Consider the following 278,442-nt stretch of genomic DNA (forward strand, 5'->3'; position numbering starts at 1 on the left):
ATTCCTCTCCCTGATTACCCCGGGGCCACGTACCAGACAGCTAGGGATGACCTCCTGCCCCGAAGCCCACTGGAATTATTTAAACTAGCCAATCCTAAATGCTTTGCCAGGTCCTGACTATCCATTCCCTCGGAAACCCCAACAAAGGCTCCTGGCCTTGGCTTTCCTCTCGCTCCTTCTGCCTCCTAGCCCAAACCTGGGGCTCCCCATGTGGCTCTGTGTAACGTGGCACGCCCCCTCCTCCTGGGAAATACAAGTAATAAAAACCTTTCAATGGCAGTGACCTTTCTCTCGTCACTCAGTCCCCTCTTTAATTAAAATCCCATCGGGGGAGGGGGGGCGCCTGGCTGGTTCATTTGGAAGAGCACAGGACTCTTGATCTCGGGGTTGTGAGTTTGAGCCCCACATCCGGTGCAGAGATTACGTAAGTAAATAATACTTAAATAAAATAAAAAATAAAATTCCACAGGGAACAAATGACACGGTAACTTTTAACCACACGGTGGCCACTCCATCCTTTGAAAAACCTTGGAGTCACCCTGGACTGGAGTCACCCTGGACTGGAGTCACCCTGGACTGGAGTCGCCCTGGACTGGAGTCGCCCTGGACTGGAGTCACCCTGGACTGGAGTCACCCTGGACTGGAGTCACCCTGGACTGCTGTCCTGCTGTTACATTTTACATCCAGTCTGTCGGCAAATCTTTTTGGCTTTACCATCAAAACCTACGCGGACAAGGACCCGGCCTCACTTCTCTGCTGTGGCACCACGGCCTCTCCCAGGGTTTGCGACGGCCTTCCCACCGCTGTCTCTGCTTGCACACCTGCCCTTCCAGTCTGCCCGCCAGCCAGCAAAATCCTTGAAAACCTAAACCAGGTCATGTCCCTCCTCTGCTCCCATCCTCCAGCGACTCCTGTCTGAGAAAAAAGCCAAAATCCTTATCATGACAATGATCCACGAGGTCGCACAGGGGCTGACTCTCCTACACCCCCCCCCCATGGCCATGCCCTTGTCCCCTCTGTCCTTGCCTCCTCCCCTCCGGCTCAGCTCCCTGTTGTTTCTCTAGCACAGCGGGCTCACTCCCTGGGGCCTCTGCCTCGAGGAAAGCTCATCTCCACACATCTGCTTGTCTCATACCCGCCCCCTCCCAGGTCTTTGCTCAAATGTCACCTGCTCAATGGGGCCCAACCTGCCTGTCTTTTTAACAGCTGCAACTCACCCCCTTCCCCCAGCTGGCACTCCCAGTCCCCCTGGCTCAGCTTTTTCTTTTTCTGTAAGGCTTATCATTTAATACCACATCTGACATTACATGAGCTCTTTCTTATGCTGTTGTTACGCATCCCTCCCCTCAAGAACATAGGCCGTTCTTGGGATTTGTTGTGCGAGGATGTGTCCCACGAGCACAGAACGGTGGTTAGCACACAGGGAGTGCTCGGAAGTGTTTGCCCCTGAATGAAAGCCCCGATGAAGATAAACACTGACCTCATGAGAAATGATACCTGTCGCCCCTTCTCTTTATTTTCCTAGGGCCTGCGCTTCCAGATGGAGTGACATTTTCACTGGCTGTCTGCACATGACAGGCTGGCATTTGCCATTCTTTTAAAAAAAATTTTTTAATAATCCTTTTTTTTATTAAAGATTTTATTCATTAATTTGAGAGAGAGCGAGCACAAGAGGGGGAGGGTCAGAAGGAGAAGCAGACTCCCTGCTGGAGCCCGATGCGGGACTCGATCCTGGGGCCCCGGGATCATGACCTGAGCCGAAGGCAGACGCTTCACTGACTGAGCCACCCAGGTGCCCATGGCATTTGGTATTCTGACGTCGTGATACTAAACACCTTGTGTCACCTCCACCCAGTAGGGACCATGCTCAGTAAACCAACATCACGAGCCTGAAAGCCCTTCTCTCATTTCCGTGGGAAACTCAATCCTCCCTGCACACCGGAGTCACCTGGGGACTTCAAGGCACTCAGGAAGGGGTGCGAGAACAGGTCTGGGGTGCTGCCGGTCAAAAGGATTATAAGTGAATTGGGTGATTCTAATGGCAACGAGGTTTGAGAAGCAGTGCTCCGAGTCAGTGCCAGTTCGAGAAAGCGTGGAGGGAGGGGGCTATTCATTGAGCAAATAGGGAGAGGAGGGAGGACCAGTGCTGCAGATGATGGAGCCAGGTGAAAATCAGAAGGACAAAAAATAAAAAATAAAAAAAGCAAAATGAACTTGAATTTCAGCCTATGCTTCTCTACAAACGAAAAGCCTTACATGTTTTGCTTGCTATGTGCAAGTAGGGAGTTTCAATCTTTAGATGTTTGGAAGAAAAATCTAGAAGAAAAACTTGCTCAATTGCAATCCAATTTTCAGGCACTTTTCTGTGTCACAGCCAGCTGCCTATTTCAGTCCTGGGCAATTTTAATGCTTTCCTCCTCGGGTGCAGTTGAGATCGATGCAGGCTGCGTTGGTATTTATAATTCCCCCTTTGTCCTGTCCTGCCGCGGGTTTCACGCTGAACACGACCCAAGCACTTTTCCACCGTTCCTATGGATAGCTTAAAAGCAAAGCCAATTACGGTGTAAAAGCGGGGCTCTAACACTGGGATTTGAAAGAGGGTTTTCCAGCTGTGGGGATCAGACTGCCAATGTCCACTCCATTGCAGACTATTAGCTCCTCGAGGCCCGGGACAGTGGCTTGTTTCTGCATTGCCCCAGGACTTAGAACGGCACAGCGCACACGGCAAGCCTCGGCAAATATTTTGTAGTATTATCATCCGGCAAGAATGACATGTGACGTGTGTGGGGGCGTTTCTACAGTTTCAAAAGTGCTTCCAGGAACACCTCCTAGAACCCTCCACTCTCTGACCTACGCAAAGATGGTTCCTTCTGCTCTTCGGGCTCGGAGGTTTGGCTGGTGCGTGGGAGGTCCCGTTAGGACTTAAAGGGAGATCTGGGAGCGAGAACCTAGGCATCCCTCAGCTTTCTCCCCCTACAAAACCACCAGTAAACGGTGCCTTCTGCTGTACCAGTCGTCTTGTGAAGAGCTTCTTCCTTTCTTGACACGTCTCGGGAGAAAGGAGTTTTATTATCACTGCTCATCAAACAACAGGAGATCAGATGATACTTTATACTATACACGCGGGAAGTTTGCTCCGACACAGGTGTAAGTTCCCTGAGCATTTCAACTTGCTTAACGTTAAACCTTGTCAACACTGTCAACATTTTCTCAAAAATTCACATGGTGTTTCCAGCTGTGTTCCTCGGCCCTGCCAAGGGAGGTGGTACCAGAAACTTGCGCTGTGAACGAGAGCGCCAAGGTGTCCTGGCGTGCCAGTCAGGCGTTAACGGGCTCGGCTAGGGCCCTTGGCCACACGGTGCAGAGAAATCAGGGGCCTGAACTTGGCTTCAGGCCGCCGCCGGTGCAGCCGCTCTGGAGCCCGAGAGCTTTGGGGCTCAGGCATTTCCTCTGCAGACGGGTCCCCATCCACACTGGCTGTGCAGGCGACAGACTGAGAAGCAGGCAGTGAACAGAGAGCTCTGTTTATGAATTTTCTCTGTGTGAAATAAAAGTATGAATCCTGGGGGGGCCTGGGTGGCTCAGTCTGTTAGGTGTCTGCCTTCGGCTCAGGTCATGATCTCGGTGTCCTTGGATTGAGCCCCGCATCGGGCTCCCTGCTCAGTGGGAAGTCTGCTTCTCCCTCTCCCTCTGCTGCTCCCCCTGCTTGTGCTCGCTCTCTCTAATAAAATTTTTAAAAAAGTATGAATCCTGAATACATGCAAAAAAAAAAAAAAAAGGCTTCCGTATGTTTAAAGAAATGTAGAAATTACCCAAAAGGAGCTCAAAGGTCAGTGTGGGGCAGCGGACAGCACCAGAATGAGGAGGGACAAGGATGGGGCTGGGGGGCGGGGGCTCGGGCCAGGAACCTCCACAGACACAGGGCCCGAAAGGGAGCTGTTCTCTTCCAACAGCACAGTTGTGATTTAGAAACAGGACAAAGTCACTGCTTAAATACCTTTATTATTTTTTAAAAATTATTTGGACATTGATAGCTCTGCAAAATACTTCTCCCATCCCAAACCCTCAAACCCTTTCCACATGTCCTCCCTAAAGAAACAAAATATTCATACTTTGTGCCCATTCACATCTAATTTTTAAAAACATGTAAGATTCAAAATCAAATATTTTTTCTTTCCCAGAACTTGTTAGTAATTTTAAACCACAATGCAACATACTTAATGGCATTTCTTTTTAAAAATTAGCTTATCAGACTATTTTATGAGGAAAAAAAAAACTCAATTCAAGGCCTTAGAATATAAATTCCCTGTTTCTGAAAGCAAAAGACATTGAAAAAGCCCCTTTGCTCCCCTGGAGCTTTGTGATTTCCACGTTACCAACAGAACCAGCACACAGATGGGACCTCCTACCTCATACCAGGCATTGCTTACCTTTGGACTGCAGCTGAAATGCTGTATAGTTTAAAAGGATGGGCGGGTGGGAAGGGATAATTCCAGCACAGAAGAGAGACAAGGCTGGGAGCGCAGAATGGAAGCTCTCTGAGCAGTGGAAAGAACGGCCGAACCCCTAAGGTCCCACCTCACGGCAGGTTGGTTTGCGGTGGAGGAAGACGGTAGAAAATCTGCAACCGGCACTGATTTCTTACTGATGAATACAAGCGTCAACGAAAACTTATTGCACATAGTACCAGAGGCATGTAAACCACTGAGAAGGTTCAGGAAAGGATAACCACAGACGGGGACTCAGAGAAAGAAAGGGGCTGATGCTGATTGTTTGGGAATTACTGAGAGGAGGTGGACAAACAATGCCTTCCCTGTGCTCAACCGGGGAGATTTTTATGCAAACACATCTTCATCACAGATGCGCCCGAAAGATCTAGCAAAGGTATCACTTCTTCATTTTCCCCAATACAACTGGTACACTTCATTACCTCGCTAAAAAAAAGGAAGGAAGGAAGGAATCCTACAACAGAACCTGGCCCATCTGGCTAGCTGAACAGCAGCAATGTTTGCAAATGTCTTTCCCTGCCCGCTCCACTGACCGACCGACCTCCAGAGCCACACAGATAGGGTCCTGATGAGGTCCAGGGGGTGAGCTCGCCCCTCCGGTTCCTAGTGGGCCTCTAGCCTTCAAGGAGCTTGCAAAATGCATACGAGATTGACAAGCATGGTGAGAAGGGAACTGGGGGGAGTGGGAAACGGACGGCTCGTGCAGCCTGGGAAAGCCAGCACGGCCCCACTGTCTCCTCGACTCACGTGACACCTGCCAGCCACACGGAGGCCGGAGGCCGTGCCCGCGTGGTCTCCTTGGTACTGTGCCATCGGCTGGTGTGACCAGACCCAGCCATCCTGAGGCCTTGAGGTTTCAGAATCAAGAAAACATTGGACTCAGCTCCGCCAATGGACGTGAATCCTTTTTCCACTGCAGTCACTAGGGCAACGTTTTGGGGGCTCCAAGACCCTGGCCTCCCTAGATGGGGCGGTCTCACCTCTGTCCAAAGCCTTAGGACTACACCGCCTCGGTGTCCCGGCGCCCACTGACTAGTTTCCCAAGTACTTCTCCTTTAAGGCCTCCCCAACATTCAGTCTCAGTCACGTACAGTACATAGTCGCCAAAAAGAAAGTCACTTTTTAAGAACACACCATTTCCCTGACACTCATCTAGCCCGAAGGGCCACGTGTTTTCTTACACCGACCCGGGAAATGCAGCTTTCGGCCTGTCTTGCTCCTGTGGGTTACAGCTCTCCCTCTTGTACTCTGAGCAAGTCTTGCAAACCACCAACAGATTCGATGCCCCAGCTGATGCCAACCTATTAAGCTTTTTAAAACGTTAAAAAAAAACAACCCCCCCCCCGAAAACCACACCCTCCCACACACCCACACACACACTTTGGCACGTGAGCCTTGAGTTATTCGAGCGTGTTCGTGTTCCCACCCCTCCCCCATCCCAACATTTCAGAGTCGCTGTTTCAGGAGAAGGACGGCGGCCCCTTCTGCAGGATGGAGAAGGTCGCCTCGGAGCACTGCTGCTGTGAGTAGCAAAAGGAGGAGGTACAAATGCTAAACTGGCCCCAAAACAGCTCTCAGGTTTAGCACTAGAATGGATGCAATGCTGCAAAACTTTTGTACCAGGATGACTAGTTTGAAACTGCTGGTTGATTAAATATACATTTACATATAGATATAGGTATAAAAATTACTAAGTCAACATTTGCTGTTTTCAATGTGAAAACGATAAAATGTAATTCTGAATAATTGTGCATTTGCCATAGGGTCCTTGTTAAAGGGACCATAAAAATAATTTTGTAATAAAAAAACTCTTTTTTTTTCTTTTTTTTTTTTTTTTTAAGTTTAGTATTGCCCTCAAGTTCAAAAGTTTGGAGCAAACGTGCTGAGTGAAGCAGGACTGGAACCCGTTCCTGCCAGGGATCTGGAAGCCTTAAATGTAGTGATCCCCGACGGCAGGACCAGGGAACCTGCCTCTGACTAGCTTGGCGTGAACACGGCGGGGTGGGGCAGCGCCAGGTGACCCCGTGAAGCAGCCTCTGCCTCCTGTTTCATTGGCGGATGCTGCCGCAGCTCCCCGATTCCCTGCACAGAGCTCTGGGGGGGCACACGTGTGCTGGGGCTCTGCCTTCTCTCGAGATACCAGACTAGGCAACTGGGGGTGCGGGAGGGGGGCGGCGCGCAGGGCTGGGGCCTGGGCGGAGACCACTGAGCACCAAGGCGGAGGGTGACTGGGGGGGCTGACCTTCTACTGGGCTGGAGGTGGGGTGGGGGGGGATGGGCCTTTCGGTGATACAGAAGTTAGCTGTGCAGGAAGGAAAAGTGCATTTAAGGTAGCTTAAAAACAGATTAAGACCAAACTGCCACAGAGAGGGAGAAAGAACAGACAACGCTCCCTCCGCCTGCCCTGCTGGCTGGCCATGCTCCTTGGACTCTGTGGGTTAACATTCATGCTTTCTGATGCGAGTCTGCTCGTGAAGAAACAGGAACACACGTCCTCCGGGTTCTGGCAGGTACACAATTTTCTTGGCAAAGTTCTTTTTTTCCTTTTTCTTTTTTTTTGCCAAGCTCAGTTTTATTTGGTTCCTGCTCTGAACCACTGTCACCGGAATTCGTAGATGGGTGCGCTGTGTTCAGGAACATGAGTTAGATTGAGCGACTGATACCTGCAGTGCGGGAAGAGAGAGAAATGGGAGGCGGTCTAAGCAGCCTGAAAACCAAACGGGTGCGGAGCACCCTCCCCGCACCCGGAGCGCCCGGCAAGCCCCCGGCTGGAACCGGAACGCGGTGCACCGCAGACCTCTTTGGCTGCACCACGTTTGGTTCTCTTGCTGTTTCTTTGGTTAATCCTCCTGAGCTCTGCACGAGAGGAGCTGCTTTCAGGCCTCGTGCTCGACCACGAAGCGGTCATGGTACGACTTATGAAAGGAGAGGCAGCGGACACTCGGGGAGAAGACGCGGACCGAAGCCCCGGGCCCCGGGCCTCCTCCTCACCCTCCACTCTGCCTCGCTCAGTTCTCCTCCGGGAACAGTAGCCTGGAACACCCTCAGGACTTCACGGGGAGCACAGGCACACCCCACTTCTCAGGGAAGACAGAGACTTCCCAGCTATCCCCGAAGCTTATGTTATTACCATTCACGTTCATGTTCTGGCCTCCCTAGACACGGCTACGAGGCTTTGAGACCATCAGAGTTCTGATGTGCTTGTTTTTGCCCCGTTGGTAGGTCCTCCGAGGAGGTAAGCAGATGAAGGAGAAACAGAGGCCAGGACAATCCACACAAGGCGATGATAACCCCTGGGGACAATCAAAGTTGATGGGGTAGATGCTAGCTCTCCCCCTACTTGTTTCATGTGGGAGTGAGGCGCAGCATGGGAAAAAGCAGTTTATTTCTCACCCAAAATCAATCAATCAATCAATCAATCAATCAATCAAAAAAAGATCCTGCATTAGCCATGAGAATATGCAAATCAAAACCACGAAACCCCACTTCATACCCACTCGGGTAGCTCTAACTGTAAAGACATCATAACAAGTGTTGGGGAGGATGTGGAGAAACTGGAACCCTGGTGCGGCACACACTTTGGCGGCTCCTTAAAAAGTCAGAGAATGACCATACGACCCAACAATCCCACTCCCAGGTATATGCCCGAAGGAACTGAAAGCAGAGACTCAAACACATACTTCTCCACTCAGCAGCATTAGTCACAGTAGGCAGAAGGTGGCAATAACCCATCAAATGATGACCGGATAAAATGTAGTACAGGAGGCCCCCTTATCTGTGGGGGGTACGTTCAAGTACCCCCAGTGCATGCCGAAAACCGTGCATAGTACCGAACCCTTTATACACTGCTCTTGCCTGTATGTAAACCTATGACAAAGTACAATTTATAAGTTAGGCACAGTAAGAGATGAACAAGAACTAACCATAAAATAGGACAGTTATGACAATATTCGGCAATAAAAGTTACGTGAATGTGGTCTCTCCCTCAAAATACTTCTTGTGCTGTAGTCACCCTTCCTGTTGTGAGGCTGTGAGGTGGGAACGTGCCTGCGTGAGACGAGGGGAGGTGAGTGACGTAGGCCTGTGACCGAGTGTTGGGCTACCGCTGACTACCATCTGCTTCTGGACTACGGCTGACCGCGGATAACTGAAGCCGCGGAAAGCAAAACCGCAGATAAGGAGGGGCTGCTGCATATCCACGCCACGGAAAATTACTCAGCGATAAAAACGAAGGGCTGCCCCAGGCCGCCCCAAGGCTGAACCTTCCGAGCGTTAGGCTGAGTGCAAAAAGCCTGACACAAAGGCCACTTCGCGGTGTGTGGTTCCCTTTCCAGAAAATATCCGCAATGGGCACATCTGTATAGAAAGTCGGCTAGTGGCTGCCTCGGGCAAGGAGGGGATGGGGACCTGGGGCTGAGGGCTAAGGGGTACGGGGTTTCTCATGGTGGTGATGGGAGCATTTTAAAATTGATTGGGGTGATGGCCGCACAGCTGTGAATATTCAGGACGACCGAATTGTACGCTTTCAATGAGCCAACTGTATGGCATGTGAATTCTCTCGATAAAGCTACTATTTAAAAAAGGATATAACCGGTTTTAAAAACTCCTTTGAAAACAGAGCAATTACTGACACCCTGGTAATTGCGGCTCTCAGGGGAGCAGAGACTGCGCTGAGCCCAAGGGCATTTATTTGCAGATATCATTTTGCTGCCACTGAACAAGGAACTTGAGGCCACCCAGGAAAGCATCACTCGCAAATCACAGAAGCGTGCAAAACGTGGAAGGGAATGCGGTGCTCCTACATTCGGAAAGGAGATAAGGTGCTTTGGGATAGGGTTCCGTCTTCGGGCACAGCAAGGTACTTGAAGCAGCAGCGACGGGGCAGGAGGGTCCCCAGAAAGGGGACAAAAGCTAGCGCTTGAGGCGGCACTCCGTCCTTCACCTCCAGTGAAACACAGGGCAGGACCGCCAGCTCCCACGGGGGCCCCTCGGTCACCAGACTGCGAGCAAGCGCGCGTGGGGCCGGCATCTGAGGAATGTGACCACAAAACTGGAAAGGCTGCTAACAGCAAAACTCACCCTGCTCAGTGCTGGAGCTTACATGTTACTTACTGATTAAATTTGGCAGGAAATACAAGAGCAGCCGAGGTTGGGAGAAACACCACTGATAATACAGAACTGCTGGAAAGCTTTGAGCAGTGAGTTCCTTTCCCGCGCACTTTGGTTTCATCTTACTTATTCTGCTCTGTGGTTAGGGAGAGGAGCCCTCTACGGGCAACCGAGATCATTCAAAGAGGCCCTCCCCGTGCAGACAGAGCACAAAAGCTACGCAGACAGGTGGGGAGGGCTTCTTTTGGATTTGGCAAGCGGAGGGAGAGCCCGGGGGGTGGGGGGACAGCAGCAAGCCGCCCCCTTCGCCTGTGGGGTGCCTTACCATTCTGAACTCCTGTGGTAATAGTAGCCCTCTATGGAGGCTGCCGACTTCTGGAAGCAGATGTAATAGAACCCAGCGAAGGACGCACCGCTGATGTCTTTGATCGTGTGGTCCGGGACCAGGAACTGTTCCTGCACACAGACGGAGGAGGTCAGTAACAGACGGCGTGCTCCAGCCACGTCTGGGGCTCCCCGTTAGCCTTCAGGTGGTTCTAGGGTTCCCGTGTCACGTGGTCTTGCCCAGACTTGCTGGACGAAGCAGACATCTGCGTTTCAACCCGATCTGTCCATAGCATTCTAGATACTAACACAGCAGCCTGTGTCTCGAGCTCACCAAGATCAGCAATGAAGAGAAGGTTCTATGGTGCACGTATCTCGAAAATGAATCGATGCCTACCTACCTTTCGGAGCCCACAGACAGAATGACCTGGGAAGAGGAAGTTTCTGCTGCACCCCAGGACCTGGTGGTAGGTTCCTAATCACCTCTGCATTCTGAGGGCAGGCCAGTGACCACTTGCCCCCGTAACAGCCCCTCAAAAAGCCCGACACCCCATCCACAGCCATCAGAATGGTACTGTTCTTGCTCGGGCACCTTGGGAAGAGGCGAGCTTGTGATCTCTGGCTACAGCCAAGCTGAAAGCCACATCCGGGCACCTACTCTCCCAGCGAGATGAGGTCAGTGGTCTCAGGGACCCAAGAGATCTACTGAAAGCCTACAGTGAGTCACGCTGAGAAGGTCTTTGAAGACCAAACAACTCCACTGCTTTTTGGGTTTTTTTTTAAGACACTCTCCATCCTTTTCCTCAACCTCTGAAATGGTAGATTTTAAAAATTAATTTTAAAATTAGAACCTTGCAAGATACTTCCTTTAGGGTTTTATTAGCTGGCACGTTTCCCACTGGACAGCAAGCTCGCCAGGGCGGACTCAGCTTTTACTCTTTGTACCTGGCCAGTGTCTATGCAAAAAGAGACGACCCGCACCCCCCTCCCCAAATTATTAGCTTACAAACTGAATAGATACTCTAAATGATTTGCCTGTATGAAAGCTGGCAAGATTTCAAAATAAAACAGCTTTTTCCTGCAGATTGGGGACCAGGGGTTGGAAGTGGGTGTCCGCTCACGAAGTGATTTCACAAACCCCCTTCACGATTTTGCTAGCCTGCGGCTGGAACACAGTAAATACCAGGCTATCGAAAGACGGAACACAAAGACTTGTCAGCCCCAAGCCAATCTCTCCAGTCCAGCCAGATGGAGTTCTCTGAGGGCTGGTGAGTGGAAAACCCAAATTCCATTCCTGGTCCCTCATTTCCTGCCGGAGGGAACCAGACCAGCTGAGACCGCACTGCAGCTTGGCTAGGACGTGGTGAGGGAACAGTCTCTTGCACGGGTTCTCGGCTCAGAGTAGGAAATGATGGGGACTGACTTTGGAGCTCCCCTGAGTCCACAGAACACCAGGGGTGACTCAACCTGGACAGTCGAACGTGCTGAGGGCGACCACCATCCCTCCCAGCCACGAATTCATCTGTGAACCACCAAACAGTGTCACCAAAGACAAACCGGCTGGCATGGCAGCAGCTGGCCAGTGGGGCCTGGAGCCTTGCCTGCTTTTTAAGAGCGTGTAAAGGCACTACATGGAGACAAGCCGTAATGAGCACCGGACCCGGGGGGCAGAGGGGGCACTGCATACAACACAGGCTCTGGCTGGGCTGGGACCTTACCTTCCACCTCATGAAGACATAATCCCCATTCTTCAGCTCTTCATAATCAAAGTCATCTGAATTAAATGATTTTGCATACTGATAAAAAGCCAGAAACTTGCCCTGAAAACAAAAAAAGGAGCATGAGGACTGATCGACGGAGGGGGAAGCTGGTGTCAGAACTGCCCTCTGCGCCCAGTGGCGAGCACCTCTGCAGAGGTATGACAGCTGCTGGGTGCGGCCCACAGGGGTAGCAAAGGCTGAGGACCGGGGAAGGGAGCCTGAGGTCCCCAGCAGTGAACCTGGGCCTGACCTCCAGCCGAGGTACCATGGGGCTACGCCTGCCTAGCTAATGGGGTCCAAGGAAAGGCCCCGAGTTGGGAATGGATGCGATTCCGACGGCTTTTTCTCAGGGCACCTTGCCACAAGCAAAGCCAGGAATGATTAGCGAGAAGATCTCTGTAAGTGAGTCACCACGAGCCACGCAGAACAACTTAAAACCAGTACGTCACCCCGAAGAGACAGAGGGCTTTACTAAAGCGGGGCCCTCTGACCCAGGAGCGTGGCTTGGGGCCAGCTAGTGAAGCAGAAAGAGGAAGTGGGTCATATATGATTAAGTCCTTTTTAAAAAGGAGACCAGAAATAGGTTATAAAACTGTGTCTCATGATCCTATTTTTGTAGAAAGAAAGAAAGAAAGAAAGAAAGAAAGAAAGAAAGAAAGAAAGAAAGAAAGAAAGAAAGAAAGGTTAATACCTGTTTTAACTTTGGGTATTATTAGAGATGATTTCTTCCTTTTGCTTTTCTGTTTACTCAAATATTTACAAATAAATATGCATTCATTTTATAAAAATAACTTAAATAAAATTTAAGACAAAGAAGTAGTAACTCACAGAATTTGTCACACATATATTTCTATTTTAAGTGGATTAAGTATATGGAACCTTGACTTCAGGGCACCACCGTGATACCAACTTTAGATATCACTCGGGGAAGCTAGAGGGTGAAAAGCAATGTCTCTCGTTCCAAGCTACAGGCGGTCCTGGTTTTACTGCACTTCACTTTATTGCTCTTTGCAGATATTGCGTTTTTAAAAAAGATTTATTTATTTATTTGGGTGGGGGCAGAGGGAGAGGGAGAGAGAAACTCAAGCAGACTCCACGCTGAGCATGGAACCCAATGTGGGGCTCGATCTCATGGCCCTGAAATCACGACCTGAGCTGAAACTAAGCGTTGGATGCTTAACCAACTAAGCCACCCAGGCGCCCCCAGATAGCGCATTTTTTAATAAATTGAAGGTTGATGGCAACCTTGTGTTGAGTAAGTCAATTAGCACAAGTTTTCCAACAGCATTTGCTCACTTCATGTCTCCGTGTCACGTTTTGGTAAACCTTGCAACATTTCAAACCTTTTCATTATTCATATCTGTTATATTGATCGGTGATCGGTGATCTTTGATGTTACTAACGCAACTGTTTAGGGGCGCCACAAACTGCCCTCATAGAAGATAGCAAATTTCATTGATAAATGTTGTTGCGTTCTGACGGCTCCACTGACTGGCCATTCCCCCATCTGTCCACCTCTCCTCAGGCCTCCCTCTTCCCTGAGACACAACAATACTGAAATGAGGCCAATTAATAACCCCACCATGGCCTCGCCGTGTTCAAGAGAAAGGAAGAGTCACATATCTGTCAGTTTATATCAAAGGCTAGAAAGGACTGAACTTGGTGAGGACGGCGTCTCAGAAGGCTGAGTGCTGGGCCTCTGGCACCAAAGAGTGAGCCCAGCTGGGAACGCAGAGGAAGAGCTCTTGAAGGACATGAGAGGTGCCACTCCAGTGAACACACGAATGGTAACAAAGCAGGCTCTGACGTGGAGAAAGGGTTAGCGGCCTGGACAGAAGGTCAAACCAGCCCCAACATTCCCTTGAGCCAAAGCCTCACCCAGAGCAAGGCCTCGATGCTCTTCAATTCTGTGACGGCTGAGAGGTGAGGAAGCTGCGGGAGAAAAGTCTGAAGTCAGCAGAGGTTGGTTCACGAGGGTTAAGGAAAGAAGCCGTCTCTGTAACACAAATGTGCAGGGCGAAGCGGCAAGGGCCGACGTAGAAGCTGCAGCAAGTTCTCCGGAAGATTCCAGATCTTCATGAAGATAATACGCTACACTGAACCACTACACTAAATAACAGATTCTCCACACAGATGAAACAGCTTCCTGTTGGACGAAGACGCCATCCAGAACTTCCACAGCTAGAGAGGAGCAGTCAACGCCTGGCTTCAAAGCTTCAGAGGACAGGCTGACGCTCTTGCTAGGGGCTCGTGCAGCTGATGGCTTTACGCTGAAGTCAGTGCTCACTGGCCACTCCCCAAATCCTAGGGCCCTTAAGAATTACGTTAGATCTACTCTGCCTGTGCTCTGTCAACGGAACAAAGCCTGGATGATGGCACATCGGTTTACAGCATAATTTACTGGATATTTAAAGCCCAACATTGAGACTTAATTCTCAGAAAAAAAGATTGCTTTCAAAATATTATTGTTCATTAACAATGCACCTGGTCATCCAAGAGCTCCGATGGAGATGGACAGGGAGGTTTAAGTTGTTTATATTGTTATATTCCGTTCTGCAGGCTGTGGATCAAGGAGTCATTTTAACTTTCAAGCCTTCTTATTTAAGAAATACATTTCATAAGACTAGAGCTGCCACAGATAGCGATTCCTCTGATGGATCTGGACAAAGTAAACTGAAAAGACCTTCTGGAAAGGATTCACCATTCTAGATGCCATTAAGAACCTTTGTGACTCATGGGAAGAGGTCAAAATATCTACATGAACAGGAGTCTGGAAGAAGTTGATTCCCACCCTATGGATGACTTCGGGGGGTTCGAGACTTCAGTGGAGGAAGTCGCTGAAGATGTGGTGGAAACAGCAAGAGAACTGGAAGCGGACCCTGAACATGGGACTGAACGGCTGCAATCTCATGCTAAAACTTGAATGGACGAGGAGTTGCTTCTCACGGATGAGCCAAGAACGTGGTTTCCTGAGACAAAATCTACTCCTGGTGAAGATGCTGGGAAGATTGTTGAAATGACAACAAAGGATTTAGAATATCACATGAACTTAGTTGGTAAAGCGGAGGCAGGGTTTGAGAGGACCGACTCCAATTTGGAAAGAAGTTCCACTGGGGCCAAAATGCTATCACAGCATCCCGTGCTACAGAGAAATCGTTTGTGAAAGAAAGAGTCAGTCAGTGTGGTCAACTTCATGGTTGTCTTATTTTGAGAAACTGCCACCGTCACCCGAACCCTCGGCAGCCACTCCTGTGATCCGTCAGCAGCCATCGACTTGAGGCAAGACCCTCCACCAGCAAAAAGATTAGGATTTGCTGAAAGCTTAGAGGATGCTGAGCATTTTTTAGTAATAAAGTTTTTAAAAATTAAGGTGTGTACATTGTTGGTCTAGGCCCAATGCTATCGCACTTTTCACAGACTACAGTATTGCATAAACGTTAAGTTTTATACGCACTGGGAAACCAAAACAATTCACGTGACTTACTTTATTGCAATATTCACTTTATTGTGATGGTCTGGAACGGAACCCGCAATATCCCCGGGGCTTGCCTGTGTCAGGCAGTGCGAGTCCCTGACAAGCAGGGATCCCACATGGGATTCTGGGACTCCGGAGTGGGCTGGGAAAGTTACGGGAAACTGAGTACTGCAAAGGTGACCGAACTGCTGGGTGGGGAAGGGCCCAGAGGCCGAGCTCCACATGCTACCATATCAAGGGTGGCCTTGTTTGTTCCCCGTCACTCAAAATATTTCAATTCGGCCTAACGAAGGAGAACCAGACATTCTCCCGTGTTCTAATGGAAGTCTGGATCACTAACACTTGGCTTCCAGGTATTTAATTTGCAGCGGACCTAGCTTAGAATTGACTTTTCATTGAGTCTCAAAGACCTTGCTTTTTTGCAGAACCAATTTGAGATGGAAAACAAAGTTGGATGGGAGACAGGCTGTGGTTCAGTACAAGGATGCGCTTTCCCACTGGGGCCGTCCAAGAGAGAAAGGAGCCATCCTGGGGGCGTCGGGCAGCACGGAAGAGCCGGCATCGGGCAGGGTGGGACCAGATGGCAGCAGGGAGCCCTCCAGCTCCGCTCCATCGCACCGGCACCACCGGGCACCACTCGGGCTCCCCAGCTGAGCAGCCTAAGAGACTCGGATCTTGTTCATTCCCTCGTGTTGTACACATACGAATGACCGACTTTCGGTGTCTATCTGCGACAACAGGTAAAACATGCAGCTTACAAAAACTGGTTTTAAAGGCTCAAGTTTAAATTTGATTGAAACTCAGCACCTGAAAGATGACCCTTTCCTATCTCAAGTAGGAAACATTAACAAGCAAAGCGGCTAATCTACAGTGAGGTTAACTAGGACGAGGGTCTGTGGTCAGGAGCCCTCTTCAAGGACTATTGTGCCAGAATCAAGAGAGAGCTTGAACAGCCAGGTGAGAGGGGCAGTGGAAGCCTGAGGAGTTCTAGAGTCTTCATTACTGACGCAATCACTTCTGGTGGGTTTAGAGAGTGAACGCATTGGACTTCCTCAGTGTTAAACCAAAATTCACCAGGGCACCTGGCTGGCTCAGTCAGTGAAGCGTGCGGCTCTTGATCTCCAGGCTGTAGGTTCGAGCCCCGCATTGGGTGCAGAGATTACTTAAAGATAAAATCTTTAAAAAACTAAAAAATAGAAAAAAAAAAAAAAACCCGAAAACCAAAATTCATCATCAGCAAGGTCAACTAAGCCGGAAGGCTATTATGACAGGTGGAGAAACGGATTTTTGAAGACATAAACTTGCGTGAAAGCCAATGAAAAGACTTGAGGACGGTGACTCAAAGTTGTCTCACAGTGCTCACTACTGGTGACTGAGAACACACCCCACACTCGACAGTTAAAAGTTGGGGGACTGGAGTTTTCAGTGGTATCCTGATGACGCTGAAGCTGAGACTGTGCGTGTCAGTCTGGAGCTGGGTGAGAACCCACCCCCCAAACCTGCTGTGGCTCTCCCCACACGGAGAGCTTTCTAGAAACTGCATCTCCACCTCCCACCAACCCTGAAGACAGAGGCCAAGGCTGTATGTTTCACAGGGCTCCCCCACGTAGAGGAGATGAGAAGGAACAGTGGACAGGTGGACAGGACAGGGGACAGTGATAAGACCCCGAGAGCGAAGTTCCTTGGTTTTCTAGCAGCGCCTGGGTGGGCCTGGAGCAGACCAAACATCTACTCACCCAGTGTTTCCGATCAACGTCTTCGTCTGCGTCCCACTTCCGCGTTAAGAAAGGGTGTTTTTTGCTGATTATTTCTCCTTCAAAGAAGGTCGTAAGGGTTGGATACTCCTATGGTAAAAACGCAAATATCAAAATAAGATGTCGAACAGGAGTTTTTACCTTTCCCAAAGGAAAATCGACCTGGCTTTAACTTCTTCCCAGGACTTGGAAAAAAATGATCGCACTGCGAAGCAATGACCCAAACTGAGTTAGGTCCAGAGATCTGCCGATGGCTGGCTGCAGAGTCAACGTGGATTGAAGGTTGTCAGAGTCTCCCGGACGTTATGGAGGTTGCCGGAAATAGAGAACCCTTCTTCGACTTCACTTGTGTGGTTTTTGTTTTTTTTTTAAGATTTTATTTATTTATTTGACAGAGAGAGAGAAAGCCAGCGAGAGAGGGAACACAGGCAGGGGGAGTGGGAGAGGAAGAAGTAGGCTCATAGCGGAGGAGCCTGATGTGGGGCTCGATCCCATAACGCCGGGATCACGCCCTGAGCCGAAGGCAGACGCTTAACCGTTGTGCCACCCAGGCGCCCCTTCGACTTCACTCGTTACGTACTGAACGCTCAGAAAAGAATTTGGACAAGTAAATTCTGAGTACTCTAGGATACGAAGCAGACAGTAACTAAGTAGATTTTCCTTTCCAAGGAAAACACCCAAACAGGCTCCCACATCACAGCGACAGCTGAGTCTCCCTCACGCCACAGCCTGGCCCCCGGTTCTCAAACTACCTCAGTCATTTGTCTCTTTTGTGCCCATGCTTCAGGTTTCGGGGGGGGGGGGGGGTTTGTGGTTGTTGTTCGTTTTTTGTTTTTTGCAGAATACCTTGGTATATTAGGGTACACTGAATTTTATCATATGAACTAAGGCCATCTACACTAGGGAAGATATATGTAAATCACGTCTGTGATGGAAAGTCAGGACAACAGAAACAAATATGGAAAAATAAGCTGTCATCCTAACTGGGTGCTTAGAATACTCTTGTCAACTTTATTTGCTATTTGTTCACCTGCTAATAAGGAGGCGCCAAAGATTTTGAAAAAAAAACTAATGGAAAAGTGGCGCCTGGGTCGCTCAGTTGTTAATTATCTGCCTTCAGCTCAGGTCATGATCCCAGTGCCCTGGGATCGAGCCCTGCATCGGGCTCCCTGCTCAGTGGGAAGCCTGCTTCTCCCTCTCCCACTCCCTCTGCTTCTGTTCCCTCTCTTGTTCTCTCTCTGTCAAATAAATAAATAAAATCTTAAAAAAAAAAAAGAAAGAAACTAGTGGAAGAAAAAGTTAACACTGTAAGAAGCCTACCATTTCTCTGCATTTGTAAAAAAGCAACCAATTGACCGACCAACCAGACAACCCCTCAGCCTAGCCTGCCAGCCCCTGGTGTTTTTTGGAAGCACGGTCATGATGGTCACTGGCCTGACAAACCGTGGATTACGGTCCTAACAATCCTGGGACCCCAGAGGTCCCCCTTTCTTCTTCAGACCCTAGGTAGGCCCCTTAGGCTGCATCAAACATCTACACGTGTTTAAAATACACCTGTTCTGATGGCTTTGCTACGTCTCTCAGCTTGACCTGCCACATAGCTGGGGATGCCCTAGCAGATGCTGCCATGCTGGGTCAGCGGCTCCCAGGAAACAGCACAGCCACGGACACCAGAGTGGACTGGAGGGGCCTGCGAGGCCATCTATGGTCTCGACAGTGAACTCTGAAATATACAGCACCCTCCCCACCAAAACACACCCCTCCCCCCAAGTCAGGGCCTGGGTTCCTCATACAGACATTTATATATTCAGAGTGAAGAAATTAAAGGGGAGATTTCCTAAAGGTAAACCTGATTTTAAAGGTATAAATTAGGGGTGCCTGGGTGGCACAGTGGTTAAGCACCTGCCTTCGGCTCAGGGCGTGATCCCGGCATTATGGGATCAAGCCCCACATCAGGCTCCTCTGCTTCTTCCTCTCCCACTACCCCTGCTTGTGTTCCCTCTCTTGCTGGCTGTCTCTATCTCTGTCAAATAAATAAATAAAATCTTTTAAAAAAATAAAAAAAATAAAGGTATAAATTAGTGGCGTCTGCCTGGCTCAGTCGGTAGAACATGTGACTCTCGATCTCAGGGTCATGAGATCGAGCCCCACGTTGGGTGTAGAGATTACTTAAAATAAAATCTTAAAAAAATAATAAACTAGGGGCACCTGGGTGGCCCAGTCAGTTAAGCATCTACCTTCAGCTCAGGTCAGGTTGAACCCCCGCGTCGGGCTCCCTGGTCGGCGTGGAGTCGGCTTCTTCCTCTTTCTCTATCCCTCCCCCTGTTCAGGCTCTTTCTCTCAAATAAATAGATAAAATCTTTTAAAAAATAAATAAAATAAAATAAAGGTATAAACTAAATTATGCTCATCTGTTTTAGGAAGAACTACTAAGGGAGAAAGTTCTGTTATCAGTGAGTATCTGACTTTAGATTTTTTTTTTTAAGATTTTATTTATTTATTTGAAAGAGAGATGGAGAGCAAGAGCAGGGGGAGGGGCAGAGGGAGAGGGAGAAGCAGACTCCCGCTCAGCCGAGAGCGTGGCACGGGGCTCGATCCCAGGACCCTGGGATCATGACCTGAGCCGAAGGCAGACGCCCAAGGCACCCCTGACTTGAGATTTTAAATGGAAAGCTATACGTATCGATTTTCTGAGGTTTGAGCTTTAACACTTTTTTTTAAACTTCTACAAAAAAGGGAGAAAAGAAGAAAACGGTAAAGTGGTCCTCTTCTAATACAAAGAAAATACTTATGGTTCAAATCGCTAGTTTTCCGAACGAATGGATTCTGCACTAAAAATGTTTCAGGCAATACATCAGGGTGACTGCAACGTACCCCCAAGCTCTGAGAATTAAAATGAAATAAATACTGCCTGATGAATGCGAGTCAAGAGGTACAGAAGTTACCAAAAAGATGAACTATCTCTCAGGGCAGGACCAGGAAATTCAAGCACTTGACAACAGCCAGACTGGCGGTAATTTTTAGAGCCAAAGGAAAAACTCTGTAGGCGGGACATCAAGAAAACAAGTGAGAGAGGAAAAGCTGAAGCCAGCAAGCCCCCACCCCCAAAGTAGGCAAGGGCTTCCTACAGTGGGTCTAGCTGTTGTTGGGCACTTAAGCTGTCCAAACCACTCCCCACATGGACTCCAGGCCCACCAAAAACTCCCTGGTGATGGGTCTGCCTTTCCATGTAGCCCCACCTTCTGGGGGATTAACGCCCAATCGGCTACTATGTCGGAGGGAACTTCTGGAACATGCATGTACCTCATTTTAGAAATGAGTAAACGAGCCCTCTTATGTATACATCAGCCTCAGTGAGTTCGGTTAGTGGGACCTATCTCCTTGGTTCAGACAAGTCTAGCCCAACCTGAGCAGAAGCTTCCAAATCTGTCTAGTGAGTGAGTGGAGGGCCTGGCCATGACTCCCCGAAGGCTGGGCTCCTAGGCCCTGTGCCAGCCTCGGGGCCTCCCTAGAAATGTCCCTTCTCGCCACTGGTGACTGGCTCAGAATTGCAAAGAAAATGCTACCTGACACACATTCTTCACAATTCTGGGATTTCATTTCCAGAAGGCACATAACCTTTTTAAAAACGGTGCTCGTTTGTGAATGTGGCGTAGCTAACAGACAAATGACCTGCGATTTAACGTTCATTTTCTATATCGTACGCACGAGGAAGACTGGGCTAAAACCCAATCATTTAAGTGATTTCATTAAAATGAACCACCTATGTGATCTTTTCGCAACTATTAACGAACAGCTGTATTTTAGAATACAGGTAATAAAGTCATCCGGAGCATCCTCACCTTTTCTGGCATTTCAGGGATTATGGACAGTGACCACATATCGGATTTAGAATTTGAAGACTTTATTTATTTGACGGAGAGCGAGCAAGCGAGAGGGAGAGAGAGAGAGCACAAGCAGGGGGAGCGGCAGGCAGAGGGACAGGGAGAAGCAGGCTCCCCGCTGAGGATCCCAGGGCCCTGAGATCATGACCTGAGCTGAAAGAAGACACTTAACCGACTGAGCCACCCAGACGCCCCTGTTTAGAATTTAAACAGTGTCTAAGACAGTTGTTCAGTGCCGCGACTGCACTAAAAGTCAACGAACTGTACATCTGAAATGGGTGGATGGTACGGTAGGTCAGCTGTCTCAGGACAGCTACTAAAAAGGTGGTTAAGAACGATTAAATTCAAAGACTCCCGAGGCGTGCGCAGGCCCCAGGCAGCTCGGAACCACGGCGGCCTTCCTGTGACTGAACGCGCCGTCAGGGCCATAGCCAGGGCCATACCCGTGCCCGGGGCTCCTGGAGGAGCAGGCCAGTCTGCGGCGGCCACGCATGTGTGAGGCCGCTCCGTGTGCACGCAGGAAGGACTGGCCGGGAGGGTGGTCTCTTCCCTCCGGTCACGAGCCTGAGTGCCCCCCCACCCCAGGCCAGCCCCAGGGAAGGGCCAGGCCAGCACCCCCTGCTCAGGGAACCTGGCCGCCTGTGACGCAGGGGCGCTTCCCTCTGTTGGGGTGACTTGCTCCTGACGGAAACCTCGCAGAAGTTCTAGACGTTTCGCGATTCTTCATGCTACTTGCCGATCCATGCAGCTCCCTATGACCCGAGTGGCTGGTTTTGGGGTCAGTGGTAGCATTCCACATGACACGGTCTGCCGGTCTCCTCATGAAGCTGCATGTTTATGTTCTGTACTCAGCAGACGTGTCTGGCTGCCTATGGCCGGAGCACATTCTGTGTGTCCCCCACCGTATTTGGGGAGGTCCTAGGTATCACAGGTACCTCATTTACAGGGACTGTATCTAGGTTTCCCACCGTAAGTTCAAAGGCTGGAAGCCTTCGGTCTGCTCCCATTTTCTACCCCTGCTCTGTGGTAAGCTTCTAGAGGCGAGGAACAGGTTACCTTTTTCATCTCAACAACAAACTTCACAGAAAATTCTCTCTAACTTCTCGCAGAGAACTGGGAGAACCAGCGCGAACCAAAGAAACGGAAACAATTGTTTCAAGCTGGAGGATGTTCAGGGCCTTAGTTAGTATCTCTCAATTTGTATCACGTTAGAGTCGGCCTCTTGCTCTTACATTGTTTCCTCCCTGCTAGGACGAGCCCCTGGAGTAGAAGGAGCAGATCTATTTTATTTTATTTTATTTTATTTTATTTTATTTTATTTTATTTTATTTGTCTAGTCTAGTCTAGTCTACTTGTTTTTTTTTTTTTAAGATTTTATTTATTTTTTCGACACAGATAGAGACAGCCAGCGAGAGAGGGAACACAAGCAGGGGGAGTGGGAGAGGAAGAAGCAGGCTCATAGCAGAGGAGCCTGATGTGGGGCTCGATCCCATAACGCTGGGATCACGCCCCGAGCCGAAGGCAGACACTTAACCGCTGTGCCACCCAGGCGTCCTTCTATTCTACTTATCATCCAAGTCCAGCTGACGCACACCATTGAGTGGGTTTCGGGTCAGCGTAGTGATTCCACAATGCTCCATTCTGTGCTGTGCTCACCACAATGGTAGCAGAGCGGGTATTTTTCATTCTCATTTTACAGATGAGGAAAGAGAAATGAAAGCTCCTGGCACCAGTAAGGGGCAGAGCAGGGACGTCCCTCCGGCCCTTCCCATGGCTCCGTGGAGCCGGGCCATCGAGACAGGGAGGGCTGATCAGGCCAACAGGGCACGGGAGCCAGGTCAGGCCCAGGTCCTCATGGAAGAGTTAGGCGGCCAGCTCCGTCCCCTCCTTCCTCCTCCTGTTTACTCACTAGCAGGGAAAGAAAGGGTGCTCTTTCTTGCTTTCCATATTCCCAGGAGTTCTGAGATTTAAAAAGTTGGTTCCGAGAGAGGAAAACACGCTGCATTTCCGTAGCAGCTGCTCGTGGTTGGGGACGAAATGATCACCTGTCATTGTTCCAGTGAGCTGAGGGCTTAAGGGTTCCAAAGACCTCGGTTCTGGAAGGATTAATGCTTATCCCAGAAACCGTTAAACTTATGATGATGAGTAGCCATATTCCTACTCTATTTTTTTTTTCCACCAAAGGATTAAAAAGAAAATCAATAGTGTTGGGAACATTGTGACTTATTTATCAAGTTTAAAGATCTGTGCATCTGTCCACTTTCCAACAGGACCCATCAAAACCACACGCTTTGTGTGTTCAGTACGACAACAACACTTCTCAGGGCGTGTTAATCAGGCCTCAGGGTCGAGGCTCCTGGCCCTTCACCCTGAGAATGCCGCATGTGCGGCCCACCGTCTAGTTCTAATCATTTGAAGGCGTGCTTACCTCCGTAAGGCCTTTTATCTTCAGGTATCCACAAAGGTAAGAGTTCCCCGTGTCCACATGCTGGAAAGAAAGGACACATAGTCTTGTTACAAACTAGGAACCCCCAGGAGACCACACGTCCTGCGGTCCCAGGCCAGGGGGGCTAAGGGAGGCCTCGAGGTTGGTGCCCGCCGAGCACGGCCAGGGCTCACTGGCCTTTGAGACCTTCGTGAGTCCTCCCTGCCCACAGGCCGGTTCAGACGAAGCAAGCTGATCCCAGGACCCTCTCAACCTCCTTCAGCGGAGTATCTTGAGACCGAAGTGCCTTTCGGGAACAGCAAACCCGCTCAACACAGGCCTCCCGCTGGACTCAGAAGTGCACTCCTCCCCTATATTTACACTAAGCACAACCCTGCGTTAGTCCTTCACGGAATGGGCAGCGTCTTCAAGAAAGGCATCGTATGAAGACCGCTCTGGCAAACAATTTCAGTGATGAACCAAAATGCTGACCCCAGATCGGAATATACTGTACGTGTTCACTCTGTCCATTTCACAGACGAACGTTTGTGTTTTTTGATGAAGACTTCGGAGGCTTAAATAAACAGGGGTAACAGGCATGGGAGATTTTGAGGTTGAGTATCCACCAATTATGGGTTGCCGAGACACTGCAGGATGCCCACCCAACAACCAATTTCCTACTTTCCCATGCTGCCAGGGCCCAGAGCCTGTTCTGGCACCCACCCTGGCCCCACTAGACTTGGTCGGCCCTGACGGATCCAAGGGAGACACGTGCCCCTGTCGCCTGGTGAGTCGTTGGTTTAGGGGTGAGTGACCCAGTTCTGACCAATCAGATATTGTGTCAGTCTCCTGGGCGCTTCTGGGAAAGATGCTGGCTTTGAGGAGGCTCTCTTTCTTCCCCTGCCGGATGCAGTACCTGCACACGGCGCCTGGGCCCCTGGCAGCCATCTAGAGACCATGAGGACAAACAGGACGGGAAAGGCCAAGGAGGCAGCGGAGAAACATGGAGGGAGATGGGGCCCCTGAATGAGCCAATCTGGAACCAAGCCACCCCCAAGCTTCTTGTAATCGGAGATGCTGGGTTCACTCATTCTTTAAACTATTTTGAAGTGGGTATGGTTGCTTGCAGCTGAGTGCACCCGCACGGACACCTTTCACCCAAATCTACACAGTTGGATCCTGTGCAGGCAGATTTTCAGATTTCATGATAAATTGGGCTCCCTTACAAAGTAGACCCCCGGAAAGAAAGCAAACCCAAGTACAATGCTACTGCGGCACGTTGAGATTTTAATGTTACGTGAGGGCTCATTTTAAGCAACTAAGAAAGTTTTGTGGTATTTATCACATTTGGGGACTTAACTACTTTCATTTACACCATAAATCAGATAGTCAGGGAATCCTTAAAAACTGTAATGAGCACAGTCAGCCAGATGAGGTCAGCACCAAAGCCAACGGACTTCAATGAAGCCCGTTCCCACAGTTTGGTGCTGGTGACAAAGGCAGTACACATAAAAACTGCCAAAGCATTGAAAATATCCTCATCTGCCGGCCTTGGCGTTGGACGGGATCTAAAGGGGCTGGTCTGCAATAACATGGTTCAGCAAAGAACTTTTTTTACAGGACACAGAGCTCTAACCCGAGGCCTTAAATTTCACGTATGCAATTCTCACTGAATTCAATATAGTTTGGGGTTTCACAGCTGCTGGAAAGGGTATCAGGTGGCCAGGATACCTGCTAATAAGATTAAGAACTGAACTGGAAGTTGGCTGACACTTTGCACGGATTATCACATGCTCAAGAATCAGAATTTCAGTTTGGCCTCCGTTCAACCTTGTCTCTCTCCCGTTCTGCCCCAACTCATCTCAATGACGGCTGGTGAACTCAAATACACTACAAGGCAGAGAACCTGAACCCAATGCCAGGCCAGCATCTCGACGAGAAAGATAACAAGGCAAATGTTTAGCAAGAAAGTCTCACAGCACAGTTGTGTCCAACAGCTGCTCTTTCTAGTACCCCTTCACTGTGACCCTGGCCTTCACTTCGGTCTTGGCTCCTTGGACAGCAGAGGAGAAACAGAGTAGTTACAGTAACAACAGCAACAAGGAAAACCCAGCTGGAATCTCACGAAGGCTTGGGGAACTCTCTAAAACTGGAATGAATGAATGAATGAATGCACGAATGAAAGAAGAGAGAGAGAGAGAGAAAGAAAGAAAGAAGAAAGAAGGGGCGCCTGGGTGGCACAGCGGTTAAGCGTCTGCCTTCGGCTCAGGGCGTGATCCCGGCGATCTGGGATCGAGCCCCACATCAGGCTCTTCTGTTATGAGCCTGCTTCTTCCTCTCCCACTCCCCCTGCTTGTGTTCCCTCTCTCGCTGACTGTCTCTATCTCTGTCGAATAAATAAATAAAAAATCTTTAAAAAAAAAAAGAAAGAAGAAAGAAAGAAAGAAAGAAAGAAAGAAAGAAAGAAAGAAAGAAAAAGAAAGAGAAAGAAAGAAGAAGGAAAGAAAGAAGAAAGGAAGAAAGGAAGAAAAGAAAGAAAGAAAGAAAGAAAGAAAGAAAGAAAGAAAGAAAGAAAGAAAGAAAGAGAAAGAAAGAATTTCGGAAAGCCCACGAAAAGACGTGCAACACCATCAGTCATCAAGGAGATTCCAATCAAAACCACAATGAGATACCACTTCACACCCACTAGCACGGCTGCAATCAAAAAGATAGGCAATAAGTTGCAAGTGTCAACAAGGTTGTGGAGAAACTGGACCCTCATATGCTGCTGGTGGGAATGAAAAATGGGGTAGGCGCTTTGGAAATCAGTCTGGCAGTTCCTCAAAATGGTAAGCGTAAGAGTTGCCTGAGGACCCAGCATTCCACTCCCAGGTATCTACCCAGAAGGAATGAAGACGTGTCCACAGCAAAGCTCAGACGGGAATGTTCACGGCATTGGGACTCACAACAGCCCCAATGGGGAAACCACCCAAATAGTCACCGACTGCTCAAGGGACCAAGGAACTGCTGCGTATCCATACAACGGATCACTGTGCAACGGTAAAAAATAACGAAGCATGGCCACATGTTATGACGTGGGCAAACCTTGGAAACGTGACGCTCGGCGACGGAAGCTAGACACGAAAGGTCACAGGTCGTATGACTGCATGTATATGAAGTGGCCAGAATAAGCAAATCTTAGGGAAAATAAAATGAGTGGTTGCCTGGAGTTGGAGAGGGGTGATGGCGAAGGGGTGGGGTTTCTCCCTGGGGTGATGAAAGGGTGCTAAAATCAGATTGCGGCGATGCTTACCCAACTCTGTGACTATACTGACTTGTACACATTCAGGGGGTGAACTGCACGGTATATTCTAAGAAGGCTGAGTCCAAGAAACTGGTCCTGGCTGAAAAACCAGGGCGACGATGGGGCAATTCACATGCCACTGACTGTCTCAATGATGGGCAAGCAGGTCACCAATCCAGATGTAGGGCAGCATTCCTGGGCATGACCACGGCTCCCACCACCAGACATCCTACTGAAGTTTCTGCCGGGTTTCTGCTCTGGGCTGCCCTGAGACCACTCAGTCCTGCACCAAGTCAACCACCACTTCTACTGGTTCACAAGGAAATGGGCACCTGACAGGACATCAGAAACAACACACCAATGACAGAAGGGGGGAGTTGCTGAAGAAACCAAAGACAACTTCTCTTTGACACTGAGCGACCCTGCCAGCAGTCCCCTACCGCATCAGAAACCACCAAATTAAACAATGGGCATAAACTGGAGATCATTCCAAACATGACCCACACCAAGGATCTCACTGCCAGAATTTTGTGAAGTTGCCCCCAAAAAAGAAAGAAAAAAGAAAGTCTTTACCTTCATACTAAATTCTCACATTTTAAGCAAAAAAGAGGGATCACCACATTAGGCATATAATTATGAAGCCTGAACGAATCAGTCACAACAATTTTCCAGTTATAATAAATACCATGGCTCATGAGAGAAAGTTAAGTTTATAGACCAAAGATAGAATTAACAGGAAGATGCAGTTTTTCCAATCGAAAAAAGATGAAACTATTGATTCCCCCAAAACAGTAAGAAAAAAGCAGCCAATGATGTTCTACTGTTAGCAGAAAGAAAATGCACCCCCATTGTCTTTTGGGTGGGAGACCTACTTGCTCAGAAGAGAGGCTGTTCAAGATTGAGTATTTCTAAAGAGCCAAGGGCACATAAGGCAAAGACACGTCTTAGTTTCTGTCTTCACACATGGGAGTGGTAAGGTGGCCCACTAGGTCCTCAGAGTTTCTGTAAGGCCTTTCCAGGGGGTAGATGGGGGGGACTTTAGGGAACAGCCTAGGAGGTGGGGCATCAGGCTAAGCAGAAAAGGGGCAAAGGGAGGAGGACAGTGGGTCCTGAGGCAGGCAAGGGTAGCTACACTAGAACGGTCTTCAGGGAAGGGAGAGAAAAAGGAGTATGAACTACTGTTGATCTCTGGCTGGGCAAAAAATGTCAAGTGTGTTACTATTTGCATGAGAGGGGTGAGGTGCAGAAAAGAGCCAGAGTAGGTAAAGCGGCAGCTCCAAAGCTATCAGGGGCTGGCAGCAGGTACTTAGAAATCCAGGTCAAATAGGGGGTGGGGGGCGGGGAGGTACACAGACAGCAAGGAAATACCATGTGAGAGATAATACTGGGTGAGTTCGATTTCCCAGCACATGGGTATCAGAAACTGGGAGGAAGCCCTGGCTGTGTAGATAAAAGTTAAAAACACAGGAGGAGGGTCCCCTGGAGCCAAGGAGGAGGACGATGAAGGTATAGGTTGGGGAGGTATGGGTAGAGAGGCAGGGGAGACTGGGAGAGGGCTGGAGGTGGCCAGAGAATGGAGGTAGGGAGCGTAAAAAGCCTAGAGCAGGAGGCCTGGGGCTGGGGGCAACTGGGTGCTGCTGCAGGAAGAGCCTCGGGCAGTGGGAGGGGGGAGAGGGGCCAGGAGGCAAGATCCCAACAGACTGGGAGGAGCTCCACCCAGCAGCACCCGGCATGTGAGTGCCTGGTCTTGAAGGAGTAAGTACCACAGGCTAGGAATCAGTTGTGGGTTGGGGGGCTCTCAGGGCTCAGGGGCTAATGGAGGGAGTGTGCTCCCAGGTCAGAGAGGACGAACTAGGCTCTCCCAAGGAAGAAATCCCGGGAGGAGGGCCCCAGGGTTTGAGGATCCCTGGGAGTAAGGAAAGGGGAGGGGAGGAGGGCTGTCTCAGATCTGGGTAATTTGACGTGGGCCCAGCCACGGGTAGGGTCCCGAGTCAGGAGAAACCAATGGAGAGTTCTTCAGGGTCTGAGAGGGACTGGAGGGAGGGCTGATCTCAGGGCGACAGGTCCTGGGGAGGAAGGACTCAGGTCTGAGGGTAGCCAGTCACGGGGGGGCTTCCGGATCCCAGGCAGGCCGGTCACGGGCTTCGAGTCTGGGAGAGTGTTCAGGGTCTGCCAGGAGCTGCTCACGACAGGCTCCGGTGTGAGGGGCAGGTCAGGGTTGGGGCTTGGAGAGTGTGAGACACCAGCTGGGCAGGTCCCGGGGGGTGAAGCGCCTGGTGCAGGAGGCCCGGCGGCGAGGGCCTGGTCCGCGGCTGCGGGCTCGAGGAGCCGGGGGCGGGCACGGCCCGTGAGCGCCGCGAGGAGGCCCTCGGGCCCCGGCCCGGCCCGGCCCGGCGCTCACCTGCAGCACCACCTCTACGTCGTACGAGTTCCCCTTGCTCTTCTGGTGGCCGCGGAACTTGGAGCCGCTGTAGAGCAGGCTGGTGGCCACGCCGGGCTGCTGGGTGTTGATGGGCGGCGGCGGGATGAGCGAGGCCGCGGAGGCGGCCGAGGCACCGGCCGGCGGGGGACACTCGGTGCGGACCGGCATCGCGGGGTCCCCCGGAGCCAGGGCTGGGGGGAGGGGGAGAGGAACCGCCGCCGCCGCGCGGGAGCCGAGGGGGGTGGCAGGGAGGGAGGGGCCGGGGCGCGCACGCGCGGGGTGGGGGCGGAGGGGGGACCACCCGCCCGCTGCCTGCGGACCAAGCGCTCCGGCTGCCACCGGGACCCCGGGACCTGCGAGCAGGGCCTCCCTGTCCTGAGCTGAGTCCCCCTCCCCACTTGCCCTCGCACACACACCACCCTTTCGATTGGCTCAGGCGCGCCGGGGGGGCGGGCACAGGCTCACGCGGCGCTTCCACCCATTGGCGGGCGGAGAAAACACGTGGCGGGGTGCGCGAGGGGCCCTCTGGGACTTGTAGTCTTCTTCCCGAGGCGCGGCGTGGAGGGGGCGGGGCGAGGTGCGTTTGTGATGCTGATTGACTGGGGGTGTGCGCAGGAGGCGCGCAGGAGCGACGGCGCGCCGCTGGTGTCATGCGGAAGATGGCGGCGTCCAGGGGAGGATAAGGGCTCTGGGGAGGTGGTGAGAGGTTTCCGTACAGCCCGAGCGTGCGGCTTTGGGGATCCCTTCGCTGTTTCCTGCTCTCAGGTTTCGCGCCGGTCGTCCTCCCAGGCTTTCGGGCGCGATGTGGAGGAGCTTCCTCCGGCTGCGGCATGCCGGGCGCCGCTTCCTGAACCCACCCCGCGGTGCCCTCACCGCCTCCGTGGGGCCGGGGCCAAACCCCCTGACCCCTGCCCGGGCCTACGCGCCCCCGACAGGTGAGGGAACCCGGGGCACATTCTCTTTTGGCCAGGGCCCGAGTCGGGCTAAGGTGGGCTGAGGGGTTCGGCTGTGCAGGGCGGGGTAACCGAGGCAGGGCTCAGGCTCGTAAGGTTACGCAGTTCAATCGGGTCCTGCTACCGATCGGGGAAAATAGAAGCCCAGGCAAGGGCAGACCACCCGGCGCGTCGCTGCCTGAGACAGTAGTTGCCATTTGGCTCGTGCAGCTTTTCTTAAAGCTTATGGTTTTCTTTTCTGATAAGGAAGGCAGATGGCATTCTTGTTCTCAGACAGGGAAATTCGGGTTCTCGATCAGGACTACACCAAGGTCACAGAGCGGACTCAGAGGTCTGTGGAGGGCGACGGTCGGCCTGACCTTTTTATGTGTCCCCTTAGCTAGGCACAGAAGGGTCCTGGAACCGGGGCATTCAGTGGGCATTCAGTCTTCCATCCTGGCTAATTTCTCTGCAGGTTTCCTGGCCCTCCCTCCCATTGTCCGACCACAATCCTTGCCGTTTCTGCTAAGGAGTTGACCCTGGTGCCTCCTTTCTCTCCTTATCAGTCAGGAGAGAAAGGTAGTGACTCTTTCCCCGATTCTGGGGGGACGTTTTAGAGTAAGAGTGGGAGTGACTCCCTTAAATGAGTGAAGAGTAGTAACACTCTTCATTCAGTTAGCTTTTCTGTGCTGAGCACTGGAGGCATGGTGGTCTTCAAGGCAGGCGTGGTCCTACCTAATGATCACTGTCATTATCGATCGCTGCAGGTTGTAATAGTCTCATTAAACAACAGTGTATAATATCCTGTGATAAGGGAAATACAAAGCTGTGAGAACATAAAGAAGCACCTATTCCCTTCTTGGGGGTTTTGAGGGTCTGGAAAGGGTCTTGGAAGAAAGGACATTTCAGCTGAGCTTAACAGATGAGTTGGAGTTCAGTGGAGAGGAGGAGGAAGAGTGTTGGGTGGTCAGAACAACAGGTGGACAGCAGGCTGGGAGGGACCTTGCTGTAACACTTCTTACTTTGGAAAATCTAGAACTCTACAGGTGGTTTGACATTGTGGCAGAAATACAGATCTGGGTCTAATGCCGGCTGAAGCTCTGAGGTGCTGTGTGATCATGGGCGCCGGACTGCTTCCTTTGGGCCTCATTTTCCTCCGTGAGTTGAAGGACTAGGTTGCCTCTGAGGGTCCTTCTGTTAAGTTTCGTAATTTTATACAAACGGGGGAGAGAGCTGGATGCAGCAAGGAGCTGACGTTTCGCCAGTCAGGGTCCAAGCTGAAGGGCCTGAAAGTGGCCATAAAGAACCAGTAAAGAGAAAGAAGGAAGGGCATTTGTGATACTGTGAATTAGAAGAAGAAATATACAGTTGACTCTTCAAACAACGCAAAGGTTAGGGGCGCCACTGCCACTCTCCACCATCGAAAATTCACATATAACTTTTGACTCCCCCAAAACTTAATTACTAATAACCTACTGTTGACCAGAAGCATTACCGATACCAGTCAAGTAACACATTTTGTATGTCATGTTTTATAGTCAGTATTCTTAAAGTAAGCTAGATACAAGAAAATGTTATTTAGAAAATTAGAATCATAAGGAAGAGATCAGGAGGAAGAGAAAATAACATTTACTATACTGTAAAAAAAATGCAGGTGTAAGTGGACCTGCGCAGTTCCAATCCACGTTGCTCAAGGGTCAACTTGTGTATATTTGGTCTCCCTTCAGTTCCTGACACACATCTCGTAAAACCCTTGTAATTTACTAAGCAATAAGAGCTATGGAAGAGGCTTGTGTTATAATATTTGGTCTTTTGTCCTAAGATAGCTCCAGAGATATAAAGTTGAAAGGACTTTCTTATTCATAAGCTCCTTTCAACCACACCTGAGGTTATGTTAATGAGGTGGCTTTTGGAAAGCACCTAAGGATGGGGGCTGGTTGCCAGGGGAAACAACCGCAAGATTAGAGGTTTGGTACTTTCAGTCCCACCCCCTGACCTCTGGGGAGGGGAGAAGGGCTGGAGAGATCGATTGCTTGCTAATGGCCTGTGATTTAATCAGTCGTGCCCGTATAATGAAGCCTCCATAAAATCCCTGAACTGTGGGGTTCAGAGGGCTTCAGGGGTGGTGAACACTTGGAGATGCTGGAAGAGTAGCATGCCCAGAGAAGGCACGGAAGCTCCACACCATTTCCCCTAGACGTTGCCCTGCACATCTCTTCATGTGGCTGATCTGAGTTACATCCTTTGACAATGAGCTGGTAATCTCGTAAATTAAATCTTTATCCGAGTTCTGTGAGCTGCTCTGGCAAATTCATCAAACCTGAGGAGGGGCCCTGGGAACCTCTGATTTATAGCCAGCGGTCGGAAGCATAGGAGACAACCTGGGCTTGCGGTTGGCATCTGAAGGGAGCAGGGAATGCAGTCTTGTGGGTCTGAGCCCTTACCTTGTGGGATCCAATGCTATCTCCAGGCAGATTGTGTCAGAATTTCACTGAATTGTAGGACACCCAGCTGATGTTACAGAGTTGATTGGTGACAAAATCCCCACACATGGGGAACAGAGAGTGTGTGAATGTGTAAAGGAAAAGGAGAGTTTCCTTTACAGCATCCTGGGAAAGGACAACACGAGCGAAGGGGACACGTACAGGAGTTCACTGAAATGGGCACAGGCAGATCGTTCACTTGGTTTAGTGGGTGCCACTTCGCATTATGGTGGCACGCCATCTACCATCTCTTCCCTTCTGCTGCAAACTTTACTAGTTCAGGCTCTTGGGAGCAGCTGGCACATGGTACGTAGTCAGACATGAAAGAGAATAGGAATGAAAGCATGAAGCCCCGTGCGAGAGAGGGACATGAAACCAGGCCTGTGAGTGCACTGCAAAGACGTTACCGCTTCGAGATTCTGTGAGCCTTAGGAATGGTGGACTGTTCAACCCAAGTGGGGGCCTTCTCCGTGAAGACTCATGCGAGCAGATTGAGCGTGGCTCCTTGGGAATGGCCATGCCACCGAAGGTTGTCAGGAGAGGAGGGGTTTGGGAAAGGGTCACCGGGGTGTTAGAGGAGATTTTGCAGCAAGGAGGCCTGTGTGAGGGTATGCGGTGGTCCCGCTGTGTACCAGCTGTCAGAGATCCATCAGCTGTTTAGAGGGGAAGGTGTTCTGGGGAGGCTGCATGTCTGGCTGAGTGCAACACCCAGTGAAGTCAAGGCTGGAAGTCTTGTCTCCTCTGTTTTCGGATTGTCACCTGGACAAGTCACTTAGCTTCCCAGAGTCTCTACCACCTCAGAGGCATTACTTGGCCTGTCTTCATAGAGTGGTTGCGTTGGGTTGAGGGAGATTCTGTAGATAAAGCCCAGCCTGCCACCCGTTTTTGTAAATAAAGTTTTATTGGAACACAGCCATGCTCCTTCATTTTCATATAATCTAAGGCTACTTTAAGTACTGAGTTGACTAGTTGCAACAGAGACCATATGGCCTGCCCAGCCTAAAATATTTACTCTGGTTCTTTATAGAAAAAGTTGGCCAACCCCTCCTCAGGATGCTAGAGCAATTCGGGAAAAAGTGTGTTTAGTTATTTAGCTCATTTACATTAATTGCTATGGCAGATGCATTTGCTCTGAAGAATTTTTTAACAGCTTTATTGAGATTCAATTCAGTTATAATTCACTCGTTTAAAATGTATAATTCAGTGGTTTTTAGTATACTCACTGAGTTGTACAACCATCACCACAGTTCTAGAACACTTTTGTCACCCCAAAAGAAGCCTTCTACCCTTTGGCTATCACCTTCTTCCCTCCCTACCCCTCTGGCCCTAGACAACCACCATTTTATGTTCTGGCTCTATAGATTTCCCTAGTTTGGACGTTTCATAAATGGAATGTGGTCTTGTCTGGCTGGCTTTTTTTTTTTTTTTTAAAGATTTTATTAATTTATTTGACAGAGAGAGTGAGCGAGCACAAGCAGGGGGAGCAGCAGAGGGAGAGGGAGAAGCAGACTCCCCGCCCAGCAGGGAGCCTGACGTGGGGTTTGATCCCAGGACCCCGGGATCACGACCTGAGCTGAAGGCAGACGCTCAACCGACTGAGCCACCCAGGTGCCCCTGTCTGGCTGGCTTTTTTACATTGAGTCTGTTTTCAAGGTTTATCCATGTATCAGTACTCCACTGTTTTTCATAGCTCAGTAATATTCTGTTGTGTGGCTGTATCACATCTTATTTATTCATTCATCCATTGATGAACCCATTTGGGTTGTTTCCCTCTTTCGGCTATTCTGAATGCTGCTATAAACACTTGTGTACAAGTTTTTATGTGGGCATATGTTTTTTTTTTTTTTTTGTTTATGGTTTTCGCTTGGGCATATGTTTTTATTTCTCATAGATAGATATCTAAGAGTAGAATTGCTAGTCCCATGGCAACTGTTTGACTTTTTGAGGAACTGCCACACTTTTCCAAGGTTTAACTGCTACACTTTTCCAGTTTACATTTTCCCCAGCAGTGTATGAAGGTTCCACTTTGTCCACATCCTTGCCAACTCTAGTTATTATCTTTTTTTTTTTTTTTTAATTATAGCCGTCCTAGTGGGTGTGAAGTAGTTTCTCCTGGTTTTGTTTTGCGTTTCCCTGACGATGATGACATCCAGCATCTTTTCATGTGCTTATTTTGTATATTTTCTTTGGAGAAATCTGTATTCAGATTCTTTGACCAGTTTTTAATTGGGCTGTCTTTTTATCATTGTAAGAGTTCTTAAACAGTTGGTTTGGAGAATTCTGACACCTGAAAACGGTTGGAGCCGCCCTAGGATTATGGATAGAGGGATGCCCTAAGTCAAATGTAGCTTAAAGGCTTAAGGCCCACCAGATGGCACTGTTTAAAAAGATAAATGTGTTGAGTCCGCTGGGAGAGGGCACTTCCTCTGTTCTTGGTGCACTGTGGGAGTCGTAGTTCTGAGGCTTTGAGTCTTTCCAAAGCAAAGGCCAAGCGAAAATTGAGGCTGATAGAAAGATCACTCACTGGTCTGTGAAGCCTGGGGCAGGAGGAGGAATGGAAGGGAAGTGACACAGAAAACACCCTGTTTCTTTATATGGATTGAAATGACCTCATAGGAAAAAGGGACCTGATGGACATTAATTTCCAAGTCAGCACTCATCACGTGAGTGGGTTTTTAAAATTGTTCTCTGCTTCAGTAGCCTGTTTTCTTGCAGCCAGCTTTTAACATCCAGCACTTTCTCACGTACCTTTTCTTCGTGTCCGCATAGTCCACACCTAAAAGTAACCGACTGTGTTTTTGCCACTGAAACAGCTGTTCTGTAAAGGGAGCGATTCATACTCGGAATAGACCCGAGTTCTGTGTGAGCCCACAAGGCTAGGCTGTTAATTTCATCTTTAAAGATGAGGTTCCTGTTGCTGTCAGCTAGCCCCGTGCTCACTGAGAACATGGGTGCTTCAAGGTTCCTGGTCTGATGATTTATCTTATGTGACTCAAGGCCTCTGAGGGTCCAGGTGGAGACCATTGTTGGGGGCCATGGATGCCACCAAATGAGTTTTCCAGATCTTGGCCTTGTTTGCCTATGTGGACCCCTAACTTGGCTGCCTCTGCCTTCATACTGTGATCTACCCAGCCCTCTCCCCCGGATCTGGCCCCCACCACCCTCTCTGGGCCTCTCTAACCATGCTCTGCAAGATAGCTACAGTCTCGTCTTTCGACCATGGTTTTAGTTCTCCAAACTCTCATGCTCTCGTGAGGCTGAGGACCTTCAGCGTAAGCTGTTTCTTCTGCTAGAAACGCCTTCCACACAGCCCCCCCCCCACCAAGAAACGAAGCCATCTGTGCAGATTGGCTAACTCCTGCCTCTCCCTCAGGTCTCGGATGAAATCTGACCGCTTGGAGGTCTTCCTTTAACCCAGGATGAGATTAGGCTCTCCTTTTTTTTTTGAAGATTTTATTTATTTATTTGACAGAGAGAGCGAGAGAGCACAAGTGGGGAGAACAGCAGAGGGAGAGGGAGAAACAGGCTCCCCGCTGAGCAGGGCACCTGACGCAGGGCTTGATCCCAGGACCCTGGGATCATGACCTGAGCCGCAGGCAGTGCTTAACCATCTGAGCCACCCAGGCGCCCTGAGATTAGGCTCTCCTGGCATGTGTCTCCAGTGAGCCTCGGACTTCGGCTGGTTTAGCGTTCAGCTTCGCAGTAGACATCAAGTGTCCCGAGGGCAGGGGTGAGCTTTGATTCGGATCCGCAGGACTCAGCGAAGTTTGTTCCAAGGCTAGAGTCTGCCCCTCTGTGTATCGGCTGCATTCAGGAGAGCACCTGTCTGAAACGCCGCACAGGGGTGCCTGCCCTCTGCAGAGGCCCGGCAGCCTTTGTGCCCCTTTGCCTTTTGAGCAGTTTTGGTTGACCCATCCTTGCCCTTCTATCCTTCCCACTCCCTTCTGATTTTTTCCTCTTAATCAGGCACAGAGGGGAACCTGGCCAGGACGGAGAAGGCAAGGCCTGACCAGCAAAGCAGAGGGGAAAAAAAAGACTTCCCTCGTGGGAAACCTCACTGTCCTGCTACCTATAGGTTCAGCCCGAGCTGTCAGTTTCTGCCCCGAGTCCAGGTCTCTCGGGCCCATCTCCCAGGGCTGTGTCGAGCCACGTGCTAGAATGCTCTCCCCTGGCACTTCCTGCTGATGGGGGCAGATCCTTCCCCCAGCGATGGTGAGTCAGCTTTCACAGCTCTTCCCACTTCCTGCCTGGTCTGGCTGTGGACACGTTGCCCAGCTCAGGCACCCGAGAACATGCTGGATGTGGTCCAGGTACCTCAGTCCAGGCCTCCAGACCTACGCCAGGAGGCCTCCAGATTCGCGTCTCATCCACCATCTGAACGCGACCGGATGGCATGTGAACCCAGAGCATTCGGAAGCACCAGGCCGGCGTAAGCTTTCCACTTTGGTGTCAAATGCGTGAGAGAATCTCTATTACGATTTCAAACAAAGGTGGTAACTCCTGCCATAAAAATACAGCATCATCTCGGTGCCCAGATCCTATCACTTTCTTTTTCTTTTAAGTATCGACGCTCCGTAAAGACAGCGATTTTTGTCACTTTTATTCATTGCTTGATCCCACGTACCTAGAATGGTACCTGGCACGGGGTAGACACTCAATTTTTTTTTTTTTTGTCAGAAAGCAGTTCGGGCCTTCTCTGAGTAGAGCACAGCTGTGGAAATGCAATTTGGGGCCCTTTTCGGGAAAGCATCGGTGAAAGAGCATGAGACTGATGAAAAAAACTGGCGTGATCTGGAAGACCTAAAAACACCACGTTTGGAGGCCAGACACCCTCCCTCCACCATCCCAACCCCCCAGCACAAATGAAGTTCTCCTGATTTTCATCATCTGTTTGAATTAATTTTAACTTAAATGTGATTTTTGTTCTTTGGGGCTTTTTTTCTAAAGCATTAAAAACGAATGAATCTCCTCCCCCTCCCCATTTTCCATCAGTATTTCCGACACATAACTTCAGTCAGGGACGCTGAAGGCTCTTAGGACCCAGTGATTTTGTGACGGAACGAACAAGCGAAGGAGGCAAGGTTTTGTGTTTATCACAAATGTTACGGCTGGGTTACGATTTTTAGCTTCCAAAATCTGACCTCTTTGTTCTTTATTAGTAAAAGGAATCTGCATAATTCTTTGGGAGACACTTAGTTTCAAGCCCTCCAAGTAGAACAGGGGGGATTTGCTTACATTTTCATAGAAGGTTTTATTCAAGTTATTTTCAGATATCACAAGCCGCATATTTTTCCCTTTCTTAAAGGAAATGTTTGGAGTGCCTGTTGAATACGCAGGCATGCTGGTTAATCAGGTTAATTAATTGGATAGAGAGGACGAGGATGGTCCTGGGATCTCTCTTCACTTCCTGTGTGGAACACACGTGCACACGCATGTCCCCACCGGCTTTCCTCTCTTGCTGTCTTAGAGGCAGCAGACTCTTGCCCAAAATAGGTCTCTGGCTTTATCACATTCAGACACCATCTTCGGACTGGGACACATTTTTCTGCATGGGGGCAGCGCTGGTGGGGGTGTGTGGGGGCGGGGAGCCTGCCTAGAAGTTAAAGCAGAAGGTGCTAGAAAAATCTTTCGCGTCAGGTAGTCTGCGGCTTCGAGACGCTTTGCGATCAGACTGTCCCTGGGCTCGGGGGCCGGCAGGGGCATGACCAGTGTGTCGTGTCCCTCCCTCATCCCTGGAGAGTGAGTGCCCTCCTCCCCCGAGCTTTAATCGGGAGCCGTTGATGATGCCGCGTGGAGTAGGGCAGACCCAGAATAGTGATGTGAAAACCGAGCCAATCAATCAGCATTAGCGGTAACGACACAAGCTGGTCTTGTCACTTCCTGAGCCGTCTCAGTGTTATTTTAAACCGCCTTTTTGAAAAATCTCTTTTACAGAAAGGAAGAGATTTTATCAGAATGTCAGCATCACACAGGGTGAAGGTGAGTGTCTGAAATTTTGACTGTCTCTTTTTCTTTTTTTTTTTTTTTTTTCTGTGAATGGGTAGAAACATTTTTCATCTCTAGCCGGTTTCAGCGGTGAGATTACCCTTCGTGCTTTTGTTGGCTGGGTTTCTGTAAGCCCTCCACGAAGGGACTCACGGTTGGCTTTGTCTGCACTGATTCAAGAAGCTAAATATAGGAATGGTCACTCGATTCCACTTAACAATCCCTGAGAGGTTTTCATTTGATCTTTCAAGGTGGCTTTGAGATAAACCTGGACCACAGGAAGCTGAAAACTCCCCAAGCCAAGCTCTTCACTGTCCCCAGCGAGGCCCTGGCCATCGCGGTGGCCACTGAATGGGACTCCCAGCAGGACACCATCAAGTTCTACACCATGCATCTGGTAACAAGTTCCCGAACCTCTGCCCCCGATGCCCACGGCTGGCTTCCTAGGGTACCTGGCAAAAGTCTAGACTCCTTTCCAAATTCGGATAAGGCCCTCGGGGGCGGACTCCTGCCGTACTAGCCTCCTTGAACGTGCTGCCATTCCCCACCCGGCCCCCTGTGGCTCCCCTGCTCAGAACGCCGTACTGGATGGCTGGTTCCTCTCCTGGTCTCAGGACAGGTGTCACCTTCCCTGGCTGCCCAGCGCTCTTATTTTCTGTCACGCCACCTGTTCGTTTCTTCTGCCAGCACGTAAGCAGTTGATAATTGTCCATTTGAGGTTTGCATGCTCAGAGTCAGTGTCTTCTCCCACCTCGTGAGCACAGAAGGGCAGGGCCATGTGTGTCTCACGAGTGCGTAGCCAGCCCCTAGCTGGAGGCCCAGTCGGCGCTCAGCATTGGTGGAGAGCAGGAACGCACGGGGCCAGGTGGGTGAGGCGAGGCAGCTCCCCCTGCAGTTAGCCCTCCCTCCACACAGGGGTGGCTCGCTGCGGCGCGAGAGCAGACCGGGGCAGGGGCTGGCTAAACTCTGAGGCTTCCAGACCGTCACCTTGGGCAAGCTACTGCCCCGTCTCAGCCCCGTGGTCCCCCTCAGCGAAAGGTGAGCACGGCTGTCAGGATGGGATGATGTGATGCTGGAACGTCTTTGGCGTGGTTCCTGGCCCAGAGTGAGCGCTCAGTCAACACTGGGAACAGTGCTTTCGTCCTGGTCATTCCCATGCTTGGCCTTGACATGCAGACCCAGGCGGGCGTCCTCGGCATCTTCACAGCCTGCGGCGGGGCTGGCCGTCTCCTTTGGCCGTCAGGAAATAAGGGATAAGGGTGACGCGGCTACAGACTAATTGTCCCAGTACCTAAGCACCCTCGCTGGAGAAGTCACCCTGCTTCTGGTTGGGCTCATTTGTCGCCCTGCTTCCTAAGGTGATCAGGGAGCCAGCTGGGTGCTTCTCGGTCAGATCTGAGTTCTAGCGACTGAGCCCCTAGGCCTCAGTTTCTGCATCTCTGAAATGCTTGTAATAATGGTACCTACTTCAAAGGGTGTCATGAGGCTTCAGTGAAATACAGCAGAGCCTGGTCGTGGAGAGCATGAGACCGGGGGGAGGTTCGTTACTCGGGTGACTGTGAGATTCCCCTGGGCCCACAGACTGTCACACACCAGGTTTGGCACGGAGCCTGGCTGTCGCAGGGGCTCAGTAGACGGGCTACAGCTGAGGCTGTGGAGATACCGGGGGTCGAGGGCTTCCGTTTGGCTCCGGCACTCCCTGGGTGGTGCTGTCTGGGTTCTCCGTGTTGCTGTGGGTCGGAGGCATTCTCTCTCTGGAGCGCAGTGCGTTTGCCTGGGCCCAGCGGCGGTGACGGGGCCTCTTGCCTCTCACTTCAGACCACATTGTGCAACACGTCTTTAGACAACCCTACCCAGCGGAACAAGGACCAGCTGATCCGGGCGGCTGTGAAGTTTCTGGACACCGACACCATCTGGTAATTGACATTTAGATGGCATTCCCCTGCGACTGAGTGGGTCCCCTGGGCTGTTTGCCTCATTTGCCCAGACCGTTATCAGCGGAAGAAGAGGCAGACCCTTTTCGTTTATCTCCCAAGGCAGGGAGGCGGTCTGCTTGACGTTACCACTCAGCTGCCCTGCGGGTCCCTGGGAGGGAAGGCTGCTCCGGCTGCCACCGTGTCAGAGTGCGGGGCACTCCTCTCCTGCAGCCTGGCAGCTGTCTCTGGGTCTGCGCCGGGGGTGGGGTGGGGTGGGGTGGGAGGTAGCATATGCAGCATTTGCAGGCTCCAGGACCAAGGGTGTCACTTTTCAACCCCCAGCGGGGCCTCTGATCCTGGACCTCCGCCCATTCTCACGTCGGCATCGTTGTCGTCAGTTGTCCGCTTGGACGCGGGGATGGTTGGTTGTTGATGTCAGGAGCTGGCTGCCTCCACTTAGGATTTCTCCTCTCGTGTCTGGGTTCATTAGCTAACTGGTCAGTGGTGTCGAAGGAAATTTCAAGAAACAGCAGAAGTGGTCGAGCAGCACGTGTCTGTGGGCCCAGATGCTCTAGAATCTCGATTTGCCGCCCATTCTCCTGCACACTCACGATCGCTCTTGTGCCTTCTGCTCACGCCGCACTGTGGCTTTCCACGGTGCCCACTCGTCTTCCCGTCCCCTGGGGCCTGGCCCCTCAGCCCCCCACAGCTGGCTCCCGTTTCTGTGTCTCTTGGTTGAAACAAGTGGGAGAGCCTGGCATCAGGTGGCGTGGGGCCCCTGAGCCGGCAGCCGCTTCGGAGCCGTGCGGGCTCAGGCCACGCGCATGGGCAGTTTGTGGCCAGGGGCACAGTCTCTCGGAAGGGTTGGGGAGGTGGGGGTGCAGTGACTGAGCTCTGGCGCAGCATCGTACGGTCAGGTGGGTGTGGATCTGGGGGTGCAGAATTAGTGTTTAGAATGGCATTGACCTAGTGCCGCAAGCCTTGGCCTCTGAAACAGGGACGTTTAGGACAATGGTCTCAAACTCTAGCCTGCGGTAGAATCCCCTGGAGGCCTTGTTAAAACACGGATTGCTGGTCTCCACCCCCAGAGGTTCTGCTTTCCATAGGTGTGGGGTGGGACCAGGGAACTGGCCTTTCTAGCAAGTTCCCGGGAGAGCCCTGCCGCTGGCCCCGAGACTACCCTCTGAGAACTGCTGCTTTAGGGCAGGACTTGTAGGGCTGGGGGAGGGGAGTTGAGAAGTTTTGTTTTGTTTTTTTTTGCTCTTCTGTTTTACGTTTTTCCATTGTCAGTCACTGAATGAAGGAATTATACCTTTTTTTATTAACGAAGGTGATTTTTGCAATGAATTAGCTACAGGGTGGAAGAGCCAGCGACATTAGTGGAACTGCAAAAGAACGAGTGGGACCCGATCATAGAATGGGCCGAGAAGAGGTAAGATGCGCAGCCCCGCAAGGTTGGGCAGGCTGGTGGGGTCAGGGGTCACGCTGGACCGCTGAAGCCCTCAGCTAGTTGACTTTCTGAGTTCAGAGCACCCCTGGGATTCCACAGCTCCCGGATGTTGAGGGATAGGGCCGGCCCCCTTGGGAAAAAATGCTCTGCCAATTAGCATCAGCCGCCATGCACCAAGTGCATGCTGGGTAGGGGTGGAGCCCCCGCTCTGCCGCGATTGGCTGTGTGATCTGGGGCTAGCGCCTTGAGCTCTCTGAGCGTCCTCGTCTGTGAGTGGGCTTCATCTTCCCCACCCCTTCGCCTGTCGTGAGCAGTGAACTAGGTGAAGCCTCACATCGAGCTTGACACACGGTGAAGTTGCAGGTCTGGGCTCTGATCATCTGTCACCGTCACGATTGCTGTACTTTTAAGCTAAATCCCCCAACAGCGTGTATGACCCGTCCACACAGGACGACAAGTCCGGGAACACCAGTCCTATGGACGGAAGGCTTCTAGGAGTTGATGATGCCCAGTATTTTTCCTTCGCGGAAGGAGTCTTCTGTGCAAAATTGCACGAACTATTGATGTGGTGGAGAAATAAATTCAATTTCTTTTCATGCCAGGGAGGTCTGGGAGGGCTGCCACCTTGGCACTACCTTGACCTCCGTGTTTTGTAAGCTTACACGGAGTTGTTCTTGGTGTAGCATTTTTCACAAAAGTGCTCTCACCCTGCCTCGTTCGTGCACGTTTCCCGAGTGCCCACGATGTGCCAGATATCCTTGGGTTTTATAGGAAAAGGTCCAGCCAGTGCACTGAAGAATCAAATAAAATGTAACAACGACAATACCGTGTAAGGGCTATGAAGGTACGGTGTCATTCCAGAGGCTAATGAAACGGAACAATAGTGGCGGTACCTGGAGATCTCTGCCGTGGAACAAAATTGTCCACTTTCTGTGGCACTCGAGATTCTCATCCTTAAGACTTTACAAAGCAGCTCGGCCATTTGCTGTGTTCCATTTGTGCTATTAGAAATTTCAGCAAGAATATTTCTAAACCAACAGGAAAAATGTGTTACATAGGAAAGAAAATGATAGAAATTGCTCTTAGTCTATTACCTTTTTCCTGTCCTTTATAGTTATTGCTCTTGAAAATGTGTCATTCTTGAAGCCAATTCATGTCCCAGACCAAAAGCAAAGGATTGCATGCAGTAGAGGCTTAATAAATATTTGAAAAAATGATTGGATGGTATAGGACACATTCAAAGATTATTGTGAGGAAAACATGGGGCGCCCGGCTGGCTCAGTCAGTGAAGCGTGCGACTCTTGATCTCGGGATTGTGGGTTTGAGCCCCATGTTGGGTGTAAAAATTACTTAAAAATAAAATTTTAAGAATATATATATTATTGTAAGGAAAATCATTTTTAAGAGGGGGAAGGGCAGAGGGAGAATCTTTTTTTTTTTAATTTAAATTCAATTAATTAACATATAGTGTATTATTAGTTTCAGAGGTAGAGGTCAGTGATTCATCAGTCTCATATAACACCCAGTACTCATTACATCACGTGCCCTCCTTAACGTCCGTCACCCAGTCACCCCATCTCCCCAGTCCCTCCCCTCCAGCAACCCTCCGTTTGTTCTCTATGATTAAGAGTCTCTTATGGTTTGTCTCCCTCTCTGATTTCATCTTGTTTTATTTTTTTCCTCTCTTCCCCTGTGATCCTGTTTTCTTTCTTAAATTCCGCATATCAGTGAGATCGTATGATAATTGTCTTTCTCCGATTGATTTATTTCACTTAGCATAACACCCTCTAGTTCCATCCACGTCGTTATAAATGGCAAGGTTTCATTCTTTTTGATGCCTGACTAGTATTCCATTGTGTATACACCACATCTTCTTTATCCATTCATCTCTCAGTGGACATCTGGGCTCTTTCCATAGTTTGGCTCTTGTGGACGTTGCTGCTGTAAACATTGGGGTGCAGGTGCCCCTTCGGATCGCTACATTTGTATCTTTGGGGTAAATACCCGGCACTGCAATTGCTGAGTCGTAGGGTAGCTCTAGTTTCAACTTTTTGAGGACCCTCCACACTGTTTTCCAGAGTGGCTGCACCAGCCTGCATTCCCACCAACAGCGTAAGAGGGTTCACCCCTCTCTGCATCCTCGCCAGGAGGACAGAGAGAATCTTAAGCAGGCTCCATGCCCAGTGCAGAGCCCGATGCAGGGCTCAATCTCACAACCCTGAGATCATGACCCGAGCCGAAATCAAGTCAGATGCTTAACTGACTGAGCCACCCAGGCACCCCAGGAAAATAACTGTCTAAAGACGATCTTTTGTGGTCTCAAATATGAAAATTTTTCTTCAGAGGTTTAAAAAGCCGGCAGCCCGTGCTTCTGATGGAGATTCTAGGCAAACGAGTTAGAATTTCAGGCCGCTATGTGGTCTCTGGTTCTGCTCTGGGGTGACAGGAGACGATTAGGTCAGGAGGCCGCTGCTCCCAGAATCCTGGGCATGGGCACACTCAGCAGTGGAGGACTTTGCTTCCGGGTGGAAGCTGGGCCACACAGCACCACGGGGACATGCCGAAGCCTTTTCCTTGCAGATACGACGTGGAGATCGGCTCCTCCACCAGCATCATGGGGCCCAGCATCCCAGCCCGGACGCGGGAAGTGCTCGTCAGCCACCTGGCATCTTACAACATGTGGGCCCTGCAAGGTATGCGTGGTGTTTCCCGTGGGCCTGGGAGGGCGGCGTGATGGGGACCGGCATCACAGGAGCACTCGAGGGGGGGCTCAGATGCCAACTAACCCTTCTACTCAGTCCCAGGAGGACAGTGGGTTCCCACCCTTCCAGGAGGTAGTTGGCTCTCCCTTTTTCAGGTGTCTTGACTTCAGGTCTCATTGGCCTGGCTCAAGTCACATGCCCGTCTACCAACCAGTCCCTGGACCAGGGGGTGGAGTCCTCTGACCGGCCAGGTTCAGTCATGTGCTGTGCCCCCCCACCCCCGGGCAGGAGCGGAAGAGGGATGACACCCCCAGTGAAAAATCAGAGTGCTCTTCGAGAGGAATGGGGAATGGATACAGAGCCGGCCAGAAAGCGCACGTCCCCTGGGACCGTTGTCCCCCACCTAGCACTTCTGTACCCCTCCAGGCCTGCAGGGGCTCTCAAAGAGTAGGTCTGGCAACTGCCCTGTCTCGGGGCGGGGGTGCCCTGGATCCTGATCTGGCTCATGTCCCTGCAGGGATTGAGTTTGTAGTGACCCAGCTCAAGTCCCTGGTGCTGACCTTGGGCCTGATGGACCTGCGCCTGACCGTGGAGCAGGCCGTGCTGCTGTCCCGCCTGGAGGAGGAGTACCAGGTGAGGAGCCGCCTCTGCCCTCCCTGGTTCGGACTGGGCGGGGTGGGGAGGGTGGGCTAGGTAGCCCACGTACAGTGCGTTTATATAGATTCGGCCTTTCACGACTTTCACGTACATCCAGAAACCAAAACTCAGGGCCCATGAAAGTATTGTCAAAAAGCAGTAATTCGGGAGAACAGTAGTACGTGCCGCCGTGTTCCAGCATGCTTCACTCTCCCCTCATCGCCTCACCGCTTCTGAACAGCCTGCGCAGCTGGGGGCTGTTGGTAGCCGCATCCTACACAGGGGGGAAACAGAGGCACGGGGTCGCACCCCTGGAAGATGCTGGAACCAGGGTTTGGAGCCGAGTCTGGGCGACTCCAGACCCAGGTAGTCACTGCACCCCGCAGAGAGAGATGGTCTCCTTGCACACCTGCACGGTGGCCCTGCCGGCACGACGAGGAGCCGCGTGCATGTGCGTGCTCTCACGGGGATGAGCTAAGCCCGGGCGCCCCGACTCTCACTGCGGGTCATCTGGCCGGCAGAGCACGCACGGGTGGCTGCTGTTTGTACCGAAGTTTTCATTTAGTGGGTTTGAAATTAATACGGTTTTGCTACACTGTCATTTGCATTTTTTAACTCTGAGAATTATGGCGTCTCTGCAGTCTTTGTACTGTTTCTTCCTCCAACCTCAGAAGGTTAATTGCTCTTAGAAATCAGTTCCTAGCACGATGAAAACCGTTTTGTAATGACATTATTTCCCAAGTCCGTCTAGTCATCTGCTCAGAAAAATGCCAGGGGGAAAACTGTTTCTCTACCACCAAAGAGGCTAGCTAGAAACAATGAGGTGGGCAGGGGGTGATTTGTTGGGGGGGGGGAGGGCTGTGGGAGGCAGGGAGCCAGGAAACCCCCTGTCCAGTCGGGGCTCTGCGTTGGCCCGTGGGCCCCGAGCCAGGCATTCGTTCTCTGACCCGTGGGTTCGATCCGCCACAGAGTAGGGTCTTACCTGTTCTCTCAAAGTATAGAATGGTCCTCAGACGACATATCACAGTCGTCCGCGTGGAGACGGTAGCTTGCGTGGCGTGTCAGATCCCGGGTGCCGGGACGGGCTGGGGCAGCTGGGCCTCTGGCCAGGGAGGGGCCAGCAGGGTCTGGCTGGAGTCCCACTGACATCTGGACAGCCACGCTGTGAGTCTGGGGCTCTTTCCTCCGGTCGTTAGAGCCCCGGGGAGAGAATCTGCGAGCCTGCCCCAGTGCGCAGAGCACAGTTTTCTCGAACACTTCACCCCCGGGGATCAGAACCGAAGCGGCCATGTGGCTTTGGTTGATTTATTTATCCCACCCACGCGAGGCTGGGGGGAGAGTCGGGGGGGGGGGCGGCACTTGCAGGCCAGCCTAGTGAGGCAGCTCGGAGAGGATGACACTTTGCAGGCGGCCTCACACCAGCCCCCTTGGGGGAGGAGGAAGGCATGCGGGTCGGACCCCTCGGGGAAGAGGTGCGGGCCCAGCCGGCAGTTGGGGTGCTCCCGGGCCCTGGGCCTGGACTGCACCCCTCCCGAGCTGCCCGCGCCCCATCAGCATGGGCGCCGGCTCTGCCCACCCGAGGGTTCGCCCCTGCCGCCTCCCCTGCGTGAGTTCTCATGTTTGGCAAGATCGGAGCCCAGTCCGCCCCCGAGCCGGGCTCTGGGGATGGAATGTGGCTCTGGCCGGTAGGCAGCTGGGCGCCTGCCGGCCACCCAGCGACATGTCCTGTCCCCCGCGCAGATCCAGAAGTGGGGCAACATCGAGTGGGCCCACGACTATGAGCTGCAGGAGCTGCGCGCGCGCACGGCCGCCGGCACCCTCTTCGTGCACCTGTGTTCCGAGAGCGCCACGGTGAAGCACAAGCTCCTGCAGCAGTGAGGCCTGCCTGCGGGGCTCCCCGGCTCTGCGTTGCTCTCACGCACTCCCAGGACCCGCAGTGCTGTGGCGGTCAGCTTGCGTCCAAGCCGCGCGCCCCTGCTGGCAGCCAGCGAGCGGGACAAGCGAACGAGTGACTTTCTCTCAAGCTGGTTTTATGAAATATTTCTCTGCCCTGGGAGCGCGTGGAGGCCTGTTTTCATTTGCGCCGCTCCGGTCCTCCATTCCTCTTGCTATGTCTGGAGGCTTCATCAAGGTCAGACGGCTTACCTCCCGCGGCACGTCCTGCTATCCGCGGCCCGTGGCCGGGAGCCTCACAAAGCTGGGGAAACCACATCGGCACACCGCTCCGGGCGGCCCTCAGCCTGAAGACTTTTCTCCCCCTGGCTTTTCAATCAAACAGTCTTTCTTTGGAAAGTGAGTCCTTTTTGTTCCAAGCTGGTTATTTCTATTTGTCCCTAGTATTTTAGAAGAAATAATTTACTCTTAAAAATGGAAAGTATATATTGTTCATGGATTCAAAGCCCAGGCAAGCAGGGCAAGGCCATCTGACTTGTAGGTGTCCTGCTGTGGGAGCCCCGGTGTCCTCCAGACATGGGCACTCCTCCCGCCCTGGGTGGCAGGTGCGATGTCCTGTGCTGGGGCCCAGTGCAAGGGAAGCAGGAAGAGTCTGAGGGTTCAGACAGCAAAGGCTTTCTGAGCCGCCTGTCCTGGCACCCCTGAGTAATCAAATGGCATCACCCCCTTCGTGGAGCACGGGCCGCATGCCGGGTGCTTCTCCACACTTCCATGTGCTCTCCCTGAAGGCCTGACTGCACTCAGGAGAGGTACTGTCACCTCCCCACTTCACAGATGGAGCTCAGGCTACAGAGGTGACATGGGAGGCCCAGTCTGTGCTCTTAACCTCCAGAGGGTCCTCTGGCCCCTGCGGCCAACCTTAGAGACACAGGGAGCCATGGCCTCCGCTGGCCCGGGTCCCACGGCTATGCTGGGGGCTCTGGCCTCTCCCGCGTCCCTCCTCAGCACGCGGAAGAGAGAAGGGCTCGGTCCATGTCAGCCTTCTCCGCCTACTGCTGGGGGCCTGCCCTGGGCCGTCAGCAGAAATGGGGGGCACACAGCTGACATTGGGCCGTGGCCAAGAGTATAGCCCACTGACAGCCGCCTTGGAAGCTGCTCTTAGTAGCCCGGCCAACTGCAAGGCCGGCTGATGATCTTGGACTTTTGTTCCTGCACATCCATGAATAGGAATTCTGATGATTTTTTTTTTTTTTAAGAATGGAGAAAAGATGGGATGCCTGGGTGGCTCAGTCGGTTAAGGCACCAATTCTTGGTTGTGGCTCAGGTCATGATCTTGGGGTCGTGAGATCGAGCCCCACATCGGGCTCTGTGCTCAGCAGGGAGTCTCCTTCTCTCCCTCTCCCCCTCCCCCCACTCATGCTCTTGCTCTCTCTGAAATAAATGAGTACATCTTTAAGAAAAGAATAATGGAGAAAAGATGACATGGTCCTTTATTTTTCTTTACATTTGGAAGTTTTCCCAGGGGTGGGGGAAGAATGGTGCTGGGGCGGGGGGGGGGGGGTTGTGGGTTGAGACGCTCCCGGTAACACTTGCAGCCGGGACGTGTGTGGGGTGCGCGCACGCTGCGAGGGCCGACGGCCGTGTTCCGATCGGCCGTCTGGGCTGGCGAGCCCTAATCTATGACGTCACTGCACTCCAGGCTGTCCAGTTCGTTCTGCATGTGGTCGATGTACTGACTGATCTCCTTCACTCGCCCGCGGTTCCTCATCATCTCATTCTTGTGGATCTGAAGGGTGAAGGCGAAGCCCGAGGTCGTGAAGTCAGAATTCGCTGATACTCTTTTACCAAGTACGGTTTGGGGAAAAGGAGGTCGTTCTTGGACATTTGCCTCGTTCCCTCCGCCGTTTAGAGTCTGCGCGTGCCGCTCGTCTCCTTGAGGCAGGGGTGAGGGTGGGGTAGCGTGCGTGTATGTCTTCGGTGTGGACTTCTGCCGTCCTTAATTTTACTGTACTTCTCATCGCCAAGAGCATACGCTCCCGGGGGAAGATGCCCGCTTTCTCCCTGGCCGGTGGCTGGAGAAATGCGCGCGGCTGCTAGACCCTGTAGACCAGGGTACCGCCCACTCACCGTGTCCACGAGGTGTGCACACCAGGAGTTGGTCTTGGTCACCAGCTCGTCTTCTCGATTGTCAATCTTCAGAAGGTGGATGTCGTGGGACGCCCCGACGGCATTAACGATGGTGTCTTTGTCGACAAAAAGCTGGTGAGCGAGAAAGATCAAATGAGTGAGTGGGTCACGTTCCCTGCCCCCGAGCACCAAGTCAGAGGGCTGAAGAGAAGGGGGACAGCCGAGTGTCCCCTGGCTGGTGGAGGCGGCTGCCCGGCGCCCACTGGAGCGCCCAGCTTTGTATCAGAGCGTTCTCACAGCTCATCTTCCAGGGACAAGGCCTCCCAGCCCCGAGCCGGGACAAGCGCTGTGGGAAGGGCCCCCCGCGGCGCTGACTTTGCCCTACTAGTTGGGGGTGTGTTTTCTTCAGGGAGGAGGCAGGTGGCTGTTCCAGAGGTGACCTCACTCAGGACATCTGCTCCCACAGTGGTTCTCTCTTGCTGGCCCCCAAGTCTCGTTTGCCTGACACCTGCCGGCCAGGTGGGAAGTGCGAGGCTGGCTGAGGGTGTCGGGGCTGCTTTGAGCACAGAAGGCCCTGTGACTCGATGGCTGCTCGCCCCACTTTGTCTCTCCATTGTCCCTCACGTGAACCAAATCGAACTTTGGATTATACTTGGGGTCTCCTGCCTTCTTGTTCCTGACCTTGTTTTCTGCCTTGTAAAAAGTTGTTGGGAAGCCCCCCCGCCACCAGGCCTGGCTGGTTCTAGTGTCCACACTATGGCTGCTGTGTAGCCCAAGTGGAATCATTTCCCAGAGCAGCGTGAGGCCGCGGGAGCACTTAGGAAGTGTTGCTTACGCTTCGAAGGAAAGGCAAAGGACCTGAATGTTCTGTTACAGAGAGGACTGCAAACAGGTAATACTTGGGGTGGTTTTTTTTTTCTTTAGTATAGTAGGGGTTAACTTAATAGTTTACAAAATATGTTCTATGGAATCTTGAGATATTAATATTTCATTTTTTTTAAGATTTTATTTATTTGACAGAGATAGAGAGAGCCAGCGAGAGAGGAAGAAGCAGGCTCCCAGCAGAGGAGCCCGATGTGGGGCTCGATCCCATAACGCCGGGATCACGCCCTGAGCCGAAGGCAGACGCTTAACCGCTGTGCCACCCAGGCGCCCTGAGATATTTATATTTCTGAAAAAAAAAGTTTTCTTTGCTCAAATACATTTGGGGAAAGCCTTGCATACCCTAGGCCCCTTCTGGGTATTTTACAGGGCTAAAACAGAGAAGGCTCTGGAAAGTATAAACTCTCTTAACTTTGTTTCCTTGGTTTGCGAGTTCATTTGCAGTTTTTTTGGCCACAGACTTCTTTTCAGAGAAATGCCCGTGAGTACCTTGTGGGATGGTGGTTTTCCACAGAATCCCGTGTAGAGAAGCCAGGCTAGCTGATGCTAGCACGGCCGCCTGGGAGAAGTGACCAGAAGTCATGAAGATCTTCCTCTGTGCGAGAAGGCCCTGGGCCAGACTCTGGGAAGGGCTCAAAGATGTGTACCACCTGCCTGCCCGTGGGCTTCAGGCAGCCTGCTCGGGAGCGCGTCCTGGTGATCGAGAAGTAGCCACGGCCACACCCACTCCTCACCAGAAGGTCCTGGTTCTTCATTTTTAAAAAGGGTCATAGTAGGGGCGCCTGGGTGGCACAGCGGTTAAGCGTCTGCCTTCGGCTCAGGGCGTGATCCCGGCGTTATGGGATCGAGCCCCACATCAGGCTCCTCCGCTATGAGCCTGCTTCTTCCTCTCCCACTCCCCCTGCTTGTGTTCCCTCTCTCGCTGGCTGTCTCTATCTCTGTCGAATAAATAAATAAAATCTTAAAAAAAAAAAAAGAAATGACCTTTTGGAAACCAACCTGTTGGTAAGTTTAAATCACTAAATTATCATGCGTTCCTCTTTAGATCGCCCCACTGAGTGCCCACCAGGTGTTTTATTTCTTGCCCTAGTTTGTCTGGCAACCGTCCTGCAAAGGGGGTTAGCGTCCCTTTTGCAGATGAGGAAACTGAGGCTCTGGGAGGCTTTCAGGCTTACTAGAGCCACAGAGGGTGGGGGACGGGCACTGAGTCGCCGGCTGGCTCCTGAGCCTGCCCACTGCCCTCGGCCAACCCGAGGCCTACGAGCCCCGCCCACAGTACTCACAGCGCGCAGGTCGTCGGGCAGGTCCTCGTCCAGCTCGCCCTTCAGTATCTTCTCCAGAGTATTGATGGAGATCTCCAGGAGCTTCTCGTGGTGGTGGTTCTCCAGGTCCCGGCACTGAGCCATCGTGCAGCCAAGTTAAGCAAAGGCCAGGGGCGGAGCTGGCCAGGCGCCTCCGCAGACTCTCAGAGGGCCGGGCCGTTTCCTCCAGACAAGAACAGACTTCGAAGGGTGGCTGCATCGCCACCTTCACAGCCGGTCGTACACACGCACGAAACCCCAGGGCCAGCCAACCAACACACACACATCTGATCATCACTGCCCCTTGGCGCTGGGTCCCCTCAGAACCCCTCTATCCTCCACATCTCTCCCTCCCACTGCCTCCTCTGACTGGACAGAAAACCAGGCCTGGTCTCCCCATTCTAGCTCTTTCTCCCCACAGCAGCCAGGGAGTTCTTAATCATGTAGCTAGACTGGACCTCATCCTTCCCATGCTCATGGCTCTCCAGGGGCTTCCCATTCTCTGTTGTGGTGTAAAAGCCTCTCTTGGAACTGAATCTCTCTCAGGGCCTCAGGGCCTTTGCACAGGCTACCTCTTCTGCCTGGAATGCCCTCCCCACTTTTCTGCCTTGTCCGTCTGGCCCACACTCAGGTTCCCAGAGGACCGTCCCTCAGGGAGTCTGCAGGCCCTGGCCTCTGCTTACTTACTGCCTCCATAACTTCTCTCTCCTTGCAGGACTATGGGCCCAGGAAGGCAGGACCAGGAGGTTACTTATGGGGTAGAGCACAGCAGTTTGTGCCCCCCCCATCCCGCATGGCAGGGCCCTGAATTCGGGTAGCAGAAGGGTCGGTCATGCCCCAAATGTTGGCTCCTAACCCTGACGTTTAACCTGACAATCTCATGATAAAGGATTTGTCAGTGTCTGCAACGTGGACGTGGCCCCACTCCCAGGGCCTGTGCACCTGCAACACGGGAGGCAGGCAGGGGTTCTGGGGTGTGGTCGCCCTGTGAACATCACTCATTTGAGAACAAATAAGCCAGGGCTTCTGGGCCGCACACAGCAACCCGGCTAGGCATCCAAACCTTGACTCTAACAAGGCACTATTGTTCTGAGGGCTGGGAAACTCCCTCAGACCCTGCGGAACATTCTTGGAACATTCCAAGCAGTGGCCAAATCTCCATCTTTTGAAGGTGAGCTTTTTCTTTGGTGAAAAACGGGAGGTTTTACATTCCTCTAATCCCAAAGGTGGAGTCTCCCACTAAACGGGATCCAGTGACGGGGTCGACAGCACCTTGGTGCAAGTAGGGAACTTTCTTTCTATTATATATATATATATATATATATATATATATATATATATATATATATATATATATATTTTTTTTTTTAAGATTTTATTTATTTATGTGACAGAGAGACAGCCAGGGAGAGAGGGAACACAGCAGGGGGAGTGGGAGAGGAAGAAGCAGGTTCCCAGCAGAGGAGCCCGATGTGGGGCTCGATCCCAGAACGCCAGGATTGTGCCCTGAGCCAAAGGCAGACGCTTTAACGACTGCGCTACCCAGGCGCCCCAGTAGGGAACTTTCTGTACATCAAACTGGGGCTCGGGTACTTTTGGTAAAAGGTGAAGTATGATTATAAAGCGCTGACTTTTTACTATCTCTGCCCATGGGTTTAGGGCACTGGTGGCAGTGGGAGGGGGAGGTGTGATCCCGAAGGTGGCCACCTGGAAGGGGACCACACTGATTTGCATCCTGCTGAATTTGTGAAAGAGCTGTACCCTTCTCTGACTTTGGTTAAAAGTGCAAGTAGCGGGGCACCTGGGTGGCTCAGGTCATGCTCCCAGGGTCCCGGGATCCAGCATCGGGCTCCCCGCTCAATGGGGGGTCTGCTTCTCCCTCTCCCTCTGCCTGCTGCTCCCTCTGCTTGTGTTCTACAGCGCCCCCCATCAAATAAATAAATAAAATCTTTAAAAAAAACACTTTTTAAATGCAAGCGCTTCTCCCCTGGAGGCATGGGAGTACTGGTGTGCGCCAGTAACACCTCCACATGGAGGGTCCTCAAGGAAAGGATATAGGCTCTGGACATTTTCAATAAAGAGTGCCACCAAGTCGATGATGTTCCTTTCAAACATGTTTATCGTCTCCTGGAAATGACAAAGAACACAGCTAACATGAATATTTAGACATGAACTCGACTGACCTAGCATCAGAGCAAAAGGTGATCTGTAAAACTTAGCAGATGCCTCCTGTCATCCCAGACCCTGTAAAACCAAACACCTTGACCTTCCCAGGTAGAGGTCTATGAACTGGCCCTCTCTGCTGACCTCTTTCTCACAGCTGTGTTACTCACTCTCCAGCCGCTTCAGCTTACTCACCACCCCCTGAAAGTTTAATGTAAAGTTTCCTCCAGGCCTTTGCACATGCTGGTCCCTCTGCCAGGAATGCTTGTCCTGGTTTTGCCCTCCCATACCCCCCACATATACACACAGAGCTAACCCCCTTCCTTTGGGCTTCTCAGTGGCATTTGTTCATCACCTCCAGAGAATCAGGGGACAAAGTCACAAAGAGCCGGACTGCCTGGACCATTATCCCAGCTCCACCACTGTTGTCTAACTTCCATGGGCCTCAACATACTCATCTGTGGAATGGGTTTCCTTTGTAGTATGTGTCTCGTGGAATTGGGCTTAAGTTTAAATGAGTGACTTCACACAAAATGCCTTGCAGGGTGCCTCAGTAATGCCGGCCGTGACCCCTGACCTCTCACCACGAGCGCAGCTACGTGCATGGCTTCCACCCCCCTGCCACCGATGCCCCCCTGCATTGCTGCATCCCAGCGCTTAGCCGGGCACCCAGCGCGTAAATGGGACTTGAGTGAGGGAACCACGGGAAATGAGACTGTGAGGCCTGCTTCCCTGTGACCGCCCCCCCACCAGGATGGGTCATGCCTCTGATCAACCACAGGGCCGCAGGGTGTGCCGAGGGCACCCGGAATCTACCTGAGTCTGAGCACTGACTGCAGGCCTAGCTGCACATTTTTCCAATGTGTGTAAACACTGTCGTAATGAATAAACATGGGGTCGTTGAAAAGCACGAGTGCACCTGACAGCTTCTTGGCTGCCGGTGATACCAGTACGCCCAGGTTCTGGGGAACTTCTGGATGTCGGGAAGGGGCTCTCCCTGCAGGAAGAGGTCGGCAGCCGCTGCCGGAGCCTCCCCTGATGCTCCGTGAGCGGCTTTCCGCAGTGCTCGAGACCTCCCCGGCGGGCAGCGAGCATCTGCCCTGTGCTGTGATGAGGACATCTCTCCGCGTCTGAAGTGTCACTTGACACGTGAGGAACTGATCAGGCGCTATCTGTTGGCCCAGCCGCGGCAGCATGCAATGAGGTTCAATTCATCATGGCCCTTCAGACTCCTGGCCTCGGCTGCCTTGTGAATACACGAGTCACTCGGGTCACTCGGCCGTAAGGAATTCTAGATAGCAGCGCACTGTGCTTCCGAGACTTAGTGCTGAATTGCAAGCTCCTCGCCCGGCCCTGAGACGCGGCAAACGCGGGCTGCAATGCGGAGGACCCTTTGTTCCTTTCTAGAGCGGGGGCCCACTCTGTGTTTCAAGCACCAGACAGCTCCTTGGGTCTAATAGAAAAGAACCACCACTCCCGGCTGAGGCTCTGGGTTCTTCCAGGATAGAGGGTGCATTCCAGAGGAATGAGCTCACCTCTCAGGCTGCCCAAGAATCACTCACAGTCTGAGTGATTGAAATGTATTAAGAGCAAACACGGGAGTGATGAGCAAAGAAAGCTTTAGTCGGCCGTGCTGAGTCGCAGTGGACGATTCCAGCAGAGGAATGCCTGGGAAGGCGCCAGCTGGAGTACAGTTTTGCAGCTGAATTACTGTGTTCTTGCATATGGGTGGGCAGGGCACGAGCGTGCCCCCTTTGTGCCCCGGGGGCCCAGCCTCACCTCCAGCTGCTCTACCAACTGCATCTCCAGGGTCATGAGCACGTTGAACAGCTCCGTGATGTCCTCGCTGTATTCCAGTATCTTCACCTCGATGTTGATCAGGTCGGACTCATCTCGAATGGCGTTTAGACTCTGCAAACAAAAGCCTGTGCTTTAGGAATCCATGACTAAGTGTCATTAGTTAATGACAGGTGACAGTTGGTTTTGTGGCTAAGAACTTAGACTCTGGGGTTGGACTGTCCAAGTGCAAGTGTCAGCTCGCCCCCTTGTCTCCGTCGTGGGCTTGTGGAAGCTACTTAAGCTCCCTGTGCCCGGAGGCAGCTAGAGCGGATGCTAGCACTGGGTAGTGAGTGCTCCATTCACGTTTTAGCTCTGGTTTTCATTAAAGGTCGCTGGGCTGGGTGGAAGGAGCAATGGCTTCAGAGTCAAGTGACCCTGAATTTGAATCCTGTCTGGGTCACTTATCAGCAGTGTGACCTTGAGGGTGCCACCTTCATTCTCGAAGCTTTGGTTTCCTCGTGTAAAGGGGGAGAGAAGTGTGTCACAAAGTCCTGGGGATTAGGCAGTGTATAGGAGCTCTTGACTCACAGCAGGGGCTCAGCAAACAGTCTCCAATAAAAGGCCCATAGGAGGCACAGGTAGGGAGAGAGACTGGAAAAAGGTCCAGTCGTCAGGAAACCATTTGGGCCCACAGAGCACCCCAGAGCTGGACCGTTTGGAACGACAGGATCCTCACAGGCTGGCAAGCACCCTGGGGTCCAAGGCTGGCACTGAATTCTAGCCAATCACTAACAAACATCCTGGGGAGTTGGCCACCAGATGCATCAACTCGTTTCTGTTGCTATATGGTATTAGCTGGGAAGGAGGATAGAGTAACTTGGCACAATTCGGTGTGATGAATCATATTTATAATAATGGCTAGCCCATATGGAGAAAAATCAGGTTCAATCCCTACCTCGAACCTTACATGAAAACAAATTTCCCCACAGAGTGAAGATTTAAATGTACAAAGTAAAGCCATAAAAGTTCTGGAAGGAAAAATGGGTGGGTTTTAATAAATAATCTCAGAGTGAAGAAGTCCTTTCTAAGTATAACCAGAAAAAAAGACTTGATGAATTATACTACATAAAAGTTTTAGAAATTCTGAACGGCAAAAGCACCCTAGACAGAAAAATGACAAGGTGAACAATGGAGTGGGAAACATATTTGCAACTCATTTCACTGACCCAGAGCTAACTTCTCAATCTATAAAGAGCTCCTACAAAGTAATGATTTAAAAAAAAAGAGAGAGAGGGGCGCCTGGGTGGCACAGCGGTTAAGCGTCTGCCTTCGGCTCAGGGCGTGATCCCGGCGTTATGGGGTCGAGCCCCACGTCAGGCTCCTCCGCTATGAACCTGCTTCTTCCTCTCCCACTCCCCCTGCTTGTGTTCCCTCTCTCGCTGGCTGTCTCTATCTCTGTTGAATAAATAAATAAAATCTTTAAAAAAAATAAAAATAAAAATAAAAAAAAGAGAGAGAGAGAGACCAGAAACTAAGTAGAAAAAATGGGTTAGAGCACACTGTAAGAACAAACAGTTCACGGAGTAAGAAGTACGCGTGTTTATAAAACATGCAATGTTTACCCTCACTTGAGGGAAAACAAGCGCACCCCAAGTGTGCCAGATTGGCAAAGACGAGGAAGCCCGGGCACACCGGTCCGACAAGGAGCAGGCAGGGCTGCGGAAGGTACGGCCTCCGTGGAGCTACGACTACAGCAAGAGTAGCAACACACAGTTCTACTTCCAGGACTTCGTCCTGCAGATGAAACTGGCACCAACTTACCCACTGCGACACTGTCGGGAAAAGCAAAAGATCGGGGAAAAAACCGAATTGTCCATCAACAGGGGCTGGCTTAATGAATCACGGCTCGGCCATGCAAGGAGAGATTTTACAACTATTAAAAAAGGAAGCGACTCAAGTTTTGGAAGGATCGCTAAGCTGCATATATAAAGAAGCAGAGGGGCGCCTGGGTGGCTCAGTCCTTAAGCGTCTGCCTTCAGCTGGGGTCGTGATCCCAGGGTCCTGGGATCGAGCCCCCCATCGGGCTCCCTGCTCAGGGGGAAGCCTGCTTCTCCCTCTCCCACGCCCCCTGCTTGTGTTCCCCCGCTGGCTGTGTCTCTCTCTGACAAATAAATAAAATCTTAAAAAAAAAAAAAAAAAAAAAGCCCCGGAGAAAAGCGCAGAACAGTGCGCGCTGCGCTTTCCGCGCACAGGCAGGCGCGCACACGCCGGCGCGCACACGGGCTGGAGGCCGACTGACCGTACTCCCCAGTCCGCAGTGGCCACTGTGTGCCCGCGCTTACTGCGCATGTACTGTGTGTCCAGTGACTCCGACTACACAGGCTGCTGGTCACAATTCTGCCCTGGCTCTGCTCCCCACTGGTCTCCCCAGCACAGTTCTAGGAGGCAGTTACCCCCATTTCTCTAATGAGGAAATAGAGGCTTGCGGAGTCTCCAGCGAGGGGTCCTCATGAACATTCTGCCCACCCACCCACTGACCCCAAGCCGTGTCCCACTGGACACCAAGAGGGGGCGCCTGAGGAATCCCTGGGCTAGTGGGAGTTGAGGGGGGGCGAGCACAGGATAAGCTCCGAGAGGTCCTGTGAGCAACCTCACAGGTGGGGGCCCTAGGACCTCAGGCTCGTGGAGTCCTGGGAACTTCTAAGCTAGCAAGCGGGCTCAACTTGGGCTGAGCATTGGACGCCCCTTGGGGAGCTCTGGAAAATCCCAGTGCCAGGCTGCACCCCCTGGGCTTGGGGCATGAGCCCCCTGTCGGGTCCCTGCAGACTCTGGTGTGGGGGCTGCAGGAGACCACTGCTCTCAGCTCTAGGAGAGGAGCACTGAGGTTAGTTTGCTCATCCTGGGTGGCCTTGGAGGGTGTCACCATGACAGGGGCCGTGGGGACCGGTGCCTCAGAAGCAGGGGGAGCTGGCAGGCTCTGAAGACCTCCACCCTGGACATCAGGGAGTCAGGCTTGGCGCCAGCAGGAGCACTGGCAGTAGCCTGGCCAGTGTCCTGCTTCCGGGGGGGGGGGGGGAGGATCTCTTGCTAAGGGGGCTGGGCCCCAGCCTGGAGCTTTGGGAGGAGCCAGCTGGCTGGCGTCCAGACATCCCAAATCCAGTGGCTTCAGGGACCAGATAAATGTCAGGGAGGATGTGCCAGACAGGGACCAGGGGCCTGGAAATGTGGCTTGTCCAGAGGGGACAACCGCCCCGGAGGCCCTGTTGACAACTGCCTCCAGAGAAGCCGGCAACCATAATTTTTCTGTGAAATCGTCCCGTTTTTAATGTCAGCAGGATGTTCAAAACGTTTAAAACCCCTCTGCAGGCCAAACAAAACACATATGTGAGCCAAATGTGTTCTTCTGCTGACAGGCTTGAACTTCTGGTTGAATGCCGTTAACACGCCTTCCCATAACCCGAGGAGGAGGCTCTCCAGGGTTAAATCACATGGAATGTGAGGTCAGCTGGTGAGGCCAAGCAGACAAGAACAGGGGCTGCGGAGTGAGGAGGGCGGGAAGCACACGGGAGCCCATGCCAGCCCCCTTATATCTGAATGTGCCTTACCAGGGGACTTGGCTTGACTTTAAACTAAGAGTTTCCAACCAGGAGTGGCTTCATGGGTTCCTTGAAGCCCCGGCACTGCAGGCAAGTGCTCACAGACAGTGACACTGTGGACAGTTGTGGTTTTTAACATATATATATATATATATATATATATATATATATATATATATATATTTAATTTATTTTAAGAGGGATGCCTGGGTGGCTCAGTCGGTTAAGCGTCTGCCTTCGGCTCAGGTCATGATCCCAGGGTCCTGGGATGGAGTCCCACATCGGGCTCCTTGCTCAGCGGGGACTCTGCTTCTCCCTCTGCCTGCTGCTCCCCCTGCTTGGTCGCTCACTCACTCTCTCTCTCTCCCTCTCTGATAATAAATAAAATCTTTTTTAAAAAATTTATTTTGAGAGAGTGAGTGAGAGAGAGCATGAGAACCAGAGGGAGAAGGAGAAGCAGGCTCTCCATTGAGCAGGGAGCCCGACGCGGGGCTCGATCCTAGGACCCTGGGCTCATGACCTGAGCTGAATGCAGACGCTTAACCGACTGAGCCACCCAGACGCCCCTGTGTGGACAGTTTTTGAGGAGAAAGAAGGTCCACAGCTTTCCTTAGAGTCTCACGAAGATTTGTGATTTAGAACAAGAATCGGTCTTTAGGGGCGCCTGGGTGGCTCAGGCGTTAAGTGTCTGCCTTCAGCTCAGGGCGTGATCCCAGTGTTATGGGATCGAGCCCCACATCAGGCTCCTCCGCTATGAGCCTGCTTCTTCCTCTCCCACTCCCCCTGCTTGTGTTCCCTCTCTCGCTGGCTGTCTCTCCATCAAATAAATAAATAAAATCTTAAAAAAAAAAATCGGTCTTTAAAAATAACACTAACTAGGGACGTCTGGGCAGTTCAGTTGGTTAAGTGTCTGACTCAGGTCGTGATCTCAGGGTGGTGAGATCGAGCCCTGTGTGGGGCTCTGCACTGGTGAGTGTGAAGCCTACTTAAGATTCTCTCTCTCCCTCTCCTTTTGCGCCGCCACCCCACGCACACCCGAGCATGCTCTCTCTCTCTCTAAGATAATACTACTAATGTTGGGGCGCCTGGGTGGCTCAGTCGTTAAGCATCTGCCTTCAGCTCAGGGCGTGATCCCGGAGTCCTTGGATCGAGTCCCACATCGGGCTCCTCAGCTGGGAGCCTGCTTCTTCCTCTCCCACTCCCCCTGCCTGTGTTCCCTCTCTCGCTGGCTGTCTCTATCTCTGTCGAATAAATAAATAAAAATCTTAAAAAAAAAAAAACAAAACAAACCTGTACTAAAGTTTAAAAAAAAAATACTACTAATGTTAACTAAAAGAAACAAGTCCCACCAAGCACACACGGGCACTGCTTGCACTGAGCGGACTGGCCGGGGGTCAGCAGGTCCTAATCAGCTGGGCCTGCTTCCTCCGCTGGAAAACCCTTCGTGCACCATTCCCGGCCCGTATCTCTTTGTCCTGTGAGCCTCAGCCCTAGTTAAGGTCCCTCCAGGAACCCCCGAGGCTCCCTGGGCTCCCCACTGCAGTGGGGAGGGCCTGGGTCTGTACCCTGTGCCGGGGGGAGCTCGCTGAGGGCAGGAGCCATGTCCAGCAGGGTCTAGCTTACCAGGACCAGGCACTGAGCAGGGCATTAAAAAATGCCTGCTAAATGAACAAACGAACAGAAGAGAAGTAGTAGTTATTGTCATTGTCATTGTCACAGGAGTGGCAACGATAATACCATTGTTAAGTAATGATGACACTACCTTGAGCCCCAGACCTGTTTTAGGTGAAGGAGGCCTGCAGCCTCACCCTGGGCTCAGCCCTGGCGTGGTGTTGGAGTGGTGGCTGGTGGTGCCAGGAGGAGGCTAAACTTGCGTCTGCCACTGAGCAGCGTGACTGCTGGCAAATGGGGACAATGACCATGGGTCTCAGGGGTCGTCAGAGGGAGGTGGTGCGTATCCCCAGCAGCGAGGCCAGGCTTCTGGGGTGGGGTCAGCCTCTGGAGCAGGAGGCAGGGAGAGGACAGGGAGGGCAGAGCCTACCAGCAAGTGCTTCTCCTCGAACTTGGCAATTCTGCGTTTGCCCTGCTCCTGGTTTTCCTGGATGGCCTCCTGGACACACTCATTGAAGGTGTCAAGCTCCAATTTCCGCTTCTCCTGCTGTTTCAGGCCATATTCGAAAATGTTCAGGCAGATGGTGACGAATTTGTCCTTGTAGGTGAGTGGCCGTTAAGGAGGCTGCTGGCTGTCTTGGGGGCAGACTGTTGGCGGGGTGCAAGACGGAGGTGGCGGCAGCTCCTGGTGCGGGGCTGGGAGTTGAGACTTGGAGTCTAATGGGGTGCTGGGGTCTCTCCATCCCCAGCCTGAAGGATTCAGGAATGGGACTGGCCTTGGGGAAGGAAGCAGGGGCCATGGGGTTGGGGGTGGGAGGAGTACAGAGCAGAGGAGAGGCATCCTGGGGGACCTAAAGGGGGTCGGGGAGGGGCTGGGAGCCCACGGGGAGCCAGCCCCTGCCAGGGAGCCGAGTGGTGTGTAGTTCAGTCTCTGGTGTGTTTTCTAGGGGGCACCTTTGTTGGGGGCCTCTCTTCGTGCTCATCTGCTGCAGGGGCACTGGGGGAGCCTGTGGCGGTCAGGGGACCATAGGCTGGACGCAGAGAGATCCAGGTTCAAGTCCCCGCTCTGCTGCTGCTTCTCCCCGGCGAGCCACTTCTCCTGCCTGGGGCCTCGGCTTCCTCACCTGCAGCACGAGGTCTTTGAGGTCAGGCAGGCGCGACAGCCCAGATGCGAGCCTAGTTCGCCCAGCTCGCCCAGCTGGTGGGTGGCAGTGCCAGCCCGGGAGGCCACCTGGCTGGCCCAGAGCCCTGGCTTGTCACCTTCTGCTTAGCCTCACGCCCTCCCCGCCCCCTCCCCCACCCTTTCTAAAATGCTGGGTTTTTAAGAGAGAGTTTCTTTCCACCTAGTGATGGTGCCATTATCGTGCCCGTAGCCATGAAACAAGTGCCAATCACGTCCTCTGGGCTCCAGCCGACGGGGGTGGGGAAAGGATGCAGGCTCTCAGCCCCACAGACAAGGGCTCAAATCCCAGCTTCTAACTGCATGACCCTGGACAGATCATCCCCCCCCCAAGTCTAGCTCCCCCGACTATAAAATGGGATTAATCACAGGACCCATTTAGTGGGCAGCTGGGGTTACAAACACGGTTTGCAAAGCACACAGTGGAAACAAGTAAGCATGGGTGCTGAGGCTCCGTGCCACCGAGACACACATCAATTCTCCCTCTTTGACAACCTGGCTTGTGGAGCACGGCAGCCATGCTGATCAGACTCAGTGTGGCCCCTGAAATCTAGACGGCCTCTCCCCGGGCTGCTCAGCCGACCTGGTGCTCACTGCCCCTTACGTACACTGCTGCGAGGAGGGGTTTTAGGGTCTAGGGTTTGGGGAAAACGGGGAAACAGAGGCCCGAGCAGAAGGGGACCTGCCCCTTGCCGGCTGGTGGCGTGGGGCCCAGGCTCTGCCAGAGGAGGTGGCCGTGAACTTGGAAGGATATGCCTGAAGGAGCTCGCTGACGCCAGGCAGAGAGGCCAGCTTGTTGCCCTCCACGTCCTCGGCGTACATGCTGTCAAACAGGAAGGGGCTGTTCAGGTGCTCGACGAACGCGGCCTACGGTCAGAAACACAGCGGGGCTCGCGGGACTTCGGATTCAGCTCACAGACCCTGGCGAGGCCTCCGTGGGCCGGGCCCTGCGCTGGGCACTGGGGTCGCTGGGCACTGTGCGGACAGCAGAGGAGAGGATGCTGCCCCGGGGCTTTAGCGCTCGAAGAAGGCAGGGCAGGGAAGGGCACGCTGGGCTGAAGGCTGGCACGTGCGCAGGCACAGAGGCACCAAAGGAAGGTCGCACGTGGCTCGGTCTGGCTGGAGGAAGGGGTCCGGGGCCGTGCTGGGGAAGGACTTGAACCTTCCTGGCTGCCAGGGAACTGCCCAGGAGGGTTAAGAAAAGGAGCTGCTCTATCAGATCGGTTCCCCAGGCCCTCGTGCTGGAACCCGGCACGCCGGTGGGGAGGCGGGGCAGGTGGAGTCCAGGGGCCGGTGGCGCGCAGAGCAAGGCGGGGACGGGGCGCGGGCCTATGGATGATGGACTGGCTCCATCAGAGCCGGGAGGGGCTGCATGGCGGACGTTCTCAATCGAGACAGGTTTCCGGGGCCCGGGCCCCGCAGACTTTGATCACATTGGGCCATAAGCTGTGGCCGGTGTCCTGGAGCCAGGGCAGGGCGAGGCGGGCGGCAGGTCCTCCCAGCAGAGTACCTTGTGCTTCTCCAGCTCCTCCTGCTGGGCCCGCTCATCGTCCAGCTGGGCCTGGATCAGGTTCTCTCGGTGCTTCAGCTCATCCATGCTGTACTGGTGCTTGCTCTCCGCCAGCTCTTTCTGAGGGCAGGACGGGGGGGGGGAGTGGCATTGTTCCCGGGGCATGTTCTGTCCCTCCCCGTCACGCCGGCCCGACATCCTGTGGCCCCTGTAGCGTGGCTGGGGTGTGGACAGCCCCCTAGCGAAGGCTGCGTGACCTTTTCTAAGCATTCTGAGTCTAAGGTAAATTAGGGAAGGACTAAGAGGATGGGGGTAAGGCGGCGCAGGCAGACGGAGGATCTGTGGGACGTGTCCTGGGGCAGGGGCCACAGTGATGCCTGCCCCCAGCCCTTCAAAGCAGGGGTGCTGGATCTGGGATGCACCATGGGAGAGAGGGGTCAGATGAGTTACCTGGGTCACAGGTCTGGTGACAAGGGCCTCCGATCTTGGCTCTGTGCCCTGCCACCTCTTGGCTCTCCTCCTACCCCTCCCGCTCATCCCCCTATAGCCACCAGGGAGTGCTGGAGCCCCCAGGGCTCAGTCCTCACCCTTCCTGGCTCACTTTACACACCCCAGGTGATCTCACCAGCACTAAGGCATCAAGTACAAGCATGTCTGGTTGCCCCATCCACAGAGGACACTCTGGTCTTTACCTTCAGCCCAGACCCTACCTCTGAGAGCCAGGCATGAGCTTCTGAAGCCTTCTCTCCCCTGGCTGCCTCAAGAGCACTGCCAACTCACCATATCCAAGATGGACCTCTGTTCTCCCATGGTCCCGCTGAGGTGGGCAGCCCCTTCCCCCAGCCATCCAGCACCCCACCCGGAGACCCAGGAGACATCCCAGACCCTCCCCTGCCCATCAGACCCAGGCTGTGCCCAGGCCTGTCCATGCTAGCTCCTGACCATGTCTCACCATCCTCTCTGGCCAGGACCCCTGTCTCAGCCTCCTAGCCGGCCTCCCCCATGCACCCTGCCCCCCATCTAGTCTGCCCACTGCTCCCAGCGAACAGCCAGAACAATTCTGTGAAATGCAAACCGGACCTTGTCAGTCAGTCCCTTGCTGACCTTGTAGGACTTCTGCTTCGGCGTAGCGTGATGACAAGGTCCTGCCGTGGCCCGCGAGGCCCTGCCTGCCACCCTCTCTCTCCCGCTCTCTGAGCTCCAGCCACTGGCCGCCTCCCCGTGCTGCCACAGGCCTCTGCCTGTGCTTGCCTCCTGCCCGGGGCTGTTCTTTCACCAGCCAACGCCTGCTCTTCCTGCAGATCCCAGCTCAGGACCACGGCCTTGGGGAAGCCACCCCCAAACCAGCGACCCCACCTTGCACATCTCCGCCTGTGTCCCTCCCTCTTGGCATTGTCACGTATCTGCATGATCTAATTGTCTCTTTTCCCTGTGTGTCGGCGCCACAGAGAAAGGCAGGGGCTCTTCCGGGGATCTGTTCGATTCCAGGTCCTGAGCTTGCTTTCCACTGTCCTGCGCCGCCTGACGCCCATCCCAGCCTCACTCCCGAACACGAGGTCAGGATAGGGATCATTGTAGTTTTGTGCCTGACTTGGGCCTTGGCTGCAAAGGGCTTATATTACAGAGTTGAAATCCTTCTAAAGATCTGCTATTCTGGGGCGCCTGGGTGGCCCAGTCAGTTAAGCGTCCGCCTTAAGGCTCAGGTCATGATCCCATGGTCCTGGGATTGAGCCCTGCAGCACATCACAGGGGGCTCCCCTCTCAGGAGGGAGTCTGCTTCTCCCTCTGCCCCTCCCCCTCCCGGCCCCGCCTCCACCCCTCCCCCTCCTTGTGGGTGCTTGCACTCTCTAGCTCGCTCTCTCTCTCTCTCTCTCTCTCGAATAAAATCTTTTTAAAAAGATGTTATTCATTGAGCTGTGTGCTTCTATTGTTTTCTTACGTATTGATACTTTAACAAGGAAATTTAAATTTTTAAAAGTCTCTAATTAATCTGAGCCCTCCTCTCCTCTCCATTCCCACAGCCCTGCCCTCTGCCTCTCTCCCTCCTTTCTCCTGTCCCACATCTCTCTCCCATTCTCCACACCAGTCACCAGATCTCTGAACTGCTGAGCACATCAGGAATTCCGCTGAAAACTGCTCAGGGCTCCCCACGGGCCTCCACCTTCACCGGGATAAGTCCTAAACCCCAGCATGGCCCCGCTGCCTGGCCCCCCTGCCCACACAAAGCCCCACGAGCTCACAGCCCCTGCCCATTCTTTTTTTTTTTTTTTTTTTAAGATTTTTATTTATTTATGTGACAGAGAGACAGCCAGTGAGAGAGGGAACACAAGCAGGGGGAGTGGGAGAGGAAGAAGCAGGCTCCCAGTGGAGGAGCCCGATGTGGGACTTGATCCTGGAACGCTGGGATCACGCCCTGAGCCGAAGGCAGACGCTTAACGACTGCGCTACCCAGGCACCCCAAGCCCCACCCATTCTGTGTGCTTTGTGGGGAGTGCTCTGTCCCCTGCTCTGAGGGGAGGGCCAGCCCTCCGGCACCGTCCAGGGCCTCAACTGAAAAGTGGCCCGATGAACACAGAGAGCTCACAGAGCTCACCTCAAGAGCCTGCCCTTGGACCTCTGTCCTCCCACAGTCCCGCTGAGGTAAGCGGCCCCCAGCCAAACAGCACTCCAGCCGGACACACAGGAGACAGCCTGGCCCCTCCCCCGGGTGGCCTACGCCGGGGCCCAGCTGTTCTACTACCCAAGCCCTTCAGCACAAGAAGCCAGGGGCTCGGGGCAGGTCGCGGCTGGCCTCAGGGCAGGCAGTGATGTGACAGGGCAGTTTCAGGTGTCCGGCTTTGCAGAATTTTGCTCTGATACCCTCTGACTTATTATTTATCTTGATGCTTCCAGGCAAGTCTCAGAATCGTGAAAGGAGCCTTTGTTCCCTTACTGCACAATGGGGATGCCCAGACTCGGCTGTCTGCCCTTTATGGAAAGTTCTGGGGACCAGGGAGAGAATGCCTTTGGAGCTGTGCAGTGTTAGGCTGTCTCCTGGTTCTATAATGAGCTTTGAAACACACCCCAACAGCTCTCTGGCCTATTTCGAGCATTAGAGCCCATGCTGACTTTCAAGTTATTGTCTAAATGAAAAACAAAACAAAACAAAAGTACTTGAGAGTATTAGAGTTCAAGTCGCAGGCTCTGGTAATGTCATGGGACAAGAGAAAGCCATGGTCTGAGGAGGGGCAGCTCTCTGACCCCACCCCATCTCTGTGGCCCTTCCAGAAGGCCCTGGCAAGCAGAGGGCCGCACACTCAGAAGCTGGCACAGTCCACCTAGGCCTGTGCTCTGCCCCAGGGGGTCAGCACTGAGACCTGCTTCTGCTGGGCTCTCCCGGGTGCTCCCCGTCACCTCAGTGCCCCCCGAGCACGGGCTCCTTTCTCTCAGGAAAGGCAGCAACTTCCTGGGAGAAGCAGCAGGCCCTCCATCTCCAGAGCGCCCGACATGCAGGGACATCTTTTCCTGCTGCCCAAGGCCTCACATACTGGGCCTCCCTGTGCCAGTCCTCGGGGGGCAAGCTGAGGGTGAGCAGGCCCGCCTCATGGGCTGTGGGGAAGCAACGTGAAACGGCAGCTCGTGTGTGATGGAGGAGGGCAGGACTAGGGCTAGACGTTACTTCTGCTCTGAGGTCCCGGTGGGAAGGGCCGAGTCCTGGCTCGGCCGTGAGCCGCTGATGGCCTTCACTTGGTCTCCCCAACTTCTTCATCCAAAAAACCAGACAGTGCAGGATGGCTGCGGGGGGTGGGCAGGGCTGAAGACTGACTCACTGAGCTGGGAGACCCCGAGGCAGACACTTGCCATGTGGTCGTCGATGCGGTGGAAGTCCAGGTACACGAGGTCAGGAAGGTGGGCACAGACGAACATCTTGTAATCCTCCAACTCCGCGATGGGGTTTCCGGAAAGGCTGAGCGTCCGCAGGTCCTTGAAGCGCCGCAGGTAGATGATCTGGCGAGAACGGGGGAGAGCGACCCATTTTTCTGGCTGCTGCAAAGCGGGGACAGGGGCCTCTCCCCTTGGCCCTCTGCCAGCGTGCGCGGCCTGGCCACGACAGCGGCGGTTGGAGCGACAAGCGAGGAGCAAGCCGGGGGCTCCAGGCTGGACGGCTGTCCTGATCAGCACACCTGGGTGGGACCTTGGGCAAGGTGCCTAACGTCTGTGAGCCTCCGTTTCCCCATCTGTGATATGGGTACAAGGATGCTATTATGTGTGTCATTGGTGTGGAGGGACCAAAGGAAATGAGCTCCGGAAAGCATTTAGAGGTGGGCGTCTCACCTGCCTGTAAAGGTGGTGGTGGTCATTGTTACTGTTGGTCCCTCAGAGTAGGTGGGCCTTCTCCCTTGTAAACCCCACGCCAGGGCCAGATCTGTTAAATTAAATGGAACCCCATTTCGAGTAACCTCGGATTAACTGGATGACAAGGGACATTTGCCACCTGCCATTTATTCTCCCTACGTTCTACGTTAGAAGAGTGGGGAAAAGTCAACAACACAGCTAATGTTTCCCTTGCCAGCATCTTCCAACGCCCAGACGCTGTACTATGCAAAAGAAGAAATCTAGCATGCTTCTCGGAAGGAATTTCTCTCAGTCCGGTGTTTATTTGTTCCACAAACACTATTAAGCAGCTAGCAGGCCTCAGGCATGTGCTAGGCCTTGGGGACACAGTGGGAACAAAGCTCACGCAGTCCCTACCCTTGCAGCAAGGGCTCCCGTTCGGGTGGCAGGGAAGAGGAATGGTTTAGAAAGTAAATAACATTGTTACCGTCTGGGGTAAGTGCTGTAAGAAATTACAGATGGGGTATGAGAGAACGTACCAGTCAGGGGACACAAAGGTCTCTGAGAGCGGAGGACAGCATGGCCCAGCCCCAGCTCACCTGTTCTGCGGGCGTGCAGGGGGGTCACCCTGCCTTCTCCCACATCGCCAATGCCCCGGGCTGACGCTGGGTTCTTGTCACCTCATGTCTTGATCATGTGGGTGTGTGCTGGGCACCCCCAAAGGGACCAGACCTTGTTTGTCTCTGTACCCTTGAGCTTAGGCCCAATGGCCCACATCTAAGAGGCTCTCACCTCAGCAAAGGTTGAAGTGAGTGTGGGGCTCGTGGGAAGAGGCCGAGGGACGGACTGGCCTCCACCGGTGGGCTAAGCATGGGTTAAGCATGGTGTTTAAACATGATCCAGTCGCTGGTGGAATAGTCTGCATTTCTGGCTTTTCTAGGAGAAGGGGTGATCTGGAAAGCCAAGCCTACATTTCTCTTGGCCACAGACCCTCCTCCCGAGCCCCAGCCACTCTGCTCACCCGGAGTGCCCAGCCCCGCCCTCTGCCCCGGGCCAGGAGGCCCTCCGGGGCGGCAGGAGAGGCCACGCCAGGCCCGGCCGAGAACTCACATTCATCATGTTGCCGATCTGGTTATTGCCAAGTGACAACACCTGCAGCTTGACCAGGGCATCCAGAGAGTCGATCTTGGAGATCCGGTTGTTGAACAAGCTCAGGTCCTCCAGGTTCACCAGCGTGTCCAGCCCCTCGATGGCCTCGATGTTGTTGAAGGACAGGTCTGGAAGGAAGAGGGCTGTGAGGGTCCAATGGGTGGACTGTCTTGAAACAAACCCATCGGGGGGGCCACTCACGCTCCGGAGACAACACCAAGCCGACCAGCCAGTAACGGACTCGTTGTTTGACAGCTTACGGTTTTCTAGAAGCCAAGCATGGGTTCTTTCCTGGGGTCTCCAACTATTACCGCCCTCTCCTGTTCTGCCACTCGTCTTCCTGGCTGGGTACTGAGGGCAAGTACTCCTGCCTGTGGTCTGTGGTCGTTCTGGGTAGGAAATGAGGACTGGCAGGTCCCAAATGGTGCGTCTTCCAGTGGGAGGAGACTGTTTGGAGGGCCTCCTTCCCTCGCACCTATGGGCATTTTAAGAATAATGCTGCCTGGGACTCCTGACTGGCTCAGTCGGTTAAGCAGTCCGTTAAGCACCTGACCCTTGAGTTTCGGCTTAGGTCATGATCTTGGGGTCGTGGGATCAAGCCCTGCATTGGGCTCTGGGCTCAGCAGTGAGTCTGTTGGAGATTCTCCCTCACTGCCCCTTCCCCTGTTCTCTCTAAAATAAAGAAAATCTTAAGAAAAAATAAAATCGCCTATCTGCTTAGCATTTACCAGTTTATCGAGTACTTATGAGCATATCCTGTGACAGGAGCCCTGAGCGGCGGTCTGGAGTTTCTCTCCCCACGTGATCATCGGGAAGCTGCAGCTCAGAGAGGTTCAGGGATCTGCTCCAAGCCACATAGCTAACCTCAGCGGTGCCAGACTTCACCTGCGGCTCCTCCCTGGACACGCGGCAGGCCAGGGCCTTCCAGCCCCGTCACCCCAACTCCGACCCCCAAGGGAGACGCTAGGCCCTCTCTAGCCCAAGGTTCACATTCCAGGGACTGAAACATGCTTTTTCCCCCACTGTGGGTTTTCGGGGCCGGTTGGGGTTGGAGCTGCAAGCCTGTGTTGGAACACCAATGGCCCATAGGCCCAAACTGGAAAATTTTCACGAGCTGCGAAATACGCTCGTGATAGCGGCATGCCGTCACATGTAAACGGTGGTGTGGGAAGTCAGTCTCTCCACATCTGGATTCAGCCACCCTGGCCTACCAGGGCACGCTCACCTGCTGACAGTGGAGACTGACGATAACTTATTGTCCCTTTTGTATTAAGTGCATCACCCTATTTAATTCCCACAGCAAAGGTCTCATCGTCCGCGTTTGATGCATGAGGAAACCAAGATTCTAGGGGCCTGGTGGCGTAAGTCCAAGCACAGAGAGCTCCAGAGGGCTCCAGGAACTGGTGTAAAGTCAGTGCACGGCCAGAGCTGGGATTGAACTGGGGTCTGCCAAATGCCAGGGCTGCCCACTCCCTTGCTAGCTGGCTCCAGCCCAGTCTCAGCCCCGGGACAGCCGACACAGTAGGCCACCAGCAGGGCCTCATGTGAGGTGGGGGCTGCTGACCCCCAGGGGCACCATCTCCCCCACCCATTGCACCTCAGGCACCCAGGTCTTCCTGGTGGTCGTGGGGTCCCTGGGTGACTGGCACTGTGGCCGGACAAGGGCCAGCTTCTGACTCTTGGAGGGGGATAACCTGATCTCTTACCAGAAATTTTCCCTCCGCTCTCTCATCACCCCTCGGAACCCTGGGTATCGCAGGAGCATCTCACGGGGACCTGGGGCACTCGTCTGATGTCAGAGACAGCTGGGCCTAGTAGCTCTCGACTAAATGCCTGATGTTCAGACAGCTGGAACCTGGCAGGCCTTCCAGAGGGGGCACGGCTCAGGGTCTGGGCTGACCCAGCACCTTCTCCCCTTCATCTCCTACAGAGACAAGGACTCCTGGCAATGCAGGGGGGTTGCCACACCCAGACTCAGCATTAATGGGTGCTGGGGTACCAGGAGGGGTTGCACGGGGCAAAAGAGCGGGCTGTGGGCCGCCTCTGCTGCCTCTAGCCTGTGACTCCATCAGGCTGTCAGCCTCCCTGTGTCTGCTGTTGTGTCTGTGACATGGCAACATCATCCCGTCTGGGGGGCCGCCGTGGGCTGGGGACTCTCAGAACTGCCATAGCGGACAGATCTTGGCAAATCCAGAGTTGCCCGTGAGGGGGAGCGGCTTGACACGATGGAGAGAGTGTGGGCTTTGGGGTCAGGCAGATGTGGGACGCCCCCTCTGCTGGAGCTTTGGGCAAGCGCCTTGGCCTCGCAAAGTCTCGTTTCCTCTTCTGCACATCAGGATTGTAACACTCACCTGTTCACATTGCTCTGAAGGCCAAATCAGACCACAGTGTGAAGCGCTCTCTAGCAGCCCCGTCCCCATTCATCAAAGCCCCGTGAGGCCTTAGCCAGCCCCCTCCCCATTCATCAAAGCCCCGTGAGGCCTTAGCCATGTGGCCCAGAGCTCCAGACTCAGACTGAGTGAGCTCCGCTGGGAGCCTGATGCCCGCGCTCGTCCCTGGGACCTCGGTTTGCTCATCTCTCCTCTGGGGGTGCTGTATGGTTTAACAGGCCTCACGTGGAAAACATACAGGCCCATGCTTAGCAGATGGTAAGCGCTCCAAGCATGCTAGCGTCTGTGATGATTGTTTCTAGTTTGCTCTGGGCCTCCCTGACTGCCAGGGCCCACAGCGGTCTGTCAACCTGAGTCTAGAGTAACTAGAAGGAATCCAAGGCTTGTCCTCTGACCTTCTCCCAGCTGGGGAGGTTTGGCAGGTGGGTCAGAGGATTCTGGCCTGGCGTGTCCAAGCACGTCTTTACCAGCTCTGCCCTGCAAAGGTCCCAGGCTTTTAAAAAGAGTGGCTTTCTTGTTCCCAGTAGACGGACGGGACTTCTACTGTACCCTGGCTGATGCTGGGCGGCCAGCTGAAAATCGCCTGCGAGGCAATGACCTTGGCCCCGTGTCCCCGTGGATTAGCTTGGACACCCACGCAGGAGGGGCCCTTACCCAGCCAGACCAGGTGAACGAGATGCTCCAGGCCCTCGATCTTCTCAATGATGTTGTTGTCCAGCTGTAGCTTCCTCAAGTTCTCAAACTGCCAGAGGCTGTCTATGCGGAGGATGTCTGAAACAATGGGAGGAGGTGCCTTGGCTCGTTCCAGCCTCGGCTTAGGGTAGAGTTCAGTGCCAGCGTGCTGGAGAATCCAGATGGCCAATTCTAACCAGACAAAAGGCCCCACAACTCCACTGCCTTGCCCTGGAGGACACGGGCATCCTGGGGATGTGGGCCAAGCGCCCAGAATCTCGATTAGTGCATAGCGGGCAGTGATGGGGGCTGCCGCTCAGGACGCAGCAGGACCTAAAAGGCCTAAGGGGTCGGGGAGGTGTAGTGGGGTCCTTGTGAAGGTGGGCTGGACCTGCCCAGGGCATGGGACTCAGTCGTGCTGCCTCTAGTGCCCAGCTGGGCGGCTGCCCAGGAGGCTGTAACACCTTGGGACACAGTGTCCTTCCTTCCACAGTGTGACAAATAGAATCAAGGCTGCAGGGTGCTCGCCTGTATCACCCACCCGTCGTGAACTGTTGGTGAGGGTGTCAATCAACTAGTTCAGCCATTTGGGAGGGCAGTTTGGCCAAGTTTCCTGAAATATTTAATGTCTGTGCCCTTTGGCCCCACAAAATTTCTCTATTTGGAATCTGTCTGTAAAGACACACTTGTATATATTGCCCAAAGAAACACCTACAGGCACATGAGAGGCAGAAAGATGGGGGGACCCCAAATGTCCCTACATGGGGAATGGGATAGATCACCCATAAGACAGACAGGCAGGGTCCTGTGGTCCCTAAAGACCACCTTCTGAGGCACACAGTCAACTCATTCCTTCTGCTCCTCATGCCAGGCCGAGTTCGGGGTCTGTTCCTGACAGCCAGAGGAGTTCTGAATTATGCTTAAGTATAAATACATATACACCGTGTAACATCAAATTCTAGAGGCCTAAATTTGTCCCCAGTTTTTTCTAGAAGCCATAACAGCCCTCTTGTGTATCTGCCCCCTATTCTCTATTTGCTTCTGTAATGATTTCTAAAACTTAAAAAATTAGAATATGCTTAGGAAAAGAACTGAAATAACAGAAGTGAAAGGGGTAAAAGAAAAAAAAAGCACACTTAATAACCACACATTGGGGACAGCGGTTTCAATATTCATTCAGAGGCACACGGTAATGGGGTTGTGAGGTCCTGGGGGAGGCCGGGCACAGCTCCTGGCCTCCCTCCCCAAGCCAGGTCTGGGTGGGGATGGGTGGACAGCATTACTCTGACCCAGGGGCCTGCCTCTGTGGGTTCCCGGGGCCAAGTGAGACTGGTGTCTGTTCCCAGCTCTCTGAGGCCAGATTTCCCAAATGTTACCGGCCATCAGTTCCACCTACGCTCTCAGCGGCCTCCCATCCTGGTCTGGATTCTCCAGGAGCCTTTCTGGCCCTGGTCTCAGACAGACAGCTCTTGGCTATGGCTGACTTGCCACGGCTCCCACACTCTGGGTGCCCTGCCTTGCACACCTATGTGCTGGCTTTCCCCGAGGCATCAGCAACTCACGTGGAAAAGCCAAAATGACACAACAAAACCCAGGATGTATTTGACAGCTCTCAATGAGTTACCAGCATGACGGGATGGCCCAAAGAGTCCATTTCATCTTCAACACAGACATGGGATCCACCTCTACTGTGCCCAGCTTGGTCTCAGCCCACTGTCATTATTCCCTGGATCACAACTGTCTCACTAGTCTCCCTGCTCCGGCCCTGGGGCCCTTCACTCTATCCTCCTGCAGTCAGTGGGCTCTTATGGAAACCTAAGTCCCGTCCTGTCCCTCCTCTGCTCAAGACCCTCCCAGGGCTCACATCTCACTCACCACAAAAGCCAAACACTGCCTCTTGGCCCCCTAAGGCTGATGCTAGCTGACCCCACCACCTCTCTGACCAGTCTCCATACAGGACTGCCTGCCTCAGGGCCTTTGCACTGGCTGCTTTCTATGCCTGGAATGCTTTCCCCGGATCTCCACGTGGCTCCTTCCCCTCACTTCCTTCTAGTCTTTGCTCAGTTGTCACCTTCTTGATGAGGCCTCTGACCACCCAATAAAACACGGCCCCCCACCCTCACCCCTTTTCTCCTCTCCTTGATCTTCCTCCATTGTATGTATTTTTAGCACACACTATTATTTTCCTTCCCTATTTTTCCCATCACCTGAACGTAAGTTCCATGAGGACAGGGTTTTTTGTCCTTTTCGTTCACCATTGAGTCCCTAGTGCCTAGAACAGCACCTGGCATATAACAGGCATTTGACAAATACTGGTGGCATGAACCTTAGACAAGGAGGGGGTAAGCCAAAGGAGGCTAACACCCCTCTGGTGACAGCCCTTCTGCAATCCCTTTAACCCTCCCCCACTGCTGAGGTGGCTGAGTTCCAGGGTCCCTCCCTGCTCTGGGTGGTCGGCCATGGAGGCCATGCTCTAGGGAGGCCTACAGGTTTCGTGAGGCTTGGACCAGGGCTGGGCCTGCCTTGCCCACTGCCGTGTCCCCATGGTCTGCCCCAGACTACACGTTCCTTGCTGTGTACCGGCTGACCCAGCAGGCCGGTGGAAAAACCCAGGAGAGAGCAGGTGTGCGAATCAGCCCGGGTGACTCCGCTGCGGCCCACCTGCCCAAGACGCACAGGCCCCTGGCCACCTCTCTCGCTTCTTCTCGCACCCCCTCCGTCCAGACTCACTGGCCCCCTTGAGTGAGCCAGGCGCTGTGCATGTGTTGCCCCATTTTCTCCTTCCAGCCAGCACTTGAGACACGCATGCTAACCTTCCTGTTTTATAGAGGGGGACACCAGGCACCCAGGACCTGCCTGGTCCCGAGCCACATCTTCCCAGCAGGCTGCCCCACTGCTACCGAGGAGCCTCTCCTGTCTCCTGCCCCAGTGCAGAAGCTCCTGCTTCCCACGGCTTCTACCCTCCCGGGTTCCACCTGCCAGGGACCCCGCTCCAAAAAAACCAGTGAAGTCTGATGGAAACAGTGCGGCCTTGGGTTCACTTAGCTTTGGAGTGGAGGAATTTTATCTCTTGTCCTATTATTCAGAATCAGGTGTGTTGCGGATATTCAAATGCTAATGACCCACCATGCCTACGCCTTCTAACCCAGGCAGGCCCAAATGCCCATGTGGGTCCCGTGATCACCGACTCTTCATGGAATTCTGGGGCAGAGAAGCCTGGGGCAGGACGCTGGGCTGCCTGGTGCCCCCACCCCGGCCAGGGATACGCACTTTGGAAGTCCAGCCGCAGCGACAGGACATCCTTGAAGAGGATGCCCTCCTGCCTGGCCAGCTGCCCAGCCTCCTCCTTCGGGCCTTGCTCTCCGACAGCCAGCTTGAGCATATCCTCGTCCATCACTCTCGGTTCCACGGAGTTGTACAGCCGGTGCATTCTCCCTAAAAGACACCACGTTCCTCTTCCACAGTCTGCCTGTCCCTTTGTCTGAGCACAGGGTGTGGCTGGGCTCTCTTTAACGCATGGTGGAGCACGGTGACAGTCACGGATACTCCAGGGCCTCCCCCGCCCCCCTCCTTGGCCCACTGCACCTCGGGGCTAGTACTTTTGCACCAAGGCTGCTCCAGACCTTTTCCAGCAACCATCTGCCCCTGTCCCGCCTGGAGCCCATCTGCAGGAGGGCACCCCTCGGTCCCGTAACCACGGCGTCCACACTGGTCTCTTTGGCCCCTGGAGCTCAGCTCCCCTTATGGCCGTGGCCGTCTTCGGCCTCCAGCTTTCCTCAGCTAGCCTTGTTCGTCTGCCAGTCTTGCCACCAACCGCTCACCAGGATCCTTGGCAGCCCCCGCCAGGTGTAACAGCCTGCAGCTCCCCTTCTCTGAGAGACTCCCCCCATCTCACCACGAGCTGCTCGGTGTGTGGAGACTGGCAGACACTGACCCAAGCTGGTCATTCCTGTTCTCCCCCTGAGAAATGTGAACTTGGGGCAGCAGGATGAAAGTCCCATCAGAGCTGGCTGTGTGAGCTAGGGGGAGGGAACTGGGGGGCTTCCGGCTAGCCAGACATGGGGTTAAGCAGAGAGAACAAGAGGAGGATGAGGCATACGGAGAGAGAGACAGAGATGGGAACTGAGGTGAACCAGAAAATAAGACAAAAGGGCCGGCAGACTGACACACTCTTTGCTGGCTTTCCCACCCCTAATGTCCCTAATTCCAGGCTCTGTGAGAGTTTCCTGACTTCTCACATTAAATCCAATTTTATTTAAACTGAATCCAGGAGGTTTCTGCTGCTAACGGGCCAAAGGGATCTGGCTGAGACTCTGTAGGGGAACGGCTGACCTTGGGCTGCTGTTCCTGGTTGGACAGAGTCACAGTCCAGGGAAGCCTGGGCACCCTGACCTCATTCTCATCATTACCGACCTAAGAGTAAGAACATCCAGAAGGGCTGGACCCTTCTGGGAAGGCACACTCTATGGGAAGCTCCCAGATTCTGCCCCCTGAACCCTCTGGACACCCAATCCTCCTTTCTACTTCCCACCCATTTCTCACCTTCCTGCTGGCCTCACCATCTACCTTTGCCCTCTTGGTCCCTGATACCCAGGCCTCTTCCCTGATGCTGGACAGTCCCTGTACTAGTCCACTGAGAGCTGCTGGAGACACTCCTGTTGTTGGGATGATGGTGTTCACTGCAAACCGGGGTGGGCCCGGCCATCCTGCCACCTGGTCTTAGAGCCCGCTACAGCCCTCCTCCGCCCTCCCCCGCCATGCACCTGGATGCAGCTTATATACATATGATGCATCTGCCATTTCTGGGCTGTCGTGATCAAATGTCCCTGTGTGTTTAACTGTCGTGTGTTCTTTCCTTCTGCCCCCAGGAGCCACAGCCTCCCCAATCCCCACTCCCACCCCCCAGGGCAACCCCCCGCCCCCACCACTGCCGCCATGCTGCTTCTCCACCTGCGCCTTCCGTCTTCCCACTCTCTCCAGTCTCTCAACACTGGCTCCAACTCCTTAGAGTGAATGAGTCAACTCCCAAAGACGTTTCCAGTCCTCCCCCTCTCTCCATCTCCCCGCTCTTTTGAAACATTTTTTTCTAAGATTTCCCACAACCTGACACCACCTTGTCTTTGGGGAAATTTTAATGTGTGGTGTTTGGCAGATGTTACCTGCAGAAGTGTTTGTGCTTTCTCAAAGAAAAGTGCTGTACTTTGGGAAATGCTTCTTAATTCCGATTTCAAAACTGTAACTGACTTCTCATCACTCCCACTTCATCTAGGCCTGGCACCTGGGACGGATCAGGCTTACTTTCCGTCAAGCCTACAATCACTACTCAATGTGAAACGGTGGTGAGGCTCGCTCTTTGCTAAGCACATGAGGGCTTGATTTGGAACCTGGGTGTGTGTCCTTTGGCAACTAACCTCACCTGTCTAAGCCTTTGATTTCCCGTCTGTAAAAATGGATAAGTCCTCCCTCCTACATTTGTTTAAGATCATTTATTCAGCCCACACATGTGTCACGAATAGCTACTACATGCCGTGAATAAAACAGATTTCCTTCCCTGTTTCCGACGTGAATCAGATCGTCATACAAATATTTAATTACAAACCATGACAAGTTTGTAGATGTAGGGAACGAGGACAGCATCCATTAGGGGCACCTGGCCTGGCCAGGGGAGACAGGGCTGGGATCTGAAGGATGAGCAGGAAAGAAGGAAGAGGAAACTGCACAGTGAGGGCCTGGAGGTGGGAGAGAACAAGCCATATTCCATTCGGGCTGAAATAAAGAAAGGTTGGAGGGACCTACGGGAGTTTATTATCCTAGGATCCCTGGGAAGCTCCTGGGCTTAATAGGGGCAGTGACAGGAATAGCTTTTACTTTTAAGAGGCTCACTCTGGCTGTCGCACTGAGATCGGCAAGAGTCGTGAGCAGGGTGGTGGTAAGATGTAGCTGTGAGAGATCTCCAGGAACTTATATGTAGGACTAATCATCTGCAGTTTCCAGATTAAAAAAACAGAAGCTAGTTAGAAAGGTTAAGTAAGATGCCTAAGTTAATACATCTATATGGCCTATGGCAGAGGCAGGGGACCGCGACTCCAGAGCCCATTTTCTTAATCATGACTCAACTGTACCCAGGACACTGTGGATTTTCACTGTCACAACGCACGACGTTTCTCATGGCTGTTCTGCGTCAGGACCGAGGCCCGACCACTCCTCCGCTGAAGGGGCTTTTATCAATAATTTACCACCCAATCTGGGTTCCTGTTGACTTGCCTGACAACAGTATTGGTGGCGAAGACCAGAGGTAGGAGATGGGGAAAGCAGCAGAGAGCTCTACACCACTGCCAATGGAGCAGTCTCCTCACAGAGAAACAAGATCAGAAGCAAAACTGTGAAGCAAAAACTTGGGATCAATTGAATCTGAAAAACATAGACCCTGCTGGCATGGATTACTAAGAGAAAATCAACTATTAACTGAGTGCTTACTGCGTACTACACGCACATTCATTACTTAATTGCATGGCGGCTCTGGAAGCCACTGGAGAAAGGAGTCCTAATTCCCTCACTTCCCAGATAGGGAAACTGAGGCCCAGGAGGGGAAGGAAATTGTCCAAAGTCGTACAATGAGCTACTGAGAAGAGAGAGGAATGGCACTCTATACAGCACCAGGTGAAGAATACAAATAAAGAAACACTTTTACGACAGTTAAGAGGTCGGGTATGAGGGTTAAATACTTGAAGGACTTATCAGCGGACCGGGTACCTTTGTTTTGATAAAAGGAATCAGGCCAGAAGATCGGGGGATGGAGCCCTTAAAAACCTCTTCGGGCCCTGCTCCCCGAGGAAATGCGTCCTTAGCATATCTTTCTCATCCTTGCAATGGCCTGAAAGCCCAATGTCTCAGCGCGGCCGTGAAGTGGCTGGCAGAGAACCTGTGTGCTCATTTTACAGGTGAGGAGGGCCGGGCCGACTCCCAGAGAAACAGGTCAGAGGAAAGCGTTAAGTCGAGGGTCTGTCTGTCCCTGCGAGTCCTCCCAGGTCTCACCGTCTCAAGCGCGGGCCACCCAACTGCTTCCACGCAGAGAACGCTTCGCCCGGTTACTAAGGGAACTAAGCGCGGCCAGTCGGTTGCTAAGGGGAAGTCGCGCGGTAGACATCCTGGGTGAAAGTTGACGGTCACGTGATAGCATTTCTCGGGTGGAGAAATACTCCTACCACCAACCAGCAGTAGAAAAAACAAACGTTTCTCCAATCAGCACTTTCTACGGGCAGGGATATTAGTAGCCCCGCCTCTTCCCCGCCCCCACCTGGGTGATTGACTTGTCTCTTGTCCAATAATAGTAAGGTCTCACTAGATTGACCAAGATATAGCTGAATCAAAACATACAGAGTCTCGTTCGGAGGCGGGCCAGGTAAGGCGCCGCAACGCCTGACGGAGATTCCTGTGACCTAGCTCGCCGCTCCGCCCAATCGGGCGCCGGGGGGTAGGCGGGGCTTCGCGAGGGAGGTGTAGGGACCAATCGGAGAAGGGCTGGGCAGACCCTGCCCAATAGGGACGCGACAAGGGGTGGGGTCAGGGGCTGGGCGTTCGGCGTTCGGGAGGGTGGGGCGGGGGCAAGTGTCAGTCAGGTCGGGAGCGCGACGGGGGACAGCGGGGACCCGGGTGGCTGACAGGGGGCCCGGGCCGCTGCCGTGTTGTCCGCTCAAGATGGAGTTCCTCCTGGGGAACCCGTTCAGCACCCCGGTGGGTCAGTGCCTCGGTAAGGCCGCGCGAAGGGTGGGCAATCTGGGTGGGCGACGGCGGCGGCTGACGGGGCCGGTGAGGACCGCGGGCCCCTGCCCGGCACCGGTGCCACCCCACGGGCCGCCCGGGCATCCTTGCCGTCGGGCCTCTGCCCACGGGCTGCCTGGGCCTGCTCACGGCACCGGTGCCACCCTGCCAGGCGGCTCCCCGAGGCCCAGCTTGGACTCGGAGATACTCCGCGCGTCCCTCCCGATCGGGGCCCAGCCCTTCCCGGCTCCTGGAGGTGGTGCCGGCTGCTGGGAACGGCTTTGCCTCCTCGCCTGCTGAGAGATGCCACCGAGTGCGCCCTCATCAAGGCTGACGGTCTCGCTGCCACTGCCGCCAGGACCCAGTTCTCCCACACCTTTCTTCCTCCATCCTTGTCCTTCTTTTCAGTACCAGCAGCCCTCAGACCGGGCACCTTCCCAGAGAATACTCCCTGCTCTGAGACTTGCTAATTAGAGGTGCAACTCAGCTAGGCTGTAGGAGGGACTGGGATGGGGGGAAGGGTTCCCAGAGGGTGATTATCTTGCCAGGGGGATGGCATGCCTGCACTGCCTCTGGGAAAGAAGGGAGGCTGTGTTATTTAATGATAAGAGCCCTGGACTGGGAATCAGGAAGCCTGGGCTCCTGGAGGAGCTTTGCCAGTGACTCTTCCTATATGACCTTGTGCAAGTCACTGCTCTTTCTGGTTTGACATTTCCCGTGTTTGTCAATTGAGGTGTTTGGAGGTGAGATGCAGTAGGTCCCTTCAAGTTCTAAAGTTTTGATATTCCTTAGAGTAGTTTCTGCACATTGACTATTGCTTCCCCGCTGTATTAAATTTCCCCAAAGCTGAAGTCTTTTGGTGACAGTGTAGAGAGAGGGGTACTCCATAGTACTTGTTAATCCTATATGGGGGCTCTGGGCACCTGGAAAAGGGCACCAGAGAGACCGGTCTCCTGGGTAAGGAAAACCCAAGGCTATGTGAATGAACACCAGAATGGCCCCACTGTATGGGGTTTCTTAACTAAAAGAGCAACTTGCCCTTTCACCCAAGGCAGGAACTTTTGCCAACTTATTAGCCAGGAATGTTGATTGGTTTCTTTTAAAACTGGGTTCCTCCGGGTTGGTAGAAGGACTGGTAAAACGTCTTTTATGAGTGGGGACCTTTGGTGTCCTTCTGGGCCTGGGTGGTTTAGCAGTTGTGATTTGTTTATTTCCTTTCCAGCTTATGACTTTCCAGCTTACTTTTCAGCCTTTAGTGGGGTCTGGGAAATTATTGAGGCCTCTCCTGTTGGCTAACTGGCATTTGGAAGCCTTTCTTTTCTTTGTAGTGGAAGGTCTTAGTAAGTAATGATGGGCACTGGGCCTGGGGTGAGTCTCCTCCCACCTTTACAGACTACTGTGTCTATCTAGATTTTCTTCCTCCTTTCCTTTCCTCAAGTGCTCTTTCTTTTCCAAAACCTCATTTCTCAGTATTGAATCCCAACCAGTTATTGGAAGGAGCTGGTAAACCTGGGAGATTTGTTTTCTTTTCTGTCTCCTTTACAGTAGGAAGCGCCACACCTTGGAAATGCCAGGGTAGCTGGTGAGGGGTAGAAGTTAAAGGACATTTAAAAATATGCAAATATTAGGGATAATAGGCATCCATAGCGAGTGGCTGCTTCTGTCAGGAAGGCCTGAGTTTTGCCTTATCCATGTTTTGGTTGTGTGACCCTAGAAAATTGTGTGACCCTTCTGAAGTTTGCTTAGTTTGCTGAGAGAGAGACAGAGAGAGAGAGAGAGATTCATACAGAGTAGTACAGTTTAAGTGAGATGACAGTTGCCTGGGACGTACTAGAGGCTCAATAAATTGTAGCTGTTGTTGTTAGCAACAGAATAGTTAAATTAGGGTTGAGTGTGCTATCTGGAGAGGCTATGGGGGGCAACTGGCCCATCTGCGACCTGAGAAGGAACAGGCCCCAGTATCTACCAGCCCTTAGACAAGACCCTTGACCATGAAGAGAATGAAGCCTCCTCATTGTTAGTTGGTCAACAGGCAAGGCCCTGCTGATTTCCTAGTTTAGATAAATTAGAGGATAGAAGGAGGGTCTCATGTAAATTCTGTACTGTTGTGACAAAAGTGTGAAAGTGATTTTCATGGCATTTAGTATTGTTATGATTCTTTTAAAAGTATTGCCAGGTGGTTGACGGGAGAGAAGGGAGACAGAAATAACACAACAAAGCTGATGGGTAAAAGCAATAGCTACAGCTTGCACAGAGCAGTTCTACAGTCATTACTTGCTTCTTACAGCTGCTCTGTGGAGGAAGTCTTATTGCCCTTCCCACTTTAGAGTTGGGGAAACTGAGGCTCAGAGGAGTGAAGCCACTGCTCAGCTGGGAGAAAGGAGAACTGGGATTTCGTAGCTGTCCTGGTCCTCAGGGGATTTCTGGTGTCGAGAGAGAGAACGCGGAGATGCTTGGAATAACGACCACTAACAGAAGGCCACTGCGTAGTTGAGCGCTGGGGATTGTCAGTGCTCTTAGGAGTCCAGAAGAATTCAGAAGAGCTGGGGAGATAGCACTGGCTTCCTGGAGTCCAAGAGCTGCTCACGAGGGTGGCTGGGAATTCCACAGGCAGAGAGGAGGACACCCTGTGCCTGGACACAGGTACATGAGGCAGGGAGGGGAGGTGTGGGCACATCTATGTTCACCAGTCTGAGTGGAACAGAGGTGACAGTGGGGGACAGTGGCAAGCTGGGTTTGGGCCCAGGATAAAGCCCTGTTCTTGGGGGCGGGGAGTGACGTCAAAGATGACATTCCTTAGCTGACTCCAACTTTTAGTTTCTCTGGCCCTCATTTTACCCACTCGTAAAGTAATACCTCTCAACGGCTGCATGGGGCTTGCACTGAAACAATCCCACCGGCCCAGTTCAGTAGGCCTTCTGAGTGCCTGTGGGTGCCAGGCTCTGGGATACAAATGTTTAAGAGCTGCTCTCAGGGAGCCTTCAGTAGAGGTAACATGTTCACCAAAGGTATGCTAGAGCTGCAAGGCGTTAGGCTGGTAGTCTCAGGGCTTGGTCATTATTATTATTATCATCATCATCATTTTGGTGTGGTTTTTTATCTTTATCTGATTGGTTCTCATCCACATTAACTGTCTGTAGATTTTTGAAAGGGGTGACAGGTACATAGGTAATGAATGTACAGAGTTTGTTTGCTGATTACGTTTTCTGGACAGCCGCACACCCTTAACGGTATGGGACTTTCCTTATTCCTTTGGCCCAGACAGCTTTCTTGACCTGGTGTCAGTGCACTCATCTGGAGTTCTCACCTCCTTCCTGGCAAATTTGTGGATCTCTGAGTGTCTGAGGTCACACTACTTGAAACCCACTGCACGGATGTGCTTGTGAAGGCTGATGGCTTTTTCTCCGGGCAATGCCTTGTTCGTGGCAGAACAGCCCTTCTCACCTGCTCTGTGGGAACCATTCTGCTGGGCCCAGGTTGGAAAGGGGTAGGATAATTATTACTCTGTCTCATGCTTGGGGCCTTGCATGGACATTCTAACCTGGTGCTATTTGGTTGAAGGCACAGCTAAGGCCACAGTCTGACACAGTTACCTGTGTGTTCTTGTAGCTATCCTCACTGTCCTTTTGGAAGGTGGTTCCGGAATAGAATGCATGATTTAGAGCAGAATGAGCAATAGTATGAGAGGCTAAGAAGTGAGGAAGAAGTACCTAATTTCTGGATTTTCTCTTCTGAAACAGATTTCAAATGGTTAGTGCCTTAATCTAAACCCTCCAGGACCACTGGGGGTTGGATATCACATACTAGGGCTTCCCCAAGTCCAGTTCATGGTGCTCTGCAAGTGGTGACAGTTCCTTGTATTGGCTGGGAAACGTTTTCAGATTATCCTTTTTCCAAGAGTAAAGTTTGGATTCATTTAAATGAGATCAGTGAGTAGTTTGTGAATTCTGATGGGAATACTGTGGAGGGGGGGGTAAGGTGGGTGCAGGGAGGACCATCTGTTATTCTCTTCTGCGTTCAGTTTTAATGAGCAGGTAAGAAGCAGATATACTGTTGCAGAATTTGTTCTTGTAGGTTACTGCTTCCTAGTGCCCTAGGAATGTAGGTGTTCCCCAGCCTGGCTGTTTGTTCCAAGAATAAGTAGTTGTCCCTCAGATTGCTGTTGCACTTGGCAATTCGCCAAGCCCTTTCACCTTGGTCATTTTATTTTGCGTTTGCAGCCCTGTGCAATGCACAGGAAGACAACTGAAAGGAGCTTAAAATTATTAAGTGCCTACTGTATGCAAATCTGTCTGCGGGATCTCATGTAGTCCTCACAATATTTAATTATCGGAATGTGACTGTTGTCCTGTATTGCTTCGAAGGAGGCTGAGGGTCTTGAGAAGTGAGGAGACTGGTGTCAGGTCTTGTGCCCGAGTTAAACCTGGAATCAGGTCCTGAGCCAGGGCTCACTCACCCTGTTCTGCCATGTTGCTTCTTGCTCCGCAGACCTCATGATTCAGGGTCTGCAGAATCACCTGGAGGGCTTATTAAAACAGATTGCTGGGCCCTACTTTCCTAGTTTCTGATTCAGGAGGTATAGGCTGGGGCCTAGCATTCTACATTTATATGTTCCCAAGTGATGCTGCTGCCGCTGGCCCAGGAACCACACTTTGAGAACTACTGCCATCTAGGTGAAAAGTTCTGCTCCTTCAATCTCTTATCTTCCCTCAAACTGTAAATATGGGTGTTCTAATGGACAGACTATAAGTGGGGTTATTTAGAAATCAGTCACTCGTTCAGTGGCTTTATATCACTTCTCTGTATATATCAAGTTAAGGGTTTACCAGGGTGCTCAGTTTAGTAAGGGAGCTAAGACAGGTACCTAAAACAGATACGATAAAAAGTGGGGGCATTACATTGGACAGATCAATGAAGTAAGAGAGTGGAGGACGGAAGGGGTTATTACCTTCAGTACTAACAGTAACAGCCAAAGGTTTACTGTGTGCTACAGACTGAAGGAGGCGCTTTCTAGATTTTGCAGTCCTTTAATCCCCACAAGAATACAGTGAGTAAGGTACTGTGTGATCTCCATTTTGCAGACGGGGACCCTGAGGCAGAGGGAGAAGGTCACTCAGCTAGCAGGAAGGGAGCTGGAGCAAAATCCAGCATTTTGGCTGCAGAACTGGTTTGCTGTTACGCTGTGCGTCCCTCAGCCAGGGAGGACTGCGGAGGAGCATCTTAGGAAGGAAGGAAGAACTCAGGAAAACTCAGGAGGCTGTGGCCACCGAGCAGGGCTTTGACAGATGGGTAGGGATGGAGAAGGAGACTTGGAGGGCTCTCTCTAGCGGAGACAGCAAGCAGCTTGAGCAAAGGCTGGTATTAAGGTGGGGGTGTGTGTGCATAACAGGATTTGTTCTGTTGGCCTAGCAAGGGAAAGTGGTGGAAGCAAAGACTGGAAAGGCAGGATTAGGCCTGATGGTGGGGGGCTTCATATGTTGGCCAAGTGGTTGGGACTCTTTCATTGGTGGCCCTGGGGAGTTAGGAAGGATGTCTGGGGAGCAGAGTAGTAGAGATATCGTTAACAGAGACAGGGAGGTTTCCCCTTGGCAGTCACCAAAGGTCATTCTTATCTTTTCCCAACCAAGCCCCCATCTGCACAGAGCGGGGGTCCTCCAGAGGAGTCAGAAGCGGGCACTGCCAGTTCCTCCGAGGTCCAGGGCAGGGCCCTTCCTCTGCGCCCCAGGTCGGGGAGGAGAGGTGCTGAGGCAGGTTGGTGGACCACGCGACGAGGCCTGGGGTTCTGAGAGCATTTGTCCTTAACTGCCTGGAAGCTTATGAAACAGCAGTCACGTGGTGAGGGTCAGCCTACTCCTTGTCCTGCCCTGCTTTCCACCTGCAGGAACAGGGGCGCACTCACAAGGGCCTTGCTGAAGGGCTGTCCTTGCTTAGTCTGGGCTATTTGGGGTATTAAAAATTCTCATAGAATTGTGTTTTTAAAAAAAGTGTGTATCCATGTAGAAGACTTGAAAAATGTACCAAAAAATGCAAAGGAGAAAAAAAAAATCATAAGATGCTTTCTCACAAACTCATTGAGATTCTTCTCATTTCTGTAATAAGTGGAAGGGGTGGAGTCCTTGTGTATTTAACCCTCCATTTTTCTCTTGGATGGCAACATTGTATAAGTTCTTTTGGCATATTTCTGTGTAATCTACCTGTTTTTTTCTTGGTGGGGGGGGAGAGAGAGGATATAGAGTGAAGAAGAGAACGTAAAGTACTCCAAGAAGCTTCGTTAAGGGTTGTTGTTCTTGACCTAGAGGATACATCAGTAGGAATTTTTAGGCTAACCCAGTAGTCTGAAAAGATATAAATAACATTCAGACTTCTTTTTTTTCTTTCCCCTGACCCAGCTTGTTGTGGCTAGGAGAGGGGCCTTTTTCAGGGGCGCCTGGGTGGCTCAGTCATTAAGTGTCTGCCTTTGACTCAGGTCATGATCCCAGGGTCCTGGAATGGAGCCTTGCATCTGGGCTCCCTCTCCCCCTCCCCCATGCTGTCCTCTGGTTCACACTCTCTCTCTCAAATGAATAAGTAAAAAAATCTTTAAAAAATAACAAAAAACCCCATTTTCAGACTTGGTGTCTATTTTAGTGCTCCCACCAATCCTGACCTGGCAGAATGTCGTTGATCTTCTCCATCCCGTCAGCATGCCTGCTGTCTGACAACACCTGCCTCCTCCTCTGGGAAGCTTTCCTAGACCACCCTGTTTATGGTGCTGAATCTCTTCTCTGAACTCCCAGTGTTTGTGATCTCGGTTGGCTCTTTCATCACATATAAAATAGCAAATTCCTTAACTTTCCAGGTTTTTGTGGAGATAAAGTGAGGGAATGTGTGTGAAGTCCCCAGCACAGTGTCCTGCATTCAACGGCTATACTCAAACCTGTTGATTGCTTCCATTCCGCCTGGTACGGTTTCCTGAGGTTATTTATTGTATGTCTTGTCACGTGTTTATTGCCTTATCTTCCGAATGAGACGGGAGGCTCCCCACGGCAGGATGCGTGCTTTCTTTTTCCTTGTGACCTTCACAGAACAAGCCAGAGGATACTCTGCACAGTGGTTCACTCCAAAGGTTCCTTTTCTATCGATCTGACTTTTTAGCATCTTTCAAAGCTCAGAATACTGGCCATCATTTACTGATCTTTCAGCATCCTCCAGACATCCTGTCATACACGTTATCTCATTAAAATCTTTTTTTTTCTCGGAAAACTGCCCTACATCAGTGGCATTATCTCTATTTTACAGACGAAGAAATGGCTCAGAGGAGCTAAGAAACTTGCCCAAGTTTCAGTGGTTCGTCGGCTGAGCCGTGTTCCACGTGCAGGGAGTCAAGCTCTCGGGCTTTTGTTCGCGTTGCCTTGCAGACAGCAAGCCTGGTCTGTTTCCATTTAGACAAGACGGGCCTTTAACTGATTCCACGTGGGAATTCCACGAAGCTAGTGGAAGTTCCATCAAGGAATTTCAGAGCGGGATGGATGCCCGCCGGCCTCTCTGTTCTCTTCCAACATGGGGCACTTCTTGTTTTGGATTGGAGTTGGTCCCGTCTCTTTCTCCGCTGTGACTGCCCTGTGTGAGTTCATTAACTGTTAGAATAACTCACTTCCCTGAGCTGTAAACAGGGAAGGGGTGTGTATGTGACAAGAGTACTTGCTCTGTCACATCTTACAGGGCGGTTAAGAGGATCAATGAGATACCGTGCGTAAGAGCAAACTATGGTATTAGGTTAGAGCTCTTCCCCTGCATCATCCAGACTAAATGTTCCATGAGGGCACCTGTTTTTATTTGTATTCATTTATTGACTTTTAAAAACTGTGGTAAAATATGCATAACACAAAATTTACCATTCTGTCCATTTTAAAGCTCAGTGACATTAAGCACGTTCACACTGGTGAGTAGCCATCACCACCACCCATCTCCAGAACTTTCTTCATTTTGCCCAACTAAAACTGTATGCATAATGATAGCTCCCATTTCTCCCCACCTGTAGCCCCTGGCAACAACCATTCTACTTTCCGTCTCTATGAATTGATGACTCGAGGGACCCTCACCTCACATGAGTGGGATCATACAACGTGTGTGTTTTTGTGACTGGCTTATTTACTTAACATAATATCTTTAAGATTCATTCACGCTGAAACATGTTTCAAAATCTCCTTCTTAAGGCTGAATAATATTTCATTATATGTATACGCCATATTTTATTTTTTTTAAGATTTTATTTTATTTTTTTGAGAGAGAGAAAGAGAGCACGCGTGAGTGGGGAGAGAGGGAGAGGGAGAAGCAGACTCCCCGCTGAGCAGGGAGCCCAACGTGGGACTCAATTCCAGGACCTGGGATCATGACCTGAGCTGAAGGCAGATGCTTAACCCACTGACCCAACCAGGCGCCCCTGTATATACCATGTTTTATTTACCATTCACCCATCTTTGGATACTTGGGCTGCTTTCACCTTTTGGCTACTGTGAATAATGCTGCTGTGAACATGGGTGTGCAGATATTCATTCGTGTCCCTGCTTTCAGTTGTTTTGGAGACATACCCAGAGGCGGAATTACTGGATCATACGCTAATTCTGCCTTTACTGTTTTGAAGAAGAGCTGCCGTACTATTTTCCACAGTGGTTGTACCGTTTTTTACATTCCCACCAGCAGTGTGTAGGCCCCCAATTTCTCCGCGTCATCACCAAACCTTGTTAGTTACTTGTTTCTGGTAGCCGTCTTCATGTGTGTGAAGTGATGTCTCATTGCGGTTTGGGTTTGCATTTCCGTAGTCATTAGTGACCACGAGCCTCTTTTCACGTGCTTATTGGCCATTTGTATATCTTTGGAGGAATGTCTGCGTCAAGTCCTTTTGCCTGCTTTTTAATCAGGTTGGTTTTTGTTGTGGTTACTGTTGTTGAGTGTTAGGAGCTCTCCCAATATGTCGGATGTTAATTAGGAGCTACGTGATTTGCAGATACTTTTCTCCCATTCTCTGGGTTGCCTTTTTACTCCGTGGATTGGGTCCTCGGATGCACAAGAATTTTTTCACTTTGATGAAGTCCAGTTTGTCTGTTTTTTCTTCTGTCGCCTGTGGCGTCATGCCCTGATTTTTCTGGAGAGTCTAACACGTGCCTTTAGAACAGAGATGCCAACAGTACCTAGTGAGCATGACTCTTCACCAGGAACGGGGCTAAGTACCTACATGCGTCATTTCCTTTCATTCCCGCAGCAGCTCTGTGAGGCAGGTGCCATCATTCACATTTTCTAGAGCAGGGAAACAGGACTTCGAAACTAAGTACCTTCCCCAAGGTCGGTGCATAAGAAGTGGCAGAGCAGGGACTTGAGCCCAGGTCTATGGACTCCAGAGCCAGTGCTTGTAACCACTAAGCTGGAGAGCTCGGTAATTATTTGTGGAATTGAATGAATGAACATCTGAATGAACTTGGAGGCTGAAACTCTGGCAGGAGTTATCCCCAGTTCGGGTGTGCTTTCATGTTAGAAATGATTCACCCAGTTCAGTCCTAGTGTGATTCGGTGCACAAGTGTCCCCATCATCCCAGCACATTTTCTGAGAGTTCGTTAAAGGATGTGCTTTCTTCCAACTCAGTGAGGCTCTTCTCTGTCATGGAAGACCTGTGTATACCTGTGTATTTACTTTCTCTTTGGATTTGCTTCGGAACCACGGTCTTGTGGCGGGGTGGGGGGCGGTGGGGGGAGGGATTTAAACAGATGTTAAGTTGTCTAACTGACCAACTTGGTTTTAAGACATTACCAGCTGCTGTTTTAATCATTCATGAAGCAGCAGCCTTGTAGTCTGGAAGGCACGTCAAAAATTCTGTTTCAGGTTTTGGCTTAAAATTGAGTGTAATGGTGGGAGACTGCTTCCTTCATCTCAGAGAATTGGGCTGCACATCTTTGAGAGCTGGGGACAAGGACGGGGCCCTGTAATAGGACACTGTTGAGTTTTTTGCTACTTCTCAAAGGAGAAATCACACAGAGTTCTGGCACGTCATTAGTCAAAATAGGAAATGAGGCCTGAGAAATGATGTCGCTTGGCGTTGGAAAGCAGAATTTGCTAGTGTCTTCCAGAGAGTGAGAATCCCTTGTGTTAACTCTGGAAATTCTTAAACCAGCAAATCAAAGACTCACTGAATTCCAGCTAGAGGGGTCTTAGCAGCTTTTGGTCCAACCCCCTCATTTTTTTTTTTTAAAGATTTTGTTTATTTATTTGACAGAGATAGAGACAGCCAGCTAGAGAGGGAACACAAGCAGGGGGAGTGGGAGAGGAAGAAGCAGGCCCATAGCGGAGGAGCCTGATGTGGGGCTCGATCCCATAACGCCGCGATCACGCCCTGAGCCGAAGGCAGACGCCCAACAACTGCGCCACCCAGGCGCCGCCAACCCCCTCATTTTTACAGGTGAGAGAGCTGAGGCCCAGGGAGGGTGGGCCTGTGCCATTTTTACCCCGACAGCACTTCTGACACCAAATGTGTGGGGGATTTTTTTGACAGCAGCCAATTCTGACACCAACTCCGTGTCCTACAATTCAATTCAGTTCTGACCTAACTACCTGGAGTTGTTGCAGACCCTGCTGGTTAAGGGCTCAGTCGCACAGACTTGTCCCCGATTCAGATACCAGTCCCCCGTAGTCCCTCTACTTCATACCAGCTGTCTATAAATTGGGGGTTCCTATGACCCCCTCCTCTGGTTCAAGAATTTGCTAGAAAGGCTCACAAAACACAGGAAAAACACTTCACTTACATTTACGAGTTTATTATAAAGGATACAGCTCAGGAACAACCAAATGGAAGAGATGCATGGGGTGAGGGATGAGGGGAGGGGGCGCAGGGTTTCCGCCCTAACTGGGTGCACCACCCTCCCAGCACCTCAGTGCCTTCGCTAACTCGGAATCTCCTTGAACCTCAGTATGTGGGCAAGATCGATTAAATCATTGGTCGTTGGTGATTAACTCATACTCCAGCCCCCCTTTCATCCTGGAGATTGGAAGTGGAGTAGGGGCTGAAAGTTACCAATCCTCTGGTGTCCACCCCCATTGTGAAGCTCTCTAGGGGCCCCAGTCTCTAGCCCTCTCATTAGCATACAAAAGACACTCTGAGGACTCTGGAGAGTCTGAGGATTGTAGGAGCTGTGTACCAGGAACTAAGGACAAAGATCAAATTAAATTTCTTATTTTGTCATGGTAGGTGACTTGCCAAGGTCCACAGGGAGTCAGTGGTAAAACTGGGGGCATCTCTTTACCCCAGGGCCCTTGCCCAGTTAAGGACATTTGTATATGGGCAAGGATGCTAAGAAAAGTAGTAGCAGCTTGCCATTTGATGACGGGGCAGTTCTGTTTTTTCCCTAAGATTTTATTTTTAATAATCTCTGCACCCAGAGTGAGGCTCGAACCCCCAACCCTGAGATCAAGAGTCGCACGCTCAACTTACTACTGAGCCAGCCTGGCATGCCCAGAAGGGGCAGTTCTTGACCTAGACTCATGAAGGCAAATGTTTTTTTATTGTCTGAAAGTTAATCACATTCACACATAATTTGGTGGTAGTGACTATTTAGCTCTAGGTTTGAAGGTTGAAATGAAATTAGTTCGTAAAATCACCTTTGGTATTCTGTTTCGGCTGCTGTTTTCTGGCACCTGTCCAGAACAGACAGATGAATCCCAGGCTAGCCCTTGGGCGGCCCGGATTGGTCAGCGCTCTGTGGCTGATTTGCTGTGTGATTGTGGGTAGGTCACATTCTACCTCTCTACTCGTTTGGAGAGGGTGGGTTGAACCACAGAGTCTCTGAGTTCATTTCCATGCCTAAGGCTTAAGGCCTGAGTCAAAGTGGCTTTTAGTTTTTCTTAAGTAAGAACTTTAGCCTTCATAGAAGATTCTTTTGAATCCAATTTGTATATAGGTGTGTGGATTTTTAATTGTATGTATTATGCATCTAATACATTTTTCCTTAAGATACAATTTATTTATGGTAAACTACATAAATCTTAATTGTTACAGTTTTCACAAACGCGTTCACGGTTGTAACCCACACCTCTGCTAAGATAAAGGCTTTCACCATCACCCCAGAAAGTTTTCTCCTGCCCCTATCCAGTCAGCCCTCCCCTACAACACAGCCCTTGCACAGGTAACCACTGATCTCAACTCTGTCACCAGAGATGAATTTTGCCTCTTCTAGAAGTTTCTATCCATGAAGTTGTATAGTGTGTGCTCTTTTGTTTGAACCCGAGTGGTATTTTGAAGAGGTTTTCTGCTTTCTCCCTTTAGTCCTAAGAAGTCATATGCATTCTTTTCTCCAGCTGCTGGCTTGAAAGGTCATGTGGTCTGGGGTCCCGCTGGTCCCCGTGAGCTGCTGTGGTTTGAGAAGTGAGGGCCCTCTGCCAGTGGGCCGCCATATTGTCTGCCGAGTGTGAGGGAAGGCATGGAGAGAACAGCTTGACTTCCAGATACTGGGTTGGGTTTGTTTCTATAATTATTGATGTCACAGTCTTCTCACTTGTCAACTGGGCAAATTGGATCTACCAGCAGATGAAAGAGACTAACTCTGACACCCGAAAATGTCACTTGTAATGGCACGTTTCTGACAAGGTGCCCGTGAGATACACTCATTTCAATTTCATAAATACTTTTGAACATAAAGGCAGATTGCTCCAGGGAGCAAGAGCAAAAGGAAGGGAGGTCCGGAAGGGCCGAGCAGATGGACCGGGGACCCAGACTGTGATGGTGGCTCTGGGGCCCTGTCTTGGCTGCGGAGCTTCATGTCAGCGGGAGGGGATTTGTTTGTTTGCTTTTCTTCATAACGTCTTTAGGCTTTGTTTCCTCTAATGGGTTTACACTGCCTCTAACTTAGTCCCGCCCTGCCCCTGCCTGGGCCATTGCGGATACCTTCCAGCCTGTCTCCTTCGTTCTGTTCTCCCGCCGTTTGTGCACGACGACCACTCAAAACTCGTGACAAATCTACCGGAACCCTCCTGGAACTCCCTGTCTTCTTGTGAATGAACTGTAAACGTAGCCTGGCATTCAAGGCCTCACTGATGGGGCTGCTTCCTGTCGGCTCTTTACCAGACCTTTGCACGCACCCTCCCTGCCTGTGCTCCTCGTGCCCCCCCCCCCCCGCCCCCTGGCGTGGCACTGCTTCTCTCTTGCTCAAGACCTAGCTTACATCCTCCCACTGCCGCAGAGCTGGCCCCGTACCCGTGAAGTGCAGCGGCACTTCTATTTTATTTTATATGTATTTAATAATTAAACTCTCGATCTCAGTGCACTGTGAGAGTGGGGTGGGATTTTGAATTCCGAGGTGAATAGCGTTCTGGGGCTGCCCTGAAAGGAGCTGAGCGTACTGGCCCAAAGGGAGGTGTCTTTGTGTGGGCTAGAAGGAAGGGAAAGGAACTGAGGTGCCTATATGAGCCGGGAACTGAGCTGGGGCCTTCTAATGTTCTATCTCATTGAGCGCTCTTGACCTTGTGAGCTGGGCATTTTCACCCCTCGTGGGGACTTTCTCGGAGTCACACAACCAACGGGACCGAAACCCCGCGAGGTCTACAATAGCCTCTGTGCTTCCTACCACCCCACCTGGGCTCCCATGTTGTTGGGTGAACGTGGGGGCAGGTCAGTGGGTCAGGAATTGGCTGTTTGTGCATATGTTAGTAGGTGGGACTTTCTTCCTGGGTTGAGGCCAGGGAATGCTAGGGCCCTGCCCCCATGTTAGTCCTTGTTTGGGACCTTTTCTTTTCCCCAAATAAATGGTGATCCCCTTTCGGGGGACTGTGGCTCTTCCTTCTCCCAGGGCCAGGGAACGTGGCCTGCCTGCTTGTCTCCAGCGGTTTTTAGGAAGATTTCTGAAACCAAATTGCTATTTCTGAGTAATTCACTTTCAGGGGCACAGAACAACTCTTTGTATACTTTTTAAAAAAATTGTGGCAAAATGCACATAACAAAATTTATCATCTTGACCATTTTTAAGTGTACAGTTCAGGTACGTGGGCATTATTGTGCAACCATCCTGAGCACCAAACTCCAGAACTTTTTTCGTCCTGCCAGATTGAAACACTGTACCCATTAAACAACTCCCATTTCTCCCTGCATCCCCCATTCCCTGACAATCCTGTCTGAGTTTGATGACCTTAAGTGCCTCATATGAATGGAATCATACAACATTTGTCCTTTCATGACTGGCTTATTTCACTTGACATAATCAAGAGTCATTTAACTTGGAGTGGGTGTCAGAATTTTTTTTTCTTTTTTTTTTTGTTTTTTTGTTTTTTTGTTTAAAGATTTAGTCATCTATTTTAGGGGCACCTGGGTGGCTAAGTAGGTTAAGTGTCTGCCTTCATCTTAGGTCATGATCCCAGGGTCCTGGTATTGAGCCCCACATCAGGCTCCCTGCTCTGCGGGGAGCCTGCTGCTCCCCCATGCTTATGCGCTCTCTCTCCCTCTCAAATAAACAATCAAATAAATGTAAATAAATCTTTAAAAAAAGATTCATATTTATTTTAGAAAGCGAGCATGCGAGCAGTGGCAGGGGTGAAGGGAGAGGGAGAGAATCTCCAGCAGATTCCCCACTGAGCAGAGAGTCCGATGTGGGGCTCGATCCTACAACCCTGAGATCATGACCCGAGCAGAAATCAAGAATTCAGATGCTTCACCGACTTAGCCACCCAGGGGCCCCATATTTTTTTTCCTTTTTTAAGGCTGAATAATATTCTGTTGTATGGCTAGACCACATTTGTTCCGTTCAGCCATCTTTGGACCCTTGGGTTGCTTCCACCTTTTGGCTATTGTAAGTAATGCCGCTACGAAAAGGGGTGTGCAAATACTTGCTGTGGCTCTGCTTTTAGTTACTGTGGGTATATAACGAGAAGTGCAATTGCTGGATGTGGTACCACTATTTTTAATTTTTCTGAGGACCTTCCCTACTGTTTCCTGCATGGGCTGCACTATTGCATCTTCCCAGCCACAGTGCCCAAGGGTTCCAGTTTCCCCACACCCTTGCTGACATTGTTTTATTGATAGCAGCCATCCTAATAGGTGTGAGGTGCTTTCATATTTTTAGGGGGCCTATCATTAAGCACCCATATAAATCCAGGATTATTCAGAGCCTAAGTGAAGGATGTGTGTCTGGAGTAAGGCAGAATGTCAGTATCATGGGGAGCGTGTTCATTTTGCAGCAGGTCCTATTTGCTCAGGGATACTGTATGGTCGTTGTTACACAAAATTGCTTTGTTGGGGCACCTGGGTGGCTCAGTCGGTTAAGCGTCTGCCTTCCACTCAGGTCATGATCCCGGGGTCCTGGGATTGAACCCCGCATCAGTCTCCTTGCTCGGTAGGGAGCCTGCTTCTCCCTCTGTTCCACTGCTCCCCCTGCTTATATTCTGTCTCTCTCTGTGTCAAATAAATGAATAAAATCTTTAAAAAAATTGTTTTGTTGGTGGCCATCTAGTCTTTTGAATCTTGGGGCAATGGTGGAATAGAGGGCCTTGACGGGTCACTTGGGGCTTCATTGACAGAGCAGAAATGAGAGCCCTCAGTCGGGCTGAATTGAGGTCCTCCAGGAGAAGATAGCGCCTGCCTTGGGGGGAAGCTCGCTGCCCTGGGTACACAGGTTGCAGTGTGTTGGGTTCGGGGGGAAGTGGGACAGCCCCCCAGGGTCTCCGAGTGCCTGCCCTGCTTGGTGCCAGTGTGACACAATCACCACCCTCAGCAAGTTCCCCTGAGAGGGAGATAAACACGTCATTTCAGTGCCCAGGGGAGCCTGCGATAGAAGTGGGGACAAGGCCCAGGGGAGGCTCAGAGGAGAGCAGAAGGCGGGTTCCTGAGAAGCGCTGGTTAAACCTGGTTTTGAAGGACAAGTAGGAGCTGGCCCGAAAGAGAGAGAAGGCAGTTGGAGGAGGGAACAAGCCATTGGGCTTGTCATTGAACTTCATTAAATATGCACTTTTGCTTGAGAGAATGTCCCAAGGGCTCTTTGTTCTCCAAACTTGATAGGCTTAGGAGAAGGGTGTGGGAGGGTACCTGCCTCTGAGCCCCACCAAGGACAGGACACAGGCAGGGAAAGGCAAGGGGAGCAGCCTTTTGAGTCGGTCTCCCAGAAGCCCTGTTGCAGTCCCATTGTGGTGGTGGGAAGGCTGCCGTGGAGAAAGGCGCACGCGCCCTCCCAACCTTCCCGTAGTTCAGGCCGGGGCGCATCGGCGCCTCTGGGTGGCCAAGGGCCTTCCCCGGGCTCCGTAGCTCCTCTACCCCAGAGGCTGCCGGCGCTGTTTTTTTGGTGCCCACTGTGTGTTTGTTTGCCTTTCAGCGAATGGGCATTGACCAGTGTGCTCATTCTTGTTGCAAAAATGAGACAATAGGAAGCGTATTCTGTGTGAAGTGTGAGTCCCCGCTTTCCCACCCCCACGCGGCTCCCTAGGGGTAACCCCTATCCGCTGCGTAGTGTGTGGTCCTTGTGCCACGAAGTTTCTTTTGTACGGTGGGATCCTGCGATAGGTTTCGTTCCACAGCTTGCTCTTGCCGTGCCATTGTGTATTCGGGAGCTCTTTCCCGGCTGCGCATTCAGATGTAGCTCGTTGCGCAGAGCGCCCCGTAGAACGGACATACACAATATTCGGCCCTGCTCCTACTAGGAGGCAGTGGGGTTTTGTCCTTAGAAACAATGCTGTAGCAACGTATCATTGTACACTTACACATTTTCTTGGTTGAGCTTCCCAGAAGTAAAAACCTGGGTCAGACTCTAGAAGCATTAGAAGCTTTGAGAGAGAGTGCCAGACTCCAAAACGATGTTCTGCATTAGACTGTCACCAGCAGAGCCCCAGTTCTGTTTTCCCTTCACCCTCATCAGTGCTGGGTATCGCCTACATTTCTGCACGTCTGCGGAGGGAAAAGGCATTTGGTTGGTGGTGGTCCATGCTTCGTAAAGGAAAACCAGCTCTGAGACGTGCACCGAAGCGTGCGGCCTTTGGCGAACTCCCTTCCTGAGCACCACGTCGTTGTATGGAAACGCGGAGAACGTGCCTGCTGGCCGAGCTGCGGAGACACTCTGTTCATCTTGCCTCCTTGGCCTCCCTCTGCCTTCTATCAGGCCAGCCAGGACCTTCGCTTTTCTTCTTGAAGGGCTTGCTCCCAAGAACCCTTTAGGTCAGCATTTTTTAGTTGGCTTTCCCCTGAAGTCCATCAAGTGCCTCCCTTCTTTGCGCTGCCTGCCTGGCTGCCAGCCTCTGCGGTCCGCAGCTCTCTGCCGCCGCGCCAGGGTCGCGACTCTGATGCCCACACTCGTGGTCCCTGCACATTACTGGCAACACGCTAGCCTTGAGAGTCCATGGGGTCTCCCTCCTCATCGCTAACCTGATACAGTACACTGAAGTCAGGCGTTTTGCACATCCTTTAATTAGGGGCAGAACAGAGGAGTAAAATTCTATTTCCTCCAAATCTGAGGAACACTGTCAAAGGCTGAATTGCAGGTTTGGGTCCCTGCCAGAGAGTTAGAAAGGGAGTGTGTGGGGGGGGGACTGCCATTTATTGAAGGTTGCTGGTCATTCTCCTTGCAGCAACCTCTAACGCAGTGGAGTGATTTTTCTCTGATTTATAGTGAGGCTGAGTCACATGCCAGCGACCTCCCAGGGAGTAAGTGACAGAGCCCAGAGGTGAACCTAGGTTTGCCATTAAGTGCTACCGCTGCTCATGGGTCGGCTCCAAGCAGATCCCGAGAGATGCCGTCCTAGAGATCCTCCCCCTAGAGGCGAAGATGGACTAGGACCTCCTTCCTAGTGGGCCTTCTGGGTCTGCTGGTCACCTGGAAAAAGAAACTACAGTTTCTCCTCCTGCCCTTTCCTGCACATCCAGGCTCTGGCCTGGGGTTTCCCAGATACCTTCGTGGGGAACACCTTCATGAATCTCTCGTATCCAGGAGTCACCTATGCTGCTGTTTATAGATTTATATATATATGTGTGTATATATATATACATATATTTTTTTTCTTTTTTTTTTTTTTTGTATCAAGTCACTTTTTTTACTTGGGCAAATTTGCTTTTAAAGGACCTTTATCACCATTGTAAATTGAAAACCAGTTTCACTTGGCAGTAATCCAAAATAACATAAAAATAATAAAAATAAATAAATACAGCGAGACCAAAACAAGGTTATTCTAGCTGGGTCTGTTGCCCTCCTAAGGCTCCCAGCTGAGGCCCACTCATTCTTAGAACAGGGAGCATTCATAGCGTGGGAACAGCCAAACTAGGGCAGAAGCCAGAGAATCTCAAGAGGACTGATTCAGTGTTTGAACACCACCTCCGTGGCCCACTTAAAGTCACCCACTGGTGGTCCAGCCCACTCTTGGGGAGTGTTCTGCTCGCTTCTGGCTGCGCTGGATCGTGCCCGTTTTCGAGGCACACTGCCTGTCTCTGAGCCTTCGCTTCTGCCCTTGCCTCCACCAGGATGGCTCCCCTCTCTGCCTCTCTTGCTCTCATGGTCAGGTGCCCTTCCTGCAAGGTATGGTTCAAATGCCACACTCACTAAGACATGGCCTCTGATCCCAGAGCGACTGTCGTCCTCACCCCAGATGTCCTGATTATTCTGATGACATTTTTCGTGGAAACATCCTGGCATAGGTCAGGTTATAGAGTAGGGTGTGTGTGTGTGTGTGTGTGTGTGTGTGTGTATGTATTTATCCTGTGCGATTCTAAGCCGTGGGAAGTATGCTTTGTAGCCCAGTGGGGAGCCCCTTTGGGCGGGGTAGGCTCGTATTATAAGAAATGAAGTATGAGGATGTGCTGTTCCCCGCACTGAGCTCTCTCTTCTGCCATGCTAGATGTTCAGGCAGTGCTGCTGGTGAGCTGGGTCTCCCTGGGCAGCGTTCCACAGCTGCCGCTCCCCACTCGAGAGCAGCACCTACCACCGGGAAGAGGTGGGCTTGGGGACCCTGAGCAGCAAGCGGCAACTGTGTGAGAAATGGGTGGCATGAAGCCCCCATGCCGAGGTCCCAGGGATGCCAAATAGTATCAAAGCCAGGTCCTCTGTAGATGCCCAAGGGCCCTGATGTTCTCCTGGCTTTGACCTGCTTTGGCTTCCTGGCTCCAGTCCCCATTCACCTGGTCTTTGGGGCAGTCTGCTCCCCATGTGGCCCCCTCTGGCATTTGGACCTCTGTTTGGCACTGTCACTTTCTGGCGTTGCCTACGACGTCCTGTCAGTGGGTCTGGTTCTGTACCCCAGCCCCGCCCCCAGAGTCAGCATGCCCACATCTCATGGCCTGGCTGGCTTTGGTCCAGAGGGGTATGGGAGGGAGGCTGTGTGGCCAGCAAGGAAGAGAGAACCAAATGCTCCATCACTCTCCGTCCTCTGCTGCTTTCACTCTTTGCGAGAGGAGGTGTGGACCGCAGAGAGGGGCACCCGGCTGCTGAGCGGGTTGTGCTCTGGGGCTGCAACCGCTTTGAGAATGGGGAGCCTTTTTCTCATTTGCTTGAAGCTCTGTATGGGCTGGCAGCAGCCGTGAAGAGCTGTGGCCTTCCCCTGCTGGGCTCCACACCCCTTCCTAGGTAGGGACCAGGCAGCATTCATCTTGGTATCCAGAGGGTGCAACGCTGCTAGTTTCAATGAAAGGTCAACGCGTAGAATTTATTTCAGAGTTTACTTGGTCTATGCCGACTTCAGTTGGTCTTTCAAAACGAACCTATTAGACTGGGGAACTTCATAAAAGATGAAGGCAGTGCCAGGATACAGGCATTCAATGTCTCTGTGCCTCAGTTTCCTTGGTCATGACGACTACATATCTCTTCGTTCTAGTTGGATAATGCGTATAAAGCCCTTGACTCACTAAATGGTCTTTTCTTCCATCAAAATGTTTCTGAGGGGGCTCCCGGCTGGCTCAGTCGGTGGAGCGTGCGATTCTTGATCTTGGGGCTGTGAGTTCGAGCCCCATGTCGGGTATAGAGATGACTTTAAAAAAATTGTTTCTGAAGTGAATGAATTTGGAATTTGGGAGGTGTGTGTTGGGAAGAGTACATACTGGTTTTTTAAAAATAGAAGAAAAGTTTTTCTTTATTTTAATAGTCTGATCCCTTGTGCTGCAGAAAAGTTAAAAATAGATTACAATATGTGTACTTTCTGGAAAGAACAAAAACTTTGAAATCAGACAGACTTCAGCCGGAGTCTCAGCTCTCCAACCTGTTTGAGCCTCAGCTTCCTTATCTGTAAAATGGGGATACTTGTCCTACTTTTTAGAGCAGGGGGCATTAGATGAGACATTTGCTAGAGCTCCCATAACAAAATACCGCAGACCTAGTGGCATAAACAACAGTTATTTTCTCTTAGTTCTGGAGGTGAGAAGTCAAAGGTCAAGGTGTCTGCAGGTTTGCTTTCTCTTGAGGCTTCTCTCCTTGGCTTACAGATGCTGCCTTCTTGCTGCGTCCTCACATGGCCTAACTCTGTTTGCACGCATCTCTGGTCTCTCTTGGTGCGTCCACATTTCCTCTTACAAGGATAGCAGTCAGTTTGGAGTAGGGCCCACTCTAGTGGCTTCATTTCACCTTTATCATTTCTTTAAAGACCTACCTCCGAATATAGTCCCATTCAACATATGAATTTCGGGGAGTGTTGGGTAGGGGGTTAGCGCACATAACAATTTAACCCATAACATTTGCAAAACAGCTTGACGCTTGGTGGCTGGCTCTTCCTATTTAACTCCGTGTTCTTGAATTCTTGACTCTTTCTTGCCACAGACAGTATCTAGTGTGTGTGGTCATCCTGAGGGCTGGTAGCGCTATTCAGTATCTTCCTAACCCCCAGGTACTTTCTGTTAAAAGTAGACCAATATGGTTGGCTCACATTTAGAGACCAAATAGGCTTCCTTCAGCTTCTGGACCAGCTAAGGGTCAGTAACTCATTGTTGAGCAAAACCCAGGCTTGACTTTATAACGTTAGCAAAGGATTATGCTTTAAGTGTATAAAAATTAAGATAGGAAAGAACAAAGTGCTAATAAAAATTGGATTAGGTGAAACACGGTGAGTAAAAAGCCAGACACAAAAGGCCACATGTTACATGATTCCACTTACACGAAATGTCCAGGGTGGGCCAACTTATACAGAGAGAAAGCAGGTTAGTGCTTGTGGGGGCCTGGGATGAGGGGGGAATGGGCAGCGAGTGCCCATGGGACAGCATTTGTTTTTGGGTTGAGGAAAGTATTCTGGAATTAGATGGTGGTGATGGTTGCACAACTCTGTGAATATACCAAAACGCACTGAATTGTACCACTTCTAAAGGGTGAATTTTATGGCATGTGAATTATATCTCAATAAAGCTGCTATAAAAAAATTGAATTAGGGTGGCGGCAGGCTTCTGTGAATGGCTTTCCTTCTTTTCTCTGTTCCTCAAGTTTTCTGTAATTACTTTCTTTAAGTGGAGAAACCCAGAGTCCTACATTTCACGAAGATTATCTGGGATCCAATTTTTTGTGGTGCTGAACCCTAGCGATGCAAAGAAAATCCGCATGAAATATTAAGGGGTCACTTTGGCTCCTAAACTATCAACCACGGACTAGAATTTACAGGCCTATAAATAGGGAGAGAGTGAGTATGTATGTGATGAAGCTTGATAGTGAATTTGGTGGGCTGTATGCGGGTCTCCTAAGAGAGGGTCTGTCTTTTCATCAATAGCAGATCTTCGGGCCGTAGCAGTGTTGGCTCTTTATTGTCTCAGATGGAGTCCAACTGACGTCAGGCGTTCACATCCAGGTTTGTTTCCTTGTGTGTGGACTCTCTTAGAGAACTGCTCGTTCCCAGTTTGACATTGTTTTCAACCCACGAGATTTCGGAGCCATATATATTTTTAATATATGTTAAATAATTCACTAAGGAACGTGTGTGTGCGCGCGTGCGTGTGTATGTTGAAACACTGGTGGCTGCCTCCCTTCCAGTGTGCCGGTTTCTACCCCATTTTTAACCTTGCCGGTCCTAGAGGCGGTCTGCTCCTTGGTTAATGACATAAAATCATCTGTGAAAGAAAAGCTAAAGACTTCTGCATTCTCTTCTGGCAGTTTCTGCTTTAAATCCATCCTTTGGTATTTGCAAAGGTCAGATGAGCTATTTTGGTGTCCACGGCCCTGATTAATGGGAAATCATACGTTTCCATTGGCCCCCGAGGATGAAGGATTAGTGTGGCGGCGGCGGCGGCGGCGGGCAGCATCTGCTATAATGTCAGAAGCCTGGTGTTGGGAATTGCAGGAGCAGCAGGCCCATGAAAAATGTAGGAGGAGGGGAGCTCCTCTAGCGCTGGCCCCTGATGCGTTTTTCTCCGTTTGCGATCATGCAAACATCTCCAGGAGCATTTGTTCTCCTCCGTTAAGCCATGTCGCTAAGAATTTAATATGGAGAGCACAAGTACCCCGTTCCTGAGAGGGCTGTGGGCCCTGTGTGGAGGTCTCTCGCTACCCTGCCAGAAGGTTCTCCGTTCCCTGAGAGTCGGCATGTTTGTGTTCAGTTTCTTACCCATCCTCGTAGGAGACGTCAGTTTTATTCCAAGTTAAATAAAAATCGTTGTGTTGGCTCCCGGATTTTCGCAAGAAAAGCAGGTGCCTGGTGCGCTGGGGGGGAGATAACCGAATATGGGGATCTCTGTCCCCACCCAGGAGCAGATGGTCTGCGTCGTTCATCTTGTGACCTTTCTTTCCTTCTAAGACACCAAATCTCTGAGCCCACGGATCATAAATATTCTTTAGGTTTGCAGCCGTGGAGGTAAGGGTAGTGTCAAGCTGTCGTTATCACTTTCTGTTCGTCTGGAACCTTTGGAAGGAAACCGTTACAGCGTTTTTAGGCACTGAATAAGCCTCTCGCAGCCGTGGGCTGTACAGACACGAGAAGGGCACTGCAGCAAGGCTGTCTCAGCCAAGGTCAGGAAGGGGCCCTCTGCTCAGTGTCCTGCTGTCTTCCCCTGTCCAGGCACTGGACAGCCTGTTCTAGAAGGTATCCCAGTGCCTGGCACAGCCTCTGCCTGTCTGCCCGGGGGCCCCAGTTTTTAAGACACGGCTAGTGATAATGGCCACCTTGTATTGATCACCTGCTGTATTGAGGGGGAAGAAGGAGAGGTGTCCTCTCCCTGCCCTGGGGCCCACATTCTCATCAAGAGGCAGGCCCACAAGCAAGTGCAGCAAGGGGGTGTCCTGAAAACGGGGCTGTGCTGGGGCAGCATGAAGAGGTGATATCTGAGCTGGTCTCCTGCCGGAGCTTATAAGGAGGGGTGGGGCACACTAGGAAGAGGGGACATTAGAGAAAACGTCCTGGGGGGGAGGGGGAAGAAGGCAGCTAGACCCCAGGCTCTGGTGTCTGTGTGGGGGACCTGGCGAGGGCGGAGGCCACAGTGAGGACGGGTGAATGACAGTCACCCTGAGAATCAGCTTGAGGAGAGCAGACATTACCTGGAGTTAATTACTTGTGCAGGGGGAGCATGCGATCAGAATTTCGTTTGGGGAAGACCATCTTGGGGTAGCATGGAGGGCAGGCTGTAGGAAGGGAGACTGTGGCTGTGGGAGCAACCCCCCCAAAGAGAGCCGAGCAGGCGGCCTGAGCCACTCACTGCTCTTTTCTCCTCTTTCTTAATCCTCCATTCTCCTTTAGATCATCCAGATCCTCTCCATGCCCTGGTCCTGCTTCTTTTCTTTCCTGGACTCGCCGGGAAGTAGGGCCCGTGCCCCTGCCCTGCTATAGCAGCGTGGGCTGCCACCATTTGACCCTCAGTGGAGACTAGCTGCCTCTGGGAACTCCCCGATTCAGATTAGCAGCACTGGGGCTCTCGAGTGATGCCCGTGCCCTCACGGGGCTGGACCGTACGCTACAGGAGGGAAGGAGGAGGGCTTTAAAGCCATCATTACAGTGGGTTGAAGAGGACTCTAGTTGGGGACGGACACCCACCTCTGCCTTTCACATTCTCTAGGAGAGATTATTTTTTTTCTTTGTACTTTTTATTGTGGACACTTCCAAACTTAAATGGAACAGGGAAGATAGGATAACGAACATCTAGGTACCCATGACTCCGCTCCAACAGTTCTCAACATCTGGCCCCTCCGAGCTTATTTAATTTAACTGCTTCTCCCAGCCCATTATTTTGAGATTCCAGGCCTCATATAATTTTATCCATAAATACTGAAGTGTATGTCTCTAAAGATAAGGACTTTCTGTTGCACTGTCTGAGCCCCAGCCTTGTTGCCTGTACGGTGGGAATGACGATGCCCTCATCCAGGGCTGTTGTGAGTAGGGCCTGTGAAGGCCTTCACCAGGATCTTAATGGCTATCTCCTGTTTACAACCTGCTGGGCGCCAGGCACCACGCGGGCACCAAGAGCACAGCCTCGGGGGCAGACAAACCCAGGCCCCTTCCTCAGCCCCAGCATTCACCTCCCGTGTCTTTGGGGCACGTTACTTAGTCTGAGCCTCAGCGTCCTCGCCTTTAAAAATGCGGCCAGTAGTAGCTACCTCATGGGGTAGTTTTAAGGTTGAAAGGAGCCAGTACATCAGCATATAATCTTTTATACGCCATCGTTGTTACCTTAAACATCCTCTAAATGCAGATGTTATTTCCGATTGTCACAGCCATCCTGCCAAGTTTTAGTTACTCTTCCCCATTTTCCAAATGAAAAGACAGAGGCTTAAAACCAGGATGAAGTAGGGGCGCCTGGGTGGCTCAGTCGGTTAAGCGTCTGACTCTTGGTTTTGGCTCAGGTTGTGATCTCATGGGTTGTGGGATCGAGCTGCGCATGGAAGCTGCTTAAGATTCTCTCTCTCCCTCTGCACACTCCACCTCCCCCCTGTGCTGGCTCACTCTCTCTGTAAAAAAAAACAGAAAGAAAAGAAAAGAAACGTGCTCTGCAGCGCTGTGATAAAGAACATCTTGAGCTTGGGTCGGGCTGACCAAGGTCATGTGGCCCTTACCTTAGTCTGTTTTAGACCAGTCCTGGTTTTCTAGAGGCTGCCGATCGGCGCTGCAAATTTTCCCTACACTCCTTTGTCCGCATCTTCTGCCTTTTTCCTGCTTCTCATTTTAGGAGCTTGTTAGCGCTCCTTAGCACCTGTACTGGAAAGAAAGAATGAGAGCAGGACGAGAAAGAAAATTCACATAAAAATGTTCACATCAGCCCCTCCGTGCTAAGTTTGAGTGAAAGGGGGCTGAAACTCTAAGGCGAAATGAGGCTCACAGGTTATCTATGGATTTTTGTTTTCCCATCAGCCAAGACAGTGAGGAGCGGACAGGGCTTCTTTATCCATTTCAACTGTAAAATTGCTCAGAATGGAAAATGAAGATAGGGTGGCCGAGGCGAAAATCAAACCCAGACCTGACTCACTCACTGCCTGGCTGGTCCTGTTGTTCCATATTGCCTCTGGGCCAGACAGGTTCCAGACCCACAGGCAAGGAGTGGACGCCTGCCCCCCGAGATGACCCACTGGCTCGGAATCCCTACTCCGAAAGATCTGGTCTGGCTCTGGCTTAGTGGGAGTCCGCGTCATCATCCCAGTAGTCAACGTTTTGTCTGGCTTCACATATGTGTTTCATTTTCATGGTGCTGTGAGGTTCTCCTTTATCCAGCTTCACAAACAAGGAAGCCGAGCAGATAAGTGAGTGGTCTGTGGCCATCGGGGCAGAGCGAGGACTTGAATGGCATGTTCAGACCACAGCCAGTCGCCTTCCTGCACTACTCCAGAGGCTTCTGGAACATGCTTGTGAGCAGTGCCCTGTCAAGCACGCGGACAGCAGCATTGCCCGGGTCGGAACAAGAACTCCAGGGGCCCGCGGATCCTCCCCCAGGTGCTCGGCGTGCTGTGCCGGGGGTTGTGGCAGTTAGCAAACATACAAGGCTTTGCTACTGAGATGACCTATGTCTGCCTGTTTACTGGAGAAATTGGTCTTCTCCTGGGGGGAGGGGGGAGGGTGGGGGAGTGTGTTCTGAGCTATCCTGTCTGGACAGCCATCTTCAATGGTGTAGTTACCCCCCCCCCCCCAAATAACCACCAGAACAGATTTCAGGGGCAGGTTGAGAGTCCCGTCCCAGTGGCATGGATCTTACAGGTATGATTTGCAGGCTCCGTGGAGAAGCCTCCCTCCCTTTTGGGTAGGAATGCAAAACCGATCACCTCATTCCTGGAATGACAGCCTGGCTTTCTTGGGATTCAGCCAAGAAAACAATTTATGAGACTGACCCACACACTTAACTAGCTAAAGCTTTGGGCTGTAATCCAGAATCCTTATTATGGAAAGCAGAGTTAAAATTGTTCCCTCTGAAACCCTGTGGCTATTTATTTGAATTAGTGAGGTCACTCCAATGACAGCTATGGAGACCAGTCTTTAATTAGAAGAAGAATTTGCCCTGAACCTCATCAGAATGGCATTTCTGAGGGTCTTGAGTGTTTTTCTTCCTTCCTTCTTTCAGCCTTACCTTATTCCTAGTTTTTGTTCAAAGAGCTCATTTTTTCCCTTGACATTTCCATTCCCCACGTTCTCCAGCGATCACAGGGCCCTTTCCCACCAATGGCATGCTCAGGGGAGCCCAGCCAGAAAAGCCCTGCTTCTGAAACCCAGGCTCTCCCTCTTCTTGGCAGCATGACCTTCCGGACAAGTTACCTCACTTCTCTGAGCCTCAATTTCCTCAGCTGTAAAATGGGTCTAAGAATATTGATTGCATAGCATTAGATGAAGCTACCACTTACTGAGTACCTTTGCTGTGGGCCAGGCACTATTCTCAGTGCTTGATGTGCATAAGCTCATCTCATCTTAGCAACAACCAGATGAAGCTGAATTCTTAACATCCCCATTTTACCGAGGAGGAAGTTGAGGTGCAGAGATCACACAGCTGGTGAAAATTGCATGCTGCAGTGCCTTCAATATAATAGGCACTAAGTAAATATTTATTGAGTCTAAATGTCTCCGTCACTTAAATGTCTAAGAAATTTATGAGCCAGGGGGCGCCTGGGTGGCTCAGTCGTTAAGCGTCTGCCTTCGGCTCAGGGCGTGATCCCGGGGTCCTGGGATCGAGCCCCACATCAGGCTCCTCCGCTGGGAGCCTGCTTCTTCCTCTCCCACTCCCCCTGCCTGTGTTCCCTCTCTCGCTGGCTGTCTCTCTCTCTCTGTCAAATAAATAAATAAAATCTTTAAAAAAAAAAAAAAAAGAAAAAGAAATTTATGAGCCATGCCGTGTAATTTTTACTTTAACTTTTCTCTGAGAACTTTGAATGTATCAATCTTACCTTCAAATTTGGGTTCACTTTTTTTTTTTTAACTTTTTAAAAAGATTTTAAGTAATCTCTGCACCCTGCACGGGGCCCGATCTCACGACGCTGAGATCAAGAGTTGGACGCTCCTCCGACTGAGCCAGTCAGGGCCCCTGGGTTTACTTTTTAGACTTTGCGTTATGGAGAATTTCAGACACATACAAAAATAGTATAGTATATTGAACCTCCACTTACCTTTTCTATAATTTCAATAATTTTCAACTCAAGCCTTTTTATATTTTGTCAGTATATCTCTCTGTTTCTTCTCCTGGTCCATATTTTTTTGAAGTAAATCCCTCATATGAGATTAGTTCAGCCGTGTATTTCAATGTGAATCTTGAAAAGGAAATGAACTCTTTATTTTATTTTTTTATTTTTAAAAATATTTTATTTATTTACTTGAGAGAGCATGAGCAGGGGGGAGGGGAAGAGGGAGAAGCAGACTCCTTGCTGAGCAGGGAGCCTGATGCGGGACTCGATCCCAGGACCCTAGGACCATGACCTGAGCTGAAAGCAGATGGACTAAGCCACTCAGGCACCCGGAAATTAACTCTTTTAAAAAACAACCATAATACCATTACTGTACTTCAAAAATCTCAACAATTATTTCTGAATATTGCATGTTCAGTATTCAGATTTCTAGTTGCCTCATAATGTCTTTTTTTAAAAAAAGATTTATTTATTTGAGAGAGAAAGTGAGCACACGAGCGGGGGAGGGGCAGAAGGAAAGGGAGAGGCTCCCCGCTGAGCACGGAAGCCCATGGAGTCAGGGCTCCATCTCATGACCCCAAGACCATGACCCAAGCTGAAACCAAGAGTTGGACTCTTTTTTTTTTTTTTAAAGTTAGTTTGAATAGGATCTAATATCCAACATTACGGTTAGTTGATATGTGTCCTATGTCTCTTTTAATCTAATTTGCTCCTCCTCCATATTTACTTCACATGCAATTTATTTGTGGGAGAAACCAGGTCATTTGTCCGATAAGAGTTTCCCATAGCTTGGATTTTGCTGATTGTATCTCCATGGTGTCATTGAATATGTTCACATAGTTCTCTGTTTTCCATATTTCGTGGAAACTGGAAGTTGGATCTCTCGTCTGATCGAATTCAGGTTTAAGTTTTCGAGACTGTGTTGACGTGCTGCATTTCTCTCTCCAGAGGCTCGGGGAAGTCAGCTTGTCTTTCTCTCTGTGACGTTCGCAGCCGTTGTTGATGAGTGCCCAGATCCATTGATTCTTTAGGGATTATGAAATGTTTCCAAACTGGATTTTAATTACCTAGAGGGCCTGTTCCTCATGATGCCTCTCCCAGGGCTGGGCATAAAATAGACTTCAATAAGAATTAGTACTAATTAAGCAATTCTTGCCCCTCTTCAACATTCTTGCTCACTGGTTGGTCATGAAGAAATATCCCTCCCTGGGGCACCTGGCTGGCTCAGTTGGAAGAGCCTGCGATTCTTAATCTCAGGGTTGTGAGTTTGAGCCCCACCTTGGGCATAAAGATTACTTAAATAAATAAATAAATAAATCTTAAAAAAAGAAAAAGAGAGAAATAGCCTTTCCTGCAAAAGGAATTATATTGTCTCACTGAATCAGAGGCCCCACCACAGACTCCGTGCTCTTTGTGATTTTCCTTCAACCTTCAGTCATTCAGAGGGTACTTGGTGTGTGGCATGACGGGAAGGGCACTGGGGGGGCATCAGGCAGCCGGGGGGGGCTCACCTGGGCTCTGCCCGAAGTGCAGAGTGGTGATCACAGGCCGTGAGCTATTACAGCCCTTCTCAGAGACCTCCGCCCAGGTGAGAGTTAAGGTTCCTTCTAGCTCTAAAAGCCAGCTACCAACTTTTTGCCTGGCATCAGTCTCAACACCAAAAAGGCAGGCAGTGTTAAGGATGGAGAAGTCACCCCAGAGAGGGCTGGCCTCACTTTGCCTGCCTAGGGAAGGGTTTAATTCAGATGGAAGATGCTTCTTTTTTTAAGTTTATTTATTTAAGTAGTCTCTGCACCCAACGTGGGGCCCTAACTCATGAGCCTGAGATCAAGTCGCATGCCCTTCCGACTGAGCTAGCCAGGCGTCCCCACACGGAAGGTACTTCTCTGTATTGGGTGAAAACAAACCATTCAGAGGCTGTCTGCGTATCAGGGTTCTTCATTTTATCCTTTTCATCCCATTCCTGAGTAACTACATTATAACGTGCTGGTACAGCACGTGGGTTTAGAAGACAGAGCTGGATTCTGGTCCAGATCCCGCAGCTCGCTCTGTGTGTGTGTCTGGGCAAGTCCTCTAGCTTCTCTGAGCCTCACCTCCCAGGTGAGAATAAAAAGAATGTCCACGTTAATGTTACGGCAAGGATGGACTAGAGTAACGAGGTAGGACACCTCGGATAGTGTAAGAAATCAGTAAGGTTAGTTGGTGGTGTTTCACAGTTCTGTATCCTGGAGTGAGTCCCCGTGCGTTCACATAGGTGTGGGTAGAAGTGGAGTCTGATTTGAGTGTGAGAGGCTCCTGCAGCCCAGTCTGCCCTCTGTTCCCTGGGGGAGGAGCGAGTGGCTCCTGGCCTCTTTCCCGGCGCCTCTCCTGGCAGCATTTACTGTGCGGGACATCTAGTCCGGTGCGGGGTTGTTGTCACCGTTACGTTGTGAATGAAGAAGGCAGCGTTGGGCCTTCAGTGACATCAGAGGCACCCAGGGTCTCAGAGGTGGAAGGAGCCCTGTGGGTTACCAAGGGCAACACGTCTGGCAAAGCAGCCATCCCTTCTAGAGCGTCCTGCCAGGTAGCTCCGGCCCAGACTTGAATACTTCCAGTGCCAGGCCGCCGATGGTCTCACCGCCAGCGCATCCCACTGGTGGCCTCCTCTCCAGTTAAACAGCAAGGCCTTTCTTCATTTTATCTGAAATCTGCCTCCCTTTCATTTCCACCTGCCGATCGTGGGTGCTCTTTCCACGGCATCGTGCTGCTGTGGAAGGGGGTGACGTGGGTGAGGGAGTAACCCAGAGATGGTCTGTGCTCTCGGTGGCACTGTGTTCTCGAGAGAGCCCCCACAGAGCAGTCGTGCCAAGCCTGTGGCACTGCCCTTGTGTGGATACGGGTGGAGACCTTCCTGTGAGTGTCGGGAAGGGAGTGTAATTCTCTGTTCGGCCGCGTCAGCTGCAGGTGGATTGGTGAGACCTGAAGGGGACTGAGGTGGGAACTGCCTGAAGCTTAAGGGCTATGATTTGGAGCCCGGTGTGGAGCGTTAACCTTTCCACACGCCCCCTCCACCCGGCGGCTCTCTCAAATGTCCTTTGTTACGCTCCTGCTCCTGCGCGAGTGGTGCTCCCCCCTGCATTATTTAGTGCCATTCATCCTTGCACTCGCCCATTCCTGCAGCCCGCAGGAAAGGACACTGCAGCGTGTGGGCTGCGTGTCAGTGCCGGCCAGTTTGTCAGCCTCCGAGAGCTGCCGGTGAGCCGAGAGCCCGCGGCACCAGCCGGTGGTGCGGAGCCTGCGTGCTTGGGGCCCCTCCATCACTGGGAAAGGCCCTCCCACGCTGGTGACCCAAAAAAGCAGGAAAGAATCTTGGTTTCATCCGGTTGGTGGGTACCGGCCCCCACTTGCTGAAGACCTTTGGGCCGCACCATCCACACCTATGGAATGCCCCTAATCACAAACCCGACGGGACCAGATGCCATGCGTGGAACGGGCCGGTTATTCATCAGGGGTGGATGTTGACATATGGGCTCCCGTTTCCTCGCTGGTTGACTCTTATCAAAGATCAAAGTAAAAAGTCTGGTATTCCTTGAAGGGGACTATAGTAGAATGCTTGTTCTGAAAGTAGAACAATAAATTAGACATTTCTGTGGGAGGAGAAAGCCTCCTTGAACAGCCTGCTTTGAGGTGACCAGATAACTCTGGGAATATGTCCCACGGTTGGGGGGGGGGGACGGACTCCTGGGTGGCTCAGTCAGTTGGGCGTCTGCCTTCGGCTCAGGTCATGATCCCAGGGTTCTGGAATTGAGTCCCCTGCTCAGCGGGGAGCCTGCTTCTCCCTCTCCCTCCGCCACTCCCCCTGCTTGTGCTCTCTCTCTCTGTCAAATAAATAAATAAATAAAAATTTTAAAAAATAACATGTCCCACTGGGGTAGGGACAATCTGCCAGGCATTGCTCTCCTTTATCTTTGGGGTGCAGGGACCAATGACCTCAGCCCACTTTCTGCTCCCCGGCATTTGTCAAAACAGCTGTGGGTCAGGAGACACCGAGTAAAGAGTCCTAGGAGGTCAGCACTGCAGTGGACAAGAGGTGCGTTCACTCGAGCTGACCGTGCATGGTACAAGGCCGCTTTAGACCAAGGTGGGAGAATTGGAGAGGTTGAATTTAGGCTCTTGTGCCTTTTTTTCCACCCCCAGAAAATTTAAAAGCATGAAGAAATGTAGAGAAGTAGAGAAAAAATATTCATTATCCTACTACCCGGAGGTTACTGCTATAAGCATTTTGGCATATTTCCTTCTTGTATTGTTAATGCACTTTTCTCTGCAGAGATTATACTGTAAATACAATTTTATAAAAAAAAATCTGCTTTTTCGTTCACTTAACATATAATAAGCATTTTTAATTAAAACACAACTTGTAAGTATCACTTTAAAATGACTACATAATGTTCCATCATATGGATATATTCTAATTTACCATTCCCTTAATGTTGAACATTTAGATTGCTTCTGTTTCTTTTGTCCTTGTTATAATTAACTCAGCAGTAAACACGGTAGGGCTTACATCTTTGTCTGCATTTTAGATTATTTGCTTATTTTCTTCATAATTTCATGGATGAGTTTTTTATTACTTTTATCTATTTTAAAATTTTTATTTATTTTTGTCTAAGTAAGCTCTGCACCCAGTATGGGGCTCGAACTCACAACCCTGAGATAAAGAGTCGCATGTTCAACTGACCAAGCAAGCCAGGGGCCCTAGATTATTTACTTGTAATAAATTTCTTTAAAGAGAATTACCATGTCAAAGGATATGCTCATTTTTAAGGTCCTTTTTTTTTTTTTTTTTTTTGAGATTTTATTTATTTGTCACAGAGAGAGAGAGAATGTGCGTACAAGCAGGGGAGCGGCAGGCAGAGGGAGAAGCAGGCTCCCCGCTGAGCAAGCAACCCGATGCAGGACTCCATGACTTGAGTCGAAGGCAGACACTTACCTGACTGAGCCACCCGGGCACCCCTCATTTTTAAGATTCTTACTCCCAGAAATTTGTACTGCTTTTTATTTGCTTGGTGTTTATTGGGACCCAACCTAACCTGGTCTGGGTTGGGATGGAAGAAAAGTAGGTGGAATGGGGTTGGGGAAGGCTTCCTCGAAGATGGGTTTTTAGGCCATATTCTCAAGGTATTGAACGTTAACTAAGGTGGAAGCAGATGGGGACGGTGTGGAGAGATTCTCCTAGAAATCCAGACAGAGGGAACAGAATGTGCAAATGCCCCAGAGCTGCTAATGAGTGCAGGCCTAGAGGAGCTGAGGCCAGAGGATAGGGAGGGTGCCTGCCATGAGATGGGCTGGTGACAGAGGCAGGGCAAGAGTCAGACCTGATGACAGACTGTAAACTTTACCCTAACAGCAGCGGGAAGCCATAAAGGGGCTTTAAGCAGGCCAGTGACATGATGGGGTTTGTACTCTAGAAAGGTCACTCTGGCTGCTGTGTAGAGGATGGACAGGGCAGAAAGGGATGCTGGGAGACCCGTTAGGACTGCTGCATGAGGGGGGCTTTTCAGAACTTGCTAAACTGGCAGGGGAAAGGACATTCCGTCTCAATTTCTATTTCTTGAATTCCACCTGAGGTTGGATGCTTTTATGTTGATTTGCCAGCTGGTCTTCATCATTTCTGACCTAACGGCTCCTGGAGTGTCGCGCGCTTGGAGATGCTGTGGTCACACACAGGATTCAGCTTTGCACGGGAGCCCTCGCAGATCCAGCAAGGGGAGGCCTGGGGCCCTGGGACCAGGAGTGTAGCTTCCAATGCACACCATCCCCTGCTCTCTCCATCCTCCCCAAAGCAGGCACCGTGACCGGGGCGCTAGAAAACACAGCACAGCAAGCTCAGGGCCTGTTGACGAGAAAGAGGTCACTTTCCTGCCATCAGAGTTGGAGGAAGAGGCCCAGAATGCAGCCGACTCGATTTAAATCAGGGCGTCCCCAGTGATTGGGGCAGCTCTGCTTTAGAAGAACCCAGCCACGGCTGTTTATTGCCAGCAGGTCGTAAGCATTTGCTCGAGTGGAAAGGATGAGTAGAGAATAGGGCCTAAGGTGTGAAGTTTACCTCCCCAGACCCGACTCACAGTTCAGCTGCCTCCCCAAAGTGAACAGCGTCCAACTTGCAGATCTTGCCTATTAATATATTTATTAGCTCGCTCGTTCGATAGCCACAGGCTTCCTGAGGAAATCGCAGGCAGGGGTTTGCAAAGAGCATAGCCTGATTGGAAAAACTTTTCTTACTAGCTGGACACTTGCCATGCTGTGGGGTCTTGTGCCTTTTGGTTCCTCCCAGAGGGAGGCCAGCTTTGTATGCTGTGTGCACGGCACCTCAAGTTGCACCCTAATTGCTATGTGCGGGGTGGCTGAGTGCGGCACGGCGGCTGAGTAATGACCCTGCGTTTCTCTTTGCAGCTTCTCAGTTAGGAAGTCACAGGGACCTTGAGCCTGTGTTTCATTCCAGAGTGTTTTCCCCTGTTAAATCAGAACGGTTGCGGATTGTTAAAATGCTTCCCCTGTAGCCAGCGGCCTTGTCATAGTACCCTACATACACACGGTCGTGCCCTTGGCTTTGGTTAAAGTCCTTCTTATCTGCCATTTAATTTTACACAAAGACCAGAGAGGACAGATATGGCATAGAGTTAGATGAAGACCCACCAGAGGCCTTCCAGAAGTTATTTTATCATTCCTGGTGACTGTGTGGGTTGACACATTTTTTTAAAAAATCATAAATCTGGTTATAAAAGAAATACCTGTTTTCTGTAGAAAACCCTACCATCCCTCCCTTCAAAGACTCAAATGGAATAAAACATAATTACTCTCACCAATAAGGTGTTCCCTGCTGTTACCAATTAGGATTAGCTTTCCAGGCTTTTTTCTTTTGCATAGCCGTATACTTTTTTTTTTGAGATTTATTTATTTATTTGAGAGAGAGAGAGAGTGTGAGCGCTGGCAGAGGCAGAGGGAGAGAGAGAATCTCAACAGGACTCCACGCTGAGCACACAGCCCAACGCAGGGCTCGATCCCACGACTCTGAGATCATGACCGGGGCTGAAATCAAGAATCAGACGCTTAACCGACTGAGCCACCCAGGCGTCCCTTTAGCTGTACACTTTTTAATATGAAGTTATATGTACTATTTTTATCTCAATTTTCCTCCCACTTACTATGAGCACTTGGCCACCATCACTTTTTCTCCTAACCCAGTGCTGAGAGTGTCAGCAAGCATTTCCAGGCAGTGAGTCACCTTGTGGGACAATGCTGTCATCTCAGTCAGGGTCTTGTACCTTCAGCCAGTTCCGAGCACCCAAGTCACGTTCTTTAAATATTGCCACAGGTGGTAGATCATCGTGCTTTGAAGGATGGATTTGATTTTTTTTTTAATTTATTTGAGAGAGAGAGAGAGAGTGCACAGCAGGGAGGGGTAGGAGGAGAGAGAAACTTCAGCAGACTCCGGGCTGAGCGCAGAGGCTTATGTGGCTGACTCTTGGATCCTGCAATCAGGACCTGAGCTGAAACTAAGAGTCAGACGCTTAACTGACTGCGCCACCCACGCGCCCCTGGATTTGACTTTTAAGACAAGCCAGTAACTTATCACACCCCAGTGTCGTATGCTGAGCAAAGCCAAACTTGAGATGCAGCTGTAGCAAATGAGGTTAGGTTTTTCTGGGTGACTTATAGGGGGAGGAAAGAGGATGGGTGGATATTCATTGGACACTGGGACAGCCCCACCAGGCTGAGCACTTGCAAGCCCGATCTGAACGTGTGCATGAGCACTGCATGTGTGCCGGTGGTCCTTAAGCCACGGGGGGGGGGGGGGGGCATCAGAATCTTCTCAGGAGCTTGGTGCGCATGCCCACCAGGCCAGGATTGGTAGGGGCACGGCAAAGAGAGGGTCGAAGGGGCACGGACCTCAGTCCTGTAGCTGTAGTAGGCACTGCTCGTTTCCTATCCAACACCCATACCTCACCTCTCCTTTATTGGCGGGAGCCTGATTTTGTTTGGGGTGCCTGTGTGCCTCGCTAAAACATTCTCTCAGCCAGTCTCCCTGGTGCCCAAGCGCGGCTCGAGGACACACTTCTGGCCTATGAGGTTTGGAAGCAGAAGTTCCTAGGGAGAGCGCGCCTTCATACATAACCTGGCAAAGCCCTTGGCCCTTGTACCTTCTGCCTCTGTCTTGCAGTTCCAAGTGCGGGAGCCCCAGGCCAGGGAGAGCAGAGCAAGAAAACACAAAGCTCCTGGGCCCTTCGGGTAATGCTCGGGTGGCTGCTCCAGCTCTGTGCTGCCTGCTTCTAGATTTCTTCTTGTTCCATGAGAAAAATAACCCCCCATCTGTTTAAGCGACTGTTAGTTTTTTTAATTGCTTGCAGCTGAATGCAATCATAACTGATAAGGTAATGTTTTAATATTTTACAAGGGGGAAATGTATTTACATATTGTGTAATTAAAAATGAAAAATAATTTAAATCCCCACAGATTTCTGGGCCCCACATCAGACGCACCGAAACAGAATCTTTGGGGATGGCACTCACGTATCTGTATTTTTAGCAAACTCCCCAAGTGATTCTAGTGCACGATAGAATCTGTGGATCATTTCCACGTTCATTAATACCGTTATCCCCATTTTATATATGAGAGCATTGAGGCCCAACGAGGTTAAACAACTTATCCCAGTATTTTTTTTTTTTTTAAGATTTATTTATTTGAGAGAGAGGAGGAGCTGGAGGAGCAGAGGGAGGGGGAGAGAGAATCTTGAGATTCTGAGCACAGAGCCCGACTCGGGGCTTGATCCCAGGACCCTGAGATCATGACCTAAGCCGATACCAAGAGTCAGACGCTTAACCGACCATGCCAACCAGGCGCCCCATCGCAGTATTAAGTGAGCTTTACATACAGGTCTGTCTGGTTCCAGAGTGCGCCCCCACCACAGAGCCACACTGCTTCTGAAAGGAACTTCCAAAATACAAAATTTGAAACGGTTTTTGACATAGTTTTACACCGTTTGCTGTCAAGGGCCAGCATCACTGCAATTTTTATCCCCAGGAAATGAAGGGATGGATGGTTTCGGCATGTTTGTTAAAAAGTGGACACATACGTTCTTGGTCTTATCTTCTGTTCGGGAAACAAAAATTCTCTGAATTCGCTTTTTCCATAGACTTTCTAGGGTTAAGTCACTTAGGAATTACTAGAACATCTCACCCATGAAAGGTAATTATGGTTGTTTTATGAGTGTGGAAGACATATAGCTTGTAAGTGCTCGAGTAGTCTCCTGTGAGTTATTAGAACCCACAGTATTCATGTTATACCAAATTAGCCATCAAGGGCTGATAGATTTTATCTGTAGTTCATCAAGGCATTGGTCAGCGCTATACATTCATAACAATTAAATACACACCAGCTCTCCTCAAATAGGATCTTTGGATAAGGTGGCCACTTCAGGTCGTAATAATGTGATTTGCATGGGTATTTGGAGACCTCTATGAGAAGAATGACTTTCTGATGGGGGAGAGGGTTTTCACTGTGGGCCATAGGAGGTCAGAGTGCTTGAGACCCACAAGGGGCTGGCAGCATAGCACGGATAAAGCATGGCCCAGGAGTTAGAGCTTTGTGTTTGGACCGCGGTCTGGCACCAGTCCACCGTGTATCAGCATCTCTGACATAATTCCAAATAGACTTCCAAAAAACACTTCATTATGGAGGTCCTCCTGTGTGGATCACATTTTGGGAGATGCCTCTCCGTGTCACCTTTAAGGAACTCCTCTTCTAGTGCGGGAGGGAAGACAGATCCCAAGTCTCTACAAAAGTAGCCATGGCCACCCCCCACCTCCTCCCGAGGCTGCTGAGCACCAGGCCCCTTGCAGGCCTTTATAGATGTTCAGTTAGTTCTTAAGAAGCTTGGCAAGACGTAGGTATTATTATTTCTGGTGTATAGACACGGAAACGGAGGCTCAGAGAGGGTTAGTTACTTGCTCACAGTCACACAGCCAATAAATATCAGTGTTGCATTTGAGTTCAGGTAAGCCTGACTCCAAAGACCGTGCCCACCCCACCACACCTGTGTGACTGCCTCCTTGGTGCTCCACCCTGCTGTGGTGGCAGGGTGAGGAAAGCGTGTTGGGAAGAGACCTCTTTGAAGAGAATAGGGGAAATCTTTGCACAAGAGGCAGGATTTAGTTTAGGGTGGGAGCGCCTGGCTGGCTCAGTCAGTAGAGCGTGTGACCCTCGATCTCAGGGTTCTGAGTTCGAGCCTCACATTGGGCATGGAGCCTGTTTTAAAAAACACAACAGTTTAGGGTGAGTAAAGCTAAGTAAGAACAATGTTGGGTGTGTTCTGGGGATGAGAGGTCTGGTTGTTCCTTGTGGGGATGGAGGGGCAGGAAGAAGGAAATGAAGCTGGGAAAGTAATTGGGACAGATTATGAAGGGTACTCAGCACCAGACTAAGTTATAGGAAGAACATTTTGTATTTTATGTAAAACCGTTGTGGAAGACGATTGGTATTATGCTACTGACTTTTCATTTAAAATAAGGATGAATTTCATCTCAGAACTCAGTGTCAGCAAAAACGATTACCATCTTCCCTAGTAGAATGTCTTCTATTCTGCCTTTAATCAGAAAGGAAAGACTCCTTGTCTTTCCCTTTTTGCCCAGACCACCGGGAAGCCCGGTCCTGATTTATTGTCTAATCGTAATTTCCTATTTCTCCAGTGCTTGGTAATAATTTCATCTTTTATTCCATGTGATTTCCAGTCTTTGGTTTCATTTTGTTTTTTGGGTTTTTTTTGCCTTGGGTATAAGTTATTTTTAAAAAGTACCTTAAATTCCTTTTGGAAGCAGGCAGGATATGTTCTTTGAATATATTTTAATGCTAGCTAAGAAGAGACTAGACTGACTCGTTGCACTGTCATAAGGCAACAAAGAGCTGGAACAGGACAGTGACTGATGCAAACTTTTGTGGCACATTGGTGAGCTGCTTGCAGGCAGCTGCTGGGAAGGGTTAGGGTTAGGGTCAGGGACAGCGGATGGAATCAGTCAGTTCCTGGGAAGCCCAGGAGCCCCGAGGGGTCTCAGATCGTCCGGAGGGGCCTGCTGGGTGTGCGTCGGCTGTGCGGGCTCTCTCCAGCCCACCTTGCCCCTGCCAAGTTTGAAGTCCTATGCCTGGACACGTCTTCTTCCGTGTTCACAGCAGCCTCTGATTTGGTCATTCCCCAGGATCACCCGGGCCAACGTTTTTGGCTCTAATTAGTAGAATGGATTAAAGTTTGTGTGTTGGCAATTCTCTGTACCCTACTTTCTGGAGCAGTTAAGGAACCCTCAATAAAAGGACACTGCTTAGTGAGTAGAGTGTCAGCAACCCAGTCCTACAAAAGGAGGCTCTCTCGTGGTCCACAGGCCTTGACGATGTCAGGCTGGTGGTCTCATTGCTGACGATCCAGAGTGGAGGGTCTTAGCAATACGTTGCCGCCGTCTGTGTGCCCAGGCTTGGGCTCTTTGTACCTCTCTGCTGGTGGTCTTCATGAAGCCACAGGACCCTCCCCAGAGAGGTGGCGCACATCGCTTTCTGAAGGCCCCTTACACATCACAGCCTCTTGCTGGTGTGGAAATTCATGTCCTGGTTGGTTTTCTAAAGTGTTCCTATTAACAGCAGCAGCTGAAACACCTGAGACACTCTAGGGCGGGAGTGGCGTCCAACCGGGGCCAGGGGTTCTCGAAGAACCTGTTGAAAGTTGTTCAGAATTGTGTATGTGTGTGCACTTTTCTGGAAAGATCTTACCAGATCCTCAGAGGGAATATATTCTTTCTTTAACATGTGATCCAAAAAGAGTTCAGAAACACTGGCATGAAAAATGACCTTCTATGGATTTCTTCCCCACATTTTTGAATATCCCTATCAAATCACTTCCCCCAGAGCCTGCTGCTCCAAGCAGAGGGATGGAGAAACACCCAGACTGGGTGGGAGCCGGCCCTGGCAGGTGGTGGGGCTGGCTGGGCAGCCACCCGCAGAGCCCCTGAAACCCCAGGGCCATCTCCAGCTTTGATGTTTCCCAGCTGTGCTCTTGCTCCTGCCCTTGACCACTGCACCAGCCACTGAGAGCAGCCACGCAGCGTCCCCCTTTCAAGTGGCTGAGGAAAGGCCTGTGTGCTCCATGCTGTACTTGGGCAGCCTCTCCGGACTTGGTATTAGGAACCATAGCCATGAGACTTCTGACAAGCTCGCCGAACAAAATGAGGCTTTTCTCTGTGGTCCAGGGAGGCTCCGGACCGGAAGTCACTGGATTTTGTTTTGCCTTGCTCTCTCCACGAGCCCACGAGCCCACAGTCGCAGCAGCACTGTGTGAATCAGAAATAGAAGCTTTGTTCTCTGATAATCACTGAGGAATGCCTTTCCTGAATGGTTCCTGTGAGTATGAATAGCTCTACAGAAAAAAAGCCAGTAAACAAAGCAAAACAGACGGCAAGCGATGGGTATTCTATGCCGATGGACAAGCATTTATTGAATACCTACTGTGTGCTGATAGGATTCCAGGTCTGTGGGGGAAGGCAGGTCCAGGAGGGGCCACTGCATGGTGATAGGAGCGGGAGGAGAATCTGCGAGCGCAGGCTGCGGGTCCCAGAAGAGTGCAATTAATTCAGCGGGTGTGTTCACGTGCGTGCGGGGTGTGCGTGCGGGGTGTCGGGGCCTCGACTGAGACGAGGCGGTGGAGCTGGAAGGTAAAGGAAGGAGGGAGCCTCCTGTGTTCTCTTTTGACCCTTTCCATTATGTGAGCACGCATTTTACCTTGTGGTGATTAGTATGCAGCTAATACGGTAGCTGCCTGTTTCTCACTTAGCATTCCTGTACCGATTTCCACTTAGCGACTAGGCCAAAGTATTTATCATTTTAAAAAGCCACGTAGCATTTCTGCCTTATTGATGTACCCCCGTTGCTCAGCCATCCTCTCGTTTGTTGGGAGTAACAGAGTTTTTTCACAATTAGGCCACTTTGCAGAATCAGCTCTCCCCTCCCCCCTTATTTCTTCAGGGGTGTATTGCTGGGTCAAAGTTAGGAATGGTTTTATGCCTTTCCTACTGAACTTTTTTTTCTTTTGATTATGGGAAAGTTCCAACATGTGCAAAAAGAGAAAGACCATTATAATGAACTCGCGTCGTATCTGTCAGCGAGTTTCAACAATTATCAACTCATGGCTGTTTCAGGTTATCCACACCCGCCTCCCCCACCCCATCTCCTTCCCTGGATTATCTTGCGGCGAACCCCGGACATCATATAATTCCGTTTATAAATACCTAAGTGTGTATTTATTCCTAAAGGATAAGGCATCTTTTAAAAGCTTCCTTATCACATCTAAAAAGTTAATTCTTAATATCCTAAAATATCTAGCCATCACCTGAAAGTTTGAGATTGCCTGCCATTTGCTGTGGCCACTCTTGGGAGGCCAAATGGTGGTTTGCACCCGCGTGTGCACCAGGGAAGCTTTCACTTGCCCTGCCGTTCCGAGGTGGGCATTTCTTTCTGGAAAGCGGTGCTCTGACTGCAGGTCCTGGCCTCAGAGGGAGGGAGAGAGGCCGCTTTCCAGGGCCTTCTGCTGCTTGTCTGCTGTGATTTGTGCGGCGCGGGGCGGTGGGTACTACCCACCCGTGGCTCAGGCTCCCTCCAGTCAATCTGACTGTACCGCCGTATGCACACACCGGCTTGCCTTGGTGTGATGCGTGGGAGACGTCACGCTCATTTCTCCCTTTGGACTCCACTCCGCTGAGGAACGAGATGCCGTCATGCTGTTTTCTCCAGTGCTGAGGAGGTTCCATAGATACTGTGATTCTTTTTTCTACCGTAAAAATTCCAAGATGCTAGGAAAATGCCCAGTCCCCACTGGATTCCCCACATGATCATCTTATTTGCATGTTTCCCTTGGCAGGCTTTGTTTGGTATTATTCAAGGTGACCCAGTTAGAACCACTGTTTAAAGTCACGTTGTCATTAATAAGTTATACAACCTGTGTGTGATAAGTCTGTTAGCTCTGAATATTGTACAAGTAGGAACACACGCTGTGTCTGGTCTCTTCTTCATATTTAAATATGGTTACATTTAAATGTAATCTCCCTGTTTGTTCTCACTGTTGATATTCCCGATTTTTCTATGTTGATGGATAGGAGCAATTTCCCAGATGATTCAGAACCCTGTTGTATTTGTCTTTGGAATGCTAATCACATGTGTATATTATGTCCGCCTCTCCCCTTTACCAGCTCAGATTGGCTCTCTGTTTGCTCCTTCCTGACTAGCTGGGGACGGACCCTACCAGGTGGTGAAAAAAACAAGTCATGAGTAACCCACTCTAGGGCTAGGGGGAGTGAATAGGGAGGCCTGGCCAGGATAAAAATGCCTTTTGGAAGATACTGGGGTAAGAGGGCTTTTATTTTTGGAGAAAGATAGTCTTTAGAGTCAATAAAAAGGCTTTCTTATGTTCAGGACAGTCTTATGCCTGGTGCCTGGCTCTTTTTGATGGCAGAATTTAAATAACTGGATTTTAGTTTTGGTTACGAGTTTGCCATTTTATTTCTTAGTCTGTTGCAATACAATAGCCCCATTCTTTGTTCGTAAAACAATAATAGCAGAACAAATTTTTAAAGATTTGCCTCTGTGCCAGATGCTTCAACACATTATTTTCACTTTTTTCTCTTTCTCTTCCAGGCATTATCCATGTGCATCTTTTTTTTTTTTAACAATTTTGTGTTTTTTCTTTATGCCATCACAAACTGTTTCTATATGACTTTAATAATGGCCGTATAATATTCAGTCGAGTTGATAAATATACCATAATTTACTTAGGCATCCTTTTGTTATTTCATATTTGAGAAGTTTTATGAATTTTAAATAATACAACATTGAACGTGTTCCTGTGCGTAGCTTTTCCCCCTTTCTCCAGCAGCTTTGGTGAGACATAATTCGCATACTATGCAAATCACCCACTTAAAGTGTACAAGTCAAGGGTTTTTAGTGTATTTTCAGGGTGTCCAACCATCACTACTACCAATGTTAGGGCATTGTCATCATCCCATACCCAGTAGCGATCACTTCCCGTCTCCCTCCACCCTAGGCAACCGCTAATCTACGTCTGTCTCTATAAGGATTTGCCTCTTCTGGATACGTCGTATAAATGGAATCATACAACCTGTGGTCTTTCCTTCCCATTTAAAAATAGTGTGATAAAATACGTTTAACATAAAATGTACGATTTTAACCGTTCTTGAGTGTATAGTTCAGTGACACGAAGTACATTCACATTATCGTACAACCGCTTCCACCATCCATCTCCAGAACTTTCTCCTCTTCCCCAACTGAAATCCTGTCCCCACTCAACGCTGAGTCCCCGTTTCCCTCCCTGCTGCCCCTGGCAACGACCCTTCTGCTTTCTGTCTGTATGAATTTGACTAGCCTAGATACCTCACAGAAGTGCGGTCATACAGTATTTGTGCTTCTGTGTTTGGCTTCTCTCACTTGGCATAATGTTTTCAAAGTTCATCCGCCCGTTGGAGCACATACCCGAATTTCATTCCTTTGTATTGCCAAATACAATTCCATTGTATGGATATACCGTGGTTTGGTTATCTAGGCATCACCTGATGACATTTGGGTGGTTCCAGCTTTTTGGCTACTAGAATAATGCTGCAGTGAACATTCATGTGCAAGTTTTTGTGTGGATACACGTTTTCACCTCTGTTGGGTGTGTATACCAGTGAGGGGAATTGCTGGGTTGTGTAGCTTTTTCCTTGGCAATGTTTCTTTAAGAGGGGTCCTAAAGAGATTATGAGGTCAAAGGAAAAGAACTAAAACCTTTTACAGCATACCCCCTGGTATCTGTTGCCCTAGTTGTTTTTCCAAAGAGTTCTTAAATGTATGCTACCTTCAGTAATGTCATGAGCTGGTTTCACATCAGCTTTCCCAGCAGTGGGTATTATTCTGTTAAAAGTGTGTTCATTTAAGAGTAAGAATTTCACTTTACTGTTTTACCATGGGCGTTTTTTTAGTCGCTGCGCTTCCTTCTAAGACGAGGCCTCCGGATGGGAAAACCAGCTGATAGTTGAGCCTTACTCTGATGGGTCGCTTTGACTGCTCCCCACAAATGCCTTTGAATACTGCAAATGCTATGATGGTGGCAAGGAGAGTGTTTCTCTTTACCTAGTTCTGAAGGACAGCTCTTTGCAGGAGTTAGTCAAAGCACTCTGGCTTTACTGAGCACAGCAGGTGTGAGCCTGGGGGAACTTTGGGGAGTCTTTCTCCCGGCTTGGAATTTTGTAATCGCTCTTTGAGGCAGAAAGGAGACATTGCTTTTTAGCTTGGCTCAGGGTGATGCCTGTGGTCTCTGGCTGGTCTCCTGGGCTGATTGGTGCCTCGCCAACAGAACGCGGCCGTTTCGTGGTGCCTCTGGGAGGAACTTAGGGTGGCCGCCGCAGCCTCTGCCTGGAGGCTGCTATAAAAGTCTGGGAGACAGTGGCCCCCCCCTTCTGCCCTCCCCACACGTAATCAGTCTTTCCCAAGGTCCAGTCCGCTTCAGGCACGTGTTAAAAAATCATCGTTTGTGTTTGTCACACACTCCCTGTGTGCGGGGTCCCCATTTCGTGTTCTATATCATTCGCTCCTTTAATCTTCACGACCGTCCTGTTGAGGAGGAACAGCTGTTTGGCCCATTTCATGGGTAACTAAACTGTAGTTCAGACAGTTCAAGAAATTGCCCAGGGTCAAATGAGCCGGGACTGACCCGTCAAACGTCCACTTCATGACCATGCCCTTGACCAGATGCTGTCCTGTCTCCCTTCTCCGCCGAGCAGGTCTGGTGCCCTGGCCCTGCTTCCTGCCTGCAGTCTCTTGGCTCCGGTACAGCCCCCGTGCTGTCACCAGAGTGATTTGTGTCAAGCACAAATATTCTTGTCACTCCTGTTGAAAAGCCCTGTCCATTGCCTCCTGCAGACAGCCCAGACTCCTTACAGAAAATGAAAGGGCTCTCCCAGCTGGCCTCCTCTCCCTGCTTCCCTTCCCCACATCCTGGCGTTTCCATCCCGGCCCTGGCACGCCTTCACATGTCTGCGCAGCCCCCTCATGATGCCTGCGAGGACCCCTCCTCCTCCTCCAAAGTTCTGTTCTTTCATTTCACCAGGTCCTTTCCTTAGCTTTCATAGGCCCTCCCTCCCCCCTCTCCAGCACGATTAACTATTCCTCCGTCATCTGTTGCCCATCAGTCCTTTTTCTCGTCCCCCCCTCCTCCTGTTATAACACTCGTCATATTCTGTACCGGCTGCTTATCTGCCAGTCTCCTGCCTGGTGACCCTCCTTAAGGGCAGGGGCTCCCTCTTGCATATGTTTTCTGGCCCGCTCTAGCACCATGCCCGGCACCGAGAGGCCTCTCGGTAGTTTGAATTAAACTGGAAAGCCTTTGGATGGCCTTTGCATGTTCCTGCTCCCCTAGGACTGGCATTTAGCCCCTTCTGAGCATGTCTGTTTCCGTAATCAGGAGTAGCTAGAGCAGGGGCTTGGACTGGGGCAGCGCGCAGTGACGCTTGCCGGCACCCCTCTCTGCTCGCAGAGTGCACGTGAGCAAGGAGAACAGTCCCCTCCGAGGCACTATGAGGAAGAAGAAATCGGCAACATACCCGCTCTACTTTAAGGCCTCTCTGACCTGAGCGCCAGTTCCCTGAGGATCTTTTATCTTCCTGGTGGACTGGCCCACCTGCCTGGCTATTAGAGAGGGCAGTCGGCTGGGCTGGCCAGGCTGGGCCGGGCCCACCACCACACCCTCCTCCTGGCCTGGGCCTGGCTCCTGCAGAGACTTGTTCTCGGGCCCTCGTTGCCCAGTGCCATCCCAGCCCTAAATCCATGTCTTCCCGCAGCTCCCCTCACACACTCATTTACTCCACACGTAAAATATTCCAGTAAGTACAAAGGAGAGAATACATCAGACCATCTAGTGCTTCTAGAGAACACACCCCAAATGCATTTTAAATCTGTGGATCCCTCTCAAGGGAATTCCAGTTAAAAAAGAACTTGGATCAGCAGCCCCGGGCCTGTGTGGCTAACAAGCTTCTATTTTCTCTGTTGTTTGGCTGGCCTGAAGGACTCCTTTGTTTGGGGAGTGGGAGGATGTGGTGTCCTAATTAGGCCGGGGTATGGAATTGTGGCTCATACAGGGCTGCCCTTTGGAATTGAGCTCTCCAGACAGGAGAGTAAGTGCATGATTTTGTGAGTTTGTCAGTCTGTAAAGAAAACAGAAGACTAAAAAGAGGGGAAACCAAAGGCTGTGTGGTATTCTGGATTGGATCATGGACAGAAAGGGGCGTGAGTGGAGAGACTGGAGAAATCCGAGTCAAGGCTGGAGTTTAGTCCTTAGTACTGTGCCAATGGTAATTTTTAGTTTTGACAAATGACCAGTGGTTATGTAAGATGTGAACATTAGCAGAAACCAAGAGAAGGGCGTATGGGGACCCTTTGTACGATCTTTGCGACTTTTCCATCCATCTACAATTATGCCGGTATTAAAAGTTTGTTTTTTTTTTTAAAGATTTTATTTATTTATTTGACAGAGATAGAGACAGCCAGCGAGAGAGGAAGAAGCAGGCTCATAGCGGAGGAGCCTGATGTGGGGCTCGATCCCATAACGCCGGGATCACGCCCTGAGCTGAAGGCAGACGCTTAACCGCTGTGCCACCCAGGCGCCCCTGGTATTAAAAGTTTATTAATAAGAAAAGAAGAACAAGGGAGAAGGCCGATCCAGCAGCTAATTTGACCTGACCTTTCATCAGCACTGTTTTACACTTCTGCCTGCGGAGTCGGGGGAGTCAGCGTCCAGGATCTCTGGACCCGTCTGCTCTTGAGGCCAGGGTCTTCTTTGCCCCTCCATCCTCTAAGGATGGATCCGAGTCCAAGATTAGGTCTACCAGAAAGGTGGGAATCATGTGGTTGGTAGTGCTGCTGCTTGCCAGCTGTGGACTGTGGGGCCAGTCACCAATCTGGGCTTTATATTCCTCATCTATTAGAATGGGGGTAACCTGCCAAGAAGGGGAAGGAAGGATTAAATAAGATAATGTAAGTGAAGAACCTGGCCCAAACAGAAAGTTGTGCTTGGTAGACTTTGGTTTTCATTCTCCCTTCTGCTTCTCCATTGTGTGTGCCTGTGTGTGTGTGTGTGTGTGTGTGTGTGTGTGAGAGAGAGAGAGAGAGAGAGAGAGAGAGAGAGAGAGAAGGAAAGGGGAGCTATTTTTGTGAAGACTTGCGATCAGTCGTTCCATGCTAGCTTTGAGGGCAAGAAGCTGTCGGTGGGAAGCTAGCAGCAGCATGGTGTCCTCTCTCTCCTCCCCCAGACCCTACTTAAAGTCCAGGAAATGTGACATCTGTTTTGAGCAACTCACGGGGAATCTTCTTACTAGATGCGCTCTAACTTACTCTTGAAGTTTTAACATTCGGACTCCTCAGGAAATTGTGCCGTGGCTGTTTCTTTACCTTGTAGATTGGCCGAGCTGTCTGGGGGCTTCCTTCTGGAACGGGAGCCCCTTGTGGCTTCTGGGCATGGGGCTCTCTTGGCTCAGAAACAACAATCAGAAAGGCTGGAGCTCCTTGCAGGGTCCTGGGGCACTGGATGGGTCAGGCACAGACTGTGGATAGCTACTTACCTGTAGGTGGCAGTGGTGATACAGGAATGCTGAAGGAAGGGGCGCGGGGGTGGGGGGGGGAGCTCTGGCAGGATCTCTTTCACAGGAGCTGTAGTCATAATAAAAGGAACAGTGATTATCATGGCCTGTGGAGGAATGTAACTCTGTATTAGAGGCTCTGTCACCCGCTTTGTTGTATGTTGTTCAGTTTAGCCTCACAACAACTATGTGAGAAAAGTGCTGTTATTATCATCACATTTTACAGATGACGGAAAGGCTTGGACAGGTCGGATGACTGCCCTGGGGTCACACGGTAATTGGCAGAAGTAGGATCCACCAAAGTCTGCGTTCAGACCCCCGGTTCGTGTTCTCCACTTTGGTGTCCTTTCCTCCTGTTTCTGAGTCCAAAGCGAGAACATGGAGACAGCTGGGAACCTACTTCAACTCTAGTCAGACTGCCCAGTGCCTATCACCCAGGGGCCTCGAAAGGGTTTACCATCATCATCTTACTTCTGAAAGACCCTCGTCAGCATAAGGTTGGATGGACCCTCCTGAGGAACCGAAGATGTCCTGCCTTCGTGCAGCTTCCGGTTTAGATATCGAGCCAAGACTATACTCATGGCTCATTAAGCCAGTAATATTGGAAGAAACTCTTTTTTTTTTTCCTTCAAGTTTCATCACCTTTGCACCCAGTGTGGGACTCTAACTCATAAGGCCAAGATCAAGAGTCACATGCACCTCTGACTGAGCCAGCCAGGCGCCCCTGGAAGAAACTCTTAGAACAGCATTAGAATGTTCTTGAAAGCTTGATCCTTGCATAGATTATGCCTTCAAGTGCTGGAAAGCTTATCACCGGGCATCAGCAGGAGATGGTATGGAAGGAGCCTCTGGAGAGGATATGGGATTGGAGCTAAGCATGGGCAAGTTGGCTGGTGTGAAGGCTTTCAAACCAGGGAAGTCTAAAGTGATTTCCTTGGGGCTGGATGCAGATATACAAAGCCCCTTGGCTTGCAAAGTCCTCTGGATCCTGATGTGCTTCCTGCTTTTATGCACCCTTCCCCCAGCAGATAACCTACTTTCCGTGCAGTGAGGACCCAGATGGGGGTCTTCTCTTCAGCTATGCTTGCTCTTAACATTGTATGATCAGGTTTTATAAAAGTGTATGTTAGCCCAAGGATGCCCGCTTTCACCACTTCTCTTTCACATAGTACTGGAAGTTCTAGCCAGAGCAATTAGGGAGGAAAAAGTAACAAAAAGCATCCAAATGGGGCACCTGGGTGGCTCAATTGGCTAAGCATCTGACTCTTGATCTCAGCTCAGGTCTTGATCTCTCAGTTGTGAGTTCAAGCCCCTCACTGGGCTCCATGCTGGGTGTGGAAGCCTACTTAAAAAAGAAAAAGCATCCAAATGGGAAAGGAAAAAATAATGTTATCTCTGTTTGCAGATGACATGACCTAATGTGTAGAAAACCCTGAAGATTTCATGGGGAAAAAAAACCATGAGAACGATGCAGATTTGGAAGTCGAAGGGTACAAAATCAATACTCGTGAGTCAGCTGTTCTATACAATGAACAATCTAAAAAGGGAATTAAGAAAAGAAATTCCATTTATAATAGCATCAAAAAGAATAAAATCCTTAGGAATTATCAAAGAGGCAGAAGTCTTGTACACTGAAAACTACACTGAGAGAAATTAAAGAAGACATAAATAAATGGAAAGACATCCCATATTCATGGATAGAACACTTAATATTTTTAAGATGACAATACTACCCAAAATGGTCTACAGATTCAATGCGGCCCTAATCAAAATCCACCAGTATTTTTTGCAGAAATAGAAAAATCCAATCTAAAATTCTTATAGAATCTCAAGGGACTCCAAATAATTAAAAAACCTTGAAGAGGCAAGGCAGTTGGAGGATTCATACTTTTGATTTCAAAACTCACAGTAATCAAAACAGTGAACAGTGTGGTACTGGTGTAAAGACAGATATAGACCAATGGAACAGAATAGAAAGCCCAGAAATGAATCCTCTCACATATGGTCAGTTGATTTTCAACAAGGGTGCCAAGACCTTTCAGTGGGGAAAGGACAGTCTTTTCAACAGATGGTGCTGGGAAAACTGGATATGCACGCACTCAAGAATGAAGTTGGATCTTTACCTTATTCCACAGGAAAATTCAAATAGATCAAAGACCTAAACACAGGGAGGGGCGCCTGGGTGGCTCAGTCAATTAAGCGTCTGAGTCTTGATTTCTGCTCAGGTCAAGATCTCAAGTGTTGTGGGATCGAGCCCCAAGTTGGGCCCTGTGCTCACTGGGGAGTCTGCTTGAAGATTCTCTCCCCCTACCCCTCCTTCCACTAGCGCCCCCTCTCTCTCAGATACATTAATTAATTAAATCTTTTTTAAAAAATGAAGAAAACTACAGGGAAAAAGTATAATAATGTTGGATTTAGCAGTGATTTCTTGGCTATCATACCAAAAGCATAGGCAACAAAAGAAAAAAATAGGTAAATTGGACTTCATCAAAATTAGGAACTTTTGTGCATCAAAAGACATTATCAAGAGAGTAAAAAGACAACCTACAGAATGGGAGAAAATATTTGCAAAATATACATCTGATAAAGGATTAGTATCCAGAATATGTAAAGAACTTTTGCAATTTGATAACAAAATGACATGACCTTATGTGTAGAAATAAACCTTGAAGATTTTGTGAAAAAGAACCCTGTCAGAACCAATAAACAAATTCAGCAAGGCTACCTCATTCAGAAATTGACTCGAATAGACATTCACCCAAAGAAGATAAATAGATGGTCAATGAACATGTGAAAAGATGCTCAACAGTGCTAAGTCATTAGGAAGTACGCATCAGAACCACAGTGAGATATAAAATAACAGGTGTTGGCGAGGACGTAGAGAAGTTGGAACCGTTGTCCGTTGCTGGTGGGAATGTAAGCTGCTTCTGTGGAACGCAGTTTGGTGGTTTTTAAACAGTTAAACATAGTATTATCATAAGATCCAGTAATTCCACTTCTGGGTATATACCCAAAAGAATAGAAAGAAGGGGCTCGGGGGCGCCTGGGTGGCTCAGATGGTTAAGCCTTCAGCTCAGGTCATGATCTCAGGGTCCTGGGAGTCGATCCCTGCATCGGGCTCCCTGCTCTGCTTCTCTCTCACCCTCTGCCCCTCCCCTCACATGCTCGATCGATCACTCACTCTCTCAAGCGAATAAATAAAATCTTAGAAAGAAAGAAAGAAAGAAAGAAAGAAAGAAAGAAAGAAAGAAAGAAAGAAAGAGAAAGAAAGAAAGGAAAAAAGAGAGGGGCTCAAACAGATGCTTGCACACCGTGTTCCTAGCAGCATTCATAGGAGCCAAAAGGTGGGAACAAGCCGTGCATCTACCCGCAGGCGAATAGATAAGCAAAATGTGGTATATACGTGGGACGGAATATCATTCAGCCTTCAAAAGGAATGAAATTCTGACACCTGCTACGAGGTAGATGAGGCTTGAGGACATTATACTAAGTGGGATAAGCCAGACACAAAAAAAGAAATACTGTGTGTTTCCACTTATATGAAGTTCTTAGAGTTGTCATGTACATGGAGACAGAAAGTACAATGGTGGTTGCCAGGGGCTTGGGGGAGGGGGGAGCAGGCAGTTAGTGTTGAAACGGGACAGTTTCAGTTTGTGAGAAGATGAAGAGTTCTGTGGATGGGGGGTGGGTTGCACAGCGATGTGAAATGTATTTCACGCCACTGAGCTGTACACTTAAAAATGGCTCAGATGGGGACGCCTGGGTGGCTCAGTCGGTGAAGCATCTGCCTTTGGCTCAGGTCATGATCCCACGGTCCTGGGGTCAAGTCCCGCATCAGTCTCCTTGCTCCGTGGGGAGCCTGCTTCTCTCTCTGCCTGCTGCTCCTCCCTCTGCTTGTGCTCTCGCTCACTCTCTCTCTCTCTGACAAATAAATAGATAAAATATATTTTTTTAAATGGCTCAAATGGTAAATTTTATGTTACATACATCTTACCACAATTTAAAAAAAAAATCACCATTGCCAAAGAAGAAGAAAAAGTACACATAGGCCAACATGCTGTCAGAGCGGGGTGGGGGATGAGGAGGGTCAGGATCAGAGATCATCTGGGCCTGTTAGCTCACTTGTCAGGAAATCTAATGCCCAGAGAAGAAACCGGCATAAGTCCCAAGAGCTCAGCATCAACAGAGGCCAAGCCAGGACTGGAGCCAGAGTCACTTGACTCCTTGTCCTCCTGTGGGCCAGGAGCTTCATGAGGGCGGGGACTAGACTGTCTTGCCTTCCACTGTGTCCCCACGGTCCAGCACTTCATAGCCGCGCGGTCCACTGTGTCGGCTGGATGACCCATGTTGGCGCTTCTTCCCCCGGGTTCTCAGCGCCAGCTGCACTTGGAGGCACCCAGCGAGCTGTTCGAGCATGTGTGTACCTGGCCGTGTGCCCTTGAGGTTCTGATCAGAAGGTGTGAGGTGGGACCAAGGCAGGAATACTTTGAAAAAGCTTCTTGTCCTGGTGAGGGGCTGCTGGGGGCGCAGTCGGTTAAGCATCCGACTCTTGGTTTCAGCTCAGGTCGTGATCTCAGGGGCGTGAGATCGAGCCCCGACACGGGGCTCTGTGCTTGGTGCTGAGTCTGCTTGGGTTTCTCTCTCCCGCTCCCTCTGTCTCCCCTCCCCCACTGCCTCTTGATAGCTAGCTAGCTCTCTAGCATCCTGGCGATTCTAACCTGCCGGCAAGTTTGGGAAGCACTGGTCTACCTCCTGCACTCCCCTGGTGATCTCTAGCTGGGGAGTGAGAGACAGAGGCTTAGTAGCTTCCTCTGGGACCACACAGCCACTGGCTGGTTCTCTCTGGCTTATCTTGTCAACCTTTATGTTCTGCTTAAAGAAGCATGCTGTTGTCTGTCACAATGTGTGTGCGGGGGGCCATTAATTTCCTCCCTGCTCCTTGGCACCAGGGCACAGGTATCAAAGCCACCCAGAGTGCTGTGCTTGTCCTCTGTCACAGCTCCGGCTCACCGTATCTTAACTCACCACCTTCCACTCTCCCATTAGACTGACCTCTTAAGGTACAGTCTTAATCATCGCCCTCTCTCCGTCTGCAGGGGCAGTGCATGGCACATGCCAGGCTCTGCCAATCTTGAGTAAAGGGCATGGGGACCGTGGGGCTTTCTTTTGCCTTAAAGTTAGAAAGCTGCCTCATAATAGTCTACAGGCTGGCCACACGTACTTTGTATCCCTTCTTCTTGTCCTGTTATCTTCCTTTGAGGAAGGGTGAGACAGGAGCAGGGACAGCTGTCAGAGAAAAGGACATCCTATAAAATAGGGATGAGTATTTGGAATTCATTCTCTTGTCTCTCCAGTGGAAGGGGAGCAGCTGCAATTAACATTCACAAAGCATGTTAGGAATTTGAAGCAATAGACAATAATGGCTCTGTGTAGAATGTCAGGATTGATTTTTCTTTCCACCTGACTGGTATATGCCAGCCTGCCTCACTGGCGTATAGTAATCCAGAAGGTTCATCTCCTGTTATTGGTGCATATTATCCGATGAGCTTCCTGCCCACCCAAACCCCCTTCTCCTCTTCCCCTACACCTGGCATGAAGCAACCCTGTGCTGTTCCTTTGTGCCACTGCCTCTGGGCTCCTCCCCACACCCTTGATTGTTGGGGGGTAGATAATTTGGCTGTTTTTTCCTCCATTCTCACCAAAAGGATGTTGCTGAATGCAAAATGTTAAAGCCAGCCCTCTTGCCTTCTGGTGCTGGCTGCTCTGAAGTCTCTATATTTAACATCAAAGTGTAGACAGCAGCAGCCAAGAAACCATGCCACTGGATTGTGAGGCTCCCGCCAGCAAGACTGCCTGGGATTTCGGGCTGTGGGGGTGGGGGCACCGAGAAACCAAGCCGGGGAGAGTGCTATCATTGCCAGCAGGGTCCAGGCTTCTGGGCATCCCCAGCCTCCACCAGGCTCGAGGCAGCCTTTTCTGAATGGGGAAAATGCCATGGCAACAGCATTGAGCTAGCCTACTGTCTTGCACTGAAGGTTTCATGGGAGCTGTGTCTGCCCTGCTCAGCCCAGTCGAGCCCAGCCCTGCCCAGTCTTGCCCTGCCCTGCCCAGTCCTGCATTGCCCTGCTTAGCCCAGTCCAGCCCTGCCCCACCCTGCCCAATCCTGCCCTGCCCAACCCTGCCCTGCTCAGCCCAGTCCAGCCCTGCCCAGCCCCTCCCTGCTCTGTCCAGTCCTGCCCTGCCTGGCCTTGCCCAGCCCAGCCCTGCCCAGCCCTGCCCTGCCCTGCCTTGCCCAGCCCTGCTCATCCCAGTCCAACTCTTCCCTGGCTTGCTCTGCTTAGCACAGCCCTGTCCTGCTCAGCCCTGCCCTGCCCAGCCCTGTCCTGCTCAGCCCCTCACCATTAGCATTTCACCAGAGAACCTGGAAAGGTCAGCTTTTGCAGCCAGGGTCACTGGCGTTTTGATCTGTATCTGTCCCGAGGGCTGGCTGGTGGGAATGACCTGCCCCATTGCTCCCTGGAGCTTTGTGTTTCTGCTGTTGCACCAGGATTTATCTTAGGTCTTGACGATTTACGTGACAAAAGAAATGAGATTGAATTTTGCTTCCTCTGGCCTGGGGACAGGGCGCGAACGAGGGAGCCGGAGCCCGCTTTGAGTGGCGGCAGTTCCAGGGGCAATCAGATACAACTTTGTTCCCATTGCTGGGAATTCTTTTATGAGGAGAGAGAAATCAGAACTGATTTGAGCTCCTTTGTCAGCGTTACTTCCCTCATCTGTTTCAGCCGAGCCAAATACCCACTGTTGTATTTATGTGGCATTTCCAGCAAAATGAAAAGAAAGCAGCATTCTTTTTGGGTTGATTCTTTATAATCAAAACGAGTATATATCTTTTAGCTTGGAAACTCAGAATCCCAGTAATTGAATAGAATGCGCTACCCGGAGGATCAGTTATCATGCCTTTGAACCCCTTCCCGGTATTATTAGAGGAAGGGAGCGGGTGAGTATAAGGGTAATGGATTCTGCTGCTAAACCGAACTTGGAAATGAGGTTTCATTGATTTAATATTTCCTCCATTAAGCCTCCCAAGACAGTGTCCCTGTGGCCCTACCAAAGTGCAGTCACAGACTTTCTTTCTCTGAGAGTCTGTGCCGCTGCCGGTGCTGTGACGGGGACAGATGACCAGCTCCGAAGGGCCCTTGGGCCCCTGGCCTCTCCCCAGGTGGGCTCAGAGGGTGGAAGACCCGCCGCCTGCAGGCCCAGAGGCTTTATCTTGAGGATATGCTCTGCGTTTGTGGCCACAGACACTCCCTGCTGTGGGGGACCTTTGGGGGAGTTGCCTCTTCTGGGAATGGACACCTCGAAGGGGAAGGCTGTTCAGAGACAGCCGAGTGTGGCGGGGAGAGGGGTGGGCTGGAGGCACGAACTGTTTCACCCACATGCTTACCTGCTCTGGACCCCGCTGAAGCCTGGTGCCAAGGGAGCACACTGCTGGGCCCATTCCAGATGCTTCCTCCCGCCTGTCCCCTCAGCCTTCCTGTAGCCTCTGCCCTTCATCTTTGCTTCTCCAGGCGAAGCTGACTGGTGCTTCGAGCCATCCTTCCTGTGGGCCTATCCCTCCTCCCCCTCCCACCATGGCTCTTGTCCGCACCCCCGAAGCGGCTCTCCTAATGTGGCTCCTCTTCGACACGCATGCGCATGCCGTGCAGGGGAGCAGCGTCTCTGGGGCCTGTGTGCCTCTGCGCGGTCTCCGACACGGGTTCTCATCCCTGCCTCTCCCTCTCTGCACACACTTTCCTCTTCTTGTACAAGGCACTCACCAAATACTGCCTCTGTCTCCTGCCAGCCTGGCACCCTCGTGGACTTTGGTGACGGGCTCCTCCAATCTCCCAGTGCCCTGCCTAGTCTGCTGCATTCGCCTGAAGCAGATCCTCCTCATTTGTGGGTGGGTTTGCTTGTTCCAGCGGGTCAAGGGGCTTTGGGTGCTATGGAGAGGACTAAAGAGGGCAGAAAAGTTGGGAATATGTCTTTTTTGGCAAAAATGAAAACGAGGCTTTTAAATGCAGACCGAAGCTGCCGCACAAATGTTTAGAGCAACAGCTATATTTTTAGAGTGTGTTGTCACTGCCTGTAGGTATAGGCTTTGTTTGGACGTTGTGAGTTCTAGTATGTTATGTAAAGAACAAGGACCCTTCCAGCATGTACGGAGGTCATCTGTGTTATTGTTTGAGTACCAGTGGAAGTATGGGTTGTAGGAACAAAATGGTGGCAGTGATCTCGCTGTCACGGAGTGTACAGTTGGGAAGGGGCAGGGTTAGAATTGGTATGAGCTACAACCTCAGATCCGAAGTCCCACTTGGCTAGCAGCCGGGCAGGTGTCGTGCAACTGTCTAGGCTTTAGAGACGGGCAGACCTGACCTTGCATGCATGTCAGCCCCAATCCAATGATGAGATCCTGCCAAATACCCAACCTTTCCGAGCCTGTTTCCTTCCTTTTAAATGCGGGAGGGAATAATACCTACCTGAAGGGGGCTGTGGGGTTTTTTAATTTAATTTTTGAAAGTTGTAATTGTGTTACGACACACATCACATAAAGATTGCCATCTTAACCATGTTTTAAGTGTTAAGTACCTCTGCGCCCTCACGCAGCCAACCTCCAGAACTTTTTATCTTGCAAGATTCAGGCCCAGATCCCTCTCTCTCTCTCCGGATGTTCCGTTGTGAAAGCAGCACCCCTAGAACTGCTCTGTTGGCTCAGCCCATCTGCTTGGGAGGAGAATGTGGTGGTTCTGGGCCCTTCCTGTTTCCTGCCAGGGCCCCCATATTCCGGGAGAAATGTAAATCCGTCTTCTCTCTGATTTTACAGAAAAGGCAACAGATGGCTCCCTGCAGAGCGAGGACTGGACGTTGAACATGGAGATCTGCGACATCATCAATGAGACAGAGGAAGGGTATGTGTGCTTCCTGCCCCCTACCCCGCCATCTTCCGTGAGGCTGGTCAGCTCCTGGGGGTCACTCAGACAGAGCCTGTCCGCGCTGAAGGGTGGGGGTGTTTTACTCTGTGTTTTGTTCCCAATCTGTTTGCTTTGGCATCTAATAAACGGACACTCTTCATTATCTTTCCTCTTGCTGCCCGCCCCCGAGCCCCACAGCAGTGACGCCCTCTTTTAATGACCGGCTTTGAATCACAGTGACAATGAAGTCTCCTGGTTACTTGGTCCCTGTCATTGTCGTCACCTCCTCCTGCCCTCCTCCCTGGTTCTATCTCCCCTTCACCAACGTGAGGCTGTCTCTGTCCTGCTTTGTTGGACTGGAGCCGCAGGAGGGAGTGGGCCCATGGCGTCCGTAGGGGGAGAGGGCCGCGTGAGGCACAGAGCAGCGAGTGTGTTTGGCAACCCCCCGCAATCCCTGCCCTGCCGGGTCGGTTTTTCAGGCTGTTCACTGTATATCCTCTTCGGCAGTCCAGCTACGTTCTGTTTACATTCATCCAGATTGGTCTGTGTTCTGCCCTCTGTCCACGCTATACAGAACGGTATCTACTATGGGCACGCCCTCTCCAGCCATCCCCGGAGTGCGGAGAGGGACAGGCCAGACTCTGGCAGCCCCGGGCTTGCATCTTGGTGCCAGCCCTTGCAGCCTTGCCGTGTATAAGCTGGGGCAGGTCCTGTTTTCAGTGGACAGATATTTACTGAGTGGCTGCCTCATGCTGGGCCCTAGTGTGAATGCCCAGGGCACGGCAGGGAGCAGGACAGACGCCCTGAAAGCCATTACATGTTACATTACGTGGCCACATTACATGGTCAGCTGGTGACAAGTCTGGAGTGAAATGAGGCGAGGGAGGGTGAAGGCTGGGAGTTAGCATTTTTTTTTTTATTTTATTTATTTATTTGGAGAGTACACATACTCGAATGGTGGCGGGGGAGGTGGGGAGGCAGAGGGAAAGGGAGAGAGAATCCCAAGCAGACCCAGCGCTGAGCACGGAGCCTGACACGGGACTCCATCTCCCATCCCGAGATCATGACCTAGGTTGAAATCAAGAGTTCGCCGCTTAACCGACTGAGTCACCCAGGCACCCCGGGGAGTCAGCAATTTTAAGTGGAGGAATCAAGGAAAGCCTCACTTGAGAAGGTGACATTGAAGAGCGACTTGAAGGAGATGAGGGGGTGAGGTGTGAGCGTGACAGCAGGAGAGAACCTTCCAGGCAGAGGGAACAGCAAGCACAGCAGTCAGTCCTAGGACAGAGGGCAGGGTGTATGTTTGAGGAAGGCAAGAGGCTCGCAGGGCCAGAGTGGAGAGAGTGAGGAGGGGTCAGACGTGTGCCCATCCAAACAGTGCAGGGCTCTGGCCTTGACTTGGAGGGGAGGGGATTTGAGCAGAGAAGGGCGTGGCCTAACTAACTCATTTATTTATTTAAAGATTTTATTTATCGAGAGAGAGTGCGTGTGCACAAGCTGGAGGGAGGTGCAGAGGAAGAGGGAGAAGCAGACTCCCCACTGAGCAGGGAGCCAGATGCAGGACTTGATCCCAGGACCCTGGGATCATGACCCAAGCCGAAGGCAGAAACCCAACCGACTGAGTCACCCAGGTGCCCAGGTCTAACACGTTTTAAAGAGATTGCTCTGGCTGCCATGATCCGAATGGCCTGGCTGGGGGTGGGAAGGGCAGAAAGGGGGGAGTGAGTTAGGGGGAGTGCGATGATGGCAGTTTTGACGTGGATGACAGTAGGGGAGGGAGAGAGGAATGGTCAGCTTCAGAATATATTCAGAAGGTGGAGCCAGGGGGGTTTGTGGAGGTTTATGTGGGCCTGAGAGAAGAGAAGAGTCAGGGAGCCTCCAGTGTTATGGGCTGAGCCACCTCACGAAGGGAACAGGCTGAGGGGCAGAGATGAGAAGGTCAGCTAAAATGCCTCAGGTCAGAGCTGCCTGCTAGGCCCCAGGTGCCATGCTGCCCGTCCCGGTGCAGAGAGGGATACGGAGCTGGGGCAGGGGCTGCGCTGGAAGTGTACGTGTGGGCATCTTGGGGCAAAGATGGCATATCGCTGCCTCTAATGTAGGTGGTCAGCTTGGCGCCTGGTACACGTCCAGGTCCCAGAGTTGTGGGGGGCTGTGCGTTTCCAATGCCAGAGTCACTGGCTCCCTTCTTTCTCCTGTCCCTTTTTCTCTGGTTGTCCAGACACAGTGGACCCCACAGATGGAGGTGCAGTGGGTTCCAGGATGCCGAGGCGAGTGTGGCCCAGAGACTCTTGAGGGGCTCACGCTGCAGGACTGCAGGAGCGGGCGGGCTGTGGCCGAGGCACGCGCCCTTTGCAGCAGACACGGGGCAGGCTTTGGGCTGTGCCTCAGTGGGGCAGGAAGAGAAGGCGGAGTGTAGATAAGAGCACGAAAGGGCAGTGTGTGGGGGCCGCAAGCAGTCTGGGTGAGCAGGGAGAGTGGGGAGGTGCGAGAGCCGAGCTTCCTCCTTCCGGGGTCTAGGAGGCGGATCACCTTCCTTTCCCAACACTCAGCTCGCCTTCCTTCTAAGGTGGCCCGCGCTCCCGGTCCTGCCGTTCTGGGTGAGAGCACCTCAGGGACGCCCGGCCAATTTCTGTCTTAGCCTCTACCGTGAGGTGATTGTCACCTCTCTTCCTAAGCAGGAGAAAAACTCTGAAGTTCGACTAACGGTCGGGCACCCCATCAGCTCCTTCCTGTTTCAGGGATTCGGTCTCAGTCTCAGCGTTCCTGCTGTTTCCCCCTCACCTCTCCCTTTCACCGATGAGTTCTGTCTTTCGCTGGAGCTCAGTTTGAAGCGCATTTCCCTGACACTCCTGTCTCCCTAATCTGGACAAGTCCCCCCGTCTATGATTTCACAGTACCCTGTATGATACCAGGCCCATCCGTGTACATTCACATGTGTGTGTGATATGTTTGTTAGGCCCCCCTCAGCTGTGCGTTCAATGAGGGCAGAATTCCGTTTCACGCACCATTTTATGCCAACACCTAGCCCAGCGTACACATAATTGACTGTTGACAAGCATTTGGTAAATAAGAATAAATGGATGGAATCCCTAAGGGACTCCCATCTGATGAGGAAGGCAGAGCATCACCGTAACACAGTGCGCCAAGAGGCGCTGCCTCTGATGGGGAGAGACCAGAGCCACGGCCCCTGGCTGGCCCTGGGGCTGTCCGTGGCGGAGGCTGCTTGGACGAGGGGACACCCAAGTGGGGTCTTGCAGCATAGGAGGGCGTCCGCCAGGGGAGGTGGGTGCTGGCAGGCGGGAAGGTGGACACCCAGGCTGATGGGCAGGAGTGGGACGGGGAGTGTCGTGGGGTTAGACGTGTGGAGCCTGGAGCCACCTGCCTGGGCTGGAATTCTAGGCCCTCCGCTCCCTCGCCGTGTGTCCCTGTGTCTCGGTGTCCTCATTTACAAAGTGTGGGGACGAATAGTGCCTATCACATAGGCTTGTTAGAAGGATCAAAGCAGTAAATATTCTGAAATGTCTGGCTATGTGTGGATCCATGTCCGTGCTCTGCATAGGGCTGTGTTCTTTATCCGTGAAAGACTTAACACGGCACGTGACGTCCTCCACACTCTGAGCTGTAGTGTTATCTGGCCAGTCCTGGGTCCTGATCCCTGTGGGTTGACTGCCCTGTCCCTGTCCGCTATGCCCTGAGCGCTTGCCATCTGTGTGCCTGGCCGCCACGCGAGCCCTGGATTGCACCAGATCACGTGGCACCACGCGACAACCCCAGAAGGCAGGCGCAGCCCATGTTGAAGAAACTGAGGTCCAGAGTGGTTTGGTCACTTGCCAGAGGTCTTCACGGCATGGCTGAAAAGGGCAGAGGCAAGATGCAGGGCCATGCTGACTTGGCTCTAGCCGCCAAAACTCTGCCTACACTTCCTTACTTAGAGCTTCACCTCTGGGAGGTTGTGGTCCCGGTGGGTGCAGATTGGGTGAACTGCCCCCCAGGCCCCTCTTGGCTTTCCCTAAAGTGCCCAAACTGAGATGCTCTCCATCCTAAGGCCTTGTGCCCCTCGTCCCCTGAATCATTGGACACTAACCAGGAGTGTCTGCTCGAGAGCCCGCCTGGGACTGTTTTAGGCCCTGTTTACCAGACCTTGCGCAGACCTACCTAGTTTGGGCCCAGGAGTGTGGATTGGGTATGTGCTCCCCAGGTGACTCTGATGTGTGTCTCCAAGAAAGGTCCTCTGACCTGGGTCATGTTCATGACCACGTCTGGACCTTCCCTTGCTCAGGGAACCTTTGGACCCCAGCCTCTCAGCCGGAACGTGCAGGATGGAGCAGGGTAACAGCAGAGAGAGGGGAAGGGAGGGAGGATGGAAGGGAGAGGAAGAGTCTGGAGCGCGGGAGGAGGGGCAGCCGTGTCCTCCTGGGAGCCTTGGTTCTGGAGCCAAAGGACAAGAGGAGTTCAAGTATGACTAGAAAGAAGGGTTCTTGGGAGCCTGGGGTGGAGGAGACCTCGGGGAGGCCGAAGATGATCCAGAGGCCAGGTCCTGAGGCCCTGGGTGCTGGCCTTCCTGCCGAACGCTTCCAGGGCGGCCGGGCATCTGCCGGGGGCCACTCTCCTCCTGCTCCCTTCTGCTCCCCTCCCCTGCTCCATCTTGGCTCTTGACTCTTCCTTCTCTCCTTTTTCCCTGATTCCAGCTCCTTGCTGTTTCATCTGCGGCTGCTGCTTGAAACTTTGCAATTCCTCTGACATGACTTTGATCTTCCTTTCTGAAGCTTCTCCCCCGGGGAGAGAGATAAATACTTGCTTTTGTGCTCACCCAGTCACTCCGAGGCAGTACTTCCCGCCGATGAATTTCCATTTTAACTCTTAACCCGGGAGCCTGCTGACTCTCTGATTTTTCCACCACCACCATCACCCCCACACTGGGAGAGCTCTGCGCGCTCTGCTCTGGCAGCACTAAGTGACCGCAGCCCTTGGAGGCTGTTCTCATTTTTCTGCTCCGTGGAAGTTCAAGAGGAGAGGGATGAAGCTGGATGGAGAGGGATGGCAGCCGTGGGTCAGGGCTGACTGTGGCTTGGCAGAGCCTTTGAGAGAGAGGATATCAATCCACGCTCCTGGCCAGCAGCCACTGACCCTCACCAGCTCAAGTCCACAAACAGTCCTCAAAGCCAGGAGCTTGTCATATTTGCAGAAATCAGCATCCCTGTTTGGAAACTGCAGCCATACTGCAAACACACTTGGCAGGGACCCATTCCCCAGAGAGCCTCGTCCCATCAGCCTTTGGGCTCCGGAGCCAAGAATTCCTGCAGGCAGCCACGTTTCAAGTTGGGAATGGGAAATAGGTGACTCAGGGCGCTTTAAAATTTCTTCTAGAAGCCTTGGCCGGCTCCTGTGTATTTATGTCTATACGGGGCTATGAGCAGAGCTTCTACCCTCCCTTCCCCCAGCTGCCTCACACATATTTGGAAGGACTTTTTCCTCTGGTAAAGAGATCATAAATATTTCAGAGCTGTAGGAATAGGAGGTCCCTGACTTACAAACCTTCAGCGTTCGAAAGACCGAGATATTCTGACACGTTGATCAGGGGAAGGCTGGAGCCCACTTGTGATAGCAAAAGGCCAGCCTGTAGCCAGACTGGGAACTCCCAGGAGCACAGGTGATGGGGTGGGGGTGGGGGGCTTCATGCCAGAGGTAGCAGTGGGCTCCGCAGCTTTGTTGGATCCTGGCTTCGAATAAACGAAATAACTTGTTAGACCCAAGGGCTGCACCGACTAGCAGCTTCTAGAGGGCTGGCTGGGTGACTGTGAAATAAGGAGGAATATGTTCCAGGTTCCAAACAATCAGCTTATGAACATGCCTCTGGGAATCCACACCAGCTCCATTACCTAAAAACACACAATGCTTTGGGTTTTGAGGAGACTTAATTTAAGTTTTCTTTTTCTTTCTTTCGTTCGTTCGTAAGAGTTTTATTTATTTGAGAGACAGAGAGCATGAGCGGGAGGAGGGGCCGAGGGAGAAGCAGACTCCCCGATGAGCTGGGAGCCCGATGCAGGACTTTGATCCCAGGACCCTGACATCCTAACCCGAGATGAAGGCAGACACTTTACTGACTGAGCCACCCAGGCGTCCCTTAAGTTTTCTTGGGCAGAAAGGAGTTCCGTGGAGCTGGGGAGGAGCTGAACATCTAAGCCTCATCAAGGAGCTGGCCATTCTTTCTTCCGTGTCTTGGTCCGCTGTCTCTTCGGCATACTCCCACACCACTGGGTTAGTTACTGTTCCGAATAAAGAATCCTTGCGTAGGATGCAAAATGCAAAAGGACTGCAAACAAGCCCGGTGAAAAACCTCCCGCCCCCTACTCTCTGCCACCCAGTTCCCCTCCTGAGGGGCAGCCAGAGTTACCAGCTTTTGGGGAGCTCCTTCCAGAGATTCTCTTCCCTCTGCTGGTGTGTGTACTATGTATGTATGTATGTATGTTGTTCTTTTATAAGCCAAAGAGAAGCATACCTTATACGCTGCTCTGCACACGACTGTTCACATTTCTTTGAGTTGGCTCCATATTGGTGCAATAAGGAGTGTCTATTCTTTCCCGCAGCTTTATAGTGTTCCATTGTGTGGATAAACGTGATCTAAATTAATGTTTCAGGGTGCCTGGCTGGCTCAGTCAGAAGAGCATGCGACTCTTGATCTCAGGGTCGTGAGTTCGACCCACATTGGGCGTAGAGATTACAAAAAATAAATAAAACTTAAAAAAATTTTTTTAAAAAGTTAACCTGTTTCACAATGATGGAAATTTCGTTTGCTTTTTATTTAGATAGACATGCCATCTAACACTTTGTGTGTAACAGACAGCCTTGTGGATATGCTGGTTCACACAAACAGGAGTGACTCTCTAGGGTAGCGCCCCGAGTGGAACTTGCAAGGATTTTAACATGTCCTTCTTTCCAGGCCAAAGGACGCCATTCGAGCCTTGAAGAAGCGCCTCAACGGGAACCGGAACTACAGAGAGGTCATGCTGGCATTGACAGTGAGTGCTGCCCTCGTGGGGGTGGGAAAGCTTCTGGGGAAATCCATGTTCACGGCCCTGCCCCGCTCCCAGGGCCTTCCCTCTGTCCACTCAGCACAGCCTCCGGCAGCCACGGCCTACAGATGGCTTGGTGCGAGTGCCACCGGGGTAGCAGAGCCTTCCCATAGTGCCCTTGGGTTTTCCTGCCTTGCCCCCCAAAGTGGGGGATGAGCTGCGAGCTGGTACATGTGAGCAGAGGATCAGGCATGCGCAGCACTGACTAGTACAGAACCCCAGCGCAGAGAAGCCGAGGGCCTGGCTGTGGACGTCCTTCCGGCCACCAGCCTGCTGTGACACAGCCACGCTAGCTGCCCTATCTAGGGGTCAGGTCCCTCCTTACAGACCTGCTGCCTTCCACCCAGAACCTTCCCGGGACCGTGCTGAGCTTTTCAGGTGTTAAAGAGCTCGCTTACAGTAACCTTCCCAAGCAGATATGCCGTTCCCTCAATGTGGAGAGAGGTCTGGGGGTTTGCCCAGACTTCGGGCTAGTGAGTGCCCAGCTGTGGATTATGGGGTAAAAACTGGTCATTGGTGCAGAGGTTCTGGAGAAAGTCAGCCTGGTGACTCCTTTCAGGGAGAAACGGACCAGATTTTTGCCCTTTATTGAAATGTCATGAAACTCAAAGGGACAACTTCGGCTGTTATTTCTGTCAAGAAAGCTAACAGTTACTCAGATGTGGCAAAATCTGGGCCGCGGGGAGTTTTTATAATGAAAGCTCTAACAGGTCAGCACGTGGGCTTCTCTGCAGGTTTGAATAGTTTGTTGTTTATCCAAAACAGCTATAACATCTTTCCTTTTAAAGCAAGAGAAACTGTTTGGATTTTTCACCCAAGTGAAAACCCAAGACTTATTAGGAGAGTGTTCTCTGCCAGGGAATTGGGGTTAGAAGAATAAAGGCAGAAAAGACCAGCTGAGAAATAGTGACTTTGAAAGCTTTTGGGTTTTTTTCTCAGAATTTGAGCCATGGCATTCACTAAACCCAGAGTGATGCCCAAAATGAATTGTTTTCAGAGTAGCTAAAATCACCAGGGAATGAGCTCGAAGATGTTGGGGCAGTTTCCTGGTATCTAAAACATACCCCTTTACACGCCCAACGTCATGGTCACTGTATTGGTTGGATGGAAGTCTGTCTTTTTTTTCTTTTTTTCAAGATTTTATTTATTTATTTATTTTAGAGAAAGAGAGCACATGAGTGCACACTGAATGGGGGAGGGGCAGAGGGAGAGGCAGAGAATCTCAAGGAGATTCTGCACTGAGCACGGAGCCCAACGCGGGGCTCGATCTCACGACCCTGAGATCACAACCTGAACCAAAACCCAAGAGTCAGACATTCAACGGACTGAGCCACCCAGGTCCCCAAGGATGGAAATCTTTCTAAAGTGGTCTCTACCTTTACTTCCTTGTGGAAGAACGTGGTGAACATTATTGAACCTTTCCTGATGGTTAGGTTTTTTATTATTATTATTATTATTATTATTATTATTATTACTCTCCCACCTTTATTGAGATATTGACATACAACATACGTAAGTTGAAAGTATACAATGTGATGATTTGATACACATGTATATTGTAAAATGATTACCACCATAAGGTTAGTAAACACCTCTATCCCCTCACATAATTACCTTTGTTGGGGAGGGAGGGGATAGCATTTAAGATCTAATTTCTTGGGGCGCCTGGGTGGCTCAGTTGGTTGAGTGTCCAGCTCTTGATTTCTGCTCAGGTCATGATCGCAGGGTCCAGGGATCAAGCCCGTATTGGGCTTCCTGCTCAGAGGGGATTCTGCTTGAGGATTCTTTCCCTCTCCCTCTGCCTCTCCTCCAGCTTGTAGATTCCCGCGCATACGCACTTGCTCTCTCTCTCAAATAAATAAGTCTTTCAAAACAAAATCTAATTTCTTACCTGTCAAGTATATACTACCGTATTGTTAATTACGGTCGTCATGCTATACGTTAGATCCCCAGAGCTTGCTCGTCTTACAGCTGGGAATTTGTACCCTTTGACCAACATCTCCCCATTTCCCCTGCCCCACAGCGACCATTCTCCTCTGTTGCTATGAGTTCAGCTTTTTTAGATTCCGCATGTAAGTGAGAAAATTGGGTATTTGTTTTCCTGTATTTGACTCATTTCACTTAGCATAATGACCTCAAGGTCCATCCGTGTTGTCGCAAAAGGCAGGATTTACTTCCTTTTTACGGATGAATAGTATTCCAGTGTGGGGTCTGTGTGTGTGTGTGTGTGTGTGTGTGTGTACATGGATAAAGAAATATCACACATATATCACAGTGTCTTTATACATTCATCCATCGGTAGATACTTCGACTGTTTCCATGTCTTGGCTATTGTGAATAATGCTGCAGTGAACATGGGGGTACAGATATCTCTTTGATACTGTTTTCATTTCTTTTAAATATATACTCAGAAGTGGGATTGCTGGATCATGAGGTAGCTCTGTTTTTATTTTTTTGGGGGGGGAACCTCCATACTGTTTTCCATAGTGGCTGCACCAATTTACATTCCCACCAACAGTGCACAAGGATTCCCTTTTCTCCGCGTCCTCGCCAACCCTTCTCTCTTGTCTTTTTGATACTAGCCATCCTGACAAGTGTGAGGTGGTCTCTTACTGTGGTTTTGATTTGCGTTTCCCTGATGATGAGTGATGTGGAGCATCTTCTCGCGTGCCTGTTGGCCATCTGTGCATCTTCCTTGAACTCATGTCTATTTAAAGTCCTCTGCCCGTTTTTTTTAAGTTTATTTATTTATTTTTAGTAATCTCTACACCCAGTATGGGGCTTGAACTCACGACTCCGAGATCAAGAGTCATATGCTCTGACTGAGCCAGCCAGGCGCCCCACCTTTGGCTACTTTTAATTGGATTGTTTTGGTTTTTTGTTTTTTGGGGGGCTTTTTGCTCTTGAGTTAAGTTCCTTATGTATTTTTGAGATTAACCCCTTATTGGATAGATGGTTTGCAAATATTTTTTCCCTTTCTGTAGAGTGTCTTTTTAGTTTGCTGATTGTTTCTTCTGCTGTGCAAAAGCTTTTTAGTTTGGCATAGTCCTGCTTATTTATTTTTGTTTTTGTTGCCTTTGCTTTTGGTGTCACATCCAAAAAATCTTTGCCAAGACCAATGTCAAGGAACTTTTCTCCTGTGTTATCTTTTGGTAGTTTTACAGTTTCGGGTCCTACATTTAAGTCATTAGTCCATTTCAAGTTAATTTTTGTGAATGGTATAAGATAGGGGTGCAGTTTCATTCTTCTGCATGTGGTTATCCAGTTGCCCCAACACTGTTTATCAGACTTCCTTTCTCCATTGAACCGTTGTCATACCTCTCTCATTAAATATTAGTTGACCGTGTATGTATGTATGGGTTTATTTCTGGGCCCTCAGTTCTGTTCCGTTGTCCTTTTTTTATGCCAGTACCATACTGTGTTGATTATTATAGCTCTGTACTATAGTTTGAAATCAGGAAGTATGAGGTCTCCACCTTTACTATTCTTTCTCAAGATTGCTCTGGCTATTCAGGGTTTTTTATGGTTTCATATGAATTTTAGGATTGTTTCTCCTATTTCTGTGAAATCTATAGATGGTTTTAGGTAGTATGGACATTTTAATAATATTAGTTCTTCCAATCCATGAACATGGGATATCTTTCCATTTGTTTGTGGCTTCTTTAATTTCTCTCATCAGGGTCTTAAAATCAGGGTACAATTCTTTCACCTCCTTGGTTAAATTTATTCCTAAGTTTTGTGTTTTTTGTTTGCTTATTTGTCGATGTAGTCAGGTCTTCGCTACAAATCTAGAGATGCCTTTGGGAGCCTTCTGACATGTGCAGATCCCTGTGCCTACACCGAAGGCTCCAGCCTGCTGCATGTCGTGTGATCTCATGTCTACTCTTACGGCTTCTCTGTCTTTGTCTTCCTTTACTGTATTAGTTGCTCTCAGTCCTCCTGCTCCTTATGGGCCTTTGACAAAGATACTAATACTTATTCCAAACAGGAGTTTGTTAGAGACCTGGAGAGTTCTCTGCTTGGGCCTCAGCATATGGACTTGAAATGCCATTTCTGATTGCTTAGGGGCACCTGTTGTCACTCCGTGGGCTTTGGCTGCTGGAAAATGGCTGCTGTGTGTTTCATGCTCTACAACCCACAAGGACCCTTTACCAAGGGCATTTTTTGGCAGAGTCCCTGAAGTGGCTGAGTGGCCTTTGCCAGCCAGGGAGAGCCTCCTGCATCTCCTGCTCTGCTAGGCTTCAGGGCTGCTCTGGAGCACACACCACCTCTGTCCACGGCATTTCCAAACCTGTATCTGAGCCCCGTGGGCCAGCCTAGGCCACACTGACTTTAAAGTCTGCTGTCCTGGAAGACGTAAGGATGTGCTCCTCAAAGGTGAGACGGGCGTCCTGGCCCACTGTTGCCCTGAGCGTGGTGGCAGAGCCTCGGCTGCCCTGCCATGTGGGCCTTCCTGCTCCCCTTTATCCATGTTCTTTCCCACCACAGCTGCTTTCTTCCCAGCCTCCTGCCCTTCCCTTCTCCACCTGCTCTTCATAAAATAAGCCATTCTTCCTGCCACCTGCCTTGGCCCCAGCAACCCGATGCCTGCATAGGCAAAGTGAGGAGAGGGTTTCAGAGGATTCTAGAAAGAAGGGGAACTGTGAGTTCCCAGAGGGCAGGAAGAACCCCTCTGGTTCCTCTCTGCAGCCCCCATGGTCACTGTGGGGGTGAATGCTGGTTCCCTTGTGGCCATCCGGAATCAGGCACATGCAGGGGCTAAGAACAAGGATGCCCCCTTGGCTGAGGAAAACTTTGGTGACGCGAGGATGCTGAGCTTTGGGGTCTCTGGGCAAACCGAGCAGAACCCGGAGCCTCCCACAGTGCAGGCAGGCAGTGGGGAAAGGCACCGTTTTGGGGTGCCTGGGTGGCTCAGTCATTAAGCGTCTGCCTTCGGCTCGGGGCGTGATCCCAGGATCCTGGGATCGAGCGCCACGTCAGGCTCCTCCACTGGGAACCTGCTTCTTCCTCTCCCACTCCCCTGCTAGTGTTCCCTCTCTCGCTGGCTGTCTCTTTCTCTGTCAAATGAATGAATAAAATCTTTAAAAAAAAAAAAGAAAAAGAAAAAGAAAGGCACCGTTTTGACTAGCTGTGTGGCTGCCAGGTTGGGGGCACATGCCAGCTCTGGCCTCCTTGGTGAAGTCACCAGCATCTCCAGGCCTCAGCTTCAGCATCTCAAAAATGGGATAATACCCACCTTACCAGGCGATTTCCAGGACCAGAAGAAGGAATAGGAAATCTGGCACCCCATTGCCTGTCATCTGAGGGACTCCCAGCTGATCTTGGAAGAGAGCTGTTAGGGGGGCAGGGGGTGGCCCTGTGGCCTCATTGTGGGTGAGGAGACAAGGGCTCTGGGGAAGGCTGATGTACTGAAAGAGAATTAATTCATTATGAGACTGGAACGAAATGGTATATAACGTGAAGGCTCCCACATAATGCCCAGCTGGTAGTCCGCTCTCCGTTAGTGTGAAGGGTGCGGGCCTTCCTAATGGCCGTGCTTGGTCAAGGTAATGCCTCATGGGATGAACCCAGCCCTGTGGCAGGGCTGCGTGAGGTAACCAGTGGTCAGCTCCGTTTAGGTGCCCAGGCAGCCAGAAATGTCCCCTGTTGCCGGGCACATTCCAAGGAGGCATTTCCCGCTAGTTGCCCGGGGCCCAGGGGTGCTGGTATGGGAAGGGCCGGGTGACTGTATGGGCTGGTTTACAGAGAAGTTCGGAAAGCTGTGTTCAGGGCTGAGACCCTCAGTGGGGACCCCTGAGTTCCAGGGGGCTTCTCCCCTGTCCTGTGGTGACTGGGAGTTGTCCCTTTCCTCACGCGTGTACAGCAGCCTCCTGAATGGTAATCATGACATCACAGTCCTCATTGACTGGCCCCCCATGCAGGGCACCGTGCTAGATGGTTCAAACATACTCTGTCATCCTTACTACGGTCCTGCAAACGGGTACTCATGTGCCCACCTTACAGATGAGGAAGCTGAGGCTCAGACAGCCTTGTCCCGGGCCGTTTCGGGAGGAGGTGGCAGAGCTGAGATTTAAGCCCACGCTGGCCATCCGGCCAGAACCCGCATGCGCTGTGCTTCTGCATGGCTAAGGCCTGTGTACCTCATTTTTCCAGACAGGGGAAGAGCGAGCAGGGTTTGGAGTGAACATGGACCTTGAAGCTGACTGGCAGCTGAGGCCCACAAACCATTTATTGGGAGTAGAAAGTCCTTAGTCATTGCCGATTTTAGTTGTGGAGGCAGGGTTCTGTGGGGCGTGTGTGTGTGTGTGTGTGTGTGTGTGTGAGGCTGAGTGAGTGTGTGTGTTTGCTTGCTTCCTCACATCCAAGGGCCAATAATTCACGTGGCAATTCAGGCTGTCACAGCAGCCCTCTCTGTGACAGAGCCTGAGTCCCGTTGGCTAATGTCTCACACCCACAAGCCCAGAGAGAGGAGTTAGAATGCTAATTTTCAGGGCCCGCTCAGTCATTTTGATCTCATTAAAACACCAGCATCCTTCTCATGCAAAACTGGAGCCTCAACTACCAACGAATTGCTCAATGATTGTGCAGGGACAGGCGACTTCAGTCAACCAGGGACGCCTGAATTAGAGTGGAGGGATGCAGTGCCATCCCCGTGTGGCTCTGGAGGAGATGGTGGGACTGTGTGGGAGAAGCAAAGGGCGGGGTTGGGGTGGAAACTCAGCTGCCATGGTTTTCTCTCCTCCCTTCTCAGGTGCTGGAGACGTGTGTGAAGAACTGTGGCCACCGCTTCCACATTCTCGTGGCCAACCGGGATTTCATCGACAGCGTCCTGGTCAAGATCATCTCTCCCAAGAACAACCCTCCCACCATTGTGCAGGACAAGGTGCTCGCTCTGATCCAGGTAGGCGAGCTCCCTTTGTCCAGTTTGTTGAGACCGAGTGAGGTGGGGCCCCTGAGCAGGGGGTCCTCATGCTTTCCCATCATTCGGAGGAAAGAATGGAGACCCTCCTGGGTTTAAATATGTGTTGCAAAATGTTTGTTTCTACACTCATCGCACTGGAATAAAACCCTGAGAGGTGGCTCTCAAGCCAGTTGACAGAGCCTTTACTGGTTTTCTGGGTGCCTGGCTCTCTGTCGCCCCCAGGGGCAGGTGGGGGGGCCCTGATGGGCCTCTGAGCCATTGGGAAGACATGGAGTAGGAAGGGCCACACTAGAGCCATGTACAGGGCCGGCGAGGCACTGGGTCGGGGCCAGCTCTGCGGCAGGCAGGGTGGGATCGGGGGAGACGGTGTTAAAGAGTGATTCACTGAGGAGGTGACATTTCTTTTGGACCCTGACGGACGTGGGGAGCTTGGCGGAAAGGTCAGAGTGTGCGAAGTGGCCCTGGGGGTAGCATGTGCATCAAAGAGCAGTTGACACATGTGTGATGTGTTCATTATTACGGGCTCTGTAACAAATTACCCCAAAACTTAGGGGTTTAACGCAGCAACTGTTTATTACCTCATTGTTTCTGTGGGTCAGGAATTCAGGAGCGGCTTAGATGAGTGATTCTGGCCTCAGGAGCTCTCGGGACGTTGTGGTCGAGAGTCAGCCAGAATTGCCTCATCTGTGGGCTCAATGAGCTGGAGGAGCCATGTCCAGGATGGCTCACCACAGGGCTGTTGGCAGGGGGCCCCAATTCCGCGCTGGCTGCTGGTAGGAGGCTTGAGTTTCTTGCTGTGCGGACTCCTGAGTGTCCTCGCAACATGGCAGCGGGTTGTCCCTAGAGCAAGGGATCCAAGAGAGCTCGGGAAAGAAGCTGCCGCGCCTCTGGGGACTGACTCTCAGAAGTCACGCACCATCTTTTCTGTCATATTCCATTTGTTAGAAGGGAGGCACCAGGTCCAGCCTCCAGAGCCGGGGACTGAAGCTGCTCATCTTAAAAGAGAAGAGGATGCTTTAAAGCCATCACAGGGAGCATAGCGTGTGATGAAGAACGTCTGGGGCCAGGAGATGAGGCCAGAAGGATGGATGGTCAGGGGCTTGTGGGCGGGCACGCTGACAGTTGATGCTCTGTCCTGTGGGCAGTGGGGAACCGCTGCACATTTCTGAGCTGGGTGTGCACAGATGGATCTGGATTTTAGACCAAGCCCCCTGGTGACAGGGCAGAAGGCATGCTCGTCAGCAAGCGCATTAGTGCTGTCGTCTTCAGGAGCCGAGGGGAGAGGGGGTGGGCTGGGCAGGAGGTACTGTGATCAGGGGTGGGCGTAGGGGGCATTCGAGGTGGTGGCGGCAGCGGACCCTGGAGAGGAAAGTGGGACCCCGGCTGAGGTTGTTTCCTGCGTCCTGTGCCTGCAAATCCTCTCCATCCTTCAGACAGCCCCCAGAGGCCTGCCCACCCCTAGGTTGACAGCACGCCCCCTCTCCTATCACCCTCTTTTGTGGTCTTCTCTACTTGTGGGCTCACCTTTGTCTCATCTGTCTCGCTCTGCGTTCTCCGGGAGTCCAGGGACATCATATCCCCAGCGTCTGGAGCAGTTGATTGTGTAGAGTGGGTGTTCAGTAAGTTGTTTTTCCTAACGAATGGGGGACCGTGGTTTGCTGAAGCTGTAAGGAAAGGGAGGAGTGGGGGTGACAGCAGAGCCGCCTCCTGTGTTTTCTTAGGTGGTCCCTGTCCCTGCAGTCTGCCCACCTGGTGTGTCTCCGTGTCTCTCCTTCCCTCCCTCCCTCTTTCTCTCACACATGCGCGCGTGCGCGCACACACACACACACAGGTGCAAACCACTTCACCCTCTACCCTCCCCACCCCCACTTCTGCCCTCGACTCCCCCAATCTGGGACTTTCCCAGTACACTCCCCTGCTTCGACACTCCCAGTATTGGATGTCAGGCCAGTAAATCGTGGCTTTTTGCTCACAACAGAGGGGGCACCGCAGCCTTGTGCAGTCCCACAGTGGTCACAGGCAAGGTCTCTCTGGAGTCAGACCTGGAAGGAGCACGTCCGGTGGCCAGGCCCGGTGGGTGGTTGGCCACCCCGAGCCGGGCTTGTTTTTTTTTTTTTAAAGATTTTATTTATTTATTTGACAGAGATAGAGACAGCCAGCGAGAGAGGGAACACAAGCAGGGGGAGTGGGAGAGGAAGAAGCAGGCTCATAGCGGAAGAGCCTGATATGGGGCTCGATCCCATAACGCCGGGATCACGCCCTGAGCCGAAGGCAGGCGCTTAACCGCTGTGCCACCCAGGCGCCCCCCGAGCCGGACTTGTGACCTGCGTAGCCCCTCTTGGCTGCGGGGCAGGGCACAGGGAGCCTCGTGCACTGGCTGTGGCTGTGGCTGTGGCTGTCCCCAGGGGCGCCGGCCCAGCTTTCCCATCAGGGTCACCGCCTGCTCTTAGCACTGCTTCTCCCAGCTTGTGTAACCTCAGCAGGTATTTGAACCTCTCTGGGCTTCTGCCTCCTTATCTGTAAAACGGGGGCCTGTGTCCCTGCCTCCTTACTCCCAATCTGGAGTCTGGGATCAGTCCTCCGGGGCACAGCGCCCGTGTCGTGAGGACGCCCCCTGGCGGCTTGGCGGCAGCATGCACACCCATCCACAGGGGCAGGAGCGGGATGGGCCCCTGAGGGCTTCGCGGGCTCCTTGTCTACCAGGATGCCCTGGATGGTCGAGCTGGGAAACCGCCGAGGGCTTTGTATAAGGATACTCCCCGGTGGGCTTGCTTACCTGCCTGGGAAGGGTTCTTCCTCTCCAGGTTTAGAAGTTTCATGAGGAACTTTTTGTCTTTGGTCCTGGCCACCCAACAGAAAAAAGCAGATAGCATTCAGAGGTGGCGGCTGGCTTGGCTTCTGGAATGGGGTGCACAGAAGAACAAATGGGATCTTCAGCCTTTTCTTTCCTTTTTCCTGAATTCTCTAAACGTACAGGGGATCACACATCAGACTCGCACGTACAACTGGATTAGTTTTTACAAACTGAATATACCGGGGTCACCAGGCCCTGTGTTGTGAGGCGGAATATGACCCGCACCCAAAGAGCCCCGCGCTCTTCCGCCGCGCTCCAGTTCAGTACTTAGACCAGCAGGCCCTTCTCTCCTTCCCGCCAGCACCGCGACCTTTAGCTGCGCAACATTTGCACTGACGCGTCCTCTCTAAAGCCCGGCTGATGAGTGTTGCACGTACTGCATGGTCAGCCCGTTCTTAACTCCTTGGGGAGACAAGATGACTTTATTTGCCTGTTGAATGTACGTGTGAGGACCGGGCAGTCCGCCCTGAGAGTCTGATGCTCCCCCCCCCCGCCCCCGCCCGGGAGGGGCGAGTGCTGCTCCAGCCATGACAATTGTGGGGGCGGGGGTGACAGGTCCCCGGCCTTCTTGCCAGCCTGGGAGGAGGCAGCAGGCCATCATAGAAACACAGCGAGACCGAAAAGAGGTTCGGTCAAGTGTGTGGGTGCCAGAGTCCTGACAGCTTCTTCCTCACCATCTTCACCCTCCGGACGTTTCTTGGTGCTCCTTGGAGCCCAGCTGCCAGGAAGTGGAAGCGGGCCAGCTCCAGCCCTGCCCCTGGGGAGCTGGTGATTTTATGGAGAGACAGAGGCTTGCAGATGATAGAGGGCCAGGGCCTACCCAGGGAGGGCTTGAGCTGGCTTTGGAATAGTCGAGAGGCAGCCCTAAACTCTGAACATATTGGTGCTTGAAAAGCTTTTAGGGCCAGCGGGTTAGATGGGTTAGACGGAGAAGGGCTCCCCACCCCTACCCCCACCCGGGCCAGGAGGCCTGGTTGGAGCTCCTGGTGGAGGTGGGATCTGTGGCTTTGATGACCAGGCATCAGCCTGAGCCCATTATCCCTCCGGTTGCTCCCCTATGGTGGGAGCAGGGAGGGGGCCTGTCTCCAAACAAGCTTTTCTATTCTTTTTTTTTTTTTTTTTAAGATTTTCTTTATTTATTTGACAGAGAGGGAGCAGGGGGAGCGCCAGGCAGAGGGAGAGGGGGAAGCAGACTCCCCGCTGAGGGAGCGCGATGCGAGGCTCCATCCCAGGACCCTGGGATCATGACCTGAACCGAGGGCAGACCCTTAAGCAACTAAACCACCCAGGCGCCTCTCCAACCCGCTTCTCTAACAGTCTCCCTGTGTCTATAGGGAGATGGGCGCTTGTCCTCACATGTTCTACTGGCTTCCAGCCCACCGTGCCTTCTGATTCCTTTCCTAGGATGCTGATCACAGGCATTGTCAGCCCGAGATTGGCCACACTGGGGCCGTTTCCACCAGCACACATTTGCCATCAGCAATGCTCTAGGGAGATTTTTTTCTTTTTCTTTCTTTTTTTTTTTTTAAAGATTTTATTTATTTATTTGACAGAGAGAGACAGCGAGAGAGGGAACACAGGCAAGGGAGTGGGAGAGGAAGAAGCAGGCTTCCTGCTGATCAGGGAGCCCGATGCAGGGCTCCATCCTAGGACCCTGGGATCATGACCTGAGCCGAAGGCAGACGCTTAACGACTCAGCCACCCAGGTGCCCCTCTAGGGGGATATTTGAAGAGAATCAGTGGTTGCCTATTCCTTGTTCCAATATTCCATTCCTCCTCGCATCGAGGCATCTGTGTCCTCTGGCTGTCCTCTAGCCATCTGTAGCCACCCCATCTCCCCCAGGCCCCTCAAAAGAGACACCCCTCAGACTTGTGTGCACCCGAGGCCCTGCCGTTCAGATTGCCCTCCATCTCCCCCAGCCCAAGGCCAGCGCGTAAGCCGTAAGGCAGAACACTTGGAAGCGGTTACCTGACTCAGGTGTGAGGGCCCAATGGGCTTCCCCGCTGCAGGAGTTTGCCCTTCAGGAGGGTAGCTGGTCTCCCTGGCAGCAAGAGAGGAGAGACGTTGAGAGCAGTGCAGTGTGGTGAGCAGCTTGCGACTTTCTCGGTCCCAGCCTTTGAACCGCCTGCCACTCTCAGCCCCCACTCCGTTTCTCACCTGGTCCCTGGCTGGCCTTTGGCTGCGTGCCTTTCTGTTTCTTCATGTGAAGTCCCATTTGTTCAGAAGACAAGAAGGACACTTGTACTCTATGCCATCCCTCAGCCTTTCCCTTGCAGTTGCTTTCAGGAACAGAAATGATACCGTCCTGGTAGGGTAAGCTCATGATGGTCAGGCCTCTCCTGCCTTCCCCCTCCCCCCTCTCCCCTCTCCCCTCTCCCTTCTCCCTTCCCCCCTCTTCCCCTGCCTCCCCACCCCCTGCCTCTTAGCAATCGAATCTAAAAATACCCTCTTTCCACTGAAGGTTTTCCTTTCCACTGAAGAAAGTGAGCTGGTGGGGGTGGGGGTGGGAGGAGCTAGAGGTGTTGTGTTCTTGGAAGGTGTCGAAGACGTTTGGCCACTGGCAGCTCTCTGGAGACCCTGTCACTGGGGCTAGGCAGTCCAGTCCAGGGACAGGAGCAGAACATGGCAAAAGCCAAAGAACAGAGCCCATAATCTAAATCAGCAGTCATTCATTGATCTGAAATTGGATGATTTAAAACTTTGAGGGAAATAGAAACAAGTATATTAGAGTTCGTGTTAGTATAATGCCTCAGTCTGGCGTTTGGTGTACAATCCCAAGGAGCAAAGGGAATAAAAGCATGAAATTCTTTTTTTTTCTCTCCCTATTCAACCTTCCTCTGGGTCTTTCAGCCCCTAACACTGTAGACATAGGCCAGAAAAGCACTTAGCTTTTGTATAGGGCAGCCTGTCGACGCCACCCCTGTGGCTCCCCGGCTTTAGGTTGGGGAACCGGAGTGAACCAGACTTCCTGAGCTTTGCCACCTCTCCCCTAGAGCAGATTCTCAAATCTCAGCTGGGTCAGCCATCCAGAGGGGCTCCTGCTTGCTTTGTCAGGGTCACCTCAGTCCCTGGACAGCCTAACTGGCCATCTTCCCGTGTTCTCCCCAGTAGGACAATGAGGATGCTTAGTAACCATGAGATCTGAAGTCAGTCTAACTTGATAAATGATGACTGGCTGCCTTCTCTGTGTAAGAGTGAGACTCGATGTGTGCTTGCACAGGTATGACTGAATGGGGAAGAAGACAGGAGCGCAGGCATTTGGGCATTGTGCCAGGAAGATACCAGAGGCCTGGTGTCTCTGGATGTATCCCAATTCTGCATTTCCACTAATGACTGTTCCTTTAAAGGTGCCCCCCGCCCTGTTCCCCGTTGGCATCAGAATCTTGTTCAGTAGAGAAAGTTGCCATGAACATATGCTCTGTTAGCACCCAGCTCACCCCAAACTACACAGGGGTCCCCTACAGGGGTTGAAAAAGTAGCAGGCAGGAAGGGAGTAGATTAGCCAAGACTGTTTGGTTGCAGGTAACAAATGCCACTTCCAGTCTGCCTAGGCAAAGAGGACTGTTTGTCATGACCAGGCAGGGCCTCCCAGAACCCTGGGTGTGACTGGACCTGGGGAAGGGACAAGAAGGGATCAGGAAAACCCTCCAAATCCTTTCTTGGCTGCACCTTCCAACACATAGGCTGTCTGTGCTCCCTGGCCCCCAGTGGGCATGTGGCTGCCTCCCAGGGCCCGCGTCTATAGAGGACAGTGTCACCTGTCCAAGGAGAGCAGCCCAGCTGTCCCCAAGCTCAGGGCCAAGCTCCTGGGCAGAGGGGAAGCTGACTGGCCCAACTTGGGATGTGTATTTCCCTCCTGGTGCCACAGAAAATAGAGTACCAGAGAAGGGGGGGGCCTGTTGGCTCACTGTCGGGGCAGGTGTCCCAAGAAGTATCCACTGCCTGGAGAGCACAGTGATGGTTCTTTAATTTCCATTCTTCCTATCTCCGATCTGGCTGAGATGGAGAGCAAGATAAATGAAAAGTGGTCCCCTGGAGTTGTTTGTCCTCCCATAGAAATAGAGGCAGGAAGCGGGACCAGGAAGAACTGTTGGGCTTTTTTCTCCCCAGCCGTCCGCAGCAGGCTGTAAACCTGGTCTTAGACCCTGAGCGAACATGCTAGCTGCGTTTTGAAGCTAGCCTCCTGGGACTCAGCTGGATTTTGAAGCCGGTGGTGGCAGCCAAAGCAGCTGGTGGAGAACGGGGCTCTGGGGCACTCCCTAGGGGGGCAGGCCTCGGTGCTGCTGCTCTCCAGCTGGCACTCCAGACAGGCCTCGGCAGGCACCTTGGGCCCTATTCAGCCTCCAGAAGGAATTGTTGGCCGAGAGGGGCCGTCCTCCGGCGGGCATTAAACCCCGAGTGCAGATCAAATAAGTGGATCAAGGAAGCCGGGCTGACAGTAATGTTTGTGGTGAGACGCACCAGTTGGAATGAACGAGGCTTTTTGGAAATTGACCTTTTAACTTCAAACGGGTCTGCTGGTTAGAGATAGAGTTTCCGTGGCTGCCCCAGGATTGGTTGGAATGCATTGCTAGAGCCAGGGAGGCACTTAAAGGCTTGTGACAGCAGCAGAATTGACGACAGACCCGTGGGCGCGAGACGCTGTGCCTCCTTCTCTGGGTATGTGTGTGGTTGGGGACAGGACAGGATGGTTCTAAAGAGCTGAGCTTCATTTGGGGGGAGCCGTTTGGAGATCTTTCTTTCAATAGACTGTCACTTCCAAAGAACAAAATATTAAAAAAATTTTTTTGGGTTTCACAAATCAATGAAGAGTGACAGTCTATTGAAATACGTGTTCTTTTTCTCTCTGCGTGGTCTTTTTATCGAAGGGACTCCAGTGGCTGTGCTTTGCAGTGGCTTTTGCCATGTGGGCAGGTGTGCAATGACACTGTGGACGGCTCGGGCTCTCCCGCCCCTGGGCCTCATGTCACCTCTCCGGCTGGCCCAGGCGTTCTCTGCCTTCGCGCACTCCGATCCACTGAGGAAACCCCACGTTAGCCTTTATTTCCCGTCACACATCCATTCCACCTTTCCTTTCTGCTCAGTTTGCCTACGGCTCCTGCCTCCGCCCCCGAGAGCTCTGCAGAGCCGAGCCGCGGCACTGCGGTCCCCACGGCGTCCTGCGGGCACGGCAGCAGGGCTGCGTCTTCACACCCTTCGGCTGAGCAGCACCAGGAATCGATTTCCTGGCGATTAGGGAAATGCCTGCATTTTACGATGCGCCACCGCGCTTAGGTGTTATTTCTCCGTATCTTCTCCAAGGAGTTACTACCTGCTAAATTAAGTTTTGTGTTTTTGGTCATGCTCAACAGTACCATTAAAAACCCACATTTTGCTCGTCGCATCGTGGCAGCATTGGGGGTGGGGGTTGGGACAGGAACAGAGTGGGTTTGGCTGGAGAGCATGGGCGCCTGAGAGAGTACCTGGGCCGCCGTTGGCGAGAAGTGCTTCCTAACGGGCCCTCTCTTTCCTCCCAGGCGTGGGCTGATGCCTTTCGAAGCAGCCCTGACCTCACCGGTGTTGTGCACATATACGAGGAATTGAAGAGGAAAGGGGTCGAGTTCCCCATGGCAGACTTGGACGCTCTGTCTCCCATACACACACCACAGCGGGTAAGCCTCCAGCTGGCATTTTCTAGAAAGACCTATTGCAGAACGGGCAAGCCACTGCCACCACCCTTCTGCTGCTCCCTTTGAATTATTCAGCTTGTCATCACGCTTTCTTAAAGCTTGAGGGCATTTCTTTTTAATAACAAGGGGAATGCAGGAGTGAGACAGCTGGTTGACTGGTGATTAAGTGGCAGCAGTGATCCCCCCCCTCGTTTTCGTCTGACTGTGGAAGGATATAATAGAGGGATCAGTGCCGACATTTTCCAGGAAATGGCTGCTTGGGTGGAGCCGTCCATCCGTGAGGGCCACTGGCAACTACTTTTCAGAGACCCCAGGAATCTGGTGTGGGGACGTCAGCATCTCCCTTGGAGAGCACTTGAGGCACCTCCGTGTTGGCAGTGTAGAGGAGCTGATGACGTCATTGACCACGGGGCAAAGGGCAGCTTTTGGTTTTTTTGACTTAGAGGTCAAATAGCTCTAAATTTTATTTTGAGCTATGAGTGTTCAGCATCCAGCCAGACATCCTTGAATTCCGCCAGCCGTGGGATGCAAAGCCCAAGGAAGGTCCGTTTAGGGGCCTGCCACGGAAGCTCTTACAACGTAGGGCACCTCTGTGCTTCCGAATGGATGCCATTCATCCCAGGAAGCTGGTACCTCTACTGGCTGGGAATCAGCCTCTGGCTCTGGGGGAGAGCCAGGAAGCTCCAGGATCTGGGAGAGGCTCCCTGTCCCAGCACACTCTGCCTTGCCGGCCCCATTTGCTCATCTCTGAAATGGGGGCGAGGAGTCCAGAGCGTCTGTACAGGTCTCTTGTGTGGATCACGGTTAACGTTCAAGAGGCTATCTGAGATGCTCCCAGGGAAAGCATCAGAAATTATACTTGGCAAAGTATTATTCTCATTATGATCCCTCCAAACCACTTACAATGCTTTGTGGAATAAATGTAACCTGTTTTATTTTTCTGATAATGACACAAAACAGTGTTGTGCCTGTAATTACAAAGAACATTCGGTAAATTGCATAATTACTATTTACGTTAGTCTCCTCGCAAAGGCCAAAATATAACCTTCTGGTACTGAATAGGGATTCATGATTAGCAAAACTTCGTCGCAGGCCCCCTCCACTCAGATTCTGAGGTGGTCCTAGTAACGGGAAGCCTGACCAGAGCTCTCACAGAGCGCCGTCGGTGCTCCCTTTCTGAGCGGCTTTGGTTGTCTGCGAGGTAAGTAGAGGGAGGAGCCGTTGATAGCCCGCTTCATGGATGGAGAGACTGGGTACAGAGAGGGCAGAGGGATTCCTCGAGCCTCACAAGTCAGCAGTAGAGCTGGGCCCCCCACCTGCCTGCCGGCTGCTGTGGCGGGAAGGGCTGCCCCCGGGTGGGGTAGGTGCCAGGCCCAGCCGTGCAGGCAGCCCAAGTGAACAGAGGACTTTGTTGTTGCCATGCCAGAGCGTCCCCGAAGTGGATCCAGCCGCAACCATGCCCAGGTCCCAGTCGCAGCAGAGGACGAATACCAGCTCCTATTCCTCGCCTCCTCCTGCTCCCTACTCCGCTCCGCAGGCCCCGGCTCTGAGTGTGACTGGCCCCATCACGGCCAATTCAGAACAGGTACTCGCAGACTTCTGGGCCGTAGGCAAGGCAGCTGACCGTCCTCGTTCACCCTTTTGGGACATGTGCGGAGGCCTTCCCTGACCAGGTGCTGGGCTAGGTGTTGGCGGCCCGCAGATGGAAGGGTCCAGGCCCTCTCCTGAGGGCTCACCGCTTAGTGGGGAGACAGGGGCAAAGACAGTCTGGCAGACAGTGTCGTGGCGTGGCTGCGGGAAAAGGAACCAGGAGTTGAGCCCAGAGTTGAGCGCTGCCTGGAGGGTCGCCCCGGGAGCTGGCGCTGCCAAGGCTCTCGAAGCTGGAGGGGGCCTCATCTGACAAGGTGTGGGGCCGTGAGGAGCGGGGCGTTCAGGGGAACAGCAGGGAGAAGGGTTGGAGGGTCAGTGCAGGTGCAGAATCCGAGAGGGAGGCCAAAGCACAGCAACGGACTTGTGTTGTGAACAGCCTTGTGAGTCACGCAGAGAGGCTGGGATTGATCTTGTAAGAGGCGTCAGCCATCAGAGGCCAGGGACGGGATCAGCAAGGTGCCGTGGAGGCGAGGCCAGGATGAGGGAGGCCCTTTAGGAAGCACCCTTTCTGTCTTATTCCAAACACTGCCCACCTTCCTTCCCTGAGTTATTTCCTGAGAGACCAATGCCGTTTTAATCCCAAAGTGGATTTTTTTAGACGAGTCGCAGAGACTCGTACTTAGATGAATCTCTAGAATGTCCGTTAGTTAAAATTTGAGAATTGATTAGACTTGGGGAAGGAAAAAAAAGCAGCATCCCAGTGTTTATATTTTATAAATCCTTATTTAATATTTGTGACAACGTCGTTATTATGGAAACTCGTTTAAACAGAGGGGTCAAGCGATGAGGTGTGGTTAACCGAAGTGTCGTGCCAGGGCTGCTCACGTTTCCGTTCTCTGCTGGCCCTGCGGCAGCGAGCAGGAGGAGGCGAGCTGGAGGTCGGACGGGCCTGGGCTTGAGTCCCCACCCCGCTACTCACTGTGAGGCTACAGTCAGGTCGTTTAACCCAGTCGGGTCAGTAGAACAGGGCGGTAGTCCGTCCCTCCCACTCATGGAGCCGTCGTGGGCTTGACAGGCAGCTGGAGAGGCCTCGTGGCCATCACTCCAGTGCTGTCTGTGCGCACGGCTAAGGAGAGGAAGTGAACCCCACAGCAGAAACGTGGGCTGTATGATAACTGTGGGCTTCATTCACTCCATTCTGCCCTTCCTCATGACTCACAATGGCCAGGACCTGTCCCCAGAAGGGAAACCCCGGGGAAGAAGGTCTCCGGCGGCTGTGGACTCTGCTTCCAGCAGCAGAACTGGGCCCCTTTCTGCTCAAAGGGGGGTCTGACATGTTTGGATTTGGACAGTCCCACTGAGTGAGACCTTCCATTAACTGCTTATCAGTTGGGTGGGAGCTTGGGAAGAGCCCTCCCACCGAAGCCAGAACAGTCCGGAGGAGGGTCTAGAATGGGCGAGAAGGCCTGGGTCCTGCCCCTGGGGGAAAATGGAAGCAGAGGCAGCAGGAACCCAGCCTGGCCTAGAGGGGCCCCAAGGGCTTCTGAGCCCATTTGGTGTCTTGCATTCCTGAGCTTCCAGGGCCAGAAACCTCTTCTGGCTAAGACTCAGGAAGAGTTCACCCACCAGGCAGAACCAGAGGGGAGAAGAACCACTCGGGACCTAGCCCTGTGTCTTCATTGACCGTGTGTCCATCTGACCATCCAGTACACATTAATTGAAGCCCCCTGTCCCCTTCCCTGTGCTGAGAGTACCGATCTCCACTCAGCAGAGTCCCTGCCCCCAGGAGATTGGGGGGGGGGGGGAGACAGGGCCGGTCCTGGAATGGGAGGTGGGCTGGCTGGTTCTGCCTCAGAGAGGGGGGCAGGGAAGAGTCAGTAAAGGCTGCAGGGAGGACAGAAGGTGTCATTGGAGCTAGGGCAAAGTGCAGTTGAGAGCCGTAGCAAAATCCAGCGCTCTGGATATTGTAGTAGGAAAGGGATCAGATGGGTACTGGGCGCATGGGTACCCGCACTGCGCGCGGTCTTCATTTCAGTCATTCCTCGCAGCCCTGAGGCATGGGCAGCGTTTTCCCCTCTCCATAGGTGAGGAGACGGAGGCTCAGACAGGTTCAGGTCTGTCCCTTATGGTGTCTCTACTGCAGGAAAGATGGCCCAGGCTTTGGGGAGCTTTGTTGGATGGGCAGGTAGGGAGCTAGGGCGGGAGGGGGCCTCCCCCGGAGTCTTCTCTTGGTCCCTCTTCTCACCACACCAGAAAAGTGCGGCTCATGCTGGCCAGCCCCTTGGAGCACCAAAGTGCTTCCACTGTAAACCCCTGGGGCCAGAGTCTATAACGATGAGGGCCCTTGGAGATCACACGCTCCACCACTTTCCCTTGAGAGTAGGGACGGAGGCCTGAGCGATAAGCTCCCCACTCAGGCTTCTGCGGTGGGAGGGCCAAGCCACACACCAGCTCCGTCCACGCCGGACCCAGCGCTCTTTCCCGGCAGGGTCACCCATGACAAACTCTCTCGGTAAGCAGGGCCCTTGTGGGGTGGCCTCGCCGCCCCAGTCTCTTCTCTCCCTCACCCTCACACACAGACCAGAGTGTGACAAGAAGCCTTCAAACGCCGAGCACATTCAGAGGTGTGACCTAGATGTCACAGCGAAGGGGACTGTCACCGGACAGGTACAGCTTGACTGACCTCTGCTTCCTGCTTTCCTCCCCACTCCCACCACCCCCCCTCCGGCCTAACAGATTGCCAGGCTTCGGAGTGAACTGGACGTTGTTCGAGGAAACACCAAAGTCATGTCGGAGATGCTAACAGAAATGGTCCCCGGGCAGGAGGATGCGTCCGATCTGGAATTGCTGCAGGTGAGCAGGGCGTGGGGGTGGGGGGGCTCATCTTGTGGAAGCTCTGGACCTGGGGACCCGGCAGTGAGGCAGGAGCGGGGCCCTGGGGAACTGTTGTGGGAAGGCACTGAGTCCCTGTAGGCTCGCCCTCAGCCTCATGCTTCCTGGGACCGGTCAGAAGCTAGTACCGGGCTCTCTCTTTCATTTTCCTTCATGGCCTTTTTTTTTTTTCCTGATTATAAAATGCCGATTACAGATCACATGCTCATCAAAAGAAAAAGAAAGTATAAAGAAGAAAACACTAATTTTCTTAGATTCCAGCCCCCACAAAGCCATCGTCGACATTCTGATGCATTTCCTTTCAGACTTTTTTTCCGTGTTTGTTTTCATTTCAAATGTAATTGAGATCCTATCGTGTGTACAAAGTTGTATGTCGCTTCACTCCCTCACCATTATGTCATGAACACTTGTGACAGGACCTCCTCAACCTTCCCCGCATGCAGGAGCCCTTGTAGCCACACTTTGCCCCCTGAGACACATGAAGTAGAAGCTTCTTTCCTCTTCCTGAACACTGAGGATTCCATGCTGGGGTTGGCCGCATGGTGGTTCGTGAGCATCTGTTGCTAACTGGCCTCCCCACCCCCTGGCTGCCCTGCAGATCTGGGGGCACAGCACAGAAGGGGTCCAGGAGCAGGGCTGGCCTCCGGGGCCACCCTCAGACTAGCGTCAGGGAGCCTGGCCAGCCAGAGCCAGAGCTAGCAAGCGGATCTCCACCACACCAGAGTCTCAGATGACTCTGGCATTTGTAGAGAGTGGCAGCAGCCCTGCCCTTAGAAGCAGTGACCTTCTGGAGGGGTGGAGAAAGGATGCTCTGAGCTGCGAGTGCCAGAGCTTTTCAGCGGGAGGCAAGATGCTTGAGTAAACAGGTCAGGAGCCAGACTGGCTTGGCGAGCTGGCGGGAGTGCCTCACGACGTGCCTGCTGCTGCTCTTGTCTGGCACTCAGAGTCGTCAGCCTTGGCCCCTCCGAGTGCCATCCCCCACCCTGCTGTTGGCACACACTTGCAGCCTCCGAAGGCCCGGCTCGGGGTGGGGGGGGCGTCAGCAATGCACCTAGCCAAAGTCACCGTGCCTGCTCCCAGGCCGCTTCTCGTCGTGCCCTCTTCCTCCCCTGAAGCCACCATCAGCTCCAAGCAGGTGAGGGTGGGTGGAGCCCTGCTCTGGAGGAGCTCCCAGCCTGGTGCAGGGAGGCCCACAGGAAACAGGTCATCTCCATGCAGCCGTGACATCAGCTTGCCCTTAAAGCCGAGCCGAGTACCCTCAGACAGCCCGAACGAGGAGCCCCGAGTGGCGTCTCCAGACCTCACTCCTGACATCTGCAGCCGGCCGGGTTGAACTCCGTTCAGCAGGGGCCAGCTGTCCATGTGTCACACTCCAGGGGACCCAGTGTCCCATTAATGCACCATTGACCTCCATTCCCAGCCTGTAGGGGGAGTTCTTCCAGGCATTAGCCGCTACAGAGGAATCTGAGATCAGTCCAGAGACAATCCAGAAACTGCGAGGGCCTCTTGAGGCAGCTTTGTGCTGCGTCAGCATCAGAATTCCTGCTGACAGGGGGTTTGCAGTGGACAGAGCTGAGCTCCTGGCAGCAGGGGGTGGGCTGAACAAAGCCGACATGCTTCCAGACAGCCAGAGCAGACCCAGACAGCAAGCATACTCTGTGCCTGTGTGTGTGTGCGTGCGTGCGTGTGCGTGTATGTGTGTGTGTGTGTGTGTGTTTAAACAAGCCCATCAGCCAAGACAAACAGAATCTAATCTCCTGGCGTCAGCTCACAGTTTTCAAAAATAGGTTGCTTCCCATGACGTTTCCCTTCCCTCTGTTTTGTTCCAACTCCAAGCCTACCAGCCCTCCCTGCTATCTTATAAATCAGACAGAAAAAGAATGGTTCTGGGTGCCAGTGGGAGGCTGGCCTTTCAGCACGAGAGATTCAGGAGTCCGGCAGCTCTGTGTGAACAGCCACGGCTCTCCTGGCTCCTGGCCTCGCTCCTCAGTCATCCCTGACATCTCCCCTCCTCCTCTTCCCTGGGCAGTCGGAGGCCAGCTGGGCAGGGTCTCCCAAGGGCTGGGGCCACCCCAAACAGTAAGACTTCTGCATGGGAAAATGACACCAGCTGCTTGGAAAGGGATGGGATCAGAATGTGCCCTGAGGACCCCTCAGTTGAGCTGGAGGGCAGCCAGACTGCTCAGGCTAGAAGCTGTCCAGAGCTCACAGTGCTGGCCGGGGCCGTGGAAATCAACCCATTTGTCACCAACCCAAATGTTCACGCCAACAGAAGCCGCTCCCGACTCGAGTGTAAATTGCTGGGTAGGAGAGGAAATTGGAGGTGTCGGCCCCGGGACGTACCCCTGTGGCGGACCACAGTCATGGGCGGTAATGTCCTGAATTGCTTCCTGTGCCTCGAAAAGCACTTTCAGGTCTGGCCTTGAAGAGCCACAGGGAGGGGGGACAGGAGAGCCCCTTGCCTGAAGGGAGACGGAGACCACTCCTTATGCTGCGCCTTTAGCTTAGCTGAAAACTCTGAGGAAGACTGAGGCAGGGTGCCCAGAGGGAACCCTGTGCCGGGTGGAACCCTCCAGTCCCTGAGCTGGGACAGGCCTTCTCGGCAACTAGTCCAGCTCCGCTCGTGCTTGGATTCAGTGCCCACCTCATTTTTCCTAGCATTTTCTTGACATGACAGGCTGTTTGTGTGAGGCCACGGAAACACTTCCATTTCCAAATGCCCATCCTGGTCAGACTTTGGGAAGTACCACAGGAGGGCAGAAAGAACCACTGGGTTCACATCCAGGCCCGACCACGGATAGGCTGGGTGAGACTGGGGCAGAGACTGGAGTGATCACAGTCACCTTGGAAGGATAGAAATCATCCATTTGAGGGGCGCCTGCATGGTTCAGTCGGTTAAGCGTCCAACTCTTTTTTTTTTCTTTAAGATTTTATTTATTTACTTGAGAGACTGAGAGTGAGAGAGAACAGAGGGAGAGGGAGAAGCAGACTCCCCACTGAGCAGGGAGCCCGATGCAGGGCTCGATCCCAGGGCACTGAGATCATGACCTGAGTCAAAGGCAGACGCCTAACCGACTGAGCCAGCCAGGCGCCCCTAGCATCTAACTCTGGATTTTGGCTCCAGGTAATGAGATCGAGTCCCTCATCAGGCCCCACGCTCAGCTCAGAGTCTGCTTGAAATTCCCTTTCTTCCTCTCCCTCTGCCCCTCCCCCTGCTTGTGCACACGCACGCATGCGCGCTCTCTCTCTCTCTCTCAAATAAATAAAATCTTAAAAAAAAAAAGAAAGAAATTGTCCATCTGAGGTGTCTGGCCCAGTGCCAGGCACAGGCAAATTCCACGCAAGTCGGAGCTCCTGTGATTACTGTCAGTACATGCTCCTATACGGCAGGCTAAAGTCTGTCTCCCTATAACTGCTACGCTCGTCTGTCTTAACAACGAACAAAACAGTCCTCTTTCACGAGGTAGGTCCTTAAATATTTGAAGACCGCTGTGAGCCCTGCCACGGCCCGGTCCGTGGGTACAGATGTGGCTGTTGACAGCCCACCTTGTACAGGAGCTGGCAGTTCTCAGCAGGAGGCTGTAACATCGGAAGCTGCCATCAACCCAGAACCTTCCATTCTTTCTCATGGGGCTGGTAAGCCACGTCTTCCCTACGCTGTGTGTGGGCACTTGGGTTCAGGCCTGACATTGGAGATTCCATCGCCGTCTGCTGAAGTTCACATCCGTAGCTGCAGCCTGGGAGTCCAGGTTTGGAAATCTTTAAAGATCCTGCGGCTGTCATCCCGTACTCTCCGTCTCTCCCACATTAGCCTCTTGAGCTTTGTCTTCAAATAATAATAACTTTTAATTAATCCAGTGATGCCCAAATTGGGCATTCCTGCACGGCCATCCATCAGATAATAAAAGAAGCTCTCCCCCACATTGTTTCTTCAAGTAGCAGATGGTCTGTCCCCTCTTGCTTCTTGCATCTTGTTTCAACAAAAACCGGGACATCCAGGACCGTTTTCTCGAGAGAGATCTAGTTCATTCTACATGTTTACCTTCATTACTCCCCCTTCTTTTCAGCAAAGAGCTTCTTCTCCTTCCCCCCTCCCTTTGCCACTATAGAAAGCAGATCTTCAGGACTGTATTCTGCGTTCCTTAGAACTTGGAGAAGGTTCAGAGGAAACCCATAAAGATGATTAAAAGATTGTTTTGCAAGGTGGGGATGAGAATGTGTCTTGAAGAAAAGATAAAGGCATTGGGATTAATTAGAAAGAGGATATTTTTTTTTAAAGATTTTCTTTATTTATTTGACAGAGAGAGAGACAGCCAGCGAGAGAGGGAACACAAGCAGGGGGAGTGGGAGAGGAAGAAGCAGGCTCCCAGTGGAGGAGCCTGTTGTGGGGCTCGATCCTAGGACTCTGGGATCCCGCCCTGAGATAAAGGCAGATGCTTAACAACTGAGCCACCCAGGCGCCCCAGAAAGAGGATATTTTAATATGTTCTGATCGATGGAGGGCTTTTGCGCAAAGAACACTGACCAGCTGTTCTCCCCCTCTGTTGAGAACTGGACATAGGAGGAGGCCAAAGCCAAAATCTTCAGCATGTAGGAAATGCCTGTCCTGGCTGTTGCATGGTGGGAAGGATGACCCGGTCAAGCTGTGTGCCCTCGTGACTTAGGACCAGAAGAAAGTCGCTCTGTGTGGCTGTTTTAGAGGGGGACGTAGGCAGAGGAAGGTCTCCCAACTGCGCCTGCTATGGGTCTGGCTGCAAGTGACCCCACGGAGGTCTTGTAGGCAGCCAGCTGGTGTTTGGTGGCAGAAATCTCAACATGCTGCTTCTCCTCTCCCCTTTAATCACTTTGTCTTTTTTCTCACTGTTTAATTTTTTTTTTTACGATGATGACGTAGGGACACCTAGCTGGCTCATTCAGTGGGGTGTGTGACTCCTAATCTTGGGGCTGTAAGTTGAAGCCCCATGTTGGCTGTTGAGATTATTTAAAATAAAATCTTAAAATAGAGAAGAGGAAGATGGTAACTTAAAAGCTTGAAGGAAGGAGATGATGAAACTTTACGCAGAGACTCCGAGACATCCTTGATTTGGGAGCTCCAGGCCGGACCCTCTGGGCCGTGTAGGTAAAGTTCTTTGAAAGGCCCCTAGGTGCCCCTCTGGGATCAGAGCATGCGAGGCTCTGCCCGTGGGGTCGGGGGCTGTGTCTCCCAGCGCCCCAGCTGAAGGCTGTGGGGAACGAGACAGCAAGTGCAAAGGACAAAGCAGATGTTTCTGGTGCTTATGGTCCATGAGATCACCACATTCTGTGCCCTTGGGTCTCATTCTTCCTCCAAGCTGAAGTCACCGTGTTAAGGCTAGCAGAGGTCTCAGGAATCATCTAGCACTTTCCAAACATTTCTGTGAAATAGGGAGACCTTTTTCTCCACAAATAAAATTCCACAGAGAACTATGATGTTTCAAAGAGAGAAAAGCAGAGCTGCCCTGGCTGCCGTGGGGTGGGGTGTCCCAAACCCCAGGCCACCGAGGCACCTGCAGAGCTTCCCTACTTCTCCAACCCTCTTTCCTGCCCGGGGAGGAACAGGCCCAGAGGGTGCTGGGGGCCTAGAGAGCTATCTAGACATGGCTGTTTGCTGCCTGCCACTTGGTTCCCGACCCAGGAAGGCCTGGACTCCGTGGGGGAGACCGAAGCCAACCCTGCCCTTTTCTGTCTGGTGGTTCTAGTGCTGTGGACATTTGGAGCCATGTTTCTGACACACTGCCTGCAGTCTTGTGAATGATCTAGTTTGGTTCTCCTTTGACTCTGGTGGACCATCCTTGGGGCCTGCTCTTTCTTCCCAGGCTTCCACTGATTGGGGTGGGGGTAAAGGCCCATCCTCGTTTACGGGAGATACACACAGGCCAGGGGCGCTGTGGGAGGAGCTCTGACCACATGGGGCAGCAGCGCTGAGCAGAAGTTGTCCAGTCTTGAGGAGGTAGGGGTTGGGGGGAGTCCCCAGGAAACATTCTGGGTGGATAGGGAGATGGATAGCTGGGTAGACACGTGGTAAGCTGACCTTGTCAAATGTTAATGGCAGGTAGAATCTAGGGGTTTGGGTATATGGGGTTTACTATAACATTTTAAAATCTTTTCTCTACATTTGAAAATTTGGGGATTAAGCATTGGGGTGGAGAAACATTCTGGGGCCTTGAAGGATGAGTAGGAATTCATTTGTTGGAAAAGGAAAGGAACATGGCAGGCAGAGGGCTGACTTCTCTGGGGTCCTTGAGCAGTAAGGGCTAGTGCCTGAGGCCGTCTGCTATTCTAGGAAGTCTGAAGGGTATTTGGAGAAGGCCCGTGGCTCTGGGAGGTGATGCCACCAGCTTCTACCAGGGTGGTGTCGGACCTCTTTCCATTTTGGAACTGGCCCGCAGTTTAGATAGGAAGTCACTGGCCTCTTCTCTTTCCCTCCCCAGTCCAAGGAGCCAGGGCTTGCTGCTTGGCCACAAACACCAGACAGGGCCACACTTCCCGGTCCTGGGCCTGCCTTGGGCAGGAGGGCTGCCTTTGCCTGAGGGAGTGGGCTGTGGCTGGGGCTCAAGATATTCGGCTCCTTGCAGACTTTTTTGTGGACACCTTGAGTGCTGGTCTTGTCTATACAAGACACATACACATCCAGGAAGGGATCGCGGCAGAGAGGAGGCACTGCGCCTCTTCCCTCCGGCCGCCTCTGTCCCCAGGCTCTCTTTCCCGCTCTTCTGTCCCCAGACGCTTTAGCTCGTCTCCAGCGTGTCTTCCAAAGCGCTAGGCAAGATCTGCTGCCCAAGAATGGCCAAATGGCTTTTTCCTTTTGGTTAGTCGGGGCTGGTCTTTTATTTTATTTATTTATTTTTTAAAAGATTTTACTTATTTATTTGACAGAGAGAGAGAGCCAGCGAGAGAGGGAACACAAGCAGGGGGAGTGGGAGAGGAAGAAGCAGTCTCCCAGCGGAGGAGCCCGATGCGGGGCTTGATCCCAGGACCCTGGGATCACGCCCTGAGCCGAAGCCAGACACTTGAGGCCTGAGCCACCCAGGCACCCTGGGGGCTGGTCTTCTAAATCCACGTTCCCTTATGTGCCCTAAGCAGGTGCTCCCTGCGCTCTAACGATGTATCATAAATACGACGATTATTTACGTTGTTCGCTTCAGTCCTGGCTGTTGGAATCCTTCCCGTGATCTAATGTGATTGCTTTTTTCAGAAGTTCATTTGTGTGGGCTTTTGTTTTGTTTTTCGGTTTTCATCTTAGTCCTCGCTCGTGAGTGTACTTTGTTTCTGTAATTGGGTTTCCGCTGGGCTTTTGGCTTTCCTGTGTACTGGGTCTGTCCCTGCGGTGACTGGATTTGACCTGTGAGTGTCTACCAGCACCCATGGCCGTGATTGTGACAATCCATCACTGAGTTCTGGGCAGGCTCCAAGTCCCAGGCCACTTCCCGAATGCCCCTCTCGTGGCTGGCCCGGGGATGCGAGCTGTTCACAATGGTGGAAAGTGGACATTTCGTGGTATCTCACTCTTTACTGGATACGATGTCCTGAGCGATTAATTTTTGGTATTTGCCTCTTGTTATTCTAACACGTGTGTATGTTTATAAATGCTTACTGCTGGGTCTCTGGGGCCGGGGACGAGTCCTGGAGAGGGAAAATTCGGTTCTGAGTGAACGAGAATTGCCCATTGTCTGAGTGGAGAGAGGGCCAGCAAGAAGGCTAAGCCGGTGTAGTTCCTGAGCGAGGGCAGTGACGGGGAGCGGGTGGATTGCACGGACCAGGGGAGCAGAGCACCGTAGAGTCAGGGTGTCTCCATCCATCCTCCTCCAGCCTCAGCCTGCTTCCGGCCTCCCCTCCTCTTCATCGCCTGCTTGTGGGACTACTATTCCCCACCGGGGCTGATTTGGCCGGGGCGCAGCTGGCTCGTGAAGCACCAGGTCAGGGGGAGGGAGGGAGGAGTTATGAATACTTGGTGATTTGCTGACAGCCCCTTAGTTCCAGGATCACCCTGCCTTCTCCCAAACCTAGAATGGGAGTCTTAGGAGAACCAGGAGTGGGACTGTCTTCATAGAAAAAACTAGAAGGTCCAGATGCTGGGCTTGCTGGCCCTGTGACCAAGAGAGACTGACAGCAGCGTTCTGGCTGTGCAGAGGGCCAGCAACAGGGTAGAATGAAGACGAGGGCAGTGTTTCCATAACCAGACAGACAGGGCCCAGCAATCCAGAGGATCTCCAATGACACTTTTTTTCTTCTGGTGAACACCAGACTCTTTTGTACCCAGCTGCCTAAATCTAGGAACCTTCTCTCTTGACAACTGCAGCTGTAGTGGGGTGATTGTGGGCTGACCCGTGTGGATTGGGCTTCTTTCCTCAGCTGCCCCTGCTCTTGGGTAAGGAGCCCCCGCAGGCTGAGCAGCCAAGGGAGGGTGACCGCAGAAGTGGTTTCCAGACCTGGTGGCTGGCTGGTCGTAATCTGCTTATTCTGTGATGGGCAGGTCTGTCGAGGTCCCTACTTTGGTCTTACTTGCAGGATCAGGCCCAGGGCACGCATTGTCATCCAGTGGTGAAGGGTGTGTGTGTGTGTGTGTGTGTGCGCACACACACGAGTGTGTAAGGGAACACTATTTAGATACCTTGGACTAGGTGTGGATGGAAGGACTGCAACTTGCCTTTGTTAATTAATCCTCTCCAAAGCATTTAGGGAGTAGCTCCTATGTGTCGGTCATGGATACTGGAGAAACGGGGCCAGGAGATGCCAGCCCTGCCCTCGAGGAGCTTCGGTACAGAGGGGGAGGCAGATAAGGGGCCCAGCCCCTTGCCCCGTGTGCTGAGCAGTGTTGCAGGGCACTGTTGAGCCCTGGGATTCCCTGCTTTGCGTCCGGCCACCTCTGTCTTCAACTCAGCAGATGATTCCTGGGCCTTTTCCCCGTGTGTGGCTCAGCGTAGGGTTTGAGGTCATCCCTGGGGGAAGCAATGATGGCACCTCCTTCCTGAGTTTATGATCTAGTGGGAAGGGAAACCTAGTTCTAGTCAAGCTGGCCCGATATGGAGCTGAACAGAGACCACGCCTGTGAGCGGAGTTTAGAGCGGTTACACCCATCAGAAACCTTTCCAGAGGAGGTCATTTTGAGGCTGAGCTGTGAGAAGGAAGGAAGGACCTCTGCTCCATCCCCCATCTCCTTCATCCACTGGGTCGTTCAGTGCCTCTGGTGTCCAGGTGGGCGGGGACAGCATCTTCTCTTGGCTTCACCCCCACTGGGACTCGGAGCTTTTTTCCATAGAGTGTTCCTGTAGTCAGTCTGGCATATAGAATGGCAAGAAGCCCTGGCAGGTGGTTGAGGGAGCTCCACAGGCAAGTTTCAAGGAGAGCACGAGTCAGGCTGCCATCTGGAGCAGGGAAAGCCGTGGAAGCCGGGCTGGAAAGTGGTAAGGGTCTGTCTTCAGGGCGACAGTCCTTCCAAGCACAGAGAGGGCCCCAGTGGTGACTTATCGGAGTCCTCGTTGGCCAGCCTGGAAGACCTGTCACAGCTTGTGAAGCTTCTCAGACCTCAGCAAGATGTCACACATGCCACTGCAGTGGACCTAGGACAGTTAAAACACACTCTTGCTGTTGCTGGGAGCGTAAATGACCTGGTCTCCTCTTTTTGGAGGGTCTTCTGCGTTTACTAGTCCGTATTCTAAGTGACTGTATACCCTTTCACCCAGAAATTCCACTTCTAGAAGCTTGTCCTATGGCAATACTGGCATAAATGTCGGAGCCTATGTGTGTACGAATGTTCCTTGCTGCGTTGTTTGGGTTGGCCAAGAAGAGGCCTTAATTAAGCCAAATGCCCAGCAACGGAAGCACAGTGAGGTGTATCGTGATACACAGAGCGGTGGGGCTGGCCATACGAAGCGATGGGGAAAGGTGGTCGAGGGTATTTTGTTGAAGAGAAAAAGCAAGCTGCAAAGGTTTGTATTCTTAGATGTCAAGGACGCTCCGTACAAACACGTACCGACGTACATGCAAGAGTACAGAGCTCTGGGCCCTTGTCCGTCTATTGAAAAAGAGCTTCCTTCCTCTGGGCCAGCAGGAGGCAGTGAGAGAGGGGCCTTCCACTTTGCATCCCACCCACGTCCGGCTTCCTGGACGAGCGTGCACTCGTTTTGTGACTTGTAAGAACTGGCTCACGTTTTGCCTGAGGAGATGCAAGGGGACACACCGTCCCCAGCAGGCTAGCCAGCGGCGTGTGTGTTCCCCCAGGAGCTGAACAGGACCTGCCGGGCCATGCAGCAGCGGATCGTGGAGCTCATTTCCCGTGTGTCCAACGAGGAGGTCACCGAGGAGCTGCTTCACGTCAACGATGACCTCAACAATGTCTTCCTCCGCTATGAGAGGTGGGGCCGGGGTCCTTTCTCCTCCCTCCCAGAGACTGTTGCCGAGGGAGGGATTTCTCACCTAAACAATGGGGAGAGGGAGCGGGAGAGGAGGTTTGGAAAATGCTTATCAGAGATGCTAATTTGTTCCCGGCTGACACGGAAAATGCTTCTCGTTCTCCTGGGAACGGAGCAGCAGGAAGGTGACGGGCAGAATTAGGCTCTGCCCTTTGCAAGCCTCAGCTGCCCTGCCTTCCCCACTCCCCCCAGGCCCATGAGGGGAGGGCGGGCCCCTGGGGCCGGGAGCTTGCACCTGCTCCTTTGAAGATCCTTTGAGTTTGAAAAGGATTAAAGGGGGGAAAATCTCTACTAAGGAAAAAAGATTTCCTCTTTGCCATCTTTAAAGAAAGAAGAAAAAGAGATTTTTCCCTCCCTTTGCAAATGTCAGTGTGTCTAGAGTATTCCAAAGAAGGCAGTGTGTAAGTGCCGGATGCCGCTGCTGCTTAGGGAAGCACACGCACACGCACACGCGTTCATTTGAGTTCTTTCTGCAGCCAAATCATTTTTGGATTTGAGGTAACCAGCTTGAAAATTCTTTTCCTTTTCCAAAGCCTCCCCCGGGGAAGAAGTTTTCAATAGGAGGTAATGGCAGGCGCGGCTCCCAGAGCATCCCTCGGGCGCGTGTGGCTCAGGCTTCCCCCAGCAAAGGCACCAGAAAGCACCTTGACCAGGCCAAGCTTCTCCCAAGTCTGAGGCCTGAGGCCCTCAGAGACTTGGGGCCCTGGTCCCTGCGCTGACTCACAGTGTGATGATCTAGCATCAGTTAGGGACAGTGTGACAGATACTTGCATCTGGGGGCTTAGAAGGAGATTTTGCCATGGGCATCCCAACCCCTGGCCTTGTCTCAGCTTCAACTGTGGAGCAGGGATGGGTGGTCCTGGGTCTATCTGACAGACAAAGAAACCTCTGCAGTAAGAATGTGAGGCCACGCAGGGGCCCCGTGTGTCCTTTGGAGATTAGAAGCAGATCTGGGGTGCCTCGACTCCCCAGCTCGAGACCCCTTGGTTTTGCCTTGTGGTTCCAGTTTCTCTACTTTAAATGGACTTGGCCTTTCACCTGTTAAACCCATTTCAGCTCCTTCTAGGATAGGAAGACGGTCTAATGTGAGCATCTTCCCCTGAGTCAGCCACACCCCGCCTGACCACAAATTCAGAGGCAAAAGCCTCGGCCCAGCAGCCCTGAGATACCATTCTGGCTTGAAAGCTGTTGATAAGACTAATTGTCCCTCCAAGATGGTGTGGGAAAGGTACTCCAGGATTAGAAACTTGTCAGATGTGTTCACATTCCCCTTCTCCTTATGGGCCGTGTTCATAAAAACGCACAGATTTCTCTTGAAACCACAGTGGACGCATATCGCCTAACCGGATTGTCCCTCCTGGGGATCACTACTCACCAGGTGCTGAGCCCAGCAGATCTCAGTAAAGGCTAGTTTCTCCAGCCTCCAGCTGGAGAAGGTCTGTTAGCTACCTCTTTGCCCACGGCATTTTGGAACTTTTAAATGCCAAGGGTGCCTCACAGTTGCTCTTGTATTCCCCACCTGGTCTGAGAGTGACTTGGGTATGGGAGAGGAGAGGCTCTCTGTGGTCGTTCTTAGCCAGGTCCCATCCGCAGCTACTGGGGAGTCTTTGGGCCAGGCCAGGGCCCTGTGCCCGTCTTCCTCCTCTAGATGTCTGCCCTGTGTGTGCCCCAGCCCCTCTCCTCCAGCACGTTGAGCTGGGGGCATTTTAGTGACAGGCTAATCACGCCTTAGCAGAGCTCCCTGAAATAGGGAGGGGGCTGCACTTCCTGCCTGGCTTTGCAGATCGATATCTGAGCCATCCCCAGGTAAAGCGGTTGGCTCAGCTTCCCCTTCTAGGAGCCAGAGGAGCACTCTGGGCCCAGAGCGTGAGGGGACAGCTGGGAATGCTTACAATGGCCTCCTTATAATGGGATGTGCCAACCAACACCTTTCTCCCCCACCTCCCTGTGCTCGTGGAGGAGCCTGGAGGCTTACCCTCCAGGGGAAGGCTCCGTGAAGTTGGGGTGAGGGGTGGGAAATTCACTCCCCCAGTCCCCCAAATGGCCCTGATTGGTTTCCTTCCTGGAGCCTCGGGCCCTGGGAGCTCTTCACAGGGCCAGTGAGCATCACTGTGCCACATCATTCCTCCTCACTCTGTTTTCCCTTCCCCTGTTAGGTTCGAACGATACAGGTCAGGCCGATCGGTGCAAAATGCCAGTAATGGAGTAAGTATTCCTTCCGAATTCTTTCATCTCCGGATGCTGGGAGGCCTACCTATGTTTGGTCTCACCTTTGGTTTTTCTAACTGGGGCCTAACTATATGGGTAATGAAGGGCACCTGGCTGGCTCGGTCAGTAGAGCGAGCGTGTGACTCTTGATCTCAGGGTTGTGAGTTCAAGCCCCACGCTGGCGGTAGAGTTTACTTAAAAAAAAGATACTTGGGTAATGAAGGAGCAAGCCCTGGCTGCTGGGATACTGCAGAAGAGCTAGCAGACACATTCCTGGTGGGAGGGTGGCAAGCAAGCCCCAAGTTACAGCCCCCCCCCTCCACAGCGACTATCCTGGAGACTGCTTCAGCCCCGCCCCCTGGGGCCAGGGGAGGAGCCAATGGGCGGGGCCACCGTGGACCCCCTGAAGTCCCGGTGAGGAAAACTGCCTTGTTCCTGGATTGGTGCAGCATTGATGCTTTTCCTCGGGCGCCGTGCACCAGGCCTGCTGGCTCTTGCCTGGGAGCCCAGCGCGGGGGCTCTGGGGCTCACTGCTGTCTTATGTGCTGGCAGGTACTGAACGAAGTCACTGAAGATAACTTAATAGACCTGGGCCCGGGGTCTCCAGCCGTGGTGAGCCCAATGGTGGGGAACACGGCACCCCCATCTTCTCTCTCCTCTCAGCTTGCAGGCTTAGGTAAGTGTCTCACAGGGGTGTGTCAAGGGCATTCTTGTCAGGCCACTTCCTGGTTGTGAGTCTGGGCTTGAGGGCCCCTTTCTCTCTCTTGGTTGGAAGGCCCAAAGAGAGCCTTTAGAGGGATCCATGGGAAAGTGTATTCCTGAGACCTGGCCAGTTGTACCACCTTTAGCTGATGACTTCTGTTCCTAAACTTAAAAGTTTAAACCTGTGTTGGAAAGCAGGGGTTGGGGGAGGTCCAAGGAACTGGAAGTTGTTTGCTTTTAAAGAAAGGTAGCTGCTGTGTTTTTTCTGGAATATTCTCTGTGGTTGAAGTGATTGTCTTCACAATACAAACTAGGCCAAGGATGGCAAATAGGTTTCAGCTCACTGGCTGCCTGGGGCACAGGTCTAAGAAGGATGCTGCTTGGAAGATGAGTCTGTGGTTGATTGGTAATGTCTGCCGCAGGCTTGGCAGCAGGAGGTGATGGCGCAGATGTATTTGTTCTCCTTGAACTAACATCAGCCTAGAGTGCTGCGCTGTCTGAAGCCTAAAACAAAAGAAACTCACTGCTTTTCCACTTTTCCATTAGCAAGTGCGTATCTGATTCCAGATGCTATAAATACACTAGATGATAGTGTGTTGATACTGTACGATTTATAACAAAGTTATAGTGTTGAAGTAGTAACGCGTGACCCTCACACAATTCTTCCTGTCTTGCTTTTCTGTTTTCCTTCTTTTTCTTCTCAATATTTATCTTTATACCTTCATTCCCTTTCAGTTGAGGCGGGCTTTTATTCAGTTGCTGTAATTTGGGTTCTCAGCATCTCGTGAATCTGTAGCCACTGTCTCTTTTGGAACAGATTCCTATGCCCTCAATCCACCCAGCATATGGGCCACCAGATTTAACATCCAAAAGTCAAATTGAATTCTGCTGCCTTCCTTCTTAAATAAAGATCTAGTGTTGGGGCACCTGGGTGGCGCGTTTGGGTAAGCGTCCGGCTCTTGATTTCGGCTCAGGTCATGGTCTCAGGGTCATGAGATAAAGCACTGGGCATGGAGCCTGCTTAAGATTGTTTCTCTCTTTCTCCCTCTGCCCGTCCCCCTACTGTGTGCACGCACGTGTGTGCTCTCTCACTTTCAATAAATAAATCTGAAAAAACAAAAGGTCTGGGGTGCCTGGGTGACTCAGTGAGTTAAGTGTCTGCCTTCAGGTCAGGTCATGATCTCTGGGTCCTGGGATCGAGCCCTGCATTGGGCTTCCTGCTCAGTGGGGAGCCTGCTTCTCCCTCTCCCTCTACCCCTTTCCTTATATTCTCTCTCTCAGATAAATTTGAAAAATATTTTAAAAAAAAAAAAGGTCTAATGTTTTTCTCATGGGCTCCTTTACCTGGCCTTTGAGGCTTTTCACACCCCAGCCGCCTCCCACCTGCCTTTCTGGCCTTTTCGTTCATCACTGTCTCCTTGACTTCCCGGGCTCTGTGCCTTGGTACCTGTCTCTCCCCCTTCTCCTCGAAGCAGAGTCCCCCTTGTCCTTCAAGCCCCCCTCCTGGGTCAGTTTTGAGTCTTTCCTGATTATCTCAAGCTAGGTACTGGTGGTATCTGTCTGTCTCCCACCTACTCGGTATGCTCCTGAAGGCCAAGGACCACGTCAGATTCAGTTTGGTCCACTTATGATCTGGCTCTGGATGTGGTAGGTGCCTGCGAAATATTGGTCAAGAAAATACATGACCAGGCCCTTAGATGTGTGACTGAGCCAGTGGAGCATTGTGGGAAATCTGTAGGGGCACTGGCCCCAGGCCCCTCCTCACTGCCAGCAGTCTCCCTCTCCTTCATAATGACTCTTCCCTACCTTGAGCAGCTTGGGGGTCGGTGGCTGTTCTGTCCGGCATCTGGGCCCCAATGTGGCTTCTCCTGCATGTGGTGGGCTGGGGGTGCCGAGGAGAGGCCTGTGTCCTCGCTGCCCAACTTCCCCCCGTAGAACCCTAACCTGCCCATTGGCTTCCGAACTTTGGGACCCTTCGTGAAGTCCACGGGCCACATTTTATTCTCATCCTCCCCTCATTTGTTTTGTTGCCACAGACTTGGGGACAGAGAGCGTCAGTGGTACCCTCAGTTCACTCCAGCAGTGTAATCCCCGTGATGGCTTTGACATGTTTGCCCAGACGAGAGGGAACTCCTTGGCCGAACAACGCAAGACGTATGTGGGGACCATTTCAGTGGCTCTCGGAAGACATTGGGGGAGGATTGATCCAGGCCTGGTCACAGGCCAACACAAAGACGCCTTTTATTACCAAGTCTGGGGCTGCCAAGAACGCTGAAATACGTCTGTGAGGACTTGGCAGTAGACACCGATTTTGAATGAACACCAACCCCCCCCCAACCCCCACCTCCCTGCCCTGGGGTTGACTGTGGTTGGATTTCTCCTGTCAGTCACAAGAGAGCACTCGTCATTCTGTCTGCTCCCTGTGCCGCTGCTGAAGACGAGCTGGGAGCTAGGGGGGCGGCCAGGCAGGCCATGAAGTAGCTGTTACCAGCATGGATTTCCTGCGCAAGGGCGTGGGCAGAGGCTTCCCTGACGGCAGCTCCTGCCAGGAGAACCCATGTGAAATTGGGGACATTGATCCCAAAATAGACCACCCCCTGCATCTCAGGGAGGCACAGGAACATTGCTTGGAGCTTCTTGTTCAACCTTAAGGCAGGCGAAGAACCCTTTCCTGCCTTTCCCTGGGGCCTGGCGTCTTGAGGCATTCAGCTTTCCGAGTTCCCATGCTCAGGCATCAACAGGTTGACCAGAAACCCAACCCAAGGCCCCATTTGGTCTTCACCAGCTGTCACCACCTTCCTTGTCGAATAACAGTGTGGCTGGTGCTTTTAAAATCAGAATTAATATCGCCTGTGGTTTCAGGGTGCTTCTGACATCCTGTCATTGGGCTTTGGAGATGCCCTAGTATTGTTACTTGAGAGGGGTGTTGAGGGGGACGGTGTCCCAGACCCCAGAGGAAAGGAAGGGCTGAGCCAGTGCTGGAACCCTGGCCTCCTGGCTTTAGCTGCAGTCAGACAATGCGTGAGCACTTCGATGCCAGGGCTGTGGGAAATGTTTTTCCAAGTATGCGTGAGGGAGGTGCCAGGGCTAGAAAGTGATTATAGGTCACCACCCTGGCCCCTGGGACCACTATGGGGAACTGACTGTGCTGCTTGTCTCCAGGGTAACCTACGAGGACCCTCAGGCTGTCGGAGGACTGGCTTCTGCACTAGACAGTCGGAAACAGAGCTCTGAAGTGGTAGGTCTTTCAGTCTGTTTTTCTGTCTGGAGTCGTCTGGAGGGGAAGTCGGGCCGGGTAGCAAAGCAGACTCGGGGTTGCGTGGAGGGCAGGGCCTGCCGGGGGAGACCGGCATGAGAGTGCTCGATGGCCTCTTTGAGGCCTCACCCCACCCTGTGGGTGATGCCCAGTCAGCCTGCCCGTGAACCCAAGAGCAGACGGGCCCCGAAAAGTGGCGGCATGCTCTGGGCACCAAGTGAGCAGAGAGCAAGCGGGGACCCCTCCTGGGAGGTCTGGCCCCAGAGCCCCTTCTCTTCCGACCTTGGTGGCCCCGAGCCCTCAGGGCACAGGTCTACTACAGCCAGATAGGGTCTCTTCTCAGATGGTACACTGCCCTGGGGGTGCAGTGCTGTGACAAAACGCTGATCCATACAAAGAACGGAAAAGCTCATCTGAGCCACATCTGGGCTGACCATCCGCAGGCGACCTCGCGACGCAGTACCAACCCACTAGTGGGCAGCGGCTGGCCAGGATTTCTCTGGAGATCTGGGGCTGGAGGGGTGGGAGGAGCAGTGGGTGCAGGCCAGGAGGGTGTTCTGGGCTGCTCCCCTTCTGGAAGGGGCAGAGCTAAAGGCGGAGATGCTTTGAAGTGGTGGGTGGTGCTTGTTAGAGCCCCAGATCGCAGCTGTGGATTCTGAGGTTTCAGGTCACTGCTGGGGAAAGGATTTGTGTCTTAATGCTTCTCATGGGATCGTTCCCCCTTTTCACCTAAGGAATGCGTGCGGCAGTGTGTGAATGAGTGTTTGTTCACAGGGACAGGCAGGGGGAGGGCTGTGGGGATAATGGCCCCGGAACAGCGGGACCTCCTTTCAGGGTCCCCAGCTGGGTTAGAAAGGAGCAGTGCTCATCTACCCTCTGGACAGGGAGGTTTGCTTCCAGAACAAAAGTTCTGGCCTCCTGCTGCCCGCTTCCAAATGGGCCCAGGCTGGCAGCAATTTCCGTGAGAAGGCTCGCGTTGGGGAAGGGACTTGCTCTGTCGTGACTCTGACAGCTTGGTAGGAGGCCTGTGCGGCCCTCTGCACTGGCCACTAGGGGGCACAGAAGAGCCAGCCCGACGGCCCTGGGTCTCAGGACCCTGCCTTTCCACCCCTGGGACTGGGACTCCTAAAATCTGTGCAGTGATCATGACTCTGTTTTTCCCATTACTTGGAATGTCTCCTACCAAACTCAAAGAGGGCATCAGGAGGCCAGGCGGAGGGCCCACCCTGACCTCCGTCCCTCAGCCAGGCCCACCTGGTCTGCTTCCCACTGTGCCTCCCAGGCTGGCCCCCAGCCATGCCAGGGTGTGTCCTACTGCACCTCTGCTCTTATCAGTGTCCAGGCTGGGATCCAAACACAGGAGAGGTGGCCAGCTTCCCGCCCTTCACCCTTTGGGGCGTGTGGCTTGGCCCATCTCCCTGTTTTCAAAGATCTTGATGACTCCAGCATGTTTTCCATCTGATGGCAGACACATTGCTTTCATGTGTACTGCTCGATAGGGGGAAGCAGGGTTTGTGGTGTGTGTGTGTGTGTGTGTTTGTGTGTGTGTGTGTCAGAGAGTGTATGTGTTATCTCCGTGTGCGGCTCTGTCTCTGTGTCTTGGTATATGCGTGTGCACACACACTGACCCACATGCATCCTCGGGCCAGGATTTCAGCTTCTGTTGTTCCATATCCTAAACTGTGCTGACCTGGAAATGAAAAGCGGGCCAAAGGAGAAATGGAGAACACAGGAAAGGGGAGAAAATTGCATAGCCACACTTCCACAGTGCAACCAAATCCAAAGTCGTAACTTTATATACCCAGATTCAGCGTTAAGGGTTAAGAGTTTGGAAAAGAATACACAGGTAACTGAGAAGGAGGAAAAAGGCAGAAATGTTAGAAAACAAGTAGAAATGATTTCACGAAAGCTGGTCCTTTTGCCAACCCCGAGAGCACTGCTGAGGAGAAGCAGTCATGGTCAATGTTCTGTGACCTCTCGGAGATTTTCCAAGTGTACAGGAGTAGTTGGCATGAGTACATGGTACCCTGTTGGGATTCTCGGCTACTAAACTTCTCTTCTCTTTTTCAGGCAGGTAAGGGGGAACGTGCTGGAGGGGGGCGGGGGGGCAACCGGTCACATCTCCTTACATGACAACAGATCAACTCTGAACAGTGGCTTTTCCGTTTCCATGATACACTGTTGCTTTCTTTATCCTGGGTCTTCCTGTGACTTTTCTTTCTGGGACTTTTCTGTCCTCGGCCCAGAAGAGAGGTAAAGGTGGGGACTCTGACCTGGAGCCCATAGACAGCTGGCTCATAACCCAAGGAATGGTGAGAAGTCACCAGCTGAGCCGAGCCCCCTGTCCACCCCAGCGCTTACCCGTGTCACCTGCTGAGCCCTTGTGAGTCAGACAGTACAAGGCCATTCTCTCCTTCTGACTGGGTCCCAAATTTTCCCCTTCTGCGTCTGTGCAGTCTCCACAGACTTCCAGCCCCAGAAACACCTTCTCTGGTTTTCTGCTGAGGTCCATGCCCTGGGGCCTTAAGGGTCTGGGACATTTGCGGGAGTGAGGGGAGGGCTCCTTCCCTCCTTTTACTGTCTCTGGAGCTCTTGGCAGTATTCACTTTTCCAGGATTGAGCACAAGTTCCTGTGGCTTTTGCTTCGGAGAGGACATTTCTAAGAGAACAGACTCAAAAGATGGGTTGGAGAAGCCCCCTCCAGCCTATGAATTTGGCAGTCCTAGGCTGATGGGTTTTTGTAATGGAGTTATTTGTGTCCGCTACGTCCCCCAGAAGAAGTTGAGACATCTTCAAGAAACACACAAACATGATAGGAACAGAGTTCAAACAAGACAAAGCCAGAGGAGGGTTTGGGTTTTTAAATTTTTTATTTTTATTTAAATTCAGTAGCCAATATCTAGTACATCATTAGTTTTTAAGCCGGGGGAGTTTTAATGTCATAAACACAGTTCTCATGAGGTAGAGCTGTTCTGCCATAGAGACCTGAGTGAGCCTGTCCTGCCTCATCTGATCAGGTGGCCCTGAGTCTGGTACAGAGAGAGAGGGTGACCTCGTTCCAGGCTACTTGCCTTGGAGTGATGATTTCATTCCTAACGAAGCCACAGCCCTCAGCGAGCACCTCTGACATCGAGACCAAAGGTCTGTGCGTGCGTGTGTGGTAGGGTCACAGCAGGAGAGGATGCGCAGAAGGAGATATGATAAAAACAGTGAAGCGTCAGCCTCCGGGGTGGAGCAGGGCAGACACTAGGCGCACACACCGGGGAGAACACGTAACCGTGCCCTGGGAACTGTGCCAGGCTGTGGCCAGCATGTCCAAGACCGTAGGCAGCACAGTGGGGGTCACCCGCCTGAGCAAGGTGTGGCCATCAGAACCGAGGGGTGGGAGTGTCTGCCTGCCACCCCAGCTTGGAACTAGGGACCTTTGCACAGCCACACTCGGGTCACCGCAGCAGGCTCGCCATGCTACTGTGTCTGCACTAGACCCTGCAGCCGTTCTTAGAGACATAGGCTGCCTGGACCCCTCATTTACTTCTTCAGGGACAAGCTGGGGCTCAGGTCCACCTGTGTGGGTGGCCTTAGAGCCGGGCTCCTGGAGACCATGTGCACGCTAGTTCCAAATTGGGAGGATCCAGCCGTGTGTCCTTGTGCTGAATAATCCTGCAAAAAAGGATACTGCCCATACAAACTACCCTGAGTGTGGTCTTGGCAGGGGGCAGCGGCACCTGCCTGTGTCCACACAGAGCTCCCCTCCTCCGCCCTGTCCCCCGCTAGAGCTCCAGTCTCCAACTTCCCAGAAACAAGCCCAACTAACAGCTAACCCGGTATCTTACCTGCCTGACTGCAGTTTTTGTTTTTGTTTTTTTCCTTTTAAATAACGTGCGTTAATTGCTTTGCCTTATTTCCCATAGTGTAGAAACCCTGAGTCTTTCCAAAACCCCCAAGTACAAATTCTTTACTTGGAAACTTTTTGTACTATCAAGTGAGACTGCAGGGCTTCTAGATTGTTCCTCATGTTTGGGTGGCAGTGGGACGCATTGTAGGGAGGATTTCACAGTTCTCTAGAAAGAACACATCTGAACTTTTCAGAAATTGTTCCTTTTGGCATCGTAAGTCAGACTTATGGGCTTCCTTGTGGAGTTGGGGCTCGGTCTCCTGAGACTCTGGGTGTCTAGATTACCAACACCACAGTTAACAATCCCAGATTCGTTACGCATCGAAGAGAACCCTGGGAGGCATCGTGAGCTAGCCTGCCCGAAGCCTGCTGGTGCACTGTGCCCCCTCTCCCCCCGGCCGCTCTGTATGCAGGGTGTACCCAGGAAGACACCCTGAGAAGAACGAATGTAAGCCCCCCACAAGAGCGGCAGTAAGGAGTGCGCCGTTGCCAAAGCCCAGGTTTGGGCCTGGGAGCGATGGGGTGCCCTGCTCAGGCTGGAGGACCCTCAGATGCAGCAGGCCAGAAGCCACAAAGATCGCTGGCTGTGGCGGGGCCAGCGGCGCCACCTCTCCCCCACCTGGAGCCCAGCGAGGGACAGCGGACAGCTCCCCCAACATCCACGTCGAAATCTGCCATTTCTGGCACTTAACACGCCAGTTTCTCTTCAGACTCTGAAGATGGGCCGGGCATGTCTCCCCACCTTCTCAGCTGAGCCAGCCCCGTGGGCGCTGGTCTGTATAGGAGGGTGGTCCCATGCCAGCTTCCTTTGTTTTTGTCTTCACATCTTTTTCTTTCTGTCCCCCCTCCCCCAACACCCTCCTCTTCAGACCCTTGGACCAGCCTTCAGCTTTGGGTCATTGCCCAAGAAGATGCTAAAACTATGGTGTGGCCAAGGCCACAGTCTCTTAGGGATCAGCTGGGACAGTCCTCATTTGATGGATGAGAACACTGAGGCCTCCCAGGGGCCTGATGACGTGCCCAAAGCCACGGGGCAGTGACAGAGTCCATTGCCCTCTTCCTTGGCCAAGGCCTCTCCTTTCCCTTCCGTCGGCGTGGACGGGGGAGCTTTTCCCCTCCCTCCCTTTCTGCAGTTCCTGTTTGGAGAGCAGCGTGCGTATTTAGTCTGTGTCTGGTAGCACCCGCATTATTAGAAGGAACTTTACCCTGGTGGAATACTCCAGGCATAGACTTATCAGGGCGGGAGGTTTATATAGCTGAGGGATTGTGTCCAACCACAAGCAAGTCAACCCTTGCCCTGTGTTATATAAGCTTTACTGTTAGCTTTCCCCCTAGCTGCACGGAGATTCCCACCCTGAAGCCAAGTGCCTTTCCTACTGGAAGGAGTTGATGCCAGCTGTGTATGATATTACTGTTTCAGAATTAGGAAACAGAAACTCTGACCTGGGAGTTAAGGGGTTCGGAGTCCTGAATGGTGAAAACTAAATCTGACCTAGCCATCACCCTATTTCACAGATAAGGAAACTGAGGCCAAGAACTGGCCAAGTCCCGTCTCCATTCCTCCTCTGACTCTTCACCCGAATCCCTGAGGCTTCTTAGGGTAGCAGAGGCTCCAGGGCTCCCAAGCGAAGAAGCAAGTCCAGAGAAAAGCGATTAGCTCGAAAAGTGATCAGCTCGAAAAGTGATCTGGCCAGCCCAGCCCGAGCAACCCACTGCCCAGGGCCCTGGCTCCCAGGGGTTCGCCTGGAGAGTGTGCTTCCATAAGCACGCTATTTATTTGGCGACATCTAAGAGAAGGAAGAAAAGTGTTCCTGTGATCCATCTTTCGGGAAATTTTTTTTTTTTTTGAGGGGGTGAGGAGTTTCTCAAATGTCAATGTTTATTTTCTGAGTGTGCTGGCTTTCGAGATTAATCCTCAAAGAAGAAAACTGGAGCGTGACACCCAGCCTCGAGGGGCTGACTTTGGAACAGGAACAAAAATATTATAAGCCAAATCTGAAGGTTTAAGGCCCGTGACCCCTTCATGGCTTTTTCTGAAGCTCCTGCCACACGTTGGAAAGCTCTGCCCCTCGAACTTCCGTTTCTCCTTGAAAGACTAAAGCTGGGTAGGTATAAAAAAGCCCAGCGCACACTCCCAACAGCTCTGGTTGGGCCTATTTTCTGTTTGGAGATGCCGCTAACTTTTCTCGTTTCTGAGAACTTGGCGTGGCACGCATCGTCCCAGAGGCCAGACATTCTTATAGAAGCATCAAGATAATGGAAATTGGCATCTCCTGTCCCAGGAACATGTCAGGACAGAAGTCCTGCCAGCGAGCATGAAATTAGCAGGTCGTGCCCTGCGTGCCCTACTGCTTTCTTTTTGATGGGGGCGGAGGGTGCTGCCTTGGGTGCCGTTAGCACATCCGCGCCCGGCATTTTTCTCATTGCAACGTTAAGTTCTCAGGAAGTCCAAAGAAAATGACAACGTAGATAGAATCTTCCTAATCTTACCACAGTTGAGCTTGCACCTTTACAAAGGTGCCTGTGGGCTGCCCACGCTGGGTCTGTAGTTAGGCCGGATACACTAGAAGCTTCTCCAGGTGCCTGGAGCAAGGGGGCTGCCAGCCTCGCCAGCTGCGTGTACGCGCAGCGCTCCTGCGGAATCGCAGACCCCCGCACAGTGCGCTTGGGCAGGCTTAGGAGTCCTCGCTTTTCCTCACACCCCAAACCCCGTCAGCAGCAGGTTTCCGCCTCCAGGAGCAGCTTGTCCCCATCAGGGCAGGGAAATCTTTGTTCTTTTCCTTTGTTAAGGTCATGTTATTTTTTAGATTTGGCAAACACTAAAGCACTCCTCTCATTGCTTATTTTAACTGTACTCTTACCCTAGATTGTGACGCTGGGGGAAACCAGCTATAGACACAGTGCTAGCGAATTTTCTGGAAACAGTGGACTTGTGAGCCACTACTGCGTTCTTGCCGAATGCGGATTTCAGAATCATTCCCCCCTCTGCCCCCGCAGGCCTTGGCATGGGTGGGCCAGGCATGGAAATGGCTTAGGCACCCATGAGGCATGGCTTCGTTGGCTCGGGACCCACTTATCCCCCCGACGACTGCTCCCAAGTTCTCCGTCCTCTCCCCAAACTCCTTTTCTTTGGTTCCCAAAGCCCAGCCAGCCATTGAGAGCTGGAAGACGGGGTAAGACTAAAGGAGCTACCGCCTTCCAGGGCCGCTTCGTGATTCTCCCCTGAAGAGACACAAAGCCAACTAAAGCCCCGCCGTCCCTTTGGTCATCAAAGCTCTAGCTTATGCCCGTTTCTGTTGGTGGCAAGATGGGCTTGCCTGCTGTCTGCCAGGCCCTCCCCAGGCCCCAGCGCTCCCCTCTTCCCACTCAGAGACGCACCGGGACACAGTCCGAAACACTTTCAGTGCCCGCCTGACCACCTGCACCCTTGTTCCAGGCCGACTGCCACCTGGCCTCTCCAGTGGCATTGGAGGGGGGGCCCTGCTGTCTCCTCTGGTTGCCCCCAGGGGTGAGGCCCGACCACAGGTAGGCAGGACTTTCCAAGGGTCCTAACCTGATGAGCTCAAGTTCAAAACCAGCTTGCAGGACCAGCGCATTCCTGAGACTGAGAAGGGGCTTTGCAGCCCTGGGCTGAGAGTAGTCAAAAAGTTATCCATTTCAAGAATGCGTACCGATTCGTACCCCCCCCCCCGTACCTGCCGGTCAGCCCTGCTGCTTCGAACTGGCCACCTCATCGCTTCCCTCACCTGCCGTTTCACATGTGGCTGCCTTGCGTTGCCCGCGCCTGCTGTGCCAATGCGTTTTTTTGCTCTGTGTACGTTTTGGTTTCATTTGGGGGTTGCTGTTGACGATTTCCTTTGTTCGGTGTTCTGTCTCCCCTCGCCTGGCTGTGGGGCTGCCCGACCCGCCGCTTGCTGCCTCCATAGATCCCCGTTGCGCAGCCCTCGGTCATGGACGACATTGAAGTGTGGCTCAGGACGGACCTGGTGAGACTTGACTTTTCTCTTTCGCGTGCGGGCTGTGGCGAGGCAGAGCGCTTCTGACGACGGGCCCGGGCCCACGGGCTGCTGCCCCACAGGGTGGCGGAGGAGGCTGGCACTCAGCTCACCTGCCCCCCTGCCCATCCAGGGCTGTGGCCGCGCTGGGACACCTGCTCCGAGCGCAGCCCGTGAACCCCGGCCACCCCTGGGGCCGCGGCAGGCGGGGCTCCGGCCGGCTCCGGAACACACACTTGCCCCCAGTTACTTTTCTGTAGCAGCTGTGTGTGTGTGCTTGGGGCTTTTTTGGTTTCTTTTTTGTTTTTGTTTTTTTAATTTTTTATTTATTTATTTTTTTGCTTTGGGGTTTTTGCTTTGGGTTTTTTGGATCTTGGTAGGGTTTATTTTTAATTTTTTTTTCTTTTTCACTGTGAAATTATGCGGAGACAAATTGGGTGTTTTGTTTTTGCTTTTGTTTTCCAATTTACTGTCATTCCCACTTCCCCCAGCATCTTCTGGTGTCTTGGATTTAAAAGAACCCTTGCCGTAGAGACTATTGTCTTTATCCGCAGAGCTAGGACAGGAAGGTGAGGACATCACGCATCTGCAAGTGGCAGCAGGCCCCGAGAAAGGAGGGCTGCAGTGGCTGGTCCCTCCCTCCGCACTCCACGGGCAGCGGCTGTGTGGGAGGCCGAGTGGGGGTTGTTGGCCAGGGGGCTGGTGATGAAATGCATTCTGGGAGGGGAAGCGGCTTGCCCAAGGGCATGGGCTGGACAGATTCTCCCTGAGTCCTGGAGACACCTCATCTCTTGCTCCTAGCTGCTACCTCTTCAGGGGACCCTGTCCCCAGAACAGAGCATCTTTAACCACGGGGTTGGCCTGGCTGGCAGGGGGCTGCTGACTTGGCCCCCTCTTACACTGAGGTACAGCCCCATATGGGGCCACCTCCCCACAAGGCCAGGCTTTCTGAAGACACTCATTGCCCAGCAAGGCAGACACCCAGGTGCCATGCCAGGAGAGGAAGAAAATGCTCCCTGACCTCTTTCCCAAGGAAATGCCTGGAAAAGAAATAGCTCCTCTCACAGAAAGAAGCAAAGCAGGAAGGACCAAGGCCCTCACCTCACAAGGGGGGCCCCAGGGTTCAGAAAGGGAGGGACCCATCCCACAAGGCTGAGCAGCAGGTCGTGGCAGAGCCAGGAAGGAAAACAGGTCTCCTGGCCGAGCCTAAGGCCTTGTTCACTTCCCCGTCCGGCTCCCTTCTCTGTCACTGTGCAGTGAGTTCCCAGGGACCACTGCGTTCTCCAAACAAAATCACGTCTTACCCAGTGCATTGTTAAGAGCTCTCAGAGCTTCCCTGGCTTCTCAGGAACCGGCAGCAGGTGACAGAATCTGGGCCACAGGACGCTGCGGGACATGGCTTCTGGTGGGACGGCACTCAGCAGCCAGGTGCTGCCTGGTGTCAGCCCTGTGCCCGGGGCTTCGTGGCTCTGTCCCTTCCAGGCCTCATGCAGTTCCCAGCTGTTGGTGCGGACAGTGTGTTCCCAGAACCACCCGAGGGGGGCCCTGGGCAGGCTTTGGGTTGAGCCTCCCTGCGGCCCCTGCTCTGGGAGAGTGTCCTTGGGTGGGCAGCGGCCTGCTGTGGTCCTGCCTGGAGCTCAACCCAGAGAACCAACCTGCGCTTTTTCTGTTTGGCCCTACTAGAGGATCAAAGCCTAGAACTACTCCATTTCAGGGTTTGGTTTTGTGTTGTTTTTGCTCTTTGAAAAACCAAGTTTCCGTGTCTCCAATAAGACAAGCAGTACTTGACTCTTGGGGAACTCCGGGAAGGGGAAATTGGAGGTTTTGCTTAGGCCATGCCGCCAGGGCGGGGCCCTAACACTGTGCTCTCTGCTCCTCCCGCAGAAGGGCGATGACCTGGAGGAGGGTGTCACGAGTGAAGGTACGACCGGCCAGCACCTTTACAGCTCCCCACCCTCTGTCACCGCCTCCTGCCCCGGGGCTCTTGGGGTGCACAGGCTGGCACCCCCACCGCCTCAGGGCCTCTAGTGCTGGAGCAATTTCTGGTGCCCATCCTTGCTTGGTCTGGCCTCCTCTGCCAGGGGCTTCTCTGCTCTGCCCCAGCCAGGCCCTGTGCTGAGGAGGGAAGTGGGGGAAAGAACGTAGGACTTTAGGAAGGTCACAGTGCTAGTGATGAGTAGGTCCAGCCTGCCATCCAAGGTCAGCATGGCCCCCAGACCTGCAGTCCTAACCAGTTTGTCCCTCCCCCGGAATTCTCAATCCCGCAGAGAGGCAAGATACATGCCATGTAGTCTACAGGGCACAGAGGGCACTTCTCAGGCCTGGCGTCCTGTGATCTCACTTCTAGAGGGCCAGTGGATGATGGGTCGGGTCCCATCATGGTCCCTCAACCTCCCATCTCACCTCCTCCTCCTCTCCCGTGCTCCTCCTGTCCCACCTCCACCCCATTCTCCTCTGCACTGCCTCCTCCCTGCTCTCCCAGACCATCTGCTCAGACCCCTTCCACTGGCAGAACCTCGAATGCTGGATGAGAGTTACTGGGGTGCTGTTCGCTGTCAAGGTTAAGTAGGAATTTGCCCCTTCGGCTTTCCCTGCCCTGCCCCCAGGGCTGATCTGGAGAAGGTGGGGCAGGAACCGTCACTACCCCTCCCCCCCCATCCCCTGCAAGCCAGGCTCCCTGCTGGCCTGGGAGGTGGCAGAGGAGGGACTCAAGGCTGGGTCTTCAGGGCCCGCAGAGGGCCCAGAAGCAGCCCTGGCTCTGGCTGGCTGCTCCCCTGCCCCTCCCTGCCTCCTTCCCTGGCAGGCAGCCCAGGCCAGGGCAGTGAGGGTGGGAACTCACACGGGGCCAAGCCCTGTTGGGACAAGTGAAGGGGGCTGCGAGGGATCCTTTAAGCCTGGCTGCGGGCCTAACCCCCTACCCTGGCCCTTGCCGGGGTTTTGTATTACAGAGTTTGATAAGTTCCTGGAAGAAAGAGCCAAAGCTGCTGAAATGGTCCCCAGCCTCCCCTCGCCCCCAGGGGAGGCCCCGGCCCCAGCCTCAAACCCTTCCGGCCGGAAGAAGCCAGAGCGGTCAGAGGACGCCCTCTTCGCCCTGTGAGCTGGTCTGCGGTTCGGCTCCCCAGAAGGCAGGTCACCTCCTGTTCCCCCGGTCCACACAAGGCACTGGCCATCCCCCCATCTCCAGTCCCCACTTGGTCCTGTGCTGCTGTGTCTCCATGGAAACGCCCCTGTGTTTGCTCCCAGGCCTCCCACTAGTCAGGACCAGCTTTACCCACCTGCTCTCTGGGTTGTGGGACAGCACCGCTGCAGCCAGGGGCCCCCGCCCCTCCTGCCCACAGGCTCCCTGTGCCCAGATGTCCTCCCTGGAAGAGCAGGCCATGGGACCATTTCCTGAGGAGACACCTGGACTGTCTTTTCTCTGGTCTCTCTCCCACAGAGAAGGGGGTCGGACCCCAGCCCCTTCCCCCATGTGCCCCACCCCTGCCTGCCTCGGCGGGTCTCCTTGGACCGGCCTACCCTTCTGTGCCCCTGTTCCAGAAAGGGCTTGTCTGCACCTGTGGGCTTGGTCTCCCTCCCTGGAATGCTGCTCCCTGACGCGTGTCACTCTGTGGCACTTGGCGTGCTCGGCACTTTAGAAGTCTCTGTGGGTGCCCGTGTGTGTGGCCTCTCGTCCTCTTGATCCTCTCTCCACCACGAAGCTGCTAGTCTAGGCCCCTGCCCAAGCCGGCTCTGCAGCTGAGCCTGGGACCAAGGGGTCCCCGCAGGCTCCTGGTGTGCGGAGGGAGAGCCAAGGGCGGTTGCAAGAACAGCGCGCAGCCCGCAGATGGTGGTCACGAGGCACACGGGTCCGCTTCCGCAGAGATACACTACCGTAACCCAGACTGCACCGTGCCCACCACACGCTGCCCTCACACGCGCCCGTCTGTGGAGGGGTTGCTCTGCCTGCTTGGGAAGGCTCGGTGGGTTTGTGAGCGTGCTGTGCTCAGGGCTTTGGCCTGGCCCGTGGTAGCCTCTGCCTCTCCCACCAGGGCCCAGCAGCAGATGGCTCTGCGCCGTCCTTGGACATCCAGTCTGAGGGGCCTGAGTGACACTAAGGGCCCTGTACTGCCCCTTGGAGTGGGTCTCAGCTTTCTCCACATCCCAACAGCCTGCCCTCCCCCCCCCCCCCCGCCCTGGCCACCGATTTGTATCCTCTCTCCAAGCTGACCCAGAAGGCTAGTAGAGCCTGGGGTGAGAGCTAGGGGCTGACGACACCTGCCCCCGTCACCGGTGTGGCTCCTGGCCGTGGGCAAGGCGCTCGAGGCTTAGCGCAAGCCCAGGGCCTGCCTGCCCCACCCCTGTTCTGTGGTTGCCCAGGAGAAGGAAAAACACTGTTGCAGCTGCTTCGAGCCAGCCTGTGAGGGTCTGGGGCCCGGGTCGGTGTCCCAGTATGCACTGCCCAGGTGTCCAGGCCACACGTGTTCTCGAGCCTTGGTGCCGTGAGCCCTTCCCACCTGGCAGCCAGAGCAGGGAGCTCGTTGACACAGGCCACTACCAGTGCCTCCCTCTGGGAGAAGCATTCGGGGCCGGGCCTGGTTACCTCTGACGGAGAGCGAGGTGCCACCCAGCCCAGAACCCCATGCCCAGTCGCACGCCCCAGCTTCCCCGTGAGAGGAGGCCCGGGGTCTGGCTGGGGGCCTGTCTGGCAGGACCAGCTGGGGAGGTCGCACTCCGGTTCCTCAGAGGACATGCAGGAAGCTGCTCCTCAGAGATCGGAGCTCAGCCAGCCTGACTCCAGCCCTGCCCTCCGGGGCCGCCAGTGCCACGCCGTCCACTCTCCCCCCAACCCTGAACCTCAGTCCGCCTGCACCTCCTCCACGTGGCTCCCAGGCAGACCCCTGAGGCCTGCTTGGGTGCTCAGATGTCTGAAGTGAGCTGGTTTGACCTGCGCTACAGAGAAGTGGCTGGGATGGTCCAGCCGCTAGCCCTGTGGCGTGTCTGGAACACGAGTCTCTGTGAGGGCCAGGGGCCCACCTTTGCAGCTGCGTCCTGGGGGTCGGTCCTGTGGCAGCCGTGGCACCCCAGCAGCCGAGCCCAGCATCCTCTGAGGGGAGAGCCAGCCTCCCTGCCTTGTAGAAACGGGAAGTCCCCATGAGAACGGGGTCGTGAGGGGAGAGGAGGCTCCTGGCACTGAGTGAAGCCGAGGCCTGCATCGGCCTGGGGAGACCCCAGCACAGCTGCTCTGTACCCGTGGTTCAGAGCTGCCCCCCAACTCCAGTCAGGGCTCGGAGAGACCTGGCCAGCCCCGGGCAGCCGGTGGCGGTGGACCCTGTGAGCTGACAGGAAGGGCACTGGCCCACGCAGGGAAGTGTCACCTGCCTTCCCAGCCTGGAGCTGCCTTTACCTGGAGGCTGAGGTGACGCTTGCTTGAGGCCTGCCCAAACAGCAAGTAGGGGCTCAGGTGGCCTTAAGGGGGTGCTGCTCAGCCCCCAGGCCACCTGCTTGGGGGGCGCAGAGCTCTGGCGGGCAAGCTGGCCAGTGCCCACACCCCAGGAGAGGGAGACCCTCACGAGCCACCAGCCTCTCCACAAGTGTTAGAAATCACAGATACAGTATGTACTTAATTACACTAAATTATTGCTGGGATTCCTTATAAGCACTAATTATACCTGATTATAGGTTAAAATATTTATTTTGTCAAAATATTTTCTTCGGGATGTGTTGAACCTTTTCTGTGTTCATTGTGTGCTAAGATGAGGAAACTAACCATTGCTTCCTGCCTGCCTTTGGGGCCAGTGGGCAGCAGGGACCCAGGGCGCTGGTGGGCTTCTGGCCGGCCTGCCCCAGAGCAGTCCCCGTCCGGGAACCCCAGGCCCTGAGCAGGCTGACCGGGGCCAGGCTGAGGCGTGGCCCACCTGCTTCTCAGCACGCACGGGATAAGGGCTTTCTGAGCTGACAGGGCTTATTGCTGGCGTGGGCCAGAGAGAAGGGTGATCGTCCGTTGTCTGTCCTCCTGTCTTTCTGTCTGTCAGCCCTATCAGCATGAGTGACCATGCTGTCTGCCTTGGCTCACTGCCCTTCCCCGGCTCACCCTGGGGTCCAGAGCAAGGGGCCCTGGGGAGGTGTGGGGCCTGCACTGTCACGCAAGGCCCCCAACTGGGAGAGTGGTGGCCGGGGCTCTGGATGGCCCCGGGGCCGCAGGTACCCTGTGGCAGACAGCTGCTCGGCCTCCCACATACCTGCTCCTCTTCCTTCCTGCCACCCACCCCTACTTTACCTCCCTGTACACCCGTTTCTCACTCAGTCCGGCCCAGCCTTCTGGATGGTTTGAGGGGGGCTGTGGGGCTTGCTGGGGCCCAGTTCCACGCAGGAGTCCTGGGGCCTCAGCCAGCCCCCCGTGAGCCTCTCCCGTGTGCTGTTAGGACTCCGTCCGCCCCCGTGGGGAACAGCCAGCCACACCCCCATGGCTCAGGGTGTGTGCACATCCAGAAGACGCCCCTTGCGGTACCCGCCTCTCCCAGTGCCCACCTCCTGCCCCCCCCCCCCGTCCAGGGGCGTCCACACTGGGCTTGCCCTGCAGCCAGCAGCCCCTGGGGACAGCTGTCAAGCCCAGAGTTACACTCCTCTCGTGTAGAAGATCTCCAGGCTCTCCTGGAGCAGAATGGGGGGTGGATGTTTATTTTCTAAAGTTTGCACTTCATTGTGAGGGTCTCAGGATTGTTGGGGGCTGTCGCGAAGAGAACCGTGTTGCGTCCGTTGTCTAGCTGTCCCCGGAGTCTGGCGTTGCATCCCTGTTGTGCGTTTCTGCGGGCAGAGCCGGTTCCGAAGGGCGGGGCCGTGCACTCGAGGCTAAGCACGTCCGTCCACCCACTGGCTCTCCTTCCAGTTGTTGTCTCTCTAGTTTGGGTTCTTGCATGTAAAATACTCCACAATAAAGAAATGAACAAACAAGCTGCTCCTCTGTGATTCCTATGGAATCGGCTGCGACAGTCCAAAGGGCCCGTACGTCCTGGGCACCTGCTTTCTCTAAGCAGAGGCCACCTCGGGCCCTCTAGAGGGAGCAGTTTGGGAAGCTTACCCCACTCTTCCCCCCCAGGCGTGCCAGGCTGCCAGAGCCGGGCCGGGGGAGTCTGGGCTAGAGGAAAATCCCCCTGCCTGTCCCAGTTTGGCTATCCTGGGGCACAGTCTGGTTGGGGGGTGTTGGTGGTAACACTGGAAACCTGCCATGGCCTCTGCCTAAGAGCCCTCCCGGGGCCTGCCGTTCTTCCTGTGTCTCAGCCCGGGTCCCAGGCACTCAGCCCCACCCGGAGCATCCCAGGCCTTGAGGACCCAGGCCGAGCCACCGCCTCAGCCCCCTCAGCTGGGCTCCCCGAACTTGGCTGGGCATCCTCTGAATTATCTGTATAGCTTGTGCTGGGCATTGAATTTGAGAGCTGCTGCTCTAAGAACCCCCTCCCCCCAGTCTTAGAAACAGCTTTCTCGAGATAGGATTCACGTAGCCTATCACGCACCCATTTAAAGTACACGACGAAGGAGCTTTTGTTTTTATTTTTTATTTTTCTTAAGTAGCCTGCACACCCAGCATGGAGCCCAACGCGAGCCTTGAACTCACGACCCTGAGATCAAGACCTGAGCTGAGATCGAGTCCAGTGCTTCACCGACTGAGCCACCCAGGTGCCCCTGGGTAGTTCTTAGGTTTTCAGAGTTGTGTGACCATCACCACAATCAATTTTAGAACATTCTCATCATCCCAAGAACCAGTAACCGCCCCCCACACACCCTCCAACCCTCTCTCCCTTTTAAAGAGGTTTCTGGGGGCACCTGGCTGGCTCAGTCTGTGGAACATGCGACTCGATCTTGGGGTCATGAGTTTGAGCCCCATATTGGGTGTGGAGATAAACTTTAAAAAAGTAAACACGTTTCTGTCCTCTCCACCCGTCCTGGGAGCTGGCCACCCTGGGGTTGCTGCCAGGCCACGGTCCTCTGGGATGCAGGCCTCAGCAGGCCCCGAGGTGCACGGGTCCTTGAGGGGCGCATTCTGGGGGCCGCACATGGTGTCTGCATCTTCTCTGAGTGGCTCAGAGGAGACTGGGAGCCCTTGAATCCTACGCGTTCCGGGGTTCTAGGATGGACCTCAAGTGTGGTGGGCTCATCAAGCCCCCAGGTGAACCTGGAAAAATGGCAGAGACCTCTGCCTAACCTGTCGTGCGCAGGTGAAGAGACAGGGCTGGGAAGACCCACTTCCCTAAGTTTGCCCAGGGCTTGGCAATGGGGCCAGTGCTCCAACTCAGACCTTGGGCCTCCTAGGCCAGGGCTATGGAGGGGTGGGCAGCAGGGGAGGCTGTCCCATCCACCTGGAACACCAGCCCTGTGGGAAGGTAGCTCGGGAGGGGGCTGCCCTGCCTACTGATAGGAGGCAGGTGGGACTGTGACTGGGGGCCACATGGGGACCATCGCCAGGTCAGAAGCAGCAGCACTCAGCTCCCTTGAGCTAGCTGCCTTGATGGGCTCTAGGGACCTCTGTGAAGGCTCTGCCTGTTTCTGGCCAATCAGACTGAGATCGAGGCTCCCACACCAGGGGCAGTGTGGGAGTGGGCCTCTGAAGTGCGGGAGACCCCCAGTCCCCAGTCCCGGTGAATCAAAAGGTGTGGATCCTGAGCCCCTTCTCTGCCCCAGGCCCTGCACGACACACCGTGGGTGCCTCTGCTCTTGCCCCATGGAGAGTGGCTTGGCCCTGAGACCAGCACCATGGACGCGCCAGGACACCCTGTCCACTTTGAGCACGTGTTGCTGAGACCCTGCTGTGTGCCAGGTTGGCGCCAGAGGGGACGGGCTGCTTGAGTCCTCCCCTCAGAGCGTTCACAGCCTGGTTCAGTTCCCAGAATCAAGGACAGTCTGCAGCCAGGAAGCCCTGGAGGCCTCTTCCAGGGCTTGCAGGGTGAGGAGGGTCTGGGGGAGCAGCCAAGACCCAGAGTCACTGAGTTGCGTGAAGTCGCTGTGGGCAGGCCAGCCGCAGGGGAGGCAGAGGGCGGGGAGGCAACTCTGACCTAAAAGACAAGCCTCCTGGGAGGGACCTCAAGATCACCCGCAGGCACTTGCCAAGATGCGTTTCCCCAGTACATTAACAGCTGTTCCTAAAAAGGAGGGGTTCTGTGGAGAAAGGCATTTGGGAGATGCTGAAGTAAAGTTATGTACTGTCAAGATCTCTTTGTCCAAGATAAAGGTAGCTTGTGGCCCAAACTTCTTGTTTAGAAATGCCGTATTGGGGGCACCTGGGTGGGTCAGTCGTTGAGTGTCTGCCTTCGGCTCGGGGCATGATCCCGGCGTTCTGGGATCGAGCCCCACATCAGGCTCTTCCGCTGGAAGCCTGCTTCTTCTTCTCCCGCTCCCCCTGCTTGTGTTCCCTCTCTCGCTGGCTGTCTCTCTGTCAAATAAATAAATAAAATCTTAAAAAAAAAAAAAAGAAATGCCGTATTGGAACTTTTTTAGTTTGGTAGAAAGATGTTTGATTTAATCAGAAAGAGGAATTTCTTGGCTTATGTTACTGGAAAGTTCTGATAGTTCAGCTTCAGGCATAGCTGGATCCAGGTGCTTAGGGATTCGGTTAGGAATCTGCCTCTCCCTAGGTCTTGGCTCTGCTTCCTTTGGGTTGGCTCTTCCCCGTGGTTGACTGAAGGCTGCCTGCAGCTCCAAGCTGACTTTCCACTAGCAGAGCGAGGGTACTGCTCTCTCAACAGTTCCAGAACCCACTCTGAAAAACCAGACTGTTTGCAGAGGGAGGATGAAATCTGAGGAGGCAGGGCACCTGGCTGGCTCAGTACATGGAGCTCGTGACTCTTGATCTCAGGGGTCTAAGTTTGAGCCCCACGTTGGGTGTAGAGATTACTTAAAAATAAAGTCTTAAAAAAAAAATCCAAGAAAGTATTAGATGGCCACTGCAGCGTGGGTGGAGAGGGCCAGAGATGGGAGTGCACACTGAGGAGTGGAGACTGGGACAGAGACAAGCTTCTGGATTCCTCTTTTAGTGCTCCCTCGTCAACCTTTGGCTGCCTCCCTTCATTGGAGCCTGAGAGGAGTCCAGCGATCGTTGCCTTCCCAGAGATCTGGAGGGGGCAATGTGGGAGCACTGTGGGTGCCCCGCTCACCAGTCCCACGCTGAACCACTTGCGGAGGACAGTCTTTTCCCAGCCCACCTCCTTTGCAAGAAAAGGGTCTTTTTAGGGGCGCCTGGGTAGCGCAGTCGTTAAAGCGTCTGCCTTCAGCTCAGGGCGTGATCCTGGCGTTATGGGATCGAGTCCCACATCAGGCTCCTCCACTATGAGCCTGCTTCTTCCTCTCCCACTTCCCCTGCTGTGTTCCCTCTCTCGCTGGCTGTCTCTCTGTCACATAAATAAATAAAATCTTTTAAAAAAAAGAAAAAAAAGGGTCTTTTTAGGGTTCCCAGGGACCAGGGGTGGGCAGAACAAGAGGACTTGAATAGGCATGAGTCACTCAGAAATTCCGTTTTGTTTCAGAGGAGCCCCTGCCAGTTCTTGCCCTCGGAGGAGTCTGGCCAGGGCCTCCAAGCCCAGGGCCTCCAAGCCCAGGCCCTTGGCATCCCAGGAAGCAAAATCTCTGCTCTCAGCACTAGGGCGTCAGTGGGATGTTTCTGGAAACCGAGTGGACTCCTCTGTCTGGTGCCATCCGCCCCACCCCCATGTTCACCCTAAGAGCCCCCCACCAGGGGTGGCAGGCTTCCCTGCAGGTCCCTGAGCAAGTCACTGCTCCTCCCTGGTGTGTACTCCCCTGATCTATAAAGTGGGATCACGGGGGGTAAGCCCAGCACCCACAGGGGCCTTTTTCTTATACTCATTTACGAGGGGGATGGTCCAGGAGTGATACCCGGGGACTGGTGGGGACAGTGGGGATGCCTGCAGCCCTGGCTAAAGGGGCACCCCAGTGGTTGAGCCTGGTGTTGCTCCATACTCCCATTTTTCAAGAAGAGCCAGAGATCCAGCCTTCAGATGGAATCTTCTACATTCGACAATTAATTCAAAATCAGGACCCACGTAATGAGTTGGATTTGGCATGTAGAGGCCAGCTGATGTCTGGGTCCCCATTCTCCCTGCCGCCAATTCAACCCACCCCGTTCTGTGACTCCCCCTCAATCTACACCTGGCCTCACCCCAGATAGCTGGTTAGCACTCAGGGGACAGATGCCTCCCCCCATTCATTTAGGTCAGCTTCACCCCTCATAGCTCAGCAGAGCTGGTGGTTCCCCCAAATCTGTGGTGGAGTGTCTACTGAATTGACTCATTGATGAACCTGGAGGTGACTACCACAAGGGAGCCTCCTGGGGCCAAGCTGACCCAAAGAAGCTCAGAGCTAGAAAGAATTTGCCCGACACGCACCAGGGGCCAACGTGGAATGAGCATACGCGGTCATCTAGGACCAGAACCATCCATGTCAACAGCCATCTGGTTCCATGACGTCCAGAGGGGGTAATGGAGGCTCCAGGCCGGCTCTGTGCTGTTTGGCCCCTTTGGCCATAACCTGGGCGGGTCCTAGCTCAGCTACTGCAGAAATGAAGGATAAACGGGAGCAGGCGGGGTTGCCCGGGGACTCCTGGAGTGGGGAGGGGTCTCAGTATTCTCCTAGGCAGTGCCCAGGGTGGCCAAGCCCAGCCTTCTTGCCCAGTGCCAGCAGCCCTGGCAACCCCAGCGCCTGCCCCTCTACCTACCCCCGAGCTCCGCCAAGACGAGGAGCCTTGCAAGAGGCCCTGTCCGCCTCTGGGCCGGACACCCGCCCCTCGGAACCCACAGATGCCTGTCAGTCTCTCAGACGTCTGGGGAAGTAAGCGGGGAGATGTGTACCCCTGTCTCACAGCTGGGTGACCTGAGCGGAATCCCGCCTCTGGGAGCTGGGCGTGTCTCACGGTGCCGACCCGCACGCAGGGGCCCGGGGCAGGGGGCGGGGCCGTCCCAGTCAGCCCCGCCCCCGCGTCCGGACGCACACCTGGCGGCAGTCCCAGCCAGGTGTCTGGCCTGGAGGCCGGGCCGGAAAGAGCAGGCCCGACTGGTCCCAGGGGCCCAGACCCTGCCAGCCCTCACCGCGGTCCCGCCCCACCCCCCGGGTCGAACGGGCGCGGCGCATGTGACCCAGGGCCCGGCTCCCGGGAGTTTCGCGCTGACGCCGCGTCACCCCACTCGGGGCCGGGCGCCCATTGGCTGCGCCGCGGCCCGTGGGGGGCGGGACTTGTCTGGCTTGGAGCCCCAACTCCCCTGGGTCTCAGGCCGCTGCCCGGCCCTGGGTGAGGAGCCAGCACCGCTCTTCGGGCTGCCCCAACTGTGACGAAATCAGGGGCAACGGCGCTGTGAGGTCGCGGGCAAGTTGCTTTACCTCCCCGTGCCTCGGTGTCCTCATCTGTAAAATGGGACTAGCAGCCTAGTCCTCCTGGGACTGTTGGGAGGAATACATGGGTTAATTCTGGTAAGCGCTCAAAGAATGTGGCCAGGGCAGACACGGCCTGCGGGCATCACTGTTGGCCAGGCTGGGACCCCTGCCCCCTCCTCCAGGCTGGGACCCCTGCCCCCTCCTCGGCACACCGGGGCAGAGGGGCCCACATGGCTTGTGGCCCTCGGTGCCCCGGCACACACTCCTGTGTGAGTTCGGATCACCCCAGCCAAGAGGGGCCTGGGGGGCCTTGTTTGGGGGTCTCAGGCTCTTTAGGGGAGGAGCCACCAAGAGAAGGTTTCCCTGAAGAACTGTCGCCCCCATCCCGTCTTTCCCCACTCTCGCTTTGAGAATTGCCCTGGTAGTCTGAGACCGCGAAGCAAAGTTTTTCTCTTTGGTTGCAAAGATTTAAAGCACGCCCCACCCCAACTATGCCCCATGGTGGGGCTTCAGTTTTAATGAGCATTTCGTGTGGGCGGGAGGGCTCCTGTGGACCTTGCCTTCCCCTCTTTCCCCTCACTCCTGCAGTTATGGCATGCATATTTATCGAACCATGCTCTTTACATATATATGGTAAACTCATTTAAAGAGCAGTGCGGCAGGTCTGCTGTGATGATGAGTCCAACACACCTTACCTGCCTCGGCAGCGTGGCTGCAGAAAGGGTTATTTTCATTTCCCAATCCAGGAGCTGAGACTCAGAAAAGTGAAGTAAGTGGCTCCAGGTCACATAGCAAGCAGGTGAAAAACCAGACCAGCTTCCTGACTCTGGAAAAAGTGGTCTTTAGAGGTTCTATTCAGCACCCGCTCCTCTCCCCACTCCTCTCCCTGGGAAGGTCTGTTAGGGTTTTCAGGGAAGTCACCAGACTCCCAAGGCCTCCTGGGTGCTTGGCTCCTGCTTGGGCCGTGGGGTCTGGGGTAGGGGGACAGGATGAAAGATGGCTGAGAAGCCAAATCCCTCTGTGCTCCCCAGGAGAAGTTCATCTGGATCCCTGGGTGGGTCCCAGAGCAGGGCCACTTTGGGGGGAGATGCAGTTTGGAGACCCCCATGGCTCCTGGCCACTCCTGCTCTGGGTAATTTTCCACAGCAGCCACTTCCGGGAGAGGAACAAAGAGAGCTGCACGTACTGGCTGAGCCCTTGGGACTTGGGCCTCCCAAGTCCTCTCCTGGCCAAGGCACCCCCCTTTGAAAGTGCACCACTAATTTTACTCCCTCAGAAGGCGTGGCCAGACAGGCTATATCTGGAGTCTGAGCAAGACAGTATTTGGGATGGCATGACTCACTGAGGCCAGGGGCTAGGAGAGACTGGGGGTCTAGGCCGCTGATGGGTCTTCTTGGCTGCCCTCCACCAAGGCTACCTCTGTCTGCGTGCATAATTCCAGGGACAGGAAGCTCACTGCCTTTCCAGTTTCGGATACTCAAATGTTCTAGTTTATCTCTATACACCTCAGTGGGATACCCGCCCCCCCCCCCCCCCCGGCCACCTAGCTCTGTCCCCAGTCCACAGGGCCCAGGGTTCGGTCTCCTCTCTTTTCCCAGCCAAGCTGCCTCCTCTGACCCAGACCCAGCCTGTCATGATCCAGGGGTAAGCACCAAGTCTGAAGTCAGATAGCCCTGGGGCCCAGCCCTGTTGCTGTTCCTGAGTAGCCGTGTGCTTGAACCCTCTAGGTCTTCCTGTCTTTCTGGGTACTGAGGCCACCTACTTCCGGGGGTGGACTAGGTCCACCCCTCTATTGTCACCACAGCTGGATCTGGGAGGAAAGCAGATTAAATCAGGAAGGGAAATTTAAGTCTCTTCCAGTCTCCCTTTGCGCTACCCCCTTATCGGGAGACCAATCTGATCTAAGGAAACTGGGGGGTGGGGGTGGGGGGCAGGCTGAACTCACAGGCCCAGCGCCCCCCCCCCCCCATGTAATCACTAACATTGCAACCAGCCTATGGAGAAGCATCACCAAGCTCCACTTAGAGCTGATGAAATTGAGGACAGAGTTTGGCCCGACAGCACACAGCAGGTCATTAGGGCTATCGCTTGGACAGATCTGTCTCGTTCTAAAGAGCCGAATCTAGGAAGTGAGGTTTGTCCAGACTCCACCCCCCTCCAACCCCAAGACCTCTGGGACAGGCACTGTCCTGGAGCTTCCACCCAGCCCCCTTGCTTGATGTTGGAGAAACTGAGGCCCAGGGAAGTCTCATGGCCTGCCCGAGCGTTCTCGCAGCAGTGGGCCAGACGCTGCTGTGCAAGAGGCTGGATGAAATGAATGAGTGGAGGGCACACTGATGGAGGGGCCGGCTGGGGGTAGGCTGGCGAGGCCGACCCTGCAGCTGTCCCGGCTCTCTCCATGTGGGGTGGGGCCCCGTCAACCCGGGAGGGCGGGGCCTCCCGGCAGGGCCCCGCCCCCACCCCGCCCTCCCTGCAGAACCACAGCAGGGGAACCCAGTTTCCGAGGAACTTTTCGCGGGCGCCGGGCCGCCACCGGGGCCCGGACGGGACGCGAACGCGCGCAGCGGCGCCAGCGGGCCGGGGCCGGCGGACGCGGCGCCCCCTGAGAAAGTCCGTACGCGGCGGCGGGCCCGGCGGGCCGCCCGGAGGAGGCGACTGCGCCATGGACGAGCCGCCCTTCAGCGAAGCGGCCTTGGAGCAGGCGCTGGCCGAGCCGTGCGAGCTGGACGCGGCCCTGCTGACGGACATCGAAGGTACGTCAAGGGCCGGCTGGGTTCCGCGCGAGGGTGGCGCGCCGGCGGCGCCCGGCCTTTGTCTCCCGGGCCGGCTCGGGGCGCGGGGCGCGGGCACCGGCTCCGTGCTGTGTGCGCGGGGGCTTCCCCGCGCCTCTGGGCTGTGCGCTGTGGGCCCCGTGGTCCAGACCGCGCCGAGCCTCCCTGCGCCCGCCCTGGCGTCTCGGGCCGCGCCTCGCCGACTCCCTTGGAGGCTGCGGGCCGGGCACGTGCGCCTCCGGGCGTCCGGGGCCCCGCGCGGCGCGGCCGGCGAGTTCTCAACCCAGTGGCAGCCGCCGCGAGCCTGGAGACCGGGGCGTCGCCGAGGCCCCGCCCCTGCCCCGGCCCTGACGTCAGCGCGGGGTTACTCACGGTCATTCCCTCCGGCCCAAGAGTTCAGCTTGGCGCAGAGCTCGGGCGCATGCGCGCGGCGCTTCCTCTTGTCCCTCCTCCCTCTCTCTTTCCCTCCCGCCCCCGTCCGGTTCTCCTAGTCCTAGATGGGCATCGCTTGGGCATACATTTATTGAGCAACTACTGCATACCAAGCCGCGTCCTCGGCACAGGGGCTTCACAGACCGACCTGGGCTCCTCCTTTTCTTGGGAGCACGAAAATCCTCAAGAAAACCCGCAAACGGATATTTAGTTGCGCGTTGGGGTGGAGCAGGGGTAGGCTGGGACCTCTATTGAGCAGACTTTTGAGCTGAGACTTGAGGGTCAGCCCCGGGACCAAGGGGGAAGGATGTGTTCCCAGCCAGCCCAGGGACTGGGGCGGAGCCGCGGCGCGGGTTTACTCACATCTTTGAAAGCATCTTGTTTGCTAGACGGAGGAGAGGTTTGGGGACGGTGCGGCAGGTACCAGTTGGGAAGCTGTCGCCCCATTGTGTAACAGGGCAAACCACAGCCCCCAGCAAACGGCCCTCCATGGGCCCTCTGCAGTTTCGGCAACACTGGCTAAGTGGCGCTTGGTCGATGGGGAACCTGAGGCCAAGAGCGCAGGACTCAGACCTCCCACCACCTGGACGGATGTGTCCCTGGAGCCTGCGGCCCCCTGGGCTTGGCAGAACAGACACATCTAAGTCACTCGCTCCTGCCCTGCTGCAGCCTTGCATATGAGCCCAGCTGGCCGCTAGCCTGGGTTCTTATCAGCTCACCTGCCCCGTGGGCCAGGCAAGGGGAGCCCCGGGGAGGAGAGACCTGACTGGGGGGCTTTTCCAAAGCAGCCTTCCCCATCACTGCATGCTGGAGTGATGAACCCCAAACCCCGGACCCTGGGGAGATCTGAGCCTGACTCCCCTTACAGTTCCACAAGCCCCAGACCCAGTAGTGCAGCCTGAAAGGCACCATGACCAGGTGGTGAGGACCTGGGCTTTGGGGTCAGGACTTGAATCTGGACACTACTCACTTACTCTGCCATCCTGCCCAAGCTCTCTCAATCCTCGAGCCTCAGTTTCCTGCTTGGGATACTAATGCTTCCCTTCCTAAGGGAGTTGGGACAGTGGTTTCGGGGGGGGGGGTATATCAGGGCCACGGGTCTGGTATAGACCTTTCTCACTGACTCATTTACAGAAGCATTATGTCCCGAGGCCCAAAGACTGGGCCCCTGCAGCCGTTGGGGGGGGGGCATTATGCACCCGCTCTAATCTGGGAGAGAAGGGGGACAACTGGGGCCTCTTGCTGGGGTGGGTGTGAGGTTTGCCCACTACAGCAGATTTCTCGTTTTTTATCCAAACTTTCCATCCCCCCCCCCAATTACACAATGAATCTCTTCGCATTGTAGAAAAATTAGAAAGTGCAGGTGAGCAAAAAGAAGAAAAGAAAATCTTCCGTAAACCGGTCATGGAGAGATAAGCTGTGTTAATTATGTGGGGGATTGTTTTCCTATGTGTGTGTGTGTTCTTTTAATTTTTATTTTTTTGGAATGGCTGTGTACTGGTGATCTGCTTTTTAAAAACAATACCACTGAGGTATAACTTACCTGCTGTAAGATTTGCCCATTTTAAGTGTACAATAAGTTGTTACATTGACCAAGTTGTGTGACCATCACCCGTTAGTTCTAGAACATTTTCATGGCCACAATAAGATTCCTTTTGCCAATTTGCAACTGCTCCCCGTTCTACACCCAGCCCCAGGCAACCGCTAATCTATACTTTTAGAAATTAGAATAGGGTCCATTGGCTCAGAGGAGATTGTAACCCGCTTTGTTCCGTGTCAACAGCCAGACAACAATCAGGTTCCCTGGTTTATCCCCCCAGTCCCCCACTGATGGACATCCACGTTGTTTTGTTCTCATAAATACGGCAGTGGACCCCCAGGCCCGTCTTTGCCTGGATGGACCCTCCTTTAGTTCCATAGGCAGAGGCTCTGGGAGGGGAGTCTGATGCTCAGGGGCCAGACCTGCTTTTGAGGCTCATACCCTGCCCTTGGAACGAGGCAGATTCAAGATCTAGAGAGTGATGTGGGGGTGGGAGGAGCAGGGCCCGAAGGTCTCCAGGTCCCCTGAGAGGAAAGAGGGTCGAGAGGTGGGCCGAGCAGTCCTCGAGCTCCTGGAGGGTAGATGGGCTGGGCCCTGGAGGCGGTGTGGAGTTTTGGGGGGACGGGAGTAGGGAGTGCTATGCTTGGGTTGAATGTCGGAAGCCCCCCCCCCCCAGCAGCTGGGGTCGTGGACCACAACATGAGCAGGGAACACTAATTGAGCACTTACTGTATCCCAGGCTCCTAGCTGACCAGTGAGCCCTCCTGACAACCCTGAGTGGGGTAGACTTCAGATCTGCATCTTACAGAGGAGTGCCTTGAGGCGCACAGAGAGGTTAAGTGACTTGCCTGAGGTCACACAGCTAGAACGTGGCAGGGCCAGGATTCAAACTCAGGCTGTGGACTCCGGGGCCCATGCTGTTAACTGCTGAGCTCCTAAGAGTGGAGGGAGGGGCAGGAAGCAAGAGAACCAGGAACCCGGGGTCCCTGGGTGGCTCAGTCAGTAGAGCGTGGACTCTGGATTTCTGCTCAGGTCGTGATCTCAGGGTTATGAGATGGAGCCCTGGGGCTGGCTCAGCACTCGACAGGGGGTCTGCTTCTCTCCCTCTCCCTCCGCCCCTCCCCTCCCACTGGAGTGCGTGCTCTTTTTGTCTAAAATAAATAAATCTTAAAAAAAAAAAAAAAGAACAGGGAACCCAGGAGGCTGCAACACGTGGGGCTCTGCTGGCGGCCTGTGAGTAGGTCATAGAGGGGTCAGAGGCCAAGCGGCCACCTCCCCCTCCCAGCCCGGAGCTCGGTCTTTGAGTCATGAGACAGAGGACTGTCACCAGGGAGCCTGCCAAGGGCCTTGAGCCCCACCCAGCCCTGCTGCCGGCCTTTGCCAAGCCCTCTGTCATGTGAGCGGGTTTTGGGGTGGAGCTGCCAGCCTGAGCCCTTAGCTCCGTGGGTGAAGGGAGCATCGTCTCCCGCCCGGGGTTGCTCTGTGCTTTGGGGTCCCTGGCGGCTGTGGGCGGCGGGGACAGGGGAGCAGGCCCGGGCCGTGTTTGGGATTATTGTTAAGCCTGTGGCAGGCTTCACCTCTTTGCTGACTCATTGATCAGATCTTGCACATGCTTTTAAGTGCAGAAGAGGCAAGTAGAGATGGGATTCTGGCTGGGGCCTCCCTGTCTCCCGGGCGGTGCTGGGCCCGATGGGGGAGTCGTCCTGCGGGCTCTGGTTTGTCTGAAGCCTTTGGTGGTACAGTTCTCCGGCCCTCTGCCTGGATGCCTCCGCCATCACTCTTTGTCATACCCCTGCAGTCCTCCAAGCCAGGGTAGCCTTACCGGACCTCACTCCTTCCGGCCCTGCAGTCCCTCCCAAGGTGCCCAGACAAACCACAGGAGGGTCTGCTCCTAGGGCCCACGCACGCCTGGCTATTTTCTGGGTCCAGGCCAGTCCCCACCCCACACCTCTCCCCATGGTATCTCACGCCCAGCTCTTTCCCCACGCCCACCAAGCTTGGGCCCCTCTTAGAAAACACAGCTCAAGGGGCGTCGGGGTGGCCCAGTCAGTTAAGCGTCTGCCTTCGGCTCAGGTCATGATCCCAGGGTCCTGGGATCGAACCCCGCATCGGGTTCCCTGCCCAGCAGAGAGCCTGCTTCTCCCTCTCCTCCCAGCCGGTGCTCTCTCTTGCTGTGTCTGTTGCTATCTCTGTCTCTTTCTCTCAAATAAATAAATAAATAAATAAAATCTTATTAAAAAAAAAAGATTCTCTCTCTCCCTTTCCCTCTGCCTCTGCCTGCACCCCAGCCCCCTGCATGCGTGCACACTGCCACTCTCTCTCTCTCTCAAAAGAAAAAAAAAAAAAAGAGAGAGAAAACACAGCTCAGGGCTGCTTACCACTCAGCTCCCAGCTCCGGGCTGTAACTCCTTAGTTCCCAAACAGCGCTGGCTCCCCAGTGCCCCAGGATGATGTCCCATGTGTCAGCACTGCATTCCAGACCTGCAGGGTTTGCAGGACCCGTCTCTTTGCGGGATGGAGAGAAGCATGCTGGCAGTGGGGTGAGGTGTCTGGGAGTTACCTCCTGCCCGATGGTCACCTCGCTGGACACAAACATTCCGAGTGACCTGGTCCGCCCCAGGCAGGGGTCACCGCCGGGCAGAGGCCTGGGATCCGGACTTCGCCCCCCTGCCAACAGGTGCAGCTCAGGTGGGAATGGCAGCGCGGGCCAGAGGAACTATTTCTGGCTTTGTCTTCTGCCAGCCACAGGCCCTGTGGATGTGCCCTTTGGTCCCCAGACTCGACTGGGACGCCGGATGTGTGAGACCTCTGTCCCGTGTGGCTCCACGGAGGGGTGGAGGGAGAGCCTTTGAAACGGGTTTGGGGCTCCTGGGAAGGAGGGTGTTTGAGGCTGGATCCAGGTGTCTGGTTCCCCTGCTGGGTTTCGGACTTGGTGGGAGGTGGGGCAGGGATGGGGGTCCATCCCACCTGCAAGAGTTGGTGGCCTGGAAAAGCCTCCTCCCGACCTGGAACCCTGCTCAGTCTCACCCCCTCCCCCCAAATGACCCTCCAGCTATCTCCCAGCAAGCCTGTCCCTCCCAGTCACATGCTAGGGCTCTGGGGTTCCCGTTGGAGCCCAGGGGTCTTCAGATTCAATCCCTACTGTGTGACTCTGAGCAAGTGGCCTAACCTCTCTGACCTTCAGGTTCTCATCAGTGGACTAGGAATAATAATAGAGCCGTCTTCTTGGAGGTGTGGGCATCAGATGAGCTGAGTTAGGTCAAGGGCTTAAGCAGCACATAGTAGGCCCTCAACCAATTTTCATCATTTAGAGCACTTACCTGGGACCTGGCACCTCATATGTTTAGCTTGACACATGTTAGGAGATGATCCACGGAGCCTGTGTTGGAAGTTTCTATGGGCTATGGTTTCAAGTTCCGAGCAGCCACCTTTTGATTCCGGGTCACTGCTTGGGAGACAAGGTGGGGCCGGACAAGGTTAGTGGGGAGCCCGTCACCTCTCCACCTGCCTGACCCTTAGGGGAGCAAGCACCGTGTCCTTAGCTGCCATTAAAGATACAGAGAGTATGGGGTGTCTGGGTGGCTCAGTCGGTTAGGCATCTGCCTTCAGCTTGGGTCATGATCCCGGGGTCCTGGGATCAAGCCCTGCATCGGGCTCCCTGCTCAGCAGGGAGTCTGCTTCTCCCTCTGCCTGCCCCTCCCTCTGCTTGTGCACGCTCTCTCTCTCTCTCTCTCTCTGTCTCTCTGACAAATAAATGAATGAATAAATCTTTAAAAATAAGTAAATAGGGGCGCCTGGGTGGCTCAGCTATTAAGCGTCTGCCTTCGGCTTGGGTCATGATCCCGGAGTCCTGGGCTCGAGCCCGACATCGGGCTTCCTGCTCACTGGGAAGCCTGCTTCTCCCTCTCCCACTCCCCCTGCTTGTGTTCCCTCTCTCACTGTCTCTCTCTGTCAAATAAATAAATAAAATCTTAAAAAAAAAAAAAAGGAAATAAAGAGAGTAGAGCTGGAAGGAAAGTTTGCAATGCCTTTGTCACCCCCGCACCCAGTGCACAGGTGAGGAACAGAGGCCTTGAAACCCCTGACTCACCACAGCCCCCCCGCTGCCCAGCCAGTGTGGCTTAGGCCTGGTGGTAGCTGAGGGGGTTGAAGGAGCTAGAGACCTGTGAGAAACAGCAGGAAGGCCAGGCCCAGCAGGGATTGCTTGGCAGGCAGAAGAATGTGCGGAGGAAGGGTCGGTGGTAGTGGCAGAGGAGGGCCAGAGCAGTGCAGGTGTTTCTGAGCCTCGGGTCACCATTGATAGTTCGCTGCACAAAACACCTCAGGGCCGGTGGTGGGTATTAAGGACGGCATGTATTGCATGGAGCACTGGGTGTTATACGCAAATAATGAATCATGGAACGTTGCATCAAAAAGTGGGGATGTACTGTATGGTGACTAATATAACAAAATAAAAATTATTAAACAAACAAACAAACAAAAAAACACCTCAGGGCAGGCAGCCTTGGGAATACACATTCAAGCACCTTCGAGGTTCCAGTCACACAGGTCTCAGGGCTAAACAAAGCAACCAAAAGTAAATAAAAATTATAAAACCCAGTGCTGGTGATGCAGTGAGGAAATGGGACACATTGCCGGGGAGGTTGTAAAGGGGTTTCTCTTTTCCGGAGAGCGGCCCAGCAGCCCTAAAACAGCATGTTCCCTTCGAACCCCTACATCCACTTCGGGTTAAAAGGAGGCAGCAGGGAAACAACCCAAAAGGGGGAAATAGATATAATTTATATAAAGAAGTGCGCGGCACTGCTATTTAGACTGGGAACAGTTGCTCCCTGGTAGGGCACTACTCCCAGATTGCCACTGTCTCAGGCCTATGGATTGGTTTTCAGCTTCCAGAATGGTCAGTATGTGCCCTGAGCCCACACCTAGGACAAGATGTCTGAACTGGTACTGACCAGCATCCTATTTAATGGCCCTCTTACAGGTCATGTCCAGGGTGTTTTGGTTTGGGTCAATGGGAGCTAGTGGGTGGGGTGACACAGTTGAGGGAAGAATCTCAGGAGTTAACATCAGAACAAGTTTTGAAAGAGGAACAGGAGTTTGCTAGGTAGACAGGACAGTGGGAAGGACATTCCCGGCAGAGGGAACAGCCTGGGCGAGAGCCTGTGGCTGGAGACCAGCAGTGGGGTGGGGGCCGGCTGGCTCTGGTCCCCTCTGGGCTCCGCCTTGTGCTGACCGATGCTGGGGTAACACGCTGGTTCAGGCCCCGGCTCTGCCTCGAGGGGCTCCCCGCCAAGCCTGGCCGCTAAGGTGTCCAGAAGGGGCAGTGCCCGAGCTGAGCCTTACTGAGCTTCGTGCTGCCTCCTGTCCCCAGTGTGCACTCTACACACACCGCCTGAGCTGAGACAAGTGCTGCCAGCAGGTCGGGCCAGAGCCGGGCTGGAGCTAGGGCCCCCTCCTGTCCCCGGCAGGCTGGAGCTGATGAGTAGGGGCTCTGGGGTTGGTGGACCCGGGTTTGAGTCCCAGATTCTCTACTTGGCAGTGGTGGGCCCTTGGACACACAGGGCCTTTCTCTGAGCCTTAGTTTCCTTGTCCGTCTAGAGGGCCCATGCCCAGGTACACCTGGGGCTCTCGCCATGGGCCCGTCCCATTCCAGGAAGAGCCGGCACACGCTTGCACCCCCGGGCAGCCCTGAGTGCACAAAGAGGAGTCTGTCCCTGTTGCCTACACGACTAGCTGAGGACATGCAAACCTGCTGACCCGAGTCCTCAGGAGGATCGAAGAGGTACTGGCAGGAGCAGCAGGGACAAATGGCAGGCAGGGTGTAGCCCCGGCTTCCTGGGATGGCGGGTGAGTGCCTCACCCCTGCCCTGTGCCCTTCATGAAGCGGGAAGAGGTGGAACGCTGCAGGGGTCCCATAAGCCCTGTCCCGTGCCCTCTCCTGTGCCGGCGCTGCTTTATACCGTCACTCTTCTTCACACTTGTGCAAGTGTGCAAATCACATTTGCATCGTACCGGACAGCTGCAAACCCCTTTCCTGCCCATTTCCTGGAGCATTGGTGTCCTTGGCTCAGAGGACAAACAAGCTTGTGTTTGGAATCCCAGCTCCTTGGCTGCCTCCCCGACCTCTATCCCCCCTTTGCTCCTTCTGCTGCAGCCACACTGGCCTCCTTGCTGTCTCATCATCCTCCCGCCAAGCTTGCTTCTACCTCAGGGCCTTTGCACTTGCTGCTCCTTCTGGCCCGGACATTCTTCCTCCTTCCTCGTTTCCTTCAGGCCTCTACTCAGATGTTGCCCCCTCAGAGAGGCTTCCGGATCATCTCATCTGTAGTGGCCCCTCAAGCTCTCTTTATACTGCCTCAGTTTCTTCGTGGTGCCCATGACCACCTGCACCCACATTCCTCCATGTATGTGCAGACCGTTGGTCACTGGAACGTAAGCTCCACGAGGAAAGTTCTTTGTGCTACGTCCCTGTACCCCAGTGCCCGGCACAGGCCTGACACACAGGGGACACTTACGAAAAGGCAGTGAAGGGATGCCTGAGAGGCCCAGTCAGTTAAGTGTCCGACTCTGATTTCAGCTCAGGTCATGATCTCAGAGTCATGAGATGGAGCCTTGTGTCAGGCTCTATGCTCAGCGCAGAGTCTGCTTAGGACACTGTCTCCCTCTGCCTCTACCCCTCACGCTTTTCTTTAAAAAAAAGAGAAAAGAAAAGGCAGCAGATATTGTCAGAGAAGCAAGTCTGGGCGTCCTGGACCAGGCCATGTAAGGGAAGTGGTGAGCTCCCCATCCAGAGAGGCATGCAAGCAGAGCTCGTTTGGGGTTCAAGGCCTCATACAGGTTGGATGGGCTACAGGCCCCTGTGATGATCAGAGCTGTGCTCCTGCCGGTTCATGGCGTTGGGTCCTCCCAAGATTTCCATCATGGCCTCGCAGAATAAACAGGCCAGAGAATAAAAGGCTGGCCCACATCTGCCTTCCAAAGGAGATTTGAAGGTAGAGCCAGGGAGGGCGGGCGGGCTCAGGTTTCCTGTTGGGCCCTGATAGAATCGGGGCAGGACTGGAAAGGAGAGGAAAAAGGAATCCAGGCTTGGGGAGGAGGTGGGGAAGGTGAAAGTTTGGAGGAGTTGCGAGGTGGGCCCGTTGAGGCCCAGAGTCCCTGTCTCCTCTTTCCTGTGTTCAAGGAAGGCATGCGGGAGCCTCACGGGCCATCTGAGCCTCTCTCTCTGCTGGAAGCCCTGCGCTCAGCTCGCCAGAGAATGGTCCGAGAGCTGGGAGCCATGGCCAGTCTATTGGGGCCCGCTGTCCTGGCTCCCAGGGCTGGGAGTGGGTACCTCTCTCGTCTCACTCCAGTCCCAGCCCGATTTACTCTCCATAAAACGGTCTCCATTAAATGTGTATGGAGTTCCGACTTGAACGTTGCAAGTAATGGGCAATTCACTACCTGCCTTAACAGTTCTAGACCATTCCAGTTGCTGCAGAGGGACGAAGCTTTATTGCGATCTTGCTGAATGCTGGGTGCTTCATACACTTGCTTCGTTTTGAGAGAGAGAGAGAGAGAGAGAGGGAGCGCGCACAAGCAGGAGGGCGGGGAGGGGGAGAGGGAGAGAGGGAATCTTAAGCAGGCTCCTACATCCAGCACAGAGCCTGACGCTGGGCTCCATCTCACGACCCTGAGGTCATGAGCGGAGCCAAAATCAAGACCTGGATGTTTAACTGCCGGAGCCACCCGGGCGCCCCCATACGCTTGCTCTTTTATTATTTTTTTATTTTCATTTTTTAGTTAACATGCGGTGTTATGTGAGTTTCGGGTGTACAATATAAAGTCCTCAATTCTATCCATTACTCAGTGCCCATCACGCTAAGTGTCCCCTTAATCCCCGTCACCTACTTCACCCATCCCCCCACCCGCCTCCCCTCTGGTCACCACCAGGTCGTTCTCTAGAGTTAAGAGTCTGTTTTTTGGTTTGTCTCTTTTTCCTTTGTTTGGCTTTTTAAATTCCACATACGAGTGAAATCATGCGGCATTTGGCTTTCTCGCACTGACTTATTTCACTTAGAATAAGACACTCTAGCTCCATCCATGTCCTGGCAAATGGCAAGACTTCATTCTTTTTGATGGCTGAGTAGTATTCCATCGTGTATACATACCACATCTTCATCTGTTCGTTGTTGATGGACAGCCTAGGCTGCTTGCATAACTTAGTGGTCATAAATAATGTTGCAGTAAACACACTTGCCCTTCTAGAATCCCACCGCTGTTACCTCTGGAGACGAGGGGTGGAGGCTCAGAGAAGGGGAGTGATCTGCCTGCAATTACCTGGCAAGCGAGGCTCGGAGGGAAGGTCGGCCCCTGGGCTGTGTGGGAGAGGAGGTGGGCTGTGGGGCTTGGTCTCGAATTTCCAAGCCCAGTCTTAGCTCTGACACCCAGCTCCTGCAGGAATAGGCTGACAGATTCAGCTCCAGGAGAGAGGGAGATGGGAGGTTAGGGTAAGGCTGGCCCCTCCGATGCCACCAGGAGCCTCGTGGCACCCAGGCCCTCTTTCTCGCTGCATCTTAGCTTAGACTGTCTCTTCTGCCCCTTGGCCAGCCCCCCCCCCCAGAAGCCTTTCCTGACTCCTGCTACCCTCAGGGGGACATTGAGTGACCATTCTCCCTCCTACTGCCTCAGGATGGGATGGGGGCAGAGCCCAGAGTTGTGAGGAGTGCAAAACAAAGGTGAGAAGATGTGCTGAAGGGAAGAGAGGATGAGACGGGGAAGCGGGGAAGCGGGTGGCCCGGGCTTGACACCCTGAGGGCTGCCTCTAGCCCTGGTCTGAAAAGTCTCAGGCCAGTACCTACTTGTTGGTCCTGCCACATTCTGGGCTCCACAACTGGGGAACATGGGAAGGAAGAACAGAGCCGCGAGGGTCTGCTTTTGAAACTCGGTTCTGGAATCCAGGCCTCGGTGTCTAACCTGTCTTCAGTTACTCGGGTGAGGTCAGAGCCTTTCCAACAGCAATGCTTTGTTTTGTTTTGTGGGGGGGATGAGGGAAAGTGTGAGCACCCACAAGCTGAGGAGAGAGGAAGGTGGAGGTGCTAGAGGATAAGTTCTTTATCCTTGGCACCTCCTACAAAGCCATGGAAAGTTCTAGAAAGACTGGGAGCTGGATGTGTGTGAGGGAGATGAGGCTGAGTTTCCTTGTTAGGCTGGTGGAGAGGGAGAGAGATTGGGGCTGGAGTCCCTCCTGGCCCACTTCGCTCAGTTGCCATGCGTGCCTGCCCAGGATTCAGCCCCCCACCGAGGCCACAGGAGACTGGGAGCCAGAGGAGGGCCAGGCGGGTGCTGCAGTTGAAGGCTGGGGCAGGACTGGCTGGAGGTCTGTTTGGCCACAAAATCTCAAGCTGACAACCTGGGCAGCTGGCCATGCTTTGTTCATCTGTATGTGTGTCGAACTTTGACCTTACTCAGAAGGGGAGGCAGTCCTAGGTACCTCCTCGAAAGACCCCCAGAGCCTGTCACCCTAGGGCTGACACCCCTGCCTTCCTCACCTTGTGTCCCAGGGATTGGGTTGCCTCTTGGCCTCCCAGGACCCTACAGGGAACAAGTGAGTCAGACCTGACCTGGTGACTGCTGGGGGCAGGTTGTGAGGCCTTGGGAGCCAGGGTAGACTTTGCTGACCCCCTTCCCCCCATCCCAGACGCAGGTCTCTCTGCAAAAGGACAACTGCGAAGACAGAGAATCATGTTCAAGTATTACATGAATGTGAACTTTGGGATAAGGGTCTCCCTTCTTCACTCTGGGCCTCAGTTTCCTGGCAGTGACCTGTTATTAGGCGTCCATGTGGTGGGGGGTGGCCCCATGCTGGGCTGCCCCAGGAAGGGGAGGTCCCGGCACCCGCCACCAGGCAGCCCTTGGCCTTAATTCAGCGCTTCGTGGTACTGAGCGCCTCACCCGTTTTCTCCTTTGTTTTCCCTTTCGAGGCCAGGGAGATGTGATTATCCCATTGTCCAGAGAAGTAAACTGAGGCCTAGCGGTGGGACCCGGTGAGGGTGGCCAGCGATTTGGAAAGAGTGTTGGGTCATCCCAGCCGGGGTCCTCCCGGCCCTGCGCCCACTCCGCCGCACTTCTCCGAGGTGCTAACGGAGGTGGTTGGAGCTGGGGGCGTAGGGGGGCCGGTGACCGCCAGTAACCCCGGCGGATGTCGGCGCCGAGTGGGTTAAGGGCCGGCGCCCGCGAGTAACCCCGGCCCCATTCAGCGCCGCGGGGTGAAACCCGAGCCCGAGCCGCCGTCGGGGGTGGGGCGGGGGCAGGGGCGGGGCCCTAGTGAGGCAGCGGCGCGGCCGCTGATTGGCCGCGCGCGCTCACCCCATGCCCGGCCCGCGGCCCCGGGGGGCGGGGCGGGGCGGGGCCGACGGGGGCGGGGCCGACGGGGGCGGGGCGCTGCGCGGGCTTTATAGCGCGGCCGAGCCGTGACAGGTGAAGTCGGCGCCGCGCGGAGACCGGCAGGCCAGCGGCCGGGACGCCCCGAAGGGGCGGCGGGCGCGGGCCGCGGAGCCATGGATTGCACGTTCGAAGGTATTTTTTGGAGGAGCCCCTCACCCCTTTATCACAGAGCCTCCGGTTTCCTCAGAGGGGGGCGTGTGTGTGCAGTGGCCGTGGAACTCCCCGACTCCCAGCGGGAAGAGCGGGTTCCCGAGGGGGCGGCATGGCAGCTGCCGGCGCCCACTGGAGTTGGTGGGCCACCCCCACCCGCAGTACTTACCCCCATCCCGGCGTGTGGAGTGAGGGGGGCTTTCCCGGGTCCTCTGCCCCACTCCGGGGCTCCAGGGAAAGAAGCAGGGAGGAGGCCAGTTGTCCCCCCTCCCCGGAGCCAAATCCGGGACCCCAGTCCTGGATTCAGTCGGCTTGTCTTTCAGGGCCTCAGTTTCCCCATCTGTCAGAGGGGCTCTGAGGGCGGGGGTGAGGGATGGGGGCCCTGCCAGTGAAAGTACAGGAGAGCCCACGAGGTGTTTCCCATGGAGGGCCCAGGGGGACCCGAGCCCGGCTCCCCCATCTCGGGCTGTTGGAGTCCAGAGAAGGTCCTCTCCTGCAGGAACTGCCCTGCCTGGGCACCTGGCAGGAGGCAGGCAGCAGTGAGGCCCCCTGTGTGGCCAGCTTCCCGGCCCGCCAAGACTTGCAGCAACCCTGCCACGAAGGGCTTCCTCCTTTTTTGTTGTGCAGATGAGGAAACTGAGGCCTAGTGAGAGGAGGCTGTTGGTCCAGGCCTCACGTCAAGTGGGCAGGTGGGCAGGGCCGGGAGCTCAGGCTGGGGATCTTGCAGAGCACTTTAACCCAGTCGGTGGCTGTCCCTAGTGGGTCAGAGGGCCCCAGGCGAACAGCCAGGCCGTAATCACCCGCCAGCTGGGGGAGAGGCTAGGGCAGTGGCAAGGGAGTGTGTCCCAGTCTGTACGGGGAGGAACGAGGCAGGACAGCCAACATTTGCTTTCATAGAGGGGAAACTGAAGCCCTGAATGGCCTGGTCCCGAGGCTGCTTGGCTGCAGGCATGGGACACACTGGTTGGCACACACGTGGCCGGCAGCTGGGTCAGCCCCAAGCCTCGGTCTGTTCCACGGAGGAATGGGTTGGGGTTGGCAGCTCTGAAGTCAGCCGTCTGGGGCCCCAACTCCAGTTCTGCCTCAGCAGAGGTGTGGGGCACTGACCTTGTCCAGCTGTTGTACAGGCTGTTGGCTCCATGAGAAGCACCAGGCATCGCTCCAGGTGTCACAGGTGCCCAGGAAACGGCTGTGTGTCTGGGAGCACGGGCTCCTGTGGGTGGCTTTCTATTTCCGCACCATTGCCCCACACATACAGCTGTGTGGACCGGAGGCACGAAGCGCGGGATGCGCTGTACAGGGGCCAGCCGCTGCCCTGCTGTCACTCACACGGCCTCTCCTCCTTTCTCCAGACATGCTGCAGCTCATCACCAACCAAGACAGCGACTTCCCGGGCCTGTTCGACCCGCCCTATGCCGGGGGCGGGGCAGGGGGCACAGACCCTGCCAGTCCCGATGCCAGCTCCCCGGGCAGCTTGTCCCCATCTCCTGCCACAATGAGCTCCCCACTCGAAGGCTTCCTGGGGGGACCCAAGGCGACACCTCCACCCTTGTCCCCTCCCCAGCCTGCACCCACCTCCCTGAAGATGTACCCGTCTGGGCCTGCCTTCTCCCCTGGGCCTGGTATCAAGGAGGAGCCGCTGCCGCTGACCATCCTGCAGCCCCCAACCCCGCAGCCCGTGCCGGGGTCCCTCCTGCCCCAGAGCTTCCCCGCCCCAGCCCCGCCACAGTTCAACTCTAGCCCTGTGTTGGGCTATCCCAGCCCCACGGGAGGCTTCTCCACAGGTAAGGGAGGTGTGGGGGGAGGGGACCGCACGAGCACAGAGAGGAGGGTCTGCCGTGGCCCCGGTAGAGGCATTGGCGGGCTTTAGCCATCGGGCCAGTGCTCTACTGCCTCAGACGCCCCGGAACTGGCAGTACTGGTGTTCTGCTTACTGTGGGGGGAAGCCTTGCCTCCCACTCTGCTGGGCTGTCCACATCAACGCTGCCCTTCCAGAAACCAATGCGGGGCTGGAGAGCTAGCACATTTGAGGGGGGGTTGTTGCCACAGGAAACTGAAGCCATGAGGGGTGATGACTCATCCCAGGTCATAGGGTGATAGGGCCCTGAGGGGTGGGTTGCAAGTGGCTTAGGGCAGCCTGTGCCCGCAGCCCCAGCCTTTATCTCTGCAGGGACCCCTCCAGGGAGCACCCCGCAGCCGCTGCCTGGCCTGCCACTGGCTTCCCTGCCAGGGGTCCCGCCCGTCTCCTTGCACACCCAGGTCCAGAATGCGGCCCCCCAGCAGCTGCTGACAGCCACGGCCAACCCCACAGCAGCCCCTGGAACAACCGCAGTGACCTCGCAGATCCAGCAGGTCCCGGTGAGGAGGTCTGGCCAGGCGTCGAGGAGGGGGCGGCCCCTGGTCCATGCTCACAGCTCTTGGCTGAGGCCTGTCCCCCTGCCAGGTCCTGCTGCAGCCCCACTTCATCAAGGCAGACTCCCTGCTCCTGACGACCATGAAGACAGACATGGCAGGCACGGTGAAGGCGGCGGGCATCGGCTCCCTGGCCCCTGGCACGGCCGTGCAGACGGCGCCCTTGCAGGTGGGTGGCATGGGCAGGGCGGAAGGTCACGGTTCTGTGCACGTGCGTGCCCGGCCGGTAACCTGCGCCTGGCCCTTCAGACGCTGGTGAGTGGAGGAACCATCCTGGCCACGGTGCCGCTGGTAGTGGACGCCGAGAAGCTACCCATCAACCGGCTGGCAGCCGGCGGCAAGGCCCCGGGCTCGGCCCAGAGCCGTGGGGAGAAGCGCACAGCCCACAACGCCATCGAGAAACGCTACCGTTCCTCCATCAACGACAAAATCATCGAGCTCAAGGACCTGGTAGTGGGCACTGAGGCGAAGGTGCGGGCAACGGCATTCAGAGGCACACTCTGGGGTGACCCTGGGGGGGGAGCAGGGGACTGGAAGACCCAGAAGGCTTCAAACTGAGCCTGGACTGTGGGTTTCAGCCTGTTTGGGCCTGGCCAGTGCCACTGATTCAGCTGAACTTCATGGCAGGTCCCCTGCGTGCCAGGGGCTAATCTGGGCCCTGGGGACACTGCAGGGAACAGACAGACCAAAGTCCTGCTGTCTAGAGACTTGACGTTCTAGTGGGGGACAGGGGGGTGACAATACACAGGATAAAGCAGTAAGCATTAGAGTCGCCAGGTGGGGATATGTGCCGTGGAGGAAAACAACACAGGGAGAGGGACGATGAGGCTACCCGTGTGAAGCACTTTGCAAGGGTGACGATCACAGGAGCCAAGAGCGGAAGGAAGGGAGGGAGTTAGCCAGACCCTGTTGCATGCCTTTGCTGGATGAATCCTCGCGCCTGTCCTGGGAGATAGGTTCTACGAGGGGAAGAACGTTCCCGTAGAGGCAACAGCAAGAGCAACAGTCCTGAGGCAGTGGCATTGTGAAGTAGCCCCCCCCCCACCGCGCTTAGGTGCCCAGTGCCAGGCTTGAACGGCCCCCTGTGCCGTCTCCCTCCCACCCCCTGCAGCTGAACAAGTCCGCTGTCTTGCGCAAGGCCATCGATTACATCCGCTTCCTACAGCAGAGCAACCAGAAGCTCAAGCAGGAGAACTTGAGCCTCCGCTCTGCGGCCCAGAAAAGCAGTGAGTCCTGGCCTCACCCCGCCCCAACTCCTGCACCCGCCCCTTAGGCCCCAATTCTACAAGGGCCTCGAGAGCTAGACCAATTCCCATTTCCCCCTCTCCACGGGGCCCTAAGCTGATTTGGGTGGGGTATCAAGCCTTCACCCCCCCGGCCCTGCTCCTTTCTGACCTACAGAATCTCTGAAGGACCTGGTCTCAGCCTGTGGCAGTGGAGGAAACACAGACGTGCCCATGGAGGGCATGAAGCCCGAGGTGGTGGACACGCTGAGCCCGCCACCCTCGGACGCCGGCTCGCCCTCTCAGAGCAGCCCCTTGTCCCTTGGAGGCAGGAGTAGTGGCAGTGGTGGCAGTGGCAGTGACTCGGAGCCCGACAGCCCAGTCTTTGAGGACAGCCAGGTTGGGCCCTGCCATGTTCCCCCCTGTCTGTGTCCCCTCAATATCTGAGCCCCAGGACTAGGTCAGGAAGAGGCCCCTGACATAGCCTCCATAACCCCCATTTGATAGATAGAAAAACTAAGGCCTGTAGCCACCTGGGGTCCCACAGTAAGGCCGGGTGGGGGGCTGATCCCTCCTTCCCTGTTGCATCCCCTCTGGGCCACTCCCGCGCTGCCCTCGCTGACCTGCCCACCCCTACCAGGTGAAGCCCGAGCAGCTGCTGTCCCCCCGCAGCCGGGGCATGCTGGACCGCTCCCGCCTGGCCCTGTGCGCACTCGTCTTCCTCTGTCTCTCCTGCAACCCCTTGGCCTCCCTGCTGGGCAGCCGGGGTCTCCCCAGCCCCTCGGATGCCAGCAGCACCTACCACGGTCCTGGCCGCAACATGCTGGGTGCTGAAGGCAGAGGTAGGATGGGCCCCAGCGTGGGTATCCTTGGGAGAGAGGGGGGATGAACTCGGGGGGTGTGGCCGGGGCTCTGGATTTCCAGGGAGCTGTGTCACCAGCCCTTCTGTCTGTCCCTAGATGGCCCCGGCTGGGCCCCGTGGCTGCTGCCCCCACTGGTCTGGCTGACCAACGGGCTGCTGGTGCTGGTCTCCTTGGCGCTTCTCTTTGTCTACGGAGAGCCGGTCACGCGGCCCCACTCGGGCCCCGCTGTGCACTTCTGGAGGCATCGCGAGCAGGCTGACCTGGACCTGGCCCGGGTAAGGGGCCGGCTCCCGGGGGTGGGCTCGGGGGATGTGGCAGGGCCAGGACCTGGGCACCACCTGGGAAGGCGCTGGGTGTCACTTCTCTTCCCCGCCCTGCCCTCCTTGCTCCTGTCGACCCCGCGGACTCCCACTGACGGGGGGGCGCCAGGGTCATGGTGGGGAGCCCGAGGTGGAAGAGTCTTCAGAGCAGGAGGGGTATCATGTGCTCAGATACTCTGATCGCCCTTTTCTCACCTGGAAAACGCTCGTCCCCAGGGGGACTTCGCCCAGGCTGCCCAGCAGCTGTGGCTGGCCCTGCGGGCCCTGGGCCGCCCGCTGCCCACCTCCCACTTAGACCTGGCCTGCAGCCTGCTCTGGAGCCTCATCCGCCACCTGCTGCAGCGACTGTGGGTGGGCCGCTGGCTGGCGGGCCGGGCCGGGGGCCTGCAGAGGGACTGGGCCCTGCAGGCGGACGCCTGCACCAGCGCCCGGGACGCCGCGCTCGTCTACCACAAGCTGCACCAGCTGCACACCATGGGTATGAGGGGCGAGCAACTGGGCCTGGGGGCTCCCGCCGCCCCGCTGCCGCACCCCTGCCTCACCTCCTGCCCGTTTCCCAGGGAAGTACGCGGGCGGGCACCTCACTGCCGCCAATCTGGCCCTGAGCGCCCTGAACCTGGCGGAATGTGCGGGGGACACCGTGTCCGTGGCCACGCTGGCCGAGATCTATGTGGCCGCCGCGCTGAGGGTCAAGACCAGTCTCCCGCGGGCTTTGCATTTTCTGACAGTGAGTGGGTGGTGGGCGGTGGGGACAGGGCTGGGGGCTTGTCTCTGCAGCTCTTAGCGGTGGCTCCCGGGGCAAGGGGCTCACGGTTATGGGGGAGGGGGACGGGATCTAGGCCCAGCTGGGGTCACAGTCCTAGGGCTGGGTGGGAGTCCTTGTCTGGGTCCAGTGTGACAGCCCCGCTCCCCTCCCCCACAGCGCTTCTTCCTGAGTAGCGCCCGCCAGGCCTGCCTGGCACAAAGCGGCTCGGTGCCTCTTGCCATGCAGTGGCTGTGCCACCCCGTGGGCCACCGTTTCTTCGTGGATGGGGACTGGGCCGTGTGCAGTGCCCCGAGAGAGAGCCTGTATAGCTTGGCCGGCAACCCAGGTGCTCTCTCGCCGCCGTGCCCATCCCGTCGCCCTGCCTCCTTCATGGCCCATTCCCATTCCTCATTCCTGTCCCATCCCTTGTCCCTGCACCTCTGGATGTCCCTGCCCACCCCGGTCTAATGCCCACCCCCCCACCCCCCGTCTGTTGTTGCTGTGGGGGCTGCAGGAGCAGGAAGGCTGGGTCTGTCTCCGTTGGGGCTCTTCAGAAGCAAAGAGAGAGACAGGAGTTTGGGGGCAGGTGGTTGATTCGGGAGGTGATCCCAGGCAAGAGCAGTGCTGAGTAAGGAGATCAGATGGCAGGAACAGAGCTGGTCAAGGCGTGTTATGAAGTAGATTACACTGCCCGGGGTAGCGGGCCGCGGTATTTATCTGTCCCACCCGCGTGCCCAGGAAAGAGCTGCTGGTGTGGAGAGGTGAATGTGGAGACGAGGGGGGGCCCTCCTGCCGCCCCGCTCACCCACTCCTCCCCACAGTGGACCCCTTGGCCCAGGTGACTCAGCTGTTCCGCGAACATCTCCTGGAGCGAGCACTGAGTTGTGTGGCTCAGCCCAGTCCCAGCCCTGGAGCGGCTGATGGGGACAGGTGAGTGGCCCTGCACCCCCGCCCCCCAAGGCAGGCTCCCTCCATGGTAGAGCCGGGGACTGGCTGTGTCCGGGGCCGTGGGGGGGTGGCCAGCACCGGGCTACTTCCACCTGCTGTGCATACTTCCACCTGCTGTGCAGCCTTCGGCGCGTCTGTTCCTCCCTGGGTCGGTCTCCCTGGCAGCTTGCCAGGAAGAGACAGAGCGGGGAGGTCAGGCTGCTCTGGTGGGAGGGGAGGGGGCCAGGGCCTTCGCAGGACCGCTGCCACCGGGCCTGAGAGCCAGGCGTCTCTTCCGCCACAGGGAGTTCTCAGACGCCCTGGGGTACCTGCAGCTGCTCCACAGCTGTTCCGACTTGGCCGGGGCGCCTGCCTGCGGCTTCTCCATCAGCTCCAGCATGGCCGCCACCACCGGTGAGCCCCCAGCCCCCGCCCCGGGAGCCCCGGCGCCCCCCAGCTCCGCAGCGGCTCCGCCTGGGCTGCAGCGTGGCTGAGCCTCAGGGAGCCTCCCCACCCCCGCCCCCCGCAGGCAGAGACCCCGTGGCCAAGTGGTGGGCCTCGCTGACGGCCGTGGTGACCCACTGGCTGCGGCGTGACGAGGAGGCGGCTGAGCGGCTGTACCCGCTGGTGGAGCACTTGCCCCGTGCCCTGCAGGAGTCTGAGTGAGTAGAGGCCGGGTGTTCCCGGCCCCCCAGCTCGGTGCTGCCCCCCCCCCCCCAGGCCTTTGTTCTCTGCGGTTGGGGTCGCTTGAAGCCAGAGCCAGGGCAGCGGGGAGCTTCGTGAGGGCCCGGGCCCGGTCTGACCATCAGTCCTCTGCCCTGGCCCCAACAGGAGACCCCTGCCCAGGGCGGCTCTGCACTCCTTCAAGGCTGCCCGGGCCGTGCTGGGCCGCGGGAAGGCAGAGTCTGGCCCGGCCAGCCTGGCCATGTGTGAGAAGGCCAGTGGCTACCTGCAGGAGAGCCTGGCCACCACACCAGCTGGCAGCTCCATTGACAAGGTGAGGGGTGGTGCTGGGGGCCTGGCAGGTCTGAGGGGGGCGGTCACCCCCTTTCCATCCCTGGATGTCCCCCCTTGTGCGGCAGAAGACTGTGGGGTTAGCCCCCCAGTACCGGCCGGCGGGCCCAGCTCGCCTGGCTTTTTGGCTAAGGCTTGGGTCCAGGGGAGAGTGGCTGCCCCCCTCTGGCCCCACTGCGGGGGGGTGAGGGGTCTGGCAGAGCCCTCTTTGGAGGCCGCTCCTGTGGCAGGTGGCAGGCGTGGGGGCCTGGAGAGGCGGGCGGCCCCGCGGTGCATTGCTGTTGCATTGCACGTGAGTGACGCGGGTGCAGTGCCTCGGCAGTGCAGCCCGGAGCCGGCCCCTGGCACCGCGGGCCCCCACCCGTCCCCTCCCACAGCTGGAGCCCCCCGTGACCCCTGCCCTGCTCCCCCACCCCAGGCCATGCAGCTGCTCCTGTGTGACTTGCTCCTGGTGGCACGAACTAGCCTGTGGCGGCGGCAGCAGCCGCCTGCACCCACGCAGGCCTCGCAGGGCCCGGGCGCTGGGGCCCAGGCCTCGGCTCTCGAACTGCGCGGCTTCCAACGGGACCTGAGTGGCCTGAGGCGTCTGGCACAGAGCTGCCGGCCGGCCATGCGGAGGGTGAGTGCCCACGGGGCCCTTTACCAGCAGATGTAGGGAGGGTGGGGGTCCGGCCTGAACCCCGAGTCTCCCGGCCCCCTCCTGCCCAGGTGTTCCTGCACGAGGCCACGGCCCGGCTGATGGCGGGGGCCAGCCCCACGCGGACACACCAGCTCCTGGACCGCAGTCTGCGGAGGAGGGCAGGCCCCTGCGGCAAAGGTGAGCGGGGGCGCTGCGCTGGTAGGGGGTGGGTTCGGGCCCTGCCTCCCCGCCCCGCCCCGCTGGGAAGGCCCGGATAGGGTGTGATGGATGCCGAGCAGAGGCCGAGGGACTTCACGGTGGTTGCCAGAGGGCGATTTCCTACCAGAGAAATCCACTGGGGACCACTGTCACCCGCGCGGTAGGCGACTGTGCTCCAGTTCCTTGTACGGGACAGGCCCTGGGGAGGGGTCTGAGGCTCCACTCGTGCGCCTGAGATGGGCGGGGCCGGAGGGGGCGGGGCCGGACCCTGAGCCCCGCCCCGGCGCGGACGCGGCCCCGCCCCTGACGCCCGTGTGGTGTGCGCAGGCGCGGCGGCGGAGCTGGAACCGCGGCCCACGCGGCGGGAGCACGCCGAGGCCCTGCTGCTGGCCTCCTGCTACCTGCCGCCCGGCTTCCTGTCGGCTCCGGGGCAGCGCGTGGGCATGCTGGCCGAGGCGGCGCGCACGCTCGAGAAGCTCGGCGATCGCCGCCTGCTGCACGACTGCCAGCAAATGCTCATGCGCCTGGGCGGCGGGACCACCGTCACCTCCAGCTAGATCCCGGTCGGCGGCCCCAGCCGGGCCTGTGTGCCGGGCCGGAGCCTCGACGGCCGAAGGCAGCGCTGGAGACCCCAAGTGTCCACGGTCCACCCACGTACTGCACTGTTTCCTGGGGGGATGGGAGGCGCTCAGGGGCTTTTGCTGCCTCTTGACCTGGGAGGCCGGAGGGGGCGCGACCCGCCCCTCCCCGCCCCTCCCCGCCCCGCCCCAACTGCGCCCCAACTGCGCCCCAACCCGACGAGCGAGCGGCGGCCAGCATGGTGCTGACCTCTGGTGGCGGATCGGGGGATTGCAGGGCCCCGGGCCCGCCGATGTGACCTTGCTCGGCAGGCACCCACCCAGTGGCTTTTCCCTCTCCTGTCTCACAGAGGGGTACATTTCACCGAGCTGAGGGGCCTACTTGGCTTTCCCAGCCAGCAAGGGGGTCCTACTCCAAGGCGCCTCTCTCCCTTGTGGAGACACTTGTACATATGTAGATCAGGGCGCACCAGCCTCCTGGCCTCTGAGGCTCAAGTGTTACTTTGCCTTTTGCAAACTTTATTTTCATAGGTTGAGAAGTTTTGTACAGAGAATAAAAGATGAAATTATTTATAATCTGGGTTTTGTTCCTTTGGGGAGGAGGGTGTGTGCTTAAGCTAATAGACTAGCGGACAAGACAGGGTCCTTTGGGCCTCTCCCTCACCTCCCACCCCAGCACCCAGACAAAGGTTTCCCACTCCCATCAGTCCAAAGGGACCAACACTGTCCCTTCGATGTGGGAGGCCTGTCACAGTGACCTCCAGGTGACCTGGATTCCACCAATTTCTGGGCTACACGGTTGGGCTGTATCAAACCCTTAATCCTTCAGGTCTTCTTGTGGTCTCAGCTGTCCCTTCCCACCTCCCTGCTTCTACTCCTGTCAGTTCCCAGGGTGACCTGAGAGGATGACTCCGTGTCCTTAAGGATCTGTTGTGATCCGAGCTACAGCCTGGTATCCCCATTTGTCTGGGCTGTTGGTCTCATCTTCCCACCCTGTCCCGGGTTCTCCCTCTCCCACGCTTGGGGAATTCGGGCCCCCACACGACCTGAGACCCTGAGGCCGCCTGGGGTCTGGGTAGGTGTCCACGCAGCAGGGGCTGGTCTCCTGTCCCTGTAGTAACCGTAAGGACTAGAATCCTTGACTGCCCCTTGGTGCCTTCCATTCCTTCCCCACCCCCCACCTAAGGCCTGGCCCCCATCTCCCAGCGGAATCTGGTTAGAATCCACGGGCTGCAAACTTCCAAAACAATCGTTGTATCTTTATTGACTTTTTTTTTTTTCTGAATGCAATGACTGTTTTTTACTCTTAAGGAAAATAAACATCTTTTAGAAACAGCTCGATACACACAATCTTCAGTGTGAAGCAATATACTAATAAGAACACTAGTCGTCTTAACATTTACAGTCTCCATATATATTATATATATGTATATGTATACATATATATACACTGTATAACGAGGCCAGATATAATACACACGTGTACCATTTTACAGTCATATGTACAGGAAGTTGCTAGGGCGGCCCCAGTCTGGGGGCTGCGTCAGGCCTATCGAAGCGTGGACAGAGCTGAGGACACGGACGGACAGGCGGACGGACTGGCGGGGACTGGCTTGGGCCGGTGGTGGCTGCGTGGGGAAGGCAGGCATCGCTGTAGCCCCCTTCCCCGCAAGGGCCCCGTGCTGCGGGACGCACGACGCACGGCGGCGGCGACACACGGGAGAAGCATGTTCCCAACATATATACATTCTATGTAACATATATATAGAGGGGTACACAGGTTTGTACACGAATCTAGCGCTGTCTCTGCTCCCGTGCCGGGTGGGCGCTGCTGTCCCTGGAGCCCGGTGGTCGTGCAGAGGGACGGTCACGCATCCCCCGGAGGTGCGCTCTGGTCGCCACGCCTTTCCTTTGCGTTCCCAGGTGGCGCTCCAGAGGTGGGGCAGAGGACTGGAAAGGGGACGACAGAAGCCAAAGGGGGGCCGAGTCCCGCCCACACCCGGGGAGCCCGCATCCCCTGCGCATGAGTCCCGGACTCCCCCGGCTCTGCCCAAACCGCACGAAAGTGTTGGCCGAGGCTGGGTGGGTGGGAAGGGCGCTAGGACACGATTCGAAAGGTTCCTTCCAAAGCCTCCGGCCTCCTACCCCGCCGGCCCAGTCCTCCCTTGCAAGGCTTCGGCTCCCTCCCCACCCCCCCCACCCCCCGCCTCGGAGCCTGGAGCCGCTCTCGGCCACTTCCAGGGCCCTTTGGACCCCCACCCCCACCCCCAGGGCGCCCAGCTGCAAGCCACGCCGGCTGCGGCGGCGGCAGCACCCACGTGGAATGTGTGCCACGTCGTCTTGGAACTACCAGGGGAGAAGGGTGTCCCCAGGCTAAAGGCGTCTCCAATCCCCGCCGGAGCCTGGGTGCCCCAAGGAGTCTGGCCGCTCCGCGGGCTCCCCCTCTCCAAGCCTGGCCCGGAGGTGTGTGGGCGGGAACGCCCTGTGTCGTCCTGTTCCGGGAGCAGGCGGCTCCGGAACGTGTTTTCTTCCCAACCCGGGACCGCAAGTTTCAGCCCTAGGCGGCCAGATCCAAGATCCGGAGTCCGGATCAAGGATTGGCTCTGGACCCACGCTGGGAGCAGCTCAAAGGCCTGGGGGCTGCGCAGGCGGCTCCTCTCCTTCGGCGGCGGGCGGGTAGGCGGGCTTCAGCGGCTTCTCCGGCCGTTGGGGTGGATTACAACGGCAGCCTCTGCGGGAGAAGACACGCCCGAGCGCCAGTTATTGCTGGCGGTGGACACGTGCGAGGCGATAATAAACCCCAGCCCCGCCCCGCCCCTCCCGGCGTGGCCCCGCCCCCGCGTGACGCTCCGCCCCTGCCCGCTTCGCCCGCCCTGGGCTGGAGCTTCTCCTGGGGGCACCCGGCCTCACCTTAGGCCCTAACTTTTCTCTACTCTACGCTGCCACCATCACCTGCCTCCGTGCCCATCGTCCTGTGCCCCTGCCCGCCCTTCCTGCAGCCCACCCGGGATGGCTCCCTCCTTCAGGACCTGTCTCGTTATCAGGCGGTCTTTATGACCAACGTGTGCCAACCTGCCCAAAAGGCTGCAGATAAACCACGAATAAGGTTTTGGAGGGGACAGGTAGGGCTGGGCCCTGCTGAGGGTCCGCAGGGCAGGGGGTGGGGAAAGGGGAGGGGCTCTCCTCCAGCCCGGACCCCCTCCAGGGAAGGCTCCTGGTCACCTACCTTATGTTTGGGACACTTCAAAGAAAAGTTCTCTTCGATGAGTATGCAACCTGCCACCAAAGAGAAGTGTGCATGGTTAGACTGGCTGCTGGCGTCTCCTCAGGGGGCCAGGCGGGGAGGGGGGCCTAGTGCCCCTGAGACCCGAGGCTACAGGGCTTCTTCTTCGCAAAAAGGAAAATGGGCCGTGCTTGAAATTCTTCAGGGTCTAAACTCCATCACGGCTGAACTGGCCTCCATCTGCCTCCGTCCCCACTGGCCTGTTCCTGTTCTCCCCGCACCAGAAAGGCCTTCTTGTCACCTGGAAGGACTTCCCTGCCTCCCCAGCTACAGCAGACCCCCTATGCCCGGCTCTCCCCCTGCCCCTGCCTCGCTTCACTTGGCCACACTTGTCACTTCCCCTTGTGGTCTATATACCAGTGACTTGCTCATGGTCTCTGCCCCATGCACCTGCTTTGCCTTCTTCCCTGGACGCATGCCCAGCCCCTAGAAGGCCTTGATGCCCAGCAGGTTGATGGACTGGGGGGTGCGGTCCCAGGTCTGGATTCAAGTAACAGCTGCTTCTTTGAGCCCTGGTCTCCACATCTGTAAAATGGGCCTTACGCCACCTACTCTGTCTCTATCATGGGGACTGATGAGGGCAAGGTACATAAGCCCCCTGCACGTGTGGGGCTCAGAACAGGCTCTCAGGATACGGGCCTAGAAGGGGAGGCGGACCTGGGGGCATGGGCAAGACTGAGGTCTTGGATCTGGGAGAATCCCAGCAGGTATTTGGGTGCCCACAGCACTGGCCACACTGGGGGAACAGAGAGGATGGCTGAGCCCAGGGGAGCACTGTTATCTCAGCGAGTCCCCACTCCACTGCCTGCTGCCACCTACGGAGGCCCTGGCTTCTGTCCCCAGGAGTCCCCATCCACCCCCCCAGTCCCCTTCTGGGCTCAGCCCCCCTCCCTCTCATGCCCCGCTGGCCATTGTTCTGAATAAACCCCAAACCCATAAATAGCCGGAGGCCTGAGCTGGCCAAGCAAGTCCTCTCCTTCCAGCACATTCCTCTTGCTCACGCTGTGGCTCTGTGCCGTGGCATCATGACAGCGTGGTGGCTGGTAGGCAGGGCGGGGAAGCAAGGGCAGATCGACAGGCCCGGGAGCAGGGCTGGGAAGGTTCCAGGACTGCGGCTGTCTCCCCTTTTTTCCGACCCACCCCTGCCAGAGGCTGGGGAGCCTCAGGCTGAAAAGCGCCCCTGAGTTTCTGTGCTTCCGGGCCAGGGGCCGGAGGTAGATCACCAGTTTTTCCTCTTCCCTCTGCTCACGCAAGCCAGACGCGGCTCTGGGACTGAACTCACACCTTCCAAAGAACACTGAGCTCAAACCCCAGGCCACCTGCACATGGTCAAGGGCTTGGGTGTCCGCAAGTAAAGGGCAGGAGGTCAGCACATCCCAAAGCAGCTTGCTCAGCCACCCCCCGCCTCCCCCTGGCCCTGCAGAGGGGGACCGTAGGAAGGAGCCAGGTCATCGCCTCCTGCTGCCGCCCCTGGTGTCTGCAGCTGGGGAACCTGGGGCCCCGCTGCCTGACTGTGGAAAGGCTCGGACAGGACCCGTGGCCTTGCTGGCTTCTGCCAGCCGTTCCGAGTCACTTAGCCCCAGGGAGCTGCTCCTTAATGGGGCTGAATGGACAGGGTTAGCGGGCCAGGGCGGCAGGGAAGGGCAGAGGGGGGCCCTGCGGTCCGAGAGCCTGGCACCTGACAGCCCCGCGGACCCTGCTTGGCAGACCCAGGGCTTGGGTAGGTGCTCAGTGCTGACCGAGGCCTGGGGCTCCCGTCCGCCAAACGTGGGATGGCCTGCCCGGCCCCCTGCTTCAGTTCCTCTGCCCTCCACCCCTCCTGCCCGGCCAGAGCTGCCCTGGCCAGCCCTCCCTTCTGGGCGCCAGGCTCACGTGTTCTCCCAGCTTCCCTGGCTGTCCCTCCTCCAGTGCCCAGGACTCCACCCCCTCTCCCCCCCGCCAGCTGCGAAGTGCTGGCACCCGCTCCCCCCCATGCTGCCCCCTCCTGCGCTCTGACGACCCCTGGGGCTGACGGCCAGCGAGTCTCTGTCCTGGCCCCGGCTGGGGACAGCTCCCCAACCTGTCCATAGGGAAGCAGCCATGTGTGGCACACAGATGGCCAGAAGATTTGCTCCGAGCGCCCTCCCTGGGCCCTCCCTGGACCGGCGGCCTCTGCAAGGTGGCTCCGCAGCTCCGCGCATGCAGAAGAGGCAGCCAGCCTGTGAATCTGGCGGTGTGGGGAACTCGGGGGTCAACTGTGGGGAGCGCTGGGTGGGACAGACGGCATGGAGCAGGGTGGAGCTGACTGGACAGCCAACCATGGCCGCCCTCCCAGTGAGCGGTGTGGGGTCCGCAAGCTGGCCGAGCAGCATACCCCTTTGGCACACCCCTCACCCCTGTCGGGCCTCACCCCTGCCTCCCAATGTGAAGTGGGAGGTCAGGCTCCTCACCCCTCCCCCTAAGGCCTGCGCATTCAGCGCCAAGGAGGTCCCTGCACCCGCAAGCCTCTTCTCCTGCGGGAGACCAGCGTCTCCTCGCGGCTTCCAGGCCCCCTTCCTGTGGCAATCCCCGGGGCTCTACAGAGATCCCTACTCTATGGGGAATCCTTCATTCAGAACAGTTGTATGGCTCCAAGCCTGGTATGTATGTCCCCCCACTAACCAGCTGCTGCGCACCTCCCCTGACCTTATGGGGCCTGGCACCAATGCCGCCTCCTCTGAGAAGTCCTCCTGCATTCCCTCCCAGCTCAGACAGGACGGATCTCCCACGGCACACACTCTCCACCCTGTCTGGTCTCCATAACTCTGATCAAGGATCATGATTTTTCTGTCTGTCCCACTCACAGATGAGCCTCGAGGAGGCCGGACAGTATTGGGGTGAGAGAGAGAGCACGGGATGTGGAGCCAGACAGGCCAAGTCTGTCCATGCTGCTGTGCGTGGCCATGGGGAAGGCAGCCTGTCTGTAAAGGTGCAGCAGCAGGCACGGGGTGGGTGCTACCTTAATCCCCGGAGAAGGAGGGCTGCAGCCCTCTGGTTAAGTGGCTGAGTCCACGTTAAACTCTGGCTCATGCTGTGCAGAGCGGAAAGTGGAGCCCGTGAGCAGCCCCACAGCCCGCGGCAGCCGGCCCCTCCCTGCACAGGGCAAGCACTCCAGCCCTGGCCAAGGACCTGTCACCACTCAGTCCTGCGTGTGCTCCTGCGGGTGGCTCAGCTGGGGCTGCTGCTGGCCTGGGACCAAGCGGGCTGGGGGGGGGGTTTGTGCAGGGAGGGGGTTGCTTCAGCCCAGGGCAGAGCCAGCAGGCGCCCAGCTGGGGAGGAGGGGGTCCCCAGGTGGTGGGAGGGCCTGCTGGGAGTGGTCTCTGCTCTGCCACCCAGAAGCAGGGACATTGATAACTGTCACCCCAGTTCCAGACCGGAGGAGTGGGGGAGGGGAGCAGGGGAGGCCCTATCCTGCCTCCAGCCCCCCAGGCCCTGCTTCACACCTACAACTAGGGCCTGTGGCCAGCAGGTGGGAACTTCATCTCCTTCTGCCTCCCTTGCTTTTTGTTTCGCTGGGCAGCCTCCGGGGCCTTCCTGTCCCCTGGGGCCGGCTCTTACCCGCATCGCTGGCACACGGGTAATGGTAGGTGTGGGTGCATCCTTTCTGGCAGCACCCGATGGTGGCCCCGGCTTCCTGGCAGCTGAAACAGGCCTGGTGAGGAGAGAGGGAAGACGGGGTGAGCCTGCAGCTCAGCAGCCAGGCCCCTCCTGGACCCCACCTCCTTCCCGCGAAGGGTCCCCAGGGATCCACTGGAAGGCGGCTGCGTGCCCCGACGGCTGACGTCGTGGCGGAACCTCTGGGATAAATGCCTCGTGGGTTCACATCCCAGCTCTGCCATTCTGCGCTGTGGGACCGCAGCCGGTCACCGAACTCCCCAGGCCCCACCGGGGCAAGGGGGACGGGGCCTCCCCCTACGGGACAGTCATGAAGATCAAATGGCAGACGCCGTGTGCCCAGCGGACGACAAGAAGTCAGGACACCACTCATCGCTACGGCTGTGGCTCCCAGCTGGCGCTGGCGGCGGAGGACGGGGATTGCGTGCAGGGCACGGGGCTCCTTCCAGCAGCACTGGGGGGGGGACCTGTCATGAGCCCCACTTTCTAGATGGTGAAACTGAGGCCTCCACTCCAGGCAAGCGTGAAGGCAATAAGCATCATCTTCTACCTTTTCTGGCAGCCACACGAGCCCCGAATGGAACTGGCCCCCCACTCTGAGGGGCCCCACACCCTCCCTACGTGCATGGAGGAGGGGACAGGCAGAGTTGCTGAGGCCCAGCTATCCGAAGAGGGTCATGGCCGGGACAGCTGGGCCACCCCAAGAAAGCCCTCTGAAGAGCGAGACCCGCAGATATCGATATTATCATAATTCTACGCAGGTTACCGAGGAGAGCTCAGAGAGGCTGAGTAACCTGCCTGAGGACACACAGCTCCCAAGTAGCTGAGCTGGGCTCTGAGCTGGCCGTCACCACCCCTACTGCTCAGGGCCAGGGTGGGCTCCACCCCAGGTGCACAACTAAGAGAGACCCCACCCCCAGCATCTGGGCCAGACCAGCAGTGAGGCGGCCTTCCCCACCTCCCTCTGGCATCAAGCTGGGAGTGGGGCTGGGTATATTCTGGAACATGAGGTTTTCATAAATGCTTTTAGATGGGCAGTTGCCTTCTGGTCAAGGCTGAGACCTTCTGGGGCTCTGCGGCCCAACAGTCCCTCAGTTTCCGGCCCACAAAGAGGTGATGGAGTGGGAGTGAGGGGCCCAGACCAGGGCCAAGCCCTCAGGCGTTTTGTTGGTTAAAGGGGAACAGCCAGAGGAGTGTTTTCATGCCACCCCGCCTGCACTGAGGCCCCCCCAAAAAAACTAATGAGCGGCGTTCCAGGCACGAAGAAATCGAGGTACAGAGAGACAGAGGCCTTGGGCCCTTCTGAGCCTAGCACCCCGGCTCTGGCCCCCTGCTCCCCCAGCTGGGCCTGTGAACCTGCCCAAGGATCCCAGGCTGGTGGACGGGCCCAAACGGGGGTCTGAGCCCTTGCTAGGGGCTTCCTAGTAACCCCCAGTGCCATCCTTGGCATCCATGGCCAGGCCTCCCCTGGATAGGAGATGGGGTCCACGTGGTTCTGGGCAGATGGAGAAACTGAGGTCCCAGGAGGTGGGCATGGGAGGGTCGAGGGACAGCAGTTTGTGTGGGGGGTCTCAGGAAGGGTCAGAGGAGAAAGAGCGCTGTCCCTAAGGGTCCCCACAGAACTTCCGGCCCCCAGAGAGTGAGAGTGAGGGCAAGGTACCAACCGGTGTGCTGGGGCTGGGAAGCCTGCTGCACAGGGCCTCTCCTGTGCACTGGGGAGGTGACCCTGCCACCCTGCTACCGGGGTGTGGCCTTCCGAGGCTCCCAGAGGGCAGTGACTCATTGGCGTCACAGAACCCACTCGCAGCAGAGCTGGGATTTGAACCCGGGTCTGCGTGTCTCCAAGGGAGCGGGCCGCCACAAAGCTGCCAAGGGGGTAGAGGTCTGGTGGGGACAGGAGGCCTAGGCTGCAGGAGGGGAGGGCGTGGAGCCGGGACCCTCAGAAGTCCCAGAGCCTGCCTGTCTCTCCAGAGTGTTCTGTGGGCATGGTCTGCTCCTCCGGGTAGGAGACGCTGCTTTCGTGGGCCCCTCTGAGGCTCACAGCCTGGCGGCCAGCCTGGCCCGGCCCAGGACCATCCCTGGCAGGCAGGCCTTTTAGATCCCATCTGAGCGGCCTTGGGGGAAGATGCGCCCGGGGAGCAGCGAAGGCCTGCTGCTGTGTGTCCTACCCCACCCCCCGCCCCCTGTCCTGACCCTCCCGGGGGGGGGGGGGCAGGGGTGGGAGGCTACCAGGCCATTTTGGGCATAGGGCACAGCAGGCAGAGATGGGCTGACCGGGTGTGGGCGGAATTCCAGCCCCAGCGCTCAACAGCTGCGTGACAGCAGGAAAGCAGGGTGCCACTCTGACCCCCAGCTTTTTTCTCAGTCCAGCAGGACTCTAGTGCAGATCCAGGAGGTGAGATCAGGGCCCCCGGGACAGGCTGGGGCAGGCGAGCAGCTTAGCCCACGCCTGATTAGCCCACAACCATGGAAAAGACGGGATCGGGCCCCGGCTCACAGAGGATGGAGAAGCCGTACAGCCTGGCCAGAGCCATGGAGGCAGGGGTGGCCGTGGACTGGGGGGGCCTGGTGGGGCGTGTGTGTCGGAGGAGGGAACTGGTGATCTGAGGGTATTACTTTTTAATGAGACTTGAGCCAATCTCAGGATGGCTGGGAAGGAGCCAGGAGCCAGTGAGAGAGACGGGGGGGGGGGGGGGGGGGGAGGGAGGGAGGGAAGGAAGGAAGGAAGGAAGGAAGGAAGGAAGGAAGGAAGGAAGGAAGGAAGGAAGGGAGAGGCACAGAACGGAACATGGCAGGTGTCCTGTCGGGGGTGGGGTTTCCTCAATCAGGCTGGAGGCCCCTGGGCAGGACATCTGGGCCTGGAGAGGTCTGTCACCATGCCCCAGGGCAGTGGAAGGTGGGTACAGGAAACCAGAGGAGGCTGGGGCCCTCAGGCACAGGGGCTGAGGGGGGGGGGACATGCAGGCAGTGGGAAGGGGCGTGCCCTGGGGGCGGGCAGAGTGGGTGGGGTGAGGGCAGAAGAGGTGTGGCAGTGCGAGGGAGTGTCACAGCACAGGAGTGGCCATTGGCGGGGGGATGGGCAAGAGCACAGGCCGCAGGAAGAGACTGCTGACCCCAGCACCCCGTCCTAGCTCCCTGCTCATTCCGGTCGTCCCCCAGAAGGGAGCACAAGCAGCACAGTCCCCTGGTAGCTGGATTGGCCGTAACACCTTGTGAGCGTGGCCGGGCCTCTGTGCCTCGTCCTAGCAGAGGACTGTCGGGGGGCAGCTTCCCGGGCATGAACTCACTGAGCAGCGGCACCATGCCCACGCCCCAAGTCGCACGGGGAGGGAGGGCCAGTGCTGGGATCTGAACCGAGAAGGCAGCCTGAGTTCCTGCACACAGACCTCAGGGCCTGGGGTTCCTCAAGGAGCACGTTAGGACCGTTGTGGAGAAGTCCCCAGACCACCCTGCCCGAGGGGACACGTCTCGACCCACCGTGTGTGGACAGGCTCTTTCCCTAAGCCCAAGCTCCACCTCAGAGGCCAAGGGGACAGGGAGGTAGGTACTGGGACGGGGGCAACCTGGTTTTTAGGCCACCCTGATGTTCCCTTCCGGGAGGCGGCCTGTTCTCTGGGGCCCCGGCATGACAGCTGATTGCACAAGATGGGGCCGGAGGGGTGTGCCGGGTGCCGGGCTGGCCGAGGGGCGGAAGTGGGAAGTCGGGGACAGGGGTGGGCGCGCGTGTCCCGCCTCGGCCTCCACTGCACCCCAAAACTCCGCAGTGAGGAATTTGAGACGGCGGGTAAGCTTGGCCCAAACCGCGGCGCTGGCAAAGACGAGGGGGCTTCCCGATGGCCTGCCTGCCTGTCCTGAGGACCCCGAGCTCCCCGCCCCAGCCGGGCCGGCCTCTTACCATGTCCACGGCCACCTTCATGGCCTCCTGCAGCCCAAAGAGCTTCCCGGCTACCAGGTAGACCCCGCCCGTCCACACGGCGCAGGCCTCATGCACCCAGTGCTCCTGGGTGTCCCCGCCAGGCTCGGCCGGCGGCTCCTTGCTGCACTCATGCTTGCGGCTCTTGTCGGCCGGGGCCGCCTCCTCGCCACCGTCCCCCCGACCGTCGCAACAGTAGCAACTCTGTAGCCTCCGGGACAGGCCCCGGGCGCTGGTGCGCAGCGAGCCCTGCTTGGCGGGGTCGGCCGGGCCCTCGGGCCTCGGGGGCTTTCCAGGGGCCGCGGCGGCTGCGCACTCGAGGTCTTTGAGTGTTCTCTCGAGGGGCGGCGAGGCCTCCTCGCAGGGGCCCTCCGGCCGCACCTTCTCCTTGAGTTTTGGCTTCTTTTGGGGGAGGCAGTGTTCGGGGTAGTAGGGCCCACAGAGGTCCCCGAGGTCCTTGAAGTTGGCCGGGTTTTGGCAGAGGCAGCAAAGGAGGCAAGAGGTACTCAGGGCCTTGGAGACCACGGGCCCCAGGTGCATGGTGGAGGAGAGGGGCAGGGAGGGCCGTGGCTGCAGGACGGAGCCTCCAGGGAGTGTGGCCAAGGAGGCCCCAGCCGCATCCAAGGAGAGTGAGCATGAGGAGCAAGAGGAGGTGGAGGACGAAGGCTTCCTGTGGGGCTTGGGCTCCTCCCCCGGGGAGTTGACCACAGTGCATATGGTGGTGAACGCGTCTCGCTTCTCCACCCGCACAAAGGGCGAGAAGGCCGGGGTGCGGCTGTCTGCTCGAAGCCGCTTGCATGAGGAAATGTACTTGAGGCGGATTTCAGGCTCGGCGGGATCCAGGGGCAGCACCTGCTGCTGCCGCCGCCGCTTGGCACGCCCCTTACAGGGTGAGGAGGTGGTGTTCTTGGCCCGGCCCCGAGTGAGGCGCTTTCGCTTGGAATAGCCGCTGTAGTTGGCATGGCCTGGCTGCTTCTGCCCCCTTGTCTGGGGCTGGCAGGGCCGGCCCTCGGGGGACTGGGAGGCCAGGCCCAGCTCCTCCGTCTTTGGCTTCTTGCCTCCTCCACCAGAGCTGTCCTCACCGCCCCCCTGAGTGCCATTGGCCCTGTCTCGGGGGGTCAGGAGCAGAGCCGGGCCTAGATGGGGCCGCTTCTCCAGGGGACCTTTGGGGAGTCCGAGGGCTCCAGCCCTGCCTTTCCGGCTTCTCTTCTTAGGCGCCAAGGCGGTCCCCCCGGGCAGCAGGGCCTCCGGGGACATGAAGGCCTCAGTTTTGAAACAGTCAGTCGAGGATAGTTTCTTACTGTTCAGGAGTTTGCCTTTTAAGGATCTGTTGGTCGGATTTCTGCATAACGGGTCAGCCCCCGGAGCTGCCGGGAGCTTCTGCCCGGGGCCCACATTTAAGAGACCTTCTCCTGCCCCAATGGGGCTGCCCCCCGCACTCTTGAGCCCACGGTCCTTCTCAGGGAGAGAGGGGCTCCGAGGGTTACTGGGAGGGGCCCCCGGCGCCTTGCACGCCAACTTCTTCAGGCTGGGCGAGGTGATCTTCTGCACAATGGCCTCCAGCTTCAGGCCCCTCCCTTTCCGGGGCGGAAGCACCTTGGTCTTCATGGCCCCCTGGAAGGCCGCCCGCGAGGCCAGCTTTAGGCAGGCGTCGGGGGTCTCCGGGGGCGGGGGCTTCACGGCGGGCTCACCGTTGCCCTTGGTGGGCTTGGCCTTCTTGGGCGAAGACATCCTCTTGAAGAGGGTGGAGGGGTCCTCGTCTCCCTCCTCCTTCACGTCCCCCCCGCTGCTGCTCCGTAGAACCAGGTTCCGCTTCTTGGTGGGGACGGGCGCCAGGAAGGCCGACTTCCTCTTGAGCGCGTGGAGGGGCCGGTCGGAGAGCTTGCTGCCTGCACCCGGCTTGGGGACCCGTGCCCGCTGGGTGGCCTTGCCCTCCTTCTGCGGGCTGCCCGAGACCTTGAACGAGGCAGGCAGGTGGTTGTTGGCCAGCAGCTTCTTGGTGGCCCGGCAGTTGGGGAGGCGGCTCTCGGAGGGCCGCCGCCTCTTGGAGTGGAACGCCTCCTGGGTTTTCGTGCGGGACCGCAGGATCATAGAGCGCTGGTCCTTGCCCGGGGTGCCGGGCGAGTCTGTCTCCTTGGTCTTGGAGCCCATGGGGCTGCTGTCTGAGGCCACGGGCAGGGCGGCCGGGTTACTGGGGCTGGAGGCCGCCTTGGGGGACGGCTTGCCCACCCGCTTGCCAGACTTGAAGGCGGCTCGCTGCTTGCCTCCCAGTTTGTCCGGGGGCGCTGGGGTGGTGGTCAGGCCCGGGGGCCCAGGCGTGCGGGGCTCGCTCAGGGCCGTGAAGGAGCGCGTGCACATCCTGGGGAGCCCTTCCGAGGCCCCCCGACCTGGGGCTCCCGCTCCTTCCATTTGTCCCTGCGGGGGCCCGGTGCACGATTCGGGGAGCAAGAGATCCTTGGGCAGCACGGGCGCCCGGCACGGGGAGTCCTCAGCCTCCGGCAGCCCCCGGTGCACCCGCCGGCTCCGTAGGCTTTTGCCGCGTGGTACGGGCTCTTTCTTAGCAATGGGCGCCTCGGGCACGGCCGGCTTGTTGGGCTTCTGGGCCAGGGAGGCATCTGGGGCCAGGGTGGCGGAGTCCCCGGGCGCCAGCACCCCGTCGGGGCCTTCCTCGCCCGGCTTCATGTGGGACAGGGAGGACTCAAACCAGCTCTGGACCTTCGACTCGGCGCCCACGGTGGGGCCCAGCAAAATGACAGAGTCGCCAGACAGGTGGCACGGGGAGCCCCAGCCGGGTTTGGTGTCCAGCACCTCCACCACCTCCTCCTTGGTGCACAGCAGGGGGGCCTTCGGCGACAGCGGGTCCGGCAGGCCAGGCCTCTGCTCGGGGCTGCCCAGGAGCTCGCACAGGGAGGAGTACTCCTCCTCTGCCTCCAGGTCCTCTTTCCTGCCAGGAGGCGGCAGCAGGGGCAGGTCCCCGAAGTCGGCAGCGGAGCAGCAGTGCCGGCTGTCCTCCAGCCAGCGGTCGGCCTTGCCCACGTCGGGGCACTGCAGCAGCCCGCCCACCTCCTCCTTCACCCCGCCCGCCTCCTCCTGTGCGGAGTCCCGAGGCACCGTGGCCTTCTCCCCAGGGGGCTCCTCCTCCTGGAAGCCCGGGCAGGCCGAAACCTCATGGGCATTCTCCTTGCCCACGCCATCGGAGGCCTTCCCGCCCGGCTCCAGGCCCTTGGTGAGCTCGCTGGGGTGCAGGCCCCACCGGGGACAGGCATCCCCCAGGTTCTCCTCGGGCCAGGCAAAGGGGTTGGCGCCGTCCGCCGAGCTGGCGGTGGTCGTGTCCGGGAAGCAGTCGAAGGCTGCCACGGCAGGGTCCGACGTGGAGGCCCCGAGCGTGGCCTTGGTGCTAAAGGAGAGGGGACCGGTCGTCTTCTTGGGGTCCGGGGCGGCGAAGCCCACAGAAGGGTCTTCGAACATCCCCGGGCTGAAGTCCTTGGCACTGCCACCCTTGTCCAGCTGCAAGGACTCGGGCAGGGCCTCCGGCTCCCCCGGCCGCGGCCACGCGTTCTTGGCCACGGAGTCCAGGCAGGCGCTGTGGTTCTCCAGCGAGAAGGGAGGTTTGCTGGCGTCCTTGGCTAGGCCAGGCGCCTCGGCCCAGGCCTTCTCGGCCTTCTCGCCGATGGCCTCCTGCAGCCCGAGGATCTCGGAGGCCAGGTCCTCCTGCGCCAGCGCGCTGAGCAGCAGCCGCGGGCAGTCCCGCTCGCTCGCCACGAACTTGGAGAAGCTGTCGAGCGGCAGGCTGCTGTGCAGGCTCTGGAAGGAGTCGTCGGACTTGGTGGACATGTCGTCGGGCGAGGTCACCGAGCAGGTGGACACCGACTCGGGCTTGGCCTTCGAGTTGCTGTTGACCCTGGCGGGGCTGGCGCGCGCCTGGCTGCAGTAGAGGAAGCTGCGCTCCAGCGGGTCCTCGGAGCCGCTCAGGTAGTCGGCCTCCGGCGGCTCGGCGTGCGTGGACTGCGGCGTGCTGCTCAGCGGCTCGGACAGCGGCGTGCCCGCCGGCTCGGCCGAGTAGCCGCTGCCCTCGGGGCTGCAGTGCTGGCTGCGGTGCTGCTCCGGGGTCCTGGGCACCAGGTTCTTGGCGCCCTTCTTCTGCGGCACGGCGGCCTTGGAGAGCAGCAGCTGCTGGACCGTGTTGGAGATGTTCTCCACCTGCGAGGTCAGGGCCGTGAGGCTCTGCAGGCTGAGGTCCGACAGCAGGTTCTCGGGGAGCTTGTCCTTCGGGGGCGCCTTGCAGTTGCCAGCCTGGGGGTCCACCGAGCCGGCGGCGTCGGTCGGGGAGGGGTTGAGCAGGGGCATGAAGTGGCTGTGGTCCGTGATGCCCGCGGGGAAGGCCCCGGTGCCGAGCGGCTGCTGGTTGTAGGGAAAGTTCTCTAGGTTTGGCATCAGCGGCGACGGGGTGGAGCTGTAGGAGGGCGAGCGGCCCACGGAGCGTGCGGGCGAGTGGCTGGAGCTGGGGCTGAAGGTCTGGTAGTACTGCTCCGGAGTCCTGACGGCCGCGTCGGGCGGGCAGTAGCCCGGGCCCTGCTGCCCGTAGTGTTGGTACTTGGCGAGGTTTTGGTAATGGAGGGTTTCCTGGGCATGGTGCCGGCTCTGAAGGGCCTGCTGCTGCTGCTGCTTCTGTTGGTCGTAGCCAAGGCGGCTGGACTGGTAGGCGTGAAGGTTCTGGACCCGCTGCCCCGGGGCCAGGCTGGCGTTGGCCGTCAGCGGCCTGTCGTGGGGCTGGGCGGACGGCGCGGTGCAGCTCTTGTAGGAGTGGGCCCCCTGGCTCCCGCCGCTGCCCTGGGCGCCCTGGGCGCTGGAGGAATAGGTGGAGGAAGAGGGGAAAGACTGTGAATGCTGGGGGAAGTGGCCGCCCTGGGGGAAGGGCAGGGGGGAGGCCATGTCGTTCTGCAGTTTCTGCCTTTGGAGTTTGGGGTACGCCAGGGGCTGCTGGGGCTGTGGCAGCTGCTGCTGGACGTGCAGGGCGTGAGTCCGGAAGGGCAGCTGGGCGCCCTGCTCTGGGTACTGCCTGCCGGGGGGCACGGCGGCCTTCTTCATCAAGCTGTCATCATATTTGCCCACGCCCCCTGGCAGGGGCTGCGGCTGTGGGGGCGGCGGCTGGGGGGCCCCCCAGGCCTGCAGGCTCTCCTCGCCCGAGTAGCGGCCAGGGTACGGGCTGCTGTCCTGCACGCTGTAGCCCGAGAAGGCCGGCCGGGCCTGCAGGGACTGCTGCGAGGCCAGGCCCTTGCTGCCCCGCGCCGTGCCGGCGGGCGTGCCGGCGCCGCCCTCGTAGGCCGGGTAGGGCTGCGGGTTATAATAGTCCTTGGCCAGCAGCCGCTGCCGGTCGCAGCTCAGCCCGGCCTGGCTCGGCTGTCTGTAATTCTCCAGGCGAGATGTCTCCTGTGAGGTCTGCTGGTAGTTCTGTTGTTTGCCATGGAAACCACACCTTTCTCGAAAAGACTGCATGACTCGGGCTGGTTATCTGTGAAAAGAGAAAGGGAGAGAGGGAGGGCGGGGAGGGGAGGAGGAGAGGGAGAGCGATTCAGACGGGCCATTTCCCTTCCCCTTGGAAAGCCTGCCTCCCACCCCTCTCCCGCCCTGCCCTCTCCCCTGCAGCTCTTAATGGTCTTCCCTTTGCCTGAGCCTCCCCACCAGCTGTGGACATATCAACAACTTCTGTGTCAGGGAGGTGTGCTCTGTAATTCCCGCCCCAACACGGGCCCCGCGGCCAGCTGAGCCGGGCCAAGGATGGCCACCGCGGCGGGGAGACACGGACCCACCGCCCCGAGCCACCGGGCCGCCCCCCCCAACCCCGCTCCGGCCCAGCTCCTCCCCTCCACCCCACCCACCACTCCCAGCGCTTCCCTGCCAGCAGAAGCATTTAGCCCAGCGATTCCCGCTCCCCTATCCCCCAGGGGCCAGCCGGGTCCTGCAATCGAGTCCCAGTGCGGCAATGTTTGAGTGCGACCGGGCCATGCAGGGACCAGGGAAGGTCTGCCCTGCCCACAGGAGCCACTCACCGAGGCCTGCGGAGAGCCCGCGTACACACACACACACACACACACACAGGCACACACACGCACGCGTGCACACACACACCTCTTCTATCACTGCCATGCCATCTGGAATGTGTCTGTTCCTCCTAGCAGACGTCGATTAGGGGCTGTGGAGCCATTGTAGGCATAAAACGTCCCCTTCTCTGACTCCCAGTAACGCAGGACAGCAGCACCTGCCTCCTGTTTTTGATATCATAGGTGCGTAAACAGATTACGTGGCCCAGAGTGAGGGAGTGCATGCTAATGGGGGACAGAGCCGCAGTCCCTTGGCCACAGAGGAGCGCCCCACAGCTGGGTGTGAGGCAGCCCCGGCCCTCCTGGTCGGCCCCTCCCGTCTCTATCTCCCAGGGTCAGCGCCAGGGCACTCCAGGCCAAGAGCCCATCTGTTTATGATTTCAGGGGCTCGGGGCCCCTGGCGAGGTCTAAGCAGCCCCAAAGCAGGATCTCGGATCAGGAAATGACCCCGAGAAGGGGTGGGCCCTTCAGGACAGAGCAACTGGATTCACAAACCAGGCTGGCCTGCAGCGTCCAGGCTAAAGGTCCCCCTAAGTGGGGGCCAGGTCACCCCAGAAGGCCCTCAAAGGAGGGGGGAGGAGCAAGGAATGTTCCAGCCTCAGGAGAAATCACATCGAGGAGTCTGGCAGTCAGCCAGAGGCCGTGGGGGGATCAGGATTTACCCACAACCAAGAGGCAGAAAGAAAGGCCCGGGCCCCCAGGAGGGCCCCGGGGACGGTCCAGTTCCCAGCCATTCCCAACAGCGAAAGAGGAAAGGGGTGGCCTGCGTCAGGCCACAAGATTCCAGGGTTACATAGGAGAGACCAGAAAGGAATAAAGAGGTACAGAGGAGAGACAGACACACAGACGTGAGAAAGAGGACAGAGATGGGGAGTGGGGGGATGGGGGGCTCCCCCAGGAGGTCCAGCTCACTCCTGTATTCTCTGCCTGGATCCCACTTACATGCCTTTTGCAGTACTGGGGCTGACCAGGGAGGGGGCCAGGGGAGGGGCTCCATCCAGCTGAGCAGGGCAAATCCAGGGCAACCAGAAGCCCCCAGGAGCCCTGTTAGCACAGCCCGGGCCCACCTCCCCCGACCTCGGCAGTCAGCTGACCCTGACTCAGGGAGAGATGCGCCCGGGGCTGCTGCGAGAGGGGACCCGTGTCGCGCGAGGTAAGCCCCAGCCCACCAGGCTCGTCAAAGCCAGCGGGCCCCGTGACGCACACCCCCCGGCTGGCAGTGGGCAGTGGAAGTCACTTTTATTAGGGTGTCACAGGCTGGCAGGCGGGGTCAGCAGCGCCCCCGGCCAGGAAGGCCTGCTCCGGAGCTCGGCCGCACTCCGCCTCTGTCCCCGGCCGGCGTTTAGGAGCCCGGAATGCGCAAACCCAGGCCCGCTCCGGAGTCGCAGCCTCGTATATCTACACAAATTACATTTCGGCTTTTATTAGCCCCAGATCGCTCCCATTTCCTGCTGGATATCATTAACATTTCTACAGCTTTTTTTTTCTTATTTTTTATTTTTCTTCACATTCTCCAAAATGCATTCCCAGAAACATTACTTAAAAAGAGCGAGTGCTATGACCAGTGTCCTCCCCCCCTCCTTTAATCAGTCCAGCTGCTGCGTCTTTTAATTTAGCCGAGCTGCATTAAAGGCGGGTTTCCCAATACCCACGAGCAGCTGGATGCGGTGAAAGCATCTATCTCTAAGAAAAGACAGTTCAATTAAAATACGAGAAGCCCAGTGCCTGATGGAGAACGCAGGCAAAAATGCTCACCCCAACACCACCCTCCAACCCCAGGCGGCGGGAGGGGGGAGAGGGAGGGTTGCAGGAACAAAGGCATGGCATCAAAGCCGGGAGCCAACGAGGTCCGCCAGCTCTGCCAGGAGAAAATGGGGCTCTGCCTCTTTAAGAGCTGCCTCAGGCCTGCCACAGGCTCTGTTGTTATTAATTATTATGATTATGATTACTTTTCAAGAGCACTAGGACAGGACAAGGAGGGGGAGAGAGGCAGGCAGCAAGCAGGGGTGGGTGGCAGCAGGAGGGGGCCCCTTTGGCAGAGATGGTGACCTCTGAACCTGGGGAGGGGAGGAGGGGGCAGAGGGGGACAGAGCAGGGTTTGGCCTTAGTGAGTTCAGCTGGAGGGAGAAGGGGTGGGGGTCAGGGAGGGCACCCCCCAATACATCCTCACGGGGCTCCTTCGGGTCCAGTCCAGCCTCCCCATCCTTGCTTCCCCCACCGCCTTCTTGCGGACCCTGGGTCAAGGCCTGATCTCTGAAGTTCTTGAGGGGAGGGAGGAAGTCGGCCTTGAGTGTCCTCTAGGCACCAGATAGGATGCTTAGGACAGAAGTCCCTTATGACCACTCCTGGAAGGTAGTCTTCCCAGGCCCCTGGGCCGAGGGAGCAGAGCAGGCTCCCAGAGGGACACTCCCTGCCGCTCTCCCTCCATCTACACAGCCAGGAAGTGGGGGTGGGGGGGGGGCATGATGAGCCTAGCCCTCTGCCCTCCCGGCAAAGGCACTGGGGAGGGGCACCCTTGGCATTGGCCGGAGTGCTTACTCTGCACAGTTAACACTTTGAGTATTCTGTCCTTCCAGAGAAACAAGGTGAGGTTCAGAGAGCAAGAGACCAACATTCGAGCCCACCCACAGTGAAGTTCCTTTTGCTGGATGACCAGACCAAGGGCGCACGTTCCCTTCCCTGGACCCCACACCAAGAACTCCCACCTAGAGGAAGGCATCTTGGAGTGTGGCAGCAAGAAGGTGCCGGAAGGGGAGGGCAGAGGTCCCCTCTGCAACCTCTGAGGCCCTGAAGGCCAGGCTAGGACCCCCCTCTTATTCGGGGGGCCGGACCCACCTCAGGGAGGTCCACTCGTGAGCGGTGGTGGTCCCTGGCCACCTGCTATCACCCAGGTAACTGCTGTCCCTGCCTGGACAGCCTCAGAGAGAGGTCCCTGGGCCCACTGACCCTCCAGTGCCCCGAGTCTGGGAAATGGGCACAGGGTGGGCCAGAGCTCCCACAGTTCCCATAGGGGACCCTGGTGGAGCCCAGCTGGGAGGCTGTAGCTGGAGGTTTTCCTGAGAGACAGGGGTGCTGGGAGAGGGGCAGGGTGGGAGATGGGGAGGAAGAGAGAGGGAGGAAGGAAGGGAGAGGAGGGAGAGAGAAGGAAGCTTTCAGTTCCCAGCAGCGGCTGAGGCCACTGGTTCCATCCCACCCACTTACCCAAGGTTGTTTTATGACCCCGTTTCCTGATTTGTAGCTGCGGGGACAAATGCAAAAACCCAACCCACTCAAGGCGTGGAACTAGGAAGAAGGAGAAGGTTACCTGGGTCAGGAGGCTGGGGATGGGGCCAGGGGTGTCCAGTGAGGAGTGAGGAAGGTAGGACCACCCTGAGCCTCCCCGTCTGTGGTGGGCGATGAATACTAAGTAGGGAACGTTGATGAAAATCATGAATCAGTAGCCAGCTTTCCTGCCGTCCTGTGGGGCCTACTTTGAACCCTAAGGGCCTGGCTTGAATAGGGGAAGGGATGAGTTTCCAAGGAGTGCACAAGCCAGACAACCAGTTCCTGCAGGTCCCAGGGACAGGTTAGGGTCCTTGGCCTAAGGGCTAGTGGGGAGGGAGGGACCCGAGCCAGCGGGGAGAGCCCTGCTTGGGGCAGACGGGGGCCCATCCTGGGGCATAAAGAATCCCAGAGAACAAGGCAGCCCCCACCTCAAAGGAAGGCCTCTCAAGACCACCCCGTTTGGCAGCACCCTTAACACACCTGACACGCACCCCTCCTCATTCATGGGCACCCGTGCACGCTCCATGGGAGAACTCCACGGGAGTCCAGCATCTGCCTCTGCAGGGCCTCGGGTGGGAGGACCAGGGGGCTGGAGGTCCTACATACTCAGAGGCAAGGTACGGGGTGAGAAGGGCAAGACACCGCAAGACCTCCTCATACGCTCTCCAGATGTGGGGCGGGCCCCCAGCCAGGCTCTGTCTCTGAGGCTAGGAACCCCCGGTGAGGTGGGATCTCGGGGCTCTTTGGAGGAAGTCTGAATGGGGAGCTGAGGCTTCTGGACTCTCCAGATGTCTGGAAAGCCTTCTCCTGCAGCCCACCAATGCTGTCTCCTCCAAGGCCCCAGAGACCCCCCCTAAGGCCCGTAAAGTTCCTGTCCTCAGGGTCTAACCACCAGGAGGACGCCGCGCCCCTGGGGCATCGCAGGGTGTGTGGAGCATGGACTGCGCTAGTTTCTGGAAGTGCCAGGCCCACTTAGGAAGCCACAACACCATTTCCGGGAGGAGTAACCTGCGGGAGTCCCACAGCCCAGCGACTGGGCAATAGGACCCAGATCTCCGCTTGGGTGCCTGACTTCTAAACTGAGCCCCACTCCACAGCCACACCCCACTGCCCCAGAGCGCAGTTTCTGGGATGCGGTGGTCACCGGGCCCCCCACCAGGCCCCCCGACCTGGGCTGTCTGAGCCGGAGGGGCCCTGGAGTCCAGGTGGCCAGCCAGCTGTCCCCCGCTGTTGGCATTCCAGAGCCCCCCCTGGAGTGGGGTGGGGGGGAGACTCACCTATTATCAGCTCCATACTTACCAGTCTCTTGTGGACAGTGATTGTTTTTAGATCATTTTATTCACCATTCAACAAAAAAGAAATCACCACCTCTCCCCCTCGCTGTCAAAATGAGGACAAGAAGAAGGGGGGACGGCTCCTGACTGCTGAGATGTCACAGGCTGGGAGGGCTGGGGTCTGGTGGCCCACACATTCAGGGACCCCGGGGCAGCAAAACAACGGGCTGGCTCAGAGGCTGCCATGGGAGTTATCTGAAGGGACCCACGGGGTGGCGGGGGGCTCTGGGTCTGCTCTGTGATCCTCCCCGTCAAACCCCAGCAGTTCCTGGCCCAGCACGCACCCGTGCAGCCGAGCAATGTGGACGAGACGGGATCTGCGTGTCCGCTGGCTCTGAGGGCAGGAAAAGGTGAGAGAGAGCCCAACCTCTCACCCTGGCCTGTCCTTGAGGGCCACCCCGCGTGCCCCAAGGGACCCTGACTTGCCTGCGGAAGTGGCTTCATCAGCTAGTGGCTGTCCTGCCGCTTCCTGTGCTGGGAAGACCATTCCGACCTCCGCACGCCTTGCTCCCTCGGCTCCTACAAGACTTCGCTCATGTCACCTTCCCGGGGACCCCTCCCTGGCCGCCGTGCTTGGAAGAGCACCCCTTGCACGCCTCCTCCCCTACTTCTATCAAGTGCTCACCTCCTCGTCATAAGCCACGTGGCCGGCTGGCTTTCCGGCTGGTCTCTCCTCTTTACAACTACAGTTCCCCGAGAGCAGGCGTTTTGGCTTTTGTTCACAGCTCCATCCCCATATCCCCGAACAATAAATACGTATTGAATGAATAATGTGTCAGGGTCACATTAACCCTATGGAAATATCCAGAACCAGCCGTCGATGGCATCGAAGAGAACAACCGGGTGGGCATGGGGGGCTTACTGCCACAACCGCTCATTCATTTGGCGAAGAAGCTCCTTCGGGCCTGGCAGGCAAAGCACCTGAGGGAAGCTAGCAGGTGGGGACGAAGGCACGCTGAGGGCCCCCGGTCCCAAATAAAGTGAGGGGGCCCCCTGAACTCCAGCAGACAGCTGCTGTCTCGTAGGATGGAGGGTGCCAGAACTTTGGAATTGTTGTTGTTTTTAATAAAAGGGAAGTCTCTCATTTTATTAAATGTTATCGACCAAGTAAAAAGTTTAACACCCCAGAGCCGAAGAGGGCCCCCCGTCCGTGGGCTGCAGCTCCTTACAAGCTCCCGGGGGTCACATGCTGATGCAACTGGCGCACGCGGACCTTCGCAAGGGCAGAGCCGGGCCGGTCAGGAGCGGAGTTTGGGCACCTGGCAGGCGGTCATGGCACAGGCCAGCGCTCAGTGTGAAGGAATGAGAACGGGGAGGAGGGGGAGCACCCAGAACCTTCCCTGGGCCCTGTGAGAAGTCCCGAGACCAGCACGAACCAGGGCTCAGGGAAGGAGGCAAGGCGAGCGGCTGGGGCCCTGAGGGAAGGTGAAATTCAGGGGTGCACTGAGGTGGGGGAGCTGCAAGGGCTGGGAGGCAGGAGGCCTGGGGACCCCAGGGATGGTAATAACCTTCAGAGCATTCCACCCCAGGCACCAGATGAGACCCTGCTGCCCCCCCCCCACTTGCTGGGTCCCTGCAGGGCTCCTTGGTGGCACTTATCACAGTGGTAATTACATAATTAATGGTATAATGAGCTGCTTTACCTGTGCCTGCCTGGGCAGAATGTAGCCTGATGAGGGCAGGGGCTTCTTCATCTGTTTGGTCCTATGCCTTAAGCGTAGGAACTGTCCCCACGAGGCGCCCATTAAATATTGCCTGGATGGCTGGGCAGATGGGATGGGGGAGGGGCTCAGTGCTGGCTTGGGTGCCTCATTTAATCTCCCGCAGCTCTAAGGGATGCGGCCCAAAGAGAAGCCCGACGATGACAGCCAGGACACGTGCAGTAGCCAATCAGGAAGGAACGGCCAGGCTTCCACTCTGTCCTCCACATACTCCCTGCGTCACAGCCCCTCCCTCGTCAAGCCATTTCTGTGCAGCTTACAGCCAGGTGAGGTGGGGTGGAGTTGGGTGCTGAGGATAGAGAGGAAAAAGCAGCAGGGCCCCTGCCCTCCTGAGGCTGACAAACACCCAGGAGGCTGCGGGGTGGGGAGTGGAGGTGGTCAGGGGAGGCTGGCAGGAGGGTGTAATTATGTGTGGAAGGGTGAGGGCCCACCGGACGGAAGGAGCGGCCTGACTGAGGCTGGAGGCAGGACAGAACAAGTGGGGCCCCTGCACTTATCCCCCCTCCCCCCCTCAGGGGCCGGGCTGCCAATGGTCAGACGCCCTCTGATCTCGTGACACCAATCCCTGGCAATCCTGCAAAGTCACCCCAATTTGTTAGCTGCCTGTACGGCTGCTGGGGGGCCAGCAGTCTCCTCCATGCCTTTGGGGCCCAGCAGTCTGTGGCCCAGGCTGGAGAGGGGTCCCCGGCTTGCTTCCGATCTGGTGCTGCGTACACCTCCCTCGGCCTTCCGCCCACAGGGCCAGCTGCCAGCAGAGAGCCACCAGACGCCACCTGCTACAGAGCAGACTAGGTCAAACTTCCCCCTCGTTTTGCAGAGGGATTAACAGAAGCCCAGAGAGGGACAGTGACTTGTCCAGGAGGCCCAGCAGGGCCGAGATCCCTCTACAGCTCTGGGCCCCCTTGGTCAACCAGAAAATGAACTCCGAGCTGGAAGCCAAAAGGGGGAGGGGTCAAGGTCCTCCCGTCGGACACCCCAGCTTCCCGGAGGAGCCAGGGAATGTTCCCCCTCTTCCCCAGCCTGGGCGGCGAACAACCCCTCCCTTCCCTGCCTTTGACACCCCCTCTGCGCAGCATCCTGACAGTCGGGGAGGCTCGGCAAGCCAGCCCCTCCCAGCACCGTTCCACCTGGGGGAGCCAGGGAATTGGCGCCCCCCCTCCCCCCAGCCCCCAGGGGAGGAAGCCGCCTGTCAGGCCGCCACGGCGTGTCAAATCCTCTTGCTGCCTAATTGTGAGACGGCGGCGTTTAAAGAAACGCTTTTCTGGCCGCCTGCCACACCGCAAACTGCTTGGTATAATTTTATTATTAAGGAGAGAGAAAAGGAGGGAGGGGGGTTGGGAGAGAGAGAGAGAGAAAGGGAGAGAGGAGGAAATTGCTTAGTCCAAGTCAGCTGGTGGAGTATTCTGCTCAATGTGAAAGCGGGGACGGCTTTCCAGTTGGCAAGCTGACTTCGTTAATTGCGCATTCAGTCTCTACTTAGGGTAATTGAAACGAAGCGGGGCCCAGGTCTGACAATTAGGGTCTGCGACGAGGCCATTAACCCTTTCCGCTACCGCCCCCCCGCCCCCGCTGGCTACCACGCGGCCGCTGCAAGTGGGGGGAGGGCCGTGGGCACCCCCCGCGAGAAGCCACTCCGAGGCCGGGGGCAGGGAGCCCCACGCGGAGGCGCGTACTGCGGCAGGGGGCTGCCGGGCGGGCGCCCCAGCGCGAGCAGGGTTAACTCGGTGCCGCGAGTCCGGGAGCCCGGCGAGGGCCGAGCTGGGGATGGGGGAGCCGCGCAGGGTGTGCGGGGGTTGTTTGCGGCCTCACCGCCCCTCTGCAACAGATGTTTCAGCCGTGTAAGACAAAGGCAGAGCGCCTGCTGCTGCCGGGAGAAAATCCGCAGGACTCCCTCAGGGGCAGGTAAAATTTCACCTTCTATTTGTGTTCCCCCCTCACACCCCCGCTCGCCCCCGCCCGGTTTCCCGGCCTCTGCGCCAATCCGGAAAGCGCCACCAAAGACGCCGCGCCGCCTCCTCCGCAGCCCAGCCCGCTGACCCCAGCAAGGTCACGGCGACCTCGGGCTCCGCCAGCAGCGCGCCCGCCCGTCCTCCGCGGGCGAGGGGTGCCTCTCCGAGCCCGGCCCCCTCCCGGGGCGCCCCCCGTCCGCGATCCGCGGTAATTGGAGGCGCCGGGAGAGACAGGAAGGGGGCGCTGCGCTCGCCACGAGGCGGAGGCGGCGCTGGACGCTCCGCGCCTCCCTCCTGCCTGCGCTGGGACCCCGGGGGGCTCTGCCCCCCCAGCCCCCATCATTCATCTCCCTGATTCCCGCTGTATCCGCCCTCGGAAGTCAGCCGAGTGAAGCAGCTGTTCCTTGCACACTCCACTTGACCAAAGATGATGATAAATGAGGCCCGGGCTGCGTCGGGGACGCGGCGGCGGCCGCGAGGGGCGCGCAGGGCGGGGCGTACGGCCCGCAGCCCCCTCCCTGCGCCTCGGAAAGGGCGAGGACGCGGAGGACAGAGGCCGAGGGGCACAATCAAAAGGGCCGCGCTTCCCTCCCGGCGCGCGGCGCAGCCCCCGCACCCGGCTGCGAGCAGGCGGCGGGCGGAGGTGCGCCCGGAACGCCGGGGCCGAGGCGGGGACCTTTTCCCCGCGGCCCGCGCCGCGGCCCCGCCCCCGCCCTCCCCACCCCTTCCCCTAAGGCCGCGGTCCCCACGGCGCCCTAGCCCCCACCCCCCCGTGCCTCAAACCTATTAACGCTCGTAAATAATGAATAATGGAGCGCTTCCCTCCAGCCGCGCGGGGCTGCGGGCGGGGGCCGCTGCCAGCTGCGCCCGGGCCTGGGGAGGGGGCGCCCCCCGGCCGGGTGCAGGGGGCCCGGGCGCGCGGCCCCGCACACGTGCAGCCGCGGCGCGCAGGCGGGCACCCCGCCCCGCGGAGGAGGGGGAATCCCGCGCTGCCCTCCCCAACGCCACCTCCCCTGGAGTCCTCTGGCACCGAACGAGGCGAGAGAGCGCGCTCGAGCTTCCCAGCCGGAGAGGGTTATTTTTAACCTGCCCCCCTTTCTATATCTGCCTCTCGGGTTTGCGCGCCCGCCCGCCCGCTCCACCAGCCGAGGACGCGGGCTCCTCACCTCGCTCGGCGGCTCCGGCCTCTGAGCGCCTCCCCCGGCCCGCGGCCCCCGCCCCTGCGCGGGCATCGCGCGGCTAAATCTCAGCCTGGAAAGGACCGATTAGGAGCCGCGTGCCTTTCTGCGAAATATTGGAACCGGGTGGGGTGGGGGCGGGGAGCCCGGCGCTCTCGTCCCCTCGCCTCCCTCCCTGCTCGCCGTGACTGCGAGAGGCGGCTCCGGCGCTCCCTCCGCAAAACAGGGGGCGGCCAGGCCGGGGCGCCGAGCCCCCCTTTGCTTTTCGCCCTTCACTCCTCAACGCCCACCCTTCAGTCATCGACAAAGCTGGAGCTTCTAACACACCGACCCTCCGGCAGCGGCGGCGCCAAGTGGGGCGCTGCCTCCCCCATCTCGGCCTCCTCCCTGAGCCACTCCAAACAAACACACCATTTAAACAGCAGCGGGCTTGCACACCAACTTCAAGGCGGACCCCGCCCGTGCCCGTGCCAAAGGCGCACCGGGGGGCCTCTTTCCCCAGCCTTGTCTCCCTCCCTTCAGCCGTGGCCTCCTTAAGGGCCCCCCTCGCCCCTCCCTCCCATTCCCTTCCCTTTCGCGCCCAGCAGCCCACACCCCCCACCCCACCCCCCTTCCTCAGGGGAATGAGGCAGCAGGAAGTTCATGTCCATTCCCATTACCTTGCTCTCCAAAAGGCCACCCACCCAAACCCCAGCCTGTCCTTACCCCCAAAGGAGGGGGCAGCAGAGGAGCTGGCTGAGCTCAGAAACCCCCTCCAGGCTTCGACTGGATCAGTCACTTGACATTTTCCAGACTCTGCTCACGCCCAATCCTGGAGACACACAGGCACAGGGCCCCCTAAGGACCCCCCTCCCCCCCATGAGGTGGGGTAAAAGACAACTGCTGCAAAATACAGGGGAAAACTGTGGAGGAAGTGGTGGGCTGAGAAGGGAGAAGGGCGTTCCAGCGGCAGGGATCTGCCTGGCTTAGTGGCAGGAAAGAACACAGCGTATTTGGGAATCTGAGCTGGATTTCTCTCCCCAGCTTAGCTGGAGGGTAGGGGAGGGCCCGGCCCCCAACCCAAGGGAGCTGCCTCTGGCTGGGATTATGGTAAGAAGCCTGGCAGGCTGGTGTGTGTGTGTGTGTGTGTGTGTGTGTGTGTGTGTGTGTGTGTGTAAAGGGTGTGAAGATGCGTGTGGACTACAGATGTGAGGACAGCAGGTGCCACCAGGCTTATCCGATGACACCTTTGGGCCAGGAGCTGGAGCTGGGGGGCCCAGCCGGCCCTGGAGGTGAGGCGGGTCCAGGAGGCGGGTCCAGGAGAGTGAGGGCCCCCTAGCACATGCAGGGCCTGGCAGGGCAGAGTGGGGGTTCTCCAGGGACCTCCCCCCGCCCCCCAGCCAGGCTAGATACTGAGCCTGGGGCCACCCTCAAATCTAGAAAGTTCTCGGTAACCTCAGACTATCAGATGGGGTGTAAGAGCGGCAGCATCAGACAGCATGCTGTCTGGCCCCCTCCTATGGCCAAGGTGCCTTGATAGATTTTACTTCTAACCCTCAAATTGCCCTTCTCGGAGGTGACGTCACCTCTCAATTCACAGCCGTGGAAACAGCTCCAGAGCGGGGAAGGGGCCATTCTGGGGGCCTTTCCCAGTCCCCCCCGCAGCCCCCGGGCCTGCCTAGGGCCTGGAGCTTGTTTGCTTTGCTTCTCGGCAGGTGGGCAGCAGGGAGATACCCAGGGGCTTGAGGGCGCAAGATAATGAGGTCCTGGTTTGCTCCTTCAGAAATTTCAGAAAACTGGTTTTCTCAGGAGAAAGAAAGGGCAGGGACTCGGTGTAGCGGGGAACTGGAGAGAGAAGTCACAGTGCCCGCCACCAGCAACGCCCCCCACCCAATTCCTCCAGCAGATCCAGTTAGCCACGGCGCCCAGCCCCCTGTTGAGGGTCCCCAGGTGGGGGCTTGGCTCCTGAGGCTGCAGAGTTATCGTAAGTGAAGCCTGGAGTCCACACAGGAGGCGCCTCATGTATTCATCTGTAGCCCAAACAGAAATCTCACACACCACACACCACGGCTTTTCCAATGAGTACAGCTGTTGTGATGGATAACTTACAAATTCATTTAGGGCCTAGTGGCTCTGGGGGGTTTTAGCCCCCTGCCCCCAACAACACACTAACAGTTTCTATTTTGATAGGAAAAGCATCCCTGGCCTGAGACTGGGTGCAGAGTGGGGGACCCCTAAGGATGAACAGCTGGGACCATGGGACCACCCTGTCCTCCTGGCTACCACTTCCTCCCGACCCCCACTGCCCTGGCTGCCCCCCCTCGCCAGGAAGGGAACTTCCATTTCTGGGCAAGCTTGGATGGATGGCCTGCTGCCCCCAGCAATCCCTGGGTGTGTGTGTGGGGGGGGGGATCCTGGCCAGCCCCCCAGACACGTAGCCCGGTGACCAGAAGCACAGACTTTTGGGGAAAGTGAACCACCAGCCACTGTCCCAGAGGCTGGGCCGGAGGTGGCCTGGGCCGGCTTGCCTCAGGATGGAAAATATTTGCCTTTGGTTTTCAGCAGCCGCCTCCTCCTCCTGATTTCCCTCTCTTCCACACAGTTGTGAAATGTGGAGGTGCTTAAGGGTAAAAGGGAAGGGAAGGCAACTGTGTGAGTCCCGGGGCTGGCCGTTTTGAACAGCACTACGTTTCTCCCAAGGTGAAGAGAATCCTTTCCACCTGCTCTCCGGCACCCTGACTTCCCTCTGCCCAGGCCCCGGCCCCTGCCAGAACTCCAGTCGCTCAGCATCTGGGGGAGAGAGCCTCTTCCAGCTGTACCCGGCTCACGCTGCCTGACCCCAGTGCTGTCTGGTTCTGGAAAGCTGTTCCGGAGAATCCTTCTTGGCTGTTCTGTGGTGCTGGTGACCACGTGGGGAGCGGCAGCCGCGAGGTCAGATTCACGAGGGCCAGGCCTGCCAACGGTGAGGGCTCCCAGGCGGCTGGCCGTGTGGTTCTGGGGTGCAGGAAGGCAGCATCCTGCCTGAGCCCACGTGACCGTAAATGCCGGTGCCCGGATGCCTCACGGCTCTGGGTTCAAATCCCGCTTCTGCACGCGATCTGCTGACCGGCCCCGGGCAGTTCCCTGAACCTCTCTGCGTGTCCTCAGCCGAAACCTCATTACCACCACCCACGGTCAGCGCGAGATGGGAGGCTATGCTGAGCTTCGCACCTGGTAGCGTCCATGGGGGGTGAGGGCCAGTGCTGTACTCGGTCTCCGGGGGAGCTGTGCGTGTGTCTGAGACAAAGCAGGTCTTCCGGCAGGTCGGGCTTTATGGGGGATGATGATACCCCCTGAGCTGGGGAGGCTTCTGGGACGGAGAATGAAGGTCTGTCCCCAGACTGTGTCCCGTCCCCCGCAGTAGGCGCGTTATCTTCCCAGCTGGGTGTTTCTCACAATGCTACTGTGCACGTCCTAGGAAGAGGCAGATTCCGTTGTGGGGGGCCAGGCGTGGGGCCCGGGATCCCGCAATCCGAAAGAATCACGGGCCACTCCGGCTAGAGTGAGATCTCAGCCCTCAGACTCTCCGGGTCCCACTGAGTCCTGGAGGCTGGGGTCGGTGAGGGGCTCCGGGTCCTGTCCTGTTGTGAGGACCCAGGACCAGGCTCTGAGAGGCTCTGCGGCTCTGAGCCCCACGTCTCAGAGCGAGTCCCTGCGGTGATGCGAGCAGCCCCCAGGACTCTGCATTTGGCATTGCTTCCGGCCAGTGACACACTGATGAAAGCCAGCTTCGCGCTGCTAAGCTTTGCGACCATTTTCAGGCCGGGCTTCCAGGGCCTCAGTGTCCCCATGGGCACAGTGGAAAGCCGGGAAAAAGTGATTCCACACTTTCCATCGATGGTTCCCCAGACCCTCTTCTGTTTCCTGGGCCCTTCCAAAGGTCCACTGTCCCCAGGGGTCTACCCCTAGGGGGCTGCATTCCTGCGGATCCAAAGGTCACCCAGACTGAAGGATAAACAGCACCCAGTTCTTGCTGGCTGCCCTTTTGTGCCACAGGCACCGGACCAATAAGCACTTCGCATTCACAAACCTCATTCTCCCGGGGTGGGGGCTGGTGCCATTAACACCTTGTTTTACGGAGAGCTGAAACCCACCGCCTGAGAGGTCACACCATTGGTCGGGGGTACAGGGCCTGCAGTGACTGGCCTCCCGTTCTTTCCAGCCCGGGCCCCCCAAACATACACGGCCTTTGAGGGTTTCCTTATAGGAAATAGCCAAGTTGATTTTCTAGGCCCGGAGCAGGTGTGGACGTGGCGTATTGCATCTACCTGGCCAGTTAGGGTGTGGGGCAAGACGGGGTGTGGGGAGCGAGCCAGTACAATCTCTCCGGAGAGTTTTCTGGCAGTACAGACCCAAATGAAAACTGCATGTGCCCTCTGGCCCGCCGTCTTGCTCCCAGCCCGGCCCAGAGCCTTCTGCGTAGGGCGAGGACCCTGGTGTCCTTCGCAGCAGTGAAAGGCTGGAGAGTCCCTGCAGCGTCCACGAGAGGAGGATGAAGGACAGACACTCGGGGAATTCCACCCAGTGCAGTCTAGAGAGTAAGGAAGGGCTCTGTGCACGGATGGGGTGTAGTTTCACGTCGGGGAGAAAAGCACAGTGGAGAAAGTACGCAGAGATGTGCTCCGCTGTATGAAAGGGGAAAGTGTATTCGAGTTTTTTTTTTTTTTTTTTTTTTTAAACCAGGAGCATATAACCCTTACAAAAGGATTTTGAAACTTCTATGGCTAAATCTCCACCCCTGGGCTATGCGAGGCGGCTGAGGAAGGAGCCTGGTCTGGAGCTCTAGCCTGGCACGGCTCCGTTCCAGCAGTCGGATCAGGCCACAGGGCCATGTGATCTCAGCTCCCTCATCAGTAGGATGATGGCACGAGGCCGGGCTGCCAAGAGGAGTCAGCATCCTTGCATCCTGCACTGGGCAATGGCACGATGGGGGTCATGCCCCCATTTCACAGGTGGGGGAACTGAGGCCCCAAGTGGTGGGGGAGCAAACGGGAATCCCTCTGGGCGCACAGCCTCAGGGGACACACAGGCCGGGACTGGCTCAAGCCCAAACCGAAGGGCAGCCGCCACTGCCAGGGCCACCGATAAACCCCCAGGCGCACAACTCCCAGGGGCTACTCCTGGCACTACGTGTAGCCGAACAGCCCAGTCCATTTCCACCCTCAGTGCGCTTCCTTCAGTCATCAGAACAAAGGCAACACACATTATAAAACTGAAAAGCATGGGGCGCCTGGGGGGGCTCTGTCAGTGAAGCGTCTGCCTTCGGCTCAGGTCATGATCTTGCAGACCTGGGATCGAGTCCTGCATGGGGCTCCTTGCTCAGCGGGGAGTCTGCTTCTCCCTCTGCTTCTGCCCCTCCCCACCATGCTCTCTCAAATAAATAAGCAAAATCTTTAAAAAGTAAAAAAATACAATAAAAATAAAACTTAAAAGCAGAAGCCAATCTGGGCTTGGCTGAGACACAGGCAGTCCAGGAGTGCCTGGGGCCGAATCCCACCTTTGACACCACTGAGCTGAGGGCCCCCAGCAGGCCATTCCAGCACCGTGCCTCAGTTTCCCCATTGGTGACGCAGGAGGGAAAGTAAGTCCCTCAGAGGGTGGGTAAGACTTAATTGAGAAAGTGGATGGTCGTCCAACCCTTGCCTGGCAGAGGAGGGCCCAACAAGTGAGCTGTTATTTCTAACGGGTAAATATTTATATAATTTTTTATAACAGAGGGAAAGTTCAGGAAAATCCCCGACTGGTCCTTCCTGGCTTGGGAGGTGGGGCCAGGGGGCAGGAGCTCCTTGGAGCGACAGGAACCCAGCTCTGGTGCCCCGGGCCCAGGAGCAGCTGGTCCCTTCCCCGGGTGGGCGGCCACGCGGTCCAAGCACAGGCAGGCAGCGGCCAGAGCAGGGCCGGCCGTCTCTGTGTTCCCTAGCTGGCAGGTTGGGTGGAACAGACTTGGCCGGAGGCCCCTCCAGCCCCAGGCCCACGGAGAGAGGGCTCAGAAAGGGCCCTGTGTTCCACCCTGCTCCAGGGCTGGCTTTTTCCAGACCAGAGCCTCGTGAGTCTTTGGAAAGTACATCCAGTCCCTGAGGCCCTGCACCGACTTTCTGTGTGACCCCAGGTGAGTCACCCCACCTCTCTGGGCCTCTGTCTCTTCACCCATTACATGTGGATAGTGATAAGCTCCCCGGTCCCAGGACCCGACGCAAAAACAGACATGAAAGCCCTCTGTCATCATCACCACACAACGAATTCTCACACAGTGCTTATGGGTGCAGGGCCCTGGTTTAAGCAGCAGCTTACATACTTCAACTCCTCTTACAGATGAGGCAACAGAAGCACAGAAAGGTTAGGTCACCTGTCCAAAGTCACACAGCTTCGAAGGCACCAGAAGCAGTAGCAGTAGGTCAATAATGGGAAGTCGAATACTATTACTATAGTCCATGGCTATGAGGTCAGGCCTAGGATCTGAAAGCTTTGAACCCAGTTCCGGAGGCAGCTCTGGGTAGGAAGGCCCAGGAGGGAGCACTGGGTTGTGGTTGGCCGATTTTTGTGGCAGGCACGGGGGCCAAAGTTGCTGTCCCAGGCACTGGGATTTTAAGTCCTATATTTCCTGGGTGCCCTCCACAAGCTGGGCACCGACCGACAGAAGGGCCTTCTTCCCTGCCACATCATTTTAATTCCAAGAGTAACCGTGCAAGCAGCCTACGAGCACACCCATTTTGCAGACAGCACTATTAAGGCCTGGAGGCCAAGCGAATTTCTTGGTGAGCAGCAACTTTTGGACTTCAATTCAGCTCACCCGGCTCTAAGTCTGCTGCTCAAGGAGAGGAACCCGGGCGTGAGCAAGAACGGTGGGCAGGAGAGATCCCCCTGAAGAAGGGAACCTTCTGGAACCTGCCGGGAGTCCTGGAAAACTTGTGTCCCACGCACTGTCCTTGGGGCATCTGCTCTGCTATGTCTGGGCCCGTGCCTTCACTTCGGCTCACCCTGGGCCTCCTGACTAGCCACAGGTGCCGGGTGGACCATTTTACAGACAGGGAAATGGAGACCCACTGAGGGGCTAGGATTTGCTCCACGGCTCAGAACGACGTCCTGGTACCCTATGGGCTCCCCTCGCAGAGCACATGGTTCCTTCGTTCACCCTACACGTGCTGGGGGCTGAGACAGCCGGAGGCTTTGGAAGGCAGGCAAGGGCCAAAGCACAGGGAGGGCCCCTAAGTCATACCTGAATGGGAACAGGGGATCAGAAAGGACTTGCCGAAGGAAAGGCCGCTGCAAGACAGGAGAGTGGGAGGGGGAGGGTAATAAAAACGTGACCATGGCTCGCAAGTTGAATGTGGGTGAGGGGCAAGAGATGAGAAAGGGGCAGGGTCCACATGCGATATTGCGGGCCATGTGAAGCTCTTCGACTTTGTGCCTAGGACCATGGGGAGCCACAGAGGGCCAGGAAGGGAGGGAGTGACACTACCGTACACATGGGCTGTTAAAGTTCCCTGAGCTGCAGTGATGGACGAGTGGTGAAGGTGGGGACAGGATGTCAGGAAGCTAGGACAGTTTCCCCGACAGCAATGAGGGGAGCCAGACAGAGCGGTGGGCAGCTGGAAAGGAGGGGTGAGATTCTAGAAATGTCAGGAACAGGGCACCTCAGGACTCAACAGCCAATTCCAAATACTGCTGGGGGAGAAGAGGGGACAAGCCTCGGAGTTTGTCCAGAGCCCATTCTCCCAGCCACCAGGCAATACCGGCCCCTCCTGGGCCGGGAGGCATGGCCTCTGCCGCTCCCTTCACGCCTGCCTCACCAAAGCCTCTTCTGTACGTCCGTACATATCACCAGCCCGAGTGTGGCTCGCGACTGCTGGTGTGTCAGAGCCGGTCAGGCCTGAGGTGTCAGATCGCATGCCTGAGTCCCAGCAAGGGCAAGGAGGCCAGGCAGCGGCGTGGCTCGGAGCCGAGTCCTCCAGGTCCACAGGGCCGGCCTCCTCGCCTCCCCCTGGCCCGTCTCTGCGGCCTCCCTGGCACTTCTGTCTGGCCGGGCTGGGGCACAGCTCGGGGCACGGTGACGAGAGGCTGGTGCTGGGGACTCGGGAGGGAGTGTGATTCCCATGGGAAAGGGGTGGCTCTGGGCCCTAGCCCCCTACAGGCCAGCTTTACTGGCAGAGAAGTCGGGCATCTGCCCCTCACTGGGAAACAAAGGCGGCGGGCGGTGGCCGTGGAAACATTCGCAGGGAAACCCCCAAGTAGCCCGACCTTGCCCTTCTTCTGCCGAGGCACTGTCTTTATTCCTGTCCCTCCTTTCCACGCCAGCACGCCCCTCTCGAGGACTGGATGGGCCATCGGGTCTACAAGACACCCCCCCCAACCCATGAGGTCCTTTGTCACTTCCCCTCCCTCCCTCCACCCTCTGAGCCACGGCTGGAAAGATTTTGTCTTCTCTAACAAGCGGAGTTTAGAGATCACCCACTTGCTCTCTCTCATGGGGCTCCGACAGCTGATTGGGGCCTTTGACGGACGTGAACAAGCCAGGGTTTCGTGGGCTGCATGTTTGCTGAATGAATGAGTGAGTGGGCGGATGGCTGGGTGGGTGGTGGGTGGAATGCAATGCTAGCCCCAAGGAAAGCCATTGCTACTTTTGAGCACAACACGATTTCCCTAAGGCTTGTAAGAACATGGCAGGTAGTTCCTGGGGCCCCACAGGTCCCCTCTGCACCGGCCTTTCCTGATACCTGGACTGGGATACTCAGAGGGGAGCGGGCCTGCCAGGCCACACGGGGAGGGGCCACTGGACCTCCGGCTCCTGCCTCCCCATCTGGTGTCATCCCACCTCCTCCGAAGTCCCCCTTTTTGGTGCCCTGCCGCCTCGTGGGGAATTCCCCTGACCTGTAAGTGTCCCCAGGCCCAGGGTCCCGAGGAGCCTCTCCTTGGGGGCCAGAAGGGCGTGCGAGGAAGGAGGGGAAGGTGTGTGCCCGAGCCCGCCTGGCAGCTTTGCAGATCCCAAGAGAGCAGGGCGTTTGTCATCTGCTGAGGACAGTGGGGATGGTTTAAGGTGAAATTTAAGCCCATTAGTGCTTGGCTAATGACATCAGCAGAACGGCGAAAAGGAAGGCAGGGTGTGTGAGCGCCCATAAATTGTCAGCTGGCGCCGCCTCCGTCCTTGGGCCTGGCTCCCGGGCCCTTCCACCGGCCTGGGCCGAGTACCCCCCGCCCCCCCCCCCAGCGGTCCCTGTGTCGCCGGGCGGGCCCTGCCCGGGGCCTGGCCAGGCCATGCAGGCCGGGGCCCCGGGGTCAATGTGTGGCTGGGGCCTCCGCCGGGGCGTGAGAAAGGAATCGGCCAGGGAGCCCAAGCGTGGAGGCAGCATCTTCTTAATCTCCCTCCTTTTATAACTTCTGTCTTTTTTATGCACACGCAAGGATCCCAGCTCAGCCGCTGGCGTCTCTTCCCCGGGCTAATCCCTGACAGCTCTGTTTATGTCTCCCATAATTCTCCAGTTTTATGGTTTTTTTTCGGGGCCATTAAGCTCCCAGCCACAAGCTCCTTCCCCTGCCCCCGCCTGCCTTTGTCCTTGAGGCCTGGCAGCCCCACCGCCCTTTGGGAGACAGGCTGTCCTCCCCCAGCAGGTGGACAAGGACCTTGGCCAGAAGACTCGCTCAGGACGGCCCTGTGGATGCAGACTTCTGGTCCCCAGGCCCTCCTGACACCAACTCCCCTGTCCCTCCTATCACAGTCTTGTCCCTCCTGTCCACACCAGGGTCCAGGAGGGCCTAGCAAAGCGCTCTGGCCCTGGGCCACGCCCACTTCCCCAATGTCACTGTTCTTCAGTCCCATCCCATGGCCTCTCTTCCTGGCTGACCTCTTCTCCTAGAGCCCTGGCCAGCTCCTGAGAACAAAGCTCCCCCCCTTCCCCCTGCCCCAACCACCCCTGCAGCTCCAGACCCCTGGATCCAATGCATTCGTGGCACCCCGAGGCCCCCTCTGCTCCAGAGAGCTTGCTTTCTGCCCCATGTCCTTCTGTGGCTTGTCTCTGAGGAGGCTTTAGAGTCCTTGGGGGCCCCCTGCCCGAGGTCTCCTCATCAGACCCCTCCTTCCCAACCTCATAGTCACAGAATAGCCTAGAATCTGGCCTCATCACCTCCTGCCCGGAATTCCACTCCCATCTCCAAGCTGGGTTTCCAGGTTCCCAGCCTCAGCCCCGTCTGGCCTCTCACAAGCTCTGCTCAGGGCACTCCCTTGAGATAAAGCCTTCAATAGCTCCTCAATACTTTCACCTGCTTGAGTTCCCATTCTCACTGTGGTGCTCAGACCTGTCCTTCCCCAGTGCCCTGCAGAGAGCCAGCTCTGGCTGCCTTGCAGCCTAGGATCAGACCTCAGCTGTCCCCAACAGGGGCTGTCTCGACACCAGGCCTGTTCACGCCTCCTGGGCTACCCTTCCCCAGCCCTGCAGGTCCATATGCAAGGCAGCAGAGGCCACCGCAAGCCTTCCCTGATTTCCTCCCTAGAAGCAGTTCTTCCCTTGCCTCTGGACCCACCCAATCCCCTTCTAGGACCCCTACATCTTGTGGGGTGCCTCGTGTCCTCAGAACAGACACCTGGCTCCCCGTGTCAGCGTCACCCCACAAAGGCTGACATGGGATGTCTCAAGGCAGAGCTTCTCCTTGACTTCCTCTCCTTCCTGGGTACGCCCCCTGCCACTCCCACTTTGGGGCCAGCACGCCCTGGGGGCGACCCAGCACGGAGACCGCAGGCACCCCCTCCGACACCCTGGCTCCTTCGCTGGGAGACCTGTGTCCCTTGTGAAGGCACGGGAAGTATGCCTTCTCTGTCCTTCCTCTGCTTCCTCTTCTCCCTTCTGCTGAGCTGCCTTTAGCAGCCAGAGGCCCCTGGCCCCACTGGCCCATCCACGTCGTCCTGGATGCCCCTTCCCTGCGCACACAGGCAGCCCAAGTCCCACCTGTCCTGTGGCTGCTGCCCTGGCCTCCCCCACACCACGTGGCTTGGGCCCCCGCTCCTTTCCTCTCCTCCTGCCTGCATGGGGGCTGGGGGCCGAGGGGGGGGGCCTCAGGCCCGCCTCCCCGAGGACAGAGGGAAGGAAACAGACCGTGAAACGCCTTCGGGGGCGCTGGGTGTGTCGCCCTCTCCCGTTCACGAGCGTGGTGGCCCGAGTGCCTGGCTCGGTTTCAATCGATCCCAACCTGAGTTGTCTTGCGTCTCCCCAGTGTGTCTGGCCGCAGCCCGGCAGGCCCCCTGCTCGGCCCTGCCTGCCCAGGCTGGCATTCCACCCAGACAACTTCCTGCCCTTGGCAGGCTTCTCCGGTACACTAGCAGCCCCCGGCGTGACAGTCGGAGCCCTCCCTGGTGCCCGCCTCCGTGTGCGCCCAGGGCACAGCCCCAGACCTCACGGGGCAGCGTTGTCCTCTGAACGGGGGGCCGTCCTGGCCCTGCTTTTCCCTCGCCAAGAGCTCTGAGCACAGACGACGCGCGGGGTGCCAAGCCAGGTGAGCCCCTGGGCCAGTGTGAGGAATCCCGTGAAGAACCGGGTGCACTGCGTGATGAGTGGGGCCCCTGCTCCAAGAGTATGAATCTCAAGACAGTGACGACAGAGGGCACAGGGCATTTCTGAGCGCAGGCCCCGTGTGGCTGCACAGGACACAGGCCCACGAAGCCACCCCTGGCTCTAGGAGAGGGTCACGGCACCGGCTGCCACCCCCTGGCCACGTCCCCTAGGCCCCAAGCCCTCTACGGAACGCTACAGGAAGATTACAATGTAATCCACCAGTCACACCCGAGAGGTCCCAGATAACGTGAATCCACGTAATATGAACAACAGCCCCCACTGACGGAGCACTTACTATGTGCTAAGTGCCCGGCACATAGTAAGTCGACAAGCTATCACAGCTACGCCGATCCGTCGCTTGGAGATGGAGATGGAGCTTTGGAGAGGCGGTGTAATTTGCCCAGGACCACACAGTGAGAAAGTGCTGGAAGCAGGAGTGACCCCAGGCGGCCTGGACTGCACGGGCTGGCTCCCACCTGCCCCACACGCCAGGCAGGAGGGCCAGCCCTGTGCCCACCCTGCCCCAGATGTCACCGGGCTCTCCCAGGGGCGCGAGCCTGCAGCAGACAGGCCACCGTGGCAGGCACAATGTCTACACTCCTGATGCTGGCTCTGAAGGGAGCCGGATCCACCGCCCTCAACCCCTCCTTGTAGAGATGCAGAAGCAGACTCGGGGAGGGCCACCGACTCTTGCAAGGTCACGGAGCAGCGCAGCACCCCCAAGTCCCAGCCCACTGCAGCCCTGTTTCCAAAGACCCTTTTCTGCCCTCAGGCAAACGCTCACGATCTGATGCATAATGACAACGGCAGGACGCAAAAGCGGATGTTCAACATGACCCTAATTTTGTTCCACGGACTGGGTGGAAACGCACAAAAATGCTTCACACCAGCCTCTCCTCCTCTGAGACGCTGGAGGGGACTTCTGTTTTCTTCTCCTCGCTCTTTGGTATTTTCTGTATTTTCTTCAGCGAGACAAGAATTTTTTAAAAAAGACCAACAGCTCTGCGTTTTTTAGAATGAACGGGGAACAGGAGTCTGTGAAACCAAGTTCTGCTTAATAGAGAGTTGCCACAGATAGCAAGCAGGGATTGACACAGTCCCCCAGAACCAGAGCACAACAGACTAGTTTCGGCCCGTGCTGGTCTGGGTGTCTCTTCCCTTCTCTGTGGAGGGTTCAGAAGGTTCCTCAGGACCGGGAGGCCTGGGATTATTCCTGGGTTGTCCCTGCCTGGTTCCCCAGGGAAGTCTGGGTGCCCAGGATGGTGTGGGCTTCCGGGAGCTGGGAGTCTTGGGGTCACCCTGGTTGGCTCTGAAACGTGTCCCAGTGTGTACCTGGACCACAACTCTAGCCCTCACTGGTCCCCACCTCACTCTGTCCTCCTATCCCAGAGGCCTCCCTCAACCTCGAACCCCCTCGCATCACAGCCAATCAGATCCCCATGACCCCGAGACCCACAAGACCAGACTTCTGCTCCCTCCCCCACAGCTGGCCTCAACCCCATGTCCCCAGTGTTCTCTGGCCCCTCAGGGACCACGGCTGGCTCCCTGTCTCCACACCTTTGCAGTCCCCTGCCTGGAACCCCTTCCCTCGCATCCGCTCTGCCCACAGCAGGTGGCAGAGCAGGTGGCCGTGTCAGTCCTTCTAGGTTCCCAGCCCCTGGGGCCTCGTGCCGTGCTCGAAGAATCCATCAGCAGTCCCCTGAGCCCTTCGGAGGTGGGGCCCCCAGCACACCCTCTGCTGACACGGGGCCTTCCGCAGACAGCTCCGAGCCACCTCCTGCCTGGAGAGCCCCCTGGGTCTCTGGCCTGAGAAGAGCTGACAGGTCCTTAATAAAAGCGGACCACAGTCGCGCCTCAGTGACATCGCGCCAGGCCGAGAGGCGGCGGCTTGCATCAAAGCCTCATTTTTCTCCTTCCTGTTAGGCACTGAAACAGTTTACATAAAGAGCCCCACATGTGTCTGTGACAAAGATTCATTTCTTCTCATGACTGGCCAGTGTCCCCCCTACCCCCTGCCGCTTCCCCGGGCGCCCCCCGCTTTAGCGCCTGGCCCACTTCCCCAGGAGTGGGGGTCTTGGGGACCACCTGGTGCCTGGGTCACGCAGACCCGGGCCGGGGGGGCCAGCCCAAAGAACGACTGTGCCGTATCTTTATTAAAACAAAACCAAAATGAAAACCCATCAACCCCTCAGGGCTTGGCGGTGGGGCCGTCTGGCCAACCAGACGGGCCTGAGGATCTCAGCAGAGCCTCACTTTGGCCTCAGGCGAATAAAGGGGTTTTGGCAGGAAGAGGGCTGGCCACACGCAGTGGCTTCACGTGCACCTCTGTAAGTTCACATGTGACACGCCCCCCTAGCAAGTCACCTGTCCAGCATCGCAGACCACGCCAAGAAGCCCAGTCTTCCCGGCATGGAGGCCCAGGCTTGGAGCCCACGGCCTCCTCTGCTCGGCTGTCGTGAAGGTGGGCCGGCCCGATAGAGAGGACTGGGTGGGCTCCAGGTTAAAGCCCCCAAACAGGCCTGTCTCCCAACAGCTGAAGCCTAAAACCCCACTATTCCCCTGGCTTCGTTTTGGGCAAAGAATCACCCTCCCTTGGCTCCTCTATTAAGAACTGTCACCCTAAGAAGTAACAGGGCAAGTCTCACCACCCTGTGTGCAAATGACCCGCGACCCCCGGTCCTGCGCAGCCAGCTGTAGGGAGCAGAGGGAGGCTCAACCAGCCGGGTGGCCCTGGGAGTCCCCACTGCGGACTCACTGGATGGCCTCAGGCTTCCTGCACGTCAGGGGGGCGAGGACGCCCAACTGGATGACTTGGGGGCGGGGGTGCTCCTCCCACACGCGCCTGGCAGATGTGAGCGCCATGCATTCAAATATGATACGATTCTTCTTGCCTCTGGACTAGAATGTGCTATGTCACTGCCTGACTCACACAGTGAAGGCCTGCAGGCTGTCGTCTGGGGCTGAGCACGTGGCCTCGTGTGCGGGGGCTTTTTTTTTTACAGGATTTTACGGGGTACTGACTATACGTGATTTTCTTTCCTTTTTTTTTTTTAATTTAAAGATTTTATTTATTTGAGAGAGAGCAGAGAGAGACGGCATGAGCGGGGGTGGGGGGCAGAACGAGAGGGAGAAGCAGACTCCCCGCTGAGCAGGGAGCCCAATGTGGGACTCGATCCCTGGACCCTGAGATCAAGACCTGAGCCCAGGGCAGACACTTAACCGACTGAGCCACCCAGGTGCCCCTCCATGATTTTCATCTTTTTGCGATATAGTTGGCCCCGTCCTGTGGACAATGAGGCTGCACTGGGGATGTTTCTGGGTTCTGAGGCTGAAGGGCCTGAGGGCCTGGCCCACCCTTCGCCCGTCTCCCAGCCTGGCTCGCGCTCTTGGTGTCTTCCCCATTGCCCACGGGGGCCGCCTTAGATACCGTGAGACCATGACAATTCCAGTTCCAGGGACACAGTGAGTGGGAATGCTATGCAGGGGCACCAAACTATGTGTTCTAGAATGTTCGTGGCAGGTTGACTCCTAAGAGCCTCAAGCTGTAACTACCCAAATGTTCACCAGCCGTGAAAGGCACACGCTGGCAGAGTCACACACCGGAATACTACACAGCAATGGGAAAAGACAGCCGCCATACACAGCACGCGCAGAACCGCTTGCCGAGTAAAAGAAATCGGGCCGCGGAGAGTGCCTCGGGGTGAAATTCACAAGCTGACTGACGGGTCCTGGGCAGGCGATGCCTGGTGGGGGCATCCGGGACTTGGGGGGCTGGTGCTGCCCTTTCTGAGTGCCGGTTCTATACAAGGGCGTTTAGTTGGTAGCCATTCACGGGCTGTTCATTTGTGTCCTCCGTAGGCAAGTCAATCAAAATTACAAAATTAAAACAGGAGACCTCAGCCTCCTTTCCTCAGTGCCTCCCGAGGCTCCTCACTTGGCTGGGGGTAAAGTACAGAAGCTGTCCTGGCCTGTGTGGTCAGCGTCGGCACGCCACCCAATATTTCCCGGTCTTCTGGGCCATGGGTGCCGCGTGTGTCCCCTCCCCCCAAGAAGTCAGGGTGTGTGGGGGGGCCCCGTGTTGGTCAATGGAATTCGAGTGACAGTGACAAGCGCTGCTTTAGGGAGGAGGGAGGCACAAGCCCGTATGCCTCTGTCTCTTTCCCTCTGTGACACGCGAGGGTTCCAGAAGGCTGCTGGGCCGTCTGCTTGGATCCCTCGGTGACAGCAGCGAGTGGTCCCTCCGTTCTCTGGTCACAGACACGGCACCAACGAGGAGGAAACCCTGTTTGAAGCTGCTGGTCTTTCGGGGATGTTCGTTATTCGGCACGACTAGCCCATCCTGCCCAGTACACCAGGCATTCAAGGCTCTTGGTGGCCTGTTCCCCGACAACCTCTCTGGCTTTGCGAATTACAACGGCAAATGCCAGCGGCCTTCAAGCGGCTCCTTGAAGGCAGGCGTCGAGTCAGTGAGCAATCATTATTTCCCACGAGAACAAGCAAGGAGGGGAGTAAGGACTCACAGGCGTGACCTCCAGCTCCTCAGGAGGGACCTCAAAGGCAGCTCCCACGTGAGCGATCACAAAGCCAGGTGCAGCCGGAGGCTGTGAGCCTGGTGGATCTCGAGGCCCCCTCCCAGCAGTGGCCAAGCTCCCGCGCCAACTCCTGCAGCTCCCGCGGTCTTACACCTCTCCTCCCTACTCACGTTTCTACAGGCTGCCACCCCCTCCCCCCGAGGGCCTCCTGCTGGCTGGGGAAACTTGGGGGGTACAAGGAAGGATCTGGGGGCCCTCGGGGGAAACGGTGCTGCCGATTAACCTATTTTAGATGATACAGATTGGAACCCCAAGGAAAGAACGTTTCTTTTCCAAAAGGCCTCCATCTGAGGCCACGTGGTAAGTGATCCCAGCTCAGCACTGGCCTTGGATTCCCAGCTACAAATGTTGCCAGGGAACCTCCCAGAGCAGCAGGGTTTCAGAGTGGCCAATCATGGGGTAGCCCTGGGGGAACCTCGGCTGTGTCTTGCTCCAGCCCGGTGACAGGAGACGGCTGAATGGGAGCCTTGGGGGCAGGAGCCTGGGGGTGCTTCAGGGAGCCAACTGGCCATGGAAGCAAAGGCCTCCTGGACCCCCGTGTCCCTGGGGCTCTTGATTCCACCGAATTGTCTACCTTCTTCTCCCCACGAGTCCCACATGCCCAGCCAGTCACAGCCGGGAGGGCTCCGAGCGAGCACCTGTCTTCCTCTGCATGGTCACAGGAGAGCTTGGAAGCTCAGAGAGGGTGGGCAACTTCCTCAAAACCACACAGGAAAGCTAGAATGCTGGGCTAGCTTTCCTGCTTGGTGCGGGGAGAGGGGGCTCCCTGGCTGCCAGGGGTGTAGAACTTCCCCTTGGGTCAGACTGAACCCCTTGGCTCAGCCTGCACTGCTCTATGTGAGGCCACCCCTCTCCAGCTCTGGCTCCCATCCTTTGCCCCACGTGCTTTCCAGCCACTGACTCCCACTGGCTCCCCATGCACATCAGGCCCCGACCTCCAGGCCTTTGCACACACATCCTTCCCTCTGCCCGGGCCCCTAAATCTTCTTTGCTCAAAAGCCGCCTCTTCCTGGAAGCCCTCCCTGACTGCTCACCTAAAGGAGCCCCCCCCCCAATCCCCACAGATCTTACCACTCTCTGAAATCACCTCCCTCATGTATTTGTTGACTCACTTTTTTATCTGTGTGCCCCAAGGATGGTAAGCTCCACGAGGCAGCATCCTGTCTATCTTGCCAGGGCACACAGGAGGCACACACTGAGGGGACAGTGGGTGCTGGCGCTCCCAGTCCTGAGCCAGGTGCAGGGCCCGGGCCTGGGAGTGAAGCCTGTGGCTACTCCCAGGTTCTGGGACATCCTTACATTCAGGAGTGCCTGATTCAGCCCGCAGGCCCTTGGGCGCCAGGAGTCCTCCCTCCCTTCACCCTGCACCTGCTGGCCCATCTTCTGAGCCCCGCTCTCCCTCCCCTGCCCTCCCTTGCTCCTCATACTCCACTGTCTTTCTCCCAGCCCTGCCCCCTGCTCAGACCCCTCCCAGCCCCCTGTTACCCGGAGACAATGTCCCTACCTCCTTGGCCAGGCATCCAGGGGTGACCTCCACCCACGTTCCCAGCTCCCGAAACTCATGCTCCAGTAACCCGCAACCACGAGGAGCTACCCGCACCTAGCAGCCCTTCCTGCCCCCCCCCAGCCTTCGAACACACCAGCAACAATCCTGGGGTGCGCCTCCCCCTCCTTGTCTGCCTGGCACAAGGCTAGCAGGCTCCCTAACCTCAGCTCAAGATCACCCACTCTCAACTCTCCCTGTGACTTTCCAACAGACACCTTCCCGGCCTCCCTCCCAGCCCCTTGCCACTGTCCACTGTCACATCGGTCACTCGCCCGTCAGGTCACTCGCCCGTCGGGATCTGCCGCTGTCTGCCTCCGAGCGAGCTGCCACTTCTGGTCCCCTCACTGCCCCCCGCCCCGCACCGTGCCTGGCATGCTGTAGGTGCTCAAAGAAAGCCAAGGATGCGTGCTGGTAGCTGGACACATGCCAGGGCCCGGAGAGACCGGTGAGAGGTCTGCTACCCCCATGGCCTGGGGCAACCATAGAAACAACCACAGCTTTCACTTGCTTGCTAGGTACCAGGCACCGTGCCGACGCCATTCACGTATGGATCCCCTCTTTCAACCCTCAAGACAGCATGGGTGTTGTATCTCTACCCCAATGTAGAGATAAGGACGCTGGGCACAGAGAGGATGAGGTTACACAGCCAGGAAGTGGGGGAGCTAGGACTTGAACCCAGGACTCCAAAACACATGCTGTTTCACTGCCGTGGGCCACTGCCATCCAAGCACGCAGTTCTAGGACGCTCCAGGGGCTCTGGGGACGGGGCCATCTGTCAGGGCTCCTTCCGGGGCTCCTCTTGCCATCTGCCTACAGCCATACCTTGTGGCCAAACCACTCCTCCCATAAGTCAATCCCCAAATTCTGGGAGGTGAGGGCTTCTCCCTGGAGCCTTTCTCAGTGTGGCCCTGGGTGGCTGGGGCCAGGCAGGGCGGATGGTGCCACCATTTGACAGCTGAGGAAACCAAGGCTCAGAGAGGTTAAGGCATCTGCCCCTGGCCACACAGCTGGATTCCAACTCTGGCTCTGAGAAGCTACATGGCTTCTGGGTGGGGGCTCTGGGAGTGGGCACTGGGCTGCAGGGGACCCCTCTCCAAGGAAGGGAAACCTGGGGTCAGGGTACCAACTGAGCTGCCATCAACACCCAGCATTCAGAAGCTCCCAAAAGGCCAAGGGGGTACTAGACTGAGCCAAACCTTTGGGTACAGTCTGGGCGACTTTGGCCTTGATGCCAAGCCTCCTCTGGGTCTCTGGTTCCTAAAGCTATCCTCAGGGTCGCTGGGCCCTCACTGTCTACCTTTCGATCACCCCAGTGTTGAACATACACCCACATGCCCTGGGCACTTGTCTCTCTCTCTCCCCTAAGCCTGACAGTACTGTGGGAGCAGAACCCTGTCAAGATCTCCAGGCCTGCCCACACAGGGTTCTGACCAGGAAGGAGCCCTTAGCAAACGTCTGTTAGATGAGTGAATGGACCGTTATGCATTTCCTTCCCTTCTGCAGTGTTCCATGGGCCGCTGCCTCCAGGAAGCCCTCCCTGAATACCCTATCCCCTCTACGCTAATCAGCGGGAGCCCTTAGTAAGCACAGATCTCACCCCAGACTCAATTTAACCCCAGAGCTTAATCACAGCATTCCTGTGGGCTCTACCCAACTTCTGCTCACTCACCTTTGGGGATGGAGTGCTCACTTCTTTCTAGAATTCTTTACTCAGCACTGGCTGGGTGCTAGCCTCCGTGCTGGGTGCAGCAGCAGGACCGCCGTGGCTTCTGCCCCCGAAACAAGCACCTGACATTCTAGGTCAGCTGGGTCCCCTCCGGGTGGCTCAGCTCTTGGCAAACTTCACCCCTGGGTACGTGAGGACATGGGGAACTATTCTCAATGCATTAAGTGAGAAAAGCAGGTCACCCCAGGGATGCAGCAAGGATATGATGCCACTTCTGTCTTAAAAAAAAATCTCTAGCTGCCTGGTTCTGGAGCAACTGGGCCCAAAATGTGACCCGGCCATCGGCAGGTGGTAAAGGTCCCAGGGGAGCCTTATTTTCCTGAGCTCTCTCGTCTATTTGCTGAATTTTCCACAATGAACGTATATCACTCGTCACTAGGGGGGAACTCTGCCAGTCAACGCCTCCTCTTGGCTGGGCTGAAGTCTGCGTCCCCATTTGTGTCCTGCTTTCTGGAGCAGCACAGAGCAAGTGAGAGAACTCCTTGTAGGAAGCCGTCTGCAGGCTCCCTGTCCCGGGGGCTTTGCCTCTCCAGGCAATCCCCCAGACCCTCACCTGGGCCCTGGGCGGCCCCAAGAGCAGAGGCCTCCCACCCTGCCCATGCTTTGCTTCCCTCTCGGAGCCTGTACTGATCTGCCCCCCATCTGTGATGACAAGGTCCCCGCGGCAGAGACCGCAGGCCCCTCACGGGGCTGGGCATACAGTAGGTGCATCATAACAGCCGGCACACAGCGGCCTCTGCTTCATGCCTGACAAGTGGTCTCACCTCTCTGGGACGGCGACGACGAGGGTGCTAACAGGAGCACCTGCAGATGGTAGCGACTCACCCACCCCAGCGTCCCTAAACTGGGACCAGAGAGACGACATCTATGGCTCTTCTGCAGGCCCAAGTCCGGCTTCGTTCCTCCCCAGCCTAGAATCTTCCATAGCTCCCCAGTGTCCTGAAATAACCACCCCCACTCTGAGCTCTGCATCCAAGGTCTTGGACCCTCTGGCCCCTCCCCCACATCCTCTCTTCCACCAAAACAGGTCAGCCTATACTTCACCTGCCAATGGGTCTGCTTCATGCCCCCGGGCCTTTGCACAGGTGAGTCCCTCTCTCCAGACCCTCTGTAGTCGTCCTTCAGAACCCTGCCCAGATGCCGGCTCCTGTGCAGAGCCCGTCCTGATCCCTTACCCTCCCCCAGATCTGGTGAATCGCCCCTCCCGCTCCTGCTCTTCAAACACACATTGATTATCGCACTCAATGCAATTAGGGGTTGACAAGTCTGTCTCCTACCAAACCGGACGCGACGGGGACTGGGCCTTTTGTCTTTGTTTTAAATCCCCGGTGCCCAGATACCGCCTGCAGACAAACAGGCACTCAGGAGCATTTCGCTGACAGGTGGGTGAGTCGGTAAACAACATCTGCACGGCCCTTTACAGTTTACGAAGCCTTTTCCCGTCCTCCATCTCACTGGGCTCCTCTCACCAGGGCAGCAGGGAGGGGAGGCTCCTGACACCTTCGCAGGGCCTTGGGGGCCCCTCCTCTCCGCCTGGGCAGGAGCTGAGGTTTGCCGGGCACCTCCCGCAGGGCCCCCCAAGAGCAGCCCGGACCCCCTTCCAGCAGGAAGCCAACTGTTTCCCCTGCCGAGGGCCCTCCCTCCCACCCATGCCCGGGGGAGCCCCTGGCAGGTGCCCAGGTGGCGGCCGGTCGGGCAGAGGTTCGGGCGAGGCCGTCATCCCGCCCGGAGCTGTGGGATGCGGCGGGCTGGAGCGGCAGCTCCGCCAGCGAGTCTTGGTAACAGTTGCTATGTAAAACGCTCGGAGGGGGAATTTACTGTCAGCGTTAATAATAGATGAAGGTTTCAGAATTTTTGATGCCTTACGTTCTAAGCCGTTTGATTTATAATGTCTCTGGAAAGGGAGCGATGAGGGTGGGGGCGAGGGAGGAGGCCCAGAGGCGTGAGCTGGGAGCTCGTCCCCCCCTCCGCCCCGCCACCTTTTGACAGACCGGGAGGGAAACCGAGGCCCAGGGGGGAGAAGCCACGGAGCCACGTGATCCGGATGCCCGATGCCGCCCGGGTCCAACGGGAGGAGAAACTAAGTCCCAGCCCCTCCCGCCCCACGCCCGGGGTTGTTTTGATGGATTACTGCTTCTCCTTTTAGCGCGAGCAGGTGTATTTCAAGTAGTCTCCGGAAGCGGTACTGATGGGCGCCTGTGGCGGGGGCTGTGTGGGGCTGATTACAGGCGCTAGGAAGGCAAAATGCAAGTCCCAACTTCCCTTCTGCTTAGCTGCAAGTGGCGGCTGTTGTTGAGCCGGGGAAAAATATCCTCCCTTGGAGAGCGGGTGGCGCGGCTGGGCAGGAAGCAGGGCCGTTTGCAGGGCTCCTGAGAGCCTGAGGAGCTGGAGAGGGGAAGAGCGGGGGGGGGGGGGGGGGCAAGGGCATGGGGGGCCATCCTGGATGCAGGAGGCCCCGCCCCACAGTGGCCGCTGGGTTCCCCGTGCACACGCCCACACCCCCCCCCCCGACCGCGTGGCAAGGCCACTCCCCTGCTGAGGTGACCCCAAATTGAGCTGGTTTTAGAGAGGGTGCCTTCCCTTTGGGCTTTCCCACCAAGCCTTTGCCCACGTTGCTCTTTTCATCTCTCCTGCCTCTTCTAACCCTCCTTGGCCTCTTACCCCAGGCTAGGAAACCTTTCCTGATTCAGCAGCTGGATGGGCTCTCCCCTCCCTGAGTCCCCAAGACCCCGGTCTCTGGGCCAGAGAAACTGTGCCTGGGGGTCCCAACACCCAGATGAGACCCCCTCATCCCGACAGCTCTGTCCCCAAAAGTCATGTCATCTCCCACTTACAAACGTGGGCTCCGTGTCCTCCTGCCTCATTCTTCAAGCCCTGAGCACATCCAGGAGCCCGCACTGACCACCACTCCAAGCAGACGGGAGAACCCTGGCCCTCCCTGGCCTCCATGTCCCCCTGCAGGGATCCGCTGCCCTGCATACAGCACAGGCCTGGTGCAGACCCCCAAGCAGACATGGGGCCCGTAGGAGGAGAGCAACACCCTGTCCCCCACAGACACCCTCTTGGGGCAGCACGCGAGGGCACACAAACTTTGCAGAGCTGTGGGCATGCCGTTAATAACAATGACCATAACCGTGACCAGAACACATCCCTGCTAAGCCCCTCACCCCAGAGAGTAAGGCCTGCTCTGACCGACTCCACAGCAGCCACCCCCCGCCCGGCCCCCTATCCCACGTCTCTGCTTCATCACTGACTGGCTCGCCTGCTTTTTTCAGGGCCCCCCACTCACACATCCGCTTCACAGACAAGGGTTTGTGTGTGTGCTGACCACCACTGTGCCCTTAGCCCCTGGAACAGCCTGGCATACCGCAGGTGCTCACCAGGCGCTGAGCTGAATGCGTAAAGGAAGGAAGGAAGGAACGAACACTGCCTCTGTGTGTGCGTGGGGCCCTTCCTGAGCCCTCGCAGAAACCAGGGCTGGCCTGATAGCATGGGCCTCAGCGGCCGGGTGCAAGGGCATGGGGACAGTCACAGGCTTGCCCCCCCAGGCAATTCTTCATCCCCTCACTCATTCACTCCTGCTGCACTCAGGCGTCTCCAGGCGCCCCCACGCCAGTCCCTGGCTGGGCTCTTAGGTGTCCCAGGCTCCAGAGTGCCCTCAAGTGGGGACCCCGGAGCTCCCATCCCAAGGGGAGCCAGGACACACAGACTCACCCCACAGGCTCTTAAATAATCACCCACACCGCAAATGGAGGCGGCCCTGGCCCTCCTGACGCTCCAGAACAGCTGGGACTCATGCAAGGACTGGGGGCACGGAGAGCCCCAAGGCAGAGGCTTTTCCTGGGAGGTAAGGCCTCCTGCCCCCCTGCCTGGCAGAGAAGCCCTGCTCTGCCAGACCCCGCCCGGCCCCCCCGGGCCAATCCTCCAGGAAGGCAGCCCATACAGGAACTCTGGGTATCACTCACTCACCGAATACTCTAAGGCCCTCCTCTGAGCCAGGCCCTGTGGGGCACATGCTGGGGACACGGTCTTCAGCTGGAGGGCACCCCAAGAGACACACTGATTATTATCTGCCCGAGAGGCTGGGGGGCAGGTCTGTGGAGTGCCAGGTGCCGGGTTAGGAGCTGGGCTTTGTTCAGAGAGCCACGAAGTGACTCAGTCCTATCTGTGGGTGAAGGGCTGGGGGCATGGCACGGCTAGGCCCAGGCTAGGAGGCATGAGCAGGGAAGAAGAGATCGGGGGTCGGGGGTGCCCCCTTTCCTGGCTCAGGAAAGCACCCCTGTTGGTGGGGACCCTGACTGATGGTGCTTGAGAGTGCTGCCTGAGGAGGGGGACTTAAGTGATCAGGACCCTCGACATCTTTAGTCCCCAGAGGGCAGGGATCCCTGAGGAGGCTGTGTGCAGCCTGTAGGTGGGGAGGGTCTGAGGGTCTCCAGTAGACAGGACCCCGGTGTGGAGAGCTCTGCTTTAGTGTCTGGCAGCCTCTGGCCTCCCCGAGCTTCCCTGTCTGGGCTCTGCTGCCCTCCCACAGGCTGAGCTGGGATGGGAGGTCACTGACGGTGGCCGCGGGGACCTTGGCAAACAGGAAACGCCAACTCACCCTTCAAGTCGGCTCCGGGGCCCGATGCTCCCCTTGGCCTGTCCGTCTAACCCCAGGCCTGAGCCTGTCTTCCTGCTCCAGCTCCTCCCACCCCGGGCCGCCCAGTCTTACCGCCCTCCCCAACCCCGCTTGCCAGGCCTTCTCCTATGGTGGTCCAGAAGCCAAGCTGCTCGGAGCCTTGAACCCACTTCACGAGCCACTTATCTCTCATCCATTCAACAAAGCTGTATTTTACACCGTGTGCCAGGCCCTGTGTCTAGGACTCTCAGTTCAGCGCTGGGGTGCTGCCAGGCTGTTGGGGAGACAGTGCATAAACAGGCCTGCCAAACTAGGGTGGCAGCACTGTGACAGGAAAGCCCGGGCTGTGTGAGCCCCGAGGCGGCCTCTAACCAGTCCAAAGGTCAGGGAAGGCTTCCAGAAGGCTGGCTGCAGAGTGTGAGGTGTGGTCGGGCATGGTCCGAGAGACTGCCTCTCCCCCTCCTTGGCCTCCTTTCTGCCCCACTCCAGAGTTTTTGTTCATCAGGTCTCCCCCAGATAAGTAGATCTTCTCTACCCCCAATGACCAGCTACCTCAGAGCCTCAGTTTTCCTGATGTATAGAATGGACCCGATGAGTCACTCATGTCAACTAAGTAAATATTTACATACTAGGTGCTCCCTACCTACTATTCTCCTCCCAACTCCGCTGAGACACAGGCCCAGCTGTCCTGACCATTTTCCTATCCCAAGTGAAGCCCGTGGGCAGCATCCAACCAGTGCCCAGTAAAAGCCCAGGATTCTAGAAGCACCAGGAACCAAGTGTTAGTGGGTAAGGGCTGCTGGGTCATTTGTTGCTATGGAAGGTCTTCTAGTCAGCAATGTGCATAATTTCTACAACTTCATCAGTGCCACTAACCTGAGTTGTCATGGGAGGCAGGAGTGTAAGGGAAGATGGGGTTAGGGTATGTTATATGATGCCTTTGTACAACACAGGGAAAGTCACCCCAGGCGCCGGGCTGCACACCTTAGCTAGTGGAGTACAAGCTGGATTTCTACCAGGAACCCTTGTGCAATGTACAACCCATACAACTGTGTCCTTTGGCCCTAGATTCAGGTGAGTGTCAGGATGGAGGCCTTTCCCCAAACAGGTCTCTCCTGCTTTTCAGACCACTCCAGCCAGGTGTGAGAACTTCCTGAAATCAAATGCAAAGTGTGTGTGTATGTGGGTACACAGGCACATTTTTTCTAAAGACAATGCAGAACTTTCCCCCCAGTTCCCAAAGGGTTCAGAGTTCATGGAGTGCAGACTTGAATCTGGGCCCGGGGTCTGGGATAAAGAGTGGTAGAGGGGTCTCGCTGGAGCCTGGGAAGCAGTTTGAATGTGTTCAGGACATAAACATTTGTCATTCCATTTCTCAAAAATTGGACTTAAGATTCTATTTTTATTTTAAGGATTTCATCTTTTTTTGGGGGGGGGGATGTCTGAGGAAGAGGGGCAGAGGGAGGAGGAGAGAGAGAATGTTAAGCAGGCTCCACGCCCAGGTCAGAGGCCAACCCTGAGCCGAAATCAAGTCAGACGCTTAACTGACCGAGCCACCCAGGCGCCCCTGGACTTAAGATTCTGAGCATCAAAACCACACAGGCTTCAAAAAGGGATGATTCCTGGGCCCCACCCCTTAAGATCTGTGATTGAACCTGCCCTGGTACAGACTCCAAAGCTGCTGAAGCTCTGATTTAATACTCTCTTGTTGTTGGCTCTGCTGTATGCTGTATTTTTCTTTTGGTGTTGGTGGGGAACAACGGATATACCCCAAAGTCCACCAAATCCCCAAAAAGGGCATCCATGGGTAACTGTATAAGCGATTTCATGACTTCAGTACCTTTCTGCTGTCGGAGTGCCGTGGGGGTAGAGCTGTGGAGGTTTTGTCACCCCCACCCCATCAAGCCAGGGAAGGGCATGGTTAGCACTCCACAAAGGGGAAGCCAGACGGCTGGGCCTCCCGGGAGTCTCTGGCCCCAACGTGTGCTGAGTAGCCCTCACCAACTCATTTCTGTTTCACGCCTGCCTCCTAGGGCCAGGCCCAGGGCTCCCCATCTGGCCAACACAGTGGGCCATTCACCAGCAGCACACACCAAACCAGGCTCCTCTGGCCTGGGGTCCAGGCCAGACACTCACCCCATGGCCTGGCCTTGGACACAAGCTCTTCTGTGTCTGGGAGTGAAGGAACATCTGTCTCCCTTTCTCCCAAGTCCCAGCATCCAGCACTGGGCCTGCCAAGGAGGCCTTCGGGGCAGCCTGATGAATGGATTCATTCAACAATACAAATTGAGCACCTACTGTGTGCCAGGCCGGAGGCAGCCCCACCTCCACCCCACGGCACTCTGTCTGGTGCAAATAAAGGTACAATTGCAAGGGAGACAAGCTGTTAAGCACAACAGGGCAAGTGGTCTACGCGGGAAGCTTCCTGAGGAGGAGTGAGGAATGGGCCAGGGAAAGGGAAGTAGAGTGTCCAGGAAGAGAGAATGGGGTACGAAGGCCCTACGGTGGGAAGGGGCGGAACAGGCCAGCGCCTAAGTATGGTGGTCAGCCCTGGGACAGGTCAGCCACTAGGTCAGCAGGGGTGGACCGCTAAGTGCTGGCCCAGTCGGGCCGGGCCTCTCATTCTCAGACCCCGGGGGGGCCAGAGAAAACTACAAGAGGCAGAGCCGCCGGCACGAGGCTCCCTTTGTCGGGGGCCGCCATCATGGCGCACTCACCCCCCAAACCAAGATCCCAGAGCTGCTGTTCCGGAAGCCCCGCCCTTTTCCAGCCGCGCGCGCCCGCGCCGGCTTGTTAATCACCGGCCGCGCGCGCCTGAGGAGTGACACGCCTTGCCTCGGTGCCCCGCCCACACGGGTTAACCACGCCCATTTCCGGGGCTGGGCGGGGCTCCTGGGACCGCCCCGCCCCTCCGCAGCGTGACGGCTAATCAGGGACGGCGGCCCGGGTTGGGGGCTGGGGCTCTTGCGAACACAAAAGGCAGGAAATACAAGGCGTCCCTGGCGCTGTAACCATGACTACCTGCGCCCTCGCGCCGCCCCGCGCCCTGTCGTGGGACCGGCCCTCCGACAATGAGAGGTGGATGCTAGAGATTGGCAGATAACCCTCCCGCACTACGTTGGGCCGCCCCCCACCACGTGACCGCGAGACCCCGGGCCTCCACTCCTTCGTCATTGAAATGGGGTCACAGTCTGCCCAGGGCTGAACTCGCTCATTAATTTCAACACTTATTGAGCGCCAACTGTGTTCAGGGGCTAGAGATCCACTACTGAACAAGATTAAAAACAAAAAATCCGGGGGCACCTGACCGGCTCAGTGGGTGGAGCATGCGACTCTTGATCTTGGGGTGGTGTTCCAGCCACACGTTGGGGGTAGAGTTTACTTAAAAAGTCCGGCCCTGGGGTAGGATTTTACCGTGGGGAGGCAGGGAGACAGACGGAGGCAGCCAACAAGCAAAAACATTAAGTGTACAGGACATTAGAAGGTGACTAAGTGCTTTGCAGAAAACACAGAGTAAGGAGAGTGGGAATGTGAGGCAGATGGTTTGTAGTTTTAAATAGGATGATCTGGTAGGTCTCATTAAGAGGCGACATTTGAGGTAAGGCTAAAGAGGAGAGGAAATCAGGGGCATGGCTATCTGTGGTGAGAGCACTGGCGTCAGAGCTGGAGCAAACAGCCAGTGCAAAGGCCCTGAGGCATCAGTGTGCATGATGGAGAACAAGCAGGCCACCGTGTTCATAGCTGAGTGAACAAGGGGAGAAGAGGAGACAAGGCCTGAGGTGGCAGCAAAAAGATCCAGGCCCCGTCAGGGCCTCAGCAGGTGCTCAGCCTACTCAGTATTTGCTCCTTTTCCAACCTCACCTTCTTCCTTTCATGGGGACCTTTCCTCTTCTTTTCCCATGCCTCCTCTCCTCCTCCACAGACTAGGAGACATTCCCTCTTCAGCATAGGTTGGAAGGACCTGGGTCACTGGTCTGGGCAACAAACCTGGCTCTAGGGGCAGATGCAGAGACAGGAGCCAAGCCAGACTCTCTCAGCCTTTGTACAAGCTGTTATCTCTGCCTGGAACGCCCTTCCCATGTCTCAATCTGACAAACTACCGCCTTTGCCTTCAAGGGACAATCAAATGTCACCTGCTCCGGGAAGCCTGGGCTACCTGGCTTGGGAGGATGCCATCCCCCAGAGCTATCCTCCATACAGACCCGATCATAGCACTGACCGACATCCCCCTGCAGCTCTCCCACCAGGGGTATTTGTCCTTTCTCTGCACGGGGTGAGAGGCAGGGGGGCTGCTGCTAAGTGGCAGAAAGGCCAGCAGGAGAGCACCTGCCAATCATAAGGGGCTGGGAGACAAAACCCAGAGTGGACAGCCAATAGTTGGTAGCCACGTGTGTGCCTTCCAGCTGGGTGGGAGGGCGAGTCCTGCCTTACCCCACCAGCCACAGGTGGGGCCTGGCACAGGCC

General features: G+C 54.9%; 6 protein-coding genes across 21 annotated transcripts in view; 3 read left to right on the forward strand and 3 right to left on the reverse strand.

Annotated features, from left to right (window-relative positions):
* Positions 1 to 3,984: 3,984 nt before the first annotated feature.
* GID4 (GID complex subunit 4 homolog) lies at positions 3,985 to 29,326 on the reverse strand. The gene is made up of 6 exons (XM_045778232.2): positions 28,924 to 29,326; positions 23,243 to 23,302; positions 16,913 to 17,020; positions 11,660 to 11,761; positions 9,943 to 10,073; positions 3,985 to 7,171 (listed from the first exon to the last, which is right to left on the reverse strand). Exons 1-6 carry the CDS (start codon positions 29,110 to 29,112, stop codon positions 7,108 to 7,110), a joined length of 654 nt encoding a protein of 217 aa, XP_045634188.2. The 5' UTR covers positions 29,113 to 29,326; the 3' UTR covers positions 3,985 to 7,107.
* A 242-nt stretch (positions 29,327 to 29,568) lies between these two features.
* On the forward strand, positions 29,569 to 48,408 carry ATPAF2 (ATP synthase mitochondrial F1 complex assembly factor 2). The gene is made up of 8 exons (XM_045778218.2): positions 29,569 to 29,879; positions 38,294 to 38,338; positions 38,596 to 38,741; positions 40,163 to 40,260; positions 41,612 to 41,692; positions 44,291 to 44,403; positions 44,930 to 45,045; positions 46,789 to 48,408. Exons 1-8 carry the CDS (start codon positions 29,747 to 29,749, stop codon positions 46,924 to 46,926), a joined length of 870 nt encoding a protein of 289 aa, XP_045634174.1. The 5' UTR covers positions 29,569 to 29,746; the 3' UTR covers positions 46,927 to 48,408.
* Positions 48,409 to 48,417: 9 nt separating this feature from the next.
* On the reverse strand, positions 48,418 to 78,785 carry DRC3 (dynein regulatory complex subunit 3). The gene is made up of 13 exons (XM_045778251.2): positions 78,651 to 78,785; positions 74,886 to 75,050; positions 71,598 to 71,714; positions 68,515 to 68,681; positions 66,931 to 67,077; positions 63,091 to 63,210; positions 62,335 to 62,447; positions 60,831 to 61,005; positions 55,194 to 55,325; positions 53,308 to 53,378; positions 51,234 to 51,357; positions 49,069 to 49,200; positions 48,418 to 48,727 (listed from the first exon to the last, which is right to left on the reverse strand). Exons 2-13 carry the CDS (start codon positions 75,043 to 75,045, stop codon positions 48,614 to 48,616), a joined length of 1,572 nt encoding a protein of 523 aa, XP_045634207.2. The 5' UTR covers positions 75,046 to 75,050; positions 78,651 to 78,785; the 3' UTR covers positions 48,418 to 48,613.
* Positions 78,786 to 79,214: 429 nt separating this feature from the next.
* TOM1L2 (target of myb1 like 2 membrane trafficking protein) lies at positions 79,215 to 190,303 on the forward strand. Of its 10 annotated transcripts, none has more exons than XR_015726800.1 (16): positions 79,215 to 79,365; positions 135,402 to 135,486; positions 142,430 to 142,508; positions 149,314 to 149,463; positions 157,856 to 157,990; positions 159,435 to 159,593; positions 162,335 to 162,451; positions 172,730 to 172,863; positions 175,077 to 175,125; positions 175,681 to 175,804; positions 177,867 to 177,984; positions 178,993 to 179,068; positions 182,104 to 182,227; positions 186,908 to 186,967; positions 188,861 to 188,897; positions 189,925 to 190,028. XR_015726800.1 is itself a non-coding variant. In XM_045778270.2 (16 exons), the coding sequence occupies exons 1-16, from the start codon at positions 79,314 to 79,316 to the stop codon at positions 190,071 to 190,073; spliced, it is 1,590 nt and encodes a 529-aa protein (XP_045634226.1). In that variant the 5' UTR covers positions 79,215 to 79,313; the 3' UTR covers positions 190,074 to 190,303. The 10 variants fall into 10 exon arrangements, 9 of the variants coding, with proteins under 9 accessions (XP_045634226.1, XP_045634227.1, XP_087723816.1 ...); XM_045778270.2 differs by lacking the exon at positions 182,104 to 182,227 and adding an exon at positions 181,333 to 181,398 and having other exon boundaries at positions 189,925 to 190,303; XM_045778271.2 differs by lacking the exon at positions 182,104 to 182,227 and adding an exon at positions 181,336 to 181,398 and having other exon boundaries at positions 189,925 to 190,303.
* Positions 190,304 to 201,810: 11,507 nt separating this feature from the next.
* SREBF1 (sterol regulatory element binding transcription factor 1) lies at positions 201,811 to 223,689 on the forward strand. Of its 5 annotated transcripts, XM_045778200.2 has the most exons (20): positions 201,811 to 202,080; positions 214,526 to 214,624; positions 215,995 to 216,426; positions 216,813 to 217,000; positions 217,086 to 217,223; positions 217,304 to 217,525; positions 218,166 to 218,280; positions 218,456 to 218,676; positions 218,918 to 219,119; positions 219,237 to 219,415; positions 219,677 to 219,938; positions 220,021 to 220,187; positions 220,383 to 220,551; positions 221,027 to 221,135; positions 221,437 to 221,546; positions 221,662 to 221,794; positions 221,964 to 222,129; positions 222,565 to 222,765; positions 222,855 to 222,963; positions 223,312 to 223,689. In XM_045778200.2, exons 1-20 carry the CDS (start codon positions 201,990 to 201,992, stop codon positions 223,539 to 223,541), a joined length of 3,543 nt encoding a protein of 1,180 aa, XP_045634156.2. In that variant the 5' UTR covers positions 201,811 to 201,989; the 3' UTR covers positions 223,542 to 223,689. The 5 variants fall into 5 exon arrangements, with proteins under 5 accessions (XP_045634156.2, XP_045634152.2, XP_045634153.2 ...); XM_045778196.2 differs by lacking the exon at positions 214,526 to 214,624 and having other exon boundaries at positions 201,812 to 202,080; positions 216,792 to 217,000; XM_045778197.2 differs by lacking the exon at positions 214,526 to 214,624 and having other exon boundaries at positions 201,812 to 202,080.
* Positions 223,690 to 224,800: 1,111 nt separating this feature from the next.
* The window catches only part of RAI1 (retinoic acid induced 1), a 117,622-nt gene continuing 63,980 nt past the window's right edge, over positions 224,801 to 278,442 (reverse strand). For 2 of the 3 annotated variants that reach the window (XM_045778195.2, XM_087867688.1), the window contains 4 exons: positions 234,374 to 239,903; positions 230,422 to 230,515; positions 226,789 to 226,838; positions 224,801 to 226,293 (listed from right to left, as the gene is read on the reverse strand). In XM_045778195.2, the coding sequence (XP_045634151.2) occupies positions 226,279 to 226,293; positions 226,789 to 226,838; positions 230,422 to 230,515; positions 234,374 to 239,887 (5,673 nt within the window). In that variant the 5' untranslated portion in view covers positions 239,888 to 239,903 and the 3' untranslated portion in view covers positions 224,801 to 226,278. Of the gene's footprint in view, positions 226,294 to 226,788; positions 226,839 to 230,421; positions 230,516 to 234,373; positions 239,904 to 240,520; positions 249,386 to 278,442 lie in introns of those variants that run through there. The other variant, XM_087867689.1, reaches the window with a different exon arrangement.

Source organism: Ursus americanus, chromosome 14, assembly GCF_024610735.1.
Source record: "Ursus americanus isolate L20-20 chromosome 14, mUrsAme1.1.p, whole genome shotgun sequence".
NCBI lineage: Eukaryota > Metazoa > Chordata > Mammalia > Carnivora > Ursidae > Ursus > Ursus americanus.

Excerpts from the sequence above, each read along its gene's own strand:
- GID4 (XM_045778232.2), bottom strand. The coding sequence starts at position 29,112 with ATGCCGGTCCGCACCGAGTGTCCCCCGCCGGCCGGTGCCTCGGCCGCC. Across the intron at positions 17,021-23,242 it reads AGATAAAAGGCCTTACGGAG|GAGTATCCAACCCTTACGAC; the intron begins GTAAGCACGCCT and ends TTTTTACCATAG. Across the intron at positions 7,172-9,942 it reads TACCACAGGAGTTCAGAATG|GTATCAGTCGCTCAATCTAA; the intron begins GTAAGGCACCCC and ends CCCGCACTGCAG.
- ATPAF2 (XM_045778218.2), top strand. The coding sequence starts at position 29,747 with ATGTGGAGGAGCTTCCTCCGGCTGCGGCATGCCGGGCGCCGCTTCCTG. Across the intron at positions 29,880-38,293 it reads GGCCTACGCGCCCCCGACAG|AAAGGAAGAGATTTTATCAG; the intron begins GTGAGGGAACCC and ends TCTCTTTTACAG. Across the intron at positions 38,742-40,162 it reads AGTTCTACACCATGCATCTG|ACCACATTGTGCAACACGTC; the intron begins GTAACAAGTTCC and ends CTCTCACTTCAG.
- DRC3 (XM_045778251.2), bottom strand. The coding sequence starts at position 75,045 with ATGCACCGGCTGTACAACTCCGTGGAACCGAGAGTGATGGACGAGGAT. Across the intron at positions 61,006-62,334 it reads GTCAGCGAGCTCCTTCAGGC|CTACAAGGACAAATTCGTCA; the intron begins ATATCCTTCCAA and ends ACGGCCACTCAC. Across the intron at positions 55,326-60,830 it reads TCGAGGAGAAGCACTTGCTG|AGTCTAAACGCCATTCGAGA; the intron begins GTAGGCTCTGCC and ends TTTTGTTTGCAG.
- TOM1L2 (XM_045778270.2), top strand. The coding sequence starts at position 79,314 with ATGGAGTTCCTCCTGGGGAACCCGTTCAGCACCCCGGTGGGTCAGTGC. Across the intron at positions 142,509-149,313 it reads AGGTCATGCTGGCATTGACA|GTGCTGGAGACGTGTGTGAA; the intron begins GTGAGTGCTGCC and ends CTCCCTTCTCAG. Across the intron at positions 162,452-172,729 it reads CCGATCTGGAATTGCTGCAG|GAGCTGAACAGGACCTGCCG; the intron begins GTGAGCAGGGCG and ends GTGTTCCCCCAG.
- SREBF1 (XM_045778200.2), top strand. The coding sequence starts at position 201,990 with ATGGACGAGCCGCCCTTCAGCGAAGCGGCCTTGGAGCAGGCGCTGGCC. Across the intron at positions 220,188-220,382 it reads GGGCTTTGCATTTTCTGACA|CGCTTCTTCCTGAGTAGCGC; the intron begins GTGAGTGGGTGG and ends CCTCCCCCACAG. Across the intron at positions 222,130-222,564 it reads CTGGCAGCTCCATTGACAAG|GCCATGCAGCTGCTCCTGTG; the intron begins GTGAGGGGTGGT and ends CCCCCACCCCAG.